The following is a 285936-nucleotide window of genomic DNA, read 5'->3' as shown; positions in this document are numbered from 1 at the left end:
GAATTGTTCTTAAATCTCAGTCTCTGCAAGGCTCGATTCCCAGAGAGCCCCTGGGTGCAGCTCCCACAGCAGGCTGGCTGAGCTTGGCTGTCTAGCAGTGCTTTCTGTGTTTTACCAGATCACCAGTTTCCTGTTACTCAAACTCAGAGAAAAATAAGATCTATCTACTAATACAATTCCTCTGTCAAAGTCTGCTAAATCCCCATCTGCCCTCCTCCATATCCCTCAACCTTATAGAAGACAAACTCTATTCAAGGAAAGTAACATAAGGAAAGCTCATTTCCTTTGAACTTATTTACAAGTTTTACCATTAAACTTGCCCACATTATGCAAGCAGCTTGCAATCTTCCCTAATTCTCTGACTTTAATTATATAATTGAACCACCCAAAAACTCATTTTTTCCAGGAAACATTAAACATTACCATCTTAATGAAATTCTTAATGAAATGGTCCTCTCTGCATGCAAATGACTGGCACTGGATTTGCTTATCACACTGATAGACAAAAGGACAAATGCCCTTCCTTTTGTCAATCATCGAGAGCGACAGTCCTTTCTAACAACACTTCTAGATAGATGGATAATGTGGGTAGAATCAGGCAGAAGGAAGACAACAGGGAAGGGCGATGAAGTGGCCAGGAAAGGTCAGTAATTGTGAATAAACTATAGTCAATGCAAATTTTTCCCTTAAGACCAGCTAAGTTCAGAGGGGTTCTGCTTCAGTTGAGGTTTAACACTGGGGAAGGGAAGAGTCATAGCTGGTGAAACAGCCGGTAGTCTCAGCAGGGGTCCTGTTTAAGCCACACACTCTGCTGCTGACCATAGTAAAGAAAAATTGTTGGGCATTCTACAAACACTCTAGAAACTTGTCTTAAGACACACGGCTCAGTCTCCCCCACTTCAAACACTCTCCTTGCAATGCCTTTTCTCCAGCATCCCCCGCTGCGGACACGCTACCGCTGCCAGCAAACAAGGAGCTGCGGCAGAGCCCATGCTGGAAGGAGCCCTGCTAGTGGCTACATCCCCAGCGACAGCCCCGTGCTGGGAACCCTTGCCGGGCTTCATACAGCAGAATATACACCCATCACATGTGGCAGCACTGAAGGATGCTGGCATAGCAAGCACTGGCACTGCAAAGACCCAAGAGGTACACAAGGCTAAAAACTCTGGGAAAAGCTGCGAAAGAGTAAGGGGAAGATAGAATCCAGTACTAAACTTCTCACATAACTCCCATCACCTCTCTTGCCTCACCCACCAACTCAGCAGCACTCTCTACCATACCTGCATGGGAAAGGAGCATGCATGCCCTATCAATGCTACGGGGGGTTCCACTCTGGTCCCATGTCCTCTTTTGGTGTCTTCCAGCAAGACATCTGCCGCTTTCCACAGCTGACCCCATCACTCCAAAAACAAGGTAAGATTTTATCTACAAGCTGCAGCACTGTTTTCCTAATACAACCCCATTCTGCTCCCTTGGAGCATTTTCTTGCAGGGTATGTGTACACAGCTGATTTGTTGTGCGGCACCAAGCTTTGCCCAGCTAAAGAAATTTTTGTCACGAATATTTTGGGTGCATTCATTCCTTCACTGTCACTTTGTGACCTCTAGTTCTTGTTTTTGATATGAGTTCAAAGGCACCAGGAACATCTTTCATTTCTATTCCCATCAAAAAAGCATGTAGTTCAAAGACATGACCTTGGTGTCTGTGCTTCTGCAAACAACACCGGCCTCAGCACTACACCAAAACCCATGTCACCAAATCAGCTTCCTTGAATCTCTTCTAAATCTAGTTCTTTCTAAATCTAATTCCCACAGAGGAAGAGCAAAATAGTTTTATTCAATAAGCATTAATTAGTTATTTTTCTCCACTCTCCGCTTCACTGCAACTTTTACTGTCCTACCCCTTTGGCCCACAGACACCTCTCACGGCATTTCAGCTTCCAGATTCTCCCAGTTATTTATTGATAATAAAACTCAAGCCCCAGGTGCCTTTCCCTGATTTATTCTCGAGTCTGCAATTATTTGGTACATGGTCACAATAAACTTTAAAATAAACAGACAGCTGGGGCTAGTAATTTAGAAGGAAAAAAGAATAACCCAAAGAGGCGTCAGTGTTCTGGCACTACCCGAACCAGAAAGTCTGGGGAAAAAAAACCCCAGTAAACTAACAGAGTTAAAAATCGAGCAGCACTTGAGATGAGGGTCTAAACGTGGCCCTTGTGCGGTCTCCATTAACAGCATTCTGCTGCCACAGATTCCAATTACTGCAGCTGAATTCCTGGCGTTTTTCAGGAGATGAGGGTAAAATGGTCTTTTCTGTTTCAAGGTTAAAAAACCTAAGTATTTTTGAGTCAGCTACAATCATTTGACAAGCTAATTGCTTGATCATTATCAGATGAAAGAATTAGGTATATGACTTAAGTAACAGAAATCTGGGCAAGCTTCTTATGCTGCTTTAAAGCAAAAAAGTTGGGGAGTGTTGCTTTGACAAGTCTCCCCTGCCAGTGTTGATTTCTCAGCTAAAAACAGCAGCTGAGTTTTCCACACATCTTCCAGTAGGTTCAATTTTCTCAGCTCTCCATCTTTCCTTAAAACCTTATTTCCCCAGCTACATCCCTACCCAGCATCACACCAGGATGTTATCTTTGTTGGCAACAGAATCATTTTTAAGTCTCTGGTAGGCAAAGAGGTTCTTGATCCCATGACAGTTTACAAACCTGAACAACAACAGAAATATCCTAACTCACAATTAATACAGTCTTAGCGCTCAAACAGTCCAACTGAAACAAAATGATATTTGCCCAGTAAGAAAACATCCACAAAGCACAAGAGACCAAAACATGGCCTGTGAGGCTCAAATCAACTCATTAAAAAAAATAAATGCTACCAATTCCATGGGCCTCAGTGGGAATTCAATCCAGCATACAGTTTATAAGCCACTTTCACCAAGTGCCTTTCATTCGAGGCACTCTGCAGGAGAGGTACATCATTATTCGCTGTAACCCCAGAACCTTCTCCTGTTCTGGTTTGTTTTTTACTGTATGATTCATTCCACTCTCTCTGCGTATTCCCTAGTTGTGCATTTTTGTCCTTGGCACTGTTTTCTGTCCTTTGCATCCCATGTGCTGTATTCCTCAGCAATTATTTATAGAAGGGACTCATCCATCCCCAGATCTGTGCCCCCAGCCACATGTCAGTACAGCTCCAGCTGTTTGTCTCCCAGGAATTCGATCACCTTTCCGCTCACAGGCTGAAGCTCAGCACTCACAACAGCTCGTCCTCTCTGCAGAAGCAGAACTCCATCCTCCCAGATATAAGATTTCAATTTATTCTTCACAACAGCCACTTCCATATGAAGGTATGAACTCTAAATGGGTAAAAGCAGGGTCTTCATAACCTGTTTTTTAAGGTATTAAACCTAGCACAACAATGAAATCCTGCCCTACTCTCATAAAATTTGGCTCTTTATCAATCCCAATGGAAAGTCTTATTATTTTTATTGCACTATCATTTGTGATGACAAAAAAGCAGCTCAAAGTCCTCCAAATCAGGCATGTCTGAGCACACCAACCTGAGCACAGGGACAGATTCAGTCCCACTTTGCTATGCATACTGTGGTTTGTCCTTCTGTCTCATTCAATTTTTCTCTATTACCTCTTTCCTTATCTCTCTATTCCTCTTTATAAATAAAGGAACAATTTTTTGCCTTCCCGGGTGGGGAGTCTGCAGTGACAGGGTGGGGAAGGGAACCCTTAAGTGATAGGAGGGGAGGACAGCCAAGTGCCTTGGAGATGCACCAGAAGTGCTGACTCTGCTCCTGAGAGCCAGGAACAGCCTCCCGGTCACGCTCCGTAGCTCTGACCCAGCCCTTTCTGAACAAAGCATATTGATGACAAGTGACCGTCCTATCACCACCCCGCTTGGCAAAAGGTCACTGCAAAACTTTCTCTCACTCTCATCCATCTTGTTGACTCTGTGGAGATTCTGCAGATTACAGCAGAGCAACTGTATTATTCCGGCTCATGAGAACATAATGTTTCATTGCCGACTTCCACAGTCTCTTAAATCTATCCATATCTAATTAATTTTGCAAAACAAAAACTGACTAGCCAAATAAACTCCACCACAGCTTGACAGCCAGTAAAATTATACAAGTTAATGTTTGCTCAGAAAACAGGCCAAGAAAGCACAAGGGGGAACAAAGAGGAAAGGATGAATAAACTACTCAAGACATAATTGACTTCTAAATCAGTGCAAAGGATGGGGAGGGCAGCCACAACCCACTTTGGCATTGCTTTTCAATTAAGAAGGACAGCTGCCTGCACAGGTTGAACCCAGGTTTAAGCACAAGCACCCAGCCCTTGACCAGCAGTGTTATGGGAAGGACTTAACCACAGCAGTGAGTTTCCTTCCTGCGGCAAACCAGCTGTGGAAGCAACACATCGAGCATAGCCGCTTGCACCTGCTGCTACCCACGTGTGAACACAGATAAACATTGCTAGAACAACATTTTCAGGAATTTACTTGCAAGGCCTTAAGCTGAAACAAAAAAGTAACAGGGCTAGCTACGTCTTGCTGTGGCCCTTCTATTTCCAAAGAAATATTTTATGTACCTCATCTGCACAAATGCCAGCAATTTGCTAGTCCTACATCTTCTTATGTAGTATGTCTGAGAGTAGACAGCAGTCAGAAAAGGGAATAGACTTCATTAAAGTGGCAATTAACAAAACTATTCCCCAAAACTTTGTCCTAGGCCTGGGATATGATAAGGCAGGTGATTGCACAGTTGTCTGTTTCACAAGGTATCACCACAGGCTTTCAGTAAGAAGCAAAAGGATAACAGGCTGGGTTCTCAACCCAGCAAGTCTTCCTCAGATAAAATGAGCTTTTGTCTTAGTGAGGAATGCAGGCTGATGTTGGAAAGGGGCAAAAACCCTACAGCTGATTCACGTCATCTCTGTAAAACAGTCACTCCTATCATCCTGCTGTTGAAAGGCACAGAGGATTACAAGTGGCAAAGTGAATAGAGCTGAGCTATGTGGACCTAAAAACCACGTACAGTTGGCCACTTCTGCTTAAAGAAATAAGTGGGGATTAAAATGAGGAGGCCTGAAATCCAACTGACTTGAAATTAAACTGGCAGGGAAAGCAAGTTGCCATGAGACAGTAATTTGCTCTGGAAAAAGATGCAAAGCTGCTGTGAGTTGGGGGGATTATATAGGGGGTGTAGCTGTTACACCCCGACAACCCCCTCACCAGCAAGGAGGTTTGCTCATTTCTGGGCTTGTTTGGGTTTTTTTAATAGAAAAAGGATTTCCCTCCCCATGAGAGGAGGAACTCAAGCATAACCTTAGCCACACAGGCAGATATTTCACTTATGCGGTGGGTAAATATTTTCACTTAAATAATCTAAACTGCCATGACAGTTGCTTCAAGTGTTTGCTGTCATCCTCTCCTCCTCATTCCACTTGCCACGCTTTTACTTGTTAGCCTAAATCTACAGCCATTCCTATTCTATCTCCTAACAAGTACATTTGCCCACAATTTCTCCAGAGAACGAGGAGCCAGCTCCTCAGCTGGTGCAGACTGGCAGAGATCTTTGACTCTAATCAGAGCAATACTCACTTATTCCAACTAAGGATCTGACCCCAGGACTTCCAGTACTTGAGCTGTAATAGAAGCAGAATCAGACCAGGTCATTACATTCTTGGGAGATGCCCAAGACACTTTTCAGGTGCTACAGAAACAACCAGCAATTTTGCAGTCCATAAGGTTTTTTGCCCCCTCTGAATCAAGTGGGGCGATCAGTACAATGGATGCAGTGCACAGGCATCTTATCCAGAAAGTTTACTCTCTTGATTAACGTACATGCCAGGATCTACCGTACATTTTAGTTGCAGGTTTAGGAGTCCAGGGACATCAGTCCATTTTACAAATCAAGTCTTGAATGACTCACGCTCAGTTTTTTGGTTTTCAGTCCGAAAAGCAAGAGAGACCCCATAAGCCAGATGGTCTGATGCGGTACTGCCACACAGGCTAAGACAATTAATATGTGTCACTTTTGGCAAAACGGAGCTATCTCTGGGTCTAAATTCAGGCAGTCAAGCTCAATTTGAAAGGAAGTTAAAACTACCAAAAAAATCCAGACAAAGCAAACCACTGAAACAAGAGAGGGCACACATCTCACACCCAAGCATCCAAAGAACGGTGAGGTTTTCATTCTCCCTTTCTTTCTTCAGAGCGCACAACTTTATCGTATTTTTTCCCCATTTCTGCGGGAAAGACTTCACAAGACACGATAAATAAAGGACACCGGCACTATCTGTGTACCTCAGACAACCAGATTCCAAATAAAAGCATGCAGGAACTACTTTCAAGACCCAGAGAGACTGCCTTCCTTGATGCACACGGTCAGTCCATAATAGGCTATTCTACAGTATCCTTGGGGTTTGCCCAGGATAGAATCTTTGGGGATTCCCAAACACTGGGAATCCCCAAACACTGCATATTCTGCCCAGCTTCATCTACACTGAAGTCAGTAAAAGCTCTATGAAATATTAAAACACTTAAAACTGCCACTCAACTCTACTTGGCTACTCTCACTGCAATAGGCCACTGCTATTTGCTTAACAAGGTGTTCCGCAAGACAAATGAAGAGCAGAACAGGATGACAGTAGCACAGAAACCAACCTCAAACCAGAGAGCTGTATCAATGTCACCACATACACACACCAGAAAAAGCCTGACCCTGCAGAAAATCGACAGCAATTTTTCTTTACAGAGGAGAATTCAGCCAAAATCTAACAAATATAATTAACAGGCCAGGGAAGACTTGTCCAAGAACAAAGCTATTTATTCGTATACTTATTTTTCCATTAAGATGACATTCTGACATAATTTGCCATACCTACCATTTCCACCCTTTAACACCTCTGGAAACCTCCCTGCTAAATGAGGAATACAAATATAGCTCTCTTTCAAAGCAATCTCATTTCTTTCTTAGTTACTAATGTCTCAGGTTAACTAATTGAATTCACATTGTTTAATTGAAACATGTTAAGTGCAGTTCCTGTTTCTAATGCAGCTGGAGGGTAGGGAGGACCCAAAACAATGAGACTCAGAGCTGTCTGAATTCATTGGCAGTATTTTTTTACCTTAATATAAAACAGGATATTCAGAACAGTATTATGGAAATATTTGACTTTCTACCTAAAATGAGAGAGGAGATATTCCTTTTGTACAACAACATTTCCGTAAATTTTGTTTAGCTGGCATGGGATACGCTTAATTACAGTAATTTATCAAACTGGCACAAGGTAGTATTCACACACAAAGTTTTCCTGCAGTCAGAATCCTTAGTTTTATATAAGACTGGTTTGCGCTAATTGAATTTTCACTTGGGTAGATAAAATCTTTAACAACTCTGAAATAACTAAGTGCTCTTTGTTCAATGATGTGGATCAGAATGATTTACAGCACCTTTCACATAATCATGCTAATTTTGCTTTCATATGATTAATTAAAACAATATGTTCTTTCTTCGTAAAATAGAATTAGTGCACCCAAGGAGACAGGTTTTATTGCAAACTTCTTTTTCTGGTAATAAAAGCAATTTTCACACACCATCTTCTTGGCAAAGCTAAGTAAACACACTTAAGCGGGCAAGAAAACTGCAGCTGGGGTCAGATCCCTTCGTGGTGTATCACTAACAGGTTTAGGGGATTGCAACAAAGAGGGTTTAGCCCCAGTGCTGTGAAGCAGAGCACAGCCAGCACGAAGCTGGCCTGGACATCCCAAAAGCTAAATTCCCTTCCCACTTCTGTAGATGCCTACAGACAGGCTCTCTCTCACAATATCTAGAGCCAAACTGAAAGGCATACCTGTAATAATATAGAAATTCAAATGCTAAATTGTATGATGTGTGTGGTCCAAGCTCCAGATCCAGCACAAACATGTAATCTTTAAGAACTATCCAAGCACGCCTAGACGGATCAGATGACTTTACTGTGGTGGTCATGCTGAATCTGACCAACAAGTAGAAACAGAAATAAGACTGACTTAAATGGCCTTGAGAAATCATCTGGCAAAGCAGAGCTTATGTGTCAGCTCCTCAGCTTACTGCTCAGCTGCAGGGATTCAAAACAGTGCTGAGATTTACAGATGGGTCCCTGGGTCACCTAATCTTCCTCACGCCAGGTGGCTTATGATGCAATACTGCTATTTCTCAGTGATGTCAACAAGCTCAGAACATCAAACATTGTTAGCAGCATTAAAGTGCCATACCTCATCATACTAGTTCTGGGAATCAGCAGAAGGGAAATACAACAGTAAAGAAAAACATGTGTGAAACCATGGAATATTTTTTCTATGATTCATCTCATCACAGCACCATGACTCCACTACTCCTTTGATCATAAGCTGTGTAGGCACCACTGTGTTAAAATCCACTAAAGAAGAACACAAGTGACTTTCAGGTCTGACCAGGAACGCAAGGAAGGAGGGAGAAATCATCTTCTGCCATCTATATTCAATTCAGCAACCTGCACAAGGCTTCCCACCCTTGGTTAAGTGGTTATCAAGAGCCACCAGTTAATCTTACATGGGTGCAATGAGTAATGTTATGAATGAATGATGAATTTTAACAGAGATACTTGGCAAAGACCTAACACCATCTAGCTGTAGATGATAAAGCTCAACACAGGTTAATTCACCCAGAAAAGAAACCACACTGAGCCAAAGTGTCAGGCAAGAGCAGTGCACCACTTTGCTTCCCTTAAAGGCTGTGAAATACAGTGGCTTCTGCCTAGCACTCTAACCTTACAGGTAGACACACTAGAAACTCCTTGCACTTTCCTAACATATATGAGAAACAGAACCCAAGTTGAGCTCTGCAGCAAGTTCTGTGGCATTTAAGTAGGAACTGAAATTTCAGCAAGAAATTAAAGCAAGAACAGGTACATAACTGTCTGTGTGCACTCTGCCATGGGTGATCCACAAACTCCCCAACTAATCTTTTCCCAAAGGCAAGGGGCCACTTTACAAGCAAAGCCACTGACTGCTACGAGAGTGAGAATTTTGGACAGTGCTGAAGATCACAGAATGTTTTAGGTTGGAAGGGACCTTGAAGATCATCTAATCCAACACCTTTCCTGGGGACAGGGACATCTTTCACTAGAGATGCCTCATGGCATCTCCTGCTATGCACAGATAAATTGATGGACACCACTCTTCACCTCAAATGCAGGGATTAACCCCCTGAGTGGGGAGCTTGGCACTCCTCAGCAATTCCTGCTGCTGAAGTGACCAAATTGTATACAGGTAACTAAATTGTCAGTAGAACCTGTTCCTGCAGATAGAAAAGTGGTCTCTTAGGGCCCATGCAGACATCCCAGAGTGTGAACTTGATGGGGCTTTTCTTTTGTGGATTTGGTACCAAAGAAGAAACTTTTATAGTTATTTTTTAACATCCCTTCCAGGTTTCAATATTCTGCCTTAGAAGGATTATTTAGATCTTCTCCTTGAGGTAAATATTGATGAAATATCCCAGATAATGAGACCTGCTACAAGAGAGTAGCAAAGTAGATCCCATGGGGGACTCTGGAGGAGAGGCAGGTGCTCTGGCTGATGGCAAAAAATCAAGAGAGGACCTCAAGAGATGCTCTAATAGCACCAAAGGGGTAATTGTGCAACCTGATGCATGAGGATGTAGATTCACAACCATCATTACCACTAATAGCAATCATGTGGATGGATAAACTCTCCACATAAAGCACTAATTATATACCTCCCAGGTCTCCCTCCTGTCTTACTTCTCTTCAAGCCTGGATCAAGTTGCTGGACAGGAAAGCCAAATCAGTGTTTCAAATGCACTAAGTTCATGTTATGACGTCTCTGACTACAGGATTGAATCTAAGACTTTCTCTAATGCATGAAACAGTGAAGGAAAGCCTATAAAGTTGGGGTTTTTCTATTTTAACCAATTAAAAATATTCAAAACGAGAAGTTTATTTTTGTCCACCACCCAAAGATCTTAGGTCAATTTGCCTGAAGTATCCATGTGTACCACAAAAAAATCTCAACTGTCAAATGTCAGGGAAAAAAGATTGAAGTGGCAGCACTTCTTAAAGAAAATATTTCTACCACAAAATAATCCTTCCCCGACAGAAAACCAGTGCAAAACCTAGAGTAACACAGCTACATCCAAGTTTGAGGACTCGCATGCTGCATAAGATTCCCTGCAATAAAAGAGAATTCCATCTGCTCATTAAATAATTCTCTCATAAATGTCACTTCATTGTGGAAAACCTCCCCTAATATTAATGTGAAGAGGTAGAGGGTTTCATGCTCAACCCAAAGCATACCCAAGCATTCAGATGTGAAGTACAGCGCAAGAGTGAATGGCCAGACAGTTTTTCTGCTTGGACCTATATTGTTCATGTGCACTGTCAGAGACTGAAGAAAGAAAGGGATCTCAGACAGGTGCAGCAGAATCTTACAGCAGTCCAAGAGATGCCTACAAATCCTAAAGATATTTAATGACATAGAGTTAATCTGCCAGCCCAGGAAAATATAGCAAGTCAGCTAGGGCTACACATACATATGTCTAATCCTTGGAGCCCAGATATCTAAGAAACACCATCAGAGCAGAAAGCACTTCAGTAACTCACCAACCACACCACACAAAGAAACCAGCATAAAGACATAAATATAAGAAGAGTGAAGGTCAGTTAAAGCAATCACTTGGAGGTAGGGGGAAAAGTAACACTGGACAGCTTGAAACAGAACAGAACTAGTACTTGAACCTAATATCAATGCTAAAATATAGCTGCAAGTGCTAAGGCAGAAAATAAAATTCATCTGGAAAGCAACTGTGAAAAATTTAGGCATCAAATAGAGACAGTCTATCAGCAGGTAAAGGAACTCCAGAAAAATCAATCAAGTTTAGGACAAGCTGAGTATAGATGAAACATGCACATCCACCAGCACAAAGAACCACAAGCACTCCAAAGGAGCCTAGAAAAGACATTCTCAGGAAGGCAGAGCAGTTGATATGGGTACTGAAAGGGAAATATTTAAACTCAGTTTCAATTCCTACAAAAGAGATGCAGAACAAGCAAAAAAAAAAAAGGAATAAGAAAACATTTGCGTACGCGTGTCCCTGTACCCATCAATAAATATCCATGGATGACTGCACAGGTTTTTTCTAACAAAATAAGCAGTGAACCCAGTGATACTTTAGCTGGAAGAGAACCTCTCAGCACTAGAGCAAGTTTGACAATTGCAGGGAGCATGGTTTCCCGTTATTCTAGTAATCCACGGGCTAAAATATTTATATCAATATTAAATAGAGAATGTCTTTTATCTATACTGGTAGTCTTCGCACCTGCCAGACTGTCGCTGTTTTACAGAAAGATAGATACCTCACTGGGGTTGATGAGGTATCTGTGTTTGTGTTTTAAAGTCATATTTGAGCTTTTGAGTGAACAATCTATTAAAAACAAACACACACACACCCCTCACACAGGTACGGCTTTTCCAGGAGTTCTGGCAAGCAAGCAGTTAAAGCCAAGGCATGTGCAAGCCCACAACATCTGTAACTACGTCAGCAGTCACATTGGTTTTGGTGGAACAGCCAACAAGCTTTATGGAACTTGCACATATTTTGTTGTTAGGCACAGAAGACAGTGTCCTCCCAGGAACCGGCCAGAGCCCACGAAATAAAACAACTTTTGTGTGATTAAAGGAACACTACTACACTCTCTGCTGCAACTGCCTCCACAGCTCAGCTTGCCTTCTCCAGCAGACAGAAGGGAGTATGGCTATTTAAAAAAAATCCTACCACTACAAATACCTCTTTGTGCACACAATTGTATCCAGGGCAGAGGATGGGCAAAACACCAAAGTGCATGTGACAGATCACTTAATGCATTTCATGGCAATCCTTAGGGTTGTAGTCAAACTGTCTGCTATCAGACTGTAATATAGGTGCCATAACTACTTCTCTTCAGAGGCTGATGAGCAAGTTGCTCTCTATGACCCCCAGCTAGTTCTTGGTCTTAAGCTTTCTGTGTCCTCTGGAGTTCATGCAGTATAGTAGCTATGACAGCCAAGAAAGTTGCCCTTCAATTATGCCTCTTTGGTGCTGTTGTGCTGAGGGCACAATAAAAATCCCATCTAGAAAAGCATGGAGAGAAGAGACTAATAGGTTTCTTCTAGCTTAGGGGTGTCTGGGCACTGCCAGTGGTCAGACAGCATGCTCAGTCCGTCTGTCCTCTCACTGGGGAGGACAGAGCAGGCTGCGTTACACACCACTGCCACCTCCCCCAGCGACTGGCATTTTCTGCTTCTGTAAAACTAATTTGATGACTGAATTAAACTAATAATTGCCTCATATCCAAATACGGTCTCTGGGTGCACTTGACTTAAAACGTGCTACTCTTGGGAAGTACCAGGGAGATCTAGTTGTATTACTTACGGAATCTGGGCTAATGTAATTAATTTTTGATGGAAAGCGCTCAGTTTTGCAGATGGTTGCTGTCTGTTGTTTTTTCTGCAGCCAGGGCCACACAGAGTTGCTGATATCTTTTCACTTTCCCTTGTGATGTAAGAGATGATAAAGGGGCCAATTAAAAGAGACACCTTGAAAGGGAGACCTTCTGTTAATGGCAGAACCAAAAGCAATTTACCATTTGGGAGAGTTCTTATTTCTATCCTATCAACCACTCGCCCACTCACAATATGCCTCTTGAAAACAACTGAAGGCTGAGGGAGTCCATATGTCCACACTTCCATAAAGTTTTTCGAAGCAAGGTAACCATGACAAGCATAATTACAAATGACAACCTGAAATTGTGCCGTTTTCCCCTTTCACTGAGCATTGCCTCCAGTTCCAGGTGCTCCCACAGGAGCTCACCAGCTCCTGACCACCAGCCTCACAAGCAGGAACAGGGCATTCGCATCCTGCATCAGAAGTCTGGGAACTTGAGTGCTGACAATGCAGAAGTAGTACTAGAGTAAATAATAATAACCATATTTTTTTTTCAAAGTAAGCCTGTGCTGTTCAGTTAACTGAACTCAATTTTCCATTCCCCTCTGCAGTCAAAGGAAGAGTCACATACCACCACCAGGAGCATTGTAGTTACTTCCTGCACTGCCACTAAGATTCAGAGCAGCCTCAAACACACTGCTAAGACTTCTAGCGAGCTCCTTAAGGACCTGCTCCTCTTCTCTCTGTGCCTTAAATTCCCTACAGAAAAGGGCACACGGTTTTCTATCTTGTCCTCTGTCTTGGCTACTCAGATCATGTTTTCCTGGAGGCTAAACCACTGCTTGCTGTAGTACATACATACAGAATCCAGTGCTGCAAAACAAACAGGGGCTTTGATTGCACATGAGATGAGACACCAAGGTGACAACTAAAATGAAACTCAGCCAGCCAGCATTTAATGATCAGTGCTTTCCAGCAGACTGAAGCAAGGTGGATAGTATCATTTCATCCTCACAGATCACAAGAAATCCCGATGAGCACTTCAGAACCTAGAGCGTAATACACAACAGTAAAGAAGCATTTCATAGCTTGGGATTCACTCGTCAGGGCAAAGTGAACTTCTGCTGAACCTTTCCTAGCTTGAAACAGCATGGAGAATAAGTAGAATCAGCTTGGCTGCTTTCTCCAGAAAAGATGCACTAGACCTAGGTCATCGTCTCACAGTGATGCAGAGGAAATCCACGCAGAGAAAACAAGCCAGAGGAGGAGGAATTTAGGAAGTGAATTTAAGTGAAGGAATTTAGGAAGGTGGAAGAGTTCTGCAAAAATAAAGAGGTAAGGAAGAGCTCTCCAGAGTTTTGACTTATACTAGAGTTGAATGAAACGGTGGATGCTGGTGCCACTGAGAGATACTGAGTGGCTTTAACCCCACTCCCAGATGTGGGTTATTTTCTATTAAAACTGATAAGACTATCATTCCCACTTAAATCTATTCCACAGGTATCACACCAAGATTTGTGAGGTTTTATCCCCTAAGCTCTCACAAAGCACTGAATGGAGTTTTAGATGCAAAAGGGAATGGCACACACAACACCACGCCCAAGTCTGGCCTTGGAAACTCAGGCGTCCTCTCCCAAGGCATGAGATGAAGTCTGCCAGAGACCATGTGCACACCAGCAGCGCAAGTTTAGGATATCTCCATCGGTTCTGGTGCTTTCACAGCAGAGTATCTCACCACAAAACTCCATCAGTAACAAATTATTTTTGCACACATTCATTACAGTCTTGAGATAAGAGTTCATTCTGGACACTCGTTTCCATTAATGAGGCTCAGGATGAGAAAATCCAAACCCAGAAGGATGAACGCACACACAGAGCAACATCCACACGTCGACAGCAGCCAGCTCGGTATCTCACGACTCCCCTTGGGGGACAGAGAAGGGCTCCAAAGGGAAAAGCTCAATTCAGCAGTGCTGACATTATAAGGCCTTCAGTGCAATATTAAATTAGAGGCTTGATACTCCCTCTAGGACCACATACTGTTATTTGTAATATAGTTGAGCTGCACTTAAAATAAGGACTTGTGAAAGGAATAGACTACCATAAAAAGAATTAATTTTCTGTACTCCAGATCAGAGCTGCAGCACTCAAGTGAGTTCTTTGGATACGAATAACCAAAAAGCAATAAACCTATTAGAAGAATAAACTTTTACAGCACTAAAAGGGTGAAAGAGTGACCTGTCACATGAATGGCTCAGTTAAATGAATATATTTTCTGTTTCACAAATCAAAGCACATTTCCTAGGGAAATGGATCTTTTTTTTTAACAAATGCTTCTTTTAGGATTAGGCATGTTGGAACTGTAGCTTGACTTTAAAACACGGCTGTGCGTTAAGCAGATTTTTACTGGAGCACAGAAGTTATGGATGTAGTTAGTCAGCAAAAAAATTAAAAGAGGATAATTGGAATACTTAGGCATTAAAGAGCAAGAGAGACTATTCTGCATGCAAACTGCAGGGTGCTGCAGCTTTCTAGTCCACAGCAGATCATGGCTGGTGCCCAGTGCTTGGGGTGGAGGCACAAACCCCTCTTAAAGGCAGGTGCCCCATTTCCTAGCAAGTTTGTTGCTCTCCTCTGCTCTTTACAAGCAACAGTGGTAGTGTTTGCACAGACAGTAGGTTGCAGCAAGGGCACGTCCTCTTTGTTTAAACGTCTGTCCTCCATTCTCCAGGTTTCACAGCAGTGACTGACCACTTTGATGTTTTGTGGTAGAGGCCTCCATCAAGTTACACAGATTCTGCATATCAGCTGTTCATCCATCCAGTGTTCATAGCTTTACTGTTCTAAAAGTCTGTGTACTTTGATAAAAGGCCAAAGGTTTGATGACAAAAAAAATGCCAGGATTTTCCCAGTCTGATGCAGACAAGTCAGATATTCATGATCTACCTGTGTAGATGAAGATAATGGGACTCATGCCTTTAAAAGAAACGAAATCAGACATTTCTAGGAGGTGCAGTCTTCTAGCAATGACTCAAAATTAAAATAGCAGAACCAGCAACAGTTACACGTACCCAAAACACCTCTGTGGTGGTGGAAGGGACACTTGTCTCACCCACAGCCCCCACAAAAATTCATTGAGTCCCTCTATGACACAGTTTTGTTTGCCTAAACAAGATGTACCCAGATTTTGATGAGCTTTTGCTGCTTTTTAATCTATCAGGGAGTTGTTCTTGCAGGGAATGCTTGACACTGAGTGAGAGACAGCACTGCCTGGTAAAACCCAAGTGGACTGTTCATATGGAGGCTGCGTTCACGCATCCATCAGGTGTGCTGCTCACACAGCTCAGCCAGACACAGCTCTCCGGCAACTTTGGCAGACATCACAGCACTGTTTCTCACTCAGAAAGACTTTCTTCCTTCCCTTGCTACCCAGATGAAGGAGAAATCCAAGGAGACAGTCATCATCCTTCCTCCTCACACTGCTTTTGCACTTCACAGTCGTGGCATTGCTGAGCTCTACATAGTCTCCATCTTTTTCTTGCTCTGAATGTGGTAAGGTACAATGATTTTATTCCACCTTTAATAACATGGAAACTGGCACTTAATTTCTAGTGTTGGATTAAAACCAGGAAGTTGCCAGGCTTTACACATCAGCAAAATCAATCTCCTTTTGGGTCATTTAGAGAGTTCAGGAGTCCAACATTACTGCCTGCAACTAATCCCTTCCTCCCCCTCTTCCCTCCTCTCTCCAACACCCTTTCAATTTTCCAAGACTAGAGGCAGGGGTAAGGTCAGACATCTGGCAGGGCTCCTTGGGTCCTGCAGGGGCCGTAAACCAACAGGAATTAAAGTTGGAGAGATATGCCAGGTTATCAAGCCCATTACCTGACCAGCAGAGTTTAGTGGCCCACAACGCATTCCCTTGTGTTTTATCTACAGTTGTCGAATAGAGCTTGCTACTATTCATTTCTGATCGCTAAGACTTTGCGGCTCTTAGGATGACCTGCAGGTGGGTTGGATGACCTGCAAAGACTGTCTTGTCCAAGGAAAAAGAAAAAGTCAGTGGATTGCGGGCATAAAGGTTCCAGTATTGCGTGTACGCTGAGCGTACACGCAATGCTGGAACCTTTATGTCCGCAGTGGATAAAGGAATAGTTAAGAACATATTCCTGAAGAGATAAGTCCCTGGTTTTAGGGTTTCATGCACTACCAGTAAGTTCATTGCACTTGTGAGATGTGTCCACACCATCAGTGTTTTAAAAGCTACATTAGAGAACAGACTACTTTTTCTTCTCTTTGGATTTTCTAAAGGGAAAGATCAAGAGGCTGGAAGAGAAGGGGGGAAGTCACAAATAGGACCGGTTCCAAGAATATCAGCTACTTGTCAGCTCTGCAAAATAGCTGTTAATTTATAGACTACAAGTGTGGAGGTTCTTTCAGAGCCATATGTCAAAGCTTTCTCACTATGATACTTGGCTTTATTTGGCCTTCATATTATGGACCAAATTGGATTTCTCCGGTTCTGGATAAAGTACACAAGGGTGATGTACACTGTGATTTATTGCTATAAGTGCTTAAAATGCCTCCCACTAAATTTGTTGTGACCTTATCACACTATTAAAACCTGAAGTAAATAAGTGCACTGAGTAAAGGTTAACAACACACCAAATAAAACAAACAGCAAACAGAGGGGATCAGACCTACTCGCTCATATCACTGGCACACGACATGGAATGAAATTGCTGCGTGGTCTGGCAGTACAAAGGAATAGCTCAGACGATACAGAGGGGTACAGAGATGGCAGAGGTAACAAATGGGGTTTAACTCCCCAGACCAGACCCCAACCCTGCAGCCCACTGAGTCCCACAGCTTTGCCCGTGCTTTGCAAGAACACTTTTTCACCTCCAGAGCCTCTGGATCAGGCCCCACACAGAACAGCATCCCTAGCCCCCCAGCCCAGGCTGGGTGAAGAGGACAACAACATTGAGCTTCACAGGGCTCCCTCGGCACACGGATCCTGGATGTAGAATCAAATAGCATCGAAACCACTGAAAAGGACCTTCTACAAAAGAATTAAGGATTACACATATTGCCAGGAGGAGACAACTTATCTGCTTGTATTAGCTGGATCCCTCCTCCTGGAGGGTGAGATGCTCCCCTTGGAGCCCACAATACTCCAAGCAACAAGCCCAGGCACGTTTGTAAAAACGCAGGTACCACAAAGATCTCTTCCCCTTCTTCTCAAACAAGATCCCTTGAGCTACAGATTCCCCATTTCCACTCCCTCCTCTAGGTCATTAGACACAAAGGGCTCAATAACTTACACCAGAGGGCAGAGCTGCCCATTCCTGGGGCAGGTTTAAACCATCACATAACAAATCAATAACAGATCAAAGTCATTGCTGTCTCCCTTCTCAGTGTGCCAGTTAGTGTCCCTCTCCAGACCAGTAACATCTTCAGCAATAACTCTGCAGCCACAAGGAAATCCTTTAGAGAAAGAAACTTCACACTGTGATCTGAAGACAGGTAATCAGCGACAAATCCAGCCCAGACTTTAAACAAGGACCAAGTTTTTTCACCATTATAATTGATTTGTTTTTCTAAGAGACCATGCCTAGGTCACGCCTTCTATTACATTTAACAGAGATTTACACATTACCAAACACCTCTGAATAAATTAGGAATAGTATTGGGAAGTGGAAAAGCCCTTGGAGAGACATGAACAACAAAAATGCAGACCACTGACAAGGAGAAAGAAATAGAATCATCGAAAACACTAATTCGAACAGATTTCTTGCTGTTTTGTAGAGGGAGAGATTCTCATCTCCAGGTGTTCATCATTACAGCCACAGATAATAATAAAACTTTGTGTGACTTAGGGCAACAGGACACACCTTCCCAAAGCCAGAGCTTGCTCAAATTAAAATCAAAATACAGGAGGGGGGGAAGCATTTTTATAAGGGATCCTCAAAAAAGTGTTTTAATTTCTCAAGACAAAAGAAAACAAACAGTTTCTGAATAAAAGTTGAAACAAGTTGTATTAGTTTGGCCTCTGCATTCAGCCTGATTAGAGAAGGGTTTTTTTGTTCCAAAGTAAATATTCATTTCATATTTCAGGTAAGAGTGAAGTTCTGGAAGTTTCTCCCCAAATATTAAACTGTTTGAATATAAAATTTAGTACTCCAAACCATGTTTTCTTCTGATATATCAGCAAAGGAGAGCCAGGTCATTAGAATCCCCTTCCTACTTATTCTAACAGAAGCTGTGATAATAAATTCATTATTTTCATAATTGCTCCATTATAGTTTAGTAATAGGTTTATATTAATTCCCAAAGTCTTACTATAAGGCATTATCCAAACAAAATAAGAAATAATTAAAATTGAATTAATCTAAAATCCAACTTCTGAGGCATTATCCAAACAACATAAGTAATACGTAGCATGAAATTTATCTAACATCCTATTAAAAATTATGACTTCAATGCCAAAAAAATATTTTACTTAAAAGCATACAAAATAATAGACATTTTTCTGATATAGTTTTGAAGCAGAGAGCCAGTCCCAGCACTAACGCAAACAAGGAGACCAGGGAAGCACAGAGGTTCCACGTGCTGTGGTTGGTCACAGAGCCCAGGAGATACCCACAGGAGCCCCCTGCTCCCACCCAGCCTCCCTCATCCTCCACAAACATTTTCCTCTGTGAATTACACAGGTATTACACCAGTCACTCACTTTTGCCAGAGCAGTCAGGACTCCTCAGGAAGCTTCTTTGCAGGTTCCTGCTGCCTTCAGGCCTCAGGGTTAAGAAATCCCTCTCGTCCAGCTGCTGGGATGCACCATGGCTTGTGCCTTCTCCTTGCCAGCCCCAGCAGGTAACCACAGCCTCACCCCAGCAGGCTCCCACCCCACAGGACCCATTAACTCCCTGCTGCAGGGCAGCTGTGGGGAAAAGCTCTCAGCCCCTAATCACTAAAACCTTTTCACCTGGTTCGACCTGGGTCCCACTTACTCAGAAGCAGAGTATTTCAAGGAGAAAAAGGCTCTTAAACAACATACGCTTTCCTTGCAGAAATCACAACAGATTGTTATTTGCCCTCTAAGGCTTCTGAGACCTTTGTGGCATCATCTACTATCTTGAATCATTATTGTTTGCTGCTTCAGGGAGCGTGTAGCCTGGTCCCACCTTGGCTGCTCTTTTGGATACCCCTTTGTTAGATTATATCCACTTTCAAATTAAAGCCCTCATATTTTTTTTGTTTTAAGCATGTGTTGGACTGGTTTTGTGGGAGAAATGTATTTTCTCTGCAGCAACGGAACTTGTATTAATGCAAAAGAGCCTTAAGTGTAACAAATACACAGTAACCCTAACACATTTCTATAGTGTGTCTCAGTAACTAATATTGTATGTTAAGAAAAACACTTCAGATTGGATTCCTATCTGCCATGACCCACAAGGGCAACTAACAGCATCATTTTCTATCAGTAACTTGATCTCAGTGTGCAGTTTTACATTTGAGAATATGTGTCCATGTTCAGAAACATATTAAAGCCAACACTTAACTCCTCCACTGTCAGTTATCTCCTGTCTCTGCCTCTCTGAAATGAGTCATTAACTGCATTTCAGTTGTTCAGTTCCAAAATCCTCAAATCCAGCTGCAAGAATGGAACCCTTTTGATCTTAGATTGCCGCTAATTCATAATTGATAAGCCAGCCTGGAAGGAAGGGAAAAGCTTCGTCCCTATTAGTCGCTCCACTTAATACATTCGGTGCTTCAATTATGCAAAACCCAACTCTCAGGATCTGACTGCCTTCCAAAATGGAGTCAATGGGGGAAAGAAAAACCCAGATTGAATTATTCCAGCTGTAAATCTTCCTAATAGCGTATATGTCATGAGAGTGATATCCAACACTGAACAATTCTGTTTGTTTTCTGAGCTGTTGCTTTGTAGAATTCCCAAGGCATCCATTAACAACTTCAGAGAGCTCAGCAGAGAAGGACTCATTCCTCCTCACTTACATTTTTTTGGTCAGGTCATTAGGCTGCTTGCTGTAATGACCCTTTTTGGCCCAAGGCATTAAAAGCCTTGGAGTAATATATGACCTAGTACGTGAGTAAGCATGAAGGAATAATTAACAAAAGTCATTTTGCTCTTTATTTTCTAGAAGAGAAACTGTCACTTCTTTCTGAAGATGTTTGAATTATAAATGTGAAGAATATGAGCACTGTGAAGAAAACAGTAACGTGCAGACATCAATGGGCCAAAGCATGTGTTTCTGCTGGCAGACTGACAGAAGCAGGACTACGCAGCAGGGAACTCAGCTAAAAAGGCTCATGCACCTACATCACCCCATACAAAAAAACAGCAATCAAAAATATGTATAAGACTGTACCTGCGTTCTGTTACCCAGCAGGTTGTTGGGCTTAAAGAAGAATCATTTGACTTACATTTCACTCAGACAAAATTGTACAACCACACAGCAAACTGCCAGGAGTCGGGGGGGAACTAAAGACAAGAATTCAAAAAAGAACTGACTCTAAGCACAGTACATCCTATTGGAATCAGGGGGGTCACCTGTTCAGGACATTTCAATTCCATAGTTGTCTAGAATTCACACACATTAAGCCAAAAAGAAAAAAATGTGGTTTAATTTTCTACTGGCTTCTGTCACGTGGTGGATGGACTTCATGCTCTAGGAAGTTATAAACTCCAGCTGAAAGTTTTCTAGGGCAGGACTAGGATAAGGTCTCTTTTCTGGAGATCATCACAGCTTTTCTTTTTCAAGTGCTTACAGGTTCTCTTCTCTACCTGACACTGATTTTCTATAAACTTCATTCTCTTCCCACACTTGTCCTCATCTGTCAGACTTGGTCAGCATGTCCTGATGCCACTGGGAAGTCTGGATGATACACAGAGTGTGATGGCATAAGCCTTCCCTTCTTTAGTAAACTACATTGGAGAAAAAAAGAAATGCTTTGCAACAGAAATGCACATCCTCTCTTTTCTTTTCTCTTATGTACAGTGAGTTTCCCGTAGTGACAGAGTAAAGTCAAAGGCTTAGAGCAAATGGAGGAAACATCTTCACATTGCATTTATTGCCAGAGTATGTCAAAGCCGTTACATAAACCTCCTTGCGTTTTCTATTATATTTTAAGGGCTAAGACATTAACCTCTTACAAGGCTAAACCTATTGAGTTCTCCAGGTTTCCCTTGCTCTATTCTTACTTCCCGGCTGAAACCCTTTCAGTAGTTGGAAATTGTAGGGTAGAACATGTCCTTTATAAACAGATAGATGCTACCTGTCCTCACAGACCATCACCGTTTCCCATTTTCCTCTTTGTCATGTGCTGCGACCCACCCACCATTACTTTTGCCCTCTTGGCATCCTCATTCCTCCAAAAATTCCCCCTTATTTCCCAAGAGAAATAATATGCCTCAGCCTGACACAAGTTGATGTGAGCAGTAAACAGTCAGCTTGCTTCCTCATGCAGTGGAGCCGCTTTCCCAGACCCAGGGTAGGGGCTGACCTGCACATCACAGGGATTCAGAGCTCTGGCTTTGCTGGCAGACTTTGGGAATCCTGCCTTGTGGCCAGCAGGTCTGGGACCATTGATCCAGGGCTAGTTCCTTCCTTATGTTCCTGCTTTGCTGCATGTTCTCCTGTTGTTTTTATTTTTCGCAGACACCTGGCAAAATAAAACCAACATGCACCTCACAGACATTTCAATAATTCATATTCAGCTTCATTTACTGCGAGTTTAATAAACAAGTATTTATTAGAATACAATCATTTCTTCTTAAAAGAACAGTTTTTAGGAATGAAATCACAGTAATTACCTCTAAGAATATGTATGAATAACAAACATTCAGTCCTCCTGGTTTTGTTTTTTTTGTTCATTTGCATGAGAGCCTTTGCCACAGTTCCCCTTGCCTCTGTTTTAGCAGAGGCTTAGCTTTTAATTGAACTGAATATTCAGCTGGGTTCAAACCCAAATTTGTATGCAAAAAAGCTATACAAAGCAACCACATCATCCTAGAATCCATTAAAAATAACAAGAGGGATTGAAATGAGATTATTTCAAGAGCTCTCTCGCATTCATAGGAAAATAGATTTATTGCACTTTCAGAAAAGCTTTCCCAGGTAAGAGAGTTGCATTGAGTCCTCCTGGTTCTTACTCTTGTCCACAAAGCAGAACCATGTGAATTTCCAAGCTAATTTCATACCTGAAAAGCAGCTTGCCATGCACGGATAGCCTGCTATCCACTTCTATGCTGAGATCAATTTTGCTTTGAGCATGATGACACACCAACACTGTCCATTTCCTCAGTCTCCTTCCTTCAGCCCTCCCTTGGGATGCTTTCCAGGCCCCCATAAAGTTCCGCTTAGTACTAAATGGAAGCAGTGGAGAATACAGTAGCCTGTATAAACCAGTGTTGTAGTGACAACTACAATAAACAAACCTGCAAGAGCAAGGAGAGCAGATTGAAAAGCTGACTTAAATCTCCAGAGGAGGTAAGTCCAGCAGCGTCTACATCATGTTGCAACAGGGTTGTTGACCACATCCCTAGCACCCACCCTAGCAGACACAGCCACCCTTTCAAGGGGCTCCAAAGAAACTTGGGCTCGCTGCATAAAAAGCAGCATATTGCCAGAAGGGCAGACCACAGTGCCAAACCGCAGCCTGCCACCTCAGCTGCCACCCCTCCGGAAAGACTCAAGCTGCATTTACATTCCAGGAGAGGTTTTTCTATTATTTCTGTCACTTAAAAAAACCCTATTTTCATAAAAAGCATCTTCCCTGCACTCACAGTCATGGCAAGAAAATGGAAAAGTGACCTGGAGACACTAGGTTTCTTCATTTAGCACTTGATGGGGGAAGATTCCCAATAAGAAAAGGAAACCTCGCCTTAATAACACATGAAATTGTTCTGGGTGACATGTGTTGTGGAACTATTTAATGGAAGAGAACATGGGAGGAGGACGATTTTTACTTTCTCAGCAGGGAAAAACTATACCTCTATAAGCCAGAGGCACAAAACCTGACGCTGTGGCTGAATTTTTGAAGGGCAAGTCCTCAACCAAGACTTACTTTGCTGGTTCCCCTGCAGTGACCTCATACAGCAGTCCCAGGAGAAGCCTTGAGGTCATCATCTCCAAAGGCACAGGCTCTGATTTGCCTCCTCTGAGTTCTGCCTGCCCAGGGAGGATGTTTGTTTAACTGCAGGGCTACAAACAGAGGCCAGTGTGAAGCAGCAGGATATTCTCCTGTTTCAGATAAAGTATGGCCTTCAAAACAGAGCATATTCCTTTGGACCACAGGAGCATACACAGCTCCAGCTTAGGTTACTAGTGAAAGGTCTGTGCTCAGAGGTCATGATTAGAGGCCAAAGGAAACAGGATAAATTTGCAGTTGTTTTGAAAGCACATTGTACTGAATGTCACACACCCTTAAGTGTTGAAAGTCACTGTTGATCCCAAAAGGTTCGGGCCACTAAACAGAAGTCACAGGAAGCAAGGGGGTTTTCTTTGAAATCTTACATGTAGTTGCTTACACTTTCCAGCCCTTTAACTAAATGAGCTGAAGCTTGGCTCTCTGTAGATAAAGATCTTACATTTGCACTATACCAAAAGAGCTCTTGGAGCTCAGAGTAATTACAGGAGTCTGCAGAGTGCAGAGGAAGAGTTAATCACTGTAAAGCACAGTGGGGTCTTTCAGCGAAAGGCACAAAAGAAGTCCCTTTTTTTTCTTACAGACTCCACCTTTCAAGGTGTGGGGTTTTTTGTCTAAGAGTGAACTGAAATGAACTGACCATTAGCGCAGCTCAGTTCTGTAATAGAACCTTACCTAAAATAAGTCAACACAGCTCTGACCCACTTTCCTAATTCACATCTTCTGGCCAAGCCAGAAACAAGATCTTTGGTGGTGAAAACCGACCCAGATGATTACAGTTGACTATACAAGCCTTGGCTTCAACAATGTTAAGGGATCATTAATTTGCTTTCATTTTGATAGTCCCTGTTACAAGTTTAGAAGAAGTACAAGGCTTTTATTTCAGTATCCTGGAGTTTGTCCACTCCCCACATGAGCTCAAAAGCATTTTATAAGAGCCTGAGACTTGTGTCTTCTGCCAACTCATTTTCCCTGCTGTATTGGCATAGAAGCATGCTGGGCAAATACACAAAAAAACTCAACAAAAAAATAATGACCATGTTTGGATCTAACCTAGTTTGGGAATCCCTGGGATGCAGGGGAATTTGAACTGGCTACCCAGTTCCGGCTGTGTAAAAAAGCCCTGGCTTCTTTTTAAGCTTATTTATGTACAGATCAAACAAACAGACTTCCAAGTGCTTTCATTTAACTTTGATGCCAAACTTTGATGTCTTCACCATTTACAGTAATCATTTTTATGTGCATTTAATATTATTTTTTCAGTCCAAAATGCTACACATAAAAAGACCAACTTCATTTGAAACATGCAGCATTTCCGCTATTTGAAAACTCTGCATTTTTAATTAGTTTCTTATCAGCTGAGTACTTCTGGGGCAAAGAGAATATCAAGTTTTCAATGCCTTTCAGTTGATTTAAATTAATATTTTATGTTTGTATTCAAAAGAGCTGGCTAATAGAAGGGCACTGACATTTTTTCACGCTCTTTCTCTGGCATGTGCTAAATGCCAAGTAATGGTTTTCTCAAATGTTTGGTGCTTTATTCCACGATGAGTACCCCAAAGACAATGTTCCCACACAGTTTAAACCACTTGGATCACTGGTTCAAAGCCCTGTGCCCAAGTTAGGGAGGAGAGGTACCCCAGCCTCTCAAGATTAAGATTTAGATGGTTTAGATGCAAAAGCCTAGTTTTGTGTTCTTGAAAGGCCTGTCCCCCCAAAACAGGGAAGGAGGGGAGCATTCCTCTCTAGTTCTGTATTTCTGCTGAGCTTTTTTGCAAGAAAGTAGAAAGCCAGAGATAAGAGGGAAGCTTTTAATGAAAGGGGGCCTGAACGACTTCTATTGCATTTAATAACCACTTCATCACTGTCACTAGATGAAAGTACTGTACTGAATTCCATAGCTGACAACAGTGGCGAGCAAACGATAGTCTTCAATTAGGAAGCCCTATCCCTCTCCTTTTAAAACTGATGAAGGAAGACAGTATCTGAAGTTACCTTTTCACTGCTGCATGCTCCAGCTAGCTTTAATCTAGATAGCTCAGGGGCTGGTAGCAACCTGGTACCAGCAGGATGGAGTTCAGTTCATATTTATCATTGTATTTATCAGAACTAAGGTCAGAGTGATTCCATGGTCACATTGCCCAGAAATCTTCCAAGATTATGTTAAGAAGACAGTACTAGATGACTCCTAAGGAATCTGGGACTCATTTCCAGTAGGTATCTGCTAACCAGAAACTGTCTGAGTTAACTCAGTACAACTTAAACACTCAGATTCAACCTACGGGATCCACTAAACACACAGATGAACCCTGGGCTTCCAAAACCAAAATAGCTATTTAAGTTGAGATTGTGGCCATGCCACTCCTGCTTAGATCACAACTAACCTTCAGCTCGCTGAATCAAGAACGTACCTTCAAGAAGAAAGAATTAGCACTCTGCTCTTGGCATAACCATATATTGTACCAAACATTTTCTTTCTCGGTGTTTGTGTATTTTCACTGCTATAGCCCTACACTTCCCCACAGGTGACTACCCTGAGATTTTAATGGGCACACAAACCGTTTTTTTCATGTTCCTCAGCTCAAATTACTGGAGTCAGCCTGGACCAGCTGTGCAAATGAGTCCGCGGAAGTTTGCCACCTGCTTACATGAAGTCCTCATTGAGACTATCATAAGGAGGAGAATTTTAGAAAAGCTCTGGAAGCATTAACTCTTTTATCACTTCGGTTAACAGGAAACAGTTGAACAGCTCAGAGGGGAGTCAGCAGAGACGCAAGCTCTCAGACTTTGCCTGCTACAGTCAGCACAGTCACAGGCAAGATCTACAGTAAAGTGAGGAGAAGGAGGGAGTTCAGAAGAAGAACATAATTACAGAGCTGAGACCCACACAGCACAGACTGCTGCAGTGTTAGCACTGCATTTTTACAGAAATAATCCATTTATGCCATTATCCAAGAGGACAGAGGAGAAAGTTTTCCTCTCTAGGGCAGATGAAGGAGGAGGAGAGCACTGAGAAGCAATCATTAGTAAAATAATTGGCTGCCTGCTTTGCACAGTTGCCACAAAATGTTTACGCTGTCAGTGCCATGAATGTGTTGGCTTGCCAAAGTCGCAGCTGTGCCAAGGAACTGCCTACTGCTGGGGTTGCTGTTGCATTTCACCTTGTAGGTATGACACCCCGCAGGGTCACTGCCCCTATTCCTCTGTGATCCCAGGCACCATATCAGGAAAATGTATTTTTGGCCCCACGATCGCTATAAGGAACAAATATAATACCTCAAACTTACTTTCAAGAAATGAAGATACTGCTGTCTGATAAAGGATCTGAATTAAGATTTTCTTTTTTCTGAAAAAAAAGGAGCAATAGGTTGGAAGCTTCTGTGTCAGAGAACAAGAAAAAGACCTGTTGGTTTTTTCTTGCTGTAGATAGAAAGAAATGCTAATGTCTTTACATTCAGTGACAATGACAGAGTTTATTGTACTGTGCTGGAGCGGGGTAGAAATGTCACTTCGTAGAAGTATTTTTACTTGCATTTTCCCCTCATTTTCCAACTAAGCACACCTTGAAGAAAGAAGGAAGAAAAGAACTCCCAAGAGACCCAAAAGGAGATAACTGAGCACAGGCAGTCATTGCAAAAATGTCATGAAGTCTCGCTTATCAGAGAGAAATCATATTGAAGAAGGATATGGTCTAAAAAAGAAAGACACGCACCACACAGTAACTTATTCATACACTTCAAGTGTAAAGAAAGCTTCTAAGAGCACAATCCTGAGAGATGCTGCAGGCTCAGTGCAAGTTACTGCTTCCCTTGGTTCCAGTCGTGTTGAGCATACTCAGCACACCGCAGTATTTACTTCTAATGGCTATCTGATCCACCAGCCAAAGTGCTAAATAAATAAATCCCTGCGTGCTAGACCAGGACACAAGAAGATGCCCTGTGTCACCAAGAGATTAAGATTATCAAGTGAATAAATCTAGCATGCAATAGATAAAACAAATATCCATTAAAAATACAAATCTCTCAACACCAGGAAGAGAAATGCATTCCCAGCACAGACTCTGAAAGCCTTCAAAAAGACAGGCGTATCCAGCATCAGAACAGATGGAGAAGAAGAATTGCTTTCCAAGCATCCATCCCCACAAGAGTAGTGAGCATAGGCCCCCAAAAGAGATAGATAATAAAAGTAAAATAAAAATTAAGAGTATGTTTGAAATGAGGACTGCCTTTCCCTGTGTATGCAGGTGAGTTCTTCTATAAGTGGTCCAACATTCAGACTCACTGAACTAGTGACGCCTTTCAGGCTTAAAAGAAACAGAAAAGGACTTAAGCCAGTGGAGAGAACCAGAACCATAAGGACTACCTGAAATATAAAGCCAACTAAGATATGATACAGCACATGGACAAACAGCATTTAGTTACTGAAAGGAGAACTACCACCAGGCAGATGTCCCACCTCCATTCTGCACTACAGTGGGGTTCAGCTACATCCCCTTTCCGTCTTCTCTGATTTGCAGCCCTTTCAAGAATTTTCAGTACACCTTGCTAACTTCAGAAGACAGAGGGTGGCAGGATGAAGCTCATTATTAATGATTTAAGCAGCCCTTTCTAGGGGTTTCTGGGTCTGTGCCAGCTCTATCTTCAGAGTTTTAGCACACACACTGTGTGAGGGGAAGTAGGACTTCTGCGCATTCTCTCAAGCTGTTCCATTACACTCGATTTATAGCATGACACTACTTGTTCTGGCCCATAACCTTGAGCATGTGAACTACACAGGGGGAAATTTACTGAGTTCATCTTAATGCACTATTGGGAATTTTAAGTGGAGAAAAAAAGAAGGCAAGGACTCAGGGGCATCTAGGAGAGCTGGTTTTGAACAGCAATCCTTCCATGGCCCAGTGTAGTGTACCTCACAGTCCACTCTATTTTCATTTAATTAAAGTTTTATTTTACATGGCCAGCACACAGTAAGGACCTGTTTGTCTTGCTTTGAAAGAGATAATCAACAGGAAAGACGCAGGCACATTTCACTGCTTATTACCTGCATACATTGATGGAGTTCGCCACAACAGCATGTACAAATGCCTTTACTCCACTCTTGGCTAGCCTAAGAGTTTGATTAACAACAAGCCAGAAAACTGGTTTGCAGCTTTTCTATTAGGAAAGAAAATTATCATCCACATAACAGGACAATTTCTTAGCGGTAAAGGAGTCCTCATTAGTGTATACAGAAAAGCAATGAGAGCTGAAACACAGGTCCCACAGGTACTTACTGCCATTCAGAGGAGAAACCTGAAAAGGACCTGGGAGTTCCACGAACATCAGGCTGAATGTGAGTCAACAACATGGTCTCCTCACAGTTACACCAAACTGCATACTTGGCTCCATTAAATGCACGGCCAGCGGACCAAGGGAAGTTAACTCCCTCTCAACAGTGCTGGGACCTGGAACATTTGAGTCTGGTTTTAGGTCCCCCACTGCAATAGAGATGAGGAAACAGAAGAGGATACAGCTCAAGGGCTAGAGAACTAGATTTAGGAGAGCCTGCAGCTGAACCTCCAAAAAGGTGTTAGCAGGGTGATCTGATAGCAAGTGGAGACTTAAGATGTGATCAAGTCAACCACCTCCCAGTAGCACCAGGCAATAGAACAAAGGACAAGAACACCACAGGACAGCTTGGGAGGCCCAGGATGGCCTTTGCCAGAAGCTTTCACAAGGAAGGCAGCATAGCATTAGCACAGATTACCAGAGAGGTGGCTGGTTTTACAATATTGTTAGAAAAAGACACAGATGACTTGATGCAGCAGACAATGGTCCCCATTCCTAGCTAATTTAAAAGATATCACATGAATACAAATATGGTTTAAGCCTTCATTTCATTCTTTTTGGAGGAAAGAAAAAGGGAAAGAAAAGTGCATCTAAGTTAATATATGACAAAATTCATTTTACCATGCAAAACTTGATGGTTGTACTACCGTGCAATGCAAAGAAGCAGCACCTGTAGACGCAATAGTTATTCAGATGTTCTTGCCCTGCATTTTGTCTTTAGTTTCAAGACTGCTTTGTTGTGTATTACATAGGCTTTCAGATTATTTTCCTCAGCTAATACTCTGAGGTGAATGCCTAATTTGTGCAATGTAAAGTTGCACTCTCCTTGGCTCGTTCTCTTCAATGGCAGCCTGCCCTCTGTATTAGAGTACAACCTCCTTGAAACAAGAATAGAGTGTTGATGTTTTAGAGCAAATACAAAATTAGCTCTGCATTTGCTGACTACTCCCCAAGAGATATCTTGTTCCTTACTTCAGTCTAAGTACTCAAAAGTCAGTTCCTGAAACTTTCCCCTCCTTTCAAGTTATTTTCCCTAGGTAAGGCTGCAGCAAACAGTGACTTGTGTGATTATTATTGCTACTACAGTTTCCTATTTTGTTTAATTACTAATTATTTCAAATTACATGGTTGAAGTGCAGCTGGAGAGATGACATTCATCAATAAGGGCTTGTTCTTTCAAATACTAGAAATAGGGGCATTTTCAGCAGGACTATAGCTCACACGGTGAAGAATGTCACCTTGGTTTCTATGGTTCATTGAGGATTTAGTTGTAACCTTATTTCTATTTAAAGGAGAATTCTACTTGTAAATGACTTTCCAGCAACCCAGAAGTGGATTTTCATAGAGAGAGGCAGAAAGCAGCGATTCCTGCTGTTCTTTCACTCCAGTGTGCAAACAGGGGTAATCAAAAGATTTATACTGCGTGACCATGGTGCAGTCAAGTTCATGCCAGGTACAGCAACACAGCTGAAGCACTGGACATAACACATCCATGCCCAGGAACCACCCAAGCCCTAACACAGTCCATCTCACAACGTAATTTCCTGTACAGATCCAACCAGAATCAGAGGTCCCTAATTATCCAGTCGTGGTGTATCACACTCATATTTACCTTAAAGAGGCCAATGATCACCTTATAACTATATTCATGCATCTTTCCTTACTCTACCTTTGACGAACTACCTCCTTAGTAAGTGCTCCAGAGTTTTAAAAAGGAAAAAACCAAACCACATCCAAAAAGACATCACGTAGTCTGACAAAAGTACTTCAGCTTTCTCACTGGATACTTTTAAATTATTATGAACAAGCCCAACAGCAGATTTTTAAGTTTACCTCAACTAAATCTCACATTGCTGAGCACAGCTCACAGTTCTGCTCTCTTCAGATTTCCCTGAAGCCTTACTACACCTTCACGCATACTTGCTCCTTTTCCAGTTTCTGTAACATCAGCACAAACACACGTAAGTAGCGAGTTTACAGTGCCCACAGACATTACCAATAAAATCAGCATCAAGTACAGGCCTAGGTGCCTCTCCCCCTCCCTTCTGGTGATGACTTCTTTAAGAATGTTCTTTTACTGGAGGTCACAGTAATAAAGATCATCTTTTGCTAAAGACTTGTTGAAGTTAGCAAGGAATTTTGTCTGAATCCATATCAAATATAACTAAAACGTAGGTTTACTAATTATCAAGAACACACAGTACAATCTGACCCCGCAGATTTTATTTATATATATAGAAATAGACAGTATAAAGTTTCATCATAGGATCTTACTGAATTTTTAAAGGGTTCAGGCAGGTTCCCATACCAGTGACAGGCAGGGATCAAACCAGTTCAAGGCCCTCTTCTCAGCCAATCTCCCATCATCGTACTGCTACAGACACAGCTGTGGAACTTTCTTAGCCACACCTATCTACTATGGATCTAGGATCTACTATAGGTAATGCATCTTCAAGAAGGCAGAAAAGGGTATTAAGGAATAAGAGGAATGCCGCAAAGCATGTCAAAAAAGAGTCTTCCCACTCATTGTTTTAAGAAAGTAAACAAGAATGAGAAGCAACAATCTTGCTTTTTGACTGAAAAATTTTAAAAGCCCAGGTTTATTTGTTTAAAGGAGCATCAGGGCCACCTGCTGCATCATAAAGAAGCAGAAAAAGACATCGGTCACATTCTCATTTCTCTTCCCATCTGTAGATTTGTAACTAGAGCAAATGATATCTATAAGGATTGAACATCGTCCAGAGGTCCAAGAGGGATCTGAAGGGAACTGTACAGCATGCTGGAGAAACCAGTACTGGAATAAAACATCTGGAAGACTAGTTTTACATGCTCAGATCGCCAGGTGCTTATTAAGCTTGGATTATTTTGTGATTCCTTAGACCTCTCCCAGATCACTGACCCTCAAAAAGATTAAGTCATTCAAGTCTGCTACAACTTGTAAGAGATTTCGGATGACAAAACAGTTTAACGGCAGCTGGCAGAGCAAAGCACGGCTGTTTATCATAGCATACCAGAAACAGTTCTTCAAACACACATCAGGGACTACAGAGATAGAGAGTTTTATCAGGAACATACTTTTCAGACACACATTACTAAATCATGGCTTTAAAGCAAGTAATGCATCTGTAAATGCACTGCAGAAAAACAGACTGCAAATAAGCCCCGATTAATGGTACTGAGCCATGCATGTACCACTTGTGTAACTTCACAATCCCCTAAAACTCTTGAAGACCGTGAGACACTTTCTTTGGTAGCCAAAAGAAACAGCTGTATGTTACCTGGATTAACAAAGATAATTTGTTTCTTTATAGGAACTGTCCCTTTGCCATCATTCAAGTACTGAACAAAGTAAAAACGTGTGAGAAAGTCTACAACTCCTTGGTGTGGCACAATAACTCAAATGAGGCAAGCAATCTGTCTCCCACTCTGATGTTTCCAGAATGGAAAAGAAAGGTCTAAATATCAGACATTTGCATAAACGAGCAACAACTCCTTCTTTTTAAGCTCATGATCTCTGGCCACCTGAGTTGAAAACTTGACTGGTCGAAATGAGACTCCTCCTATTGACCTCAGCCTTTTTCTCTTCAAAGTAACAATAAAAATGGGATTGTTTTCAGAGGACCAGAAGCCCAATTTGTTTATGCAACAGGCCATTCCACATTAAATCCATTGCACATTTTACTTGCCTCAACATTACAAAAGCAATTTGTTTCCAGACAGTGGAGAATTAGTTCACTCTTCACCAAGACAAGCTTTTCTCCATATTGTGCCTGTAACCCGTACTGAGTTTCACAGGAACAGCCTGAACTCCTTGCACATATCAGACTATTAATGTCATGGTCAGAATCAAGAATGGAGTTTCAACTCAGTTTAAGTTTTTTCCTATTACTTCCCCCTCTGACAAACTAAACATTGCCACCTACTGACTCTCTCAAAACCTGAACTCTAACTGATCTCTTTATTCTCCACTTGCAGACACAACGCCCAAGATCCGCAGTAGCGGCTGTGAGGAAAGAGCATTATGGCCCAGATAAACCATAAATTGATGTTTGACAATCTCAACTATTATTGTTGCTTGTTTTGTTCCACTATTGTAGCTACTTTAAGATGTCAAATTTTAGTCATTTTAGTCCAAGTCTTGATCTTGCCATGTATCTGTCAAGCATGTATTTTTACAATAACAGACCCAACCATACATAACAAAGAGGCAGCTGTGTGGATCTGAAGACAACAGTTCCTTACAAGCTATATAACAGCACCACATGTTCTAGATTTTATAGTATGGGGTAGAGCTTGAAGGCTGTGGTCCTAGTAGCTCAGAAAAAGCAACATCTGTTGCTGCTTTTCCAAGATTTTTCCACATCTATGGCTTGACAAATGAGAAAATCTTATAACCATTCTTGCATTATTTAGCTCCAACGGCACCAGGGGAATGAGTAAAACATGATTTTAATTATTCTTTTATATAATTACATTGTCAAACAAGAAATACCTATACAGTCACAAAACTTTGTCACAGTGTATTAACAAGGGTTCTACTTCGCAGCTGCTGCACATATTCTTTCGCTTGGTCAAAACCAGTCTTCGGGGGCTCTGGAGGAGGAGGAGGACCTTCCACCAACTTCACAAAGTAATGGCACCTGGAGATTTTCATGATTCCAAACATGCCTTTGCCATGGTAACGAATCCGCTTCACATAGCGGCCTCTGCCAGTAATTGACTCAGCTGAAGGAAAAAGGCAGGGAGAGAGAAGACTATTCAGTCAAGAATAAACTACCACATGCCTGCAAGTGAAACACTGTCTTGCTAGTATATTTTTCATGACTGCATATGAAAAGTTAATTCCATTCATGAGTCTCTCCGATTACAGCTGTAGAAGAACACGTGATTTGAATTAACACTCTGCAGGAGCACCTAGCAGGTGAATTTAGAAAGCATGCACGCAAAGATAAATATGGAGTAACGGACAAATCCACAAGAAGCTACACTGAGCCCTTACTAGATTATATAGCTCTTCTGAAGGCTGTATTAATTCCACTTTTCAGTACTTTGTCTCATGAATTCCTGTAGCAGTCTTACAGACTTCATCTTCCCTCCTCTCTCCCTTTATTGCATTCATCATAGGTATTTTCGTTATCCACACTATCCTGCAGTAACAGATAAACCCTCTTATGGCAGAGGCCTGGAAGGCTCCAAAGAATTCTCATCAGGTCTGCTCTACAATCCAGGTTACTTTAATGTTATGAGGTCAGCCTAGTAACATTTACACCAAATGCAGCAAAACAGGAACTCTTTTCTCTGGGCCTAAAGACACCTACAAGTAAACACTTCTCTAACATTCTTCTAGGCGAGAAAGCGCTGTCAATCTTACAAAGCTTATTTTGTAATCATCTATAACAGAGCCTTTTTATTAAAAAGTCTACTGGCAATAATCATTTTCTTTTATACTGTTTCTAATACATGTTTAGATTCCAATCCTGCAAAGCTAGCAGTAGTAGCCATAGACAAAGCTTCCGCCATCCATGTTCAATGGCAGCACTAAAAAGTAATAACAGTTCACTTCTTGTTGTCTAGTCTCTTATCACCAGGTAAAGCATCTTCCTCTTCAGAACTTTGTTTTCATATAGGGAGCAGAAATTCCAGTCTGGATGAATGCGTCTTAAAAACAGTGCATCCAGCAGATGCCAGAGAACACCAGTCAGCCCCCAACTATAACAAACTGGTGGCTGAAGGCTCAACAACCACACTAACTACAGTTGTGCTCCAAGTCAGAAGCATGTGCCTTTAAGTTTACTAGAAATTCTATTCTATTCTATTCATTCCTGCAGATTTGAAGCAACAAAATCTTATTAAGGATAAGACTTTTTCCATAGGGTAGGACAATGTTTTTCTGCAGTGAAATAAGAAAAAAATGTACCTATGTGTAAATTTGATTTGAATTCCACGTTGTGATTTCTTACTGCTATTTCCTGTGCTTCTAATAGAACCTGTAACAAAGGGAAAAGAAATGGAAATACTGAGTAGGAATTTAAGCAATGCTATTTCTTATCTCTAGATAACATGGAAGAAATTGCAAGTTAAGTCAGTTACAGAAAAAGTATTCTATAGAGATCAAAACTGTCAAAAGCATGTTCTTCGCATATAGTTTGGACAAGCTTCAGGAAAACTTTATTACATTTTGCGGGATGAAAGTTTGGGGAAAAGATGGTTCCCACCAGCATTTGTCAGCCTTCCATCCTTGGAGTGTTGTCTAATTAAATAGACTAGAAAGAAATTCCAAGGAGGGCAAAATGAACTTGGGCCATTCAATATTTTCATCTAACACAGGATACTTCCTTGTCATTATTATGCCAGAAATCAATGCTCTGGCCAAGAAAATGAGTAATTTGAGACTCGTAAAATTGACAGTGAATGAAAAGCCTTCATGCCTTTACAGAAGTCAGTCCTTTCCCTGATGACATCCTTCATCTCTTAAAATTTTAAGAACCAAAGCACATCGATACAGCAGCCATTAGTGACAAGAACTCTGCATTTTTTCCATGAACTTAACACCAAACACTGTTGAGAGAGGGTACCCAGATGTAATTTACTATCACTACAAAGTAAAAGAACCAGCATGAGTGACTTTGCGTATTCATAAGTCACAACTTTACATGACTGCTACAAAAATATGTTCAAATGTGCTCCCAATGTGCTTAATAGAAACAGAGAAAACCAAAGAAGTAGAAACATCTCCAAACATCTGGTGATAGGTATCGATTTTAAAGTTTTCTTAAAACCAGGAGTGTTAAGGAGTACTACTACATACCTCTCTGATCACCTTTGCTCCCTTTTTATCATTAAATTCCAGCTGAGCAAGAGCCTGATCAATGGACATTCCTTTTATCTGCAACCAAAGCATTGAAGTTAACTTCTGCAATTAAAATATTTCCCTTCCCTTATTCAGAAGGCTATTTTGCCATTATAAAGAGCAAATCAAAAGACTTTAGTTTCCTTAATTACCATTTCTTCAATTTAGTATCTTACATATAGAACTTCTGAGCTAAATATTGAATAAATCTTGATAAAACATTCAATTATGTTTCTTCAAATCAGGCCATTACTATTCTTCAAAGTTCCCCTCACCATCTACTACTAGACAAAAATCAACATGAAAATTCTTTCATAGTGCATAATCTGCATATGATCCTGAGTACACATTTGAGAGCGTGCTAGGATAAAGCAGCTAAACCAAACCACAAAAAAGTGTTTGCTTTCACAGATCCATGCGCTTCCCCACAACTCTACTACGAGGATGCTGATTAGGCTGTGATTGAACTAGCCTGTTACAGCAAATAGCGCAATTAAATTCTGCATTCCAACAAATACAGTACAAAATACCTTTTGCTTACCAGTTTTGCCAGATACCACATCTTATCTTTGCTGTATTTTATTTCCCTCCGACAGTGATATATCTCCTAGGTGCAAAAAAAAAGTTAGAGGACCAGTAATTTTGCTGTGAAAACAAGAATGGAGCATATCTGCCTACCCCACAGTCTATATCCTTACTAGGAATAAAATGACTGTCCCCACTATACCATGAACATACCAAATCAGACACACCTTTGACACTTGAAACTGAAAGCACTATAAAAAATGTAGCTAGCATATAAAAAATTTTAATACTAGCTTACAAACAGAAGTCTCTGAAAAGGATAAACAAAAGATAAAGAGAGAATGGCACTTTGGCAGTTTGCATCACGCATTAGGCAGGTGATAAGCTACAAGCAACTTGAAGCTCCAATACAATTTAGAAACAGGAAACATTCAAAGCAATGTTAATTTTTACAACATCAAGATGCCAAACTGACTAAAATCTTAAATAACAAATGACTAAACTATCAGGCAACTGTCCTGTGGAGTCACCTAGAGAGAGTGATAATCTGTTTGGAAATGGCAAAACGTAAATATGGAAATTCACAGGTGTATTCTTACAGCTGGTCTGCGAGGTTCTCCAGGAAGCTGTGGAGGGTAAACAATCCAGTTCTTTTTCTCCCATTTCCCAAATTTCTGCAGAGCTGCACTTGTGTGGATGCATGACAGAGGGAAAAGGCTACTGGACGCTAGCCACCTGCAAGACAGGACCACAGTCTTTGCTGCTGAACACAACAGTTCTTTGCTCCTGCCCAGTTCATCTGGAAAACCGTGAACTTACCTGTCTTGACAAAGAGAACTGACACACTTGACCGCTCACAATTGAGACTGTTCAAGTTCTCTATAGCTTATGTTGAAGCGGCTTTTTAATTCAATAAGAAGCCTCAGGTTTCCTAAAGCAAACCATGAACTAACTCACATTTGCATAGTGTGAGGTTCCACATTGTGTGACCGAACACATACAGTCCCAATTGCCTCTTTGTTCTTACATGGGGCTCATACTCACGAACAATTTACCTCTTTTCCAAGACTAGCCAATACTAACTTAACTCTTAACAACAAGATTTTTAGCCATTAAAGGTTCTAGGTTTTCAGGGATTGAGTACCAATAAAGTATTATAAGTTCACAAGCATTCACCCCTTCTGATATTTGAAAGGGAAAATATTCTAAATTCCTTTCAAAATGCAGTCAGGTCAATATAAGAGCGCTGACAGCAAACAACTCTAGTTTTCAGTCAGTTCACTCACCTCAGATTCAGAAAAACCAAGCTACATTTTGCCCCCTGCTGACTGATAGCCACAGAAACAGATAAGTTCAATACCAGATCTTATCAAAGCATGAACAGCTTCATGTGGGCAGCCAAACTGTGCAAAAAACAACTGGCAAACACAACACACCAATTGGTTTTAAGAGGGCATTGTACACCTTGAAGTTTTCACATCCTATCACATCCGAGGGCAGCATAATACACAAATTTAATTGTCGTTGATTTCTTTTCAGATATTTACCAAAACTGATTTACTTAATACTTACAAGATTCTACTCATCAAGGCAACAATTCATCATCACCAAACATATCATCAATTAATACAGGAAAATATTGGACAAGGAAGGTCAGAGAACATCAAGGAAGGTATAAAAGACAAGCCAATAGCACAAAGATTTTGGTAACAGAAATACCAGATATACTGTAACCTGCCAAAATGTTATATCTAATTGCAAATCTGTAAGTCACTTGGTTCCCAGCAAGTGAATGAAGCCACTTCAATGGAAGGGCACACAGTGTGATGAGCACCGACACCTGCCACGCACATGCGAACAGGCAGTGGGGTCTGGCAGCACCAGGCAGAATCAGAGACCAAGGGACCAGAGACTTTGGGAAAAACAGACCACCTTTCTCACATCACAATCTCCACGTACAAGAAAGATGGAGGCATGGAGCAACCCGTTCCACACAGCCACCCCCAGCAGGCTGGGCCTGCCCCAGTTCACACCAGTGCCACACTCACCTCTCAGGCCGTGCCCAGCCCAGGACACTGCGCACCCAGGCGCCACCTGCAAGAGGGGAGCACAGTGAGCATGGGAAAAGCAGGTGCAAACCCCAAAACTGATACCAGAAATGCTGGCAAATAAACTCTCTAAGACCTATTTTGGAGTTTTGCAAAGCAAGCACCCTTTATCCGGCCTGCACAACACAAGGGAGTGATCTCCATCAGTCATGTGCAGCAAGACAGGAACTGGGTACAGAATGTATTTCCCACTTACATGTATATGCATAAACTTTCCCAGAAATCTTATGCATGTTCTGTTACTTTCCAAGGACTAATCTTAATGTTATTATGAGCTTTGTAACAGTCAAACCTCTTGCTAATTTGGAGCTTTAGAGCCAGCTCTTCGTCTGAGCTTGCATTTGAGATAGACTGCAAACAGAAGTGATTGCAGAAGAAGCATCTGTTCAACACAGATCATAGAACCCTTTGATTGAGAAAGACCTTTGAGATCATCAAGCCCAACTGTACCTGTCCACTACTAAACCATATCCCTGAGCACCTCACCTACCCGTTTTTTAAATCCCTCAAGGTACAGTGGCTCAGCCACCTCCCTGGGCAGCTGTTGCAGTGCCAAATAACCCTTTCAGTGAAGGAATTTTTCCTAATGTCTAATTTGAACCTGCCCTGGTGCAACTTGAGGCCACTTGCTCTTGTTGAGGCTGAACTTCACAAGAGTGAAACCTCTGAATAAGCTGGAGCTTTGAAGCCAGCTCTCTGCCTGACTTTGCAATTGAGACAGGGAAAGGCTGCAAACAGAGATGGTTACAGGAGAAGAGACATCGGTTTAGCACAGGTTTAGCACAGATCATACTGTTCAGCCTGTAGAAGAGGCGGCTCTGAGAAGACTTTATAGCAACTTTTGAATACCTGAAGGGGGCTACAAGAAAGCTGGGGTATGTAGTATGTAGCGATAGCACTAGAGGGAATGGCTATAAATTGGTGAAGGGTAGTTTAGACTATATATAAGGAGGAATTTCTTCACTGCAGGGTTGGTGAGACACTAGAACATGTTGCCCAGGGAACCTGTGGCTGCCTCATCCCTGGAGGTGTTGAAGGCCAGGTTGGATGGGGCCAAGACCAGACAGCATGGTCTGGTGGGCTGTCCCTGCCCATCGCAGGGGGCTTGCATCTGGATGGGATTTAAATTCTCTTCCAACTCAAACCATTCAATGATTCTATGAACGCAAGACACTTTCACCTCCAAAGATTGAACAGTGTGGAAAAAACACTGCTTGAAAGAAAACGTGCTATCAGAGAGACGCTCTACTTTCCAGAAAAATATAGCTACTTAAACTAAACTGAACTCTGCTTTACCTTAAATTAAAAATTCCCCACTTTTTGTAACAGCAACGACTTCTTGCATCGCTCCCAACCCCCACCCCGTGACTCCGCGCTCTCAGAGAGACGTTCAAAAAACACCATTACCGCGATGCAGCTTAGCTCTAATTTAGCCTCAATCCTAAGCATCCCTCCTTCTGCCACAGTAACTGCTTCTCGCCCCGAAACCACCGGCCTTACCCGCGCCCAGCGCCCAGCGCGCCGCCATCTCCCCGCCTCGCTTTCCGGCAGCCGCTCGGGGTCGCTCTCAGTTCACGACGTTTCACGACGGCGCGCGCGGCGCTCGGCGGCGGCGCGGGAAGCGGGGGAGCGATGGCGGCGGCGCGGGCGCTGCCCGCCTCCCCCAACTGGTACAGCAGCCGCTGCAGCGACGCCAGCAGCGACGGCCGCTTCCTCGGCTTCGCCGCCAGGAGCCGCGTCTGCCTGCTGGACGTCAGCGCCGCCGCGCCCGCCTTCCACGGTACCGGCCGGGAGCCCTGCGGGAGAGCGGGGAGCACGAGGGGATGGGGGAGCGGGAGCCTGTGGGGAGGGAGGAGGCGGGAGCCCTGGGAAGGGAACGGAGCGGGGAGGTGGGGGGGACACCGAGGCTCGGGGGCTGCGGGGCACAGCGGGTTGTGGGGGAGGCAGAGGGCTGGGAGGCGGCGGGAGCCTCGGGAAGGGAGCGAGGCCGGGGGGAGGCGGGGGCCCTGGGAAGGGAACAGGGCTGGAGTCGGAGTGTGGGGGGGGGGGGGGGGGACGACACACTGGGGCTTGGAGGCTGCGAGGGGGACTTGGGGGTGGGGGGGAGGCAGAGGGCTAGGAGGCGGCGGGAGCCCTGGGAAGGGAACGGGGGACCCGGGGTTGGGGGGGCACTGGGGCTCGGAGGCGGCGGGTGCCTGGATGTGAGTGGGAGAGGCGCCAAGGGAATGAGGGGGGAGGGGGGGACCCGAGGAAGGGGATTGCAGGGATGGAACAGGAGGCAGCGGCAGCCCCTAGGGGAGGACCGGGAGCAAGAATTCCGGGAGGGGGGGACGCCTCGGAATAGGGGGAAGAGCGGAGGCCCGAGGAAGCAAGGGAGCGGCGGGAGCCCCGAGGGGGAGGCAGGGGAGAGCCTCAGAGCAAGGGGGGACAAGACAATGGTGGGAGTCACCGGGTAGGGACACTGGGAGGCAGCAGGAGAACCGAAGGCACGTGGAGCCCCAGAGGAAGGACCAGGAGATGGTGGAAACTTATAAGGGGAGGGGGAGGCTGGGAGGCAGGAGCAGTCCCAGGGGGGCGGGCATTGGGAGGCAGTGGGAGCACCGGGTGGGGAGAGGAGATGGGTGGCTCAGGGGAAGAGAGGAAGCGTGGGGCAGCAGGAGCCCACGGCAACGCGCACTCACCAAAGGTCCTACAGTCATCTCTTGCTGTTGGTGTAGGAGAGCTCATCGGGCACACGGAAAGGGTCTCCGGGTTCACGTTTTGCCACTGCCCCGGGCAAAGCAGCCTCTGCGCCAGCAGTGCTGATGATGGGAGCGTCAGGATCTGGGATGCAGAGGGGCTGGCGCCGGTGGCAGAGCACAGCCTGCACCAGGTAGGGCCCATCTGGGGAGGGTGCGGGGCAGGCTGGGGTTTGAAGGTCTTGCACACACAGTGGGGCTGTTAGGTTTTAGCAAAGGTGGATTTCAAACCTGATGGAGTTGAAACCAAACCGTTGAGTGCTTCTAGGTGGCTTTTTGCTCCGTCCCAGGTCTGCAGCACTGTCACATCACCCCAGTAAGCTGTGGGTTGCCATCAAAGCCTCGGTGAGCTAGTGTGCTCACAGCCCATATCATTGCCGCTTAACCCACCTCACTGAAAAGTTTTCCAGCAGGTTATTTTCCACAGGGGATGGGCCAAAGATAGACATCTGAACAGTTACTGCCGCTCGGGGCAGCCTGTCAGCAAATACATTGATCATACCAAAGCCCACAAGGGCTCAAACGGTTCAGAACTAATTCAGCTGATGCCAGGGAGTCGCAACAGATTTCTGCCTGATCTGTGTTAGACAGTGGCAAGACAGATTTAAATGTGTTCTCTTCTCTCTCTTCAGAACACAATCTCAGCATTGCACTGGTCACCGCTTGTGAAAGATCTGATTGTATCTGGTGATGAAAAAGGTGTCGTCGTTTGTTACTGGCACAACAGAAGTGACAGCCAGCAGTTCTTTCCAGAACCTCGGACAATTTTTTGTCTCACTTGTTCTCCTCATCATGAAAACCTGGTAGCAATTGGGTAAATAGTTATTTTTTTTTCCATTCTTCTCTTAGAAGCTTATCGTGAATTTCCGCTATGCAGTTGTAAGGTTAATTTTAAGAGGTTTTGGTGGCTGTGTTCTTCTCCTAGTATACAAGAAATTAGAAATAGCGTTTAGATTTCATAGACCTGCAAGACATAGAAACTCGTAACAGTCTAAGGGTCTGGGTTGGGTTTACATCTTTTAAGTTGCATAAAACTGTTAATTTTTAGCTTCTTGAAAAGGCAGGTGCAGGTACTCCAGTGCGATAGTGGAGCTCCCGCTGGCCATTAGTCTCCTTATCCCCTTGCTGCTTGTGATTTGGCTTCTCTGTCTGTAGTACAATGATAGCAATCCTGATAAAGGTCTCAGAAATTGACTCAGAAGTTATTCAGCAAGGATCCAAGAATCTCTTCATTAATTTGGATCTCTGTTTTTAGCTACAAGGATGGCATGGTGGTTATAATTGATATCAGCAGGAAAAGAGAAATAATTCATCGGCTAAGAGGACATGATGATGAAATACATTGTCTGGCCTGGTGCCCTGTGCCTGGAGAAGAAAGGTTACCTGCTTGGCAAGATGAGCTCCAGGGTATGTGGAAGTAATTAATAGTTTGTGAAGTAATTTTTAGTTCATGTAAATGTCCTTGAGAACCAAATTCCTCGTAGAAAGTCAGTAAGTAGCTAAGCAAAGGCAGCTAGTAATAAACTTACTGATACAAATCAGTATATTTTCAGTTATTTTTTTAAAAAGCTTCGATTTTATACATATAATAACATGACTTCAATGGTATTTGGTAGTTTCTTCAGAGGAAGGCAAAGTTCCAAATGGGGAGCTGACACAGGACACAGCCGCGAAGAAGGGTTGTTATCTGGCTTCAGGAAGCAAAGATCACACCATACGAATATGGAGCTGCACTAGAGGCAGAAGTAAGTAGGAATAATAATGTGGGATAAACAATAAGAATGTGGTGGAGGAGGAGTTTTCTAACTATGGCCTTCATTTGATGCTTGATGCTTTAAAGCCTGGGGAGCATATTTAAAGCTTCAGATTCACAGGATTTCTTTTCCTCTCAGAGAGTTTTGATGTACTAGGTCTAGATGATCCCTCTTGGTTCCATAGGTGTAATGACTTTGAAGCTGCCACCCACGAAGAGAAGAGGGGGAGCTGTTGATCCTGCTGTTAAAGAGCGCATTTGGTTGACTGTTCACTGGCCGCCTGGTCATTCCACAGAAATTGTATCCAGCTCTTTTGGGTAAGAAGGGCGCACAGCGGTGAAGGCACTGGGTGGGAAACTTTGACACACCTTCCTTCCCAGTATAACTGAAGAGCAGACAGGCCATGAATAAGTTAAAGTGGGAGTTCAGTCATGGAAAACTACTATTTATCCCAAATGAAATATCAACTGCTAGTTGTACTAATTGTAGGTTTACCCATCTAACGGGAGAAAATGAAGTGTCAGTTTTCACTGTGGTAAACCATGGAGATCATTTGCGGGATGGGGTTTGCATATGCGTATCTGGCACACGTAGTGGACATGTGCTTCACTATTACACTTGCATTTGCAGTATGAACCCATGTAACATTGTCTATATGAAGCCTATGTTATTCTTTTGAAGTGAACAATGAAGTGCATGCTTTAAATTTTGCAGAGGAGAACTGCTGCTCTGGGATTTGACCCAATCTGGGAAACGCAAGTGGACACTTCTAGGATCTTCGGAAGGACAAAATCACTCACGTATTGTGTTCAATCTGAGTTCTGTGACACGTCAAGACAAAGAGCTCCTTTTTTCAATTTCAATGGACAGAGATGTAAGAACCATTTACAAAATATACATTAAAATATCTGTACCTGTATAGTTCCACTGGGCATGACTACCCCCTTTAGGACCACAAATTTTCTCTTAAAGTGGGCTTATTGCAGCATTTTATAACGTTGCTTAAAATTTGTTTTGAGCACAGGTATATATAGTTTTGTTAGTTTATAAGCTCAAATTCTTACCATGATGGAGTGAATGGCTATGACATTCTGGGCTTGAATGGTAAGCATATAACGAAGGGAGATTATTGTCTTTTTCCTGTATGTTTCATTTTTAAAAGGCCTGCTTTTCCTTCCTAAAATCATTTACTTGTACAAACTAAAACATCTATTTTTTAATATTTTTTTTTTAACTTTTTGCCTTTTACGGGCAGCAGAGCACCTCCTATTTTGAGGTTAGAAGTGGACCACAGTGTTAAAATATAGCCATTTTGTCTATTCCATTATAGTCTTCCAACTACTGCAGCCCTTTCTGGGACATATAATCCTCTGGGTGCAGATCATGTACTATGTCCAGCTTTGAATTTGACCCTTTGATTCTTCATGTCACTCGTGCTTTGTTTCTCCTTGTCACACTAGTCACTCTACATTTAACTGTTCCTTGTTCCTTAAATATTTAGGTGAAGTGCTGGGACCTGTCAACTCTTGAGTGCAGCTGGACCATGCCTTCGCTTGGGGGATTTGTCTATAGCCTTGCCTTCTCCCCTGTGGACACAGGCTGTCTTGCTATAGGTGTTGGAGACAGCATGATCCGGGTGTGGAATACTTTGTCCATGAACAATATTTATGATGTTAAAACCTTCTGGCAAAGTATAAAGTCCAAGGTTACAGCAGTAAGTGTGCTTTTGATTCCCTTTTTCCCCTCTTTGTCTCTTCTCCTCACTCAACTCTTTTCTTTGAAAAAGAATATTTTTCTTTCACTCTGAAGAAGTTTTTTCCCAACTAAAACCGTATGAGGCCGAGTTGTTCCTTTTGTACTCAGTTCTTTTGGTATACAACAAATTTTACAATCTAGAATCCAGTTTTTAGAACTTTTTACGACCCTGGATGTTTGCAGTATGTCTAGTGAAAAACAGCTGAAGTCCAGCTTGCTGTTAAATTACTTTTGCACTTTTATCCTCCTTTGTGATCCTTCCTTGCTTCATTAATGGTTGCTCGTGCTCTTCTAGGAGGTCTGACACCCACAAAAACACAAAAAACTGCCTGGTAAAATTACTGGCAGCAGTGAAACATGGTAGTTATTCTTGTTCACACCAAAACTTTTCTTACCATCCTACTCTATTTTCCATTTCTGTTTAGTAATGTAGATGTCGAATCACATTTTAATGACTTTAGTCACGTTCATGTTATCCCACATGGATAAGGGGGCGGAGAGAGACTTTGATACTCATAGTGAAGTGATCAAATCAAGTGTTTGTAGTTGGAAGGGTGAGTGTAAGGAAAGGTGCTTGCTCATCAGTTTCAATATTTGCCTTTTGTTTATTATTTAGAAATAAAGTGGCTATAGCTTGTAACTTAGGGTCACTTTCTGTTTTGCTTGCAGTTGTCCTGGCATCCAGCCAAGGAAGGCTGCTTGGCTTTTGGAACAGATGATGGAAAAGTTGGTATATTTGACACCTTCTCCAGCAGGTAGGTAGCTTTCAAATTTATCAGGTCCTGCTGGTGTGTTACCAGGCATAGGTAGTGTGGTCTTTTGTGAGGGATAGCATTATTATTAGAGAAGAGTAAGGTTAAATTAAAACTAGTCAAACAGTTGGATTTTCAATGCATCTTTTCACCTCTCCATTACGTCTGATAGCTTCTAAGGTAATCTTTGCTTAAGGCAAATTGTAAAATTGCATGACCAGAGATCACGTTTGGGAGAACATCAGTCAAATAAAACTTTAGCCAGAAAGACATTTGCATAGAATGAAGAGCAACCTCCAGGTGAAGGTCATCAGGATGGCTTTGTTATGATTTTAGTAGTTTCCTACAGGAGAAGTCAAAGAAGGCTCAGTTGAGCCATGGCCTTAGTATGTTAAAGCACCTTGTGTCTGTTTTCACCACTGGAAATATGTTGCCTTCATTTTATTTTATTTATTTATTTTTGCCTTTGCTGAAATCTGACTGTCCCTGCTTCCTTATCTTCTTGCCCAGTGCTAAGAACAAGCCCCCTCAGATTTCCAGTACTTACCACAAGAAGACTGTATACACATTAGCCTGGGGGCCTCCAACTCCTCCTCTATGTTCTGGTGAGTATTCCAGCTCCTTGTGACAAAGTAGGTCATGCACGCAGAGCGCACAGATGCAGTGAAGTTGGCATGCCCTCCCTTCTTAGGAAAAGGAGTCCCACTTGCTTGGTAGCAGTCTTTTCTGGCAGCTAAGAATGCATGCTGCTTGAGGAATTGTTAACAGTTTTGTGAGGGGTCAAAACAATCTCTTCTAGTTTTTGAATTCTAGTAGCTTCAGGATATAGGTGGTGAAGAACATGGTATATTTAGCTTTTTTCCTTCATTGTATAGGAGAAGGTGAACAGCCCTCTGTAACTTTATATAGTTGTGCTGGAGAAGGTATTGTTTTTCAACACAACCCCTGGAAGCTCAACGGAGAGGCAAATGACATCAACAAAATCATCCGAGACACTAATTCAATCAAAGTGAGTATAATTTTGAGGGGGTTTTATGGATACGTGCTAACCATATCATAGTATCTATGGCCTTGTAGTTGTAGGTTTCTGATTTTGCCCTCATGTTGTATCTCTAACAAAAAATTTGAAACTCACGGTCTCCATAGAGGAACTTTAGAGATGCTTACAGACTCAAGCTATTGAAATAGTTTGTGTTTGCCCTGCAAAAGGGTCTTTTTTTTTTTCTTCCCTCCAGTGTCACTGTGGCACATCTGTTCTTGACATCAGTTATTTAATTTTCTTGTGTGTAATTTACTTAACCAGAAATGTGAAATTGAAGTACAGAGTCTTAGGAGCATAAGGACATTCATTTTATCCTAATTGCAGCTCTGTCCAGTTGCCAGTCTTGCTCTGTTGAATGTATGCAAGAGAAATTTAAGAGTTTTTGGCAATAGTTTTATCTCCTTTCTACAGCACAAACTGCCTGCACGTACAGAGATCAGCTGGAAACCAGACGGCAAACTCTTGGCTCTTGGCAATGAAGACGGGTATGTTTCACTTGTAGGTTAAGGTGTTGTATGTGCTGATCTTGACTAGGAACACTGTAGTAAAGCAAAAGTACTGCATTGCCCTGGTTTGTCTCTGTTTTTTCACTGCCGATGTATTTGAATTGTGATAATATAGCATACCTTTACTCATTTAGCTACCCTGTAATTCCGCTTATGCAAGATAAAAGATTTCCCGTTTTCACTGAATATTGGAATTCTTACACTGTTCTTGCATTTCAGCTCAATTGAAATATTTCAGGCGCCAAACTTGAAGTTGCTCTGCACTATCCAGCAGCATCATAAACTGATTAACGCTATTCGCTGGCATCACGAGCATGGAAGTCAGCCAGACCTGAGTTACTTGATAGCTTCAGGCTCAGTCAACGCCACTATTTACGTGCACAATCTCAAAAGCGTCGTAGGTAACAGTTTGCAGATTATATTCCAAGTTTTGGCACTTTGTTTTAGTTTACCCCCGTTTTTTGTTGCATACCATACTGGATCCTTTTCTGTTTTCTTTCAGAGACCGCTTCAGAAAGTCCTTTGACAATAACGGAGCCTTTTCGAACTCTGGCTGGGCACACGGCTAAGATCACAAGCCTTTCTTGGAGCCCTCACCACGAGGGAAGATTGGTATCTGCTTGCTATGATGGCACTGCCCAGGTATTGTTACACATCCACTAAGAAGTTTAGGGTTTTTTTTTTTAGTTTCAAATCATCCATTTACAGTGGTTTAGAACCAAGCTGACTAAAACAGCAAAGTTGCAGTACTGAAGTACTCCAAATTTATTCTTGGTAACCACCTCCTGGTTCTGGATACCTGCTATGCAAGCATATTTATGTTTTTGCAACTTGCAAATTGATTTATATGTCCAATCATTATTGTTTTCATATTAGCACTTTTTAATCCTTAAAAAAGAAAAATGTTATGCAAATGCATCAATGCAAAGAAAAGAAGCCTTGAATTTTCTCCGTTTGTATGTTGGTAATCAATTTGAAGTATGTGTGCAAACACCCTAAAAGAGAAGTTCGTGTAAGTGCATGGACTGAAGAGAAAATGCAGAGAATTATGGGAAGGTGAGACTTTCTGAGTAACTGGACTTTTTTTCTTGCTTATAAGGTATGGGACGTCATGAAGGAAGAGCCACTCTGCAACTACCGAGGGCACCAGGGCCGCCTACTGAGTGTCCAGTGGTCACCAGTGGATCCAGATGCTGTTTATACAGGAGCAGATGATTTTTCTGTTCACAAATGGCTTATCTCAAAGCAGGAGCATACACAACCACCTCAGGGTAAGTATATTCACACAGAAAATGCTTTCCTGAAGATGATGTTGGAACTGAGTAGAGGGTTATTGTGTTGAAATGGTATTAAAGTTCTTAAGCCAAATTCTAAATCTGCTTGCTACCTCTTAAAAAATAAACTGTGTCTAGGTTTAAATTGAGTTATATCTTTATTTGGAAACTGAACGTTGATCTTGAGAGACCAACAGATAATACACTGAAAATTTCTACAGATAATATCAGGATAACTTTTGCAACCTTTTACAGGCAAAAAAAGTATAGAATTAGAGAAAAAAAGAAGTATGCAACCAAAAGTCAAAGCCAAGAAGAAGAAAAAGCCTACAGGAAAGAGTCCAGCCAACCAGGATCCAAGTGATGCCATGAATGGAGATGAGACCATGAAGGAAATGTTGCTAGAGGAAAACGGAGTGTCGGACCATGAAAGAGAGAAAAAAGCTCAAGAGGCAGAGTTGCCTGATAAAGTCTCCATGACTGGTAGTAATCAAATCATCTTAGATCAGTGGTTCCCACACTGTTTAGGCCTCAGAGCATCACTAAGTTTAATATTTTCATGCAGATTTTCTCCTAATATGGTTTTATTAAAATAGTCTACTTTAAGAAAATACAGTTCCAGAATGCCTTTTGTAATTTTCTAAACTACTTTGGAACTAATTTTCTATGAATAAGAAGATTCTGGCCTAACAGACAAAGTTATTGTGTTTGGTTTGAAACAATGTTGTCTTTGATCAATGTTGCCTTCTGGTGACAAATCTTATAACACTGGTGGACCTTTGTTACTGTCTGCTGTCATTTAGTTTTTTGTAATGTTTTCTTAATATTTCCTTTTCCTAAAATACTCTTAAGTTCTATGGCAAAGTAAAGCTTGGTTTCTGTATATTTCAAAATTAATGTAATAGAATGTGGATACATCAAGTGTTCTGCTTTGGGCTTTTCTATGTATTGTTTTTGGGTTTTCTTTTAAATCACTTTTTTATCACTTAACTCCACAGTGTCCAAGGATGCATCTTCATCTGCAAATGATTATTCCTCATTCAGCTTGCCAAAGCCTTTTGTGACCCAGAAAGCCGCTCCTGTGAAAAAGGATCCACCTAAAGAGAAACCAAGTTAGTATGTTTCAGAGACTTTTAACTTCACTCTGTGTGAAGGCAGAGTTTCTCATTCTAGGCTTTTGTTTGTCTGCAGCTTCCTTTCCTAATGTGACACCAAATAAGTGCCAGTGAAAGAAGAGCATGCTTTTAAAATCTCTTAAATTTTTCAAGTTGTTCCTTCCTTTATTTGCCCTGATTGTTAGGTCAGTTGAGTAACATTTAATATGGGCTTAGATATTACCTTGCAGTGGATTGTTTCATTCCAGGCAAGGTGGGCAAAAAGGTATGCGAAGTGATCAGTGTTCAAAAGTCAGAGTTATCATAATAGAGATGCATGTGGCACTTGAGCATCTTTTTTTCGTTTTCCTGTTTGAGGAGGAGGAGCTTTTGGAATACATTGGAGAAATCTGCCATAGGAGACTCTTGTAACTGCACAGCAGCAACTAAGATGTGTCTGATTTTTCAGCTTCTGATACTTCTGTGAAGAAGAGAAAGCCTCGTTCTATTCTACCCGTTAGCACATTCATGGATCACAGATCTAAAGATGAATTGCATCAGGACTGCTTGACACTGGCTACATGTCTGAAAACCAAAGGTAACAGTCTAAAACTGAAATACTTGGAGGGTAGGTACTCTAAAGTATTCAGAAGCATGCATCCAAAGAATTTGACCACTAGGCATTGTTTTTTTTAAATGCTTACCTTTATCTTGATATGTGACTAGTTGTAGTCTCTTATCTAACTTCTCTTGCAGTGTTTCAGCACTCTGTAGCCACTCCAGACAGGTTTTTAGTAGAATCCTGTGTAGAGATAGGGTAGAATTGTCTGCATGTTTGCAAAGTGTTTTTCACCTTTAGAATTACAATATGGGCAGGAGAAAATAAGCCATGAGGTAAATGTTTGTATTCTCCCAGGACTGTTCTTTAGAGCATGTGAAGGAACATGCTGTATTTGATTTGGAATAAATGTTCTGCGTGAACGTGGTCCTCCTAATCAAACTTGGATGCAGGTTATAAGTGTTGATCTCGAAATTGTTAAATCTGCTCTACAGGAAAGAAAGTAGAAGACGCAAGTATTTGCCAGCAATCAAGTGTAATGGAGCAGAACAGTGACTTGACAGGTCCAGATGTTGTACCAAACCTTAAATATTTGTTCTTTTTTATTTGGTTTAGATAATAATGAAGATGTGTCCCCTGACCTCAAGGATTGCATCCACTTGGGGCTATTCACAGACAGGGCTTCTCTGCACAAGATGATTGATATGGAAGGTAAGTGGAATAATGAATCCACTTTGACGGTATGTTTGTTGTAACTGAGACACTGAAGGAGAAAACAAACTGGGAAAAATGCTTGAATTTCGTTTTTACTTTGTCAAATTATGCTATTGCACTCATGCTGATGCTAAGTGTGTTTGCTTCCAACAGGAAAATATCACTTGGAGAACGGGCATCCAGAGCTCTTTCAGCAGCTCATGTTGTGGAAGGGGGATATGAAGGGGGTCCTCCAGGCAGCTGCTGAGAGGGGAGAGCTAACAGACCAGCTGGTGGCAATCTCGCCCATGGGTATGTTTGTTCTTGTAACACATCAGTAGATTGAATTAGCTACCAAGGGTAGCCTCATTTGGATTGTTTTGAGTTGGAAACTCATGATTGTTCCAGACTGGAAGGAAGTTGCTTCTTTAACTACCTGATAACAAAAATCAAACGTAAAACTTAACTTATTTATGACAGGGACTTGGCTATTTCCGCAAGAACCCTCAGGTTGGGATAGTAGGAAACAGAGTAGTTTCCTTTGAGACTTCCTGAAGGAGCAGGCCCATTCTTCCAAGCACAAATGTGGTTCTTTGCAATACATAGCAGTCCTTCCAGCTTGCTTTTGGCTTAAATATGCGTTCAAGTTATTTTACTGGTAGTGAAGTCCTACAGTCATGTTCAAGCCCTAGCTTTGCCCTGTTTCATTACCTCATTGATTTGTATTAGAATGGTTAAGAAATAAGAAACTAATCTGGAGCAGAGGAGAGGTACATGTTGAAGAAACCAGTGATGATGTCATCCCACTGGAATTCTTCCAGTTTTCAAACCCTGCCTCCAGTTGTATTTCATTCTCTTTTTCAGTTGGATATCAGGCCTGGGTTTGGACAGTAGAAGCTTTTGTGAAGCAGCTGTGTTTTCAGGAGCAATATGTGAAGGCTGCCTCCCATCTTCTGTCCATCCATAAAGTGTATGAGGCTGTCGAGCTCCTGAAAGTGAACAATTTTTACAGGTTACTGTACTTTTATGTTTGTGATTTTATCTTGGTTTCTGGTGGGGTAGATTTGACAGTTTCTATGCAGTCAATTAACTTTTCTGTCTGGTTTCTCTTACTTGCATTAGGGAAGCAATTGTAATTGCTAAGGCCAGGTTGCGTCCAGAAGATCCAATTCTGAAGGATCTCTACACCAGCTGGGCAGCTTTGTTAGAGAAAGATGGTCATTATTCCATGGCTGCCAAATGGTGAGTGTTACTGGGAAGGCAACAAAATTGATTCCATGCCTGAAACAAAGAAGGTCCTTGGTTTTATAGCACCTGAAATCTGTTAACTGACCTGGTCATTATTTGTCTAAGGTACTTTCTGAGCCTGGTCTCACTAGAGACTCTGGTAGCTCCAGAGGGCAGTTCGAAGCAGAAGGTTTAAGTGCTGTACTACAGTAGAGCCATCTCTTTCCATAGACGTTACTAGAAGTCTTTGAAAACTATTCTAGCAATACCACGATTAGACATATACGAAGACTATGATGTTTCCAATGTCTGCACTGGAATTGTGCAGTGCAACAGTTATGAGGTTCTAGAGGCCTCAGTTAATATCCCAGTTGCTGGGTTCTCCTCCTCCAACTAGAGCATTTCAATTTTGTGACTACCAGAATTCTAATAATGCTTCTGATAACATATTTTGGCTGGAATGGTTTTCTTTGGTGCTGATTTCAGTTCTGGCATTTTTAGGGGTGTTCACACTTGTGAAAGGATTCAGATGAAATTCAGAGAAACACAGTCTCTTTGTGTCTTGAATCTATTTTTTTCTCATCCAAGCTGTGTGTGTTATGCGCACCATTGGAGGTTTCAGTCCAGGTTATTATGCTGTGTGACTTTCCTTTTGTAGCTTTGCATCAGATCGGGCACCATATGCCTGTATTAGTAAGACAAAGTGATGAGGGCTCTGAGAACCTGTGGAAAATGCAGGTTTATCTTCATTTGTGCTACTGTGCTGCAATACAACTTAAAATCAGTATTTTAGTATTAATAAAGTCTATTTGTTGTTATCTCTTTTCAGTTATTTGGGAGCTTCATCACCCTATGATGCGGTTAAGGTGTTGGCAAAAAAGGGAGATGTGACGTCCCTTAAAACTGCTGCTGAGCTGGCGCTGATATCTGGAGAGGAGGAGTTGTCAGCAACTTTGTCTTTCAGATGTGCCCAAGACCTGATGATATCCAGGAACTGGGTGGAAGCTCAGGGAGTCCTTCAGCAACACAAAACTCTATTTGTGAGTCTGGTCACTTCCTTTTCTGCTTTCTTCAGCGTTGTCTCTCTCCAGATTAACTTGGCACTACTCCCTATGTTAACATCCACGGGCATCCTTTGAGCTGGTTTTGCCTCAGAATGTTATTTTAGAGGTTTATTGCAATGATGCTGTGAAAAAGCATGTGCCTGTGCAGAGGTGAAGGGCCCGTGATGGGGGAGGCACATCTGCTCAAAGCTCGTTGGTTATGTGAGAAGTACTTGAGAAAAGTGGAGGTGGGTATTATGTGTATAATACTGATCACTCATAAGAAGAAAGGAGTGAAGGAAAGTTTTTGCTGTTTACATTAATGGAACAAATGACCTTAAGTCCATCTGCTGGAGGCAGTCCAGTGCAGACTGAGCTGCAGAAGGCTGGATTGGCTGTTTGTGACATTTTCTTCTGACCTGAGAATCTTGAGTCCGTCAGCATTGTTCTTTGGTAGCTACAGTTGTGAAACAGTCTATCGCCAAGAAACTGTTAGTGGCTATGTCTGCCTGCCATGGGCAGAAAGGGATTGTTTCTTTCTTAGCAGTAGTTCAGTGCTCTTCATCTTTTTTTCCTCCTTGTTAAAGGGACAAAGACTTGTTTTCTGCCTTAACGAACTGCTTTGCAAGTGCCTTAGTGAAAGAAATCCCTCTGACCGAAAGAGCCCTGTGCCTCCCTGTTATCACAGCTGGGCGCTGAACAGGGAGGCCTCCTTTTTTGACATGGTGATAGAAGTGTGGCAGAGTGTAATGGGAGTGGACACCACTGAACAAGCCACACGTGCACAGGAGCAGCTGCGAGTTATTGAGCATCCTCCTTCTACCAGCAACACTCACCTAAAGCAGGTAAATGGATTTTGATCTGCATACACACCAAGCATTACTGTTGTGTGCATAGTAGAGTGCAGCCGTATTGTTGTGCCAGCCATTCCCAGGGGCCTGGTATCTCCATCCTACTGCAGGACGGGGTTATAGTCTGGGACGGGTAGGTGATAGGCAGCTGGAATGGCTTGTGTAGCCGCCAGTTTGTTTCTGCATTTTTTTATTGCTCAGAGTAAGAACTGACACACTGTGTTGATGATGAACATTGAGATCACTGCGATGTTTTAGCTGGGAGCAATTGGCGTAGCTGAGTAGTCTCAGCAGTGATTCAGGGTGTTGTGTTGAAATGTTAGGAGAGGCGGGGCTGGTGGTTGTTAAAATATCCCAGAGTTCAGAGGGTCTGTTCATAGACTGGTGCTCCTGCAGCTCTCATGTCTGACTGCAGTCAGTCGCCGACCTCTGGTGTGCTACCACTTGTCATCTGTTTAGTAGGACAAACGCAAGCACAGCTGCTGACTTTTACAGTTATAAGTAATGGAAAAATGCTCTGTCTCTTGCACAAAGGAAGCTATGGAAATTGCAGTGTTATTAAAATTGCCTTTGGTTATGTGCTTATGGGCTCTCCCACAATGGTCATAAGCTGTGAGTAATTCATAGTACGCGCTAAAGCTATTAATCATGCTCCATGGTGTTTCCTGTAGGTGCTTTTCCATATCTCTCATGACCTGACCCTTGCAGCCCTGGGCTATCAGACGGCTACTTGGGATGAGGCAGTGAAAAGTATTCTTGGAGCTGTGACTCGCAGTTATGATGCTGGTAATTTCTTTCTGATGCAGGAGATTCGCAGCATCATCCTTCCTGAAGGTAAGTCTCTCCTTGCATATCTCTTGGCGCTGACAGGTAGGGGATCTTCCTTGTAAGCATAGCTGTGTGTCCATTAATATTACCAGGCATAATGATGTTTGGAAGGAGCCAGACGTACCCATATATATGGAGGCCTCTGGAATTTGGCTAGTGCAAAGGCCCCTCGGCAGTCAGAATTGCTGACTGTGGAAAGAAGCTCAGCAGTGTCTGCTGGTGTGGGTGTTGCAGGAAACTGAGCAAATTCTGATTTGTAACGGAGAAGGGGACAATAGAAAGCTATGTTCATCTAATAGGTACAGATCTCTCCAACCAGCCCTTCTCTTCATTCTCTCTAGAGTATGCAGTGCATTTATTTTGTGGCTTGTTTGTGTGATTATCTTGATGTGCAGCTTGTGACTAAGGAATTTTGCTGTGGATGATGAGAACAGAGTATTGTGTTTAAAAAAGGTGCCAAAGATGTCTCCATTTGCTTTTCTGCTTCCTGCACCACTCTGCCAGCATCCAAGTAGATCTGCTTTGGGTCTGCAGGATAGCCATCCACTTACCAGATCTGGTCTTTTTCTTTGGAAATCTCTATGAACTATTTATAATACTTTTTCATTTGTAGGCTGTGATAAGCTGAGACACAAACTGGACATCACAAATTCTCAGAGCATGGATGCTTGCAGAAGTCTAGAGGCCTTTGTGGCTTATGGGCTGCTGTATGACCTATGGTGGAACCTGCCCAAAGACTCCCTCGCCTTACAAAAGGCTGGTTTGGATCCTGTGCTGTGTCCCAGTGGACAGACAGCTCTTGAGAAGAGTGATATTTCAGGTCAGTCCTCCTCTGAAGAAACTACTGAACAAACTGCAGTTGAGATGGATGAAAACCTCTGCAGTACAACTGAAGATCCTAGGTGTGAGACAGAAAGTGACTCAAAAATTAGCTCAGTTGATTTGGCAGACAGACAGTCAAAACTGAATGGCTGCAAAGTGCTTCTTTCAGAAGAGATTGCTGCTTTACAGAACACACAGAGAGATATAGCTGATGTCCAGCAGATTTTAGCAGATATGATCCGCCAGCATCAGCAGCAGAGGAACCATCTTCAGGAAAACACAAATGGAAGCACCCAGGAAAGCAACCTGCAACAGAGCTCAGAAACTGAATCAGACAAACCATGCTCTGACAGCACCCAGATGAATTGGTAAGCTTCAGAACGTGAATGAATGGATTGAAAGCATTAGGGTTTGTGTATGTTTGTGCAACAAATTACTTGGTTAGCTCAAATCTGACTATTCTCAAGCTCGTCAGCCAGGGACACTTGAAAATACAGCTCAGGTCTTGCATTTCCCTGATACTGAACAAGCATTGCATGAATTTACTACAGCTGAATAACCTTCTGATACAGGGCGGGTGTTGGTACAGTAAACAAATAGAACAGCTTGAAAAGGGGAGGATAATGACAAGGACAGGCACATTCTAAGAGGTCTGTCTCTTTGTTGAACAATTATTTGGGACTTAGGCGAGAACGAGCTAGAGCCTCTAACAACATTGCCTAACTCTCTGCTGTGCTCCCTCCCTGCGCAGCGGGGAGGCTGTGTAGTCATTAAAGCAAAACTGTTACTCATGACACCTTCTCTTTTCTTGATAGTAAACATGAAGTAAAGGAACCAATTACACTCCCAGAGCTAACGCAGCAGCTTCTAAAAGCGAAGCAGAAACTAGCAGAATTTCCAGACAATTTAAAGGTAAGTTTTCAGAAGGGGTAGTATAGTTCTGAAAAAAAAGACAACCTTTTTGTAAAGGCAGCATCATAGAATCCCTTTCATACAGAAACTAAGGGACAGTGACTTTCTCGGGGATCCTGTGGCAATTTTTAGAGAGAACTGACACATGGCATCATGGTGATATTTTTGTTTCAAGCGTAACTTTCTCTGTGCAGTGTGAAAGTGCAGGCAAAGCATGGGAGAACTCAGTGGGATATTCTGTATGGATCTCTCCCATGCATTCTGAATGTAATCCCTTGCTGCTTGCAATTATGTATGCAAAAATGGGTTTGATAAAGAGTAGAATCAGGAATTTAAGGTATAAAATGCCCTTTATAGGTTAGGAGCTGTACAAACTACACATCAAGTGCTTGAAAACCATATTTCCTAGCCTGTGTTCTCTTGTCTGTGATACAAATAAAGGTACAGCTAATGGCGATTATGCAGGATGGGCAAAACATGAGCTAGTGCACTGGAAGAAGAGGAAAAAATTCATCTGACTCATGTTCCAAAAATATTGTAAAGCCAGATCTTTAGACCTGGCTGCCTGAATATGTTGTAGTTGAACAATTATAACTGAAAGTGTAGACATTGCCTAATGTTGTTTTATTTTTTTGCAGGTCTTCCCCTTCCCTGATGTGCTAGAGTGCTGCCTTGTACTCCTTCACATTGGATCCCAGTGCCCTCCTGAACTACACAAACAGGCATTGGATCTCCTTAGGAAGCATGGTAGCTCTAATATTTATGTAAAGGCTGGTAGGAGATTCTTGACATGATATTTTAGCTGTGTCCCAGCTACCTAACACCAAGGCTGTTCTTTCTTCAAGTGGAGGCTTCATTTGTTGGCCATGGTTACTGAAGGCCACTGTTCTGCATAAAACTACAAAAAATCAGGTTTATACACAACTCACTTCTGGGCATCAAGCACTGCTACTAAAGGAGACTGCATTCGAAGATTGAAAAGCAGGAGGTTGTGGCCTTGAACTGTATGCAGTACAGTTTGTATAGGTTTTTTTATTATTTGTTGGAAGTTACGCTGGTAGAAACTCTTCAAATTCTCATGTAAGAGAAGCTCTTGTGAGAGGCTGTATTTGTTTACCAGCAGAAGAGGAATAGTAGCTGCCCTTAGGAAAAACAATGGTTTCTGTAAGTAGACTGATCCTTAAGCCACTATTGTTCTTAAACTCACACTGCTTCTACCTTCCCTCCTTTAAATAAAGTCTTCTGCCACCTGGAATTGGCATTTAATTTCATGGATAGCAATCAGTGTCAATCAATGGTAAATAAGCCTATTTGGTTGGGTTTTGTTAAAGGTACTACCTCAATTAAACTTGGTAGATGAGACAAGCATGTGCTATCATTTAGCTTTGCACAGTGAAGCCACCAGTACATGAAAGGAAGGGCAAGAGCTTTTATATTCAATTTGCACAATTAGCAATTGTCAAGAAAAGTCAAGAAAAGTGACAGTCTCTGCTTTTGGCAAAATCCATGGCTGAACAATGATAGTAAATGTGAGGTACTATGACGTCCTCTAGAAAAGCTGCTCTTCTAAGACTGCCAAAACCAATCCTAGATTCCAGAGTCTTAAACATGAAACCTTTTGACCAGGTGTAGAGCTTACCTGAAAGCTTTCCCTGTCTTGGTAGAAACACTTATCTCTTCCTAAGAAAAGAATATGGCTGCAAAAGTCTTGGTGAATATCGCAGCTACCCTAGTAAATTCAAGTCTTTAAATGCTGCAGCAGAGATCATAGTGGGGGAAGGAGGCAATGAATTTAGAACACTAGTAAGTATAATATTGTTTAAGAATAAAGGAGGGATGGATTTTTTTTTTAGATCAAGAGCTGTCCCCGATTCTTCCAGCCAAAATGCAGATTTTATATTGATACATTCCGTGCTCCAAGGAGAGCAGAGCATCAGAACTACTTGAAGAGCAGCAGGTGAAAGCCAGGGGTTCTGGTAAACAAAGATCCTTCTGTAGATGTGTTAACCTGGTCAACTGTTGCCACTAACTTGAACGTGCTGAATTCTGTACAGAGAACTGGAAAACCAGGAGGGGGAGCCAGTCCTCCACCACACAGCCCTTCTGCCCTTAGATGAAAAAGGAAACCTCGCACAGGACAGATAAGCAAAACAGATTCATCGCTTTTAGTGCTTGATGAAAAATCCAAAACAAGGGCTGGTTTCAAAAAATTTATTTTATAAAAATTAGAAACAAGTAGTATTTACAATCATTTTAAATACCAGCTCTAAACCTCAACTGCTAATCATAGATTGTTTAAGTTTGCTTAAAATGCAAGACAAAGTCTTAAAATGCTAAGTTTGCCATGTCAAAAAGGGTTGTAGTTTAAATGTTTTTTAAGAAATGTCATTACTGAGCTGTTGAAAAAAAAAGCTACTATAGAATAGCTCATGTTTTAAAAAGTTAGAATCCCCACGTTGTTCTTCCATCCTCTTAACTACTTATCCTAAGTTTAAAATGAAGAGAAATAGAACTGTTTTGTCTGTGAACCATAAAATGTAAAATTAGGCTGGAAAAGTGTGTGGAGAAGAGGAAGAACAAACATTTACCATCTGCTGAACTACTTGTGTTGCAAAGCGAAGAATAAAATTTGTAGGTTAAGCTAAGCTGAAGAAGACTTTAGTCAGTATTGGTCCAATCCCGTGTGAGAAGGTCCTCAAGCAAAGGTGAACTTTTAGGCTTTCTTAATCTATTTCCAGAACAGTTTATTAATATCCGTAAGAATTAAGCTGAGGCTCAGTAGGGGTCAAACCTGTATCACAAACAGTTAGAAATTATGGAGAGCTATCAAATCAGCTCCAGTAATATCCATTCCCACTGTTGGTAAAGCAAATCTCTGAATAGTTTTAGCTGCAAGGATAATTTTTAATGATGTCATCCATTTCCAAACCTCTGCAGTGATCAAAGGGAACAATTTCCACAGACTACACAGATAAAAGAAGCAAAACATGAGGTGAAGCAGTCACCCTCACAACATGCAGAAGTTTTAAAATAAGCTTTATAAAGCACAATTCGCAAATTTGTGTGCGTGTCTGTGTCCGGTTTCACTGGATTTCCAGATCCTTAGCTCTACTGAATGTTCTACCATTAAGTCTTCCTTGCAGATTCTATACAGTATAAAGAGGAAAAAAAAGAGGTATATGCAGGAGGTTCTGTCTTTTGCCCTGGGTATTAAAAAGATGGCAAATCACAAATGCTGGCATTAGGAATTCAGTCAACTCTCTTCTTCTGGCTTTCAAATGAAGATGCAGTTTTTCAGCAAAACTGCAGGCCTCCTCCAAGTATACTGTAGATGCCTTTTGTTTGAGACACTATTAGGGAAAATGGTCGTGGATAGCAGCTGCCAATATGGTAACCGTGTTCTGCTGAGGGGTACCGCTTATCAAGGCTGCATGTTGTTGATAATCGCCAAAATACTCATTTTCTCTTGGGCTGAGTCCACATCTTCATTTTGTTTCTGAGCCACTCCTGTGCCAAGACCATACAGCCGCCCACAATACTTTGCGTCATCAATTGTATCCTCAAAGAACAACTGCAAATTAAAAAAAAAGGGAAGGAAGCAAGTATTATTTAATTGTGCCTCTCAATCAGAAAGCTGCTAATGTTAATTCATCCAGTCATAGAATGATTTAGGTTGGAGACCTTAAAGATCATCCAGTCCAGCTCCCCTGCAGAGAGCAGAGACACCTTCCACTGGATCAGATTGCTCAGCTCATTATTAAATTAAACAGCTTATTTGAAGTCAGCCACTTCTAAGATGCCACATGATATTTAAAATAAGCACATGAAAAAGGAGTAAACAGAAGTCTGTGCCAGTATCGCTAATTCCTCTTACAACAGTTTGAAGTATGATGGCCACATGGCTCAAGAAAACAAAACAAGAAACACGTTGTGCTTGTTGCTTATGGATAAGAACTGAAGAAAGAACCATAAAGAAAAATAGTGCACTACCTCTTTCATTCTGAAGAATGCCATGCCCGTGAGAAGAGAGTCAGATCCTGCCTGGTGTTGTCTTCCAATTCGCTGCAAATCCAGCTGATCTGCCACTTCTTGAAGGCCACCCTGCAATGGAGACCAAACAGATTTTACATTGGAAGATCCATCTCTTACCAAAATTGCCACACTTCTCCAAAACAGGAGGGCAAACACTGGCTACTTTCAACCCTCTGTCTACCAGTTAATCAAGTCATGTAGTAGTTCGTGTAAGAAGAAATACTGCACCTTACACAGACAAGATAAGCATGTTGAATTAAATTAGCCTCTGAAATTACTGACATACAAACTGTAAGGCTATGGGAATGTCGCCTATATAGTATGCATATCAATAAGTCTAAAGCTGAGGTGGCAGATTAGATTGGATACAAATTCAGTCACAGGTGTTTAAGTGAACCTACTAGCTTTTACACACATTCCAGTTTTAAGACTTAATAAATGCAGCAGCTGTGTCACTTGGCTTGCTGTAATTTACAGTATTGATGTCCATCCATCACTTGCCTCCTGGGGAGACACACACACCTTGAGGTTTTTGCAGCTCTTCATTAAGTACTTTACATCGTAGATAGATGGGAAGAAAAGGTTCAAGATGTGGAAGAATTCGTGTTCCTCTTCTGGTAACCTGGAATCTGTCAACAGCTTCACCATGTAACCAAAGTCATAACCACTGAAAACAAAAGCATACAGAAACTAGATAAGCAGATCCCTACTGTCAGTACCAATATCTCGTTTTTTCACGAGAGCTTTATATGCTGTAGCTTACAAACCTTAACACTTTCTGACATTTTTAGAACTCTTCTGAATCAGAGCCAGAATTCATCCTGATCACCCATGTCAGTGTAAGGCTTTTGAACGCTCCCTGGTTGCCTCCACAAACCTCATGCAGAACAGTAAGAGCTGCTAATTCTCATCTTTAAAATGTGTGAGTCTCCATGGACAAAAGCAGCAGTGTTTCAGTCAAAAAGGTTTCCAACTTGACGGCATCAGTGACCACCTCGGACCTACCTGTGGAAGGAGAGCCATTTCACACTGTCACTAAGGACGACCCCAGACGTCATAAGCAACTCGGCAAAGTGCAGGGCATCGATCCCTTCTTCTTCGTGCTTCTGGAACTGCAGCCCAGAGCTAGCAAGGAGGTCTATGGAATCCTGAGAGTACATGTCCTCCCTGAGGAAGAAAAGCGGCTTTGCACTCAAGGTACCAATAAGTAGGTTCACTTTAGAAAAATTCTCCACACGCTGGATTTAAAGAATTGAAGTGACCAGTAAGGCTCTCTCTGGGTTAAACATATGTCTCTGTAAAAAATTTAAATTGATCAGTTTTTATACCATTACTGCAGCCTCCTACATCCATAACAGACCGTTCTGTGATAGCAACTAGTTTTTTGCTAGCGCAAATTCCAAAGAATCCACTTCCACAGAACTGAATGACGTTTTGAAAAATGTTGCTTCTGCAAGGCAAACGGCAGCACCACTGATGAGAGCACTGAGAAAAGGGAGTTATCCTAAACTGGCAGACACACAACTCTAAAGCACTGAGCATCATTCCTGTCTATGTTTTTCTTTTATCAATTCACAGCACGTGCTACTGTATTACCACTTCCAAATTCATCTCTTGAAGTAACAAAATTGCATAATACTCAACTAAGGAAGGAGGACAGGGATAAGTGATGATATTCCTGGTGTAGAGCTGAGCAGAAACCTGACTCCTATAGTAGTTTCTTTTATTTGAGGGAAGAGGAAGGGAAAGACATGAATACACACAGAGCAAAATTCACACTAAATATAACAACTGAGTAAAATGAAGTGATCGCACCATGAAAACCACCCTGACTTCAATATTTTTAAGAGGCTCACAAAGTTACAGAAGTAAATATTGCAATTTCTGAGTTCAGGAATGTATGAACTGTATGTACCAGCTATGAATTATTGTGATGTTTTCCAATGACAGTTCACAGAATCACAGAATCACAGAATAACCAGGTTGGAAGAGACCCACCGGATCACCGAGTCCAACCGTTCCTACCAAACACTAAACCATATCCCTCAGCACCTCGTCCACCCGTGCCTTAAACACCTCCAGGGAAGGTGACTCAACCACCTCCCTGGGCAGCCTGTTCCAGTGCCCAATGACCCTTTCTGTAAAGAATTTTTTCCTAACGTCTAGCCTAAACCTCCCCTGGCGGAGCTTGAGGCCATTCCCTCTTGTCCTGTCCCCTGTCACTTGGGAGAAGAGGCCAGCACCCTTCTCTCTACAACCTCCTTTCAGGTAGTTGTAGAGAGCAATGAGGTCACCCCTCAGCCTCCTCTTCTCCAGGCTAAACACCCCCAGCTCTCTCAGCCGCTCCTCATAAGGCCTGTTCTCCAGCCCTTTCACCAGCTTTGTTGCTCTTCTCTGGACTCTCTCCAGAGCCTCAACATCCTTCTTGTGGTGAGGGGCCCAGAACTGAACACAGTATTCGAGGAGCGGTCTCACCAGTGCCGAGTACAGAGGGAGGATAACCTCCCTGGACCTGCTGGTCACGCCGTTTCAGTTCCACAGAAATACTGATTGATTTCCTATAAATTTGTGGGTGTGCCAGATAAACCCTCCCTCTGTTTCCAGGCAGCTCTAGTGGTAATTACTCAGGGTTTGTCTGTACAATTACAGGGAAGGGATAACGAAATTTGTTTCTACTGCAACCCTGGTCTTTGCAGTATGAAGAAGACAAGAACAACTGCCACACTCCGTTTAACAAGATTCATTCTCCTGAACATGTGTAACAGTGACAACATTTTTTTTTAGATTCCAGTTCATATTTTAGCATAGATCTGTAAAGAGGCAGAGAAGTGGTTTTTTATATATGTTTATATATAATGTATAAAGTTTAAGACTGTAAAAAAAAGTTTAAGGCACATGCAATTAGGCTGTTTATCCCAGAAAGGGCATCAAGGATACGATTTTAGTATGGGTTGACTGCCAGAAATATGACGAACTCCTGTCATGCCAAAATAGGTTCCCACATCACCTACGTTAGAATCTGAATTTTTATTGCTTAGAACCTGCATTTTTATTGCTCAGAACCTGCCACCAACAACGAACACACAGACACATGGCATTTGACAAAGGAAAGCACCACTTCAACAGAAGAGAGCAAGCAATTGTCTAGTCAAGAAACTCACGTAAGGTTGAATTTGAAGTTAAACTGCCACGTGTTGATGCCAGAAGGATATTCGCCTTTCTCATTTGTGAAAGTCAGACCCAGCTGGATAATTTTCAGAAGGTCAACATTACACCGTAGGAGCTGATACTGATAATCTATGGAACTGCGGAATTCACCAATTGGCCTTACAACAACTCCAGGAAACTCTGTGTCCTAGGAAAGAAGGGAACATCATATTTCACCAATTACTCTACTAGAAATCAATATTATTACTCAACTAGGAGTCTATTCAGTTCCACACTTGAAAGGTCTCAGCACTGCATTCTGTGAATTCTGTAAAAATCACTTATATTTTCTCCTTTTCCATAGTCACAGATTTATAAACTGCCTCAAGTCAGACATTAAAAAAGCCCCATACAATTTGTTAACTGTTGCATTGATTCATTTATTACAAGCACCTGTTCTTGTAGTGTTGTCTTATTCCAAACCAAAAATTTTATGAAGTCATCCAATACGTACTCTTGTACAACCCAAACATCTCTCTCTTGCGAAGGACTCTCATTTTCCCTAAATCTACTAAATGGACTTTTTTTTTAATTTATTCAGTGTTCTTTCATGGTCTAAATACAAGTAAAATTTAGCACTATGACCAACTTCACTTGATTGTCCAGACAGTGATAACCTTCACTGTTTTTGAGGAGCGGCCACTGCCTACATTAATGACAACTCCTGCCAATCAAAACAGACCTTAACAGACCTTATTCCCCTACCCAAAAATATCCCTTGACTTAGGCAATTAGGTCAAGAATAAAGTATTTACCATCGCAATGTAGCTATAACTCAGAACAATCTCCCGAATTTTCCTCATCTCTTCTTCCAGGTTGTTCGCCCATACTTCACAGATAACCTGGCTGTTCTCTGCAAGGGCTGCTGGCATCTTGCACAGACCAGAGTAAACACAGCTGATACTGAATTCAGATGACAGCGTAGAATTGCAAACTGTGTGATCTTATCAGTGTGCTGCATTAAACAGATAAATAAATTATGCTTTATATGAGGAAAGTTCTACGTAAAAGAATGAATGCTCTGGCACAGTCAGTCACACTTCCATATTCAGCTTCAAATGGCCCATTTAAAGCTTACATCAAGTTTTTTATTGCTTTTATGACTTACTGTAAACACCTAAACAAGAACAAAATCTAGAGCATCTGTTCAGGTTACAAGAGTGGATGCACAATTAACAGTCCAGTTATTTATCAAGAATCATCCTCCCTGTCTTTCTTCTCCTGGCATAAGCTCTGAAACTTTGGGCATGAGATACTCAAGCAAGGGATCCTCACATTCATAGTGTTCAGCTACTGCAATAGGTGTTAGGAACAGCAGCAGAAGGCTTTAGAGACTGCATTTATAGACATGAGCTCCTCTGACGTAACCGAGGAAACACTGAGGTAACGCGTCCCAACTTAAAGCTAACAGCAGCTCCAGCAGTGCTGCACCGAGGACAAAACAACTGCCTGTTTACCATTTCCTGCAATAACACGGGCAAAAACACGCCAGGTTTCTGCAAGTGGAGCTCAGGTGCTCCAGCCAGGGCTGGGACAGGGGCCCCGTTAGCGGGGCTACCCGTGGGCTCAGCCGAGTGTGGCAGCGTGAGGGACCCCTAACCCCTTACTCTGTCACCCCAAGGCCCCTGGGTGCCTCCCTTATTACTTTAAGGAGCCTGGGGCGATCCCCTTCACCTTACATATGTGGCCTCACACCCCCCCCACCCCCTTTACCTCACAGCCACTGGGGTCGCCCTCTAAACCTTACCTCACAATCCCCGGGGCCGCCCCCCTTCTCACTCCTCCTGCCCCCCATCACTTCACGTCCCCCCAAATTCCCTGTCCCCCCCTCACCTCATGCTCCCCTCACACTCCCCCCCTCACTCTCACGCTCCCCCTCCTATTCCCAGCCCCCAAATTCCCCCACATATTCCCAGTCCCTCCACTCCCCCTAATTCCCAGCACCCCCCTCACACTCCCCCCCTCACCTCACGATCCCCGCCCTCATTCCCAGCCCCCCCCACGCCCTCACCTCCCGGCCGGGGCCGCCCCTCCTGGCTCTCCACCCCTCACGTTCCCCATCGCCTTCCCCCCTTTCCCCTCCCCCCCCCCCCCCCCCCGGCCCGGTACCTGCCCGGAAGCCGCGGCCGGGCCGCTCGGCGCAGGCGCGATGCTGCTCCCCGGGGAGGGGTCGTGGCTTCCGGGTGGCCGCTCTCGCGAGACTGAGAGCGGGGGCCGCGCGAGCTCACGCCTCGTGACCGCTCGCTCCACCACTACCACCCCCGCCCGTGGGCTTTGGACTCGCCCGCCGCCTCCTTTGGAGGCGGCGGGCGAGTCCAAAGCCCGCGGGGGGGGGGGGGAGGGTGGTGAGGGAGCCGCGTGCTCTCCTCGCCCTAAGGGGACGCAGCCATGGGCGCGCAGGGAGGTGTTTTGCCAGCCTGCGAGGGCGAAGCCGCTGTCCTGACCCGTGTTGCTTGTCCCTGTTGGTGTGCAGCGAGCTCATGACTTGAGGAAGTTCTCCCTCTTCCTGCAAAAAGCTTCTAAGTCGTTGTTGAAGCACCTACTATGTGTGAGAGCTTCAAGGCTGGCTTCTCCAGCTCCAGGAGCGCCGTTTAGAATAGAATCGAATCTTCTAGAATAGAATCACTAGGTTGGAAAAGACCTCTTGGATCATCAACTCCAACCATTCCGATTTCAATGACATTAGCAACAGAAGTTTGTATCCAGGAAAGCAGCATGATGTAACTTCTTGAGTAACGCAGCCACCGACACTGGCCTTGCTGCCTGACGCTGACAGCAGATAAACGATTTATTTGGAAGCTTGTCTACTAATAATTAGGCTGAGGTAGCACTTCCTGTGTTTTAAACTGCCAGCCTTTCTACTAATAATTAAGCTTGGGTAGTATTTCCTGTCTTTTGAGACTCACAGTCTTCTGGACAGAGTTGAATCTCTTATAAAATGCTGCAGTCCTGGTAACTGCTGCGGAATTGTTACCTGCCCGCTATTCAGGAGCCTTTTCTCTTGCTGAATCTCCACTACTTGCCTATCATTTTGTTGGTACATCTGAAAAAAACAAATCTTGGTATCTTTCATGCTTTAGACAGAGTTCTGTGTCTCAGGTTTAATGTCCATAGCTCAGCAGAGGGGTAACTTCTAGAAAATGAGAGGTTTTCAGAGGTTTTCACTCTCTCAGGTGACATTGGTGCTGGAAGCATCTTGTGACATCCTATTATGGAACCATATTTTGATTCAAAGTTTATCTTCACAGATAGCCCCTCACCACAAGAAGGATGTTGAGGCTCTGCAGCGAGTCCAGAGAAGAGCAACAAGGCTGGTGAGGGGGCTGGAGAACAGGCCTTACGAGGAACGGCTGAGAGAGCTGGGGGTATTTAGCCCGGAGAAGAGGAGGCTGAGGGGAGACCTCATTGCTCTCTACAACTACCTGAAAGGAGGTTGTGGAGAGGAGGGAGCTGGGCTCTTCTCCCAAGTGACAGGGGACAGGACAAGAGGGAATGGCCTCAAGCTCCACCAGGGGAGGTTCAGACTGAACATCAGGCAAAAATTTTTCACAGAAAGGGTCATTGGACACTGGAACAGGCTTCTCAGGGAGGTTGTTGAGTCACCTTCCCTGGAGGTGTTTAAGGCACAGGTGGATGAGGTGCTGAGGGGCATGGTTTAGTGATTGATAGGAATGGTTGGACTCGATGATCCAGTGGGTCTCTTCCAACCTGATGATTCTGTGATTCTATGATAATAGGCAGTTACCATATTACCTTCTCAGCTCTGCAGTCTGTCGCATTACATACTTTATATATTATGCTAGATTGGCAGAAAGTAATCACCTTTCTTCCCATGGTCGCTTGAGTTTAGGATTTTGTGCAAAAAAACCCATAAACTGATAGATGGCAAGTACATCAGGTTGGATTACAGCACTCTGTAAATATAAAGTTAGAGTATTTTTTTCCTGAAGAGTTCAGAGTAAAATACATATATCAATTTTTTTTGCTCATAAACCCAGCACTTGAAGGTATGTTGAATCCCAGGGGAAAAGGGAGGGTGAATATTCTCAGGACACCAAAAATATGTGTGCATTGCAACTCTAATAATAAACCTATTCCAGGAAATACCTCTACTCCCTCTACTCCACTCTTGTGAGAACCCACCTGGAGTATTGTATTCCGTTCTGGAATCCCCAACATAAGAAAGACACAGAACTGTTGGAACAGGTCCAGAGAAGGCTACAAAGATGACCAGCGGACTGGAGCACTTCTGCTGTGAGGACAGGCTGAGAGAGTTGGGGTTACTCAGCCTGGAGAAGAGAAGGCTCAGGGAACACCTCATAGCAGCCTTTCAGTACTTAAAGGGGGCCTACAAGAAAGCTGGTGTGGGACATTTTTGTCATCGATAATAAAAAGAATATCTGGAAAAGGCACATTACTCTTCAAAAAAAAAATAGACCCATAGCTCTTGTATTTGAAAGTTACCAAACTTGCTTCCAGGTCCAGTGCTCCCAAGCAGGTTTTTGAAGAGTCCTCACCCCCTCTACCTGGCTCTGTTAAGACCACAGTAACAGAACAGTTTGTGTGCAGATCTACATCATATGCAGACCTTTACCTCAGCACTTAACATTAGCGACCTTGAGCTGCATGTCCTGGATCATGCCCTGTTGAAATGGTTGTGTGTTTCCTTTAGAGCTTAGCAGCAGCACCACAAATGGTAGGAAACTTACTTATGGAAAGCTTAAAATATGAATCAAGAGTTAAAAGGTGCTACTTCTGCCGAATGTGTTTGAACTGTAATGGCAATGCCATCATTTCTGTTTTCCTAACATCCACAGATGCTTCTGAAGCACACCATTGCAGGACTAGGGAGTGGCCCACATGTTCCCTGGCAGGCGGTTAGAATTACAGTTCAGAATGCAGGGAATTTATGTTAGGTGAGGCACACTGAGTTCAGGTTCCTCTTCGATGTCAGAGGAGCTGTCAGCATGGGCTTGTACAATGCTGGAAGATAATTCACAAGTTTTTCTAATGTGTTTTGGGGTTGGGTTTTTGTTTGGTTATTTTTTTTTTCTGAACAGCAAAGCAAACAGTTGCTAGTCCAAAAACTGTGGAGAGTAAACAAACAGAAGTTATGTTATGAAGTGTCTGAACCAAAACCCCTTTTGTTGAGAAGAGAAGCTTGCCTCAGCAAAGACTGCACTATAACCCATGTCAGAACTGAACAACAGTTAAAAAGAAACTCAGGTATGTGAGATACACTAGCTTATCACCTACTTTTGGCTATTACATGAACGGTCCTCCCAGTGCAAGCTCAAGCCCAAATATGGATTGGCTCAGGACAGCATTCACATGGCACTCCTCTCTTCAAATGCGGATTTCCAGTTCCTCCTCTGCATGTGTGTAAATAGTTTGAAGGCATCGCATTCACCCCTGTTGAGTCTGCTGTCTATGATAAATAACAATTAGTAGCAACAGCTAAGGATTACAAATTGTTTCCCCACTAGGGAATAGCTAGGATTAGTCAAAAGAAGGTGTCCATGAAAACAATAACACAGTCTTAAATCTGAAATGAAGCAACAACAAATGTTTTCTGCACTAAGAGAACAAACAGCATGAGGTTGGGAGGGGAGTTCTGGGAATACTGTCATTCCAGAAAAAAAGTTAATTGATAAAAATACAGGTGTAGTGGTAGGTACAAGAAACGAGGCACAGACAATGATGCTCCACCATTACCCATGCTTGACAACCTCTCAGCAGCTCTGACTGCTGCTAGCTTGAGGTCTTGCTTGCCGTAGCATGCGTTGCTTCAGCTATGTAGGCTAACTGTGAGGCAGAGATTATATTCTTTGGTTTTCTGTGTGGAAAAATGAATCTGAAAAGCTATGGTGAGTAACACCCTCAATTTTCAGAACTTAATTCATAATAGGGCGCTGTATGTTAGGCGAGTAACATAGATTGGGGCCACATTTGCATAATAAAGACTAATGCTACTGCAAATTATATCTTGCTTTCTGCAATACCATAATTGCAGGCTCTGTGATCTGTAAACATCATCATTTTTAAAGACAACTGAGCCCAAGCACATGCTAACATCTTTCCATCTTGTCCTTTCAGATGGAACCAATGTCTGTAACTGGTGGAGTACCTTATGTAGCAACAGCATTGGTGTAATTTATAGGTTCAGTGCAACACAATGAAAACTGGACCACAGATTTATTTGCCAAGTTCCACAGTAGCCCTTACTGCTTTTAACAAATGCACCTTTGACACATCTGGTTGCACTTACACTGGCTATTTTGTGCCCGAAACATGAGTTAATGCGTTATAAAAACTAGTTATCCTTAAGGTATGTGTGGCTTGTTAACTCTTGATGAAAATCTCTTACCTGCAGAGATGTATTTCAGATGCTTAACTGAGTGACAGCATGCTCATATGCCCAGGAAATACTGCCAGCACTAATAGTGCCACGGCACTGGCTTCACATGACTTATCTGGGAGGGGACAGCCAGCTCCTGCTTAGAAACACACCCCCATCGCCTTTGGCTAAATCCTCATACAGTTTCCACTGCAGTAGCAAAAGGTGAGGAGCTAAACTCTGGGCTCTGAATAGGGAAAAAGGACTTCTCCTAGGCTACCACCAGCAGGAGGTGAGCAAAGAGTGAGCAGCCAGAGTTCAGGGGTGCAATAGCTTGAAAAGATAGATAGCAAGTTTGTAAAAGGCAAGGTCAGGTGTCTGTTTAAGGTACGATTGCAGGCGTCTCTAGGAATTGCCATCAGATCTGTTCAGTGCTTGGCACAGCAGGATATCCTCCAAACACGACACCTAGTCCTGTGTCTGTCCATATAGCAGGGCTGATATGCAACTTTTTGGGTGACAGGTAAGTTGTCCTTACATTTTCCTTTCTATATGTTCTATACTTTCATGGATAGTCGTAGCCTTTTTCTCTCAGTCACTGTTGTTTTCCACTGTCTGTGTACTATAAAGGTTGATTCCAGTGAAGTAGGGTCTAGAACAGAAGACTGAAGCAGGAGGGAAAAGGAATACCAAGCAGCTGGGGCAGGCAGCCAGTGCTCAGCCGCACCTGCCAGCAGCAGGACTGTCTGGCCTGTGTCAGAGCGGGATACAGTGCAGAGAGAAGGGGGCACTTGCGCAGCCTCTGCTTGGGACAGAAATGTAAGGGGACGGCAGAGATAGGACGTAAATAATAATGTAAATGTTAAAACAAACATGGAAAATATGGCAGATCTTTCCATTTCAGATTATGTTGAGCACACACAGGCCAACTAGCCTTTTCTGATACCTGAAGTGGAAAATTCAATGAAAGCAGATCTTTGACTTAATAAGACCATGCTGAGCAAATGATGACACACATGAAAATAATTTTTAAAGGGCATTACAGTTCTTTATTGACTAGTGTATGTTTCCCCTTTAACATCAAGAGATTGGTTGGAAAAACAATTACTTTTACTTCAGGGTTGAGAATTTGGTTTGGATCAAATTTTGGAAAACTGATTTGAAATAACTGAAAAGGAACTATTTTTTTTTAAACAGCACCTGTTCTAGCTAATATTTGGAAATGGCTGCAGGCAGCTGCAAGCTTCAATGGTTGATCCAGGGCTGTATAATATGCCAACGTGAGATCAATGCCAAGCAGTTGAATGGCTTTTTTGTTGACCGAAAGAGCCATGGTTACGCTTTTTTAATGTATTTGGTGTATTCTGAATCAGAAGAGGCATTATCCAACAAAAAAAACCAGTAGGTTATGAGATGTTAGGGAAAACCTAATCCATCAAAATTTATCTTGTTTTAATGTAAAATGTCATCCTGTAAATGTAGTAAAGGTAGTGTACTGAGATTTTGGGGAGAGGAGGGTAAGCAAACACGGCAGTACTGCTTTGAACTGGAAGTCTTTGCCCATGCAAGACTTCTATTGTAGTTTGATTATTTTAAAAGTACTACTAGAAATGTAGTTATGATTTTGACTCCTTCCCAAACTCGTAGAATATGAGGCTCAAGCAAGCTCTTTATCCTCCTAAAAACTGAAAGCAGAGCCACACAATCTCCTCTGCACTGCTGTCTGGCTCTTCACATGCAAAGATTCAGCAGGGTTTGACTCAGTAGTGCTGTATGGAGGAATGGTGGTTGTAGAGAAGACAGGGAGGTACATAGCAGGAGAGCAGGGGATATGAGTTATAACAAGGGAAATTCCAATGAAATAGTAGGGGATGAGGTGTGAATTCACAGTGAAGACAGTCAAATATTTGAACAGATTTCCCAGAGAAGCTGAGGAATCTCCCTCCTTGCAAATACTAAAAACTCAACTTTTAACACTCCAAACAACCTGCTAAGGAAGCTGGAAAGGTGCAAAGCTTCAAAAAGGAATGGATTATTTAAGCTGTCATATTTCAGGCATTGGTGGTGTTTCCTTGGAGGCAGTGGGCACATCTGCACTGAGCAGACCTGTATGTGACAAGGTGGGCATATAGTGTGTGCTACCTAATATAAAATGCATCATTGTGATCAAAAGGTCTTTTGCAAATGAAGATAAGATCTGTTTGTCCCGTTGCAAGTTATTTCTGTTGTTCTATTTAGGCTAGCAGGTTATTTGTGACTGCTCTTACAGGTATTCTTCATCAGATATGATAGAGTCCAACTAAAGTTTTTTCAATAAGGTTGTAGTTGGCAAATGGTGTATCAGAGAAAAAAAACCCATACAGATCTCATAGACTGGCTCTAGTAGCTCACAAAGTCTGATAATGAGGAGCTCTAGATGGGAGGAAAGATAAGAAGTTGTAGGATACCATGACTCCCTTAACACGTTCTTATTTTAAGCAATAGCACCTTAGGGCACCTCTCAGACTACTTTTTTTGGCCAAGGGAGACAGAGTGAAGTTGCTTATTTTTTTTAAGGCTATTATTAAAAGTTAGCATTTCCAACAGGAGAGTACAACCCTGTGTCAAAATAGGGGGGTGGGAGTTTGGGTTCATGGTTTCAAATTTCAAATCACTTTTTGCCTGATTTTTTTTCTTCTCTGAAGTGTTTAACATCAGTTTCTTCCACACTGTGTGGTTTGGTGGACTGGCCTCGTTCTTTTCTGTGCATGAGTAAGCAGAAACCCAAGCAGGAAGAAGTTGTCCAGTTTTTCTGTCTCGTGCCCCTTGGCCTGCATACTAACATATAACGTAGGGAAACAGAGCTGGAAACAGCTGTAAATAAACAGAGATGTGTTTGTAAGAGTGCACCCAGAAAGCTGAAGGATAACCTCTTGGCTAATACGGGGACTTGTTTTTGGCAGTGTATTCCTCCTTTCTGAAACGCTGCAAGAGGAGTACTCCCAAGAGGCTTGATACCATTGTAAAGGTAACAGAATATCATCTTTCTAATGAATAATTTTCCAGCTGTTTTTCTTTGTACCTTTGACAGGTGCCTTTCTACCTTTTTTATGCCTTTCTTTGTTACCTTAGGTAACACAGTTTGCTTGTGCTTGAATATTCTCCCAAGTATGAGAAGCAAAATGGATTAAATCCTCAGTAATCTGGCCTTCATATTATTAGAATTCATGTGTTTGTTCTTAAAGACCGTGTGAAACCAAGAAAGCCTTAAGGAATGTTTTGTTAGCTTTTGCTAATTATGACCTATGGTAAGAGTGCAGCAATATAAAAACAGCCACACACTAATCCCTAGGATAGCCACAGCACGCCCTGAAACACGGAAAACTTTCCATGTCCATGGACAGCAGTGAAACTCCAGCACTTTCTTAAACCTTAGATTTGGTTTGCTTCTTTTATTCCCAAAACCAGCAACTTAAAGTAAAGCCAGAGCCAAATGCAGGGAGATTTATTACAGGGTGGGCAGCTGTTCATCTAGGACTTAAAACCTTCAAATTTACCTTAGCAGGACTTGAAGCAAAGATGATTTTCTCACTTACCATGTTCTTAAGCTGTAACTTACAGTTCCTCCACCACACGAGAGAACACTACGTGGGTCTCTACTGTGTTAAGTCTTCATGGCACAAATTCACAATGTCATAGTGAGATTTTTGTTTTCATTCTTCTTAGTTTAACAGCATGCTGCCATTATGGAAGGGCGCATGTCCCATATCATCACTTGCTTGCAGTCCATGAAGGGCCAGAGTTCCTGCTGAGTGCAATGTGTTCCTGGGCCAGATCAAGGGAGGCAGCTGTGCCACAACACAATCAAAAGTTGCCACCAGTGCCACAATCAAAAGCTTTGGTTTTGGCTGTTCTCCCATTTTTCTTTGTTACCCTCACATCCCTGTTAATCTTCTGAGACAATGCCAATGCCTTAGGAAATAAGGGGATTTTTCTTCTCAAGAGCTCAGCTTTGCTCCATGGCCAATGTGGAGGAGGGAACAGGACAGGACAAAGCACAGAGAGTAAATATTTTACAGTTCTGCAACTGCACTCGAAGTTGAGGGGATTTGCTCTTGTCAGCAGCCAGTTCTTTCACTCTCCATCTGCACAAGGTTCACTTACTTAGATCACCTTTTATTTCAGATGAAAAGAGACCCTGGATATTCCACCATGGCTGAGCAGCAGAAGCAGGTAAAAGCTCAAGGTTGTCTTTTAACAAAAGCATTATACAGGTGCTTTGGAAGGCTGGATGCGTTGAATCATCTTCCAAGGGAAGTGACAGACACATCTAGGCTCTGATCACTTTAGCACAACGAGGAGCTCAGCTCTTAACCACTACAGCAGCACTTTTTCCCTTCCAGTGGACTGCAGCTACAGCACCAGGGGGTGAAGGGACTGTTACATTTGCTTGCACGGCAAGGGACCGCAAGACTCAACTGTAGCCAGAAGCTGTGCCACCTAACTGGGCCCAGTTCTCACAGTGGTCCTGCTAAACAGTATGTTTTTCAGCTGATGTGCCTCAGTCTCTCTACCTTGCAGGCAGCAACCCTGTTCTGCATTTAAGGAATCTGCCAACTTGTACAAGCTCTTTAAGGGCAAGATCTCAAGCAATCCATGGAGTTTGGAAACTACTGTGCTAGATCTGTTAGCATGAAGAGAAACAGGGTGTTAACAATTAGACTTGATGAAAAAGATATTTAATACTGTGGAATTCATTCACAGAATCACAGCCTCCAAACAAGACAGTTTATAGCCAAAGGGCTTTTAAAGTAGCTTGAGTGCTGAGTTTTAGGAGGACATGCACAGTATCTGATGTGTATTAGGAGTTATTAGTTTTTGAAACTGTGAATTCTTCAGCCAAAAGATGCTAACAAATCTGAATGTCTAATTGGTCTAACTAAAAATTCTGACACTTGTAAAGCATTAGAGTTTTTCTTTGGCATGTTCACTCTTCGTCCCAGGAGAAACACAGTTTTGTAGGGTAAAATTCTGTTAAAAAGCTCTAAGCTTTTTATGGATTTTGTAGCCTTTTTTTTTCCTAAAGAATACATAGATAGTGTTCCAGGGTCTAAAGATTAAGAAAGTCTTATCTCATGTCAGTATATGTGAGGCATAACATGGTTGCAATTGGAAGAATGAAACTGCTAAGAGAGCAAATCTCCCACCCCGAATCCAGCACGCACTATCTGAAGCTGGAATAGACAGCTCTTGCCAGCCCTGCATTTGTCGTTCAGTACACCCAGTGATAATGCTGGCAACTGATTGCATTGCTATGTAAACCTACTAGGTTCACAAACATAAAGCTCTAGGGTGAGAGTCCTTTAAATTGCTTCCTCCCCAGTTACTATCTTGATTTGAAAAAAAGAGATTATAAAAGCATGTTTGTTTGTTTAAATGAAGAAAGTTTCAGTGCTAATGAACAAAGTTCTGTCCTGGAGTAGATAAATATTGCTGACAAGTTTAATGTTCTGTAGCTATAACAGAATCTCAAAGCAGCTTAGTACTGAAAGCCATGCAGAGAGGATTCCTCCACGTTGCATTACCCTCAGCGCACCTGTATTCAACATTTATTAGTGTGCTGTCTCTCATTTGTCCTCCCTGACAGGAGACAAGCAGGACAGCAGCTATGAATGACACTATTTTTAATTCAGGTTGTTTGCGCAGCACAACACCACAGTAAAAAAACAGGAAGAACAGAGCAATGAACAAGACCCTATCTGTACTACCTTATTTTAGAATTGCATTGATTTGTTTTGTTTAAACATTTATCCTGCAGATAAATATAATGCCTATTCACCCGAGAAAACCCAAAATAAGATTGCTGAACTTCAGGTTGCTCTAAAAGGCAGGTAGTTAATTATACATTTATTGTGTATTTGCTAAACAACTTGGTTTTGAATATTTAAATGTTCAGAAGTATTGAATGTTGTTTTTTGAAAATACTTATTCCTGGAATCAAAAGGTCTTACTGGTGATTTTCTGACTCTTTTGCAGTTGCTTTGCATAGTTAAAATCCTTACTGTGATAAGAGTTATGCTAACATTATAGCTGCCCTTATGCTGAACACAGGAATATTTCTCAAGTAGATAACACTTCTGTGACTGAGGGCAAAGAACTTTATACTGTTAAGAAACTGAGTATTTTATCTCCTTGTCAACGTGCAGTTGTTCTGTACAGATGGCTCAGTGCTAGAGCTGAGTTGTACCTGTGATGGCCCAAAGGCACAGCCAATTGCGTTATACACAGAAAGGTAATGTCCTGTATGAATCTCTGTTACACGTGGGGAAAAAAAGGCAAGCTTCTAGGCACATGAGCCCAACTTAAGAGTCGGTTTTCAAAGCAAAATGAAAGTTGAGAGGAGCGGGTTAACTGGAGCTATTAATCAGAGTACAACAGTTCTTGACTACTGTGGGGGAAAACATGCTGCTTACTGGGAGGGAGAAAGGTGTTGAAGTGCAGCACCATTCCCTAACCCCAAGTCTTCCTTTACTACTGCTCCAAGTTATCAATCATCCAGGTACCAAGAAGCAAGCCAAATAAAAACAAAGATGAAAAAAATCAGCAGTCTGTTCTGTCCCTTCGGATATTTCCAGCAAAATTCCATATCAGTGACACTTCAAGTCTCCATGAGCGCAGCAGGTGGATGTGTGTGTACTCCTCCCCTCAATTACGCACGATATCCCATAACAGCTTTGTTGGTATGACCTTTATAGAGTTTATGAAACAAATCATGCCGTCATAGGATGCCTTGACCTCCTGCATTTCAGTTACAAAAAATGCTGGTGTAGGACACAGCAGCACATGTTTACTCTCGTTGCTTGCTCACAGGAAGAGAAGTTCTGGGATGCCATGAAGATCACTGCTTGTGTCTTTGGTACAGGTCTGCTCGTATTCACTGCCTTAGTGAACTCTGTTTCTTGGTAAGATTGTTTGAACAAAGAGGATTGAAGATTAAAAATGGATGATGAAAAGATGGTCAACCAAGACCTTTGCTCCCACAGGTTTGTGCAGAATATCTGGGATGCTTCAGGCCGTTTCTGGCAATCAGTATGGCTAAAGTTCTACTACATGTGTGAGGGAGAAGAGTGGACAATCTTCTTCCTTGGTGAGTTACCCAGATTACCAACTCTGCTGTAGGAGGAATTATGCATATACTACACGTAGAAGGGGGACATGAACGTGCCTTCCCAAACTCACTAATCCTCCCATTGTAAAAGCACCTCTGGGCTTCTAAGCCGTCCTCCACTGATGTAATGCAACTGCGCTGCCTTTGGACTGACTCATCATTAGAACCACTGTACAGATTGAAAAGCCCCTTCTTAGCGGTAGTTGTGCTCTTTCAACCTATGTGACACTCGTCTACTCTAACCTCTTCCCCATTCCCTAGGTCTTACATGGGTGCCAGAACCTACCCATATTCCATTTTAAAGCCTCTCGGGGCAGGGGATACGCACCTGGCACATCTGGGCCCCAGCAAAGTCCTCTGGACACTACACCACTGTACTGTGTTTCTAATCTAGCTATAGCTCTCAGTTTATCCACACATCTCTACCCTCTCCTCATGCCACAGGGGCTGCGTTGGTTCCTGTGCTTGCTTTCTGGTGCTTCAATGGAATCCTTATGGTGGCTGATGTAACAGGAAAGCCAACTTTTATTACTCGCTATCGCATTCAGATGGGCAAGAATGATCCTGTAAGTATTTCTCCTTCTCTCTCTTCTGCTGGCTAAACGCTTCCTGCAGTGTCTTAGGCTAGGAGTGAGGAGAAGAACCTGTTATGCTTTCCTCTTGCAACCAGGTAGGATTCAAGGAGAATCAAGCCGAGTCTTGTATATCTACTGCGGAGAGGAAGGCAGTTTTTGTAATTAGGCTGCTGATCAGATCTGGGTTGACAGCTCATTAAAAAGTTGATTCCAAAACCAACACAGAAATAGCCTTCAAATCTTAAAGTTCTTTATCTCCCCAACTCAAGGCCACATTGCTTCTATTTAGTCTCAAGTCCTGACTTCTCTTTTGCAGGTGGACACAAAGAAATTGATCCAAGCCATCTACACAGCCCTGTGTAATCAGTTCTTTATCTCCTTGCCCATGCTCGTGCCCATGTTCTACATCATGAAGCGGCAGGGAAACACCTTCAGCAAGGAACTACCCACCTTCCAGTGGTTTCTTGTGGAGCTAAGCATCTTTACCTTACTAGAGGAGATTCTCTTTTATTATTCACACAGGTGAGCTGAGCACAGGAACAGGACTTTCTGCATTTCCCCCATGCCTTTAAGCTTATACCCACCTCCTGCAACAGCAAAGATCTTAGTCCCCCTCTTCCCTCAATCTTGTACTTACGTGGGAAGACTTACAGGTCACGGAATCCACCCTCACAACACGCAGCTTGGGTGCTGCAATGCTGCAATTAACTCTAGTAAGCAAAAATGGGTAAAATTACAAAGGTGGAGCAGCTTAGAAGCTAAAAAAAAAACAAACCAGCCTGTTTCACACCAAAGCTGTAACCCAATGTTCTTCAAAAAGAGAAGAGCAAGACTGACTATCCTGAAAGAAAAGAGTTCAAGACGTCAGCAATTGATCTCTCGTTCACTTGTACAGCACCTACAAAACAGGGCCTGGCTCCTGACACTGCGGGCTTTCTAAGCACTGACACCAGCATTAAAGGAAAAAACTTCAAGCAAAGAAGGAAAAAAAGCCTTCAAGGCTGAGCAGAAGCAAGTGCAGCATTCTTGGAACTATGTAGGTTTTCCTTTTGGACAAATGAACACAAAACCCACCCATAAAACCCAATTTCTTAAGGGCCCACAGAACCTAAAATTCTTTCGCTAATAGTTGCCAGTAGGTAAAGTGAAAACATGAAGTAGAGTCCTTCCTTCAAAAATACTCCCAAGTTTGAGCAAAGGAGTCATTCAAAGACTTTGATTTATGGGATCTACCTGGACTGAAGTTTAACATCAGCTAGCAGATGCATTCATTGAGTGATGCCTCAGTGCTAAAGAAAATAACAGAGAAAGAAGTCCTGCACCTTTATTCCCAGCTGCTCTAAATTCTTTGTTTTAAAGAAGGGGCATGAGCAAGTCCCCAGTAGAAATTCTGTACTAGTTTACATGCTCTTCTTACGGAGCTCAAACCCTGCCTTTCTCTGTTTTCTCTCTCCTTAGGCTTGTTCACCTCCCACTCCTGTATAAGCACATTCACAAGAAGCACCATGAATGGACAGCCCCCATTGGCGTGGTCTCCATTTATGCTCACCCAGTCGAACACATAGTAAGTGGATTCTTGCACAGTCACCCTCCAGGTCTTGCATGGAGTGTGATTTCTATGGGATGAGGGGAGTGATAAGAGAAGAGCTAATGTGCCCTTAGACTCTTCTTTCTCAAGAAGAGGAAGCCAAGCTGCTTTGCCAAGAAGACTAGTTGTAAAGGGCTGCAGTACTATGAGCACAGAGAGGGCCTCCATCAGATAAGGAAGTGAATGGTGCATCCTTGAGCACAGAGGAGACTTTCAGCACAAGATGTGACGCACACACAGTCCAGGTTACTGCCTGGAATCAGAATTCTGTCAAAGGTTGCATGGTGGTGGCTGGGATCAAAGTTTGCAGGAGTGTCTCCCAGTGCTGCTTCAGCTGAGGCTTCTCATGCAAACACATCCCACCTTCAGAAGATTCCATTTCTCACCACTTCCTGTTAACAATAGTCCTGGGCTGCAGCACCAGCTCTGTGTCTCCCTAACTGAGGGCCTTTGGCCAGCAGGATAACTTTTGATATTCCGGAGTCCAGCCGAACCCGGCTGGTGCGGTAAGCTCGGTCTGGGTAGCAACAGCCACTTATGCCACTGGTAGGACACAACAGCTGGGATCATCACATCACTGCCTTTGACTACACACATCCCCAGGCCAGTGCCCTTTGACACTCAGGTTTCCCAAGAGCAGCTTCATTCCAAGGTGAAGCTGAAATTCAGACCCCTGACTCCAGGGTGATTTACTGGAATCACGCTGCCCTCCCACCCCTGGTTTGATCTCACATCTAACTTGTTCTACAAGCTTGGGCTGTGACTGTTTTGCAGTGAGTAAAACTCAGAGTAAGTAATTTCTTTTATGATTATGTAATTTTAGTAAGGTGTTTGCACAAAACGAGTGTGATCTATCATCCAGGTGAAACAATTCAGCTCTAGAGAAGAGCCTGCTTATTGTGGACCCATTAATGAGATAAGAGTTTGCTTCTTATTTCTAGCTCTCCAACACGCTGCCTGTCATGACTGGCCCGATGATCATGGGGTCTCATATTGTTTCAATCACAGCGTGGTTCTCCCTTGCTCTTGTAACAACGAGCATTTCACACTGTGGCTACCACCTGCCCTTCCTACCATCGCCGGAGTTCCACGACTTCCACCACCTCAAGTAGGTTGGGGCACAGCTCAACTTGCCCCTCTGCTCCTGTGTGTGTCCTGGCACTGCTGACAGGCAAAGCTCCTTCCTGGGGGTCAAGTGGGTTTGCGTAACTCGGGTACAAGCACCAGAGCCCATCCAGTTCATCCTGTCACAGGCACTGTCAGTTCTTAAAGCAGTTAAACAGGGATTGGGATTTTGGAGACTGCAGCCCCCTGCCCACACAACTGCCAGCCCCTCACTGACATGTGCCCTCTCCATGAGCTGACTCGAGAGCTTCCCCCAAAGCACAAGCGCTGCAGCCGAGGTTGCGTTTTGAGCATCCTAAGATTACATGGAAAGAAAGCACAAGCAGGCATCAGCTCGTTCCCCAGCACAGGCGCAGGGACATCTCTGCAAGGCTCTTCCTACAAGTTCAGAAGTCACAGCATGAGATCTGGAATAAACACAGAGCAAGGGTAAAGTGCAGGGCTGAAATAAGCGTACAGGGAACCTCTGTCCCTCTCCCATACACTGGGATTAGTGCCACTGACCAGAGCACCTTGCCCAGGCAGCCACGGGTGACCCTTCCTGGCAGAGATTCCCAGCCTCCTTCAACACTGCAGAGAGCAGTTTCAGCAGGTTGTTCAGGAACGCGCCACCCTAGGAGTGGAAGAACTGTTCCCATCTCCCACATGCACACAAAATTCACAGATTCTCCCTCTCACACTTTGTCCCTCCTGCAGAAACAGCCAACGTGGCTGTTCCATCGCTAACCAAACCACAGTTCTCATTATCAGTCAGGGCTCTGGAAGGAGATGGGAAGGGGAAGGGCGAGGTAACCTCAGCAGCTTCTAGTGATGTTTACTCTCTGCTTGGTTCCCAGGTTCAACCAGTGCTATGGAGTCCTGGGAGTGCTGGATTACCTGCATGGAACAGATACAACATTCAGACAAACCAAAGCCTACCAGAGACACAAGGTCCTCCTCAGCCTCACGCCGCTCTCGGAAAGCATCCCTGAGGAACCAAGGAAGGCAGAGTGAACCCAGCAGCCTGTGGCTGTCGCAGAGCACAGCGATGAGCAGAGCAAAAGACAATGATATGCCAAATATTTTAATTGGGAAGCAAGTTATTGCTCCCACATAACAAAACTCGAAGCTGAACATGCTGCTTGAAATGACTGCAGTTTTGCTGCCTGTTATTTTCTACCCAAGGCATAAAAAAACGGCTCTAGAAAGCTATTTTAAAACAAGTTTAGAGACTCTTTTATTTTTTTTCCTTAATGCCTTACTTCCTTGGTTCAAGCTGCCCACACCTAAGCCAGATGTGTTCCAGCTCACAGGGCTTTAGGGAGTCCCTGGAAAGTTCTCACAATTAAGGTTTTAACACCTCGGCTTTCACAGGCCGTGCTCTGGCCTCTTCCTGCAGCATCGCATATAACCACCAGGCAGCTAGAAATACACGAGACAGGATTAAACCTACTGTTTTTCTGAGACTCAGAACAGCTGAGATGGGGGATGCAACCCTGCAGAGAAGTCAGCAGGGCCACAACTTCAGAACCATTCTGCCCTGCAACAGAAGCCTGACCGCCTCCCAGCAGCCTTTCCTCAAGCGAGGTCAGTACAGGTCTAGATTACAGGCTGTCCTGCCCTCATCCCTGCTCCACAAACTAAATTCTGCACGGGTAATTCCACCATGTGGAATAGGGAAGGAGAGATGGGGACCGATGACAGTAGCCCAGGTACATCACCTCCTCCTGCGAGCTCCCCACACCCCAAAAAGAGGAACAAACCAAAAAAGAGCAGCTCCATAGAATTATAAAATGTGGAAAGAGACTTTCCAAGGAAAGAGCCCCTGCTGTGCTGAGCTGCAAGATCAGCAAAGCCCTATGAGAAAGGATCTATCGAAAGCTCCCATACCTTTATGCATATCACCCACACAATCCATTTAGAGACGTGCTGCAAACTTCCTCCAGGATCTCCAAGCCTCAGTCCTGCCTGGGGCCCTGGAAAAATGAAGCCATCTCCTCTCAGCACACCTTTAGCAAGCCCTGAAAGGTGAGGGCACGAGCGCTGGATGCCAACCTCTCTTCCCCACCTACAACCATGCAGAGATAAACCCAGCCCATCCATCCAGCCCTGCCCCTGGGGAGGACGGGCCAGCAGAACAGAACACCCAGGCTACACTGCCTTTTGAAGTTTTTATTTTTATACATTTTTTTTGTATTAAAAAGGAAAAAGCATAATTACCACAAATTACAAAGGACTAAAGCATTACTAGAATAATGAATCACATCAGCCTAGAAAGCAGATACTCTGAATAATATTAATGTTATAATACAAGCTCTCATTCAAGTATTTTACATTTTTCTCTTTTCCTTTTATACGTGATGATGATCCTAGCACATGGGTCAAAGATTATGTACTATCGACAGAAGATGGATCATGTACAGCGGGCCATATTAACAAGATTCTCCTCCCAAGTGATACATGGTCTGTGATGAGTCATTTTAAGTGTCTCTACGATAAATGCAGCTGAAGAAGGTTGCACACACTTTCTAGTTTTGGGAAACAGAAGGCTGAGGTTGGGACACACAAGGTTTGAGAAGGGCCAGCACATCGAACCATCACCCTTTTTGCTCCAGGCGAGCGAGCAGAGGGCCAACCCTCGCCGGGGCACAGCTCAGCGGGTGTTTCTGAGCCACAGATCCAAAGGTTTCCAACTCCAGTGGGACCACAACGGGCTGGGATAGGAGAAGGGGGAGTGGGGCTGCCTGTGTTCGGGGCTGGCAGCTGAGAGCGAGTGGCTGGGCACAGCGTGGGGACGGCGGGGCTGACCCGAGCGCTGCCTCGCGTGCCACAGGGGGCTGGCTGAGCCCAGGGTGCTCCCCACTCCTCCGGAGTTTCCCACCAGCGGGGGGATGTGCTTGTCACAGATACATCGGTCCTATGTTCAAGTGTCTGCAGAAAGTGAAACTGTAAACTACTCATTGAAATGCTGCCCTCCGGCCGCCCGCTCCACGCCACCGAGATGAACATTTTGTAAAAACAAAACCAAAAAAAAAAAATGTTATTCATCTGGTACTGGTATTGGAAATGAAATAAAAACCGGAGTCAGTGAGGCATTTAACACCAAGTGTAGCAACCCTCTTTTAAAAAAGAGCCTAGCATCCATTTCAAAACACTGACAAAGTGACGTAACCAGTCTCGGAGGAGACAGGAGAAAACAAGCATTGCAAACACAGCTTGCTACATTTACAGGTTCCTTTTTTTTTTTCCTTTTCCTTTTAATAAAATAACTGGGAAGGCATTAGCAGCCCAAAGGCCCCCTCTGCACGGCCTTGCGGGACACGTACAGAGATCAGGATACTGAGGTTAACGCATCGTTTTGTTACAGTACAGTCAACCATCCCAAGCAAGACGAGTGGTTCTGAAACGCGAGGGACCCCAAGGGCTACACTGACAAGCCAGCATCAGGAGTACGAGGGAGAGCAGCAGGAAAATGGACAGGGACAGACTGGCAAACAGAGCAGCAGGGTAACTATTCCCCGCCTAAATGAGCACGGCAAAGCAAGAAAGCCTCCTCCGAAACACGCCTTCCACCTCCACTCCTGACACCATGCCAGAGCTCTGTACTCGCTGCAGCCACCTGCATCCCAAAGACCTTGGCAAGGAGCCGTGGCTGCAGCAGCCTGGGACCTTCCAAATAGAGGGGTGAGATGGAAAGCACTCCCCCTGCTCTGCCTACAGGCCTGATGGCCTCCCCCAGCCTTTGAAAAAGCAGCCGGAGCTCCCTCCAGCCGTGCTGGTGGCTAAGTGCCACTACGGCACAGGCCTTGCCTGCTGGAATCACGATGGATCGGCATTCACAGAAGTACACGTGCCTGATCACTCAGACCATTAAAACTAAAAGAACAAAACATGAATGTGTTGAAGCACCCAAGCTAATAGCAAGGCCAAGCTCCCTCTTCAGAAGGGAGGCAAGAGCTTCCTCAAAGCAAACCCCTCTCCAGACAGCTGTCGCTTTTACCAGTGGTGGAGTGAGCTGCACGCGATGCCTTCTACATGCAGCTATGCAGCAGGAGGGAAGGTGCCTCTGCAGACCTGTCCCCTGTGGAAGCCTGGGACAGGGGAAAGCCTCAGCATGGCCAGCCCCTCCTCAGCCTGGCACAGACCACGCGTCCCACAGTCCCAGCCTCGCTACAGCCACCACACAGCACAGGGCTGCAGGGTGCTGCCCCACAACCACAGCACTTTGACACAACCCCCACTGTGACTGGTGGCACAGAGCCCCGGCAGGGAGCAGGAATGAGTGGCCCCATGTTCCTTCAGTCCAGAGAAAGGCCGGTGGAAATAGGCAACAACTGCCTCAGGCTCTCATCTCTGCCTTTTCTTCACTCCCTGGCTACGCTGCTGCCTGACAGACAGTAAGACAAGGCACTCGGTCCATGGATCTGGAGGGGGGCGGGACAGCTGGGATCACTCTTCTGACCCATCTTCCCCTGGGAAGCAGGGGCATTACATCAGCCACACTGATGTGACAAACCACTGACTTGGAGAGGGGGTAAACTCTTCCATGCCAAGACTTCAGAGCCCTAGAAATTAAAAAATAATTTAGGATCAATTCAGAATTTGAGAAATTCCTTACCTCTATCTACTACCCAAGCAATTCCACAGTCTGCTCCACAAGCAACAACTCTGCAGCAGGAGATGCTCCACAGAGAAGCTCGTTCCTCATTTCCTAATTTGTTGCTAAAACAGACAGTTGGCTTCAGAAGAGAACATTCACTGGCCAGAGGAGCAGAGGGACATAGCAGCAAGGACCATCCGCAGCACGTCCAGACCCACTTCCACCTGCAAGCAGCCAGCAACGCACCTCCCGTGTCCTTGATCAGCCCCCATCTCCAGCCCCCCACGCCTCCTCCTTCCCAAATCAGGGGCAAATCCATAACCTCAGAGATCTGACTCCAGCTCACAAGAAAGGGGAAAATCCAGAGATAACAGTCACAGCCGCAGCACTGTACAAGTGTTACTCATCTGCCCTGCCCAGTTTCCACCCCGCAATCCAGGCCACTGCTGCTACAGGCCTACAAGCAGTTATCAGCCTGTGGGGTGATGACAGATCAGGGCAGGATCACACCACCAGGAAACAGCAAAGTAGCAGCTACCCAGCCTCCCTCAATGCCAGCTGTGCTTTCATTCTAGCAGCGGTTCATGAAGCTGCTCCCCATGGACCAGCCCAACCTCCTCCAGCAGCATCTTGGACACAGTGTGAGTTTGGGAAGGCGATAACTCCAGCCAGTGCCCCGTGAGCATCCACAGCCACTGCTGACTGACAACTTGCTCCCACTGCCCTCTTACCTCTACTCTCAGCTCCTGGCTGCTCTCATCCACCAGCCCCAAAGCTGTACAGGGACAGCCCAAGAGACAACAACTGCTCCCAACTATGAGATGCAGCTCTGGATCAATTGGATATGTTAGGAGAACACTACTTGTTACCAGCTTGTGATTTTGCAGAGAGGATAATGCAATCAACTGCAAGTTTCAGTAGTCCATTGCAATGCTTGCTCCATACCACACACAGGAGCTCTGCAGCTCATGAGGACAGTGCCAGAGCCACAACCACACCAGCTGCAAAAACATATCCCAACCCAGGAGACTGAGCACAGCAGCAGCTCAGGCTAAGAAGCTTTTCTAGATTTATGGCAGAAGCACAACTTTCTGGAGTCAATTCTACGTCCTCAGAGCAGATCTCATCACTCTGACACAGGCTCCCCGTGAGGGAAAGCAGTTCACAAGCCTGGGGAGGGTTTGCAGGCTGAAGCCCACCCAGCGCTGGGTAGAGGAACCAAGTAAATGCCACAGCAGCTCTGCAGCCATCCCCTTGCCTCAGCCGAGGAAGGAGCAGCGTGGTGTTATCGCAGCCCTCAGAGATGCACAGGGACATTGCACTGAGCAGGAGACTCTACACAACCACCTGCCAAGACACGACACACAATAAAACCCAGGTGAGAGTCTCCCTTTGCCAGGCAGGGCTCCTGCTCGTGCCCAGCACAAGTCCCACCAGCAGCCCCAGGCCAGTGATGGCTGCGAGACACGTTCCTCAGAGCTGCATCACACTCTCCTCGGGCTACAGCATTAAGCGGCACCAGGGAGACGCTAGCCCTCCCACTCACTCACAGCAACGATGGTCCCTCCAGCTGCTGTGAGGGATCTCCCCCCTCATGCCAGAAGTGCAGACCAATCTCCCCCAGCAGTGTCCCTGGAGAGGGCGTGGGGGATTCGAGCGAGGCCATAAGCAGGTACAGTCACTGTCACAGGGAGGATGCTACAACGGTATATACACAACATAGCGGCTTCAACTACTTTGTGAGCACAAGTCTTTGATTTGACTGCCCTCAGCACCTTCCCCCACGAGAATCCAGACTGACCGGGGTTCTCCACAACAGGGGTGAGGCATCCGAGCCAGCTGCGGGGTCAGAGGAAAGGCCGCGGGGAAGATCAGCTCGGCAGCAATGCCGTACGGAGTCTCTGGGCCAGGGGGACCGAGAGCCCAGCGTGCCCCAGGGTGCGGGAAGCCAGCAAGCACGCCTCCCCCGTCCAGCTCCACCATAAGGCAACTTTTTTTGTTGTTTTTGTTCTTTTTGTTTGTGTTTTTTTTTTTTTCTTCAATAATATTTCCAAGGAAGAAAGCAAAGGGAGGTGTGTCTTTAAAGGGTTTTTTTTGTTGTTGTTTTAGAGGGGTTTGTGGGTTTTTTTGTCGTTGTTTCATTATTTCCAAGGGAAAAGGAAGAGAAAACCACCTTCAGCAAAGTCCTGTCTTTGCATGTGATGGGAGTTCCTGGGGCAGCGGGTGCACCGTCCGCACAGGCTCGAATCCAGGTGCCTGCCGACCTCCCACCAGCCGTCCTTGTGGGAGGGAGTCAGAACAAGCCTATCCTTGGCAAAGGTCCTTTGGTTGACTTCCTAATTGTCCGTGATTGAAGGGAAAGGCAGGTGGAGGGAGAGCCAGACCCTCAGGAAGGTTGGACGTGAAGACGCTGGGAAGGAGGAACTGGGAGGACGAACAGGGTGATGCTCCCTGCCACAGCGGTGTGTGTCAGAGTCGCCATCGTATACGGAATGGGAGAAGTCAGCCAGGTCGTGGAGATCAGAGGCTCCGCAGCATCGCAACGCGCTGCGGCTTCAGTCCCCCACTGGGGAACCTCGCTCCTCCGAGCTTCCTGAGCAGGCTGCCTTGCAATCCGAAGGGGAACACAGAAGGGAGTCGTTGGGGCTGCACAGAGCAGACTTGTTTTGGTAAATCCAGACAAACTTCTAGCAATAATTTAAAACTTGATATATATATATAATAATAAAAAAATCTCCCCTTTCCAACCCAGCCAGAACATTTTTTGTTGAAGAGACACTAAGACATGAGTGTGTGCACAGGAGGGGAGGGAAGGGAAAGCAAAGGCTGAGCCTGCAGGGAGCAGGTCTGGCTCTGGTTAGGGTTGTAATAGCAAAACGGTGTTTTAGATGCAGATCATCTTTGCTTTCCAGCCACAAGAGAAAAAAAATCGTGTGCGTTGAAGTTTCTCCCAAGCAGCCTATTCCTGGGCACCCACCTTCCAGCTCCCTTCCTGTCCCACCCCCTCACGTCTCCCCTTCTCCGAGTCAGTTCCCCACCAACCCACCCCATCCCCCAGGAAGAAGCAGACGCTGCAGCCTCTCTACTTCCCCACTGTCTGCGACTCTGCAGCCGATGGGGCAGGAGAGTGGTGGCTCAGGTTTTTGGCATCCTCTGGTGCAGGCTGGCTGGGTGAGGCGTGGGCTTGGCTGGCTGGGCACTGGCTGACCGTTTTGCTGGAAGACTGGGATGGGTAACGCTTCCTGCCATCTCCCCCTGACGTCGTAGGGTATCTCTTGTGTCCACCTTCCTCCCCCATGGGTGGCTGGAAGAGAAGCACCCCAGTATCAGCACAGCATCCTCCAAATGCAGATGCCCTCCCTCTGGATCAGGGAACAACCAACCTGCAAACCTCTAGCTGCAACCTCTCCCCCTGACCCACCAGGAATACGCCTACCTGTCCCAGGCACACAGCTGCCCTCCCCTCCAGATCTACAGCCAGATCTCCTGACAGACTGACTTCCAGTCAAACACAAAGGTGACAATTTCCTCTTAGGCACCTCTTTCCCACACAGGGGCAAGTCCAGAAGCCGAAGCTCCACACTATACTGGCTTCACTCAGTGCATCAAGGCTCACTTTCCTCCTCCCTCCTCAGGGAAAATGGGCTCATCCTATTCCCCAGAGAGCTGCTCTGAAGTGGATTTGCAATAATCAACCCCACAGCTTGTTCCTGACCCAGCTGCAATGACAGGACATGACACTAGGTGTCACTGAATTCCCTTGCCTGGCACCTCGTGGACCGGCCCCCAAACCCTCCTTGGAGGAGGCTCAGGGGTGTTTGCAGGGGCCATCACCGTGGTGCAAGCATCGTGTCTACTCACATCCACTCGGAAGTCCTCGAGGCGCTTGAACTTGCTGAGGTATTCTTGCAGTTTGCTGTTAATGTCCAGATTTTTGGCTTTGGAATATTTTAAGAAGGCCCAGAACTTTTCCAGCCCATAGAGCTGTCCTGGAAGGAGAGAAAACCAAACCAGATGTCAGCAGGAGGAAAAGCAAACCAGACATCAGAACCCTTTCCTTCAAGCTTCCCCACCACTCAGCCCTACTGGACCTTTCTGTCCCACTGGTGGACACAACAAAGGCAAGATCATCATCCAGACAAGAGTGACGAAGCTGGTGATGGGACTGGAGAACAAGCCTTACAAGGAGCAGCTGAGAGAGCTGTGTTTGTTTAGCCTTGAGGAGGCTGAGGGGTGACCTTACTGCTCTCTACAACTACCTGAGAGGATGTAGAGAGGAGGGAGCTGGCCTCTTCTCTCAAGTGACAGGGAACAGGACAAGAGGGAATGGCCTCAAGCTCTGCCAGGGGAGGTTCAGGCTTGACATCAGGAAAAAATTTTCATGGAAAGGGTCACTGGGCACTGGAACAGGCTGCCCAGGGAGGTGGTTGAGTCACCTTCCCTGGAGGTGTTTAGAAGATGGTTGCATGAGATGCTGAGGGGCATGGTTTAGTGATGGATAGGAATGGTTGGACTCGATGATCCTGTGGGCCTTTTCCAACATAGTGATTCTGTGAAGATGGATAACCTGTAGGGAAGCAACCTGCATCAGTACTGGGCAGCCCTCTTGACAGGGGATGATGTCCCCAAGCTCTGTGCTGACCCAATGTGTGACAAGGCTCAGCCACCACAGGGTCTTGAGAAATCCTAAAGGAACCAGTGTCTCAGCAGTCTTCAGGCTGGTGAGCCTGCAGTCCCACCCACTCCCATGAAGCAAGCAACAGGATGCCCAGCCAGTCCCCATCGCACGTGTTACTGTACAATGTCACATGGCTTCCCCAAAGTCATAAGAAGAGGCCTGGGGCAGTCATGCAGTCAAGCTACATCACTGTAAACCCCAAGGGGGCCAAAGGAGGCACCTACCAGCTTCATAATCCTTGATGGTCTCTTCTTGAAAGTCCTTAAATATGTCTGGCCGGAATTTCTTCTCCAGCCCGTAGCTGTAGTATCTGAAAAGGCACTCCAGACCATACCTGGGAACAGAGCAGCACGTGGTGCTCAGACACTGATGCACACAACTCTCGGGCAGAGAGACTCTTGAGGTAAGAGCCCTGCTATGTACCAGCAGGAGAGGACTTGGGCCACCCTCACCTTTGAGCAAAGCAGAGATGCTGCCTTTGTTTTGCCATGAACCCTGCAAAAGGCTGAACCCACCCTTCTTCCCTCCTAGGAAATACCACTCTGACCCTCCTCTCCTACCTGTATCCTTCCTTCCCATCCTCCACAGCCAGTTGCTTGAACTCCTCATACATTTTCTTGTTGAAGTGATCTCGCAGGAAGAAGGACCAGAATCGGAAGAGCGTGTTCATCTCCTGGGACTGACCAATGCCCAGTCTTTTCCGCTCTGTTTTGGGAAGAGGGAATGATTACAAGGCAGACCCTCTCCCAGGGAGCCAGCTCTGCACAGAGGCTCATGTACATGCCCTGTGGCACCATGACTACAACCAGTCCCAGTGCCAGACACCGCAAACAGCAGCTTGTGCTTGTCACAAACTGTAGGGAAATATCACCTACCAGCAAGGTTGTCCTGTAGGACCCTGCTAATTTCCTTGCTTATCTCCATGGCCATACCCTGCCCCCCAGCGCAGACATCCTGCCCCACACCCTGAGGTGCAGGCAACCCTACCGTTAAGGCAGCGCCGACGGTACTTGTGGTAGACATGTTGCGTGAAGCCGTTCTCCTTGAGCAGCTCGTGCGAAGGATGCTGAAACTTGGGCAGGGACTGTGGGGTGCAGCCATAGCTTCCAACGGCCGGGGTCCCTTCCGACGGGCTGGAGCTGAGCATGAGAAACTCCCGTCAACACCCCTCCTGATCTATCTCCTGAACTATCACCCAGCTGATAGTTATATGGGGTCACGCTCCACCCCATGCCACTTGTCTGTTTGCCCCACCAACTTCCTGTAATTGCCTACTGCAGGTTTGGGACTTGAGCTATGGGGTATCCTACTGGAAGGGAACCAATGTTTCCAACAGTTTCATCTCACTACTCCAAGGCTTCAGACTTTCCTCAGCTCCTTCAAGAAGGGAGAAGTTTGGTCTCAGTACATTCTGCAGCCACCTAGCAGGAGAGCCTTCCTGCAAGACCAGATGCTGCCTTTCCCCATCCTTCCTACATTCACTCCCTTTCCCATTTCTGGCTCCTCCGTAACCCTGCACACTCATCTCCAGTACCTGATGGAGGCAGTTCGAGGCCTGTGTTCCCGCGAGTCCATCACCCAGCCCACATGGCATTCCATCGGAGGGTTTGAACTGTGCCTTGTCTTCCTCTTCCGTGGAGTCTGCAAGACATGGTGCATCAGGGATTTGTACCCTCCCTCCCCAGGCTCCTCTGGAAAACCCCAGCTCCCATCCCACACTCCAGCCCTGGTCCTACCTTAGAATCTATCGTCCTGCCCTCTTTCACCACTGGGTAGAACCGGGGTGTCTGCATTGGGTCCTTCAGCTGAGGTGTGCGAGGGGTCCGGGGGGTCCTGGCGTTGCGGTAGTTGGGTGACTCTGGTACAGTTGTAGGCAAAGACCGGGCAATGGTCGAAGGCTCAGGAACTCCAAACAACTTGTTAGCCAAAGCGTCAGTAGGTACTGCAGACAGAAATCCCCCACCCTGGGTCAAGCTGAGCTCTGAGCACAAGAGCATCGCTACAGCCAAGAACACCCATCTAGCACATGGAAAGTAGCAGTGACAGGAAGGCTGAAACACATCAAGCCCTCTGGGACAAGCAGCTTCAAATCCAGCCTGGCCAGACAGCCCAAAGCCTAGCAGCAGATCCAAGCTTCTAGGAATTCCACAAGGTATCTGCTTCGTAGCGGTAACGTGACAAACCTCCCATCCCCAGGAGAAGGACAGGGCACCAGGCCCCACGAGGCTCAGTGGGCAGCTGCCTTCCAGGTACTCTGAGACGGTCCAACAGAAAAGTCACATCCAGGGAGCTACCAAGTCTGAAAAAGTTTCCTCCCTCTACTGGGACACCTCTACATTTGGGTCTTCTCTTCTGGAGCCCAAAACTGCTCAACTGGGAGAAAAGTACCACTCTGGGCAAGACAATCTGACACACTAGCAGCCCCAGCTCCTTCTCCCAAGCTGCCACACAGCCTGTGAGGGCTGCTTATTAGGAGAAAGAGGGACAAATCCATTTCCACCCATTTACCCTATTTCTTACCTTGCTGGAACCTGGGGGGACCAGGAGGGACTTCCTGGTTTGGATCCACAGGGGGCTCTGGGGTCAGGGTGTCGAACTGCTCCCTGCTGATCATATTCACCTTCTTGAAGTTCTCCACTTCTTGCTGCGTTGGAAAAGAATAACAATGAAGCAATAATTGCCCTCATCCCATCAACTTGTGACTACCTCTCTGCTTGTGCAACAGCTACAATGCTGGGCACCAAGTGCACCAACTTGGTGCCCGGAAGGGCAACATGCTACATGGAGGTAGGAAGGGGAGATGCAGCAGACAAAATAGGGCCCTGCATGAGCCAGATCTGAGCCACTTGCTGCTCCCAAGCTTTCAGGGATCTTACAAGGAAGTTCCTTTCTTGCTGCTTGCACACTTTTACCCGCCTGTGTCAGCATCAGTGCAGCAAGGTTCAAGGCAAGCTTGGCCAGGACAACATTTGCCTACCACCCCCACCTTCTTGTGTCCTACAGCCTCCTCCCTGTACTCCCCCACCAACTAGCAGCAGGGCACAACACTCCCACGTACACAAAGGACCCACACCCCCAGCACATACTGCCCCGCTGCCACCCGCTCTCCCCACACCCTCGAAGAGCAGCACTGCTTCAGCAACGAGTCAGGTACCAGACGTGGGAACAGAGCCCAGCTGGGAGCTCCTATGGGCCATCCCACTCTTGAAGCCAAAATAACTTTAGTTGCTGAACGAGGCTAGGCAAGTCCTTGATCGTGAGAGTCACCAAGCTGGGACCCAAATGTTTCAAAACAGCAGATAAGTTTTCTATAAAAAGCCCAAGTCCATGCAAGCTGGCAGCAAAGCAGAGAAGAGCACAGGCCAAGTGCAGCTCAGCCATCAATGAAACCATCTCCAGGAAGTGTGGTCTCCAAGGGAACGTGCCACAGAGCGCTGGGCACTACGGACAGTGCAGACACCCGTTCCCTCCATAGACCTGGCACTGTCTGCCAAGACCCTGGCAGAGAGTGGAGCAATGGACCTTATGTTCCCAGTCACTTCATTACCAGCACTTTGTTTACCTGCCTGCAGTCTTACACCACATTAGAGCTGTGTTTATCCCTGAAACAACAGAGTATGACGCTGGGAGCCAGGAATCCCGAGCTCTACAAGAGGACTAATCCCAGCTTGGCTCTATCCCATGAATGGGCTGTAACCCGCTGTACCGCCCTTTCCACCCTACAGCATCAAGGTGGCAAGGCTGCTGCACACAACAAAGCTCCCCACGAGGAGCCCCACACCCACATCACTCCCTTTCTTTGGATCAGCTGCTCTCACCTTGATCTGCGAATACTCTGGCTCAAACTGCTCTGTCCACAGGTCCTGCTCGTAGTAGTACAGCCCATCATTGATCACCTTGGCCAGCTCTGAGCTCATTTTAGCCCTGGATGTATGGTTGCCAGTCCGGTCCCCGCCAGGATGCCGGCGCAGGTAAGGAGGTGTCTGCGTCACGATGAGGATCTTATTTACATCCCGATCATCAATCTCATAATCTGAATCTTCGTCAGACCAGTCAGTGAAGGTGTTCTTACGGCCATCCATCTGCTCCATCTCCTCATCAAACAGGAAGTCTAGTTCCTCAGGTTCATCTTGGTCCTTTTGCTTCTGCTGCTGTGGTGTCTTTGACTCCTCTGGTTTCTACAGGTGGATGGCAAGGGTGACACGGGTAAAAACTGCATAGTGGCACAAGCTTACTGCTTGGAGACCCCACTACTGCCCCACGTTTTCTTATCACAAGCAGAAGTTGCCCATTTGGGGAGAACACCTTATTTACACCACCAAAGAGCAGCTCCGAAGGGGGTCAGATGGGGCCAGGACATCAGTCCTGTGACTAACAGACCCTATTTGATTTCAAACCTGCCTACTTATGATTCAAGTGAACCAGTCAATTGGGAGACCTCCACCACAACAGCTCATGCATCACCACCTACCTTGGGCCTGGCTGGGGAGGGCCGAGGCCTCTTCTTCACTTCAATCCATGTCTCTGAATCCAGGTCTGGCAGACTCGCGGACAGGCCCTTGGGCATAGTCTTCAGGTTACTGACCTCCTCTGTTTTGGTGGGGACTGGGCTCGCGGGACGTGGGGAACCAGGAGCAGATTCTAGAGCCAACAAAAGCCACAAGGTGCTTTAGTAGAAGGGAGGAAGCCTGGAGGGTTGTGGTATTTTGGCCGTGTGACACAGCTTGAGGGATTAACTAGCACCCAATGGCCAAGGCTGACCAGCACACTGCCCACAAGTGCTTGAGGCAAAAATCCCATCATCTCCTGTTAAGGCTGTGATGCTAGTGGTGGCCAGAGCATTGCAGGTGACAGTTTCCCAGACCCATGGAGCCTTAAAGTAGGTGGTGACACTGTTGTTGTCTGAGAAAACTTCCCAAGATACGCTGGGGACAGTAGGAACAGATCTTCTCCAGCTAAGCCAACTCTTAACAGCAGCATCAAGAAGATCCTCCATTTGGCCTCTGCTCCTGCTAGCCCCTATTGCCTGGGGTGACAACAGCATAGGGAAGCCCATGAAGGACAACGGACCCTATCCCAGCACTTAGCTGACAGCTCCATACCTGCTGCCCCATTTGTATCCAGCATCTCCTCACCCATTAGGGAAAGAAAGGTTGGTTTTGGGAGCATCCTCTGCTCTGCCCAGCAGTGGCAGAGTATTTCCAGGCACAGCCAATAGACTTCCAGCAGCACTGACTCCCCAGAGGACAGGCCACAGACTAAGTCTCTTTTGTACCTCCTCATGTACAGAAGCAGCAGCACTCTGGGGTCTGAGGACAAATCCCATGCTAGCTCCCACCACCAAGCAGAAAGCAAATACTAGAGCCCTCCCCTGAGGAAAACTCCTGACTCTCAGTCCTGCTGCAGTACCAATACTGCATCCCATACCTCGCCTCACCTTCCCCCAGCGCTCACCTGTCTCTTTCTGGAAACTCTGCCGGGGCACAAACTCAGGGCAGTTGATGAACTGTGAGAAGTCTGTTTGTGTGTAGTCTGCCATAGGAGGGCCAGGCAGAGCCCATTTTTCTGGCTGCTCTTTCCTCCTTATCTTCTCATCCACAATTTCCACCACCTTGCTATCCTTCAGAGCCTGGAACAAAGCGATATCCAGTTAACTTGGGGGGGTTTTCGTGGCATGTTGAGTGCCTCACACCCAGCCCTTCCACTCTAAGAGGACCGAGAGATGGACAGAGCAACTCAAGGACAAGAGAAAACTCCACCTGCATCTCACCCTCAGCCCATCTAGAAAACAGATCTCAGACAGAGGTGGTGAGAAACAGAACAAAAAGAAAAGTTCATCATTCCTTGTCCTCACCTTGATGATGAGGCTGATGTCAGTGGTCAGTGCCTGAACCCGGTGGAAGCTGGCAATCAGGGTGATGGGAAGGAAGCCATCTGAGTCCATCTTGCGTCGCAGGAAGAAGTCTCGCTCCAGGTTGTCCACGCTGAAGTAATATTCTCTGCATGGACAACACGTCAGATGCAGCTCCAAGCCATCTTCCTCTGGGCACCCCCAAATAATCCCCCTGTTTCTGCTACTGAGAGGCTGAAGACTGACAGCCTAGGGAGCCTAGACTTGGGGCAAGCCAGTGCTCTAAGCTGCACGGCACAGAGTCAACAAACCTCTGCCCTAATCCTACCCCAGGGATTAGCTACGCAGTCTCCAAGGAGAGCACCTGTCAACATTCCACCAACAACCAACACCTGAACAAGGAGAAGAGGTGGTGCTTACATCTGCCTCTTGATGTAGTCCTTGAGCAGTTCCTGGTCCACGCTGTAGAGCTCGGCACTACTGATGTTGTCAAAGTAGTAAGTGATGTTGCTAGCGTACTTCTGTGTGCGAGAGCCATCCGAGCCATCGAATTTCCGGTACCCGTACTGGTAGTCAAAGTGCCCTGTGGGACACGAGGTGAGGGTCAGAACAGAGCGCCAGGGGTCTGCTAGACAGGGCTGGACTTCAGCACTAACAGATCTCCTTGCACTGCTCCTGGTACCCCCACTGCAGCCCACAATGGGGCATAACTGACCTACATCCCTCATCCTCCTGCTCTCATCCAACACCACAGAAGGGATCCCAGTGAAGTCTCAACGCACCAAGCCAAAGAGGCCAGGAGACCTCTTATCCAGGAGCAACGGGACAGACTGTGACACACAGACCATACACTGAAGCCGTGTCAGGGTTAGCACAGGCACTGCCCTGCCAAATGCCAGTGTACATGCCACCATGCAGGTCAAGACTCCTGCTTGGCTGTCAACATGACAAAACCCACACAAACTATCAGTATGCTTCAACTCCTGCTCGTAGGGGTACCACAAGGACCAGAAAACAGGTGGAAGAGCTTGGCCTGGCCTGGATAGCAGAAAAACATTATTTCCCTGTATCTCTGCAGTGCTCTTCCCTCTTCAGTCCATTTTGGAGCCCTGCACACTTCAGCACATGCCCTGTTCTCTCCCTACTGTTACAAGAAGACTCATACAGTCATCACCTCCTCTGCCGCGGCCCCGGCCCCTGCCGCGGCCTCTGCCTCGACCCCGGAAGGCCCCTCGCACGGCTCCTCCCTCGCTCTTCACGCTGGATGTTTCATCATGGTCCTGCCAGCTGCGCTCGTGCTTGTTGTCTGGGTGCCAGCCTGCAGCAGATGGGGAAAGGGAGGCAGGAGTGTTACAGGATAAATGCTCCTCCCTGAGCAAGCCCGCTGCATCTGGAGTCCTTTGAACGCAGGAAGCATGCCTGCTGCCCATGCCGTGCCTGGGCACCAGGGTTTGCTCTGCCCCTCGCACAGGGCAGAGAGAGCAGGTCCCCAGCCCGAGCCCCCACCTTTCAGCTCGCTGCGGTTGTTGGAGGGGTGCCTGTGCTGCTCATTTTGCCGGTTGTTCCGAGAGGCCGTTTTGTCCCTAGGCACCTCTGACTTCATGTCTATCTGCAAAGGGACCCACTTGTGTTTGTTGCCTGCAAAAGGACAGGGTTTGGGTGTGACACAGGTTCAGAGAGCATCTGCTTCCTCCCCCACAGCCCCTTCTTGCAACACAGCCCCCACACATGGAGGAGAGAAAGCAGGGGGGATTCCAGACTGAGCCTGACCCCAAACATCCCTCCCGGCCTCACTGAACACAGAAGGGCTCTGATCAGGACTCTCTGGCATGGAGGGACATGGCACAAAACTCCCCTTTCGCTTCATGGCACTTGTCCTTCCTCTGCCCATTTCTGCCTGCCGAGGGCTCAGGGCAGATCAAGTCCACATGTCAACCACGGCTGATGCAACCCAAAGTCAGGGGCATTTTTGTGCCACCACGGAGCACACGTGAGACGGCAGACTACTGCCACACTCCCAAGACAGACATACAGACACCCCTACTCGTGTCCTGCTCCCACCAAAATGACACTTTGTGCCTTTTCACCACAGCTGTCCCTGTGTTGGGACCACGTCCTGCAGCAAGGTCCCTAGGGAAGGAGGTGGGTGCTTCCACCTGGCTGTGGGTTGTAGAGGGGGAGACATGCTGAGCTTGGGGTACTGTCCCTGCCAGGTCCTGCCTTACCTTTCTTCTTCTGGGCTGACTTTTGGTTGTCATCATCACCGTTTTTCTCCTCCCCAGACTCATCGGATTTGGTCTTCAGACTCTCTTTGCCATCACTCCCATCTCCCTTCTCCTGCTCTTTCATGTCTTTCTTGACAGGCAGTTTCCGGAGAGACGGTGCTTTGTGTGGCTGCTGGAGACACCAGTGCAGGAAAGATGTCAGAGGTGGGAGAAATGAAGAGGTGGAGACAGACCCCAGCTGTCCCAGCAGGAGCAGGAACAGGAAGACCTTGCCCTAGGATGAGCAAATCCCTGCTCTGTACCTCCCAGAGCTGTGCTGTTCCTGGGAAAGGACTTACGTCTGAGCAGGGCAAAGGCCTCTACAAATGCTGGGAAGAACTTGCAGTGAGACACAAGCCCCAGGCACAGACGTTACTGAGATGGGCTGCCCGGGATAAGGGTGTTCTACAGGGGACCTGACTGCCCCAATGGCAAAACGGTGAGTGACCCTCATGCCCTGACAGCCAGCCAGGAGCTGGCAAAGCAGCATCCAAAAATAGAAAGGTTTCAACAACACCCATGTCCACAACAGGACAGGAAAGCCATGCCCCTTGGGCACATCACACCTTCCATCACATGCATTTTCAGTTTCTCCCATGAAAGTCTTGACTTCTGCCCAGGCCCCTTCTTGCGCTAAGCAGCCCTATGGGGAGCAGGTCTGGGAGCTGCCCTACCTGCTTCCCTCAACCCAGGGGTTTAGACCAGGCTTCAGGCTCCCAGAATAGCACCAAGGAAAGGATCTCGACACACAGGGCAGCCCTAAAAGGAAATCGCCTGCATGCTATTCCTGGCTGTCTCCACAATGACGCTTAGCACCCCAAATGACCTGGCTCAGCTGGTGCTTCCAGAGGCACAGGGAGGTCTGCAAGTGCCTTATCCTGCTCTCTGCTTCATTTTTGTGTTCTCACCTGGACACTCTTGTGGGCTATTTCTCCAGGCGTTGGCCAATTTGTGGCATCACCGAAGTCACCAACCTCGTATCCAAAGAGAAAGACCTCATTAGTGCACAGGCTGTGGATGCTGTTCCCTGCAGCAGCAGCCAGAAGCCCTGCCAGCCACCACCCGCCAAGCATCCTGCAGACAGCTGTCCCCAGGAGGTTTGGGGGTGACACCCAAACTGCATACACACAATCCCTCTTCTGACACAAGCAGGGCCTCCAAATTAATCCCCAAAAAACTGCAGACAAGTTTATGGCTATCAGGGATTGTAAAGCAGATGCCACCAGTCCTGTAAGCTACCAGCCTCCCAGCTCCCATCAAATGTTTTGCCTTAGCGGCAGCATTTGGCATCAAGCTGCCCAGGGTAACTCATTCATCACAGTTACCATCTCTGGGATGGAAAAAGCAACAGCTTTCCTCATTCTAAATCCACCTGAACCAGCAACATCCCATTAAAAAGCTGCCTCCACCTAGTGGCAGATCATAGCCAGGCACAGCCTTACTTCAGTGCCCAACTGCAAGCAAGTGCTTACAACAAAGCAAAGGGATCATTGCAGTAATGCTGGTGGGAAAATTCCAGCAGGTACCTGATGGTGATGGGAGCTCCCTGGTTCCAGACACCCCATAACCACAGGGGACACTACCAGCTACTTCTCAGCTAAGTGACCTGGCCGCTACCATCATTTCTACCTCTTCCAGGTTTCAGAGAGGAATGGCAGGACAGAGAGGAAAGGACCCAAAGAGCTGCCCAGGCACATGATGAATCATAGATGGGCACGGAAACACCTCATTGCCCTTGTGAGGTTATTATTTCTAAATTAATTAGAAGTCACCAAGTCCTTCAGGAGATCACATCTCTACATTCATGTGCCATGCTCCTCTCCCCAGGAGGCAGGTTTCCTGGGAAAACCATTTCCAGTGCAGGGCCATGCCCGTTTCAGAGACCGAGGCACTTTCCACTCCCAGAGCCCTCCCCTCCCCAAAATGGAACAGATAAGGGAAGTGGTACTGAGTTTCAGATGCATCTTGACTAGCTGATGGGACTGAACAACAACAGCTCCTGTCTCCACCTGCGTCCCAGCTGCATGCAACATCGTCAGAAGCAACTATCCCTCCAACACTTTCATCCCCTAAACAGATTGCCCTGGCTTCTCCAAATGAGTGACTTCGAAATCAACTACCCTGGCTCTCGTGTGCCAGTAAAGAACAGATCGTATGGGAATAAAAGGACTTGTAGACACACTGCTCTGTCACACCACTGCTCTGCCTGCACTGCAAAGCAGGGAACTGGCTAAGCCCACAAGGGAACTGGGGTATCCTTGGGATGGGGGAAGCGGGTTTCTACATCCAGGACCACGCTCCGAGTGCCTCCCTGCGAGGGGGGAGGCAAGAAGGTCTCCCCTGGCTTAGCTGGGCAGAAAAAGAGGAAAGGCTGCATGCAAGACCACTAAAACACTTAACAGGAGATGCAGAATCACGAAGTCCTCCTCCACATTCTTGCAAGCGGCCAGGCCAATACGTCAACCCCTCCACAACTAGACTTGCAAATGAAGTGGGGTCTGTTCACCAGACCCTCAAGCTGTTCATACAGCACTGACAACTGCACCAGGAGCTGGAGGCCAGTCAGCAGGACAGCAAGCACAGCCTTACCTTGCTTCCTTTCCGCTGTCTTGGGTTGGCAGCCCTCACCACTTTTGCAGGAGTTGTAAGTTCTGCAAGAGGAGAAGAACAAAACTTAAAACACAGCTGACTGTTGTGGAAGTGTTAGCTCTGGAGGGAAGCAAGCCAGCTCCCCCTTCAGTAAAGGAGAGCCAAGAGGTAAAGATGAACAGAAAACAGAGCCAGCTTCTGAGCAGAGTCTCAGGAAGGGCCCCAGCAACATTAGAAAACTCATCAATCCAGGTGGGCAGGAAATGGACCTTTAACCCCATCCTGCTACAGGAAGGCACTCCCTGACTTAGCTCAGCCCTCCCTACTTGGCCTTGCCAGCCAGGAAGGAGGGGTGGCAAGGAGTTCAGCTAGCTCTGCAAAGCGCCACGCAAAACTTGATCTGCTGTTATACACACCAAGACATGCCCTTGAACCAGCAAGGCCTGTCACTGCGCCAGCGTGGCTGGCCCTCCCCAGGAGGCAGAGGAAGGCTGTGACAGAGGGACACACAAATCTGCAGCACATGGGCACTGCTGGTCTCATGCTTTGATCTCCAGTGTGTCCCAGCACAGGGCAGCAAGTTCACAAGAGAGAACATACAGAGAGAAGGAGCCGGATCTCAGAAGTGCCTAAAATCTTTCTATAGCTGTGGTGTTGTATGGTATCACAGTGCAACTGCTGGAGTTCAAACCACCATAGACCTCATGCAGAACCTGCAGCAAGTCAGCCCCACCATGACCCATCTTGTATTCAAGCTCACACACCGCTTCCTCACAAAAAGAAATTCTACTTGTTTTCTCCCTCCTAGGTCTATTGGCAAAGTCTCCAGATCATGAGCAGGCCCATGCAGGGCATGCACAGAGTCCAACAGAGCAGCGTGCCGCTGCCTAACACAAACCAGCCTTGTGAGGACCATGTGCAAGGGTCTCTCTCTGCAGAGAATCGCTGCTGTGGAGGAGGAGAGGCTGCCAGCACCTGCCTCCAGGGGCAGGAGTGAGAATTTCTGCTGACTCTTATGGCTCTATTTAAAAAGAAAGCACACCAGGCTGGGGTGAGGGGGGGGAGCAAGGTGAAGAGAAAAGCCCTAAGGAATCTAGAGCCAATCTAGGGATGCCCCGGGAAACACCCTGAATAGCCTACCCAGCTTCACTCAAAACTGGCTTTGATCTCCTGCATAAGGCAGGACAACCTTGCTTAGATGATCAAAACCGGTCCCCTTTCTAGCCTTGAAACCTGTGATTCATCCTGCCAGCCCAGCCCTGCTCAGAGCTGGAGGCTTTGAAGTGTCAATAAGGCAGAGTCAGACATAGCAGGACACAGCCACGTGCATTACCCTTCCCCAGTTTCCTTCCCTAAGGCTCTGGAGTGGGGATTTCACCCACAGGAGAACCCAGGCTCTCAGCGAGGTCCCCCGATCCTCCTCTTTCTCCCCCAGCCCACCTGCACTGCCCCCACCACGAGCAGCAGCAGTCCGTGTTCCTCATTCATTCCATGTGCACCTCATTGAGAATCCCAGTTGCACGGCACAAAGCTTGCCACAAGGCTTTTGAATTTTTCCTGCTGGCGTAGGAAGAGCAAGCGCTTTCAGAACAGCCCCCAAAATTCTCAATGCTAACAGAAGCCACCAACTAAATATAGCTTCAAAAGGCATCAAGTGCTACAGCACAAACCCACAGCCAGCAGAGTTTTCCACAGGTACAGAGCACCCCTGCCTGCTCCAACAGCACTGACATGCCTGGCACCATGGAAAACAATAAATAAACTCGCTCAGCAGCCTGATTAGGCACCAATCTGTCTGTCTAGGGGAGAACAAGGCTCCTCCTCACTCCTCACTGTGAGCATCCCACCAGAGCACCTACTCCCACACACTGCAGCCCCAGGATTCATGGCAATGGCATCCAGCCCTTTTCTGCAGCTGCTTCAGCTCAGGAGCCTCACAGCCATAGATGTTCTTGTGCTTTTCTGGGACTCAAAGAGAGCCCCTCTCACAACCTCTGGTGAATGGACACCAGCAGAGGCTGCAGGGGTGGGTGTCACAGACTCCATTATCTTTACAGGCAAGGGAGGAGATTGTTTGAAACAAGTTCTGCTGGTTTCCTTATCTGCAAGATAGGAATAGGCATCCCTTATCTAGCTGAGGTGCTGAGAAGACTAATTAGCATTTGCAGAGCGCAGCGGAAGACAAAACACAAAGACAAGCCGCTGCAGCCTGGCAAGGAGGCTGCTCCAGGGAGCGCGGCCAGGCCAGTGCCCGCAGGGCCTGCAGGCAGCTCTCACTAGCACGAATGGAGTTCAGATCTGCAAGTCACAGTAGAGACTGCTCAGACCACGGCAGCAGACCGAGGGGGTGAGACCATGCTAGCAGACAGACAGACACACCACCTGCAGAGCCAAAAGCTAAGGCGAGCAGAAGCTGTGCATGACCAGCACCCTCCAGGGCACACCAGCCCAACAACCAAGCTCATTGACATCAAACCCAGAGCTGCTCACATTCCCTTGCAGACACTCTGGCAAACTCTGCATCTCCCACTCTGCATCGATGTGGGAAATGGGGAGCAAGTGCATGCTGCTCACCCCCACGCAGGACAAGCAGGAGATACTACACAGTACCCTGGTTGATAGCTGGGCCCTTAAAAGCTGCTGACAGACCTCCGGCATTTTACAAACTTCCTTTTGTACTTATTTGGTGGCAGTAATCTTCAGTTGCACTTGAACCATTTTACTGCCCCCTCAAAAATCCAGGGCTCCTCTGTGTAAGGGGATAGAGAAAGCAGTGGCCGAAGGAACTGGGGCTTTAGCAGTGTGAGGCTGGCAAGGGCACAACAAAGGAAGGAGCGGTGTTGCCTGTGGCCACAGAGCAGATGCTGGCACAGCCAGGAACAGAAAAGTAGGTCTTGAATTTTGATCTGCCACCCGCAGCCAGAACCAGATCACTTGCCTGTGGGGCTGCCCAGCCAAGACGAGGTTTTCTTAACAAGTGAGAGGACGAGGCACAGGTGGGAACACCATGGTCCCAGTGCCAGGGCTGCAAACCCCTTCTCATGGCCAAGGCACAGCCAAAGCACTCCCTGGTTTTTGCCACTTGCTGCCTGACACATCTGGCGAGCACCAAAACTGTGCAGACACCTTGGGCTTTCCTTCCAGCCTGCGGCTGGCAGCAGCACAGCAGCCCTTGAGGTAGAAGCTCACAGAGGCATCGAGGTGAGCAAATGGCTTGTACCTGGAAGGAGAAGAGCCATTGCACAAGGACCAGACAGTCAGGGTGACAGCAACTCCACAGCTAAACGTGCCTGCCCTGAAAGGGACACATGCCTGTGTTCAGCTGTGCTCAGCTTAGGAGACATTTACTACCTTACCTGGGAAGTCAAACCCAACACCCATCAACCTGGTTCCCTGCCTTTTCTTACATCCAATGCAGTTTGTAATGGATTTTTAGAGAAGCGGATGAAGAGCTGGAATATATCTGCAGGGCTGGGAAGAGATCTGGCATTATACTGCAAAAAAAAATACCTGCACCTCTATCAAGAAAGCTGTAATGCCTGCTCCTGCTGCACCACCCATGCAGTGTAGACAAGGGCTCAGAGCACCCCAGCTCCAGCATATACTCCATCCCTGATACAGCATACCCCTCCTTCCCCAGCAGCCAACTCATCAGAAAGGAGCCAGCCTGCCTCCAAGTTGCTCCAGCCCGCAGCCTGGCACCTAGGAGAAACTGCTGATGAAGGTGGTTTAGAAGTCATGGGCCTGGACTTTGTGTTGGAGAGGCTGAGGCAGAGGGGCATGTTCTATATCACAGGCCCTGCTTGGGCTAGAAGAGCAAACTGGTATCCCCAGCTTCCCTGGAGGAGCCTGAGAACACCATGCAGCACAGCCAGCCAGAAGTCAAATGGGATCCACTTCACCACTTGACAGCCTCGAAACAATCCTCCCTCCTCCTTGGACTCAGGGGATGGTCCTGGTGCACCTGAGGACTGCAGCCCACACCGGGTGCTTGGGAACAGCCACACCAGCGATGCTTGTCTCCAGGTGAGGATAAGGAAGGGCAGGTCAGTCAAGGTGAGTTGAGCCCTAAGCAGGCTGGGGGTCTGGGCAGCTTGCAAGTGAGAGGGGGATCACATCCCAGCAAAAACGATGCAGCATGAAACCGTTGCATTAACCTCCTGAGAAACCAATGCCCACCTCCTGTGGCTGCTGCACTCATTTCTTCATCAGCAAGATGGAAGCAGCGGGCAACACACCCTTACAGGAAAGGGGCTGGGAACATGGCCAGACAGAAGAAGACCTCCGTCTCCCCAGGAAGCACGATTTGGTAGCACCACTGTGTGCAGATACCCCCAGAGACCAAGCAGCAGCTTCCACCTCTGTCTGCCTCCCAAGGAGCTGCTCCCAGCACCAGCCTCAGCCATGTGTCAGGGCTAATGCCAGACTAAGACGAGAAACGCTTGTCTCTGCAGTTCCATGCACAAGCAGAAAAGTCCAGGATTTACACAGCAATGACTGCTTGGCATGCTCACATTTTGCTGAAGAAATAAGGTACGCAAACCAGCAAGGTTCAGGTCAAACTGAGCATGCAGACTGCATCTCCTCCAGGTTTGCAACATTTAACGGTGTGCTACCTCCCGACAAATCACAGTTGCAGCTGGAGGTGCATGCATGGAGGGAGAAATCAAGAGAACACTGGATGGAGTTCTCCAACAGCTTTAAATGAAGTGCTATCACAAGGTCATCTTCCAGCATAACGGACTTACTAACTCTACCACAGGGGCTCCCACCCGCTTTGGGGGACTGTGGAGAACCAAAGCTGGCCCCACCACTTGCAGCATGTGGTTTTGCAGCTCCCAGCTGGCAGCACAGCATCTGGCCTTGTTTACAAGGTTAAGAGAGACAATTGCGATGCCTCGGCAATATCAGAAGTTTCCTGTACGTGGAAGAAAAACTACAGTAGAAGAGGCAAGGTCAGGACCAAGCAGAAGATCCTTAAGCTGCATGGCTGAGCGGGATTCAGGCTTGTAAAGCACGTGGGAAGCCTGTTCAGCAAGAGCGAGAGACAAGCTGCAGGCACCATGGCTCAAAGCCTCCCAAGCAATTTTCCGCAGCTCCTCAGCAGACAGCTCCACCTTACAAGCCCTACTGTAACAGCAAAGGAAGCATGGAGCTGCCCACACTCCTCTGCAATGTAAGCTCTGTAACTGCTGCAAAGATCACTTGCTAAAAATAACTTCAAAAAGGGCATCTGACAGCTCCGCAGAGAGCATGAGAACACTCCCACCTGGGTGTACTAGGCAGGCTCGGAGAGCTTGGGAGTTTGTCCTGGAAAAATGCAGGGAGAGAGGCCAGGGGTACAGGCAGGCTCAACAGACTGTGCCGGGACAGCACTGTCACAGGCTGGGAGTACAGGCACTTAAGTTATATTCCCAGCTCCTCCGGCCCTCACATCCCTCAGCTCATACTCCTAAGCCAGCCCTAGAGCAAGAGGAGGTAAAGCAGCTCAATATGCTTGCAGAGCTCACCTCTCTGCCGACAGCGGACCTGCACAGACCTCTTCAAAGCACGCAGGGTGCCAGATGAGTGCAGTCCTGAAAACAGGGAGCTGAGGAACAGGACTGCTTTTTAAATGCATGTAACTGTTACAAGCTCTACACACATGTAATCTGCAGGGCTTGAGTCAAGATGGTTTTCAGGGTGGCTGAGGGACAGGAAGGGTCTGGACTTACCTAGGATATATAACCACCCTCCCAGTCCAAGAGAAATACCCTCCAAACTGTGGCCAAGCTGCATTCTGAAAGGTGCAGGTTAAGAAATGCTGATGGGCATTTCTAGCATTAACAGCAACAGCGAGAGCACCACAGATTCTTCTTGGCACAGACAGCTACTATTAAAGGTAGCAAACAAGCTGTCTCAAGGGTGAGTGACATCTTTCCACTCCCTTTTCAAGCTATGCTCTTCCCTGAAGAGGATTTCTAGGAAACTTTTGACACACGATCCATGCTCACACACCACTCTGATACCGTCCCCAAAACATCAAGCTCAAGCAGAACAAGGCAGCACAGAAAATTCTCCAGTGTTCTACAGAAAACCAAGACCTAAAATAAAGAGTCTCTACTGGGAAAACTGGTGGCTCCCAGACCCCAGGAAGCATCGCACTGGGGATGCAGCCAAGCTCACATGGCTGACCAGACTCCAGAAACAGTCAGAACCCCACAGCTGCTGAGCCACCCTGCTCCCCAGGCAGGGAGAAAGGCACCATCAACCCTGCAGGAGAGGCTCCTCTGGCAGCACTGTTCCAGCTTGTCTGGTGCGGAGAAGTCTTCAGATAGCAAAGCATTTAACCAGCAATTCCTCTGCCAGCACAGAAAAGAGAAAAGCCTCTAAGGACACCTGCAAATACTCTCCATTGGGTTAAATGTTTCAGGGAGCAGAGCTGAAAAAGCTGGCAGTGCTCCCGGGTAAACGCCACATCAGTTCATCAGAGGCAAGCTGGGGCCCCTGAGAAAAGGCGCGCGTTGATCCAGCTGCTGCTCAAGGCAGCGAGGCACAGCAAGGACATCTCAGAACTGGGAGAGGAGGGTTCCTGAGGCAAGGCTGCAGGGGCTCGGAGAATGCAGGTGGGCGAAATCATGGGAGGAGACAGAGGGTCAGCCAGCTTGGAGGTCAGCTGATAGTTCAAGGCATAAAAAAGTCAGTGGTGGGACAGAGGGATGACATGAGCAGGAACTACAAGAGGGCAAGGACAGACACACAAGGCACGACAGGACTCAACTCCTTACAAAACACAGCAAAACAAACCCCAACCCACTCACCTTTGGGGGCAACTGATTTGCAAATTAAAGGGGGGTGTCCATACTCCAGCATGGACTGGGAGCAGTTTCCTTTGCTCCTGCTTACCTCTGCTGCACGTGCTGCCTGTTCTGCCAGGCTCTAATGAAAAGCTAGTTAACAGTTAATTATTACCCATTCAGACACAGGAGATCCGACCGATCCCCTACTCTGACTGATTGCCGGCTGGGAGGGATAAGACAGTCACATGATGCAAAAATCCCATCCTTATGAAAGCACAGACAACTATATTTAGTTGGAAAAACGATGACCTAGTGAGCCCGCCCCTCCCTGGCCCCTTCCTTGGAGGAGTGGACTTGCCACCTCCAGAGATTCTACCTCCATGGTACCCAAGAAGTCCCTCATCCAGCCAAGACTGGGACACCTGCCATGGGAGTGAGCCTGGTGTGCATGCACTGCATGGGCTGCGCAGAGGAGCCCTGTCCAGTGCGCAGCTCGAGCCAGGGAGGACCTTCCCTCCCCATCCTCAGCGCTGCACAGCAGGTCACCTTGTCAGCAGCCAAAGCTGATAAGCACCAAGAGCAACAAACAGGGCCCAGCCCAAGGTCCTGGACCTTATCTTGAAAACAGGAGGCACACTGGGAACCTGACTAGTGTGACCTGTGCAGGGGCAGCATCCAGCAGCAACACTCTGGTCACTGACCTCTGCAAGAACTGGCAAGATGCAGGGTTGGTGACAGGAGTTGGCCTCACCTGGATCAGCCCACTCCAGTCTGCAGGGTGGCTGGATGAACAAGACAGCATGGCTGTGCTGAGAACGGAAAGGGAGCAACGGCAGCCATACAGCAGCCACATACACACGCCACTTCTGCAGAAGAAGGGCAGAAGAAAAGCATGTGGCAACACAACCCAAGAGCATCACCCATGCCCCCTGCTTTCAACACAGTGGAAGAGCTTCAAAGGAAAGAAAAAGCCTGACGACCAGACATTATTAATCTCTTCATTAGCAGAGGGGTGCTCTCTGCCTGTATCCTGCTGCAGCTGATGAGACAGCACAATCAGCAGTGCCTGTAGCATGAGCAAGAATAGGTCACCATGCTGCTGCCATACCCCAGGCATCACACTGATGCGATCCCTTTAACGGCTGTCAGCCTCTTCTACAGCTGCATCTGGGGACTTGGAAGCTGACAAAACCCTCCCTGGGAAGCATCTGGTACGTCTCACTGTAAATACTTAACAACGAAGGGATGGGAGTCGAGAGCCAAGTGCCTGCTGCGAGACCTCCAGCTCCACACACTCGCACTGTCTAGGAGGGGCCTGCACAGCTCCCGTTGCCCATGCCAGCCGAGGCCCATGCAGGGTCATGCAAGGCAAAGGCAAAAACTCCGCACAAAATATGCTTCTGAAAAAACTGCCACCTCAAAGAAGAGAGACAGAGACTGGGTTTCTAGAAAGGAGATCATAAGGTAATTTAAATTACCATCATTCTTAGTCCCTCCCTGCTGTGATCCCTGTACCCAGCTTTGGCTGAGGGATTTCCCCAGGACCAGCTTGTCCCCTGTGTAGCAGCCACTTGCAAAGCAACCACTAGACTGTTTGCTTGAAGCTTGCACAGGGTCAGCTGCACGCCTGCCTCCCCAGCGGCGTGTAACAAAAGGAGACCGAGCAGCAGCTCGGCTTGTGAGGCCAAGGAAGACAAAGCCACCACTAGCCAGATATCCAGCCTCATCTCTTGGACAGGGGAAAGCAATAGTGATTTGGCAATAGGCCAGACCCAGGTCAACCACGAAGCAGGGTGCCTCTAGAAATGAGCTAAAGAAATCTTACAGTCCCATTACCACCTGGATTAAACCAAGCACAGGTATGGGGGCTTCCTCCTGTTGGCAAATCCAGATCATTAAAGCTGTGACAACAAGGCAGCCAAATATCCTTGCAATATCTGACAGCAGGCAGAAAGGCTCCCTTCTTTTGCTACTTAAGAATTACTGTACCTAAGCCACGCTGATTTCAGGACACGCTCTCCAAGTACAAGACAGAGCGAGTATCCTCACTTATGCCCACCACTTTAAGGCAGAGGCACTGAAATTCAAGATTTTTCTAAATAACTTTGATAAAACAAGTACTGCCAACTTCCATCCTGGGTGCAAAATTGCATGGATCCTCCTGCATAAACCACTCTCTACAATCCAGGAAATTCCAGTGCCACAGGTGGCTGCCTGCCCTGTCTCAATACAAAATCACAGAATCACAGAATAACCAGGTTGGAAGAGACCCACCGGATCACCGAGTCCAACCGTTCCTACCAAACACTAAACCATATCCCTCAGCACCTCGTCCACCCGTGCCTTAAACACCTCCAGGGAAGGTGACTCAACCACCTCCCTGGGCAGCCTGTTCCAGTGCCCAATGACCCTTTCTGTAAAGAATTTTTTCCTAATGTCTAGCCTAAACCTTCCCTGGCGGAGCTTGAGGCCATTCCCTCTTGTCCTGTCCCCTGTCACTTGGGAGAAGAGGCCAGCACCCTCCACACAAAAGAGCAAAAAAACCCTAGGGTCAGAGCAAGCCTTCCCAAAAGAGTCGAGAATACCCAGATACGAAAGTCAAGCACAGCACTTCCTCTCCTAATTTAAAAGTCCACCTTCCCTCCACTTCTTTATAAAGGATTAAAATCCACTTCCTTGCAGCGGGAGCATCGCTCATCTTGTTATGGAAAACTTCATTGCGTTTAATTCAAACCGGCATTTGTAACTCAAGAAAGATCTCTCAGCTGCTACTGAGAATTCACCAAAATGATTAGCTTAGGGTGCAGCAGAAGATTATAAAATCAGGAGAAGTGAGACCAAGACAGAGCATCACTCACTGCTGTGCTGAACACCAGCACATCTATAACCACACCCTGCAGTCAGCTCTGGTCTCTGCATTTCAGCAAGGGCACAGCAGTATCACAGATGCACAGAGGAAAGCGATTAAATTGCCCAAAGGCAGCCTCCTAAGAGGTGAGGCTAAAAAGGCTGGGATCTTCCACCACTTATGAGAGCTGGCTGTGGGGTACCATGCCAGGAGGACATCTTCCATTCACCTGGAACCAGGAACAGCAGGCGAAGCTAGCACGAGATCCACTTAAAGCAAGCAGAAGCGTTTCTTTAAACAGCATGCAGCAAGCTTCACCACTCCATGGGGCAACAAGTCCTGGGAGGGGAGAGGGCACAGGCAGCCCAGCGGAGGGGTGAGGCAGCACATGCACAGAGGTCCAGGTGGAGATGTGTCCTCACAGCCCTTCTCTAACCAGCCAAGGTGGAGAGTACAAGAGCTTGTCCCTCTGCTCTGCTGACACACCGCATCTTGTCTGGGGCACCGAAATCTCTCCACTTTCCAACCAAACTCCACGTCACAAAATTTACAGTTGCTTCTTCTGAAAAGCACCCTAACGGGTGCCAAATTCTAGCTGCTGGAGGTGGGAGAGGTGAGCAATGAGGAACTGCTGTGCAAAAGAGAAGGAAAGTCAGTCGCCTCTCTTTGGGAACAGCTTTATTTCCAAGTGCTGTTAGGTAACCAGGACACAAACACTGCTGCCCTTCCACCTCCATAGCGCTTGCACATGACACCAGGCTGAGGGCAGAACACCTCCAGCATCCATACACTAACAAGCAGGAACACGTTTTGGGGCACGCTACAGCTGCTGTGCCTACAAAATGGCTGATGTTTGTCTCAGGCTCCCCACCCATGCAAGTTCCAACTCTTACCACAGCTCAGCATCTTCTGTCACTAGGCTCACTGCTTCCTTGGGTAGAAGAACAATGGACTTCTCAGCAAGAAGTCAGACTCACCTGACCTTACAAGATTAACCTTAAAAATCAGGCACTGGCATAGCTATGGGAGTGTCCTGGTGATCTGCAGTAACAGACTGAGCAATTTAACTCGCTAAACAACCTCTGCAATTAAAGTGAGGAGAGGGAGTCAAACCCTACAGCCTTGGGAGCACACAACTCTGATGCTAGGAGCTGGTATGCTCCAGGGAAGCCTAATGCCCCTGACCAGTGATGCCACCCTGCCCTCACCTGCTGCACTCACACTTCACCATTTCAAGACATCAGGGCTTCAGATAAGGTTAGTGCATGGGAAGGAAAAGCACATCACCAACTTTAAGGCTTTTCTACAGAAGACACAAGAAAGGGCTGTGCAACAGCCTTTGCAGCTGCCACGAAGCAGAATGCTGTTTAAGCTTTCACTTATCTCCTTAAAAATACAAAATTGTAAAAAAAAAAAACAACCCAAAACCAAACAACCCAACCCCCAACTCTAGGTATTGTTTTCTGCAACACTAGCATGTAACAGCACTTACTGAAACACTATCTGCTGTGGACACACACTCATGCCCCACCCTGGAGGCAGCTGTGAAGGAACCCCACCAGCTGGAGAGCAAAAGATGGAGTTGTGCCAACAAAGGACATCTCAGAGCCTGCAGCACAAGCAGCCAAAACCCAGCACCCACAGAAAGCAGATCTTCAGCAGGGTGGAGAAAGGACTCTTTATGAACTCAACACATGGGAATATACCTTTGCTTCCTCAAAACCAGTCTTAATATTTCACTCTCACGTGTGTTCTGGTAGCAAGAAAATTATGAGACACTTGCAAACAGGTTGTGTTACTACTTGGGTTTCTTCTTCAACGCTCCAGTGGATCTTGTTATATTTCACAGCCTTGTTAGCTGGCTAGAGCTATGGAAGTGCATACACACGATTTCCAGCTGCCTGTTCAGTTCATGAAGTCAAATCACACTGCCTCCAAACCAGCAAGTAGCTTTTTCCTGAAATCAGCTTTAAGACAATGAAACTTATTTCCATACTTCCAAACCCCAAACACATAATGCCTCTGCAATCAGCACTAGTTTATCCTCATGCTACCACATGAACTGGGGAAATGTGATCCCATGCAAAGCCAAAGATGTTGGAAACAGGTGGACATGGTGACATGTCTGAGGTCACACAAGGCCAAGCCTAGCACTGACCCCTGTTCCCAGGGCCTTTGCTACAGGACATCTTCACAAGGTACTACAGCTCCGCGACAACAGGATCTTACTGACCTGTCTTGGTATCACTGGGTAAACTATAAACCTTTCCTTCAGTCTTTGCACCCAGATGAAGAGCTCCCGACAGTTTGGGAAAGGCATAAACTGAAATTACAACCCCTTCCTGACTTGGGACCTATGTCCAGAGTAGCCTTCCCTCGGTCCCTAAAATGCCAATTCATTTCTCTAGGGTTGCTTCTTGCAAGGCTGCCCGTGTTAGCAGGGCCAGGAAGTTTTTATTGCACCAATGGCAACACAGCACGTTTATCAGTTGTCACTAACAGCAATGCTCAGCAACAACACACATGAAACAAGCCAAGGAAGTCTGCATATTTTCAAAGTATTGCAAATTCAAAGATACATCTTCAGGGCCATGGACACATCAAGCTGTATACAACTACCATGCAGGCAAATAGCAGCAATTCTGAGTTACATTTGCATCTGGACACATCAGTGTTTTCAGTTGTGTGCTGACTTGGTCCTCCATGTTCACAAACTCCTTCACCCTGGACACTAAAATTTACCATGCTACAACGTATGGGAGGAAAGTAACCTTCCAGTAGTTGTAGTTACTACCTGAAAGCACAAAATAGAACACTGCCACACAGGAAGGGCCAAATATTGAAGGGGTGTTGTTTTTTGAGTTTTTTTGGTTGGGGTTTTTAGGTATTTTGGAGTTTTGTTTGTTTTAAATTAATGCCTACTGCATATTCCTGTACCAGTCTTCTAAGTCTGGTTAGAGCTCACTCTGCAGAAAGAGAGGTGCAGGAAAGGCACAGGAAAGGGAGGCATAAAGAACTTAATTTTTCATTAATACATACCAGACTGGCCATCAGTTGGAAATATATCTGTAAAAGACAAAAGAAGAAAAAAATATATCAGTACTGGTGCAGTTGGAGAGCGAATCATATTTAAAAGGTCCCTCCTCTCTTGATTTGTTTGCTTTAGGCTAAACAGAGGAAGTGTTTTCTTAGTATCCCAAGTTAAACATCAACCCAGTGAGGAACCCACCTCAATTCAACCACTTATTGCAAAAAAGATTTTGAAGGAGTCTGTGTTTACCCGAATGTATTGCTTTCACAAATAACCTTCAATATTGGCTTCTAACACAGTGGTGAGGAATAAAAAACTCCACGGGATGAGCTGGTTGATGGCATCCCCATGCACGCCCCCTGGCCAGCATTATCAAACAGGAACCCGCACAGAGAATGTCTTAATACGGTGACCAGCTGGGGAGCGCAGGCAGCAGCCAAAGCAAAAGGAAAATGAGCATTTTCCTGATGGTTCTTGTTTTTTACAGCCACAAGGAACAGCAGCCACCATGCCTGCCTCCAACACAGCATCTATTCCCGCTAACAGGCAGCCCGAAGCACGCACCCATCACCTGCACAGGCGCCCAGGGCCTTGGCACATCATGTTACCCCAGGGGACACCTTTGCTTTTCCCTTCCCATATCAGCTGGCTCTGCCAGCTCCACTGCACAGAGCTGCTGGCATCCAGACTGCTTCAGATACCAAAACAGACTACTTAACCTTACTACCCTCAAGCTCTTTCCAGTTAGACCTACAGGTCCTTCTCCTGATGGACCCTGTTTATTGCTGGGAGGAAGACATTCACTGAAGCATCTGGGAAGGATCAGATGAAAAATTTCGTTTGAGGAGCACACAGGACAGCACATGTGGAGAAACCCTGTTGAAAAAGGCTGCTCAAGAAGCTATGAAAACAGCATTTTTAAGAGGGCAAAACACTAAGTTTTATTCAAATGACTTAGAAGAGGGGGAAGGGAAGCTAAGCTGCTCGCAAGCCAAGGTCCTACTAGGACAGGGGCAGTCCCCTGGCTCCTGCTTATCAGCTACCCAAAACACACATTCAGATGAAAAGTCACAAGAATTGCTGCAAGGACTACCCCTTGGACAGGGCAATGCTCTCCAGCTTGGGCTCAGCCAATACACAAACAGCAAAAACACACCTCCACTGAAGAAATCATCTACCTCTACCTTTGACAGTGCACTGTGCTCCAGACATCCTCAGGCAGGGATGCATTCATCCCACGCATGAGCAGCAGAAGCAAGTAGGGAAAAAACCAAAAAAAACAACAAAACCAAAATCCCTGCTGACATTATGTACAGTTATGGTCTGTGGCTACACTGAAGGTAGGATCTCAGGGAAAACCCAACATATCAAAAAAAAAATAAAATTCCAAGGACCACTCTGGATCCTTTGCAGACAGCATGTTCTACTGCTGCCTTCCACCAGCACATCATCGCCCAGGCGCATCCAAACATCTTGTATTTCTGTGACTGCTGGTGTGGTTAGGCTCTACAACACTGAACAGAAACACTCTGTACTTGTTCTAACAGGTCTCAAACAAGAGACAATTGCTGCCACTTCCAGATAGCTTTCTCAAAGACAAACAAGGTAGAAGCACCAGTTAATAAGTATCCCAGCTTTTTGGATCAGATAGCTGTAATGGCTATTACCAAAAAAACCCAAAGTTCAATAAATAAATAATAATAGTGGCTGAGAAAAGGAACTCCTTTGCGCAAACCAAGAACTACGCGTCTTGACAACCATGCCCTTTGCTCTACCCCTGCCAGGTGCAGTTCTCCAGTTTGTGTTCCTGCTAGGCTGTTTAGCCAACTCTTTGTCAAATGCACGCTGCAGCCTGCACAACCAGCCATCTGCAAGGGGTCCAGACTACCCCTTTCTAAAAACCACAACTCAACAGCTGACTTGTCATCATATTTGCTAGGAAAGCAGTGGAAACTCCTCAGTGGCTTGGATCAATAGAAAGCACAGACCACGCATGATGGTCAGGGGCAGATAGTGCTCACAATCACCTAGAGACGTTTGCCAGTGCAACTCCTGTTGAGGAAGGACCCCTGCCTCCAACCCTCAGTCCTTCTGTCTGGGAAAGACTGAGACTGTCCAACTCATCACGCCTACAATTAATGCAGATTTGACTCCAAATTCTCAAGAACAGCAAATCAGGGTGCTGGGCGTGCAGGCAGCTTTCCCTGCTGCAGAGAACAAGCACAGAGCAATCAGACTGCAGGACTTGCTCTTCTCACAAATAGAGTTGCTGAGAAGATATAGAAGAGGTGGGGCTGGCCAGGGACCGCCAGGCACAACTATCCTTTGGGACACCTTCTTCCCTTGCAAGCGCAAGTGACTAGGTCAGAAATTAGCCTGCCAATTAAGGGCAGTACCTAAGGTGCCCAAGAGAAGTCTAAATCAGGCAGCACTTTCTTTTCCCAAGAAAGCCATGGTCGGGAAGGAGGCAGAAATGCACGTAGCTGGCAGGACAAAGATAAACCCCTAGGGCTGTTCCCTAACTAGTCTAGTGCACTGCAGGGCTGAGGCTGGGCTGAGGCTGCCTGTCCAGGTCAGCTCCCTCCTCAGCACTCCCAAGGTTAAAATCAAATGTGAAGGACCCAGGCACAACAGATTATACCGCAATTTTAAAGCCCAAGCAAAGTCCCAACACAAAAAAGCTGAAGCCGCACCAACTCCTGCCACAATACACTGCTCTCCTGCCAAAGCACCTTGATGCTGGGTAACCTGACACAGGCCAGATGCTTTGAAGAACGATGCTCTCCACCATCCAACCAGCCATCTGCTCAGCAGCAGGTACTCCAACATAGGAGTAGGGCAGCTCTGCCTGTGCCTGCACACACCTCCCAGCCAAATCCAGCCACCCAGCTGAGCCCATACTAAATAGCCCCAAGGCAGCCAAATGGGAAGGCGCAAAAAGTAACAATATCAAGATGCAAGTATGAAAAACCCATGAAATTTTGCTCCTGTGGTCTCACATTTCCTTCCCCTTCTTGCATACTGACATTTGTTTTTTCAGCATGAGCCTCAAAGCAGAAAGACTTGGTGTCTAAACAGAGGGGGTTACAATCAGCACAGGCAGTGGTGAGCTCTTCCTTGTAGTCCAGACTCTGGTGAGCCAGGTATTTCCCCAAGCACTTTACCATTTTCATTTGCTCTGTACGTTATCCATAGCCTACAACATCTCAGGGGAAAACATGTTTTACAAATCTCCCCATTATCAGCGAAGCACGGCAGAGGAAGGAGCAAGTAGGAGGAGGTCAAGGCTGCGAGCTGCAGCCGGCAGGATGTCAAGGAGGAGCACGGAGCACCCCTCTGAGGACTGTCATGTAAGGCTGCAGACACAGTACAGAAGTGCTTGCTCTGAACACCAACACCTAGAGCTGCTGCACAAAAAGCCCAGGAGACATAATCAAATTAAGGGCAGTTGTCCTTATTTTAGGTGGTGCTGGGGGGTGGATACAGAATCCCATTTATTTTCCTGATGGTATTTTTAAATCCCGGAGACCATATGCTAAAATGGAGCATATGAAGAGAAAAGCCAATGCATCCACACACACTCCTTCACCCCCCCTTAGGGGCTACCTGGCCACTGCTGCTATTCAGGTATCTGGGATAGGTCCAGAAAGGCTACCCCATTTATAAGCCCTCATCTCTGCTTACAGCAGAGCCACACTGCCGACCAGGTCCTCCACCAGCCACGCTTCAGCGATGAATCCAAATACCCTCACAGGAAGCCTACCTTCTCCCTGCTCAGAAGCTACAGCGGGGAAGGGATCTCCATCACTCACTACTTGTACCCAGTCCCCTGCCACCAGCACCCTCCTTCCACCACGGATGCAGGGCCCAGGAGGCAGCATCTGGAGAGCAGCTCATTAGCCCTGGCGCAAGAGAAACGCTGACTTGTTATTACAGCAACCCACAATCCTAACTGCCGAGAGGGGCAGCATGGCCACAGGCAGTGTGCCAGTGAGATCAGTTCCCTGCACCCCGCTGCCCCACAATTACCCCTCTGCTCTCCAAACTGGGGAGAAACAACCTGGGTGCACTTTATGCCACTTGCTGGTCACTGAAGCACGCATGATAGCACACTCCTTGGCTGCTCCCTGTGGGACACGGGGCTCATCCACACTGTCACAGCTACAGGAAGACACCACCTGATTTGTTCTGGCTTTCGACCCATGAAGTTGTAACTAAATCATCCTCCACGTTTTGCAGACAGAAGATTCCGATCTCAGCAAAAAAATGACCCCTCCAAGGTCACATGGGGACTCGGCAGCAGAGACATGACCAGAACTTGGCCGCAATGGCTCTGGCTGCCCAGGAGAGAGATGGGAAGGGAAATGCTGGAGGACAGCAGGATCACTATGGATCTCTCCTCTTAACCTGACCTGCTGCCTAGCAGGGACAATTCAGCTCTGCTCCTCCGTCTGCGACAGCAATGCTCCCAGTGCAAACAGCACAGGCAGGGAAAAGGTCCAAATTACATAGTCCAGCATCTGCTGCAAAGCGACCAGCGCTGCTGGAATATCTTCTCTGTCCCCAGGCAACTTTTCAGCTCAAATCTCTGTCACCTGGCTCCCACCCCGCTTCCCCCTCCAGAGACCAAGTCACTGCCTGCATAGGTTCCTGGACAGTTAAAGGCCTCTTCAAAACAATGCTCAGTGGAGAAAGGGGTGAGGTCTGCTACGAAAAAGCAGCAAAGCAAGAAACCTCAAACCCAAAGATTAGCATGGCCAATTATATCCCTCCCAAAATCCTGCTTGCTTCCTGCTCCCCTCCTTTGTTACCTGCCAAGCAGGCTCAGGGAGGGTTCTGCTCTCGACCACCCAGATCTTCCCAACCCTTCCCAGCTGCCAGATCCAGACAAATACTTCAGATGCCTCTTAACAACACTCAGCTACTGTAATAAGTATCTTAACACCCTCAAAGAGAAGCTGAAGCTTCCAAGCCAGATGGATGAACCCTAACCTGATGTTGGTGAGGTCCGAAGACACTAACAATGTCTGTATAAGAAAAAGACAAAAAGCTGCAGAAGCATTTATCAGTTCTCAAACCCACTTTTCTGCAGGGAATCCAAACCACTGGACCCCAGTGAGTGGTTTTCTGCTCTCCATCTACAGGAAAATTTTGGTTCCTTCTCAGACACCCCCATCCCCTATGCTGGCTGAAAAGCTGCAGCCAACATGAGCTCCAACATCCATTTCCCACAAACCACATGAAAACAAATGCCTGAAATAAAGTTTTCAGTGTATAAACGAGTGTGGTTTTGGTGAAGCTCAGCTATGGTGTCCCTGCTAACTTCACATACTTGAAAAGCATCACTGAGCTGCAAGAGGAACACCCCTGGAAAAATATCACCTACTCCAAAACCAGAACATTATCTATCTAAGATAGCTCCCTAGATTTAACTTCACACCACAAACTGAACCAAATTAGTACCTTAAAGCTGGTGTTCAGTCTCTTGTGGATGGAAGGGGAGCAAGAGCTGACCATGCAGAGTTGCGACTCCAGATGAACACAGGGTGACCACTGGGACTGGCACTGTGCCTGCCCAGCAAAAGCACCAGTCAGAAATCTGCTTGCAAGAGGGTCCAGGTCTATTCTCAGAGCACCAGAGATGCCAGCAGTGTTCTGGGGAATGCATCTGGTCAACCTGACCAGAAAAAATGAGAGCTCTCCAAACAGACAGTCCCGTGAATCCAACGCTCACATATGCACAGGCACACAAGAAGTAACTGTAAGGTCATGGCTGTTTTTTTTCTCTTCCATCCACTTATCAGTACTTGCACTGAAGAGAACAAACAGTGGGTGTTCTCTCCCATTAACCCCTTCTCCCCTCACCTCGAAAACAGAGAAGTAGCAAAGCTGCTATTCACACACCTGAAGAGAAGATGCAGAGAAAGTACAAGGCACCTTAAAGGTGCCTGATGACTGCTCCCGTGAAGCAGCTGGTGACCTAGCTCCCTGCCTCACATCCCTTAATCGCCAGTAAGCCTGAAATGACACCACTGAAAGACTCCAACCTTCCAGAAGACTGACCCTACACAAGTCTGGGCCCAATGACTTGTCACCTTACCCAAATTGTGCCTTAAGCTATTGGAGGTAGCAAGATTCCAGTCATTATCAAGAAAAACAAACTTGTCTCAGAGTCTGGTTGAAATGCACAAACAATTTTGCTGCTGCCCAGCACCCAACTGGATCCCAGGCCATGGAAACCAATACAGGAGGGGGCTTCTGTCTAATGGGGCTATTGCACACTGCTCTGCAATGTGCTTTTCTGCACATACATCAAGGGCAGGCAGTCTCAGACACCACAGCAAAACTTTGTGCAGGGAGAGTTCAACAAACAGTGCGCAAGACAGATCCTTCTCCCTACAGAGGGGGATCCATTACTGTAGCCAGAAATCCAGCCTCTCCATGGAAGGGGATCCCCCAAGTTATCCAAAAGCACAAGAATCGTGGGTATGCCCCATAACATCAGGCAGCGATACAATAAATTCCAATGAAAACCCCAGAAACTGGAAACTGCAAGGTGCTTTCCAACTAAGGACTGCGGACAGTGGGCCAAGGAGAGGGTCTATGGGATACACAAGGCAGCACAGCAAAAACACCGTAATTAGATCTCTTAACTGAGTTAGAAATCATCAGATCCACAGTCTGAGATGTCCCCCGCCTCCAGTTCAGGCTATTTGGTTGGTTTTAACCAAATGCACAGTTTTTCTAATCACCCTCCAAACTCCATCCTTGCTCGCTCACTCCCACTTCTCTGCTGTTAATTAGACCGACTCATATTTCAGCTCCAACAGAAGTTAAGAGGGCTGTCTGCCTATAATCTGCCATGTCTCTTCCAAATCATCTTCACATTTGTACTTACGGGTTTAAATTTACATTTTAAAAATATGGGTCACTCACAGAAAATTCTTCCCTGTACAGCATGCAAATGTCACATCTGTCATTCCCTGATTAAAAAAGGAGAGCTAGAAGAGTCCACCTGAGATGGGGGATTGGTATCTTTCGGTTTGCCATTTTGCTCAGCTCAGTGCAAGACCTTTTGCAGGGGCAAAGAACTTCCAAGCACTCAGATGTGTTAGAACGTATTAGGTATTCCCCTGAGCTCTCACAGTTTAGCTGGGAGTTGGGAGGTGAAATTTAATATGACTAGAGCCAGAGAAGTCTCACACTTTGTCATCTAAGCACATGGTACAGACACCTCTGTGATTTGCTTTTTTGTCTTGTTGGGTGGGACCTCATGCACAAATACGCTATCACTTCTGTTTTAGCCAGAGTAAAAACCTCCCAACAAAATTTTTAGGGTGCACTTCTCCACATTTCAGTATCTACTGCTCCAGTCACAACTTCTCAGGAACATGCATGCTGGTGTCACTCTTTAAACTTAATCCTCCATTCTGTTTTTCCCTTTACTTGCCCCCTTGCACAGCCTTGTAGCCGATTTCCCAACATGAGCCCATCTGGAGGTACATAGGTAGGGCAAGATGCTTCAGTCACTCCTTTCAACATCCCTTCTTGTGCTGGACAAGGCCAAGAGAGCCGATATACACAGACATTGCTCTTGAGCTGTCTAGGAGAGCTCTGTGACTGTTTGGAAGGGCTACAGTAAAGGTATAAAACTACCGTAGTGAGCATCCTAAACGTCTTGCGGGAATTGTAAGATCTGACCTCGGAAAACCTGAAGACCTGAATTTCCTGTAGTTTGAAATGAAGGGAATGTTGACTTATCAAACATTTGAGTGCTGCTAATTACTGTAAGTTCCTGCTATTTCACTCTATCACTAGCTTCATCATCTCTGGTAACTAACATTTCGTAAATAAGCAATCACTCATTTGCACCATTGACCAGAAGCTTTCAAAAGCACAGTTATAAAGAAAATAAATATAAGCAGAGTGATTTAGCGTGAAGGCTGAATATACATTACAAATAAGCTGCTTGGAGACAGTGGTAAGTACTTAGCCATGTACCCGCCTTCTGGCAGGACCTTCAAGTTATCTGGCAGGTAAGACACCAATCTCCCCACAAACCTTTTCATTTACTTCCCATGAACAAAACTCTGCCCTTTACTCATTTTTGTGGCTTTTCCAATTCCATAGTTGTTTCCCCAGATATTTATTCAGGAAAAACTCACCTCTTCTCACATTATTCCAGACTTCTTAAAACCTAACTTACCCAGCCCTGAAAACCCTCTGTTCTCTCCACATGCACATCCAACAGATGATTCAAAAAAGTCAAATGACTACCAGGAACAGAGAAGAGATAAGCAGCCCCCCTGCGTCCTCCCTCTTGCCGGCAGATCCCTTCCAGCACGCAGCCATGCCCTGCAGACTGCAGAGTCACTCTGCAGGAGTGCAGCACATGCTGCCGCTCAGCTGGAAAAACGTGCTCAGCAGCGCGCTCGGGACAGACTCTGCTTCCTCCCACCACCCCACCAGCCTGTGGGGCTGCACCCCCATACCTGGACAGGGAAAAGTGGAGCAGCACCGCGCTCCCACATGTGTGCTGGCCTCCCAGGCTGACACAGGCCCTGTGGCTGTACTGGCAGGAAGGACATCCAGCACATTTCCTCCCCCCTGACCCAGCTTCCCAATCACGGTTTAACTCTGGCTCGTGTGTCAAAGACACGTGAGGTTCACAAGCCCCATCCCAGCCCCTGTTTCTTCCCACTGCCGCCCTGGCTATCGCTCTCTCCATTACCAAGGCATCTCTGCTGAACATGCCAGCAACCAAACAAGTAACACTGCAGAGCACCAGAGGCGCTTCTCCTCCATCACCCTCCTCGTGGGGCAGGGATGTCCTCTCCTGGACCCCATGAGTCCAGGGTCATTGTGGGCAGCAGGTCAGGAGTGCAGAGAAGCACTTGTGGGCAGGCAGCCAGGTCACGGGCCAGCTCTGCTGGCTAAAGCAGGAGGCTGCAGACCCGTTTCAAGGGGTGCCTGGGAGGAAGTGAATGTGCTTCTCTAGAAGAGCAGGCTGGGGCAAGCTGCACCAGCCAGCACCTTGTGCGTGTCATGCATGCTCCAAAGGGAACTCAAGCACTGTTTTCTAGATCAAGTGAACAAAGGGTGCCAACAAAACCAGATAGAGTGGCACTGTCAGACCTCACCAACAGACACCTCTGCTGGCCACTACTAAAGCAAACGGAGGCTTCCACCAGACCTGCTGTGCCAGAGCATCAAATCCAACCAGGGCCACCATGGCCATCTCCCACACAATGTCAGCCCCAAGCTATCTGCAACAGAAATCTCCACCAATCCTTCTGACTTGTGACCATGTATAGGAACAGAATGATTCAAAACAAACAAAACAAACAAACAAAAAAAAAACAAACAAAAAAACCAAAACAAAACCAAAATCACAACCACCACAGAGCACCGAAGCCTGCTGCGTGCTCCTGTACAGTGCTGCAACACATGGAAGTACTGAGGCAAGCTGCTGCTCCTAAGTCAGCTTTGCTCCAGAAGGACATTGAAGGTAAACCACTGATAACGCAGGTATTAAATCAGCCAGTTGACAGCCCTTCCTCCCTCTCTCCTTGCATGTCACTGCAGAGTATCACCCCACAAATGTAGCTTTAGTGCTGTGGGAAGACCCCTCGGTCCTGGCAAAACCCATTCTGAGCGCTACACCAAAGTTTAGCCAGATCACTTGCAAAGAAGGATGGCTCTGGAAGCAGGGTGCTATACTGAAACCAGCAGAGCTACAGCACACCACGTGCCAATTTGTTCAGAAAAGGCAACCCAACCCACCTAGGCCTTCCCACAGGAGGAGTCCCCCAAACTGCAACACAAGCACATGCCCCGACAGAGGGAAGTTCAGCTAGGAGGATCTTCTGGGAACCTGCAATTACAGGATGAGCCTCTCTTTAGAAACATGTTGACACCTGACCATCATTTCCACAATCCTTCCATAAAAAAAACCAACTCCATGTATCTTGTGCAGTATTAGAATTGCCAACAGCAAACCTATTTTCACCAAACACCTCATGTCAGTTCATACACTATGCCCGCAAAAACTTCATGTATGCACCCACTTCTTTCAGCCAAGCAATCCAGATCGACCCTGACTCGATACTCCCTGCACAAAGAAGTCTGGTTGTTGATTTATTAAAGGCCAAATCCAGTTCCCATTTGTTCTAGTCACCAATAACTGTTGCCTAAATACACAAATAGCCACTTTAAGTTCTCACAGCACTGCATTAACTTCTTCAAAGCCTTTCTCTTAGCTCTCTTCTGACCTGCTCACACAGCTGTATCATTTGCTACTAGATGTTCAGGTTATCCAGTTATTTCAATGCAAGAAGAGCCTCTCAACTCCATTCAGAGAATGGCTGGACTCGATGATCCGGTCTCTTCCAACCTGGTTATTCTATGATTCTATGACCTGGACGTGTAGAATGAGTTTGGAATTGAAGTCTGGTCTCAAGTGAATAAAGGGACAAATGCAGAGCTGGTCACACAGAGAGCACACATCCAGAGCTTCACCCAACCCACCAGACAACTTCTTGCCCACGCAAAGCTCCACCTAGACAGCATTGCCAAGAGAGAGCCCAGCAGCTATCACCAAGGTTTCACCATCTCTTTCCCTGAGCTCCCTGTGTGCACGGCAAGCCAGGGATTTGACAAAGCCAGCAGCCTTAGCAGGAAGTCAGCAAAGGTTCCAATGCCAAAATGACCAGAGGATAAATAACATTTTAAAGACCATAGCGTAAATGCGCATCGTGGTTGGGAATGAACAAAGCTCACCACTCCCAACTGGAATTAGGGTAAGAGCAGAGCAAAAAGCCTTCCCAGCTCTCCTATTCGTTATCTGCCAGATCTACAGCAAGGCCACTCTACCTCTGTTAACCTGGTTACTGAGACAGGAGCAGAGCTCCTCTGAGAGGTGCACCACCATGAGGACACAATCCTCTGGCAGCACTCAAGTGTATTGCCATTTTCATTGAGATGATTTTTTTTTTTAAAAGCCCTTGCTGTTTGGAGCCGTAGGATTAAAACATCCAACCTGACCTAGACAGCACAGCTTTCTGCTAAAATGTGCGCTCCTTATTTAGCCAAACAAGCACTACCACTGAGGTGGTGTCAGAGATTCATTACAAAGTAGTTTCAAGTATGCAAAGAGCAACCTAACTCTATCCAAGCTGGCATTTGGCATTCCCCTGAGGATAATATCGTGCTATTCGAGCACAGCAAAAGGATCAGGTGTCATAATTTGGAAGGGAGAGCAGAGCATTGCAGTCCCAGTGCCCCCATTCCCAGCCCTGCTTTTTGCATTTGATTTGTCCTGCTGCTGCCCAATCCAGTGATCCCACAAGCAATCTCAGTTGAAAACCCCATGGCACCACAGGCAATAAACTGCTTAAAAGGAGAGTTGTGAGAGTAAGAAGGTGGTTGGTGAGAATCCTCCAGCGATGCCTCAGACCCGGCAATCTGGAACCAGAGGTCACAGCATAAGCAAGCACTGAAGCCCAGCAACCAAGGCCTGTGAGTCAGCTCCCAGGAGCTGCGTTGCATTCCCCAGCCTTCCTGAAACAAACAGTGCAGAACAGGGCAAAGGTCCAGCACAAAGCTGAAGGGCAAAGGTACAGGGGTAGGGAAAACACTAAGCTGCAGATTTTTGGAGCAATGAGTTCCAGTTACCCTCATCCTCCCCAACAAGACGGGAAGAGTTACTCAAATGTGAGCTGTGGGATCGGAACAAAACAGTATTTCAGAGAGGAAACGAGCAGAGGGAAGACTCCTGCTGCGATATGATCCCTGTTGCAACAAACAGCCAGAAGAGCTCTACAATTACATGCCACGACAGGGAGAATTGCTCAACACTTTGGAAATAGGTGTGTGCAGCACTATCGAGTTGGATATCCAAGAAGGTAGATACAAGCGTTTGCTCTAAACGCAAAGAAATGCCAAAGGTAAAATAAGCTTCCCATGCACCTTATCTCCTGTACTGGAGGCTGGTTTCAAGGAAAGCCCTATGGGGAGTTAGTCAGCAAGGGGTGAGAAGCTCATAAATGTTCCCCTGTCTTCTCCTCAGTGCCAGTAGCCAGCCCAGCCTCCGCTCTGGCATAAGCAACACAAGCTCCCTCTGAACAATAGGCAGCTAACCTCCTGTGCTTGCTGCGAGCAACTAAGGTGTGCCTTCTGGAAAGTACTGCTTACCCGCCCAGCACGCTTGCCAAATGGCAACCGAGAAACTCTACCGAAGAAATTAAAACACCTCCTGCATCTCCACTAGGAAACACGCCGCTTTCTCCTGTCTGAGCATTTGCAATCAGAGCAAAAACCAGCGTAAAAGTTACAGACAAAGCTCGACAATTGCAATGCAGTCATTAGAATGTCTGTGTTCTTACTTCCAAAATGTAAATGGCTTTAAAAATTAAGAAGTACCAAGTGCCTTGATGCAACATTTCTTGAACTGAATCCAGCAGGTTTTCAAAACGGGGTGCTGTTAACACCTGTCTGCACCAATGCTTGCATGAGCACCAGCCCTGGTGCAGGGCACAGCGGAGGAGTACAACATGTTCCAGAAGGTTGAGCTGCCTTAACTGCAAGCCACACTCCTCTACAGAAGAATTTCAGAAAATACTCCGAAATTGGTTTATAGCCAAAAGTGCAAAGCTTGTTTTGCCAGAAAATGTTTTCTTTGCTACTGCAGACACACACTACCACCATGCCTTTGCCAGTCAGGCTGCTGGTCACATTTATTTAAATGATAAGAAGAGAACATGCAGTAAGGAGGGGATAGTGACACAGACCTCGTTACTAGATCAGCAGAGAGTAAAAAATGAGGCATCATTACCAGCTCTGCCAGTGTCCCTCACAAGCAGTAAGCAGCGTCAATACAAGCCTGGCCACACTGGACAAGACCCATGTGTTACCTCAAGACCAAAGGATCCGCTTTGCTCTCTTGTACCCTGACCCTGAAATGTACACAAATAGAAACATAACACACATCTTGCCAAGACACCAGGAAAATTTTCTGGTGTGCCATTCCAGCCTCAGCCACTGCTTACAGCATCAGCAGTATCACTGTTGTCTAAAACTTGATCGCACGGTTGCCCCACTTACTGCCGCAACACTGTGCTTTTGGGAGGAGGGGTTAAGCAGCAAGTAAAGGGTTTGCCTCAATATACCTCCTTCCTGAAAAAGCAGGAACATTTCCTCAAACACCCTGCTACAGGCCTGACTGCCAAACTTAAGTGTAAAAATACTGCAGCAGGGAGGCAAGGCACCAACTTCTGAAGATAAATCCTAATGCATCAAAAATGCCACTGTCTTCAGTCCCTACATCAGTTCCCCAATGTGTTCAACTCTCCCACCTGCAGCGAGTCAAAGAGTTCAAAACAACCAGAGATGGATTTGCATTAAGCTCTTCCCTATCCATATTCAACCAGAAACTGCAGAAACTTACAAAGATCGTGAAGGTGCCTCTGTTTTCTCCAGGACAGAGCTCAACACCTTTTATAAGCGCCAGTTCCAACACACAGCCCATCACAGAACAGATGAGCACCTAAGGAGTAGGTCTTGTCCATTAAATCTGCTTTGCGGGTCTATAATTAATATAATCATTCTAAAAAAGAATCAGGGCTTTCAAAGCCTGTAAAACAAGTCATGGAAGGATCTCTTTATCTTTACAAAGCTGTCCTTGCTAGGCTACTACTAGGCTACTAGTCTCCTCACTGCCTCTGGCAGGATCAGCGCTGGAAACATTTCCTATCTCCAGAACACAAGCACTGCTCTGGGAACACTGCTGCATCACAAGCCACAGTTTTCTAAGCTCTGCTGAAAACCCAAAAGGATCCAATAGTGTCTTTCCAGAGTTTAAAAGCTCTTGATCTGCTTCAACAGTACAAAGGAGTCCTCTTCCCTAGCTGATCCTCCTGGAGGTCACTGACAACTAGTCTCACCTGCACTATCTTTCACACGATCTCAGGCTTCAGACCTGCTTTGTAGCACCTGCCAAAAGAACTGTCCACCCAAAGCAGCAAAGACATGACAGAAGCCTGCAAACTCTACATGAAGGCATTTGGGCAAAGGGCTGCCAGGCAAGGTCAGCTGCGAGCCCGCCTCTCTTGTGGGAGTTCACCAGCCATGTTTATTTTACACGTTTTCTCTTCTGCTAACGAGCTGGCAGCAAAAGAAACAGTGCCCCAAGAGAGGAGAGCCAAGCAGGAGCGTCTGGGGCACTGCAGGAACCAGTTGCAGCTGCCAAGCATCCCAAAACACACCACTAAACAATTCTATTATTTAAATACTTTTGGGAACACCAAGACAATCGTGTTGGGCCTAAGAAAATTCTGAGTGTTGCAGCATCACTCCCTAACCCCACCATAGGGTGGACATGCTACTGATGCACCCTCTCCTCCAAAAATCTCATCTCAGGAGTCACAAAAGCCTCCCTCTTGTATTGGGCACATTGCCCCGTGTCTGCCAACTCTGACGAGCCACCCACCTTTCTCACAGGCCTGGTAATGAAACTGGACAAGTCTTAGATGGGTGCCTCACACAGGACCATGTGACCTTACAGTTTTGCATCTTTTGATGTATTTTTAAGAACTGCTACCCAAGAAAGCAGAGCAATGGAGCGCAGCTTTCACACAAGGGAGCCATATGCCCATCTCCATGTCATACCGCAAGAGGCAAACCCGGACAGCAACGCTGTCCTGGATTTTGTTACGCTCATGTCACCGTGTACAATGAGAAATCACCGAACACCCTGAACACGGACTTTTAACTGGCACTATGAGCTTCTCCTCTATACTTCCCATTAAGACGACAACTTTCCACGTGGAAACTGCAGAGCCGTCCACGTTGTAAAGATCAATACCTCTGGTGAATCACCACGCTAAGCAGTAACAGTTCTTGCAAAATGCTAGCACATACAGTAACTGGAAATCTGATGTCATATCTGGCACTGCGATTCCCGAGCTAACCGAAAAATTAGGAGTCTTTCCCAAACAAGACGCCGAATGAAAACTTCCATGCTTTCCTCTCGGTAGGGATCCGCTCCAGGCAGGTGCGAGCAGCACCTACCCCACCCTCGAGGAAAGCGTGTTCTGCAAAGACGGCCTGTGCCGGTGACCACAACGGGCTGCGGAGGTGGTGTGGACAGCCTCCCCCCGGTTCCCCTCTCCCACTCCGTTTTAGGACTCTCCCCCTTCAATTCCCGGGCCGGAGCCGCCATGAGTCGGCAGAGAAAGGCGGCGCGGCCTTACTCCGGGGGAGCCGCCGCCGCACACGTGGGCAGCGCCAGGCCGCGAGAGGGGCCTTCTTCCCTCCTCCTCGTCGTCCTCCTCCCCTCCCGGGGGGCCGGCGCCGGGGAGCGGCCGCGCTTTCCCGGGGGGGAAGCGACCACGTTGCCTGCGCCGCGGCGGAATGCTGGGAACGGGGCGGGGGGGGGGGGGGCCGCGTGCCCAGCGACAGGGCCCGAGCGCCCCCCCCCAACCCCAGCCCCGCCGCCTCATGGCCGCTGCCCGCGCTCCCCTCCCCCGCACACGCGCCGCTCGCCTCATGGCCGGGGACGGCGGCGGCGCCGCCGCTTCCCCCCCCCCACCCCTCACAACGACCTCTCCGAGCCCCTCCCCGCAGGCCGCGGTCCCCACGCTGTTGCCGCATGGCGCGGCCGCCGGGGTGCGGTCGGCGGCCAACACCCCCCCCCCCCCCCCCACCACACACACACACCCTTCACCGCCCCCCGAGCTCCCACCTGGCGGCGACTGCCCGTTGACGGCCGCGTTCTTCGTCCAGGGGTTCACCTTGGGCGGCGGGGCCTCGATGAACTCGCGCCGCCCCGCGCCGCCCGCCTCGCCGCCGCCGTCGTCCCCCTCACCGCCCGCCCGCAGCAGGCTCTCCTTCTCCTGGTTGTTGCTCTCCTCTTTCTGCTGCTTGGCGCTGGGCGGCCGCGGCGCGGCGGGGCCGCCGTCGGGCCCCATGGGCGGCTCGCCCTTCTCCCGGCCGCCGTCCTGCGGCGGCTTCAGCACCAGGGCGCGCTCCTCGCCGGGCAGCAGCGGCGCGCCGGGCAGCAGCGCCTCCACCTGCGTCGCCATCCGCGCGCGCGCGCCGCCCCGGCTACGCGGAGGAAACTCCCGTTACCGCCGCCGCGCGCGCGTGCCCCCCCCACCCCCCCCGGCTCCGGCCGCCGCCGCCGCCGCCGCAATATGGAGCCGCGCGGGGACCACGCGACTGCCGCGGGGGCGCGCGCCGCGCCGGCCAGGGGAGGGGCGGGGCCGGGGCGGCGCGCGCCCCCGCGGGGCGGCCGGCGGCGCGCACGTGCCTGATGCAACGCGCGGGGCGGGGCAAGAGCGTCAACTGAAGGGGGCGGGGCCTAAAGGGAGGGGGCGGGGCTTAAAGGGGGCGGGTCGCTTAAAGGGGCCGCGCGGCGTGGGGGTTGGTGCTTTAATCGTAGAATCGTGGAATCGGTAGGTTGGGAAAGGCGTCTTAGATCATCCAACCGTTCCTGTGCCCCATCCCTGGAGGTGTCCAAGGCCAGGTTGGATGGGGCCTTGGGCAGCCTGATCCAATGGGAGGTGTCCCTGCCCATGGCAGGGGGGTTGGGACTGAGTGATCTTTAAGTTCCTTTCCAACCCAAACTATTCTATGGTTCTATAATTCTGTGATTCTATCTGCCATTAAACCATGTCCTTGAGTACCTCGTCTACTTGTCTTTTAAACACCTCCAGGGATGGTGACTTCACCACCTCCCTGGGCAGCCTGTTCCGGTGCCCGATGACCCTTTCTGTGAAATTTTTTTCCCGTTATCCAGCCTGAACCTCCCCTGGCAGAGCTTGAGGCCATTCCCTCTTGTCCTGTCACTTGCGAGAAGAGGCCAGCACCCTCCTCTCTACAACCTCCTTTCAGGTAGTTGTAGAGAGCAGGAAGGTCTCCTCAGCCTCCTCTTCTCAAGGCTAAATCAACCCCAGTTCCCTCAGCTACTTGTGCTCATAAGACTTGTTCTCCATCCCCTTCACCAGCTTAAGGGGAGAACGGGGCTGCTGGTTTGGGGGGTCCGGGCCTCCCCACTCCCCTAGAGCCCCTGAACCCCGGGAGTCGTTCATGAGAACCAGGGAGCAGTGGCTGCAGTGGTGGGTGTTGCTACACGCATCAACCTAGAGCCCAGAGAAGGGGATGCTCCCGGGTACCCATGCCTTGGGATAACGGATGTGTTGTGGTGGGTGTCCTAGGGAAACCATCCTTCCCTGGGAAAACCTCTTCCTGTGTCCTGAGCCCAGCAAGACCCAGCTGAGGAGGTTAAAATATTGGCTTGGTCTCCAGCTGGTGGATTCTAACTCATTCATCCACTATCATCCTCAGAATTTGTCCCCTAATTCTTACGACCAGCAAGACAGAGTCCAAACCCTGTGTGTCAGGGCACACGAATCGCACACAGTGGAAAGGCACCTTGTACTGCCAATATCATTCAGCACAACCTGTGTAATTCACAGCAGCCCTCAGTCAGGGCCTTTTTTGTTCATAACAAGCCTTTCCTGGCTTTTTCTGTAGGAGTGAGCATGCTGCCTCACTTCTTCCCAGAAAGGTTCATCTGGAAGCCTGAAGTGTCCTGCAGTCCCAGCGAGCCATCTGTGCACACCCAGCAGGAGACCCACTGGCCTGATGAGGCACTGAAGACGTAGATCCCACATGATGGTGCGTGGAGAAGCATGAAAAGCTGATTTCACAGCAAAGCTGTTAGGAGGAAAGAAGAGGGTGAGAGGCAAACGTGACCTTGGTACTCCATTCAGAAGGGTAACAGCATCAGGGGTCTGGAGGATTCACAGAGGGAGTCTCAGGCTGTCGGCGATGCTTTACTGAGACCACCTCAGCTCCCTGCCTCCCTCGGTACCCAGCCTCTTAACTCAGAGAGCACCCATCTGTGCTGCAGCCTAAGGGACCACCAGCATGTGCCACAAGCCACATACATTTCAGAATTTGGACAGTAAAATGCCAAAAGGAAGTTTATATATAACTCCAAAAGAGCCGGCTGCTGACCTGGCTGAATTCCCAGAGGGGCTGCTCTGATACCTGAGTTGTATTAACACAAGCCATGTCCTGTACTCCGTACAGCCCAGTCCCATATTTGCTAGGGGGTCATTGTGCGCCTTGCAAGCACAGCTCAGGGGCTCCACAACTCGTGTTGGTTTGGGCTGCCTTCCCTGCCAGCCAGGTTCGCACCTTTACCCTCTCTAGTAGAAGGTCCTTGGATGGGGAACACAGCCCATTGCTGGTCGAGGAAGGTGGCTGCAGCCAGGGCATGTGCAGCCCAGTGGGGTTACTGTTCCATTCCCCAGATTCCCCAGCGTTCCTGCGCAGCGTTCCTTCAGGACACTGCTCTGCCTACCGCGTGAGTGGGAAGGAGCCCACAGTGGCCGAGAGCCAAACTGGCTCCAGAGCTGCCAGGCAGGAGAGAGCTGGGTGACTCTCAGCATCCATGCTCGCTTAGTGGCCAGCCAGGCCAAATGTCAGCAGAGTTTTAAATGTTAGAAAATAAACGCATGGGTGAGGGAGGAGAAAGGGAAGTGTTCATGCAACCTTTCTCCATCACTCACAGGGCAAATAGCCTTGGCAGGTCTCACACACCCATCCTTCAAGTGAAGGAAAGCTGAGACCACACCAGCTCCAGCTAGTGTGAAAACGCTGGTCACTTCTAGCACGCTCTACACAGCCCACTCTTTCTTTGGTGTCCACACCTCTGCCGGACCCATCTTTCCCTCCTCTGCTCAGCACATACGGCACTGGGATATTCTGCTCTTCAGCTCCAGGGACTTGCTGAGAAGCAGCCAAGAAGTAACGACATTTCTGCAGCGCAGTTTACCAGTAGCAAACTCAGTTCTGTTTCTCCAAATTCAATAAAAAACCCTACCAATCATCCCCAAGCTGTTTCTCTGCCTCTTCCTTCACCCTGGCTCTGTCCTGGTGCCTGCCTGGGCCATGCCAAGTGGCTCCATGTGCTGCTGCCCTTCCCTGTGCCAGCCCTGGGCAGGCTGGAGGAAGCAGTCTCCGGGGAAACCCCTCCGCTGAGCAGTGATTTGGGCAGGAGCTCCTCACCTCCTTTGCTCCGTGTACAATAACTTACTTATTTCTCCCTGGCTGATGCATGGCTTGCATATTTATCACAAGTGCCTGGCTGTTTTAAAGCTAGCCTGGAGGTTTAAGGATGTTTGGATGGGGCCATTGACCTCACCTGGGGTCCCGACTCTCCTTCTGGGAACAGCTTCAATTCAGTGGTCTGGAGCAAGGGATGGCAGTAGAGGAGAAGCACAGCACAGCCAAGGTGGCCAATATACCCCTTACCTCCACCATCCTGTTTGGGGGGTAGCTCAGCCCCTTTCCCAGGTTCCACTCGCCTAATTTTGTCTGTATTCGCACAAGCTCCATGTTGTGACCCAAGGGAAAAGGCTGAGCTGTAGAACCAGGAGAAAGCACTCATTCCTGCAGGTTTCTGCTGGAGATACCTCCTCCAACCCTTTAACTTCCAACCTTCTTTAACCCAGCTTTTAACCTCTCCTTGCTCAGGGTTTTTAACGCCAGAGCTCATGCCCCTGCTCTGGGAAGAGGAGCTGTGCACAAAAGCATGACATGCAGCCAGAGCAGCAAACCTTTTGCTTCTCCTGCTGGTGTAAGAGGATAAGGATACACCAAGTGCTCATGGATAGTCCCATAGGCTTTTTCTGTCTGCAGCCATGTGATCTGGAAAAATGGAAAATACTCACTGTCTCCAAGATAAATGCGCTTGGACCATGCCAGCAAAGCATATGAGTGATCAGCATGAAGAGGGAATGCCTTCGTGCTAGTAAGTAATTTTCAACCTACGTAATAAAACAGCAGACACTAATGAGTTCCATTACATCCCCATTAAAAAGTGCTTTCACTTAGCAGGACTCCACAGCCCAGGGTCTTGGGCTCGGCAGTTTGATGTTGCAGCCCAGCTGTAGGCACCGTGCTGCCACTCACGCCAAGCATGGGGTCGACACCAGCTCCCATCAGCTCCGCAGGTCCTCTGGCCCCTCGCTGCTTCCACCCATTAGGAAGTGGTGCTGCATGGATATTCCTATTGAAAATTTCAATTTAAATGAGAGTAAATATCCTGTAATTAAAAGTCTTAAGTTTGATGTGCAGTTTTTGCAAATTTTTAATAAATAGATTGGAAGGGGGAATATCTAATGATACACAACTACTTTTATCATCACAAGTTTTTCCTCCAAAAGCCACTTTTCATGTAGGACTCTGCCAAAGCTAGTAACTGACCTTATCTGCTCAAGAAAAATTCTGACTCCCACCATTTCTTAGTTATTGATGACATTGGCTGTAGAAAGCAATACCTCCTCTCGACCAGAATTTCCCACCTTGCATATTTCACTGTAGATATACCAGTCCAAGGTCACTTAACGTGTCCCCTAGATCATTTCAGTTTCCAGGTGCTCATGAAAACACAGCATAAATTGACCACTGAAGCTGATATTTTCTTTGATGAATATTTACCATTCATGCCACACCTCTGCCATCAGAAATTTCAGAAAAAACATTTCAGACACTTTTACAAAGAGATCTAAATGCTGTAGCATCCTTCTTCAAAATGCCTTAAGCTCTTTATGCTTTAGATGAGACACCCTTCATCCCTCCCAGATCCCAACTGCCCACTGCAGCCCTGGAGGCCTGTGGCTCAGCCCAACCAGGGATGTGCCATTCCCACAAAGAAACGAAGCACGCTGGCAGTGTGCTGGGAGTCCCAGGAGTCCGTGTTTCTCTGCCATCAGCACCTTGTGCCAGAGCTGACTGACATCTTTCTGCCTCGTGCCTAATGTGCAGGGAGGCACCAGCCAGCAGCTGCTCTACACAGCTCTATTAATTCAAGTGATGGCAGCTTATGCAGGTGCCCTAAAAGCTCCCGGAGCCTCCAGGTGAGAATCAGTAAGATTTACAGGTGGAATTGCTAGGATATTTTCCTCTAAGCACCTAAGGATAATTAACAGCCAAAAGGCTTGGAGTCAGCCACCAAAGTTATGAAATACTAAATCAGAGGCAGCTCCCAGCAGCTTCGTTCACTCCCTTTGCAGGTTGTACGTTCATGATAAAACCATCAGCCACGCATGGCCGCAAATTCTCTCTTTTCCCATGGGACTCCTGCTCCTTTCAGTGGCTGGCAGTTATTTAAATATTGTTTTACCCCTCTGCAGTCAAAGCAAAGCCCTGGGCTTTGCCATTCAAATCTTACCCTGAGCCACAGCACAATTGCATCCTAAAATGAGTGTCTCTCTGGCAGACAGCATGCTAGGATACATGCACTGCACCGGTGTGTGTGGATCCGATGGGTGCTGATCTCCTCCTTGACTTTTGAGGGCACGGGGCATCCTACCATGATGCTTTTCTTCTCACTTTTGCAGCCACATTGACTCTGGCGTCAGGCACAAGCATCCAGCAGTCCAGGCTCCAATGGGCATCACAGGGCTACCAGGGGAGGAGGAACCAGGCAGGAAACCCCTTCAGGAGCCAATCCTGAATGGTAGGGACGAACCGCCTGGGCATTTAGGTCTCCTCCTGACACCCACAGCGGAGGGGCTGCACACACACAGTCCCTCCCCAGCCCAGCCTGGCTGCCTGCTCTGAGCATCAGCCATCACCCCACCTGTGACAAAGAACCCTGGGAGTGGACAACATGTTTGTGACAAAGAGCTGCTTCGTGCTTGTGAACAAAGGGGTCAGAAGGGGGGCAGCCCCTGGCTCTGCCTGATCCCTGGGTACGACTAAATGACCTCTCCTTAACTGTGGGCATGTGTTACACCGGGATGTGCTCCCAGTGAGGATGAGGATCTCCCACTACCAGCTTTTCTGTTCCTGTCCCTGCTCCTTTTGCAGGAAGGTTTCTGCGCCGAGCTGGTTTTTGTGGCTTTCCTGCCCACACTGTCTCCATCCTTCACAAATAGTCCCCCAGCAGCCAGCACGGCTCTCCCACTGCACCCAGCGCCTAAGGTGCAGGAAGGGGACCTGCTTTGAGCATCCCCTCCTCTTCGCTTGCGCCCTGCAGTGAGCCAGCTCTCTGGCTGTAACTCCCACCCAGCCTCGCCAGCTTTGTGTTTGCTTTCCCAAATATTTTGCTAGTGCAAAGGAAACATCAGCGTGCTGAATCAGGAGCTGAGCCACCTCCACCTCTGAGCTGATGGCCTATGAAGTGGGAGAGCTGATAAACTGGAAGCAAAGCAATGTCAAAGCGTAGAGCAGCACACACTATTCTACCCCCTGCCAGCCTGTCTTGATGCCACCAAATCAAGCTGGGGACAGTCCCCTTAGCCAGAACACTGGCACTGCCACTGAGCCTGCTGCAGCCTCTCAATAACACCCAGTCAGCAGCTGATCAGTGAGTCGGAGGTAAAAAGGGCTTCACTAAAGTGCAGTGCCAGCACCCAGCCATGGCCACCATTGTACAAGCACGGTCTGTGGGACACAGGCAGGGGGATTAAGAGATCTGTGTCAGCAACAGACCTGTGTATACAAACATGGCAGCTAAAAGGGCTCATGTTTGAGCTTTGTCCACAGGGAGGTCGCTGGGGATGGGAATGGGTTGTGGAGGGCTGGATGTGCAGCGTCTGTGACAGCTGAGCAGCCAGAGGAGTGATGGGGATTGGGACTGCAGAATGGCAAGTGGAACATCCCCAATCCCCTGGCTCCTCTCCCTGCAGTGACCTGGACTGGGGATGTCAGATAATGCTGTAGTGTCTGGAAGGTTGTAGGGAGCTCCCTGGCTCTGTAATGTCCCTCGGGAGGGCTGGAGAACCTCATCTTATTCTGGAGATGGGAGAAATAGAAAGGAATCGCTCCATTGGTGGTTTAAAAGAGTCATCCAAAGCCCTTGCTGTAGGAAAGGCTCATCAAGATCAGTAGCTGCAAAGGCATCGGTCAGAGTATCTCTAATTAACCCCAGAATATAGCATGTCTGCTTTGCCAGCCCCAGGGGGCAAGCAAGACTATCGAAGGCTCATGGATACACTCCTGTAAAGCATCCAGGAGGATCCCAAAACCACTGCCCATGGAGAGCCACTGGCACAAGAATCCAAGCTGCAAGAGGCCCTGTTTTATGACTCTATTCTTGCCCTTGCCTCTTCTGCCCCTGTGCTTCCCAGCTAGCTCTGAGGTTCTTGACAGCCAAGCAAGCAACGAGGGAAAGACAGACCCACCTCAGGGAAATGACAAATTTTCTGCCTCTGATGCTGTCAGTTGAAATTAATGCGAGATGGGAAGTTTAATTGCAAAGCTGGGAATGGAGTGGTTGTGTTCTGCACTGATGGATTCATTTTTACAATTATATCAAGCAATATCAATTATATTAACCAAATGAAGTAGTCCTGATGATGCTAGTTTATGGAGTTTTTTCCAGTAGTGACAGCTACTGACCAGCTCCAGCCCCACTGGGTGAACGGAACCTCAGTCCAGAAAGGCAGAATTTGCAGGTGGGTTTTAGTATATTTTGGCTGCCCGTTTTCACAATGATACAAGAGCTTTCGCTCATCTGGTGAAACGGACACTGCTGACCTGTAAGGGAGTCTGACCGCATGCCAGGTTGGTTGTTAGACTTTGAAGTTAAATCATGAGCAAAATGAATGCAACATGAAGCTGTATACAGCCAGAGCCAGGATTTCTCACCTGTGTTTCAGTCCATCTGATTTTCCTGCTTCTTAGCTAACCTGTTTGCTCCTAGACACATTTTCATCAGACAGAAAGCACGGCCAGGACTTCAGAGATGAAACAGCAGAAGCCAGACAGGAGCTCATCCTCTTCAGAAAGAGACACTTTTCAGGTCTTCTCTATCCTCAGAAAATTAAAAGCGTAAGGAAAAACACATATTGCCCCTTTCCACCCCTGCAAGTTGCTGCTAAGCTCCTGCTCCCACAGCAAAATCTTCTCTCTGTTTCAGTAGAAACAGCACAAGGTCAGCACAGGACCACCTCAAGGCATCACCGAGGGCTTTCCAGCTCTCCAGAAACCCTTGACAGCGATTTATGTCCTAAATCAACATCACCCCACGAGTCTGCCAGGCAAGAGAGACCTTTTTACATTTGAAACAGGTTTTTCTGAGGTTACTTCCAGTCTACAGCCTTATCTTATTATTTTGTAATTCCTCTCCTAAAGAGGCAAAACCAAAGCTTGTGCCAAACCAAAACATCCCTGCAGTTTATCTGAGTTGGGAGGAGCACATGATGGTGGCTCAGAGCCTGGAGTGAGATGACAGCTGGAGCCCATAGAGCAGCTGGGCATGGTTAACGCTGGTGGGGCATGAAACCTCCTCAGTACAACATGAGAGAAGGACAAAAGCCACATTAGAGGCTGTTTTGACTTTCACTCCTGCCTGCTGGGACAGGGCCATTATAGAGGAAAACCCAGGGCAGCATCAGTCCTTCTGCATACATCCATCCCCTCTTGTACTTGCCAGATCACCAGCTCCCCAATTCCTCTTCCCAGCAGCTCCCAAGGCAGTTTTTCCTGGCACGCTCCCTCTGGCAGGCACAAACCCTCCTGCTCACGTGGCACTGCAATTCTTGCGCCAGCACTGGTTGTTTCTGAAGCTGTACTGCCTTAGTTGTTAATTTAATAATTTACTTTAGTGAGCTTCATTAAGGCACCTCCTGCCTTTCTGCACGTGGTGAGAGCACGTTAGGATTGCTGATAGTATTGGCGGAGGCTGGAGCGTTGAGCTGCTAGTTGTCACTATAACTGCAGGGCACCTGGGTACATCATCCGCTTCATCTTCAAATGCAGATACCTCCTTCCAGGGCTTTTCAGACGGTCTTCCCGTCTCCAATGCTCTCTGAGGGACAAAACAGTTCCATGTTGTCTGCTTTCCAAGCAGGGGATGGGGAGACGGATGCAGGGACCCCATCAACTCTTTGGGAACTATTTGGGATAGCACTGTCCTTTCACAGAGCAGTGGAAGATGCTCCCGTGGAGCTTCCCCAAGTGCTGCTGTTTTGGATGCTTTGACCAGTGAAGCTGTTCTCTTTACAACTCCACTAGTGACGTATTTGGTTGTGTGATAGCCCAAACACCAGGAAACCCCCTAGGGGAATTGCAGTAAGGTTGAATGCTCACATTCAAAGGTTTCCTAAAACACTGCATAATCTTTTTCAGCCCGTTTTGAAGGTCTGCTGGCTGCTGGAGAGCAACCTTGCCCCTTCATCCCACTCCCAGAGACAGGACAGGGCTTGGAACCAGCTCCTGAGCTGGACATGGCCAAGGAGCAGCTGCTGGTGGTTAGGAGGTCATAACACCAGCACAAGAGCAATCAGGATCCATCCTTTCCTGGAAGAACTAGATCCTCGGGCAGTGGCAAATGGCGTTTTCCCTTCAGCAGAGGCCAGGGACCCTGTCCTGCTTGGTGTTGCTTTTCAGAGAGGCGAGTTGTGTGGTTCATGTGAAGAGGGGAGATAGCACACCTGGGCCTCAAGCACAGGGCTCTTGGGAGTGGCCAAAGGGACCGAATGAGCCAGCAGGGCTTTGCCCATGATAAAAGCTCCAGCATCCACGTCTGTAATCAGGAGACAACAGCTCCGGCTCTTAACTGCATCTCTGGCAAGCCAGGCTGGGTGGGGTGACACAGGCACCCAGGACACCAGCACTGGAGATAATGCAGCACCCAGGAGGCAGGGCTGGCAAAGGAAAGAGGGGGCTGCCTCTGACAGGGAGAATTTCCCAGCACAGTTGGTGCTGGTGCAGTCCAAGTCGGTGCAGCTGTGCTGTGCTTCCCTGCACAGCTGGTCCTCCAGAAGCTGGTGTTGGTGCCCCCTTCCTTGCCCTCAGACCCCATAGGACAAATCTCTTCATCCCTGCTTCCAGGGAGAAGAGACTCCAGGGAGTAGAGGAGAGAAATCTGGGGGCAGCTCAGCACCAGGAGCTGCAGATGCTGTACCACCACCATCCCTGGCTGCTTGCAACCACCTCCCCTCTTGCTCAGACGCACTTGAAGACTTGAAGACTTGTTGCTTGCTTGCAGCAGTGCCCCAGTGACCAGGCTTGCTTCCTATAATCATAGACCATCGAAGCAGAGCCTCACCTCAGCTTTGCAGCCCCCACTACACATCCAGGGACAGCTTGACCCCATCCCCATTCCCACCCTCCTCACAGGAGCTGTTCCACAGCAAGGGCTCTGAGATCACAAAGCAGATATTGCTCTCTTCCTATTTTTCAGTTTGTTTTTTTTTTTTTTAACCAAGCAGGGTGCTAGAGGAGCCCAGTGTACTGTAGAAAATGCTCTCAACTCCCCGCCAGAGGCTACAGGCTTTTCCCCCCACTGTTTTGTTCAAGGTGGCACAGCCTCAAGCCTCCATCTGGCTGGCGGTGCAGCACTGGATAATCGCCAAGCCCCAACTTGTGACTCAACAAAATCACTCGCCTCTGTGAACAGACTCCTCCAAGCACCCTGAAGAGGGGGTGTCCTCGGTCCCCTCCCAGCACTACCCTGGCACTGGGTGCTGAGGCAGAGCTCTGGCTACCTTGACCAGCCATGCATCCCAGTGGGGTCTGGCTGTGCTCCCAGTCATCAGGGCAGGTACCATGCAAAACCCTCCAGAAACCTGTTCACAGCTCTCACAGCCTTGTGCTTTGTTTGGTTTGTTTTTTTTTTTAATTTTCCTAGTGTGTTATTTTTTAAGCAGGCTTTTCCCCTTCTCTTCCACCCCCAAGGCTCTCTCTTGTGGGCCCAAAAGCTACTGGTTGATGCAGTGGGAACTGCTTATCTTTCCTGGGAAAGATGAAACCCCAGGATGGGGCAGGGAGATGTTTGGACTGTCAATGTGCCCTGCAAAGCTCATGGTGGTGGCTTTGGGATGGCTGGGGACAGGGAGCAATCCAGAGCTGGCATGAATGTACCCATGTGCTGCCCCTTTCCTGCTGAGAAATGAGCCAGGGCACAGCAGAGCAAGGAAAAAACCTTGCCACATGAGGAAAATCACTTTGGATGGAAATCCTACTGCTGGTATCTTCCAGGACAGGCATGGAAGTAGGAGAGCACATGGAGCAGGAGAGTGCAGGGAGCAGAGGTGCAGCCTGAGCCCAGGTTTGCTTCCATCCACTGCCTGGCCAGCTGGGACTGAGCACGTCCAACACAGCTGGAAGTCCAGAACACTGACTTTCTCGGCTAGGGGAATCTCTCTTTAACCTAAAAGCTTTAAAACAAGGCCTTTTGCTCTTTAGAAAGGGAGGAGTTTGACCTGTGGGGGCATAGGGTTTATCTGAAAAACTGCCATCCCGGGGCAGGGGGAAAGATTGGCTGGCAAGCAGCTGCCTGCAGGAAGCCTCCTCCTGCCTGGCTTCAGCCCAGAAATCAATCTCAGGAACACATCGGGACATCTGCAAGGTGTCCTCAGCACAGTACAGGTTGATACGCCCTGGCTCTGGCTGGGACTGCCAGCTAATCCCTGAGATAGTATCTCAGCTCCCAGAGTCAGCATCCTACAGCGACGGTGCCAGGTAAAACAGCAGCGTTTCTGCAAGAGGAGTAGTCTTTATGTACATATAGACACAAATCTCTATATGTGCCACAAATTTATATAAAACCCCATTTTCAATGAATTCCTCCTACAAAAGGCAATTTTTTGTTTCTATGCCCTCTGCTCTTGGGGCAGGTAAGGTCCAATTTCTTCCTACTGTTTCTTAAGTCTCAGCTCTACAGACACCTCAGCTGCCACCAATCCAAGCTACCCTAGGCGAGTGGGATGGCAGAAATGTGACAGTAAAAAAGATCAGAAGTTTGAGGGTGCTTTTTTGCAAATTCAGAAAGAAATTACTGGAATAGTTTCTAAAACCTACTGCTCCCTGTGGTGCCCTGGATTCCTCAAGGACAGGAGAGCTGAACCTCCTCCAAAGCACTGAGAGCCCACTTGGGAGGGTGTGCAGAGGCTGGTGGGGGCGAAGTGGTTAAATCCCCCCACAGCTCCCTTTGTCCAGGGGTCTGTCTCCAAGCCCCGGTGATGCTTCGGGTCCTACCATGCTGGGAAATGCATCCCAGCGGTGCTGAACACCTGGAAAACTCCAAAGGCAGCCAGGCCTGAAAGTTTCTGCCGCAGCATCTGGTGGCTTCCAGTCGTTTACGCTGAGTGTCCAGGGGGTGGCACATGTGGACTGTGGCTAGGTGGTTTTGCTCAGAGCTTGGCTGGCTCCATCCCTCCTGGATGGACTGTACAGAGCATCTTGGGTCACCCCAGGGATGCTGCTGCCCAAAGTGCCGGTTGGTGATGGTTACCCATAGCCAGGAGGCTCCTACAGCACAGGCAACAAGTGCATCCTGCATCGCGTTTTCATAGTATCACAGAATGGTTTGAGTTGGAAGGGACCTGGAAGAACATCTATTTCCAACCCCGCTGCCATGGGCAGGGGCACCTTACGGTGCAGCATCCCAGCGCTGCCCTGTCCTGATGTGCATTGCCCTGGTGTGCATTTTGCTGCCACGGGGTCCCTCGCTACAAGAAGGATGTTGAGGCTCTGGAGTGTGTCCAGAGAAGAGCAACGAAGCTGGGGAAGGGGCTGGAGAACAAGTCTTAAGAGGAGCGGCTGAGAGAGTTGGTGTTGTTTAGCCTGGAGAGGAGGAGGCTGACGGGGGGAACTTATTGCTCTCTACAACTGTCTGAAAGGAAGTAGAGAGGAGGGTTCTGGCCTCTTCTCCCAAGTGACAAGGGACAGGACAAGGTGCAATGGCTTCAAGCTGCACCAGGGGAGGTTCAGACTGGATATCAGGAAAAAAAATCACAGAAAGTTCATCGGGTGCTGGAACAGGCAGCCCAGGGAGGTGGTGGGGTACCTGGAGGTATTTAAAAGACAGGTTGACGAGGTGCTCAGGGACACGGTTTAGTGACAGATGGAATGGTTGGAGTCGATGACCCAAGAGGTCTTTTCCAACCTAGGGATTCTATGATTCTGTGATTCCTTCCATCCATCGCCCTGCCCTCAGCTCTCACACCCCTTGCCGGGCGCTGCCGTGCGTTTCACCGCCGACAGGGGGCGCCGCCGCCCCGCCCGCTGCCCGCGCCGCGCGGCTGAGCGGGGGCTCCGGGGTATCAATGGGCTTCGAGGGTGTATGGGGGGGGGGTATCAATGGGCACTGGGGGCTGGAGGGGTGTATGGGGGGGTATCAATGGGCATCGGGGGTGTATGGGGGGGTATCAATGGGCACTGGGGGCTGGAGGGGTGTATGGGGGGTATCAATGGGCATCGGGGGTGTGTAGGGGGGTATCAGTGGGCATCGGGGGCATATGGGGAGGTATCAATGGGTGTTGGGAGCTGGAGGGGTGTATGGAGGGGTATCAATGGGTGTCGGGGGATGGAGGGGTGCATGGAAGGTACCTGGCCTGTTGGTGGAGGAACCAGATCTCAGTTCTCCTCAGTCTCAAAGGGTCAGGCTCCTCTGTGATGAACTGCTGGGCCACACAGCAGATTAGCCACTGGACCTCTGCGTTTGATGTACAGGGCAGGACACCGGTGAGGGATTTTCCTCCCCTTCTGGGGTTAATCCTACCCTGCCTATCGCAGCCCTTTGATTGTGAAGCCCTGCAGATAAACTGCCTTAGTCTCCTGCGGACAGTAGGCACCAACCCAAAGGATGTGAGCAGGAGCATCATCTTGGGGAGATACAGGACTGGGGAGTTTTCCTGCAGCAGCTGGTGGCCACGGAGGGTGCTCCTTGCAGCCTTGGAGTCACCATCCAAAATGGGAGGAAAGTGTTTTTCTTTTTACTAATCTTGATTAATTCTGTTTGTTTAACCTGAGACCCAACTTTACATGAAAAGAGCCATCAAAACCCCAAATGAGCTCTGCTCCCCACCCTCTTCGTTTGAATGAAACTTTTCCAAAGCTGGAGCGCTTCAGCAAATCTCTAACACATCCGTGAACATGCGGTTTGGGATATGGCAATAGCCACACCACTCTGCCGCTAGCCCCAGCCAGTTTTTATCACACACACATAACAGCCATAAAAGCCAGCCTGGAACAAGCAGGGTTGTTTTTGCAGGAGTGGTCGAGTTTCAGATTTTAATAAGCCTCATGCCCCTCATAATTTTTCTCTTTAAAATGCCAAAAGGCACGAGCCCAAAACAAGGCTTAAGAAATTCCTGTAAAATACCTTGTAAGTGTCTGAAAGCCTCTGAGCTTTCCTCTCTTAGTGTCAGAGATGCCACCTCCAGAGCAGTGCCACAGGGTGACCTAGGGCTTGAGGATGGGGGGTGTCACCGGTCCCCATCCCACTACAGAGCAGGAGTTGCTGAGGGGACAATGAATGATCCAGGCTGTGGTGGAGTGACACGTGGTTTAGATCAAGCCTATCCAGCCAATTCGGAGACAAACAGAGCTGCTGGGAGGGAGATGGCTGGGGATGCAGGACAATGATGTCCTCTGCGTATGGCACCACTGCCTGTCCCCTGCCTGGCACATGAGCTCAGGGGATTAAAGTCCTTCCAAGCCCCATGGCTGCACCTGACTGTTTCACACACAACCTCAGCCAGCTCAGTTTTAAAACACCCTTTATGTAACCTGGTCCAGGCTTGACTGTCCTCCTAGGGTGCCTGAATCGTTTGTCTTAATATCTAACCTTTGAGCTTTCTCATTGCAAATTAAGCTGATTACATCTTGGCCCAGCTCCAGCAGACCCTGAGACCAATTGATCACTGTTGTCTCCGAGGTCTTGGGAGACTCTTATCATGTCCCTCCGAGTCTTCGGCTTTCTAGAGAAAACAAACCCCATCCCTTTGGCCAAGTCAGACCATCCACTTCATCATCCCTGCTGCTGCCCTGGATCCTCTGACTGCCTGCATCCCACCCCAAGCCAGCAGCCCCAAGCCCCACAGGGCTCGCTTTGACCGATGTTCGAAGGAGGTAAAGGAAGAACCCCAGTGTCCTGAAGACCATCCTAGGTTGCTTGCTTTGCCTGTTCACTGGAGTGCACTCAAATCAAAGCTAGGCAGGGAACTCATAGGCTTCGAGTGAGGTTTGGCTGTCTGGGCTCCCCCTTTGGCACATGCTGGCTCTCAGCAATGCCACATGCAGCAAAGCACTCTGCCATCTGTTTTGCTCAGAAACGTGGCTGTGGTTTCCAGGAAATAAGGTTCATCCATTGCTGGACATGAGGCATGGGACATTCAACCCTGCATGCCTTGAAATCAAGGCAGGACATTATTCTGCACTGTGGCTAGGAGGACCTAATTGTCCATGCATTCCAGGCTGGGGGTCCTTGGACCCTCATACTCCTGGTGAGGGGCCACCAAAATGCACACGTACATCTGCAGGCATATCCACACGCCCAGAGCTCTGGGCTTTCTGTCCAGCTTTTCAGCTAGGGATGCTCCTACCTGAAGCTGCAATGAGCCAACCTGGTCTGGCTGTAGAATGCTGTGCTTTGTCCACCTGCCTCTTGATTTTGCTTTTCCCAGTGACTGTCACCCCAAATCTCTCTGCGTTGAGGTCGGCAGAGAGCCCTCTCCTTCAACACCTGGGTTATAACATCCTTGCCAATCATCCTCCCCTTCCCCCTGCTCTAGGATTAAAAGAAAGATCCACCAGGCAAACAGCTCGAAGCCAACATCCAAGCAATTAGAGAAGTGCTTTCTGCCAGCAGCTAGACTCCTCGTCACCAATCTGATCGGTAGACTAAACAGCGAGGACCCGGGCTGATCCTTCCCTGTGCTGCTCTGGCCTGGAAACGGCGGGGGCTCGAGGGAGTGCAATGGTTAGCATCAAACCTGGCAGCGATGTCCTAGCGGAGAAGGCCAAGGGGATCCTACAGTTGCTTAATGGAAGCGGGCGGGAGGAGGTGGAGAAAGGGCTGAAGGGACCCTGGAGGACAGAGCTTAGGCTGTGGGAAGTGGGGACTTCCCCTCCAGACTGGGGGCTCACTCCCCCCAGGGTGAGCTGGCTCTCCATCAGCCATTCCTCAGGTTTGCATCATCCCTCCTCCATCGCCAAACCTGTGCTTCCAAGCCTGGTGTGCCAAGGCTGGAGTTTCAAAGGTACTTTTTCCCCCCTTTGGTTGCCTGAACCCTCCTCTTCCTCTTGCTACCTGTGCTCTGCCGACAGATAACGCAGACGGTTTTCCCTGGGGAGCTCGTATGGAGCCGCTGGCGCCGTTATCTGGGAGTCTCTCCCTTATCTGGCTGCCGACGTTGGCTCCAGCGAGTCAGCACCTCTCAGGTGAGGAAGGCTGGGTTACCAGCTGCCTGTGTCCGGCACCCATGGGCGGGTTATCGGCCTGGCCACCTCTTCGTCTGGCCAAGAAGCATCAGACAGCAACACTCGGACATCCCCAGGGGCGACAGGGTGGAAATGGGACATTGCAGCCAAGGATCGCTGGGAAATGCCTTCTGATTCCTAAAAATAAGGAAAAGGGGAAAAAAAAAAAAGTCATTTGGGCTCGGATTCCTCTTCCCATCTGTTAGCAGCAATGCGTGATGGTGCCAGAAAAAAATGAAGCAGTAGTGGTGCTGGAGAAACCGCTGCAGCTTTTATTGCTCTTATCTCCTGGCTTCTGGAGGAGCACGCTGCCTGCGTGGGGGTCGGGGCAGGGACACAGTGCACACGCCACAGGGAGACCAGCTCCTCTCTAAATCACGGCTTGCCATGATTTACACAGAGGCTCACAGGTTAGGTAACTGCAGTAAACAGAATAAACAGACCTCCCTCTGGATTTATGGACCGTCAAAAGGACCCTTAACCACAAAAGAAATGTGCTTTCCAGCTCTCTTCTATCACCAGATCCCAACCAAAGGCTTAAATGCTTAAGTCAAACCCACAGAGCTTAGGATTTGGGCTGGATTCAAACTACTCCTCCACCCTCCCTGCTGCTGGAGAAAGTCATCTCACAGTTGATCTCCCATTCCCCTCTCAGCTGCCCACTGACATGCACACACATGCGATGCCAGAGGAGGCAGAGGACTTCTCTGTTACTGAGACTTAAAATAAGTGACTAGTAAATAACCAAGCAGGAAAAGTCATGCAAGTGCTCTGCAAGGAGCTTTCTCTCTCCTGGAGCTACCTATAAGAAGGAACATCTTTTGGGGGTATTGCTGGACCCTTTCTCTCCAGCTGTTACCCATGGTCAAGTGAGAAGCTTTGAGTGCTGTCACTGAGATAAACCTTCTCAGCCTGATAACTGCTGTCTAAAGACCAATTAAGGGTTTAATTTTCTTTTCTTGGAGTAAAAGAGGCGTTAGATTTTCATGTGATTCTCAAATACATGATGCATTTCTCCCCATAGGAATGGAAACTTGTTTAACGATGATATAACCAATGTTTCAAGCTAAATCAAAGAGGTCATGTAAAGGAATGGTGCCCGAGGAGTCCTTTGTTATCAACCTTCAGACTACTATTTTTAATGTGGCATCCCTCCAGAAAAGGCAGCTGAAGACAAGGAACCTGTCTATCCCCAGAGAATCATGGCTTATGCTCAGAGAGCAGGTCCCACCTTGGTAGGAATATGGTAGGGGACACAGGAGAGGAAGCAGAATCTAGGCTGGAAAACTTAGGAAATCTGGCATTAACAGGACTCCTTGCTTCCCTGTACTTATCATCTGGGCCAGCCACAGCGTTAGAGGCACAGAGCAGCCCAGAAAACACACTGCTAGCAAAGAAGTTCTCGGAACCCAGGGTTACCCCTTCCCCTAAGAGGGGAGGGAAAAGTGTCACCTCCCCTCCACCTTGCACATCTTTAATTCCATCGGAAGCAAACATCCATATTTGAAAAGGATCAATTTAAATCCATGAATTGTTCTAAATCCAGGAGAATTGCCAACCCCCCTGTTTAAATACAGTTTCAAATAGCCTTTTCCTCCTGTCTTTGGGAGCCAAGATATGGCTACTTAATTACAAGCGCAGCTACCATTTAAGAAACTTCATAATGAGGCTGGCCTGGAAGGTTATCCAATTTTCCCCATTGTCTGACCCATGCACTGCAATTAGTGTGTTTTATCCCAGGTTTGTGTTTGGCACAGCTCGGTGAGTGATGCTTTGGGGATATAGGTTAGTGGTAACCTCCGTGCTCTGCGCTCTTCATTATCCTGCCTGTTAGAGGGGACCAAATCCAGACTCCTGCCAGGGGAAGGACATTTGGGCTGACTGCTTTCTGCAGCTCAAAGCAGGTTGGGGGAAATGGAATGGGAAAGAAATATAAAAAATAGGGAGGTTAGGATCAAATGGAAGCAAAGAAATGTAATGGAAAGAAAGAGAAGCAAGAAAGGCATTGCAAAAAACTGTGGTGTGGTCCTTGCAGCAGCTGCACAAAAATGTTTCCCTTGGCTTTCTGAGTCAGGAATGAGAGCTGGCCTGTAATGGAAGTCGCTCCAAGTGTATTAGCAGTGGCTCAGGCCTGAAAATCACTGCAAAGGTCTTCCCTGGATGCCAGGAAACCCCAGATATGAGGGGAAGTGATGTACAGAAGGAACCCTGGCTGAGGTAGGGGTACCCATGTGTGGTATCAACATCCCAAGCAGGGAGCCGCTCGCATCCTGTGCTGGCTCTCCATCCCTCGAACACGCATTCCACCAGGCTCAGGGAGTGCTGGGATCACTCCGGCTCCCAGGAAGCAGCCGGGCCATAGTGGAGCCAGCCTCCTCCCCATCCATCATCCTTATCAGGCGGTGCTGGCAGCCCGGCGGTCCTTGGCAGCAGGGCTGCACGGACAGCGAGCCGTGGCCATGCGGCAAGAGACAGGCAGGAGGCATCACGGTGATAAGCCATGTTGCAAACAAAAACAACAGCTTTCCTTCTTGGAAACTTCAAAGCACCAAGCTGAGACGTATGTGGCCGCAGAGCCCCTGTGGGTGCTGGGACATGGGTGGGAAGCGGTGCCAGGGCCACAGCTTGCCCATATGGCTCTGAAAGTCTCCTGTGGGATGTAAGTATGATGCAAGCAAGAAGCTGAGCAGGCTGAACTGTGATGGACACGATACGATAAAAGCAGCAGGTCAGCCCTGGCTGGGGTTCTGCTCCATGGCCATGAGCTCTCTGCATCCATGGGCTCCCAAAGCATCCCATAACAACATATTCTGAGAGGTTTGCTTTTCACATACAACTGTCTCACCAGGCATAAAGTAGCTTTAGAGATCAGCTCATAGGCTGTCAGGCAGAAGATTTAGGGCTGTTCCCGAGGAAAGTAAGAGCCCATACGCAACCATGCTCCACTTGCCCTGGAGAAGTCCCACAGGTGTTACCTGTGCTCGTATTAATTGGGATATTCTTCCTCTGATGGTCCCAATGAAATCCAAGAGACCTCTTGCGGCACAAGCTGAAACTCCACATGCATCCATCAGCCGTCACATCACAGCTTTAGGGTTGTTGCCACTCCACCCGCACTGCTACCGCACCATCGGGGCCAGCACCTGGGAAACAGCAGGGGAAAAGACATTTCAGAGCTAACTGGAAAATGATTGTGTTACCGTTAACACAGGTGAGATGATATTTGGATGATCTGCTGCTGAAAGCTGCAGGAAGGAGACCCAGAGGCAAGATCTGAGGTTAAAGCCAAACTGTGGCACAGCAGTGGCCTTGGGGAAGAACAGGAGTGCGGTGTGGAGGATGATGAATAGCAACAGATATGCACTCAAACATGTACATGTATGTTTATACACATATTAACTTCCAGCTGTACATACACATATCTTAATTTTCAAGTGTAATAGCGCTATTGAAACAAAATGATTTACAATTTTGCTGGTAAATGCCTTTTTTCTCTTTATAGGATTCAATGTCTTTGCACTTTGTCTGTATGCCAGGTCATGTTGGAAAATGAACAATCATTAGCTTTTTAAGAAGACTCTTAAATTTATATAAGCATTATTCATCAAGTGCTCTTGCATTTATTTGGCAACAAAATGACTCAAAATTAGAATTGTTATTGTAATTTGATTTAATCTCCTTTCCCCAAAATTTAAGAGGCTGTTCTTTCCGTTTCCTTTCTCTTCTCCCTTCCCATTTTCAATAAATGAGAGGAGACTTAAGGTGTAAGGGGGAACTCCATCCATTTCACCTGAGCTGCATTTATTTGAATTAAAAGCAGGATTACTTACTTACTTTTTACCTAGTTCATTACAAACCAGACCCATTCCAGGCAAAGAAAGAAGTGTTGATTTCACCCTGTAGCTTTTGTGGAGAAAAAGCCCTTTTCCTCAACTACCCCCACAGGAGGTGTGGAAGAAAGTTCCCATCAGGTGCATCCTGATGTTGGAAGGCTCACATTCCCTACTTCACCTCTTGCATTGGGGCAGCCTTTCTCCTCCTACCATGACTCTAACCTGGACCTCCCGTAGTGCGCTGCTGCCCTTCTGGAGTCCTCTCCTTTGCTTCCAGCAATGACACTGCAAACCAGCCCCATACATGGGCATCATACACCAAGGTCAAGGGCAGAAGCCCCCACCACCCGCATGCAGCAGAGCTCACCCCCTTCACCTTTTATCCCAGAGGTGGTGATCCCAAAGCCTCCTGCCACAGCCTGATTGGCTGGTAGGAACTGGGGGAGTGGTTTCCCTGCTCAAACTCTCTTTAAAGGGGGCAGAAGCCCCCACCCCAGTGGAGTTGGTTGAGTTTTTGCTGGGAGCAGCCTGGCAGCATCACACTCCTTCCCTGCCAGGAGAGAGTGTGCCTGCACATATACATACTTACATACATTATGATATCTTGTTTTAATTACATTAGAGCAAATGACTCCTTCCCCTACGGTTTATATCAGCGCTTTGGGTTTGTAATTTATCTTGGCACAGTCTAGACTGGAGCCACTTTGAAGCTGTTTCAAACAGGATGAGAACAAACAATTTTTCCAAAGTGGCTGGATTAAGAAAACTGGCAGCCATTCATCTTTGGAGGAAGACTTGTGGCAATGCCGTGTCCCCACTGGAGCCCGTCCAACCTCCTGCTCCCTACCCTGATGTGACAGAGAGGTCCTAACCCTGCGGAGGGTGGGAATCGTGCCACTAGCTACTGTGCACGGTGGCTGGTAAGGGGCGCTGGGCTGGACTGGGGGGATGAGGGCTGCACGAGGAAGACCTGATTTATTGCTAACTATTTGCACTTGGATATCCCCAAGTGCTAGAGATGAACTGGTTCTGCTGAGCAGACAGCACTGCTGCAAAAGATGCGGCATCCAGCATCAAGAAGCATCAGCCACGGCTGGTCCTGCTGCTCCTCCAGCCCAAGGGGCCAGGGACACCCCATCCCACACCCAGAGTGCGGCTCCTTCACCCATTCACCAGCCCATCCGCAGCACTTTCCCAGTAAACCTTATTGACATCTTTAATGCAGGAAATCTCTCCTTATTTTCTTCAGATAAAAGTAATCCCCAAAACATCTTTACTAACTTCATTAGTTTCCCAAAGATACTTCTTCCCTTAAAAAAACCCCAAAGCAATACCAAACTCTTAGAGTGACTGGGAAAGGTGGTTGTTTTGGACTCATTTCAAGAGAAGTGCAGTGTAGGGAATATGCTTCCTTGAGCCTTGCACTGAGTTCATATGGATCCCCCACTGTGGGCAGGGTGGGGGCCTCAGGAGGTCCTCAGGGCCACTCAGACCTACTGGTGCCCTTGGGCCAGGGTCCCCAGCCCTCCCAGCGATGGCTCTTCATCACCTGGCAGGTCTAGGTCTTGAGCTCCCCGGCTGCCCTGAGCCCATCCACTCTGCCACCCCCCATTGCCACAAATCCAGCTCTGAGCGGCAGCAGAGATCGCATGGAAACACATGTGTTTTCTATATTTTTCCACCCAAACGCTGGGTTTTAAAATATTCTAGCAGCACCATGTGCTCAGTGAAAGCTGGCAGGGTTTATGACAGATCCCTCCTCCTTAAGGCTTTGAAATAAGGCTGTAAACATGCTCACCAGGCTAAAGTGTTGCCTATAAAGGGGGTTGTTCCCCTCATGATGTGCCTATTGGCTCCAATTAGCACTGGCAGGAGTCAACCGCAAAGAGAAGGCAGAGCTTATCCCTGGGAGTGAATTGATTTATTTACAGCGTTTTCAAAGCAAGATGACTAAGGCCTTTTTATTTTTTTTCCTTTATGAAGCTACCCATTTGCAGCAGGAAAAAAAGCCCAACCATCCCTAACTAGCTGGAAGCAGGAGGATGCTGTCTACTTTCCTTGAGATGGAAATTCAGCTTTATTTAATAAGAGTGAGCCAAGATCACTTGGCATTTACAGAAGCCTTGCCCTGGCTATCCCTGAAGTAGAGGACAGGGAACCCTGCTCAGCCACATCTGGAGCAGGAGACCAGCACCGCAGGGTCAGGAGCCAAGGGCTGGGTTTATCTTGGTTTGGGTGCCTCAGTGCGAGGGTTCAGGTTTTCTCAGGGTGCTGCCTGGCTACCACTGAAGTTCATTTGGACGGGACCTGGAGGAGCTCACCCTAGCTGGATTTCAGCTCCACCTCACCCAATCATCCCATTACAGATGTAGGTTCCTTGTCACCTTTATTAGACATTAGTAGCCAGTGGTGCTGCTTTCCACTTCGGGGCTGGCTGGAGGCAACACGCTATCTGTGGGGCTGGTTTCAGCCACCAGGCCTGAGGAATGATCCTTTCTCTGGGAAAACCTGCGGTGACCCCATGGGGAGACAAAGCTCCTTGTGTGGGAGAGCCAGGGAGCTGGTCAGACAAAACCTCCCTGCGGGGCTTTCTATTCCCATCCTTGGAAGGCAGCAATGGGAGGGAAAAGCTGTGCGCCCCATGAATTCAGTCATCTTCCCACCACACAGCACCACATCCAACTATTGCTTCACATTACCTTGGGTTCATCACCCCATTAGCACATCCAGGCACCTCCACCAGCCGCAGCCCAAAGGTCCCTTCTCTGGCAAAGCAGCTGCTTTCCATCACAGCACCACTGGGAAGGGGCTGGGGTGCTGGGGTGTTTGCGCAGGCAGGAGTTATGGCCATCACCTGCTACTGACACGCTCTGCTTGGCCAACGAGGGGTGACCCAGCCATAACTCAATGCTGAAGCTGCTCAGGTAAGGTGGTGCCAGCAGCAGGGGGTTTGTGGACTTCAGAGGGGGTTTGCTAGTGTTAACCTCAGGAAACCTGGCTGATGTAGAACGCTGGAATCCCGTACTCATCAAAGGAGGAGAGGCAATGCAGTCAGCTGCAGCGCATCCCTGCAGGTCCCTGTGACATCGCGGTGTGTGGCATCTCTGGTTTCAGCTGGGGCTCAGGGTCTTCCAAAGGGACCAAGCCCCCAGAGTGCCTTGATCCCTTTTCTGATGCTCAATGGTGAAGGGAAGGGGTGAAGCTCTGCAGGAAGATGGGAGAGGTTAAAATGACAGCTCCTACAGGTTTGCCCAGGGATAACCCATGCCTCAGTTTCCCTGCCAAACCTGCCTGCAGCCAGGGCTCCAACACCACGCTCAGCTCTGACTCTTGAGAGAAAACAGGCGGTGCTGAGCCCCGAGCATCCCAAGGCCCCGCTTTGGGGCTGGGCTCAGCTCAGCAGCTGAATCAGCAAATAATTAGCAGCGGCCAGAGCAGGGGGGATTAGCATCCCTCTCCTCTTCAGTCCAGCCTGGCTTAACCCTTTCATCCATGTGTCTCCAAAGCCCCGAAGCCTTGGGGTCTCCCAGGGGGAAGACTGCAGCTGTTGCTGGGGGATGTCCAGGGTGTCACAACTAGCGTCCCCTCACTGGAGCAGCGTCCTCGCCACGGTAGCAGCCAGGGATCTGGCGTATGGCTCAGGGCGAGCCGTCAGTCCCGTGCCTGGCAGCTCGTTTGTTCACCTCTGGGCAGCCCGATGACAGCGCTTCCCTTTACTACCAGCTGCAAAAACCTGGCAGCTGATTTAGGAGAGCTCCCGGGGCCCAAAATGTAAACCGTTTTTCACCAGGAATGTATAAGCAAGCCATAAAATAAGGGATTTGAGTTTGGTCACATGGGACAGGCCTCCCATAAAATTGAAGCATTGATCTGTATTTTAGTGAGCAGTTTTGAAGCTGCCCGGGTGATTGAAGACCTGAGCTTTAACAAACTCTGTAATCTCCCACCATACATCTGAAGTGGCATGTTTGAAGTCTGAGGACGAGTTATTTATATTATTTGTATAATACACGGTGAAAGGACATTAGCCAAAGCACCGAGCACCAGTGGCAGGTATTGCTGGTGGGTATTGCTCCATGCTGGGGCTGCCCCACGTGCAGGCACACGTGTGGTGGCCAAGGTGGCCTGAAAGCACAGAATCCAGCCATGCTACTGCACACCAGCACTGTCCTGGCTGTGCCATCCCATCTGCAGCTGCCGAGCTGGGACATGTGGTCCTGCTTTGCTCTCCCAGTGGGGGTCACCCCTTCCTGGCAGGCATCACTCCTTCTCTGTGTCTGCCAAACTCTTCCCAGCAAGTGTCACCTGTTCCTAGTGTTTGTCACCCTCTTCCCAGCGTGTGCGCTACCACTACCCTGCTGTGTGCCTCCTCCTCCCCAGCATACGTTCCCCCCCCCCATCCTGGTGTGTGTCACCCCATTCCCAGTGTATCACCCCTGCCTGGCACGCACCACATGCATTTCACAGCATGTTACCCCATTCTCAGCATGAATCACCCTATTTCTGAGCTGTATCACCCTACTGCCTGCATATGTCCCTACTATAGTTGCCAACCAGACTGCACTGGGACACGCTGCTGCTCCTGGAGTCCCCTCTCCTTGGCAAAGCCACACAGGGAAAATCCCATCTCTCATCCTGCCAGGCAGCAGCGCTGGCTGCAGGTCACACTGATCAGCTACAACAATAAAATGTAGAAATCCATATGCACCAAAAAAAGTGTAAATTCGGGGGTAAACAAAACTATTTAAAAATTCCAATCAAACTCTAAACAACTCCAGCAAGGTTGGAGGGTTGCCTGGGGTACGGGCTGAGGAAGGCTACATGCCATTTAAACACACAGCTTGGTTTTCCATGTCCAGGAGATGTTTCATCTCCACCTTGTGTTCACTTTCCAGGATTTGAAGGGGTTAAACAAAAAATTGTTAAAAGCGGGAAGGCATCTACTCCGAGATAGGACTATTGGGGTCATGTAAAGACCATTGCAACCTATAAGTGAAGCTTCTTGGTAGTTTTCCTTCACCAAAATCTCCACAGCTCCTCATTATGTATTTTTGGGGACAACTGTGAAACCCAAATCATTCTGAAGGCATGTGGGGAAGGGGAGCTCTGGTGGCAGCTCCCAAAACTTGAGGCTCAGTGAGACTCTGGCTGTTCCCCTGCCGTGCTGGAACACCCCCAGGGGGCTGTGACAATACCCAGCACGCACCACCACACCGTGCCAGCTTCCCAAAATCTAGTTTTTCTATATCTTGCTTGGCTCTCTTGGAGTGTCGCTGATCACAATAGTTTGTGCCAGGACATTATTATCCAAATAACTCATGGCAAACACCACAGCATGTGAGCCAGGGCAGGTGTAGCAGCTCGGGCTCAGCCACTGCAGCCTTCAGGGCTAGGTGGAAAATTGTGCAATATTTAGCCTCCAGCAAGTGTTCTGCAGCGGTTGGAGCTGGGCTCCTGTGCCCTTGACGGGACGATGGGAAGCTGAGATTACTAAATCCCTTGCCCACTTAAGGCAGGCTCAGCGCTGCAGCCCACGGCGAGGCATATTTGAAATGCTTCAAGCCAGCTTCGGACTCCTGTGCCATTTGAGCTTTCCAACAGCGGACCAGAAAAAAAAACCCTCCCCAAAATAGCTCCCAGCCATGCCACCGGCCCCATGCCACTGGGGGGTCCTTGGGGTGGGTGCAGCTACACCCACAGAAGCCCTGGGATAAGGAAGACGGTGGGAACAGGACAGGATCTTCTTCGTCTCATGGAGGCAGCCCCAAGGAGAAGAGCCAGAGGAGGGGTCTGGGGGTTCTCCACAACCTTCGTGGGGTTCATTGCACCTACTCAAGCAATGACCCTAGAAAGGGAGCCAGTTAACTCGGTGCTGCTTAAAAGAGGGATTAAGAGTACATGCCTGATAAGGAGTTAGGAGGGTTATTTCTCCACTCCCTTCAGTTGCCAGAGAGGGCAGGGGCTGGGGCTGCTGGTGGAGTGGGCAGGATACGCAGCCCCCTGCGCTTTCTTTAGGGGGAATAAAGGTGTTGGAATAAAGCTGTAATGAGTGCCCAGCATTTCACTACATGGGGAAATTATTAGGAGAAATTTTTGACAGGGATCAGAACATCAATTTAACAGTGTTGGCTTTAACAAGAGTGTGTGTGTGTGTTTGCAAGATGCTTATGATATTCCCTTATCCCAGGGAAATTATTCCAGTTGCCTGGCTGGCTTTCCTGGAATGTGAGCATTGGGGTCTGAAAAGCACCAAACCCATCACTTTGCCCATCCTGATGACTAAAACAACTCACAGTCACTTGCTGCTTGACTGGAGTAAAGTCTCAAACTACATATTGCAGGGAAATAAGACAAATCAGCCCCTGCTTTGAGGACTCAGCTGGCGCATCCTGCCCTCCTCACAGCCGGTGGTGGGGCAGGTTTTACACTAAAACTGCCACAGTCCTGTGACTGTGTGAAAAATCAGCTTGTGCTAAGAAAAAAAAATACATTTTTGAAAAGTTTTAAATGTGATCACTTAAAAAAAGGGTGTGTGTGCGTGTAAATAATTTTAAGTTGGTCTCAGGAGCTTTGCTTGCCTGACTCACAATTAGGGGTATTTTTATGTATCACATCAGAAAATACTGTAAAACATACTTTCAAAGCCTCAGAGGACCTTGGCCTCCTCGGAGTATTCAAAAGCATCAATTACATGAGCATTACGGGCAGGATAGTTTGTACGAACCCTGTTAAAAAGTCAACCTGAGACTTGTGCGTCTAAATCCCCTCACTGCCCTCAGGGCTGGAACTGATTTCTGCCTGGGCTTCGGCACTAGGAAATGTTTCAGTTTAAAAAACCTTGAAAAACATTAAAACCAGGCCGTATGCACTTATTATTGAGAAAATCCCACACAGATGGACTGCATTGAAACGTGAGCAATTATTTTCTGCCATTCTCGTGAGTTAATGAGATGATCAGAAGTCCCTGGCAGCCTTCCTTTGCCTGCAGACCTGTGCATCAACCTCCTCTTCTGCAGCCTGAAGCTGCACAGCGCTGGCATGAGCCCCTTTGCCAGCCCCGGGGCTCCTTGCCAGGGGAATAAGAAAGCGGCGAAGACAGACCCTTGATTTTTACAGGACTGGCAGCTGTAAAGACTGGGACCCAGCATTTTTTGGTCCTGAACGTGTTTGGGTGCGCCTGCACATCAGGGACACACACGCTGGCAGGAGACACACACGCTGGTTGGACTTGATGATCTGGTGGGTCTCTTCCAAGCTGGTTATTCTATGATTCTATGAGATGGTATCCTACGGCAAAGCCACGGCTGAGGGGGGGCTGCCGGGGTTTGGACTGACACAAGTGGCCAAGATGAGAAAAAAAATGTTTTTTCCCTCCATACTAAGTCAGGTTTGATGTTACCCTGCCAGCAGGGACCTGCTTACCGTGGCAAGCTCAGCGCATCTCCCTTTTGCTGGGCATAAGGTGCTGGTGCCGAGGTGGCCTCTGGGCACAGCGAGTGTCCCCATCACTTCTCCTGGCAGCACAAGGGTGATGGAGAGCCCTGGCCAGGCCAGAGACCGTGGTGTTTACATCCCCCGGTGCCTCTGCGCCGCCAGGAGCCCTGCAAGCAGCCAGGCGGGGTGCACACTCACTCCTCTGGCATGAGCAGAGCAGAAGGTGGCTGAGGTCTGCACCCTTATCAGCACCAGAGCCCTAATTACTGTCCTAACGTCTAATACTCCAGGCTTGGCTGGTACCTTACGGATCTGATTCCCTTAGACAGAAGCTGTTATTGTCCAGATGAGGGGTTTGAAGTCTTGCAAACACAAACCTATCCTCAAAGGCAGTTTCTTTTGCTGACACTTCCCAAGACAAAGAAACATTTCTGTTTGTGTTTTTGCAGATGGATCTGGCTTTTTTTTTTTTTTTTTTCCCCCCTCTGGATATTTCATGGCTGCTTGTCCCTGGTGCTCCTGCTTTCAGTAAGTGCAGGATACAGGCAGGGGTTGGGATAACCACCTCCTCGGTGTGAGGTGGCAAGGCAGCCCCTGCTACCGACAGGGCTGCAGCTCGTCTTCCTGGGGTGCAGGGTGCCTTTTTCCCAGGGTGTTGCGATGTGCTTCATCCCACCATTCTGGATTCCATCCCACCACTCTGGAGCTACAAGCCTTGCTGCTACAGGGAGGGCTTGATGCCACAGTGGTGGCTGTGGGCTCATCAGGTTGGCGAGGATGGGATGGGGCAGGCTGGGGCCAGGCAGCTGCTGGGAAGGGCAGCAGGGAGCCACTACAGGCTGCTCTCTGCACGGTGTAAAGAATCATAGAATCATAGAATAACCAGGTTGGAAGAGACCCACCGGATCATCGAGTCCAACCATTCCTATCCATCTCTAACACATGTCCCTCAGCACCTCTTCCACCCGTGCCTTAAACACCTCCAGGGAAGGTGACTCAACCCCCTCCCTGGGCAGCCTGTGCCAGTGCCCAGTGACCCTTTCTGTAAAGAATTTTTTCCTAATGTCCAGCCTAAACCTCCCCTGGTGGAGCTTGAGGCCATTCTCTCTTGTCCTGTCCCCTGTCACTTGGGAGAAGAGGCCAGCACCCTCCTCTCTACAACCTCCTTTCAGGTAGTTGTAGAGAGCAATGAGATCTCCCCTCAGCCTCCTCTTCTCCAGGCTAAACACCCCCAGCTCTCTCAGCCGTTCCTCATAAGGCCTGTTCTCCAGTCCCCTCACCAGCTTTGTTGCTCTTCTCTGGACTCTCTCCAGAGCCTCAACATCCTTCTTGTGGTGAGGGGCCCAGAACTGAACACAGGATTCGAGGAGCGGTCTCACCAGTGCCGAGTACAGAGGGAGGATAACCTCCCTGGACCTGCTGGTCACGCCGTTTCTGATACAAGCCAAGATGCCATTGGCCTTCTTGGCCACCTGGGCCCCTGCTGGCTCATGTTCAGTCGCTGTCAACCAACACCCCCAGGTCCCTCTCCTCCAGGCAGCTTTCTAGACAGACTTCTCCTAGTCTGTAGCACTGCATAGGGTTGTTGTGCCCCAAGTGCAGGACCCGGCACTTGGCCTTGTTAAACCTCATCCCATTGGACTCAGCCCAATGGCTGGAAAAAAGCTGGAAGCCCTGGTGCTATTCACATGGACCTGGGCTGGATGTGGCCCTGGGCAGCAGCCCTCTCCCAAAATTCATAAAAGGGAAATGGTTGGATCATTTCTGTGCACCAGCCACACACCCCTGTGCCTCCAGTGGGAAGCGCGGCTGCCTGCTCCGGCTGGGGTTGGCCAACTCAAGCAGCAAAGGGAAATCCCGTGGCCTTTCTGCAGTGTGAGTTAATCAAATTGTAATCAAATTGTGCCTCATTAGCAGCACATGAGGTGAGAGCCCGACACTCATGGAGCCCAGAGGAAAACTCTCGCTGCCAGCGCTGGGACAAGAGCAGGTTCTCATATGCCAGCGGAATCAGCGATTTAAAGAAGTAATCTGATCAGATGTAGCTAGTTATTATAATATAACGGACTTGGCAACTTAACGAGCTCCTGCACAGACTGGATTACTGTGGTCACTCATCCATAGTTCATTAGAACTTCAGGAAGGGGATCCACAAGAAGTCGTGAAATACAATCTCCTAATCTCGCCTAAGCAGGAGAAGCCCAGCTATAAAGAAAATACCTTTTAAAAAAAGCCACAGAGTGAATAAATCTCCCTTGTGCTAAAAGGCAACAAAAAGTGGGCCCATGAGAGAGGGGGATCTGCTCATGGGATGTATTTTCCGTGTGCATGGTTAAGGAGGCTTTGCACAGGGTCGGTGTTCCTAGGTGGAGGAATAGATGTCCTGGTTTTCAGTGATTGAAAATATATTTCTAATGGTTTTCCTGGGGTACCTGGAGGCGGGGAATAAATAAATAATGGCTGGGTAGAGGGATGGCATGGGCAGGCCTGCTGTCCCCATAGACAGCAGCAGGCAGAGAGCCCGAAGGAAGAAGGTCTGCTCATCCTGGAAGTACGCCCAGTTTCTGGTGTCCCTCTCAATCCCAAAGGTCCTCACCAAATCTGGGGCTGGAAGTATCATTTACGGCCAGTAAATGGTGGCCAGGTGGCACCCATGCCCCTGAAGCTGTCTCCCCCCAAACCCTTTCCCAGGAAGGGCAAATTTGGCACCACTTTAGGTACCTGCTTGCCAGAACAGCTTGCTGGGACAAGGATGTTACTCTTGGAGGGTAGAACGTCGCCTAGCGCCATCAGGTCACATGTGCAGGTCCCTGAGGCTGAGGGCATTGCCCCTCTCACCTGGTGGGGATGGATACTCTCTGCTGGGATGAGGTGGTGGCCTGGGGCCGCTCAGGGCCAGGAGGACAAGGTGTCTCCTGGCACCTGGAGAAAGTGGAATGGGGCAGTGAACTCAACAGCTGGTTCTGCTGAGATGAGCCACATCCAGCCCCAGCCCATGGGCAATGGGAAGCAATATCATCCCTATGAGTGGAGGAGAAAGCAGAGGTCCAGAAAAGGCAGGTCCAGATCCACAACCCCTGCATGATCTTAACTGGGAAACCCACACCACTTCATGGGCAAAGAACATGTTATGGCAGCAGTGATGCCAGCATGAAGAGGTGTCTATGCAGGACTTCCGAAGCAGATCTTGCAAAGAGAAGATTCCCTGTCCCCTAGAAACCACTCCAGCCCTTATCAGGAAGACTATTCAGCAAGCGATTAAATGAAGACTTCATTAATACTACTGCAGCTGGGACTGCTCAGGGGCTTAACCTGAAGCATGTGCTCCTCTGGCTGAGGGTCTTAATGCACTTTGTGAACATCTGGACATGGCCCGCCCCTTTCAAACCTTTCTTCTCTCCACAGGCAATCAGGTTATCTGGAAGGGAAGGAAGCCTGAAAGCTGACTCTGTCCTCCAGGGCCACTCTCATTCCTTAGCAACCCCGGGGGATGATTTGGCAGTAAGGAGCGTCGCAAAAAGGAATGTCCCATGATGGACGGGGCTTAATGGGACACCTCTGCACGCACCCCTCTGCAGAACAGCTGAGGGAGCAAAACCCTGACCCATCCCAGCAGCCTCTTGGTGGGGAGAGGAGAAGCTGAGGCTGAAGGATGCCCGCATTCACCCTCACAGTGGGGCGGATGCTTTCCCTCCAGACACCTCCGTACAGGCACTGGTACCTCTGGACGCGCAAGCTCTGCAGACTCCAAACGCCAAGAAATGTTTGACAGAGCAGCGTACGTATTCCAAACATTGTTTGATTCATGTTTTAAAGTTTCACTTGCAAGCATACTTCCCCAGCTCAGACATCAATCACTGCAAATATGTTCTTATAAACAAAGCAATACAGACCGACTGTCTCTTCCACCCCTACCATACGCAGGTCACCGGGCAGCACCCCGAGGAGAGGCACTTCCCAGCACATCTGAGCCCCCCTGGAGGACACCACCACAGGTAGCTGGGAAAATGCAGTGGAAACCTGTTTACCAGTGGCACAGTACCACACAGTGGCACGGATCCCAAAGAAAGGCACCCGAGTTCTTCATCGCTGGCCCAGAGATGACTTGCTTCTCCTGCAAAGCCAGTGCAGAAGGGGGTCTGTCCTCACTGCGACCAGCCATCCCTTTGGTTCCTCATCTCCATCACTTCATCCCCTCTAAACACACGTGGGGATGAGCTCTTGCCAGGCAAGGACAGGGGATGCCATGGTCAAGGCAGAGTATTTCCCAGCACCCAGGGCTCCTGCATTACATGGGTAATGAAACCAGACATCTGATTTCTTTTTATGTTTTAACCCTGACGGCCTGATTATCACATCTAATACCTACAAGAAAGGCCCCCTCCCTGTGACCCGCTGTGCATAGTATGGGCAAAGGCACATCACAGCTGATTACTCCCCATTGTCACCACACTGTCACCACCAGTGCTCTCCTGCCTGCAGAAATGCAGAGCCACGCTGGGACACAGTCATTTGTGCTTCCTCCAGTTCCATGAAAGTCCAAGACCCTACAAGCCCCTGCCCTTGCCACCGCACAGTAGGGTCCCTGAAGCACACCCAGCTACGGGACCACCACTGCCACCAGCCAGGCACCCTGACAGTCCTTTCCTTACAGAAACAGTGAGACAGGACAGGGAGAGTGGTAAGGGATGTCTCGTCCAGACTCACAGGATTTGGGGAATTATTAAAACAAACCTCCTTTCCTTGGGATGCTCCAGCAACGTGCAGGATCCTGCTGGTAGGCAACTCTCCCACTCCTCAGCTCTCTGTTTAGGAAAAATAAATAGGAAAGAATCCAGCAGCGGCACTTTCTTCCCACTGTGCGAGATGGATCAACGCTTGCCACCACAGGAAAACTGTCCCACCGTGATCTAACCCAGCACTTTGTCCTGAAATGCTCTGCTACAGCTAAATAAATGACTCCTCTGGAGTAGGGTGACACATTCCAGCCCCAGACAGTGACACTGACAGATGCAATCAGCCTGCAAGCTTTAATGGGAACATGGTGCTGGCAGAGCTGGAAACGGGAAATTTATGAAGGATTTGGTAGAGCACAAGGGAAACCAACAGCAGTTGCTGGTGCAGGAGGGAGGAAGGTCCCAATGGGGCAGCAGCCTAGCCATGGCACAGTAGTATTTATTGTGGGTGACCTGGTGGAAGGGACCCAGCTGCCGGGAGGGGACACTAGCGTGGTGGGACAAACAAGGGGTCCTGGCTCTTTGGTACCCATGAAAGAGAAATTGGGAGGCAGCATTGTGACCATCTCTGGCTTGGAAAATGATTATCCCTGTGCTCCCATCATGACTCCCAAATCAAGAAGGCCCCATCCTTCCTCTGAGCACGTGCAGAGCTACTTTTTCAGAGCAGGAACTTTGCATCCCGCTTGGGCTTGAGCAGGCTCAAGCTCTCCCAGGCCAGGGCAGTGCACCCAGCTGAGCAGCGATCCACACATATAAAGCTGTTTGCTGCCCGATCTCCCCAGTTCAGCCAAAGCACTAAGGCAAAGGAGGCTTTGGACACGTATACTCCAGGTTTTCCTGCCCCGCTCTTGCCCTGTATCCCTGTTGGTGCGAGGCTGAGGGGCCGTATCAGTCTGAATCTCGCATGAGTCAGCCTGGAACCAGCCACAATGGTCTGAGATATCAGCAAGTGGGCTCCAGGGGGTACAATTAGAGAGGAGACAGATCCTGCTGCACCTGAATGTCTTCCCGTGCTGCAGGGCAGAGTTCCAGGGCCTTCGGAACCTGCCAGGATGCTCAAGGGGCTGCACTGCTTTGGGGTATTTCCCCACAGAGGGGTGAGGAGGGCAGCCCCGCTGCGGCTTCAGCAGTCAGTCCCCTGCACTGAGGCACTGCAGAGGAGGCAGAGGAGGAGAGGGGAAAAAGTCTTACACTGTAGGGAGATTTACTGAGCTCGTTATCAGCACAGGAAGAGCTGGAGCTCAGGGGCAAATGGGAGATGCTTTGCTTATTGCGGTATTTTTTCCTACCGTGCTCTGACCCTGCTGGCTTGTGTGGTGCAGGCAGGCGGCACACTCAGCTCCACCACTGGCTTGCCAGCAAGCTTCACGTGAGTTCCTTCACCTCCATCTCTCCACTTGCCAAGGCAGGGGCTGCTCAAAGCCCAGAGCAACTGCGTTCATGAAAAGAAGCAGTTTGCATTTAAGTGCTGGTGTCCATAATCCCAGTGTAGTCAGCGGTGTGAGGCTGCTCTCCACGTCCAGCATGTTTGGGTCTCAGCAGCTGCTTTTATGTGGAGATGTGTTTTGTAATGGCTGTTGGGAGCAAGAGACAGGTAGTGATAGGGCTTTTGTGGGTCCTCCCCACCCTGCTGCACACCTGTAGCTCATACCTACCTCAATGCACTACCCCTGGGTTGGATCCTGAGGCTTATGTCTACGAGATCTCGAGGCTGTGGCAAGCTCAGAAATGATTTTTTTCTCCTGGTGAGTAGGGATGTTTGCCAGCGGTCATGCTTTGTACTTATTTGAACTCACCAAAAACACAAGGGAGGGCACAAACATGCTTGGGAACTGTATGTTACAGGGGTTGCATTCACCCACTATGGATGCGTGTGGGAGAGAGGGGGAGAAGCTACTTCCCTGTCCCGCATACTAAATAATGACATCCATGTGGAGAAAAACAAGGTCAGAGTGAGGGAAATGCACCCGCAAAGGTCTTTATCTGGCAGAATCAGAGAAAGATCAGCTGCAGCACGGGGAGCAAGCGCTCAGCACACAGGAGACCCAGCCCATCTAGAGTTTCGGCTCTGGTTAATGACACTGCAAATTAAGCCTGTCATCTTCAGACATGTTTCTTGCCATTTTGTCTCCAGGAAACAACGGCCACCTTCTAAAACTGCAGTTTCACAGCAGTGTGCCCTCCTCCCCATCCTATCCCAAAGAAAGTGGGGTGCAACAGCCCTTGGGGTGGTGAGGACGTGGCAGTGGGTGTTCGCTGCTGTCCGGCTGCAGAAACCCTGTGCCTTGGGATTTCAGCATCACACGAAGCAGATGAGGCTGAGACAGCTCCTTCCTGGAGAGCCACAGCAAGGAGGAGGGCTCATCCAGAAGGATCCCAGCTCCCCTTATAAACCGTCACGTTTGCACAAATCCATGAGTAACAATCTTTGCCTAATTGCACAGGTATCAGGCTGAGTGCCTGGGCAGGGGCTCGCTGGGCTGGGCTTTCTGCATAAGGAGGGCAGCTGCATGTCAAAAACTCGTTGTCAAAGGCCCCGGGATAGAAATATTTGTGCCTGAATCAGTCTGGTGCTACTAACAGAAAAAGCAGCATCATATATGTGCACACACCATATTTTATTTATTTATCCATATATATATATTTCTATATCTAAGTATCATATCAGGGTTGCCGGTGTGCACATTGCTGGCTTAAGGATTTACTAGGAGGTTTTTTTTCTGTGCTTAAGCTGCAAGGTGGATTCAGTGAAAAGAAAGGACTTTATGAAGGGCCTTGACAACTTGTTGAGGAAGGGCTTTTGTGAGTCCTGGGGTGACTTTCCTTGGGCTGGGCCCTTGGGAGAGGCCATGGGAGCGCTGGGGCAAGCTCAAAGCGGGGCTGAACATCGGTCCAAAACCTTTCCCTGTCAAAACTTGCCCCCTGCAAGCCTTCATCCTGGTGGAAAATACACTGTGCTGAAGACAGAGATACTCTGTCAGCTGGGACAACTGGCAGTGAAACATGGGTGGTGGCCCTTGCCTTGCCAGAGCCTGCAGGCTTCGGCTGTGTCCTACATAACATCCTGGAGCTGCTCTGCCACTGGTGCTGGTGGGTAGGTTTCAACACGCTTCCCTGGGGACTTTGGGATTTGTGGGGTAAAATAAACCTCTTTCTTCTGTCCAAATAAGATCCTTCCTGCAGAAATGGCTATTTTGGGTTGATTTTGGTGGGTTTTTTTTAAAGGCTTCTGAAAGGGCAGAACTGGTTTGCACGAAGCTGCTCCAAATGTTTCCAAGCAAAGTTTAAGAGAAAACTGGAGTTTCGCTTAAATGCGTTTTAATAGGGAAGGCTTGTTTCTCCTTCATGTTCACTGCTCTTCTCGGGAAACAAGGAGCCAAGAGAAGAACTGTCTTCAGCTACAAGCAAACTATTTTGTTTCACTTTTGAGAACTGGGAGGGATTAGCAGTTTTATGGAAGATCTTTTTTTTCCTTCCAATAAGCTCTATTTCAAACATTTTTTTTTTTTTTCCTCCAGAGCATGTTAGAAGGAGTCACATATTGATATACAATAAATAAAGTCATTATTCTCTGTGGGTCTGGATTCATTTTTCTCAGCACGTCTCCATCTCAAAATTCCGTGGAAGCAAAGCAGGGTGATGTCTATGGCAGCACCACAGACCACACTGACAGTGAGATACCCAGTGTCTCTGGCCCTTTTTTCTCAGAAAACATCCCCATCACCCCTCTACACCTATGAAGGCACCGGCACAGTGGTGGGTCCCACCTTGGGTTGAGGGATAATGAGCCCTGGGGAGGCAAAGTGCCACCCTAAACTCAAAACCTAGAGGCTGTCTGGATGATGGGGAGTGAAACCAGGGTAGCTTTCATTAAAAAAAAAAAAAATTCATTAAAAAGATATTTTCTCACCTAAACCACCCAAACTCAACAGTGCTTCTTGCATGGGCTTTGCTTATAAAAACTAGCATGGTGAGGTGGAGGGCTGGATAGAGCCTGTGGGCCACAGCGACTTTGCATACAAAAATGTTGGTTTAGCTAAAGAAGCAGCTGCCTTGTGGATCTCCATTTTTCTCTTTCTTCTCTCTGCCTTTTCTTTATAAAGCAAAACCCAGGGAATCAATACAAATAACTGACCCCTAGCTCCCCACTGTCTTCTCCCCTCAAAACTTGCATCCTAAAAAGGAAAATATTTGCAGCCCTGGTCTGATGCCGGCTGCACTCCTGCTTTTGCCACCTCCCATTTATAAAACAGAGGGAAAAAAGGGATGGAAAAAAGCACTAAAATGATTTAAAGCCCCCAACCCCCAAATAATTTTCAGTTGCAAAAAAAGTCTTAACAGACGCTTGTTAATTTTTAAAACCATCTCAATCTGCTGGAAAGGAACTCAACCCGGAGAAAACTGTCTTGTAACTCTTGTCGTAACCTGAAGGCTGGCCCAGTGGCTGCAGGGACCTCTCGGGATGTAGCAGGGAGAACCAAGGGAAAGCCAGCCCTCTGCTCCCCTGGGAGTGGAGCATTAATTCCTGCATCCAGGGAGAGAGAAGCCCTGGGATTCTGGGGAAAGCTGAGGATAACCAGGGTTATAAGGCACCAAGAATTGTCCCTATCCTCCTACCCTGGTAGTGTTGGGCAGGTAAGGCCAGACCTGACACAAGGCACGGTGCAATGAGAATTGGAATTGCCCCCAAAAACTTATAGAATTAAATTTCCAGTTGGATTGGCACAGAGAGAAGAGTGGGAGACATGGATACTGGGAAAAGGTCTTATCACAGGGAAATGTGGGCAGGATACCATTCCCCAACTCTATCTGCTCCCCAGGGCCGGCACATCACACTGAGCCTGTGGCACAGCAGCAGACCCTTGTTAGAGCTTCCCACCCTAATTTGGTGGCCTGCACTGCTGTCATCAACCTTCTCCCATCACAAAGTCAAGCACAGAAGCCCCTTTTACCTGCAATGTCACACAAACGCAGTACAATGCCCAATCAAAGAGCTGTGTCAGCCCCTGCACAAAGCACAGTGCTGATGGGACAGGAGGGAAGCCCCTCCTTCAAGAAAGATGGGATGGTGGCATGACTAGGGACTGGGGAAACCCCTTGGGCATGTGGAGCATCCAGGTGGGAAGGGCCCCAAGCTCAAACTGTGCCTCCTCCTGCCAAGCCTTGTAAAGCAAGAGCCAATGGAGCAAAAGGTGCGAAGGTGCATCCCCACAGTGGCACCACCAGGGTCAGATGGAGAGCAGAGGGAGCAGGAGAGAGACACATCTCACATCAAGACACACCTCCTTTTTCCCCACTGGTGCATACAAGCCAACTCGAACCCACACCCATGTCTGGATGCAGGGAAAGTTGGCAGCCAGGAGCCCAACTCTACCCCATCCAGATCCAGTAGTTTGTCTCCAGCCATGCCCCAAACCAGATGGCTTAGACGAAGACGCCAGGAGCTGCCTTAACAAGCACTTATGCAATCCTTCTCACACGGAGGAAATGTCTTTCCCAATCCCCAGCCATTAGCAGTTGGCTGATACCCTGGAGCAGGACATTTTAGAGCCCTTGTAAATTTGCTTCAGGAGTGGAAAGTGGACGGAGGAGGGGAAGGCACTGGTTTTCGTCAGGGACCTGAATCAGCCAGGAGCTCTTCTCCAGTTCTCCTCATGAGCGGAGAGGAGCCACCGTGGGTCAATATCCAAACCCTGCTCCAAGCAATGGGATCAGGGGCAAGGAGATGATGGTGGCATATCCTGCGCTGGGGTCAGCACGCGCCCTTGGGACTTTGGGGTCAGTGCTCATCTCAGTAGGGATTTTAAGTTGGGAAAGAAGAGGATTTAGGGCTAAAATATAGTTCCTACTTGCCTGCAAAAGTTTCTTCTGGATTAAGAGAAGTCAAATGGGGAGTAAGCAGACCAGCTCTCTATGCATGTGAGTCACCTCAGCTGCCAGTCAGAGCTGATGGACTCATTCCTTCCATAATCTCTGACTGCATGTCCATGACGGGTAATGTAATGTAGACAGAAAATTCCTTTTATGGCGGGCAGAGCCTCTTTCCACTGATTTCCAGGGCAATCAGCTGGGGCAACAGTGCTGTTTTAAGTAAGACTGGGGGTACCAACTTACACCAGCTTCGAGGCTGGTTCCAGTGGCGAGCCGCGAGGTCGCCGTTACCTTCCCTTTGCCTATTGTTTGCATCCAAACCTAATTGCAAATTGACATGAGCCGTCTTTGGGGAGCAACAGCTCTGCTCTGCTCCGTCAGCACAATGAGCCGTTGTTGATACGGGCCGCAGCAATTTTCCAGGTTAATTTATGGCCGCCACACCCCATTAGAGGCAATAAATGTGGAGCCCGGTTTTGCCGAAATTGTGAGTTACGGTTTTTCAAATAAATACATTTTCCTATAAACCAGTGCTCTGTTTAGCTTGAATGTTCCTCGTAGACACATCCATCTACATAAAATACACAGGAGAGGAAGCTGAGCTGTGACTTCGCTCTGATGACATAAAAACTTTTGTAAACACAATGTCATTTACAGTACGAGCAAGAAGAGAGGAAAAAAATAAACAGCGAGTGCCTGGCGCATCCCTTCAGGAGCACATGGAAAATTTAATAATCTTTTTTCCATAAAGCTTTGTTTTCCTTTTGATTTATCCAGACAGGGCAGTGGCTGCTTGGCCATAAATAGATTGTATTTCTTGAGAGGCAATGGTTGCAGTCATCCTTTATGTCGCCAGAGGGACGGCACGGGAGGTGTGTGTATAGAGAAGATGCCATGAATTGCTGCGGAGAACAGGAGAATTCGGATCCAGTACAGCCCAGCCACAGTCACGGTGGGTGCCTGGCTCATCTCCAGTTCCTCCTGATCCTTTGATGGGGCTTCAACAGCCCGAACCCCACTCAGGGTTGTGTGTGTGATGTTGTTGTAGGACCAAGCAGGCCAGTGACGTAGTTTGGGGGATGCGGGCAACGTGTAAGCTCAGGAACGTGCCAGTGCCCATGTATGCGAGCTCCCTTGTGTCCCAGCACTCTCCCAGCCCCTACAAGACCTGTGTTGGTGGAGCAAGTTGCATGGCAAACCCTCATGGGGAGGCTTTTGAGTGGCTTTTGCAGCTTTGGCTGTGACCTTGGAGCTGGGTTCATTGCTGACCAAACTGACCTGGTTGCATTCGCTTCTGCAGGTTCTCTCCCTCCTCACAACATCAGGAGGAAAAGAATCCCCCAGAGCAGCAACACGCATGCAGCCAGCTCCTCGAAGCAAGTTCTGCTTGTGCCTCAGTTTCCCAAGGCTTTTTACAACTGTTCCCCCAAGGCCCCCAGAAGCAGAACTGTTAGGAAGGTGCTGAGTGATTATTATTGCATTATTTTGGGCGAGTGCTATAAATACCCAGGGGCACCTTTAGACACAACCCAGCTGCCCAGGGGAGCTGGCTCAGCTGTGGTGACTGTCGGAGGCAGGAATCAGAGGCAGCAGTTGGGTGTGGAGGTACTTTGGGGCATAACCTGATGGGGATCATGGTGGGGGGCTGCAGGATGCTGGGGCTGGGACCTTCCCAGCTGCATCCCAGGGCTGCAGCAGAGCCTGGGGCGAGGGGGATGCGGGAGCAGGAGGGTGTCGGGATGCTGCAGGAAGATGCTAGCAGGGAAGACAAGGGGAATATTTTACGGGGCTGCAATGTAAACAGAGCTGGAGCAGAGCCCCTTTTTATGGAGTCCCTGTCCTGCCAGGGCATCTGCCAAGGCCCTGATTTACGCTCCTATTTAGATAAGGGAGCCAGAGGGGGGGAGCAGAGCTGGCGTCAAAGTCACAGGACACCCCAGGCTGCTGCTTGCTGGGCTCTGATAAGGAGGTGGCTGAGGGGTTGGGGCCAAAACCGCAGCCCCCATCCCAGGGCAGAGGATGGGTGCGGAGCTGGGTGGCTCCTGCTGGGTTAGGGGTGCTGGGGGCTGCCGAGATCAAGGATAACCTCACCCCTCAACCCCAACAAGCAGCACCGGGCCTCCCTCACCATCGTTCGGCCATGAGGGCAGGAAATTTTTCTCTGGGAAGGATTTGAAGGAAAACAGGTGGAGAGAAACATGGTTCCTCCTACCATGCCAGCCATAAATCGCCTAATCCGAACTGCTTGGCTTTTCCCCCTGCACGAGTGCAGAGACGTGAAATTAAAGAAACTCACCAAAACTTTGAGAAGTGCTAAATTTGGACGCCATGACAAAGGCAGTCTGGTTTGATTTAGAAGGTGTCGGCATGAAAAGGGCTCCAGTTTTATTATTTTATTAAAGCACGAAAGATTAGAATGATTTTCCGAAGGAAAATCAACTCGTCGGTCCCACTATTTGCTCAGCTGAGCATTTCTAAACTGCGCGGGGTCCAAAGGATGTCTGGTTGGGGGGCATAAAGCAAGATAATGCCCGGGTTTGGGCTGGTCTTACCTGGCTGAGCGGCTGGAGGTGGCTCTGGTGCATGGCTCGAGGCAACGGCTCCAAGCTGGATGTGGCTGTGAGTGCCCTGTGCAATGTAGGGCTGTGGGGATGGAAGGGGCTTTTTTTGAGGGGAATGTTTTCCAGGGATGGAGTTGGGTGGCACAGACCCCCTAGCCTGGTGGTTTGCTGGGTCAGGGCTTTTACAGAGCTTGGAAGAAGCTCAATGAAGAGCGTGGCTGGTTTGTAAGAGGGAGCAAGGCACTGCAGGTGATGCTGTGATGGCACGAAGGGGATGTGAAGTGTAAAGTTGGACTCCAGAACCTCTTCCATGAAGGCACTGGTCTGTGCTGGCTCCAAGCCGGGCTCAGGGATCCCACCCAGCCATGGGTGTTTAGGATGAAATCGGGGACACGACACCCTACCCAAGGCCTGACTCTAACCGGAGAGTAATCACTAGCAAATGTTTGCAGGGCGCTTGTTCAAAGGGGGTGGGGAAGGGGGGGCTTTGCAGCAGCTAAGAACAAAGCAGGGGGAGCAAAGCTGAGTAGATCTGGTACGGCCAACCCCCCAAACCCTCCACCCCTGGGCTGCCGGGGACCAGCAGAACCAGAGACCCGCTTGCACCCTGCCCCAGCCCCCCCCGGCCTCCTGCCTTTGGAACTCGCCTTGTAACAACTAACGATGGAAAATCCGAGGCATTTAAGTGGCTCCCGAATCCGCCCGGGAACTGTGATTGAGAGAAGTCAAATAAAATTTGTCATCTTTAAAATGCAGGAGGACGTTAATGGTGTGTTAGCCCGGATGATTAATACAAGCGCCTGCAAACAACCCTCCAACGTTTCCACCCTCTGCTGCAAGATGAATCGCTGGAAAGCGCCGTTAATCGCTAACATACCTTGGGCCCAAAGCCCCTTCCTGCCCCGCAATGCTGTGATCGCTGCCGCCATGCCCAGTCTCTCCTTACTGGGAGTAACTGGAGGAAGAGCAGGGCTTGGCCCCAGTGTCACCCAGACAGGCTGCGGGTAAAGGGTGGGGTCGGGGAGCTGTCACCCTGTGGATCTGTCTCCCATGGGTGCACAGGCAAGCGGGACACGCTGTCCCCTGCGGGGCCTCACGCTGGGCTTGGGTTTGGGGGCTGCGGCGAAGTACAAGAGCCCAGCCCAGTGGGACCCTCAAGCTCTTTTGTGGCCAGGCTTGGGCAGGGAAACACCGGGAGAGTCCCCACTGCCCTGTCGTGAATAGGTTTGTGTGTGTGGCTGGTATAATTATTATGCGTGTGTAGTGTTTGTGCACGGGTGTGCAGCATACACGTGTAGCATGCACTGTGTATGTCTGTATAGGCAGTATGTGTGTGCAACATGTATTCATGCAATACATATGTGGTAGCAGAGTGTGCGTAGCATACATGTGCTGCTGGTGTGTGCATGTAACGTTTGGGTGCAGCTAAGTGCACGTGTGCAACCCGTTCGTGGTGTGTGTGCAGTGTATGCAGCATCTCAGCGTTTGTGGTACGTGTAGGCAACTTGTCCAGCATGTCTGTGCGAGCAGCATGCGTGCGGTTCAACCGCATGCGTGTGCAACCACATGTGTGTGCAACATTCGTGCGTGTGTAAGGTTTATCTGTGCAATACGGGCATGTGCTGCGTGTTTGAGCATTGCACATTCGTGTGCAGCACGTGTTTGTGCAACACACGTGTGCACAGAGCATGTGTGAGCAACGCATCCTGTGTGCAGGGAGCCCCCATGCCGTCACCATCACCCCCAGGAGGACTCAGCCTGGCTCCCCCAGTGCCCTCGCCTCCTCCTGTCCCCCAGACCACTCGGTGGAGGCACCCGGTGCTGTCCACCCGTCCTGGGAGCAGGGATGGGAGATGGGAGGGGATGGGAGAACGGAGGGGATGGGAGAACGATGGGGCTGGTGGGGGGGTGTCTCCCCTCGGGTCATTCCTCACTCCCTTCTCCCCGCAAGCCCAGAGCAAGGGGGAGGCGAGAGCAAAGAGCGGAGGTGTGAGCCCAAATAAACGGAGCGCACAGCACGCCCCTTCTGCCGCCCCGCTCCCCCCGGGGCCCCCGAGCATCCTCCCCTGCCCATTGGCTCCGCGGAGGGGGGGCCCGGCCCTATATAAAGGCAGGGTTGGGAGGCTCCAGAAGGGGTTAAAAATAATAATAATTAAAAAAAAAAAAACAACCAAAAAAAAAACAACCAACCCAGCCGCACAACAAAACCTCCAAACCAAGAGCCCCCGCCCGGCCATGGAGCGGTGCTGAGCGCGGCCCCCGGGGCCAGCGGGGCGGACCATGAACCTGGTCGGGGGCTACCAGCACCACCACCACCACCACCATCACCACCACATGCTGCACGACCCTTTCCTCCTGGGGCCGGCGGCGCGGTGCCACCCGGAGCGCTCCTACTTCCCCGGCTGGGTGCTCAACCCCGCCGAGGTGCCCCCCGAGATCCCCGGGCAGAGCCCCAGCTACGGCCCCGGCGAGTACAGCCCGGCTGGCCAGGGGCGACTGGAGGCCCTGGGCAACCGCCTGGGTCGTCGGAAAGGGGTCGGGGGTCCTAAGAAAGAGCGACGGAGGACGGAGAGCATCAACAGCGCCTTCGCCGAGCTCCGCGAGTGCATCCCCAACGTGCCCGCGGACACCAAGCTCTCCAAGATCAAGACCCTGCGCTTGGCCACCAGCTACATCGCCTACCTGATGGAGGTGCTGGCCAAGGACAGCCAGCCCGGGGACACCGAGGGCTTCAAAGCCGAGCTGAAGAAGACCGACAGTAGGGAGAACAAGAGGAAAAGGGAGACGGTAAGAAGCGAGCCGGGACCCTGGGACTGGGGGGATAAAACCCTTCCAAGCCCTGATGGAGCCTTTCTTCCCCCCAGCTTAAAACACCCCGCTGGAGCTTTTTTCCTTTCCCAGCTTACAAATGCCCCGCTGGAGCCTTTCGCCCCTCTCCCAGCTCTAAAATGCCCCGCTGGAGCCTTCTTTTTTCCAGCTTAACAATAAGAAAAAGCATCCTTGGGGGGAACCTGGACGGGTAAAACGCCCTCCCCGGCTCGCCCCGAGGGCTCCCGGCGGCCCGAGGGATGGAGCCCCGGGACGGCTGCGGCGGAGCCTCCGGCTCGTTCGTCCTTCCCCTCTCCCGGTCGCTTTCCCGGGTTTGTTTCGGAGCAAGAGCGGCTGCAGCGGGCGAAGGAGAGGGGGGACGACACCCCAAACCCCCCTCTTTCCCCTCGGGCTGACAAAAGCCGCTCAGAGCCCCTGCCGGGCCCCCAGTTCCCTCCTGACCGCTCCTTCCATCTCGTCTCCCGCAGCAGCCCGAGGTCTACTCGCAGCCTTTGGGCCACGGCGAGAAGAAGCTGAAGGGCCGGACGGGTTGGCCCCAGCAGGTCTGGGCTCTGGAACTGAACCCCTGAGCTGCTGCCCCGGACGGCGCTCCCCGCTCTATGTGCAATGTCGGAGAGAGCCCGGGCCGGTTCCCGAAGCCCGTCGAGGCGCAGGATGCGGGTTCCCAGCTCGGCTCCCCCTCGCCCAGACGGATGCTCCGCGGGAGACGAGCGAAGGGAGCCTCGCGGGGCCGGATCCTGCCGTTTCCCCCCTCGCCCCTTCCCCCGTTTGCAGTAATCGTTGCTCCTTCCCGTTGTCTGCGGCGATCGGTGCCTTTTGCCCCCCCCGGGCCGGGCTAAAACGGTTTGATTCGTTTGCTGTTGTAAATACGAGTTTCCCCTTCTGTCCCCGTCCCCCGTCCGCTGCCCGACCGACGTGTGGCCGCGGTGAAACTACCTAGAGGTGCATCTGGGAACGCTCCTGTGCTGGGTTTTCTACCTCAGATCTGTATGACCACTTCCCGAGGGACCGGGCGCGCCACACCACGTATTTAAAACAGAATAATTAAAAAAAAAAATTAAATAAAATAAAGTTTAAACTTTACGCAAACAGCCTTGGGTCCGACTCCGCTGCCTTGTCCTGCTCCTGCCATCCCCGGGCTCCCTGCCCGCAGGAGTGAGGGATGCTGAGGATTAAGGACTCCCCTTAAATCAGTGTCATGCTGTGGGGCTGATCTATGTAAGCGAATTTAGTGAATTTTCACCCTTGGAGCTCCAGCATCTCCATGGGATCCTTCGGGACTTCCAGCTGTCAACTCACCCCAGGAGCAGTGGGGATGCATCCCCTCTATTTGTCCCAGGGCACCAACTCTGCCCCTGCACTGCAACCCCTTCCCTCTTCACCCAGGAGAACTGGTGGAGAGACCAGACATGGATTCTGCTTGGGGAAGGACGGCAGGATCAGGCCTTTAGGCAGCTGGATGGCACGAGCGCCACGGAGCTGTGCAGCCCGTTTCACGGCTGCCGTGCACAGAGCCAGGGGTCAGCTCCCTCTCCCTGCCCAGGCAGCTCCCCTGCAGAGCTCTGGCTCATGCAGAGGGATCTCTTCCCAGATGCTCTCAGCCATATTTTGGAAGGAGAAATATCCCCTCCTCACCATCCGAACACAATGGATGCCACCAGCCTCAGGCGCACGAAAGCTCACAAAACGCAAATTTCGCTCAGTCACCTCTCAAGCACAAATGATTAATAATTCTTAATAATTAAAGTCCAATCCTCGTTCTTTTATTCTGTGCTCACACGGCTCTCTTACTGAAGGGTAGCTTCCAAGTTGTGTGTGCACGGGCTCAGGGCCTGATCCAGCCTTCCCAACCTGGCCACGCTGCCTTTCCCAGAGACACCAGGATAACCTCTACTCCTCAGCCAGTGGATTGGGCAAAGAAAACTGAGGTGGGGAAGAGTCATACCCTATTGTAGGGTTAATCTGAGCGCTCAGCTGGGAGCATTGTATTTTCTACTTTAAACCAAGCTTTTGCTTGCAAGTAGAAGTGTAGAAATAATGACGCAGCGTCTGTAAATTGCTGTCATGTCAATCAATCTGTGCATATTGTGCAGCCACACACACCAAAACCACATCAGCTCACCTGAGGGGAAGCAGCTTGCGTTTTACAATCGCTTTGTCCATGTGTACAAGTACAGACAGATGGACAAAAAAACACGGAGGGTATAATAATCTTGTGTAATTAAAGCTCACAGAATGATCAGGCTATGGGAATCGGCTTTCCCTCACTTCAGAGCTGCTGCATGGGGCTGCTTTACTAGCCCCAAATCTGTTTTCCGATCTCTTTGAACGAGGTGGAGATGAAAATTGACTGCATGAGTGGAGCAACGCCCACAGTGGTATTGTTTTGTTCAGGCTATAAAAAGTTTAGCACGGCACTGAGTTCAGAAGTGAAGCTAGAATAGGGCTTCATTCCCAACCCAAACACATTCAAGAACAAAAGAAAAGGGGAAAAAAAAGGGAGTTAAGAAAAAAAGAAAATTTACAGAAAACCAGCCCCAAATATCCTGTTAAATGGCAACACAATCCCTTAAAAGCATGGGTTTTTACAGAAAAGCTCCCAAGCTGTCACTAAAGCTGTAACCCAGTGCCCCATAAATGCATCCAGCCCCAGTTCTGTTCACATGAACCAGCCGATATCCCTGTATCCACACGGCACCAGCTGGGGCTGCCCCTCGGCATTTGATGAGAGAAAGGGTTAAGCGGGGATCTAGGACTTGCTCTGCTGCCTGGCAGGGTGTACTAGATGCAGGAATCAGTGTCTTGGATCCCAGGACATCAGGCTCTACCTGAGGCATCATCTGCAGCCTGGGGATCCTCCCCTGCCCACCAAAACCCTCTGGTGTTTGTTTTCTTATGGGTTTCCAGCTTTGCCTCTGGGAAGGGGTCACCCAGCCCAGTTGGGGATTCACCCACAGGACAGTCGCTTTTCTTGCTGCCAGTTTCTGGTCGTGGTAGCTGATGGCTGCAAATTTCTGGGAATGGTCTCTCCTGTGCCCTTGCTCCTTCATGATTTTGCAAGTGAAAATACTCTCCGTTTCCACGCCTGCGGAAGGTTTCCCTGTCGGCGAGAGGATTTTCCTGTGAGATTGACTCAACATTTTGGGGAAGGGTGGATGAAAAAAATATTTCTTGTACTCCCAGGGCTTCATCGTTCCCAAACCCCACACTTTTTGTTTGCAAACAGTGAGCTCCATCCCCACGACGGCACCGCACAGGCAGCTCTCTTGCTCCTGTGATGGGAAAGGGTGTCGATACTGAGCTCAGCACTGGTCCCAGCCTGGGTTTGGGATCACCCCCTTCACCCTCAAAGAGAGGAGCTGCAGAGGAGTGGAAATCCTGAGCAGGGGCAGCCTCCCTTCCTCAGGCTGCAAACCTGAGTCGCATGAAGGCATCCCAACAGCCACAAGCAGGCAGCGACAGGGCTTTTCAGTGACAGCTGCACCAACCCTGGGCAGAGGAAGAACGGTTTGGCCACCAACTTTGAATTTTTGGCCATCTAAGAGCACAGCTCACTGCCCAGGGGAGATGGTCCTGCACACACCTACAGCTCGACCCTGCCGTGAACTTGATGCCGTTGGGAAGCAGCAGGCTCCCAGCATGCAAGCTGGAGTTTGCAGTTGCCTGGACAGAAGCACACGCGTGCAGGGATCGCTGGGCCCCAGGGCAACATCATACGTGCCGTGTCCCCTGCAATCCAGCCAGGAGAGATGATGGACAGGACCTTCCCACCCTGCTGCCTGCCCTGCTCGGCCACGGGGCAAGAACTGGGGCAGAGGAGCTGTGGGGAACATCCCACCCCATGCTCCGCACCCATGGAGTTCAGCATGGAAAGAAATGGCTCCTTTTTTTGCCTTTTTTTTTTTTTTTTCCCCTTCCTCCCAAGCCCAGACCCTGGTTGTTGTTGTTGTAGGTATTTATGGGCCTGTTTATCTGATCTCGGGGGAGCCTATTCTTATCTCAGGAGCAGCAAGGGAAGGGTTACACTGGACAGCTCGGTAGACAGTATGGAGCCAAATAAAATACCAATCTGACAAAAGAAAAAAAAAAGGAGAAAAAAAAAGATAAAAAAGGGAAAGAAACACCCAGTCCCAGCCACCCACTCACCCAGGAGTGCGAAGGTACCTGGAGCAAAACTGCAAGGCTAGGGGAGCATCTGATATTTCTGCACGTCTCTTCTTCGCTGCTCCCTGGGCTGGATCCTGGAAGGTGTCCATGCTCTGCTCACATCGGACACCACATTCCTAGGGAAGCAGCCCCGGGACGAGCATGGTCCAGGCTGCGGGCTGGGACCCAGCTCGGCATCTGTCAACCCCCCAACCAGCTGCTGGTTTCAGGCTGGCAGCACAACCCTGGACAAGAAATGCCCAGGCTCACAGTGGAGGAGAGCGCATTTTAATGTCACTGAAATAAAGAAAAAAAAAAGAATTTTTTAAAGTTTCGAGTCACTTTCTACATCGATTTGACCATACTGCTGCCGTTTTTCTGTGGTTCCTTGCAGGGAGCGTGGAAATGCTCAGGATGAGAGGCACAGCCGGTCCTCAGTGCCAGCAGGGACACACTCAAGGTCACCCCGAAGGTCACGGCCAGGGCCAGAGTGGCTTTGTCCCATCACGGGGCCTCTCTGGCCCGGCCCCAGCTGGTGACACAGCGCTGGGGGAGGCATGGGGCAGGTGGGACCCACCGACACCACACTTGCAGGGCGCAGCGTGGAACCCCAGCTCTTCTCTGGCCTCCCCAGAGCCCCAAGGGTGCAGCCAGAGTGAGTAGAACAGGACGGGATGGGGCTGGATGGGATGTGCCCTCCTGTCCTGCCAATGCCAGGGGTCCCCCCAGCCCTCACCCCTCTCCCCACTCAGCACCCCACTCTAATTACCCACTTTTAACGTGGTGCCTGATAGTTCTGGCCATTTAAGGTAGCCCCAGCCCCTCACAGTAAGGGTAATTGGGCCATAATTTGTTTTCGGTGTCAAGATGGCGTCAAAGATAAGACAAAAATCTCCAGGTTTGGGGGCTAAAGAGACAGGAGAAATCCTGACCCAGGGCCGACCTCGGAGGAATGGCCACAAGCCCCAGTGAGTAACATGGCAGGTGAAAGATTTACTGCCAGGGGAGTTTTTGATCCTCTCCCAGCACTCGGAGCCTCTCAGCCCAGTTGCTGGCTCCCAAGTCAGACTGTCTCCTGGACGTACCGCTCAGGTGGGAAGGTTTTCTGTCCAACAGAGGCCCCTCTCAGCTGCACAGTTCATGACATGCAATAGTTCGTCCTAACATCCCCATCCATGCTTCTGGAGTCGCGCGGTTCTGGATCCACCTAAAAATGAAAATACATTTTCAATCCATATCGGTAGAAATTATATCCAAGCACAGGAAGACAGTGGAGCTCCGAGGCAGATGAAGGCCTATTTTATTTCCTTCTTTTTATATATTATATATATATATAATAATTTTCTTCTTTTTTAAAAAAACAGATCCAAACTGAGTTTTTACCCTATGGCTGCTCCTGCTTGGATCTGCGGGTCTGTTTCTCCGTGCAGCTGCCTGTCTTGGGAGAAGACCAAGAGCACCCTGGGTCAACCTTCCCAAGATCATACTTTGAAAAATGGACAAACTCACCATTCAGCTCATGCCCCTACTTCTCTAGACACAACCTTTGTTGCTGCCCTCCATGAAGGCCCCTTCCCACGGGGAAGTAAGAATTTATTCCTCTCATGAGACTAATGTGTTTCGTGTGGAGGTAGCAAAGGTGCTCACCACCTGCAGAATGACCCATCCTTGTCCTTGCTCCCATGAGCAAGCACCTTCTCCTGCAGCAATAATCTTTTGCTGCCAACTTCCCAGTGATCTTCTCCCATGACATCTCAGTCTAGTCCTCCGGTGAAGCTGGGTGGTATGGGGTGGCACAGCAGCTGGATTTAAGGTCTAGGATAGAAGCTGGCTGGGAGCTGGGGCTATCTGGTGAAGGATGGGTGCTATACAGCTTGGGGCAGGGGATAAAACCAACCGAGCACTCTGCTCAGCAGGACTCTGTGCCACCTCCACAGCCGCGTGATGCTGGACAAACTCTGTCTCCCCTAGTTACTCCGAAGCTGAAGTGCAATGGAAAACTTGGAGCTGCCATTGCTCCGAGAGCCTGCAGATCAGAGGGGCCAAGGAGCCAGATGGACCTGTGGGAGCACAAGCTGGAAGCGCAGGCTGCAGGGAAGTTATTTACTGGTGAGAGGAGAGCAAGATGGACAGCTGCCTAAGAGGCTTGAGCCAAGGGGCTGCAAGACAAGAGCACATGCTTGGAGCCTTGCTGACTCCTTGCGATGGGTCCTCAAGGCAGGGGAGGTCCTTGTTTGCAGAGTTTCCTTTTCCCCGGCTTGTTCTTCCGTGTGCGGAATTCAAGTCCTGACCACCCTGAAAGACTTCACAGTAACCAGAGAAGTAAGGGAATTTGTGGCGTCACTAGCGACTGAAAGCTGAAGAATTGAGAGGAAAAGGGTTTTTTTTTTCCTTAGACTGCAGCTACCTTGACAAAATTCTCATGGCCTGTAACTGACCCTCAGGAACAGCCGGGGGGGACGTGGGGGCCAGAGGAGGCTGGTTTAATTGCCTCAGCCAGGAACTCCTTCCCAAACTGAGGAGCTGGCAGGACTCACAAGTCTGAGCTAGCGCACAAAGTTTGAGTCAACTCTGAAACTCCTTCCTCTGCTCACCTTCAGTGTTCAGCTTCCACTACCATGGTCCTGCAGCTGATGGAGAGTAGAAGGGCCAGCTTGGCATGGAAGCTCATCAGCTTGACTCAAACTCCAGCCTGGGCTGCTGCGTTCAACAATTCTCTCTGCAAAACGACCAGGAACCAAGCCAGCTGCTTAGGACTAAACCCACGCAATTCCACACCCAGTTCCCTTTTCAGCTACCATTTCTAGGAATGTGGCATAAAGAGGTAGGAAGGTCCTTGTGGAGATATCTTTGCTTTCAGGAGTGCATGAAGGACTCGGAGGACAGGAGCAGCAGGGAGGAGTGGGGAAAATAAGATTAGGAAAAGGAGAGAAGGGAGGAGCCCTGCCTGTACCCAGTGCTATCACTGTGCCAATGAAGAACTTTCAGCTTGCTTTTTAGCCTGAGGAAAATGGAGACTCAGAGGGGTGAAGTGAGTTGGGAGTAGCAGTGATGCACTGAGAGCTCCTGGATCCCCACCCCAGTTTTTGTAGGAGGACCTGGGGTTACGACCAGTAAGCCACTGGGAATTCCAGGAACAAATTAAACGAAGTGGTTCTGTTGGGAAATTGGGTGTGGAACAACAAGGATGAGAACCTGCAGAGTACAGGGATCTTTCCAGGGCAAATTGGACTGGGAAAAGCTTAACCGTCCTGTTCTGGGACACGTACAGGGACCTTGGTTGCCCTCTGTGGCCAGGCAGAGCTAGGAAGGTGCCGGACTATTTCATCCACATCTCAGTGCAGAGGGGCTGGATGTGGCGCCTGCCTTTCCCACCCCAGCCCAAGGAAGGGCCTGCAATTTGGACAGCAAGCCACCAAACAGGAGATCAAATTGCTCAGGGCTGCCTGCCAGGCCACGGCTGCTGGCCTGCCGTCTGCTCAACAGGCGCGGGAGCTGGCGAAAACCCAGACTGAGCTACGAATGAGTTTATTCCGAGACCACTGGATAAAAGCCACCACCTTCCTTTTTCTAAAGATCATAGAATCACCAGGTTGGAAAAGACCTCTTGGATCATTGAGTCCAACCATGCCTATCTGCCACTACACCATATCCCTGAGCACCTCATCTACCTGTCTTCTAAACACCTCCAGGGATGGGGACCCCACCACCTCCCTGGGCAGCCTCTACCAGTGCCTGATGACCCTTTATGTGAAATTTTTTTCCTGATATCCAGTCTGAACCTCCTTGTCCTGTCCCCTGTCACCTGGGAGGAGAGGCCAGCACCCTCCTCTCTACAACCTCCTTTCAGGTAGTTGTAGAGAGCAATGAGGACTTGTCCACACAGGCATCAAGACCAGGAAGAGGCACAGGCAATGTTCACACCCCTCTTGGACTCACAGCCTCTTCTCTGCTTTATGACCAACCTGGGTTAGCGAGCGTGTTAATACAGTGCTCTCTGGTCCATGCCAGTCCATACACATGTCAGGAGAAGCAGTAGAGTCACCTCATCTACCTGAGATTCCCTCTCCCCGTTTTGGAGTCTCTGCTCTTCCCCACGTGCACCACGGTCCTCCCTGCTGAGGATGCTGCAGTGATCACGGAGCTCTTGCTGCAACACCTGAAGTGAGCAGATCTTGGAGAAAGTTCCAAAATCAATTAAATAAAAGCACATTAGGGGGGCTTTGAGGTACTTAGGGAAGAAGGCAAAACTGCTTGTAAGGATAAGAGATATGAAATGGGCTCCAGCTCCTGGCAAAGTAAGACAGAGTGCTGGCAGAGCCGTGCAGTCATCCCTGATTGGATACAAGAGAAAGAAGGGGGAAAAAAAAAAAAGAAAAAAAAGAAAGGCAAGCTCTAAGGCTCATCTCTAAAGCATAAAACCATTAAATCCACATTCACATTTTTCCCCAGTCCTCTGTGCTGCCCTTTCTGCTGGGGAGCGGAGAACCGAAGCCTGTTTTCCATCAATGTTGTGAGGAGGCCCTCGGACGGCTCACGCAGAGAATCGGACGTGTTCAATTTCAATGTCCAACCAGGAAAAATCCCCAGCAACCCAAACAAACCATTTTTATGGTTTCTACATCCCACTACAGCGTAATCCCGCTTCCGCTATCTGACAAGCACAGCCAGCTCCTACCGAGCAGGCATCTTCGGGATGGGACAAGGGCTCTGGTCCCCAGGCAGCCCTGGGCTCGGAGCTTCCCGAGCTAACAGTGCCCTCGCCCGGCAGCACAGAGAGGGACAGGCAGCTTCAGCCCCATCAGATCAGTCTGCTGGGGGTTTAGTTTTTCAGCGTGAACTAAAAAGACTGAGCAGAAATCTGTGGTGGGCTTTCTGGGCAGGGAGGAAACGTGAGATGCAGCAGCGTTCTTTATTAGCCCGTTCAAATAACAGATTAACTGGCAGAGTTTATCTGTATCGCTGGAGTTACTGTTACACCCTCTCATGCACAACAGGTTGCTGCTTCACTGTGCTGGTAGAAAAGCCCACACTCACCAGTTTGGGAACGCAAATGATGCTGCTTTTCCCCTCCCGCTGGAGATACTGCCCTTGTCCTCACCTGAAAATTTTTCCCTGTGACCTCCTAAAGATGCCTGACAACGCAAATGTGATGCCCTGTGAAGGGATCCAGCCTTACTTCTTGTTTTGTGGTGCCCACCTGCGTCACCTCTGGTCTTGCCTCGCTCCCCGAGGCAGGGACAACACCTGTAAAATGGCAGCATCTTACCTTGCACCAAAAGATCCTGGTTTATTGCAAAGGCCTCCAGACAGAGCCCACAAATTCAGGCACTGACAGTGCGATCCGTTTCTGATGCACCAGTTCAGTCTCTTCCAGCTTTCCAATACATCAAAGTCAATGTTTAGCTAAGAGAATATTAGACTCAACATAACTACTCCTCACTGATTGTTTTTCACAATGCAGTAAAGCACCAATACAGTTTGATTCAGTTCTCAGTGGTCTCCTCCTTTACCACTGAAAGCTAATACCACGGGATGTAGAAGAGGGGGGACCAAGTGCCTCCTGCATGCATCACTGGCAGTACAAACAGCCACGTTCTGCATGGCTGAAGTCACCATACAGCAGAACACAAGTTGCCACCCTCCTCCCAGAGGGCATTTTATCCCTTGCCATGAATTGAACAGTGAGGAGGAGACAGGTCAGTTGTCAGTAGGACAGCACCAGAGAATACAGCAGATAATGTGGGATTGTTTCAGGGGAAGTTATCTGTGCAAACCTTCACTGCACGTCAACAGTGTAATTTAATTTGACAGCGATAAATTCAGGTCATGTATTTTGAGTGTAAAGCTCTCAACATCCTATCCTTCTCCTCTGTTATAGCCCAAGTGTCTGAAAAGCTATACCACAGCCCCTGTCCTGGCTAAAAATCCAGGCTTCCTCAGTCCGTGCCAGTAGAGCCTTAGGAAATGCCATGACAAGGTTCAGGAGAACAATTATTCAAGTCCGAGATTCTAGCACCTCTCACTCCCTCCCTGCAGAAAGAAAACCTGAGGCCTCCACCTATAAGGTAGACAATCAGGAGGAAGAGCAATATGGGAAGAAGGAATGAAACAAAACAGTACCTGAGAAAGGATCTTGCAGTTTAATGGATTGAACATTGGGATGCTCCATGTCAGCGCCGCTCTGGAGTAGCACCCACCTTGTCAGCCAGGCACGCAGCTTTGCTTCTGGACAGCAGGAGCTAGAAGTCACGCGTGAAATGTAGGCTTACTTGGGAAAGGAACAGCAACACAGGCTTCAATTACACACAACAAAGATTCATTAGGAAATCCAGTGAGATGCTGCACTTGATGGATTGTTCTTTAGAAATGGGGGAAAAAGATCCCCATCATAGAAAAGCCCAACACTCTCCAAAATGGAAGATCACGTGGCCCTGCAACAATCTCAGTTTTTCTTGTGAGTTGCCTTTTTAATGCATTCAAAAGACTGTGATTTGCATCCATGCAACTCATGCAGGTTTGTCACAAGATGTCCCATCACCTGAGGTTTCTAAGTCAGGCTCAACACACCCTTGTCGGCAGTGCCATTCAGACCCCGGGGAGGTGGGTGGGAACCGACTGTGAATCAGAGAAGCCTGGCACAAAACATCCATGCAAAGCAAAACTCCATGGGCTCTGGAAGTGCCAGAAAGGGAAACAGAAGGGAATGTAGGCCTTTTTGCTAGATAGATCATTTATTAAAGTGAAATTCGGCATTTTATCTTTGTCAGATAGTACAGAGTTAAAGTCTCATACACAGTGGAAGCAGGACATTTCCTACACCTCAGAGAAATGAGTTCTACAGTTTTTGCTATAAGTTACTAAGTTGCTTTAACAATACACAGCTATATTACACAGTTAAAAATACAAGGTGTCCAAAACATTTGGCATAAGATCAGCACAACACATGGAGGCCAGAAACAGAAGAGGAAACACAGTTTTTCTCTCCCAGTAAGCCTGCTAAAAGACTCCAAGCCATTCTGCAAGCTCCTTGCTCTTTGCCTCCTCTGCACTCTGGCTGCAGAAGGAAGGGCTGCAGCAAGGACAGGAGCGAGCACAGCCCTCTTAGGGCACAGCTAGGCAAGGCTCCTGGAACTTGCTTATGGAACCTGCTTGCAAGGGAAGTTCACGCTTAAGGCAGGAGGCCTCCCCTCTCCCCACGCTTTCTTTGACCATTTAATTCACTCCAAACAGATGTGGTCACAGGCAAGTCAAAAATGTGAGACCAGGGATAGCTGTGAAAAAGTGCAAAGAGTATCTTACATCATAACAGTTCATTTGCACTCGGCAAGTGGAAAACTCCCTAACTCGACAAAATAGTGATGGCTAAAGGGCATCAGTAACAAGAGGAGTGAGGCATCAATAACATTCGTTCACCTTTGGGACTCTTCAGTCAATACTCTGGGCAGTACAAAGACTCCTTTTTATGCATAAGGCTACCTTGTAGTACCCACTTTTTTTTAAACTGTAGAGGCAAAGTGACTCTAGTGCTCTCGGGAAGTGTAACGATCTGCAAATTTAAATAAACAGTCCCACAGCAGACCGTTTCTCTCCCCTCCAACTGCAGTTACTGCTGAAGATCTCCCATTGGTATTTACATTTGGCTCAACCAAAAGACGTAAAGTGCACAGCTCCCCCCTCCTTCTCCTCTCATAAAACATCCATTACAAGAGCTAACACAGAACAAATCTTCCTCCGGGTTGCTAACTGTGGAAGTGTTTTGTTCAGTCTCTCTGTGGGCCATGTCCTGTTTCATCTTCTCTGTGTCATTATGACCCGCTTGAAAACTTGCACTTACTGTGGATTATTTTTGCTCTTGATTTCAAAGCCTCTCTGAAGCCAGCTTGCACTTAAGACTAACTTTAAATGCCAGACTTGATATGTTTCAGTCAAGTCTTGCACACCAGTGTATCTAGTGGTTTACAGCCATATTTCTAAGGAGAACTGGGACACCAGAATACTGGGATAAGTGGTACAAACCTGCCTGCTCTGCTTTTCTCAGGCTGAGCATCTAAAGTGCCTGGCAAAAGAAACATTAACTTTTAATACAATTGTTCACTTCAGGTTGATATACAATATTCTTTGAGATGCAAAAATACAAACCGCCTGCATTCTAACACGGCCTCCCTGGATATATTGGCACTTTTCAGCCATCAGATTGCCACCGACTCAAATCTTTGCATGCTTCCAACTCCCTTTAGTTGAGCTCAAGCCAATAACTAGCAGCAATTTCTTCTTCCCTTAAAGCGAGAAGAGGGTGAGCATACAGGATGAAATTAACCCCAGAAGAGATGATTCTGCTTTATTTGGATTTCATACTAATGGCTTTGGATCTGTTCAGAAGTCTAATGAAGGTAATGCAACTCTTCAATGAGAATTGAATTAGGCTATGTAATTGGATGAGGCTATATAGCGGCTTGAGGGCTTCAAAGACGATTCCTCTGCCCCAGGGTGAATGTCACCTATGCAGGCTTGTAAGAAACAAACTTCCACTATTATAAATGGAAGGATGACATCCGGTCACCCCCCGTGCCCCCAAGGCTTGTGCTCCATGGTTCAAAGCTAGACAGAATTTAAGGCCCATCTGTGAAAAGCAAAATGTTAAAGGAAAAAGAAAATAATCTCATCATACCAGCTAAAGTGGTTTGGGTCTTCCACCTTTCCAACAAGTCCCATCTAAAAGTGCTGAGAAAATGTCCCACCTCATGGCTTCACAAGTGTGAGGTTCAAACACATTTACTTTGAAGTTTAAAACAAAAAGTTGGAAAGTCTCTTTTAATTGGCATGCAGCATAAGGAATCAAATACACAGAATGTTACTATACAGAATGACAATTGCATTGTTGCGTTTTCTGGTTATTAGACACTAAATGCTTTTCAAGAATCACAGGCACCCTGAACATGGATATTGCTACTGAATTGACGTGTGATTTCAGTTTATAGCATGGAAGCCATTAAGCGGCTTACCCTTCCAACAAGTCACCGGCTTTCTTTTGCTCAAGGCGTTTTGCTCTAGCTAAGTTGAGAACAAGGTAATAAGGCATTTGCAAGGGTTTATAAGGCCATGGGGTCCGACAGCCAAAGATACTTCTGCTTCTTTGGTGTCTTGCCTCCAAGCTTTCCACCTTATAAACAGCTGCTAATGGCTGGTAAACATCTCTTCGTCATCACACTTCACCAAGAATTTTTTCAAAAAAGTAGAATTTTTTTAAGACCGAAACCAACAAGGATCACATTCACATCCACTGACTATTTTCAGAAGGAAAAATAAGTTTCCTGGATACCACCTCTGCATAAAAGCACTGCAGTGAATACACCTGAACAGATGGAACCTGCCACCTTATTTCCTTGAAAAGAATAATTTTGCTGCTGGCTGCTAAAACACCCCAACAGATTTAATAAAACAAAATACAACAATGAAAAAAGTAACCCCAAACAAACTATATTTTTACAGTTTTGGTCTAGAAGGTACAATGAGGCATAACACTCTCAACCCAGAAACTCATCTTCTCTTGGTAATGTCCTCTGATTACATGGACACTTTGAAGATTAACATATGGTCAGAGAACACACCCTTTCAGCTGTCTGTCCTGAATGAGAGAAGCCAGATCACGTTGACTGATGTGGGAATTATTCCACCCTTTCAATAATGAAAGGACCAGAGCAATTAGGAAATTTTTTAACATTCATGAAATACCAACGCAAGACATTCTCTCCTCATTCCTTGAGCCTCTCACTTATCTGATGGTCTCAAAATCAATACTGAACCAAACGAGGAAATGCTGAAACAATCACACTCACCAAAGTTTCAGAAACGGGACAGGTACCATAACAGTGTACTTCTGCCTACAACACAGGAGACATATTGAAGTTTGCTGAATGTGTTTTTGGAGTATTAGCAAACGCTTCAGAGCTGATGTGAACAGCTTACATTAAATTGCGGCTTGATTTTTAAAGAGACCCTGGGAGAGCTTCACTACCTGAACCCCCTTACGCCTTATGGAACACGATGTAGTACTAAGCTGGGATTGTGTTTTGTGTGTTTAGCTCTTACAACAAAGCTTCATCCAGTTTTGGAATATTAAAACCTGCCATTAACAAAACAGTAGCCAAAGTTTTTTTACTATTGAGTTTGTTGCTTAAGGCTTGTTGAGAATACACTCTTTATGTGGAGTCTTGGCATCTTGTAACAGAATGGAGACATCGGTTAGGACAGCAAAGAAACAGAGCGGTGCTTTAATCACGAGATCTCCTTGAACAGAATCTGAGGTCACTGGAGAACAGTCAGTCACAACCAACACTTATAAGCTCCTTCTGCCAAAACAACAACCAAGTTACTTGTAAGGACACCTTGGCGTTAAATAACAAACTCAGAGCGATCTCTTCCTACAGCACCCAGTTAAGGAGCACCAGCACGCCATCCTCTGCTCACACAGCTCTTGTAAAAGCACACGCAATGCTCACAAAAGGCAAGTGCTTAGATACGTTTTGCCTGTTGCAAAGACAGATGAAATGCATCATGCTCCAGTCAGTTCACTACCCCAGTTATGGTGCTACCCTCATCAGTCTAAGTCTGCTTTATACTAAACAGTCTGCTGAACCCACTAATCCACACAGCAGTTTTTTGACACCTGCTAAAGACTAGCTTCTGAATTAAGTTCACATTACTTGTGATTGATACCTGATCTGACACAGAGATCGAGAGACAGATGTCTTAAACCATTGCTTCACCCACCACCATTGAGCCTTGAATGAGGGAAATATGTGTAAGTGAATTAAATGAGCATTTCTAGCAACATGATGAAACCCAGCAAATAAGCTGTATTTGCCTTAATATCACATTCTGAGGAAACGCATTAGTTTTTAAATGCTTACAGACAATCAATTAGGGAATTCTTAAATAAAAGAAATTAGAAGAAGAGATTGAAGAGAGTTGTTTAGCATCCGTGTTGGAAGGGGGTGGGAGGAAAGATGGTTTACAAAAAAAATCAATTTCAGTCTAGTCAAGTAGTGTTCACTGGGGTAGATTTTGTGAGCTGGAGAAGTTTTGGCACTTGAAGCACTGACTCAAGGCAAGACAGAGCATGTGTAGGAGGGGAGCAAGCTTCAGACAAACTTCTGGCCCATGCACCTTGATAATGAATTTTACCTCTGCTGCTATTCCAGTCCTGTGCCAAGACAAACTGCATGGTGGTTTGTGATGCAGTCTGAATTCAGCGAAAAAAATTCCATCTGTCATCCGAATTGCACTGAGATGCAGATTTCCAGAAACGGTTTAAAACGCTGAGTTGACAACTCCACAGTCCTACAGGTTTGCTCGGTTTCCTCATTATCCTCATTTCTTTATTCCAATGTGACTTTGAAATGAGGGGAAGCAGTCTTCAGAAACACGCTGGGCACATGTTTTCAAATACTCCTGATAAGAAAGTCTATATTTTTTTTTCTGTCATCCAGACTTACTGCATTAAAAAAAAAATTTACAATATATTTCAACAGTCTTTATATACCTAAAATGCACAATACCATCTGTTCCTTCAAGGTCATTCTTATTCCAAGTCTTGTTGCTTTTCATTCTAGTTGCTTGCTACCTTCTGATTTCTGGTCCAGCCTGCTCTTGTTGTTCTTCACCATGTAGATGAAATATGCAAGAGTCTCCTTCTCATTCACAGGAATATTCCTGAAGTGACGACTGACAGTCTAGAAGGACAACATGTAAAGAGACAGAAATTCTGAAATTAAAAAATAATCAGAACAGGGTTTTTCTCTTCACCTTCCAGAAATGATTTTCTGGCCACCTAAGCATAATACACTTCTAGCCAAACATGCACCATTTAAACTGTCAGTCCTCATTTACCTTTCTCTCTTTACAGCTGGAATGTGCTTATGAACATAGCACAGTCTTGCTATGTCAGCAGTTTGCAGCCAACCTACAAGCGGAATTTGGAAGCCAGAATGTCCTCCTGCCAAAGCAGCACGGCCTCTCCTAAGTGGCATTTCATGCCGAGATTATTTGGAGAGCAAGCTCTCCTTGCACCTCAGTATTTTAAAGGAGAGCATCACAAATATTAAAACACTTTGCTGTGTGGACCAGATGTAGCAAAGTTTTAGCATCCAAAGGAAAACACACTGGGTAAGTTTTCACTGAAAGGAACACGAGGGGATTTGCAATGGGAGGGTTAGGATTTGGTTAGGGCTTCCTCCTCTCTGACAGTAACATAAGTCCTGAATGCCTAGCTGCTTTTTCCTCAGAAAATGAATGCAGAAAATGTGCTGGAGCTGGATGAGATCCGCTTCTCATACAGAAGAAACTCTTTTTTTGGACCCAACACAACTATCCATCAAACTGGATTTTGATGCAGGCTGAGCAATAAGTCACTGCAAGAAGATTTATGGAAGTTTGAGTTTTCCTTACGGTGGGGTAGCAGCAGGAGTCTAAGAGCCTCAGGCAGCAGTGATTCAAGCATGGGTGCTGGACGAGGATCCAGCGTAGGGTCAAAACTGCTCAGACTTCACAGGAAATCTGGGAAGTGTGTGACAACTTTAAGTTAGGCTCCCTTTATTTTCCGCTTACATAGTAGTTTCACTTTTTTTTTTTCTCCTGGGCACATTCATGGTAAATTGCCTAAGTAAGTAGTCCTTCATGGCAGGAGGTAGCTGAGAGACTATGAACTGGTTAGTTAGAACATGACAAATCTGAACAACTAATGAGGACATACACCCACCCTGCTTCATTCATCCTACTCCTACATGCACTACAATACAAGTTCTCTCTATGCTGTATATGCATTTCCTAGCTGACTTTGAAAGGCAGTTTGCTGTCTTTTTCGGTCTGTCTGTTGTTCTTTAAAGCAAAAGAGTGGTTGGAAAAGCCTCAGCTTACAAAAACAACCTTGCTACCATTCAGTAACTGCTACAGGCTTTTTCCAAGTTTAGAGAAGACTTCTCCCGCAGAATGAATTCAGATCAAGTTACAAAAGGGAGCCAAGCAGATGTGCACCAAACACAACTAGACCAAATAATAACAGCGCATTCTAAAGAGTTCTTTCTTAAAAAGTACTCCAGAGAGAGTAGCAGTAGAGGCCCTTAAGGAAAGGGCCTTTTATTGACTTAATACAGAATTATAAGACATCAGGACAAGGGAAGGAAAAAAGGAAACTGAGTCATGGTCAGTGATTTTGCCTTTAAGAATAAGCAATTCCAATCAGTTCAAGTGCCTGTGAGGAAAGAACTAACAGAGGCACTTCAGGTGATTAATAGTGTGTAAGTCTGAGTTTCAGTGCAAGAGCCATCTTCAGCCAACACCCAGGCCACTGGAAAGGAGGGTGTTTCCTAAAGGTAACAGATTGTGACTATGAATAAGGAGGAGAAGGAATCAGAGAAAAGGAAGTTACTCAAACATGCTCTCAAAAGCAAGCTTCTATGCATTCCATGATTGTCTCAGCTGAGAGAAAAATCACAGCTTTCTGTTGGTGTCATTGCCTCTGCAGAGCACACGGTACATTCTACTGAGAGAGTCACCACAGGTATTAGCGTCCAAGAAACGTGCACGTCATCAGAGGAGATAAAAAGTTTTTAATAACAGAGAGGATGCTTCCTCTGTCAGCACTTACTTCTGCTAGCTGAGCCTTGTTGAGTCCAGGCCTTGTCTGCAACTTATAATGTCTCTTGTAACGTCGCAGAGTGTTCACTTGGAGCTGGAACAAGTCAACCTGGAAGTGATACAGAGAAGTGGAGATGAGCACTACCTTTAGCTTCTATTAGGCAGAAACGTAGAATTATCTAAAAATAAATACATCTGTCTCAACAGGACTGCTCTTTCCCTACATTCAGAACCACACTGACTTGCCTTACTAGCAATCTAAGTATATTTTGAACTTCTTAATGCCAAAGGACCAAAAATAGCCCCAGGGAAATACAAAATTTTATTATTGTTCGCATGCTGTCAACAGAATTGCTGGTCCATTTCTGCTCCCAATTACACCTCTGCAACCTCCAAGCAAAGGGGAACCTTTTGTTCCCACAAGGTTTATAAAGCTTACGCATTAACTATCAATTTAGCAGGCACAGAACAAATGGCTTGTGACATAAACCAGAGACAGAGTAGAAGTGAAATTCAAATACTTCACTGGGAAGTGCACGGTTTAAAAGCAAGGGCTGTGGTGGGGGAGGTTGCAGGAAGGAAGATGAGGATCATGAGGAAAATGCCATGTTTCAAAGACAAAAAGAATCTCTGCTGAAAACCAAGAAGAAAATTACATTAAAACCAACACACTGCAGAGCTCCCTATTCAGTTAGATGATGTGCATCCCTGAGTTTTTAACCACCAAACACCCCAAATGCTCTACAGCATCAGCATTGTTAGATGCCAGCTGGGTCTTTGGCAACTGACATAAAGCCTGTATGTGAAGGTTTTGACAGAGAACCTTGTAGAACAGAAACAATAAAAGGTCAGGTACCCTTAGAAAAAAAACAATCCAAACACCTGCTGCTCTTTCAACACCTCCACGGAGGAGGCTGGCAAAACAATTACTTGGTGGTTTGTTTTTTTTTCAGAAATAAAACACTTTTGGCCAGTACAGGTGGCGTTTCCAGCAGAGGGCTCTGCTGATGCAGCCAGAGCTCAACTCTGCCACTAACATCACCTCTGCACAAATTCTGCAATGTCAACAGTACCAGAAACATCACCAAAGCAAATACAGAACACAAGGACACAAAGATTATTCTAGAGTTCTGTAACACAGAAAAAACAAATCTGCAAGCAAAAGAGGCCTATTTCCTGAAAATAAAAAGACGTTACAAATTATTTGAAGGTGATGAAAATACCACACCTGCAGAAGTCTGGAGAAGCTTAATATCCCTGGATATCATAGACCCGAACACAGAGAGACCGACCTATCAGATTCTCTAGTGTATTTGCAACATGATGCATGCTAAATTACAAAGAACAATATCAGGGCACCACTGAAGATAACTTACTTTTACCTTTAAAAAAGAATTAGTATCAAATGCCATTTTAACACTTCACTGATTGGAAGCAGTACATACACGAAGCTGTGCATCATACCTCTTTTTACAGAAAACTTTGCATGGGCAAAGAACTCATACAAGGATGAGGAAGAAAATTAGGATGTGACACATCAGAAAAAAAGTCTTCCTGAAAAACAAGAGTAACTCCATAGCAGTTTCAGTGGAGCTGCAATTTAAAATTTAATTATTTCCCTACTGGAAAACACTGCAGTCAAAATTCAATATGCTCAAAACTGGTAAAGCATCCTACGCTCACTTTGTACCTACTAACCTCTGGGACATCTGTTTCATGCTCAGGAGAGTCACCTCCGTCATCACTTGTCTTCCTCTTTCTCTTGTTTCGGACACTTTGAATGAAGTTCTTGTGAAAATCACAAATATAGAGATGTCTCACCTAGGAACCAGAAGTGGTGAAAAAACAATCAGAACAGGTACTATAGAAACAGCATCCCAGAGCAGCCCCTTAGAAACTGGTGTTAGAGAGCGTATCCCTCAGGACTGGCGTGACCGACTCCCTCATGACGTTAAGGAATTTCTAATCTTAAACCCCAGGCCTAATATCATACTCTTGAGTGAGAGATAATTTACATTACAAAGACTAAAGACAAGGAAAATGAAAGACTCGAGTTCCAGCTGAACCTGAACTGCTGCAGATAACGTATTTCTCTTTCATGGTTGCAATCGTATGTCAGAAAAAAACAGACAGTTGTCTGGAGGAGGTGCGGTTGCTTCAGAAGTTAGAGCAAGAAAAGCTTTTATTCTGCTCCACTCTTGTAAACTTCCCAGTTTAAATAGTACAAGAGACTATGAATGCAAGTGTTTCAAAATCTAAATAAAAAATAAAAGTTGGCCAATTACCTCAGTTACAACAAGCAAACCAAAAGCAAAAATCTCTTTCTCATAGCTTACCCTGCCACTAGAGTCAGCACATATAAAAAAGGATCCCAAATGAAAAGGACTATTTAGTACTTCTAAGGCAAAAATGTCTCCAGACAACACAGACACCCAACATTTGAACTGACTTCTTGCAGCCAACTTCATATTTTCCCTTCATTTTAAGTTCATTGGTCTGATTTCCTCTTCTTATTTGTAAAGCCTTCCACCTGGCAACACGGAATTACTTCTAAAGCGAAAGAAATTACTGTACTGCTAGAGAGATCTTCTGAGGACTACAACCAGGAAGAATACTCTGTTTTTTACGAATAAGATTATATTCCAAATTGAGTCACTCTCTTCCTGTGACACGATATATTTCAGCTGTGCAAAAGGCATCTAACCAACTGGGGAAGCTTCCAAGCAGCCTTAAGCAAACTTCACCTCTCTTTTTTCCTGTTTAATGCTTTTAATCTTTAAGATCAGGTAAGGAAAGCATGCAGAGCAGACTTCTGCTAATCGAGTTACTTCTGAGAAATTCCTGCTTGTAACCATGCCGGGCTGCTGCGCTGCCTTCGTTTCTCTCCTTGGCAAATTTTCTCTCCTCGGCAAACGTCCCGTTTCTATCTTGAGCTGACAGCTGTCACTTAATGTCACTAAACAGCAGCAAACCAGGCTGCTCAGTGCCAACCAGCGAACACGCACACAAGGGCTGCTGGAAAGGCTGCACCCCTCGTGCTTCGAGTTACATGCAAGAGCTCATCTTTAAGAAATCTGCTTCACTAGCGTACGAATCCTTACTAATTAAAAGAGCAACACCACTGACGCCCGAGTGAAATAGCAACTCATATCGCTGATTTCGCTAGGTAGCAGCAGCAGTTTTCAATATGAAACTGAAATTAAAACAGCACTATCGCCTGCAAAGCAAAACAAAGCAAAGTAAAGTAAAGCAAAGCGAAGCAAGCTCGCTCCTTTGCTCCCCTAGAACACCACCACGCATCAGAGCTTTCCTCCCAAACACGGTTTTGGTGCTGCTGCGCAGTCCCGTGAGATAACCAGTGACTCTGCCCAGCCTGACTCTTTTCCTACCCCAGTGCAGCGACACGGAGGGTGGGAAAGCTCAGCGCGGAGGCACCGAGCTCGCACCGCGCTGCCCTCCGACGGCGGGCGGGGGCTTCAGCGAACCACCCCAACCAGGAAAACTCGCCTTGCCGGGCACAGCAGCAGCTCCCCATCCCGGCAAGCTCGGTTCGGGGGATGCAGGAGCAACCCCTCAGCCCGGTTCCCTGGGCGTACAGCAGCCTTATCCCGGGAAGCTGGGTTCAGGGGGTGCAGGAGCAGCCTTATTCAGGGAAGCTGGGTTCGGGGGGATGCAGGAGCAGTCCCTCAGCCCGGGAAGCCCGGTTCCCCGGGCGTAGAGCAGCCTTATCCCGGGAAGCTCCCCCATCCCGGGAAATACGGCTCGCTGGGCACAGGAGCAGCCCCCCATCCCGGGAAGCTGAGGTCGGGGGGTGCAAGAGCCGCCTCTCATCCCGGGAAGCCCGGTTTCCCGGGTGTAGAGCAACCTTATCCAGGGAAGCTGGGTTCAGGGGGTGCAGGAGCAGCCTTATCCAGGGAAGCTGGGTTCGGCGGGATGCAGGAGCAGTCCCTCAGCCCGGGAAGCCCGGTTCCCCGGGCACAGAGCAGCCTTATCCAGGGAAGCTGAGTTCGGGGGGTGCAGGAGCAGTCCCTCAGCCCGGGAAGCCCGGTTCCCCGGGCATAGAGCAGCCTCATCCCGTGAAATACGGCTCGCTGGGCACAGGAGCCGCCCCCCATCCCGGGAAGCTGGATTCAGGGGGTGCAGGAGCCGCCCCCCATCCCGGGAAGCCCGGTTCCCCGGCGGGCCCGGGGCTCTCCCCGCAGTGCGGCGGAGCCGTAGCGGACAGGGCGCCGGCGGCCGGTGCCCCGGGGCGTCGTCTCCGGCGTTTGAAGGCGCCGCCACCACTCACGCTTTTATCGATGTCGAGCTTGAGCTTCTTCTGCGAGATGCTCTTCTGGATGCGCTTGCTGAAGGACGCGTTGCCGGCGGGGCGCACGCAGCGGTCGCCGTCGTCGATGAGGCAGCAGCTCTGCCCGTAGAAGGGGGCTGCGGGCGGCCCGTCCCGGCTGTCCTCCTCCGTGCTGAAGCCATTCATCGCCCACCCGCCCCGAGGCGCCCTCGGAGTGGGGGGGGGGGGCCGCCCGCCCCGCGGGATCCCCCTGCAGCCGCCGCCGCCCCGCGGGACCCGCCGCCCGCGCCCGCACAAAACCGCCTCCCCGGCGGCGGAAGTCCCGCCCCCGAGGCCCCCAGGCGGGGCGCCCATTGGCCCGCGCGGCCCCGGGGGGCGGGGCTCGCGCCCATTGGCGGAAGGAGCCGCCTGTCTGCCCGGAAGGGCGCGAGGGGAAGCGGCCGGAGCGCGGGGAAGGGGGCGCGCTGCCTCCCTCCCTCTCATCCTTCCCTCCCTCCCTTACTACTTCCCTCCCTCTTTCCCTCCTTTCTTCTCATCCCTCCTTCCCTCTCATCCCTCCCTCTTATTCTTCCTTCCCTTCCCCTCTTACTACTTCCCTCCCATCCTTCCTACTTCCCTCCCTCTTTCCCTCCTTTCCTTCCTCCCTCTCATCCTTCTCTCCCTCCCTCTCATTACTCTCATCCTTCCTTCCCTCCCTCTCATCCTTCTTTCTTCCTTCCCTCCTTCCCTCCCTCTTTCCCTCCTTTCTTCTCATCCCTCCGTCTTATTCTTCCTTCCCTTCCCCCTTACTACTACTTCCCTCCCTCTTTCCCTCCTTCCCTCCCTCCCTCTCATCCTTCTTTCTTCCTTCCCTCCTTCCCTTCCTTCTTCCCTCCCTCTTTCCCTCCTTTCTTCTCATCCCTCCTTCCCTCTCATCCCTCCCTCTTATTCTTCCTTCCCCCCTTACTACTTCCCTCCCTCTTTCCCTCCTTTCCTTCCTCCCTCCCTCTCATTACTCTCATCCTTCCTTCCTTCCCTCCCTCCTTCTCATTACTCTCATCCTTCCTTCCCTCCCTCCCTCTCATCCTTCTTTCTTCCTTCCCTTCTTCCCTCCCCTCCCTCCATCCCTCCTCGAGGGACCGAGCAGACCAGGCCCCGAGCAGGGAGTGACCCCGGCCCCTCCCGCCGCCTCCCGCCAGGGTTCCGGGCGGTGTCGCTCCTGCCACAGCGCCGAGGGGAGAACCGGCCCCGATGCCGCCGGCCCAAACCCGTGCGGGCACCTCCAGCAGCACCCGGGTCCTGTCCTGGCAGGAGGAATCCCTAATTACCAAATAAGATGGATTTGATGCTCATTATCCCTGCCTTGTAATGAAAAGATTGGACCAGGGAAAGCTTTTCCCCAAGGAATCTGCTAAGAAGGTTTGGATTTTTTTTCATCTTCAGGGAAAAAAAAAAAAGGGAGGGGAGTGTAAAATAAAGGGGGAGAACGAAATTCCTACTGTTCTGTAGAGAAAAAAAATGTTGCTTCTGGAAGCACTGTCACCTCTAATGCAAGTCAGCACATGCTGTTGTTGAAGGTGCGCAGGCAGTTTTAAATGGAAAAGGATTAAATCTTCCCGGAGAAAAGATTTTTTTGCACAAACAAGGAAGATTCTATAGACTAAAATGACTTCAAAGCATGAAATCCGGCACTTAGCGCAGGATGAGCTGTGCTGAATCACACCCACAAAATACCTTTGCAAAAGGCTCCTCACGGCCGTGGCTGTCACGCAGCCTGCTCCGCAGTCACACCAACATAGGCGTCCTGCAGTCTGCTCCTCCTGCTTCCCCAAGAAAACCGAGAAGCGCTAAAATATGCATTTTCCAGGCATTCCTTGCAATATCAATCGTGTCTCAATAAATCTGGAGGGCAGTGACTTAATGCTTTTCCTCAACAGTTCTGCCTTTTAGTTTTTATTGCTGGTGCACTCAGGCAATTACTGCTTTCTGCTTGTCCGGAGGACTGCAGTGCACTCTGCTGGGGACACAGCTCCCCAGAGCCAGCCGGTGCAGTGGGAAGGTGAGAGAAATGAATGGCTTTACCCGCAGGCCAACAAGCAGAGGTTATAAAAGCAAGATGCTGCCGCTTTTAAAAGCCCCTGGCCAAATTGCCTGGGGGGATCCGCCTGCACGAAGTAACACCCACCTGGTAAAGCCCACACGGATAGTCCCTTGTGTTTGGGAAAGGGAAAACACCCAAAGGCTGACGGTGATCTCTGAGCTCCCAATAGTGAACTTTTTAGGTTTGGGTTCACCTTTCTAGGCTAATATTACAAATAAAATCAAATGACAGGCTGAGGGAATCTTGCAGAAGGACATTCAGGAAGCTGAAAACACAGATTGTAGGGACAGATGATAATAGCAGCAAATAAGCAGATAATAAAGGAACATGGTTATAACAGGTAGGACTTCCTCCTGTCACTGTGAGGAGGAGATTCTGCAGGTGCTCCCTGGACTATTCCATGGGAAGCTGGAAGCAGCTGGAAAAACAGGCACAGTCAGTGCCAGAGCAGGTTGGTACTGACCGTCAGATTGTATTTCATCTGTGGCTGCAAATGAAAACATTTTAAGTTGTTTTGCAATGCCTACTGAAAGGAAAAATCCCAGCTTTTGTCACTGTTTGCCAATTCCATGCTAAGTATCTCCAGCTCAGGCTAACACAGCAACGCTTTTTTTTCTAGACTTTTGTAGAAAAGCACATGAAGGTGTTCGTATAATTGCAGTTTATTTCAGCATATTTATCCTCATGGGAACCTCAAAATTTCACAGTCTGCTAGTCCGGAACTAGCTTGCTGTGAAATAAAGTGCTTCATAGAGACATTCTTTATTAGCTATCTATCACTAACCTGATCTTATAATTCTTGGTGGGAGCTGCAGTGAAGTGAGAAACAATGTTTCATAAACCCATCAGCACCCAGGCAGCTTTAGTGCCTCTGCAGCTGTAATAGCCTGCCCCTCCGAGTCAGCCCTCTAATCAAATTAGGGGAACCTGCACCGGCCTTTAAATCTTAGCAGGAGCAGCACTACTTTCTAAAGATAGGACTGCAATGTGGCTGTCACTCAGAACTTACTGTTTCAATGGAGCCATTCAGGGTTCTTGGGATGGAGATGCTGCTCTCCAAAACATCTGTGCTGCCCAAGCTGTGCTGGGGGGGAAGACACCCCCACCACTTTTATTATTTTAATCAGAAATCAGACTATGTCCATTTTCTTTACCTTGGGACCAATGAAGGCTCTGCCCTAGCGCCTTCTGCCACACTCCCAATCTCCTCAGCATTTTCTAGGGTGGCACAAACCGAACCTGCTAAAATGCTTGAACTGTCCCAGCTTTCGGCACATCCTCCCCCCCGGGAAACGTTTCTGTGGCTAAGAATCACGGCAGTCTCCCCTTAGGAGCATGCCTTGCGGCTGCCTGCTGGTCCCCCAAGAAAGAGCCTTTCCATTCCTCCACACATGCAATTTTCACACATGCTATTGTTTATCTCCCCTCTGTTTATTTCACTGTTTTTCACCCCATGGAGTTAAAAGGAGTGTTGAGAAGGCCACAAAATAAGTGCAGTGGTGACAGTGCTGAGGGCTCTAAATGACAACAAGAAGCAGAGCAATGAGTAATGCCTATAAACTTACCTTGTCTTGGGCTGAAAGACTGTTGTCCACGCACAAAGAACATAGAAAGGGCATCGAGCTGTTCAAAACTTCCCCTGAAGACCAAAGCATAGAATGGATCTACCAGTGGTTGATGTCAAGGCAGATATGCAGAGAAAGTAGAGTGACAGCTTTATCCTACCCTAAGCTGGACAACAGTTGTGTGATACCGAGCTCCCTCAAAGCGCAGGAAAAGGCAGCTCCGTATAGGTTTGGCTGGTTCTAACATTTTATTCTCAAGGCCATCTCCACTGCTCCAAGCTGCCGGAACCTACCACAGCGCTCAGGTGTGAGCTTGCTGGTTGCTCATGCACAAACACAGTAAATCCAGGGGTTTATACCTTTTAAGGGCAGCTGAGAATGATGGAGAACAGCGTGTGACATGGCAGGAAGCCTGCGCTGGGGAAACACCATCCCAGGGTAACTAAGCTCACTCTCATAAGAGACAGAGAAAAGGGAAATCAATCACTGGAGCAAAACAGGCAGGGACAGTCATTTCTGCATAGACCGTTTCAGAAAACACATTAAAAATTTATTTTAAATATATTATAAAAGGAAGTCCATTCAACTTTAAAAACACTAGGCATTCTATCAATGATTCCCAGTTTATGAAAGCTACTACATTAAAGTGCTACAAGTCCTTTACCACCCCCGGATATTAGGCTGTTGGTCCTAATATGCACAGAAATAAATATACACTGATTCAAGAGGCACCATCCAGTTTTACAGATAAAATGCATGCAGTACAAGGAATAAACAAACTTAGACCTTATCACCGAGATCCTGGAGAATGCATTTTGCAACCAATCCTCTTCTCCACCCTAGAGGCTAAAGCTATTTGTTATTGTTATCATAAGGGCTAACATTTCAGTCTATTAATTTGATCAGGTTTTATCTTGTTTTATGACAGAAGTTCACATATGCTTGCTTACTAATTGGGATCAGGACTTCTTACCTGGAGTTGAACTAGTAGATTTAAGACTACATAGATCCAGTGGCTTTATATATAACTCCCAAAAGCCTCACATCTGCTGGAATCACTGAAGCCTTTTGGATCATACAGAAGCATCAAGAAAACTCAAATGCAGTTGAACAAAAAGCATACTCAGCTAGCAGAGTCAGAGTCAAAAAACAGACATAGGATTTTTACTAGGATTCCCACAATCTGTCATTGCCTCATTTCATACACAGATCTCCAAGTTGAAGTGTGACACTACCACAGAGCAATTGGAGCAGGAAGCGATTTACACTTTAAATTTATAATGTAAATAAATCACTCTGGTTAACGAGTAATATGAAATGAAGTGACAACTCTGTGTTGAATGCTGATGGAAATTCCAGATCTTGGCTTTCCCATCCTCCACCCACTGCATCCCCCCCAACACTCGAACCAGGTGAGGACTTGCAGCTTGTTATAAAATACAGACTCAACACTCCTCAGGTCAGTAAATAAAACATTTAAAGCCAAATCTTACATGGGTTGGGAAATAGCAGGACACAGACTTTCCCTGCTTAAAATCAAGTAGACTGGGAGGCACGACCCAGTGCTCCTGACACCCAGGCCAGCTCCCCTTCTGCTACGTATCCTGTGAAAGACCTTTTTAATCCTACCCCTACAGACTCTGATGTTTACCTAAAGCTACTCAGCCATTTGGCAACAGTTTGGTAAATTTTTAAGAAGTTTTTCATGCCAAACGATTGTTAAAATGGAAAGCTAGATTGCTGCTTGTTAGACAGGCACCACTGGACTCCTTTGTTACAAGCGGTTAGAAATACAGCAGGTGAGCAAGAACATGAACCACAGTAGCTGGATGTGGGATGCAAGGTACACCTGAATCCCTTGTGCTAGCAGAGCCAGGCTGTTTCACACAATTTTACCAGGGCTCTTTTAAGTGAAAGCATGACAGGCTGACTGCTAGAGGCTGTGTGTTCTCTCCAGTCAAAACCATTCAAGTGTCTGTCCCTATCTTGAAAGACAATTTAAAATAAAAGCTTCTCCCTTTTTACCCAGCAGTTGTGCTATTGCCCAGTATGACTACTAGGAGATGTCTCTGCTCTCCCCATGATGATGTGAGCCAGCACAGCTACTCTAATGATCCTATGGTAGCTAAGAGAGCACAGTGTTCTTGCAGTGCTGGCTGATGGTGGTGCCCGTTTGGTTTTTGGTACATTAATGTCTCAGTGCAGCAGGCAAGAAGCAAGTTTGCTGACTGGAACTCCCCAGTAAAGGAAAGCAAAGCTCTCTGCATGGACTATTGCAAAACAATCCAGGAAGGAAGTTAAGCTGAGAAATCGCTTTCTTGCTGCTTCTGTATTAGAGATTTGAATACACATTTAAGAGTTTCCCAGTGATGGAAGGCATTGACTCCCCAAAAGACACTTCCGCTACAGATTTTCCATGCCTTTGGGACTATTTGTGAGTTCTGATTAGGATACCTAGAAAATAAAATGCAGGATTTTGAAATGCGGGAGCCTTCACCATGAGGTGAACATTCAAAAGCTAAACAAGACATCCTCTGGTCTAAGCTTTAGTTAGCATACCAAGAGGAAGCTGCCATCCTTTCAAGTCTTCCTATCAGGAGTGACACCCTCTCTCCTGCCCACGAGTCATTAATGGTATTGATTTAACAGAGGAAACCCACGAACTTCTGAATTACTATCCTTCACACAAATTTTGCATTTAAAGTTAGACACTTAAAAAAACACACACAAACACAAACACTGCACAAGTCAAGCTTTCTCTTACAACCTCACCTCCCAACCTCTTCCCCTCTTGTCCAGCAAGGCACTAAGAAATGGTTCAAGTTTAAGCATTTGCTGTACATTTACATTTTAAAAGGCACATCTTTATTTTAATGATGCTGTATTCCTCTTTCACCGAGGCTCACACACTTCTATTATAGTGTGGAAAAGAAAGTTAATTTCTCAGGCATGAAAAACACACCTTGCACACATAAGAGCCCCAAACCTATTACTCTGTTCATAGGTGTTTAAGATTAGCACCAGTATAAATCAACAACAGCTTCAAGAACAAATCAAAATTGTATTATTAGACATAACATACATCCAGGGGTCCCCCTGTTGTCTGGGATTCTGATTCTTAAAAAGCAGCAGAATTTATGCAGCCACCAAGAGAGGGGCGTTTGAATACTTTTGGGGAAAAAATATGAAAATATTTATTTTGCATTAGATAATCACTGGTATTTAATCTCCAGTCTTGACTCACATGCAGATGTGAAGATTTGCTTATGTATTCAGGCTTCAGCAATTTTACTTACAAATAACCAAGAGTAATTGGAATAATTAACCAGATTGCCCAGCAAAGGCTCAATTAGAGTTGTAGATGATGAAATACAGCTCCTATTTCTCAATCCGTGAATGGTTGGCTATATTAAGTCTTCTCATTAGTCAGCACAGCCTCTAGGGTATTGAAAAGTATAATTGATGTAAATAAATTAATAGCTCAAAGACCAGCGAGCTAGTCAGAAGAGTACAGGATTTGTGGGGCACTTATCACATTCGGATTCCACATCTTCAGAAAACAGATCAGATCAACCATGCAGAGAAGGACCCAGCAGGACCACTCACACGGAAGCTCCAGTTTCCATGTACTGGTGAGTGGTTTTGAAAAGGAAACTGCCTGAACAACGATCTCATCTTTTGGTGCAGACTCCTAAGAGCTGTCTTTTCTCTCCAAATTAAGATCACTAAGTGGTAAAAGACCTGTTCCTTACTGCAGTTCTTTCTGAAGCAAGCGCCCAGCAAGCTAAGCAGCTAGGACTCTCTTCACAAGGTGAGCCCAAGTACAAAGCAAGCCATGCATTTTCGAAGCAGAAGCTAATCCTCCCATGAGAAAATAAAGACACACAAAGCTGCAAGCAGAATGACCTACAGTCCTTTTACATAATTTGCTGATTGTTTCTCAATTATAAAAAAAAAAAAAAAAGCACTGTTCATAGACAAACAGTTTCTTGTTCCACAAGTATTAAAACATTCATAAAGATAGCCAGTCAGGCCCCTTAGTGATCCACAGACAGCACTACTAGACTGCTGAGAGCATTAATAACTTAAGCAAAGCAACAGGTAGACACAAAGCACTTTGTCTCCCCTAGAAATTAAAAGGGATCCTAATGACAGACATATTGTAGTTACCGAGAACATAAGATGTCAACTCTGTTGATGCTGGTCTTGCTTCCATAGCGATACTGCTGCAAAACTGTCACAAGGAAAGCCTAGAGCTTGCTTGCTTTCTTCACTCCCAAACACTAGACACCAACACATCTGGCAAGCCCGGTCCTAGAGGTCAGGCATGGCCTCAGCTGTCAGGATGAGAGAGGTGGAAATGGTTTTGAGCCTCACAGTCAATACATCAGGCTTGAGAGGCAGATAGTTGTGTCCTAGTTTGTTCCCGGTTGATAGACACAGTACAATATGGCCTCAAAGACACCTGAAACACAGGCAATGATCCTATGACCGGCAATATTAGAAAGGGCTTCTTACTTCTGGAGCTCTGCAGATGGAACCAGCCTGCTTGTTGTCTCCTTGTCTTCACAGGAGCGAAACACACCTTGGAGTAGAGTTTTCTTGCCCCTCCAAGGAAGGAAAGCACATTAACCGAGCTCATCAAGAGTCCCAGAGGGGTGCCCTGCTCCAACCCCGAGTGTTTCAGCCTTTCACTCCCAGAGCTGGCTGCACGCTGCCTACTCTTGCAACATTCCTGCACGGGCAGTTGGACAAACTGTGGAGCTGGACAGTTACAGGAAAAGGGCTAGTTTGATTGATTCACACCTTTGCGAAGGCTAACTGCACACCATTCACAGCTTGTACTATAAGATGCCACTGCTGCTTTCAGTATAAGACTAAGTCAGCTGAACCAGTAAATCTGTTTTCCCAACAACTTCATTTTAAACAGGTGTGGGTTTTTAGATGCTTACTTCACACAGACCTGAAACCCATGGGTCTCCATCCATCCTTTAGTGCTGGTACTTTCTTTCCAGCTCCTGGGATGAGACAATTCTGGTTCGGTGTCTGGCAGATCCTGCAGCCAAACCAGAAGGGTAATACCTTGCACTGCTGACAGACTACAAAAGGGTTAGGGTACCTGTGAAACGGGCTCATCTATTCCACATCTTTGCTTAAGCAAACAGGTTTCCAGCCACAGTAAACCACAGTGCAGTGCTGCGGATGTTGGGAAAAGAGGAGAAATTAATAGCACATTCCCACAAGCTTAGAACACTACTGACCACAGAACTCAGGACTGCGACAGACTGAAGAACAAATGGACAAAGACTAATGGCTAACCTCAGCCCTGACTTAATTATCCTGAATTAACCTGCTCACACCAAATGTGAATTAAGTTGACTTCAAACCTCTAAAGGAAAAATGGAAGTTGCCTTCATGAAGTAGATTTAACTCTGAGAAACCTACGATCCAAAGGCTCTTAGCAAAAATCTTCACCTGTAAGAACCGTGCTTACTTAAAACCCCCCTGCTAATCTTTCACCTTGAAGATTCAACAGCGAGTGACAAACTGACTGCAAAGTGAATGGACCGGAAACCAAGACTCTTCATCACTAATAACTACAGTGATATTCCCAACACTTGGCTGCACTTCCACTAGAGCTCATTCCTTTATCAGGTCTATGATTTGGAAAGTAATAATACTCAACCTGTTTGAAATATATTTTGGTTTAGGGCAAAAGAAAAAAATAGATTAAATTTTATATTTTCCTGGCTTTTTTTTTTTTATGTCTATGACATCGAAAGATTAAATTTCGTGTTCCAATATTTTACTTAGATGGACTTTTGAAGATAAAGCACCTATGTGGGAACGCTTCAGCAGGTGGTATAGCAGCTACAGAAATTCCTGGAAGGTCCTGGATAACAAAATGATTTAACACCAGACCCAGGTGGGAAATAAAATAAAATCTAAACAAAAAGGCAAAAAAAAAAAAAAAGCAGTTTGAATCACATTCAGACTCCTCTGAAAACAGAGTTTCTGTTCCAGTCTCAGCACAGAAGTGGCTCTGGCAAAGCCTTTAAAATTCCACCATCCCCAGAAGAGAAGGATGCAGCATCTTCACAATAAAGACTGGCCTGCTAGTTAACCTTCTCCTGAGAGTCTCCCTTTTACCTTCATTAACTGTTTAAAAAAAAGTATCCTTAAAAAAATTTTTTGTAACCCTCCCCGGTAAAAACTATAATTGTAAAATATATATATATATATTCTCTCAGTCTTTTAAAGATCAAGATTTTTGTTAAATTTTTCCAAGACGGTTGAGTTTGTATGTTCAAATATCCACTGCTGCGTTGGAGATGAAGGATTACAGCTATTCATAAAGATCTTTCGGTCACTCTCACTGCAGTCCATACAGCTGCTGCTTACTGGATGGTAGAGGGTCTTGTCCTGGATAAGAGAAATTTGACATGAGGTTGCTAAGCAGAGAAACAAAGCTGTTTGGAGACCAACAGAAAGAAGTCTTACAAAACAAAGCAAATTGTTTCATCACTCAGATGTATCTGAAGAAGTTGTTCACACTTCCCAGTCCTACAACTGCACTGGGAAGCTCAAAAGCGATGTCTGAAGCCAAGTTCTCCAGCCTACAGGCTCACATCCTGATGCAGTCGCTCCACAGCATGGTGCGTGCAGACTACAAGGACTAGGACAGGACAGGAAGAATTCACTTACCTGTTGCCCACAAAAGCATTGCTTAAGATGAGAATGAATAAATCCTTATCTACTTTTAGCCTATCCTTATCTACTTTTAGCCTATCTTCTAGTACCCAGCAAAACAATAAACAGCACACCTCTGTGCAAACAGGTTTTGCAAGGGTGTTGCATATCCTCAATGCCAGCTGTGGACAGGACTGCAAGGGGAGTGTCTTTCTGCTTAGCCCAGGTGAAGCATTCGTCACCATTTCTAACCACTGAAAGAGCGGAGTCACCTCTTTCTAATCAGGAGTAATTAATGACACAATGTCAACAGATTGCCCACAGATTCTCTTATCACAGCTAAGTGAACAGAGGAATAAAATATGAATGGTGACATTTTAAGGAAACTTAAGTGCCTACAGGCAATTTGACACCTTAAATGAGAACATGAGTAAGCCCGGTACACGCATACGTGCACACACATACACACACAGAGACTCACTTTTCGGTATCTCCAGAGCTGATTCCCCTTCATTCCATGACAGTCATAGAGGGTCACAGGGCTGCTGTGGGAAATGGCATCAAAACAAAACTTCTTGGTATGCTGGGGATCCCCGGGACGGATGTCTTCTCTCCAGCTGAATGTGAATACCTGCCAGGACAAACAGGAGCCTCAGGATGGCTGGTACCCAGCACAGGGTTTTGACCAGCAGAACAACCTGCCCACAGGGTGGGGATGGTCTCAAGGAAAGGATGATGTCTTCTAGAGAAAAACTACTTCCACCTCTGGGGTCAGGGACTGCTGATCCAGGGAGTCTATAACAGCCACCCCGCGGACTGCCACACAGCATGCTAAATGAGCCTGTGCTGCTGCAAACAGCCATGCTAGTTAGCCTGGGTACTAATAGCAGCCTTGAATGTGTCTGCAATGCAGACATACATCATGGATTAAGTGAGCAGCTGACCAATTACAGCACTTCACAGCTAGCAGAACATGCAGAGAGCTACAGGAGTTCTGAGTTAATGCTGGCAGTGAACAGCCAAGCCTACACAGGCAGCCTGCAATTACCTTGTAAGGGGTTTGTCCCGCGCATTTTGGGACAAGAGCCCAGCAGCCCACAGCTCCCCAGCAGAGCTGGAAGGGCAAACACCAGAGCTTCCTGATGCTCTCTTCGACTGACCCTGTAATGATCTCTCAACACTTTGGGGTGAAATGAAAAAATGGATACCACAGAAAAAAGGATTTAGGCTCTCATAACCAGGCACAACCTATGCCTGGCAATGCTGTGGCCCTGAAGAAATTGTGGAAGTATCACCACATGTATCTCTGCTCTTTCATGGGACCCCAGGCATTTGCTTTTGGCCATGGCTTGAGGCAGAGTGGTCTAGCTGCATCTTCAGGCTGATGATCACGGCTTAGCTTATGACATGTTTTATGCACCGTAGGACTAAATCCTACAAAACATTGTTGTTTAAAGGCAGGCACTGGTGTCAAGCTTTTGCTTTCTGCATTGACAAGAACAGCATCTCTGGCAAGGATGCAAGTGTCCTTTGTGATCAGGACTAGAAAATGTTGTTCTGCAGGACTACCAGCCAGCACACCACCCTCTCAATCCTTAAGGGCAAAGGCTGTTCTGTGGGCTCCTATGGGAGCCAGGTGGAAGAATGGTCCTCTCTTCAGAGCTATCTCACGGGGCAGTAACGAGCAGGGTGCTTCTACTCAAAGCAGTGTACCAAAAAATTTTGCACAAAGAAGCTACTTTGTTCCTGTTTCTATTTTAAACCCCTCTCATGAGAGAAATTATCACAATTAATTTGGCTTAACACTACAGAGAAGTTCAAAACACGTTGTTCTCCAAAATTTAAGTCAACACTAATTGTTCAAGATCCTCCTGGCACAACAGAGGCTAAGTTTAGGACAGTGCCCAAGTAAATTGGTTTTGTTTCTAGTTTTCATGCATCAAAACTGATATGCAATAACCCTCTGTCTCCTACTATTGAAGCCATTCCCTCGAGGAGTTATGCATAGCTCTATAATAGAGGCATTGTTTTCTTGATCTTTTCTCAGTTCAGCTGCTACAGTTTAGACAAACTAATATTTTACTCCCTTCTGTTACAATAAAGCTGTCCTTTCTGACACCTTGTACGTTGAGAGGGTGAATCTATAGCCTACCAGTTTCATATCTCTCCAGCAATGGTTGAGTGTTTATAATGTATTTGCCTCTGTCAGAAGGATGATAGTAAGCGCTTATCGAATGCTCCTGCAGGTTCATTAATATGCATGATGCTCCTCTATCACTTATTTCAACACAACCTTTGAAGTTAATATTCACTTTGTTACATATTATAGCTGCCTTGTTACTGGCTTATTATTTTGGCATATTGTTTTCTTATGCTTTCTTCTGTTTGCTCCAAGAACTTCAAAGTGAAGTAAAAGCTCTGCACAAAGTCTGCCAGGCTCCAGACCCTGCTAAAAGCCCATCAAGTGTAATTAGCACACGAGCCTTTGGGTGCACAGCACCCTTTGTTTACCTGACACAGTTCTGCATTGGTCTTCCTTCTCAAGCGTTTGTTCTTGTAACTTCTCCCTCCCCAAGTTTACGCAGGGGCCGATAATTCATCACAGGGATTGTTACCTGCACGTTGTTCCATGCTGCCTCTCCTCTGTCCTTCACACAGTTTTCCAGCCTCAGTGGGGATCCCAGGGCTCCATGCTTAGTATCCACACACAGTCCTGTTCCTACATTGCGTATCTGAAAGAGCAAATTAGTCACTGAATCTCCTATGCTTACCAAATGACAGAAAAGAAATCTTAAACTGCCTAAAATAGTGCCCGCATTTGTATGAAGACAATTTTAAGATACCTCACTTAGCTGTGTATCTGAGCTGGTAGATAACAGCTAGGAGAATGCACAGGAACTCAAAATGGGACCCACTGCCAGCTGTACAACAACCTCCAGGATACAGCAAAACCAATTAGCCATAGGACTGCAGAGCCTACGATCTTCTTGTGTGTAACGACACACAACTTCATTCCTGAGGTGATTCTTCTCCCAGAACACAACTGACTCACAAAAACAGGTATGGTTTTCCTGGCTTTCAGATGGGAAAGCTAAGGAGCAAAGCAGCTCAACTGTTGCGTAGCCCTTTGGAAATACAACATTCCAACTACTGCTCAGCTGCCACCTTTCCCTAGTTGTGCCTGTTGGCATGTTCTGCCTTCTACTAAATACACAACATGTAGAACAAGCCAAATCTCTACTGTTTTTGTGGCTGTGCACTAACAGAAATGTCTGCCTGCTTTGGTCAGGCCAATATAATGGTAGAGAAGTTCTGGCCATATCGAGCAGAATCTCTAAATGCTCACTTACCACCTTACTTACAGCAAACTGGTACTGGAGCACAGGGATAAGACAACTTTAATAAACCAAGCTGCAGCCTGTTTGCCCACTGCAGATTTCAGAGCAAAACTTGCCTCTCCCCAAGCAGCTGCTGGTGGCTCCACTGGTGGGTAAAACTTCGGCAAGTCCCACGCGACCTCATTCATGAACCACTTGAAGCTCTTGCAGTTGAGGTTGTTGCGAAGTTCCTTCTGAGCTGCAACGTCCCCTGCAGAAAGATGCCGGTACTCTGGTCTGCGCTGGTATATGTACTCTGCATATTCATCCATCCACACCTCTGCCACCCGCTTCAAGTTCTGTGTGGGTAACAGCCACGTGTGAAAATGAGGCAGAAAACCACCCAAGAACACTCTGCACAAACTACCAACATTAGCATTCGGAATAGCTCTCATGGTTTTGCTCAGAAAGGATTTTCATTCACATCCACGCTTTCTCTCCAGCTTTACGCCAAAGATTATTTTTATTATTGTCTAGTTCCAAGGGGCTTTTAGAAAGCTATTTTCAGCTGAGGTCAAAACAAAATCCTGGCACTTGGCCATTTTATCTAGCTCCTTGTGCCTAAGAAAAATAACTTTAATCAAAAGTTGTTTTTTCTCCTTTTTTTTCCGGAAATAAGCTAGTCAGAAAATGATGCTGGTAAACACCACTGGACATTCAAAGGTCCCTGACAAAAAGCTGCTTTCTTAAATCCTTCCTATGGCACCTTTTATATCCATCTTGGAATGGGATTTGGGACTTCTGGAAAACCCCAGTTCATGAAATTTCTCTTACCACTATTTTTCTGTTTTCTTGGGTAAAAAACTGTTTGATAGAAATTCTGAGGTACAGGAAAAATACAGAACTTTCAGGTGATGACTCTTCAGAATAGAAGCAAAGGGTTTACTTTGCAGCAGCAAATTTCAGCAGCATTTCATGCACGATTGCAAAGCTTAATCCACTGTGCAGTTCCAAGGCAGCAACGAATACCATCCTCTCAAGACACCCATCCCACTGCTTGTCACAACACACTCAAGACACTGTTGGACCTTGGACTGTTCTCTGGTAATGACAGTCGCATTCTTGGTGCCACACAGCAACGTGCCACATGCAGCCATCACTTCAGAGACCCAGCAGCCCTGCCTACCTTGCATGAAGGCGAGTCAGTTGGGCAGTGGGCATTTCCTACCAAAAACTGTAGTATATTAAGGATGAGCCGCGTGCTGACCCTGCCCCAAATGCAGTCTACACACAACAAGAGCAGTTGTACATCTCAAGGTGACGGTAAAATCATAGATGCCAAGACACAGCCTACCCTACACCTGTCTACCATCTCCTTCCAGCACTGTGGGAGTATGCAAGAGCTAAACATTGAATCAAATGAAATATAGTTCCTTCCTGAAGAGGTGGCACAGACAGGAGAGCACTCTATCGCTCTGACAGGTCATTGCCGGGCTGAGTAATATATCTAAATCTATAACTAGTGCGATGCTATTAAACTGGGAAATATTTTAACACCATGCAAGCCATAAGACTGCAGAACAGCAGAGTATCTTTTTGTGTTTTGTAGCCTTCCTGCTCCTATGACTTTTTTCTCCCACCAGAGGGCAATACAATCCCTTCTCAATTTGGAAATTAAACTGGAGAAAGCTCTGGTACAATAGGCAACAGCTCTTTCCTCTTTGGGCTACACTAGATTAAGAAATAAGATCACAAAGAACGTTCCATAGTGGAAAATTACAGCTTGCCCATTCAGTGATCTGTAATGCTTGAAGCTGAGAGGTCTTTCAATCACCAAAACATAATCACCACGTCGAAGCCTGCTGGTCTCGGAGAGCACAGCTATAAAATGACTGAAGTATTATACAAATAAAGCCATATCTCGTTTTTATTGGCAATTCCATAGCCAGTGCCTGATCACAAAGTCCCTTCCCAACACCTCGCAGTGGCTGGTGTCTGGAGCACGGCAGCTGTTTGTGCACAAGTCAGCAGCTCCCCATTGTGCTACCCATCCACCACTGCAAAACTGCTCAATTTGACTACCACACAGGTACAATTTATGTACTACAAAGCCTGTACCTGCCTCCCACTGTGGGGCAAGAGGAGACAACAGCACGGCCATTGCAGTCAGACTTCTGTGATGGCTTAAGAGACGGAAAAGACAGAAGAGCTTTGCTTTGCAAAGACTGGCTTCTGACCATGTACAAGATTCAGAGGAATGCCGTTGCCACTTACTCTTGCCAGGCTGACTCCTGTTGGAACCTTGTACGGAACATATTTTCTGTAGATGTGACCAACTCTAGAGCAAGGGATGTCCTCCATGCGACCTCCACACATCCATACCTGTGGAACAGCGGAGATACAGATTCACTCTTGGTTATATAGAGAAAACCGAAGAAGAAAACAAAGACAGACTGTCCAGTACTGTAAAACATTAACCCAAATTTTTTACTTTAAAGTACACTTTCTCCCAAATACCCTCCCCTCCCTGCTGAAGTCTCAAATCCTGTAACTACGCGCTTAGAGCCATGCAGCAAGCCTTGATTTAGCACAATGGCTAAACAGTTCAATTTTGCATCCTTTAGAGAAAAGAACAGAAATAAAAAAACCCAAGTACCCAGAGAACAGCACACAACACATTTTAAATCGATGTCTGTTATTACAGCAATAGTAACCACCAGTTAAACTGGACTGCTATGTAAGACCTGGGTATAGGTTGTGTAACACAGCTATAAAAGGGAGGACATCTCTATAGTACTGGCTATGTGTAATGCAAAACACTCCAGGGAATTCATGAGCGTGTTCAAGTGCCAGAAACCAAAAGAAACTGCTACTTTTTCCTGTGGTCATTACTGCTCTCCTATGCTTTCACTGTCGACATCCACTCCTTGCTTTTGCAGCCTTAAAATTAAGTAGAAATCCCAGCCTGTTGAAAATATGATTAGCTTAGAAAGAGCCCTCAAAGTCACTGGAACACACTGCTAGTTGAAGAAGAGTACCCTGATGCTTCGTTAATATCTAGATTAGGCCCAGAAGTTGCTTTCCTCATCTGGGAAGATTTCACTATGTGCCAACACTCTACAACAACATTTTTTTTTAATCCTTATTTTTAGCATGGATGTAATAACCTTCTCCAAGTGAAACCAAAGGAGATTTTTTCTGAACCAGCCAAGCTGCTTCATTAAGTTTAAGAAATATATTCACATGGGCTTCCCAGAGATATCTAATCAATACTTAAAGAAAAAGTATCCTCCAGTATGCAAAACAACCGGCTTTCTGAATTCCTTAAGCTCAACACTGTCTTGCCCTTCACTTTGTCCCCAGATCTTATGTTAAATACTGCTGCCTTCGGGGCATTAAGAAGGCTCCTGGTGCTGCAGGCTGATGCAGCGTTCCTGATCTCTCCATTCACTGGGGCTAATTTGAGCTACCACAGTTCACTGTACAATGAGCTTAGTCAACAGCTTCACACATAGCAGGCAATTCCATTAATATTCTTCAGTGACAATATTAAATACTTAGCTCGGCAGAGAAGTATTTGGCCAAGGCTGCTGCATAATTATTAGCTCTGACACTAAAGTCCTCTGGAGTTTCAGCTCTGTCTACTGGCCCTAATAATTACAGTCATTTGCTGACTGCGTATAACTTAATGGAGGCTGGTTGCTCTCAGTTAGAGGAATATTTTTCATAGGCAACTTCTGAAGTTCAAGGTACTTCATTACATGTTGTTATGGTGAGAGGGACAAGAAGGAAGTTGACAAACATCCCTTCTACAGAATTTTCTTCCTTTTGTCCCTGCTGTGTCTCAAGAGGCTGGTACAGAAGAGATGAAGATGAAAAAAGAAACCAGCACTCAGCTTCTGTGAAGTTTCTAGTGGAATTAGAAATGCTTCTTATTCTGCAGGTGCCGTAATTTTTGCTGCAGAGGGCCATAGTGTGATTTCTCTGCTAGGATATTAACAGGTAGACTGAGAAAACAAGAACTGGGGGATTTTTTATGTTTCTAGGACAGAAGTGGCTTGTACAAGGCTGTGAGAATTGCAATAGATGTAAGAACTACAAAAAAATTGCAGGAACAGCCAAAGAAGCCTAAAGCTCCATTGCATAGGCACACACTCTCAACAACCTATATTTTTACCCTGTGCACTGCACCCTGCATCATGAAAGCCCTACTGGTTCACCAGCAGCAGCCACACAAGCCTGAAGGAAACATCAGTTTGCCACCCTTGCTGCCTGCCCCTAGGATGCCTCACCTGCCCCTGATCTCTAAGGAAAGGCCACCATGAATATACATGTCTGAAAACACGACTAACATGAGAAACAGGACCCTACAGTCGAAGTGCAGCTAGAGAGGAGAGCGCTGTCCTTGCACGGGAGATCTGGTGAAGCAACCATACAGACTGCACTTATCTACTCAGTGGTACATTGGAGAGGCAGCGGGTATTGGAAGCCAGACAGAACTGATGATACATTGGGCCAAGAGCTCCAAGCTGGTACGAGACTCCAGGCACAGAAGAACACATGTAATGATATCTAAGAAAAGCGACTTAACTGAGTTACTGAACAAGTAAAATCCAAGATCAGTTTTATGCCCTCTTTTCCTAATCATGCTTTAAAATATTTACTCCCAAATGATGCTGCAATTACCACCGCCATGTCGAGGCAATGGAAAGCTTCCTAATTCCTGCTAGCAAAGCTCGCTGACCCTTTCAAGGTACTTTGCCAACTCAGTGCCTTTTTAATATTGTCTCATGCTGCAAGTGACAGTGTGGCACTTGCAGTACAAATCTAATTTTAAAAGCATGCTTTCCATTCATTCATTGCTGCTTTGATTTATTTTATTAGTGAGCTTCTTTGTGTGGTGACAGAACTCATTACAACCTCCATAAAGACAATTACCAGTCCTTATCTATAAAACTGTAAGAAGGGGGAGAGCGAAAGAGCGTGACATGCATTGGTAAAACACAGCTCACAAAAGCATTAGAAAGTTAGAGTTAAAGGTCAGGGGAATTGCATCCAAGGGTCTGTCAAGGAATAATGGTAAGTGAAGCAAACCCCAAATAGCTGCATGCTAACTGAAAGAATGCTTCCACTCAGTGATATTTGGCTGTTTTTAAACAAGGGTACAGTTCACAGGCACGACACGCCAGAACTTACACAGATAGAATAAAAACAAAGCGCTTTCAAACAGCTGAAACAGAGCTGTTCTGTGGGGCAGCACCTTGTGCCTTCATGGTGACACCAACTGTCGCTTACTATATTCTCCTTGGGCCAGGGGAGACAGTTTCTTCTTGCCATTGTTGTTTTATAGAAGGGCGAGATGGTACCTCATCTCCCTGGCTGACAAGGCAGTAAACATCAGAGCCTGAACTTGACGCACTTAATTTCAGTCAGCCTTTCTTTTTTTTTTTTTTTACTAGAATGCCTTAAGAACAAGAATTAAAGCTGGCCAGGCAGGCAGTGCTTTATACAATGATCTAATCAGATCTCATTAGACGAGAACAGGAAATTTCTCTTCCTTAGGCAGAATTTTACCAATCTACATTCTGAGCTACGACTCCAGCAGCTGACAGCGCTGCTGGAATTAAGAAAAAACCTGACTACACCGTGGTCAATGCACATACCGCAACAGATTTTTCTAAGGCTACAGTCTCACCCTAATAATAAAGCCATATAAAAGAGAAGTAAAATACCACCACTGGTGATACGACTTATCTTCTCAGTGGCAAGGAGACCTGTAACTCCATATTCATAAAGCAACTCAAGGGCCTTTGACTCAGCCAGCGTGCTATAAAAAAACCAAGATAATATGCCACCTATTCTGTACATAAGGATGTTGCGCTGACCCAGTTCCCCTACTACTATTTCAGAAAACAATGTCATGTAAGACAGCACCTCTCCTCTCAAACACACACTACTGTATTGGTGTGCAAACACAAATTATCTGGATATACAAGGTTTATTGCTTCCAAAGACTGCACCATGATGAGCCAAGGCTTTCCAAGGGAAGAAAAAAAAAACCACAACAGAAATAAAGACTGTGGGGTGGACCAAGTTAGAGAAGCTGGCTGGTTGTCAGAGCACACACTGAAAGGTGGGAAGGACACAGCAAATAAGTCAAGAAGGATCTCTGCGTAAGAAGGTAGGTGAAAGAATGAAAGCAAGGGCAACCAATAATTCAGGAAAATCACAATCCTCTGTATTGTAAGCATCAGCTGCTGTTGCAGCGGGACTTACTGCTCTATAAAAAGTTAAGGTAGCTCAAAAGGCACTGGAATCTGCGTGCTTGCACAACATCTTCTCTCACACAACATACAGTAGTGTGGCCCCTTCCTTACCATCTGGAGTATTTTAGAGTAATGATAGCACTTTCCAGTAATCATATTTCAGAGAGCAGAGGGGTCCACTTCCCTGCTGCAGGGTGAACAGGGGCCAAAAACTCAAGTCAGTTGTCTGAAGCTGATCTCTGCATCACCAGACAAAGAAGGAAGAAAGAAGCCACCCTGTACTGCAGCTGAGAGCCTTAAAATTAAGCAGCATGTGCTGGCTTAAAAAAAAAAAAAATAAAAAAATCAACCCACAAAAAGAGCCGCAGAATGCCTGGCCTGTTTCAGTGTGGGTAAACGTGAGCTGCTGGAAAGTGGTGCGAATATGTGACTGGAATGAGCAGTGGAGGTTCACAATCACCACTAACTTCAGCGACAAAACTAGAAATGCTGTCATAAGCAATCCCTTGGCAGCTGCACCCTAACTACGCACCTGCCAGGAGGCCAGCGGCAAAATGTGGATCAGAAATGTGCTGCTGACATGGGGCAAAGGAGATGCACGCATTAGATATGTGAACAGAAGCTACAGAGGACACAGATATGTTGAAAAACATGCAACATGTTTTATACTATGCAAATCAGGAGAAGTAATCCCTGACGTTTTGGGAAAAAGATCTGGAAAAATGCAGTGATCTGTGATGAACAGAATAAGTTCAGCAGATGTTACCTATTGCTGAAACAAGGAGAGAAGATCATGCGTACTGCCCATTTCTTTTGCCTCCCCCATAATTGTTCTTTGCAGGGCAACTGCCAATATCGTTTGTTTGCACCAGCCCTTTGAATTTTTTGAAGGATTTCCAATCTTTAAATTACAAGACAAACACTTCTAAAACTGGCAAGATCTATCACATAGTGAAGGACATTCCAGATTCTCATTCTTTCCTCTTGAAGTACAATGTACAACTAAAGGATTGAGAACCACACCACTCAAGTGTCAAGGTACATCTATATTTATACCTATACAAGACAGACATCACTTTTTCCTCTTCTGTTTTCCCATATCCCAAAAATGAGAGACTATGTATTTATGAGAGAGAGCTGTAAGCAGTTTAGTGAGGATTACATAAACCAAATGGAATAGAAACCACAAAAATACTGGAAAAGAGGCAACATGATCACAAATAAAACTAAGTGTAGATAAGTACTGTACAAAGTAGCATTTGCAGAAAGGAACAGTTCTGAAGAACAGCTTCATATATACTGCTCTGAATTAAATACACTAATCTCACAGAAAATGAAGTGGTTATGTAGGTATTTGTTGAGTATGTAGGAGCACTCATAAAGTCAGAGCTATAAATTTGTGTTTAGAAGAGGAAAGACACGTTGTCACTTTGGGTTAAGTGTTCAATTTTGAATACATGCACTTTCAAGCACTGCAGAAAAATACAAAAGACGAGGAAGAAATTATAACGGAGAGTGGGGTGTGGAAGCGGCTCCCAAAAAGCAAAAAAAGAGTCCTCAAAGAACCCCACAGAACAGAGAAACTTGGGCTGTAGAGTTAGGGGCAGCAGGAGGGAAAGGTAACAAGTGTTGCACAGAAACAGCTGAACATGCTTGTTTTACTTTCTCCACAGGACAAGAATGTACTCAAAAGTCAGCATCTGGTGATCCAATGAGCTGGAGGAGAATGGTTCTTGTATCACGCAGATCTGCAGAGTGGTTTGCCTGGAGCGTCCTACAAACAGTGTTCACAGGAACATAAAGCTCATCTGAACAGGTGCAACACCTGCAACTGCATTTCAGGACTGCAATCTTCCTGTTGCACCTGATGAATAGGAAAATCCCTGACCTGAAGAAGCACTGCATTACAGGCACTGAACTATTCTGGATACACACAGGTCAAGAGAAGGAAAAAGCACACTTCGCCTCTTGAATATGGAATGGATACATGAGACCACTTCCAATCCAGTAATTTCTATTTTAAGGGATTGAGAAGACCTAGAAAACTAGAACCTGCACAGGGTTAGAAAGTTTATTTCTAATTTAAAGTCCCACAGTGCGCTGTGTTTTCTAGTGATGTTTGGAGTACTCATTTCATCCTCGAAGCAAGGCTTCTATTAACAGAGTTTGATCTATCTTCCATCTAACTGTTTTCTGAGTTGTTAAACTCTGAGGGTTCCTCTGTTGGCTTCAGCCTGAAAGTTTCTTCTCAGAAGGAAGCAGAACCAGCTGATGACAGAAATACATATAAATCTCACAACAGAAAGGCAACAGGCTCCTAAATAAACTTGTTTATTCCCAGTCTCTCAGAAACAGAGCCCTGGATTTTAAAATAAAGTCAAGAAACTGTAAAGCATAGTCCATACGTGGCCAAAAAAGAATATGCTTAAGGAAATAAAATAAATCTACTCCTGGTAAGGCTTGAGAGGGCCAGTTCTGATGCAATGGATCAAAGACCAGCAGTACAAAAAAAGTACCTGCAGCCACAACTCCCAGGCACAGGAATGGATTCTTTGTTAAAGTTGGGCTGTAAATTTGTCATACTTAGAATCTGGATTCCCATTAGACAATAAATAATGCGAAGGCAGGTACCCCATGTCTAAACTCAGAGCTTTATATTATTTAACAGTGCCCCTTTAACTACAAAATCTCAGTCTGCCTCTAAAGGTAAAAACATAGCTTTAAGCTCGCCAGGAAATGTCATAGCTTCATAAATACTACGAACAGACCTCCTATTCTTGCAATTCCAGCAGAATTATTAAATCTATCAGCCACAGATGAATGTATCAATTTATCTTAATTTCTGAAAATACACTGAGCTCTTTCAGTTTAAACTTCATTTTTCTGTTGCACAGTAAAAGAAAAAAGGGGGTCTTTGCAGAGATAAATTAAAGCAAATTTATCCTTCCATAAATTACCATCTCTGGACTGAAATAAAGCACAGCGTGTTTCAGAGAGGATAAGCAAACAGATGAATGAAGTAGTCTTATTTCCTGCAGATCAAGCAGCGTGACTGTCTGCTGTGGCACTGGAGACAAAGGGCTTGCCTAGCCACTGTCATCACTCTTGGAAACCAACATTTCCAAAAAGTACCCAGGAAAAGAGGCTGAATACAGCCACTGCCTCTCCTGCAGATAATGACATTGTTATACCATTTCATTACATGCAACACAAAGAATAAATGGCTCTAACTATAATGACATCTCCAAGGAAGGAGGTGTCCCCCCCCCAGTTCCTTCCTTCTACTGTTACGGAGGCCAAGGGACCTCCAGTGTGACTTTATTACTTAGCTGGTTATATAAAGCAAACAACGGAAGAAAAGACTTTGTCTTGAAAACAATAAGACAATTATTACAATAAAACAATAATTATCTTGCATTGTTTGCTGTGCAGTAGTACACGGTATGTATGTATGGAAACGCGGCTTGCTGAATATAGTTTGTGTTCTTGAAATGCATAGCGGCATCAACAATGAGGAGTCTGTTTTGTGAGAGATCAGCCATGACTTGTTTGTTGGGGAGACCAATGAGGAATTTTAGTCGTCAAAGCTAAATTGTGCGTTACGTTAGCATCACTACCATCTTCTAGCCTCATGCTGAGGCCAAGAGCTTAGTTCAGTGGCATCCAGACAGCTGTAATATTATATATTCAATCTCTGACAGAGAAACCACGCAGTGCCCCAAACCACGTAAAGATTTCAGTGTTAAACTCTATTTGCTGCAGGCTATGAAAAAGATTCCCACCATCGAAAAGCAGACCAGTCACCTGACTTCAGTGGTCTGGGACACTGCAGTGGGTTTCCTGGAATGGGTTTCAGAGTGCCGTATTCCAAGATAACACAAGTACCAGTGGTTTTCGTGGGTCACAGTTCCTCGTTACTATGCATTTTTGGTCAGCTAGCTAACACTTATTTTAAAGCCCTCAGCTGAATGGCTCGGCCAATCTGTAACAGAACTGTCCTCAAGCCAGGCAGATAATGATCTGAAGTCACTGCTAGCGACAGCATTATTATCCCAGTTGCTGAGGATTTCTTACAGGGTAATTAATAGCCTCACTTCCTTGCAGCCAGGCATCAGATGGATTGACTGTAGACAGTAAGTTATTCTCATCTCTGGGAACTCAAGCTGAGGACTGAGGTACTTAGCTGGGCAAACCCTGAGATGCCTGAATCCTCCTTCCTCCAAGAGGGAGAGTAATTAACCTCCTTGCCACAGTGAGTACCAACAACTGTAACAGTCAGAGAAAGCTCCACAGAAGCCAACTTACCCTTGCTGGGAGGAGCACGTGCACCTGAAGCTGTGACCACAGAATGGGGGACACCTCAGCTAATCACGCTTCAAAACTGACCCTCACAAATGACAGGTCACATTATCACTGTTTCTTCTTTGTACTATCTTACTACTCCCAGCTCTTTCACCTTTAGTCACATGCAAAAGCAAGGGCAAGATAGATCATTCACATTCTGCCTCTTAGAACATTTCTTTTCAAAACAAAAGTAATTTCCAGAGAACATAGCTCACCTTAAAGGATATTTCATACTGCTCTCCTCCCCATATCTCCAGACCTGCATCATACCCTCCCAGCTCCCAGAACCACTTTCTATCGACTGCAAACAGTCCTCCAGCCATTACAGGAGACCTTAAGGAAAAACCAGACTCCATATTACAAACACATTCAAAGATACAGATCTCTAGCTAAACATTTAAAAAAAAAGCAAAGCAAGAGTTGACAAATATTCTTTTCACCACCCAGTGTTCCCAGTGCCTTTAAAGCCCTGTCAAAGCACCAAAAAGTTGGTTTTGCATTATTTATCAGTTTCCCACTTCCAAATGAGGAGGACCAGACTAGGCTCCCTTCAGAACCAGTCAATGCTCCTCCTACAAACAGGCAAAAGAGTTCACCATTAAGTGACGGGGCACTATCACTCCCAGAGGGACCCACATGCTGCGCGTGGGTGCTCTGAGAAGCACAATCAAGTCATTGAGCATGACCCCAAAAGGTGTTTTGTTGGGCTTTTTGGAACACTGCAGAAGTACAAAGGACAGCAAAACTGTCTCAGTGTTGGCAAGCGCAGCAACAGCAGAACATAACTTGATCACAGATTTACTTTTGCAATGTATTGCAATCATCAAAATTGCTGTAATTATTCTGCTAGGTTTTCTTTCCCCCACCTGGGAATGACATATAAGCTGCCATTGGTTTGTTGTTTTTGGCAGAACATTAGGGATACTAAGTCATGTTTGAAAGACCTCAGTAATAAATGACCACATTAAATGTTACACATTACAGTTTTAAATGAAATGTTAACTTCTGTGGTAATTAAAGTGGCAAAAATAGCAATGAAAAGGAAAGTATTCACAGCTACTACACAATGCATTTCTTTTAAACCAACAAAGCAAACAGCTGCCAAAAAGCAAGTAGCTTAAAACCAGCTTCTGACTTCCACTACAGTGAGGTGTAAACCAACCCTGTAATTCAGTGTTGTTTTGTTAACCAGCTCTTAGCACACTGCATTTCAGTAACTTACTCAAAAGGATCACTGGGATCAAGTTTCTGTAACTCAGGAGGAATAGGGATCCTCTTATAATACATCTCCCAGTCAAATGCACCTCGCATTGCGTCTCCAGCCTGAGTCTCATATCCAAAGTGGTCATGGTCAATAACATCAATCATAGGGCACACGATAGTCTTGCGGTTTCGGGCAATGCGATCTGAAGATTGGAGACACATGTTAGAAAACCTGCACCATTTTGTTCCTTTGACTGTGAAATTACAGAAAAGAAGATCAAAATATCAAGTTGTTCAAGAATGACATAACTTTCTTCCTTTTGTTCTTTTTTTAGGCAGAGACTCCATTTTATATAAATTTATCTGCTATTTCTGCAATAATTGAGATACTCAAGCTAGATTAAGAAAAAACATGAGGCACTTGTGCTACAGCGACCCTCACCCAGAAACAGAAAAGAAAGACACAGCCCCTGCACCACAGATACCCAAACCACAAGGCTAAATCCAGACAATCTTATACTCAGTGAACAGTCCTCACTTTAATGAGCGACCGGGATGTGAACCCTTTCTGTGTGGATTCAAAGCCAGAGCAATAACCCATCGCACCACCTAGCTTTCCTTGCTATGCCAGAATCTGGCAGGAAGCAATTCAGACTAATGGCATAACTGCTCTCCGCAGGCTCAAGAAATGCAAGTGTACCTCCTCCCCTCAACCTTTTCTTCCAACCAAATAATACAAGACAGGATTAATTCCTGTATAAACATCTGGAACTTCTTAAATACTTTATTACTGGGATGGTCTCTAGTTGGAAGTTAACTTTCTGAGCAGAAGTGACAAATGATGCTTCAGCTTCCAACACACGTCTAACAGAAATCCTTCCTGTGCTTTAAAATTAAAGCATACTATTCGTGTTCTCATTAAAATGGCATTTGAGCTAATTCCATCCTCCCTCCCTGGGGCTCAGGAAGCTGCAAATGTTTTACACTGTTACCAGATACAAACTCTAGTGAAAGCAACACTATTGCCATTCAACACCCCTGTGACAAATCCGACTAGTTTTTCTTAAATTTACATTTGACTATCGTTGCCACAATTTATTCAACAGTAGCCTCAGAGAGAGCTTTGCAGGTCACTTGCAATGGGGTTGTAAAGGAGTTTGGTACTGGCCAGAGGTGCACAGGTACCAGAAACAGAAGGCACTGTCCTTTCAATTACTCATCTTCGAAAAGAACTGACATCGTAAAACTGATGCCTCCTTAAAGATGAAGCACTGCCTTGGAAAGGACTGCACGTGTTCTACAAATACATACTAGCAGCTGTCATTCACAAGAAGTATATTCTGCAGGCTTGCAGAATATGAATTTAAATATAGTTATATAGGAGAAAAAAAAACAACTAAAGGATACTTAACTGTATATAAAGATGCTTTTTGTACCATAAAGCATTTTTCTCTGCAAGCTACTGAGTGACCATGCGATAGCTTACTCGTCTAGCAAGCTGTAAATTATTTAAGATTTCATTTAGTGAGGAAACAGAATAATATGATCTCTGTTCTTTAAGTAAGAAAAACACATGACTGGGTTATTGTAAAGTGCAGGACTCTAGAACAGAAAAAAAAAATCTTGTATTAAAGGCTACAAATTGCCAACAATTCACCCGAATCTTGTGGTTGATTGTTTTTGTTTGTTTTCCCTTTTAAGACATTTCATCTTCCTTTTGTTAAATTATGGCATGAGGGGAAAGGAGCAGGTGGAAATAAAACAAATGCAACACCAACAGCTGCTGCCAGCTCTTCAGCAGTCCAGTCTTCAGCCACAAAGAGAACCACGTGCTTACCTAACAGAGGTGGCAGCCAGTTCACATTGGCCTCACAATGGGAATCCAAGAAGGTGATGACATCCCCTATTGCCACAGAGGCCCCCAGCATTCGAGTCCTTATCAGCCCTTCTCTCTTTTTGGTTCGGAGGATTCTTACATTTGGGAACTGGGCCATATAATCTTCCAGGCGTTTCTTCAGGTGCTCTGTATGAAAACAAGAAATTTAAATACTGCAACAACTAATTTCTTGAAAACGTGGTTCCTTCTTTACCAGAAGATGATGTCTTTGGAAATAGGTCCTGAACAGTCAACAAATGCAATAAACACAAAGAGGGAAATAAGAATAATTTTGTTTAAACCCAATGTTTAAATTTAACTTCTTAATCAAGTGTTCTGAAGATGTTGCAAAAGCTTGTGAGCAATCAAAAAAAAGCAACCAAAAAACAAAACAGCAGAGGAAGTTGAAAAGGAATAAAACCCCAGCTGGTGGGAGAACTTTGTTAGAGCAGACTGCAGGGATTCTTAGGCACTTCTGCAGAAAATCAGTGCAGCTTAGAAGAGAAGCAGGACAATTCACTCTCAGAATAAAACTGCACCCTGTGCATTTAAGTCATGTTCGGTTTCTACAAAACACAAAACATGACCAACCACTCGCGCATAAATAAAAAACAGCAAAAAGCCTAGTCAGGCATCCTTCAAGCCAGCAAGGCAGGCATAGCCACTGTTATCTATTTGGATGGCTACATAAAATGCTTATCTGAGGAGATATTTGCATATAAATATGCAAATATTTACACTACCAAATATGGTCTGGAGCCACATCTGAATCAGCACAGACACTTGTCACTACGATGAACAAGAATTCAAACAGGAAAGCTGCAGAAAAAGATTACTGAGTGATCAAAACAATGAATAGTTTGTTTAGATGTGGAAATAAAAAGCTTGGTCTATATAAAGAGTGAGGGCCACACAGCTGTCTTTACATCAAAGAGTGAAGCACCAAAGAAAACCTAAAAACAGGCTAAGAGCTGATGCTGGCCTGATCAGCTAGGTCAGTCTTCAGGCACCTGAAGTTCTGACTTACTTGACAGCCATTCCCATTCACAGTATGCCAGACTCTTCATTAATAAACCAATACTATCTGCTGCCATTAGCAACCGATCAAGGAAAAAAGCCTCGCTAGGCAAGAGCTAGTTTGTCAAATCTAAGCACTTAAATAAGTTTAGCGTCTCACACACAAAACCTGAATGAAGGCAATCGCTCAAATATAAATAGCCTCACAGGTTTGTTTGCCTTGACTACAGGGAACAAAGCAGGAGCTTTGCCCAGATGCAATGAGGTGTCCTATGAAACCTACTGCTCCTCCACCAACAGATGATAGCAGAGCTTCCTTAGCTTCCAAAGCAGGCATGAAAGGACAGAACTGAAAAGGCAGACAGTATGAAAGTCCTCCCAAAACAGGACACCAGGAGAGCTGGGTATTGGAACAGCTCTTTTTAAAGAGCAAAAGGACAAATAAACTTAATGAAGTTAAAAGCTCTCCCACATTGTGCTGACCCAGCAATTGTGCTTTAGAGTTTTAGCTACCGGAGAGTAAAAAAACGGGCAAAATCATGATGACTAACACACGTTCTGCACCTTCTCTTTGAACCAGCCACCTCCTGCCTTCCTTCAAAGATCACCCAAATCAACAACTTGGCTTTTGAGGTATTCCTAGCAAGCTCTTTGCCCTTTTCAAAGCTTTATTTAACATTCCCCAGGATTTTTTGCTCACAAATGCACTTCAGTGTTTTGCCTGACAAGTCTAATTGTCTCACAGTATCTACATAGGTTTCCCTGCTCAATAGAGCCTTTAGTAGTTCTTGCTGTCTAGCACGCTTTTCCCTCATTCTTTTCAAGTCCCTTCTGAATAGATCCTCTCAAGCAACCAGAAATTTTGTTCACTCAATTAGAGATTTTTTCAAATAAGGGCCTTCCAGAGACTGGATACATTATTAGCGCAGCTGCCTTCCTCCTGAGGCACTGGGTAGACTTAAGCCAAAAAAAAGAGAAAAAAAGAAAAAGAACAAGAAAAGGAACCAGCACTGCTCTTTAACATCAAAGCTCATCCCCTGCCATTGTCAGCTGATCAGAAAAGATCATTTCGCTAGAAAAAAAGAAAAAATAATCATCGTTTCAAGCATAAATCAGTCAAGCTCAAGCCAAGAGGTACACCTTAGTTAATCTACCCAAGATGAGATAAACCTAAGAGTGCTGGCTGGTGTTTATTATAATAAAGGAGGTGAACATCACAGAGAAGCTCTGGGTCCAATTCCCCTAACAGCAGTCACATTAGACCCAATGACATTTACATTATATTAGACCTACACAGCATTGTAAAGTCTTAAAAAAAATATAGAAACATTTAAGTTGGAAAAGACCTTTAAGAATGTTGAGTCCAACCCTTATCCCAGCACTACCAAGCCACAACTAACCCATGTCCCTAAGCACCACATCTACACATCTAAATACCTTCAGGGCTCCAAAACAATGGAAAATAGATAGAGATTTCCTGCAACTCTTTATTTGGATAGAAGTGAGAAAATAAGAACAAAAATTCCCCTAGGAGCTGGCCATAGCTGTAGTGACGATGATGATGATTGCTACAGACTACCTCCAGACAAATTGATTTACAGCTATTAATGAACAAGCAGCTAAAAACAGAGATTTTCCCAATTTTATAGTGTAACAGGAGAGGAAAAAAAAAAAAAAGGCTGACATTAGGAGTCTTCTTACATCTCTGATGGTTGGAAGAAGCAAGGAAAAGCATCAGCACCCTCACTGATTCTCACATCATTCTCACTGATGCAGGACACACATGTACCAAGTGCTGTCCTTGTAGCCAGGAGGGATTATGCTCAGTTAAGCCATTCCCAATTGCTGCAGAAAAATCCATGTTTGATCATTGCATTTTATAGGGTTAAGACTTGTGTATCATGAACTGCAAGTGAGCAGACTTTATTGTGCCTACTAAAGAGTCACAGACTTCCAAGTAGTCTCTCAACAACGTACATGATGAAATGCATTTCTCAAAGAGAAGTTTTTCTTATTCTTGTGCTATTCCTGCCCCAAAGCCTGGCCTCCATAAGCCTAGATGGAAAAAGAGTTATTCTGGTCTATTACAAATATTGTCACAATTAAGTCAATTCTTGCTTTTAAGAGAAAATCCCAAAAAAACAAACAAGTGGCATTAACAGCTACAAAATTTTATGAGGCTTTAAAAAATATATTATGGAATCTTGTCACATTGAGTAATTTTTATTACAAGGGCAATTTTCTTTAATGAAAGTTGTTAGGTGAACTGGATGGATTCCAATGGCTGCGCCTACGCTGGGCAAAGTAATACAGCCCAAACATATACATGAGAGTAAGATTATCTGCAGATTAAAAACTGGGCTGGTAGCTTGCTAACAGACTTTGCAATAAACTTGATATACAGTGTATACATTAACAGTAGCAGTCAAGAACTACTGCTTTCTTCATTTTGAGCTGTAAATAAAACCGTGTGACTACAGTGGAGAAGCTTCAACAGCAGGCGTGCTTAACATAAGCAGTCCCCAAACTTCTCAAATTAAGACTTTTTCTTCCCTGGCCTCACCATTCAAGCAGAGCTGCCCTCTGATGCCATTAGTCTGGTGAAGACTTGTACCATGGCAAGGATTTTCCAAGACAGGAATTTCTTATGTCCAGTTGAGTTTTCATTCTAGCCACTGCATGCCTGCCAATTCAAAAGGCACCTAAGAAATGTTACCACTTCATAAACAAACATATGCAGAAGCTGGAGGAAGACAGAGGAGCCCAAGGATTTTTGGTTTTCAGTTTAAAGAAGCAAACATATGAGAAATAAGACAACTTTGACATGGATCTACAGGACTGGAACAGCTTAAATAGCATTGCAGGGTTCACAGGACTCAACTGTTCAATTCAAAGCAGAAGTTAACTCAACACAGCCTGTCTCCGTTCAGGAGTATCTGGATCCTCATCTTTCTCATTGGCTTGGCCACATTTTCAGAGAAGCTCGTGCAGAAAAGCTTGTAGGTTTGTAGCCTGTTGTGAACTGATTTGGCTTCAACTAAAGTAATTTTCCTACAAAACAGTCAGTGGAAGAGATCCAGCAATTCTCAAGTTTCTAACAACTTGCCTGCATGCATTAAGTTCAACAGATATTCGCCTCAAAAGCTGTTCTGCAGTACAAAGGAATCTCAATCCCTTGAGCTCACGCAGCACCAGGCCACTGCAGTCACAGCTCACAGACAAAGCCTGGCCTGCTTTGTGCAGTTTTCTTTCCCCTAAATCACACACATAACATCTTTTTATATATGTCCCTATAACATCTCTGCAGTATTTGGCAGGGAAAGGAGGACCAACATTGGTCACAGAAAATTAACTCACTTTAAGTGCCAGTCAGGACTTGAAACTATGACACAGATTTATATGAGGAGAAAGAATTATGAGGGAAACATTACTACTGTCCTGCTAGTACAATGCTTCATGGTTCATATGTTACCTTAGACCCTACCAGCTGTGGTTTCTGAATCTCACACTGTACAGCACACCTGCCCACGAGTACCACCAACCCAACCCAGAATGAGCAGCACTGCAGGAATCAAACATTCCCAGACACTTTCTCATATTACTCAGATCACATCAGTGAAACCAAACTTCCCTCTGCCCTACAGTGTCCTGTCTCCCACTGAAGCACTTTGCTTCCATTTACACACAGAAGGCTGAAGATGATACGAAGATGGGAGAGTGACTATATTCTGGAAATTCAGGGATCCTTTTCCCTCCGGCTGAAGGGGACACAGGAGCAGAGGACTGGAGAATCTGAAGAATTCCCTTTTTAACAGATGGGACTGGTTTCCCTTCTCTGTAGGTCATTTTGCCTGCTTTCTAACCACCAAAACTTGAAATGCAACTGCTCATCTGGCTTTTGTTTGCAGGTTATTCCAGCCTCCCATCCCTACCCTCCCACATGCAGACACGCTCGTTTAAGATTACAAATGAATCCATTCATCTTTACTTAGATACTTGGCCCTAACACGCAGTTTAAGAGTTTAAGAATAGATTATACTTCTTCCTGAGTCTATCACAATGTGCAAGCCAGGCCTCCCTGAAATAGAAAGCTCTACATCATTGAAATTAACTTCTTCCCCTGTTTTGGTGCAGATGAGTAATCATTTTAAATAACAAAATATGCTGTTATGCAAACAGGCAGCACTTACACACATTTTAATTTTCTTTCAATGTTTTCACCCTCTGAAGTTGGTTGGGAGAATAATAAACTGATTTAATAAATTGTACTACGAACACCAGTCCCAATAATAGCCAACTGATTAAGCTGATCACAGCTTTCCAAGCTGAATCTTCTTACCAACAAAGAAGAAAAGGCCTGGGAGGTGAGAAAATTAATATCTATTGCTCGACTGATTACAGTTCTGTGTCAGACTCTTAAAGGGGAGGGGTCCCCATTTCCACTGCCTATTGTGCATCAGTGCTGGCTCTCAGAAATCTTTACAAATGAAAACTCGTAGGGGAAAAAAGGGTTTCTATGTATGGAACAGTAGCTGAAAGTGTACCACCTCACTTGCTAATATAGCAGTCATCACTCCTCAGCTTGTAACAAAGATCAAAAGAACTAGGTTTCTGGAAATCTTACTGACGCAGCTCTCAAAGTATTTTATAACTAATCTTCCATTTAAGGTACAATAAAATGAACAAAAATGGAAGTGTGGGAACTAAGAAATAAGTCAGACTGCCAGTTGCTGGGGCAAAGACCACTTGTGTGAGCATGAGCTGTGCACTTTGATAAACTCAAGTGCATAAATATCTGCTGTCTTTCCTGTAATATCAATTTCTTCCTGAATTTGCAAAGGTACCAGCTCATACCTTACTCCAACCCTACAGCAGACCTCCAAATCCAGCTCAGTAATGGCTTCAAGAGATACTAGTACTGAACACAGAGACAAAGGCGTCATCTTAAAATGAGAAAATTCACATTTACTGGCATTAGCATATAAATACACCCAGACCCTAGGGAAAGTATAGTTAGCTGCATTTCCAAACAGGGAAATACACACAGAATAATCATCTTAGCTACAGTATAACCTCTTAATCTCTGAGGAAAGTTTCATTTGTAAAGGAAGTCTGTTCCAACTGTTTCTTCCTGAGGGAATCCAGAAAAATCCATTTATTTATCCATCCTTCATGCTGTAAGGTTTAAGCACCTTTTGTTTGTTAGAAGCAGTGAAAACAACCTGTTGTGTATGCATTGGTTCTTAAGTCCCATGTACTGACTCCCTGGTCAATCCACAACATCAACATTTCCTCCAATGCCATAACCCCTCTTTCCCAGGAGGAACAGTCATTCTCATTAGCTTACTCTTCTCCCTTCCCAATTAATTAAATATGTATCAAGATTAAAGCACCCAGTTAGGTTTTTTTCTCTTCCGTTGACTACATCAGATCTAAAGACATAATTCTGTGACTCTCCGTCATGTCCTTGTTGATTGCTTTTAACATCAGAGAGAACATTTTGCTGACATATGAACTAGATACCTGCAGGTTTTGGCCTATGCAGTCTTTGTAGCAGCTGAAACAGAAGTGAACTTCTTGCAGCACACTTAATATTCAGCTCAAGTTTGATGTAGCCATAGTGACTAGCAGGAAGGGTATTACTGTCCCAAATAGTGCTTCAAACCAGGGAATCTGTGCCCTCATCTTAAGGCCAAATAGGAGTCTTTGGTTATCCAGTTGTTTCACCAAGGGAACGCCCACACTCCTGTTCAATGCAGATGGACTTCTACTAAAGTGATAAACACTGTATGGGCAGGTGAAAACAGTGAAAAACACTAAGACTGTACCAATGGCATCGCCTCTCCCAGCAGCCAGAAGTCAATACACCACCCCCTACACTGCTTATCAGGATCTTGTGAGTTTGTACTCTGCTTTTTGTACTAGGGTTAAAAATCATGAGATTAGTCCCTAATTGCCTTTAATCTACATCATCAACTGCTTTCTCAGCACTGGAGAGACAAGCAAGGGTGCAAAAGCGTTTCAGAATTTTGCTCGCAGGACAAAACAAACCCAAGTGGAACACGACTCCTCTGCAACCTGCAGGGTTCAGAACACTGTGGGTGCACAGGGACTGAGTCAGAACAACATGCTGTGCTAGAGGGATTTGCTGTGTCTGCTTCTGGTGAACACATCTGAATATATTCGCTGTTGCCAGTGATGTCCTGGGTAGGATATCATGACATGAACCTAAAGCACACAACCAACAGCAAGAAAAAATACTTGCTATCAGTTGGAGAGATGCAGGCAGATGAAGCTTTAAGATATTTCACACTGAAACATTTTGGAACATATCAAAGCTGCAAGATTAAAGCCTTGGAAGTCACTGAGTTTTTCTGGGGAAAAAAAAAGGCAAAAAATCACCAACCCAAAACAAAACTGTCTTCAGAGATTCAGCTTTGCCTTTATCAACAGTATTCGTGAACAAAGAACTTCTTGGCCTCAAAGTATTTGCTCTGTGGAAAACAACAAAAAAGGAAAGGTTCCAGAAACAGCACAAGAATTAACAGAAAATTCTACTCTGGACTTCTGTCTTGTTAGAGAACATACCATTAGGTCCAAGATATAACCCACTAGAAAGCTGCTTTGATTTGGTAGGTGTGTATCCCTTTGGAGTCCAAGGGCTTTGATCTCAAGTGAGGAAGAGCAACTATGAAGCCTACAATTAATAGCACAGACCTACAAAACCTTTGCTTTGGGGTTGCAGCCAAATGGAATACTGAAAAACTGATAATCCTTCATTCCTACAATAGTGCCCATACATTAATAACCATGAAAGCCAAAGCAAAAACATGTTTATCTTTCAGTCTTTATGTCAGAGAACAGAAAACGAAGTATTTGGCCAACAGAAAAATTACCAATACAGCTGCAGGAAAAATGCAAATACATTTGACTTTTAGTAGCAAACTCTGGCATGTCAAAAGGGTATTTTACAAAATCGCATTTCACTCTTTTCTTCTGGACCTCTTCATCATGCTAAGGGGCATGGTTTAGTATGCTAAGGGACATGGTTTAGTGCTTGATAGGAACGGTTGGACTCGATGATCCGGTGGGTCTCTTCCAACCTGGTTATTCTATGATTCTATGATCATCATTTCCCAATGCTTTTATTTACTTTATTGTCAAGAAATGCAACTATTACAGTGAATTACTGACATATGCCAGAAACGTCAATAAATGTATTGCATCCTGAAGCACAAATCTTGGACTGCTCACAGCTGTGTTGATACCAAAACTAAAACATCTGATGGACAATATTGTCCTCACCCGACTCATTCATTTTAGCTGGATGACAGAGGGGAGATGGCAGTATCAATAGCTGAAGGTCCTCTGCTTTTAAATCTTGAGCCTTGACTTCCACCGTTCAGCATGGTTAACTGCTGTGCTCCAATAGAGACATCCCGGCATGCTTCGCTTATGGTTAACAGGCAACAGTGGTGCTCATGACATTTATGAATGTTATATAGAGAGAATGAGTGAAGCATTTCTTTACTAAGAAAATATCACTGCGATTAAAACTATATAGAAAAGGAATGTGCTTTGGATTATCCACTTTTATTTTCAAATGGCAGCAGCATTATCTTCCAATTTTCTCAAAGTGAAGAAGTTTCCACCTTTATCAAAGTCCCTATAGGAACAGCTGCTTTGTCAGTACCACCCAAAATGTATTCTTAAATAGCAGAAACTATGATTACCAATAATAGACAACGCATATGAGTACTGGCAGAGGGTGTTTGAATCACATTTCTAATTAACTTCTATAAAGAAGCAGCTGTAAAGCATTAAAACGCTGATTTGCACTGCAGCTGACAGATATTTAGATTTTTGACTCCTAGTAGATGAGGACATGTACTTCAAGGTGAGGAGAATAAAATCAAAGCTGTTTTCCTGCAGACTTCCAGTAACAGAAGCTACATGCAAGGTTTCTTGGTAGCAAGCAATGCAGTTAGATTTATTTAATGAGCTGTAATGGAAACTCTGCTCCTCAATTATTTATTGTTTTTAAACTTTAGTTTGCCAGACATCCTTCACTACACAATAATTAGCTTAGAAAGAGGTCATAGTAAACTGGACCTTTTTAATCTACCTCTTCTCCTTTCTAGAAGAATCCTTCAGCTGTAGCAAGTCATGTTAAAGTAATAAATAGAAGATGATGAAAAGTAAACTGGTTAGTTAATTTAGGCTGTCATAAAAAAGCTGAAGTAAACAACTATAGCGGGCTCTCAGGTCCCTTAAACGCTAGGGAATATATTTTTAACACTCTCCAGCCATTGCCTAATGAATGATGCAAGTTTTACATATCCCTTTATGAAGGGTATACACAGAAACTGTGTTTAAAGATACATTAAAAATGAACATTCAAAAAAGGGAAACATAAAAATCAAATCCCATGCACATTTCACTAGGGATCCAAAGCAAGCTCTGTCAGTAACAGTTGTCTAAAGTACCCCATGCCTACAAGACACTGCCAGAAATGGAGAATAACAAATTAATCTCTTTTCATTAACCGAAATCTGACATCTGCCTCAGGATTTATTTTATTCCAGTCCATTTGGTGTTCACTACCAAACAGAGCACTGCTAAGTTCACAAATTCACTCCCACACCAGTACAAATGCTCTGCTGCCTGTATGTCACACTGGAGTTTGGGTATCAAACATCACAACTAGACTGTGGGTCGCAACCACTTAAATGACTTCAAAGCTAATTTCGCTTTGCAATATTTGTGCCACGTCCAGAATCAACGATATTCACTGAAGCCAAGTCACTTTCTACACTGAAAAATTACATCAGTGTTGCCTTCCCTCAGCAGCATTTTAACAGTGAAACTCTTAGAGCTTGACTGTACCCTGAGAACTGCTCACTGTGACTTCACACACTTGATAGTGTTAAACAAGACAAACGACCAGACCAACAAACTAAGCATCAAGAGACTCAGATTGAGTGATACACAAACACCAAAATGAGCATGTTTCATGACAGACAATTTTGTTTGAATGAAAGCAAAAAGTACCTTTGTTTTATGACTTGCAAGTCTCTCCACCCAGAACCACCAGCCTCCTCCCAAGGGGAGATCTCACTGACAGTTATTTCAAAGCCATTATTTATGAGTGTGTGAACAGACCTGAAATGATCTGCAATGAATTCTAACAGCAAGGAAAAAAATCTCCCTCTTTTGCAACTTAATTTACAAAAATAATCCATTTATCTGGTTGTTTGAGACAATAGTTACCACAACTTCTATAAGAGACCTTGAAAGCAACATTTAAGAAAAGGTTGTGGAAGAGCATAGTTGCCTAAGAAAACCTTAGCTTTTGCTTTTTTGAAAATATGTTAAGGTAAAAAGCTTTAAAAGAATCGTATTTAAAATTCAGTAAGGAAGACTGTCACCACTTTGTCCTAAGCACAGTCACTCCATATTCAGAGATGTACCAACCAGATGCACTTTAGCACATTTAAGAGAAAAAAAAATTACTTTTACACTGCATGTGCCTGAAGATGAAAAGATAATCTCTTTAGCTGCATAAATCCTTCACTGTTCCATTTAAAGATCAAAAAGAATTCAAGTATTAAATCCTTTTCTATTTCAGATACTAAGAACATGATGTCTTTCTATTAAGGCCTGGCAGAGGTGGTTAATGGAACAGGGTTGTATTTGCCACATACCTGACGCTGCACCAAATGACACATTCATCACCCCTTGCCTTCTCCCTTCACACACTATTTAGTGACTTCTGCCCTTCAGACCAAATTGTGCTGCACGTGGTTCTGCCAAGTAGCCTTACCCACATCTGTTTTTCCATTCAGATTTTCCCATATGGCTACCTCCAGAATTATGCGTACTGCAACACAAAGAGAGATTTAAAAAGTCACAGGGATTTTAAAGGGGGGGGAAAAAGGAGGATTTGGCTGTTGTTCCTTCTGACACTCAGTGGACAGATGAGCTCTGACACGCTACTCCTCTGCTAATAAACATTCAAGGATGGTGTGGAGACAGTGCATTAGTGCAAAGTAAAGTGACTGGCCCTCCATGAGGGGAGAGGGTAAACTGAGAAAAAAGTTGGTCAAACCAAGGGCTGAGATGACACTGCTTGGGGAAAACACTCCTTAGACTCCTTTATTAAAAGGCTTAAAAGCCTCTTACTGCCTTTCAGAGATGAGCAGTGGCCACATGCCAGAGTCTGGGCTCACAATGCTTCGCTGTCTCAAATGTTAAAAAGCAGCTCAAATTCCTGCTGCACAAAGCTCTGCTGAAAAAAAAATTACACCTAAAGAAAAATAATATTACACCTAAAGAAAGAGTAAAAGTGGGAAAGAATAAGAAAAATAAAAAAAAGGCTGCACAAATAAATATTTTCAGGGCTCCTAACAGAGATCATTTTCACTAATTAAAGCAAGGCTCAAGGAGATAGGGTAGTCTTGGAAGAAAGACAAAGCTGAAATCTGGTACCTCCCTAATAACTCTCTCAAGGGACGACAAGATCCCATACACACTTAAAACAAAATTTTCTCCTCAAAATCAATTATAGCCAAGCATGCGAGCCTCCTCGACAACCACATATCAAAATACACTGTGTTTAATCTAAAAGCCAGGAAGTTGACTTTACAAATGTCACTGTCATATAGGGTTAAGAGTACTCAAGCACTTCAGCTGAAACTGTTACTGCCTCACAGTGGTGGGTGCAGATTTTAACTGGTTACCTGAAGAAGGGTGTGAACTCTTCACGTATTGCCACCACACAGATATACAGTGCGGTGAGGCTCACCAGCCCCGCTGGGTTAACACTTCCAGAACAATCCTGATGTTTGGAGACTGCAGTATTTTCAGTGCTGCCACAGTCAACTTTATTACTGTGGCAACATAGAGCCTTGCATGTAATGCTCGCTTTAGAGATGACTGACGCTGCGGTTCACAGTCTTCAACAGGGGACAACGCTTGTTCTAAAACACTGTCATTTATACAAAAGTAGTTGTAAAAATGAGTAAGAACAGGTTGTCAATCAATATGCAAATAACTGAATGCTGAAACGTGACATTTATGTGAAATTTAAGCACTTCGCTGCTGTCAGGGATTTCTGTCAAGCTAAACCATAAAACCAGACTTACCCAAAGTACTTCTGAACCACCTTTGTGGCATCTACATTTTCCTCTCAGCACAGAGCTAGTCCCAAGTACACAGCAAGATATTTCTTTTGAATCACATTCAGCAATTAAGTCATAGCTTTTTAGCACACAGTACGTTTACAATGGCTTGAATAATTTAAAAGTTTTGATTGCTGCAAAGGGTGAAAAGGTAAAATCCCTACCCTGTTTTACATAAAAGAAAGGGCTGAAAAACACATGATGTTGGTTTGATCCAGATAAACACACAAACGCAAACAAGTAGTTTAAGTTTTAGAGGTATTGATATTCCCTGGATAGTTATTTCTTTTGGTGACTTCACAAGGGAACCAGTGATTTGGACATGAAGGATGCTTGTGTAGCCCATCTTTAGGTCTAACTCTTCCAATATGTTTGGATTCTCTCATTCTGAAGCTTTTCTTACCTATAAAAGGCATCCCTCTCATAACATCCTCATGGACAAGTTGATGAAATCTAGGCTAGATAAGCAGACAGTGACGTGGACAGAAAACTAGCTGAGCACTAAGGGTTGTGATCAGCAGCATAAAACTGAGATGGAGGTCTGGACTCTCACTCACTGTGCATCCAAGGGTCTGATATCGAGGCTAATACCATTGCACATCTTCATTCAAGACTTGGATGACAGACTGAGCATACCCTCAGAAGGTTTGAAGAGGATACAAGCCCGGGAGGCATGGCTGATATGCCACTCAGAGGGCCTTTAAAATGTGAGAAAAACAGACCAACAGGAATCGCATGAAGTTCAACAAAGGGAAATGCAAATTCCTGCACCCAGGAAGGAGCAACCCTATGCACCTGTATGGAGTGGGGACCCAGCAGCTATAAAGAGACATTTAGACAGGAATCCTGCAAAGAGAAAATGTGTCATCCTCTGCCCTCTTTTCCTTCGGCATAAGACTGTTCATTTATCTAGCAAGAAACAGAAGACAGCTTTACAATTGTTCATGCAAACACAGAGACAGCTGATACAGCAGAGATGTCCACAACCTACAAGAATTAGATGGAAACCAACAATCCATTTAGTACAAGGCAGACACTAGAGATGAACAGCTTGATTTCTTACAACCACAGCCAGATTCAGATTGTAGGTCTATGGACTGAAGCAGATCCTGAAGAATCATGAACTGTCTGTCTGTTATTCCTCGCCTGCTTTGCCTGCTATCAATAATATAACAGCATAAGGGCTGATACAAAAATCTGCAGTGGTTACAAACTAACCTTCATTTCAACTTCTCCTCCCCACCTTCCATTTCTATGATATAATAGAACCCACTTATCACTCAGCAGCATTGTAATCAAACAATCAAAAAGCAAACAAATTTCACATCTGACAGTCCCCAGGAGAAAACTGATATACATGAAAAAAGCATTTTAGTTTACTTAGGGCTATTCTGGTAACAACACGCTCGGAGGGATACAATTAGTACCCTGCAAGCCAGCATATGAAAAGGCTTAATTTAACTGAGATCAGAACTAAAGAATAGCGACGGAAATTAAAAGTGAAGCCAGAAATCCACACAGGGCTGCCACAACTAAGTGGTTTTATGATCAGGAATTCTAAAGTTGTAATTCATTTGTATTGCATTTTGATTTCCGCTTATCCAGAAGGGTAGGTGTTATTTTAGACCACCCTGAAATAGCTGAGGTTAATTTGGGGAGGCCAGTCTGTGGGTCTTGAGCGCTTCTCAGCAGCATAAAGGAAGAAGCAGACAACACCAGGCAGGTTAATTCATATTCTCCAAGTCTGCTGAATGGGTGCCTCCCTCTTCCATATAACCTAATCCCTACAATTGTTTTGAAATACTAATGGTCAGGAGGAGAAAGTCTTTATATCACAGGTTTCTCAACCAAGTTTGTGGGGAATAAAGCATAAGCTATCAGTTTTACTAGGAATGCTAAGATGATACTAGAGAAAGTAAAAAATAGCCCCACGATACTTACTGTGTTATGGCCAACAGCACACGCTGGGAAGCAGCTTGTTTTAAGGTAACTCAATCTAACAAGGGAATCCCCACTGAGAAAGATTCAAGTGTCAGCAAAGTTAGCTGCTGGCAGTGACAATGTGGACCTCATGGCAAACTGGATGCTACGACTGTACCGCATGAGTCTACTGACAGGCAGCCTTTCCCAGAGCACTGTGGAATCCACCACTAAATTTGTATTATACTACAGGCATGCAACAGAATTTCAGACAGTGAGTTGTTCCAGCAAATTTTGGTTTTTCAAATACAGAGCATAGGAAACTCTTCAAAAACACGACTTGTAAAGCTTTTTGCTGCTCTCTGTTAAGATTTACTGTCATCAGGACAGCCTTTTTCAGTTGAAAAATGTTTATTGCTAAAGGTCACAGAATTGTCTGTCTCAAATAAAGAAATAAATGGCTGTTGACACTTCCAGATGATGATTCATCTGTGCAAGAGCTCCAATAAGGCAATGAAAGACAGCTGCCTCAGGTATGCTGCACACCACAGCAGCTACCAACCAACCCAGAAATCTGTCTTCACTCTCCCATCACTTTGTTAGCCAACTTCTCACCCCTCTTTGTAGTCACAGCAAAATTTCCTTGCTCCCAAGTTTACAAACAGATGAAAAAACTATGAATGTAATATCTGCCAGAAAAAAACACTGATGTGTGCAGCAGCCAGGTTTCCACACTTACTATCTTTACTATTTTTACTATTAGCAAAGTCCTCTTTACTTTATGTGAAGCGAAAATTCTCTGTGTATGAGACACATGGATGAAAGAAGCTGATGGATGGGCACTAACACACCACCTACAGAAACCAGTGCAATAGTAGAAGACATTAATGCTAACAGAACCACAAGGGCAGCTCAGCAAAGCCCAGTGTGTTTAACCCCAACGCAGGTCAGTACACAAGAAATGGTAGCAAGAAGATTAAGTCAGGTTTTTGAAGCCTAGTCTTTTTAAAGGGTTAAAGTGCTAGAGGTCTGTTTAGAAAACCCTTCAGTGAAAGGCCATCATGAGGCACAGAGTATTTCTGATATTTTATCCTGTCAGGGTAACTTCTCAATAAAAAAATTAATAATGGATTTTATTGAGTGATTTTCTTTTTCACCTTTCGCTTTTCACTGGAGTTTATGATGACTACTTACTGATCTCTTTGGGGAAGAAGCTGACATTTACGGTTCATACTATGCCTCTCAAATGCAGCCTCTACTATCACTACGTCATTCTATAATTCAAAAAGAAAGATGCTGTTTACAATTTTGTGGGACTAGCATTTGAAACAGAAGCACAGCATCCCATCTTGCAGAGGACTAATAATTTTTAAATTTCAAAGAAAATCAAGAAATCGCTCCTCACTGTTTTTACTGCTCACCCGTTCTGTGGCCCAGCACTGATGATCACCAGCTCAGATATAGGATTTTTATCACCTACCCAACTGATTCATGAGCAACATAAACAGAGCAGTGGCCTAACAGTGCAAAGCCAAGAACGTGCCCTTTTCAAACACGTAATATATACAGTGAAAGTTTTCCTGGAACCTCTGCCACTTCCTGTAGATCAGTTTGAGGCAATAAATTATCAATTCTCAGGTATTGTCTTGAAGCATGGTGTGGTTTTGCTTGTTTGGTTTGTTTTTTAAAACACGTACAATGGGTAAATTCAAACCAGAAATCTATAACCAGCAGCCTTGAAGTCAAGATCGTGGGTTTAGGACTTAACAGCCTCCTCAAGACTATTTAAACCCAGGGAGGGATGTGGAAGCCAACCCCAGTGTGGTTAAGGAATAATGCTGACTGCTGGAAAAGGAGCAGGAGTCAGCAGGAAATGCTGCAGTTTCTGATACAGATATTTCATCCTAACCAGTAATTGTCCCAACATGCATAGATCAACTGAAAAAAAAAGGCTTTTATTAGCACTCTTTTTGCCTGTGTCATTCTCTTCCCTCCACAATTCAGCTCACTTTCCAACACCACTAGTCTTTCAATATCCATCTATAAATAGATGCTGCACACAAATTAATCTCCGTTACTTCTTGCAACCTCTGTATGAAAGAAGGATGACCGATGGAGAAGAGTTTGCATCTTATCAGAGGTTGATGGAACAGAGCAGGAGTGAAACTGGACAAACAGCAAGCGCACAGACTGGCTAGGAGCACAGGTGGCAAAGCCAGGAGTGGTCTCTTTCACCTGGTTGGAAGAGCACATCTAGAGAACAAAGAAAATGGATCCACAGGAAACCAGATTTCATTACTTTCACTTCTCTAAAAAGAAACTTGTTTGTACAATTCAGTTGTGGTTACAGCATGAGCTTGTCTAATTTGCTTCTACATTGAGAAGGAATAAAGAGACCTTGTGGGAGGGTGTTTATTTTTCTCCTCAGCCTAGTCTGAAAATCCTCTAAAGAAGTATCTGTTTTACATAGCATTGATTTGTTCAAACCTGCATGCCTTGCTTGCAAACTACAGACGTACTGTAGAACAAATACTACAGCTGTTGGGTTTTGCTTATTTGAAAGTCAGTATAGGTCATAACACTAAATGCTCACGAGCTTGTTTCCAAACTCATCTGAGGAGCTCCATGTGCGTCAGATTTTTGGAGGTGTATCCTGTAGTATCTGTGAAGAGAGCTCTTTTCTCTTTTCCTCCAGTTGAGCAATTTCAGTGTCAGAACCTTTGAACTCTGCAGTTCATAAAGCTAAATAGTCTTAGTAATTTTAAAGGAGGAAACAGAGTTCTTAGATTTGATCATAACCCCTTAAAATCACTGCACCCTCTTCAACACAGGACAGCACCAGCTACTTCAAAGGATTTTCCAGGTAATATTTCTAGCTATGCAGTGTCTACATGATAGAGGCATTCATTCCTCATTCCACTTGATTGCCCTTTCCACCATAGCAAGGGTGCAAACTACAAGACATGGATTTGATGGCTTCTCATGTACTGGAGCACGGTCCACCTGAGCTCTGCTGCTGGCAAGTAAAAAAAAAACAACAAGTCATACACACATTTTCAAGTTCCTTGATCCCTCAGGTAGGTAAACACAGGTAGGTAAACATAGGTGGAGATTTGCATGCAAATTATCATACCTCTGTCGCTGAAGTCATCCACCAGCACTATCTCTGCTATCAGCTCAGGAGGGGAGCGATTTAGGACACTGTGCACCGTTCGGAGGAGAGAGGACCATCCTTCATTGTGGAACGGTATTATCACGCTAGTGTTCGGAAGCTTCTCCAGGTACAGCTTATTCTTGCAGCTGGACACAGGTAGAGTAAGGTTAAAAGGTGGTGCCGAAAAACATCAGCACTTCCATGTTAATTACCGTCAAGTAAGTTAGTTCATCCTTTACTTCTCAAATTGACGCAAAGTGCCTGGAAAAAAAACCAACCCAACTTTCAGGCCAGTATTGACCTGATCTAGTCTACCTGGCCAAAAAAAAAGAAATTCCATATGAAGTGAGGATAGTTAATAGCCAGCGAGGCTTAGTGACACAAAGTCGGAAGGATCTATAAGCTGCTGATATAAAGGAAATTCCAGTTAGAGCTTGAGATACACAAATACTCGTTTTTCCTGTTCTTATACCTCAAAGATCACCAGGAAGAAAAACTTCTACAAAGTTGTTTCAGATGTTGAATGTATCTCTTTAGACACTATCAGGAGAGAAGCAAATCACTCTACTCACATGTATAACTGTCAGTAAATTTTCTTAAGCCAAATTTGCAGGAAGTAAGAATTTTGTGTGACTGCATTTCCCAAGAGTCCCAGAAGTTGAAGACATTATGAACAATAGGCAGTAAAGATAATTGCACGGTAAGAACTACTCAATAAACACACCTCTCTTAGTAACAGATCTAACCTCTACCAAAGACTTCCTTTGTCATGTTGGACAAATTATTATAAATCCTACTTTTCCTAATCAATCAGTTTGTGTTCCCCATTTTTCAGCAGGTCTAGTTTGACAGCTGGGATCAGTTCAGTGCACAGAAGTGAAGGAATCTGGGCTTTGAACACAAAGCACTGCAGAACATAAGTAAGACTGGAGAGTTGGCTCTGCACAGTCCCTGCATGCACCTCTTGAATTTGTGGGTGTTTTCCCACAGTGTTGGAGGAAATAGGGTAACACTCTCTTGCCTTGTGGGAGTCTTTTCAAGGTAGCTTCATGCTGGAAATTCAAACTGCAGTAATAAACACAGTGTTTATTTCCCTGCAGGTGTGGCCCTAATAGTGGAGTTTGGACATTGTTAAACAGGTAAGATTTAGAGCCAAACAATGAACAATTGTAGTTAAAAAATACCCCGCAGCTGCTTATGAGAGGACAAAAATCTACTACATTCTCAGAACCCCACACGTCCAATGCAAAACAGAGGTGGCTACATGAATAGAGATTTTTAGAATATATTAACAATGTTGACAGCACGTCAGGCTGCCCTCTTTCCACAAACAGGGGAGGGAGGCTGTGCTCCATACTCCACTCCCTGCCCTGTTACAGTACCAGGTCTCTCACACAGCTCACAACAGAGCTGATTTGCAGACTCCTTCTTGCCAGGCACTTGCACAGGCTTCCACTATGGGCACAATGCAGTGTATGCACGTGGGCAATTCCCTCCCTGTTCCCCAGAAGGGCAGATGGGAACAAAGGCAGCTCTGGTAGTTGCAGCTTTTTCCTGGTGCCTTTCTCGGGGAATGGAGAAGGATGCACCTATGTTATACAAGCTCAATAAATCTGTGAAGGAAGTGATCTGTGGTGCCTGCGTGAAAGGACAGCAACTTATTCGGGGTCTAATGAATTGTCTTGGGGTGCTGCCAAGAACTTGCAGGCTATGGCTGCAACGCACAGATGCATGATGCAAAATAAAGCTGCATTGACTGCTTTCATCCAGAGCTTGGCATTGCAATCTTAGCCTTCTTCTGAGAGAGCTACTAGCAACAGCTCTGTTCCATTAAGAAACAAGAGTCCCCAAATCTCTTCTGAATTTTTTTAAATGGGAATTCTCATTTTCTGACTAACTTTAACAAGTGGAAAACTTTAGCTGTTGAGTTTAAGCAGTAAGCATGGAGAGAAATTGTTTCTCTCCAGCTACTGCATCTATAATTGCTTTACAAGACCTGCAAAATTAGTATTCGATATTAAAAAACCCAGAAGCACTTAAAGGAAATGTTAACAGAGGAAGACACAATTTTTAAAACAAACAGCTGTATATGTGCAGCAGACAGGCAAACTCTCCTAGCCCCTTGATTCCCACAATCAACAGAAAGCAGAGATGACATTATTTGGTATATAAAGTTCCACACAAACCATCTCAGAGGTGAGCAAGCACATTGGTTGCTTGTCCTTCCCCACCCAGGCCAGCTCTTGGGGAGAATCCCAACTGTGGCTCCAAAGCTTAGATAAAGAACAGGACAGATGCTGCATTTTCTCCAGTTCACCTTCTCTCCTTATACTAACAGCTGTCTGCAGGCACATCTCCACTGAGAGTCTCTATTATTTCTTACTCTATGTAGAAGGTCAGGCAAAGCGAGCACTCCAAAGCTCAGCTTTCTCCATTCTAGAATGTTCTTTATGGACTTGGTCTCAGCTGAAATTTGTTATGAATTTCCCTCATCAAGCTCCCAAATAACACAAACCATACTAATTCAAGTATATCTTTTTTAATGACACACAGAATTCATAAGAGACCTTTTTAGTGAATTAATTTACTGCAAATCTCCATTATACGTAACCCCACTCGCTGCTGCTGCCCAGCCAGTTGTAGTATCCATTATATACATGCTGTTTATCCTTTCCCTGAGACATCCACAGTTATAACTCACTACACTGGAGGAAAGGATATGTCAAGCAAAAGCAAACCAGCTGCAGCAGCATCATTAATCACAGCTTAAGTTGTTGGTGACCCAGATGCTATACTTACTAATTTTAACCAGGGACTAGAGTTAGAATTTTCGTGTTTTAGAAAAGTTTAAATATAAAACTTAGAAATGAAGAGTCAGCAACCTTTGGAAACAACAGGCAATGTCAGGTAATGCATTAGAACCTCAGATGAGGGAACACTGGCATTATCTGATGTTTAAATTCTCAGAGGCCATGGCAGCCCCTGTAAATGGAGGCCAGGTATAATTTAGGTTAGCAAACTCAAATTGTATTTCCTAGAACCCATGTATGGGCTGACCAACAAGCCTCTTCAGTTCCTTGATTTATCTTTATGTTTGAACATTTCAGCTGCACGCCTAAAATATTTATGGAGCTATACTCACTACTCTGGTTTATGAGTTGATTGAGAAGGAGTGTTATGCCAGTGTATTTGATTAGTTTGCTGTGACAGCTGAAGAGGTAATCTCTCAAATGTGCAGCTAACAAATTATAAAACCTGACTTCTGGAAATTACATCTTGTGAATAAAGTAGATGTTGAATTCAGATTCACTAAACTGTGATAAAAACAGCTTTACACAAAACAACCTTTCATTCAAATGTCTAACAATGTTTTCGATTAAGAACTGCTCAAACAGTATTTAAAAATCTCTCAGCTTTGTATAAACAAGGGTTAAGTCCTAACTGAAGTGCTTTTGCTAATGAAAAAACTCCTGGCTTGCACAACATCCAGTTTGACACCATCCTAAAGGTTCATGTCCAAAACCAGATGAACTCAAAAAGCCACCATTCAATTGGAACTCGTTTCTACTTGTATATCGTGATGAGGTTTTTATGAGGAAGATGTTGATTTATGATAAAACTCTTCATACATAATTGAGTAGAGCTACTCAAATCTTGTTCTTCTCCCAAGCCCTTCATGGCCACTTCCAGCTGGTGGCCAACATAAGAACCAGGAAAAGCATTTAGTGACTACGTCATCACCTGACTACACTAAGGGCATTTGTCAACTGAGTTATCAGTCACATCTCTTTCCACTACAGAAAGCAATAGCTCCACCTTATTAGTTGCTAAAAGCTACTGGCTGAGTCAGTAGGCTCAGGAACTGAATGGTCACATTGCAAGAAGCGAGGAAGTCATCTCTGGATGCAAGATCTCTTCTGTGCAGGGTTGCACATTTTTGTTAATTTTAAGTAATTTGGAATAAAAGGGGGATTTCTGACTATATTTGGTTTCCTCTATTTCCCATTGCAATTACTATACATTGTCATTTATTAAGGAGACAGCAAGACTGTGCTGTGAAAGGACTGTATTTGATGAACAAAGGTACAAAACCCACCACCAATAATAATAGCACACTCCTGAAGATGTGGTAATTTAGGGCTTGTAAATCTTCCCTCACAAAAACGCAAACTATATACTCACTTTGGATGTCTGATGTCTGGAAGGGAACGATTCAGAGAAATTTTATCACTCACAAAGATATTAAAGCCATTTTCCCTGTATGCCTGGTCCACTCGTTCTGCATCAGTCATTGGGTAAGGTTTTCCCTGTTCTCCATTTCCTACAGAGAGAAAGTAAACATGCATCATTATTACTAATTGGTGCTTAACTGGTCAGAAACTAACCCATATATCAAAAGGAGAGCAGTCATCTTATAACCCTTTGAAAATTCCTTCATTAGTTTTGTGCTTTTTGTCATACCTAGCACTGGGTTAACCACATCAACCTAACAATTTTATTTAATAAGCAGTTTTGCTACAAACCATTCAGCTGTGCAAATTGTAGAAGTTAAAAGTCCTCTTTCCAACATCAGAAACAGATGAAGGGGCTACGGCAATGCTGTGGAGGATCTATAGAACATTTTTTGTTTCGCTGCAGGAAGAATCCATATGGTTTGGACACCTTGTCACTGTTGCTTTTTACAGCACAGATGGATATGTATATTTAACAACCTGAGCTCTTACACAGAGCAGGTAGAGCTCTTGCAGACACACCAGAGTAAAGCTATGACATTCAAAATGGGCCCTTTTATGTGATGCGAGACAAAACCAAGAACCATGGAATAAAGATTGCATGAATGTTATAATCTAGAATATTTTTCTTCTCCCTCTTCTTCCTTTCTTTATCTCCCATTTTTTGGAGAGGTACAGGCACACATTTTTAAGTAATCTTTTTAAAAAAATATTAATACTGCACATATACTAAAAATACCAAGATGTTACCAACATTCACCTCAAAATGGTTATTGTGGAGTTGGAGGGGATTAATACACAATAACTGCTGCATCATGCCAAGAATGTCATCTTGACCTTGAAGCCAAACATGCCGTTCCACTCTCCTACTACAAAATATAACCAAACGAAATTACAATGTGTATTAAAACATTCTTACAGTAATCTTACATACCTACACGCTCAGAGTCCCTCCTTATAGCTTCTTTGTTATGCCAGTCCTTTTTCCTCGGGCCATCACCAAAGTAACGGTCTTTCTTTTGCCTCATGTATGATGCCTTTTAAACAAAAGATTGGATATATTAAATACAGAGCATATGAAACCTTTCCTTAATACTCTCTCTCTGCTGTACGAGAGATGAAACATCTTTCTAAAGAAAAGACCATGACAAGCAAGTAGTTTTTACCCTGAAAGCGGTGAGGAAGGAAGGAAGTTTTGCTTGCTTTAGAACAGTACCTTATCTACAGCTGTTAAAGTGATACTTTTTCCAGGGCACCATCATGTATGCAGACCAGTATTCTTAATCAGGGAATCTATCAAAACCTCCCATTTTAATTTTGAAAACATCCAATACATCTTACATCCTACCTAATTAACAATAAAGCTGTAATGGGAGACCTATTGCAGGATCATTATTAATGAGCATACTACTACACCTGAATAAAAATCAAAATAAGATTTAAAAGGTCATTTATTAAGACTCTTGCTGATCAACTTAAAATCAAATTTTACACAAGGCATGAGCCTGCACTGAACCCAATTAGAGCTCCTCTTTTCATGATGTCGTTCCTGAAACTCAAAAGCAATGGGTGCTTTGGGAACATGTTAGTAAATGAAAGATGGGGTGAATTCAGGATCAAAGAGACTATGGTGCGTGGAAAGAAAACCATGATACGCTTCAAATACTGACATCCCCATATTCAAGGGAACTACATACATATATCTATATATATATATACACACACTTTTAAGGAGGTTTTGAGGTCAAGAAAGGAACACACCTTCTTTGAGAATGAGTTTTCAATTATCTTGTAATATGCTGGGAAAGTATATAAGCAAGTCATTTGTAGCATCATTACTGACCAAGTAGTGCAGGGAGAACTCCACAGGCTAGAACTTCCTAGAAAGATAAAAGCAACTTCCCTCCTTGAAGGACATGAGGTTTAAAGTATCACTAATGGGTCAGTCAATGCAAACAACCACCAAAAAGTAATGGTTGGCATAGTAACCTTGCAGGGTTAGCAGGTACCTTTGGCATCTGGGACACAGACATCATTTACCTGACTAGCCAAATTACAAACTCTTCATTTTTATACCTAGATTTGTCTTGGGAAAATGGGACGTTTGGACATTTTATTTGTTATTCCAAGGCACTCCAACCTGACGCAGTTCACCTCACTGCAGCCTGACAGATGAGCTCTGGTGAACTTGGCTGCCAAGGGTTAGCAGATTATTCCCATTACATCTCCCCTCTTCTGCAACAGTTGGCAGGAAGGGAGACCCCTGTATTAGCTCACAAAACCATCAATTTCAGCTAATATGTCTAAGTGAACTGAGTGGCTGAAGGCAGGTACACGCTTTGCTCTACCTGCTCTGTTACAGGTGGTAAAGCTTAGCAAAGGAGCTGGGTGAAAACCTTCAGTTGTGCTGGTTGTATTACCATACCAAAGGGTAATAAACCACTGGTCTAAAAAGTAATAGACCTCAACCTGATTAAAAGCTGGCCTGGGAACTATTAGAACTTATTTCTTTTTTTTTTCCCCCCGTACATAAAAGATTTTTAAAACCAATCTAGATCCTTTCAATCATGGATCATAAAATGATTTACACTCAGCTTCTTGACATTTTGCAGATGGTAACACACCTGGAAGAAGTCAAGTTTCATCCATGAAACCAGACACTTGGTTATACATTTCAATTAACTAACAGCATTACTCAGAGCATTCCCTTTTGTGCTCCCTTCAATTTAATTTTATTTTCACTGAAAGAGAGCTGATGGGCACTCAAGGTAGACAAGAAGTCAGTCAGTCAGCTAGTTCATGATCTGAACAAGTAATAAGGAACTTCCACTTGTGCCACCCGGTTAACAAGGATATTCTCTGAAAAATACTTACGATGCAGGAAGATGGAGGGAAAAGAACTCTCAGGGTGGCACTGGAATAGCAGGACCACACGATGGGACACAAATAATACTGGTAAAAAACAGACACCTGCCAGAAAAGGCTGGCTAGCAGGGAAGTTGTTAATCACTGTCCCCTCAGCACATGAACTCTACTCTTCTAAATTGTTATTTCTGTTTAAATACAGAAACCAGTAGTGTACCTTCCTGAATTTCACTCTGCACCTGTTAGGGCATAAAATGAAGATCACTGCCAGCAATCAAATGTCTTCAGTTCACCTCTGACTGCACATTAAAGACTTGCATTTGCCGAGGGAGAGATGTTTCATGAGAAGCACTGCAAAAGCCTCATTGATTCCCATCATGCAGGAGAAGGTAAGTGTGGCTCCTGAGCAGCAGAGCAGTGGTAAAGAATGACACTCTCCCCTTCTGTAAGGGCTCACCTGAACTCAGATATGAATATCAGGCTAAATTGTTTAACCTGCCTTGTGGTTTTCCAGCCATCCCATTAAACACCACTGTTCTTATGTGAATTTCTACCTGGTGATACTGAAAAAGTACTTTTAAGTGTCAAGATGAATGTGTGAGCCAGGAATCAAACGTAAGAAAGCACTAGGAGGGCAAAGTGAACACAATAGACAACAGCGCTTCTGGGGTGACATTGAGCATGTGTCTAGTCCTTGGGTCAATCTGAGTGGTATCAGCAACACTGTCACAGAGCACCTTGAAAACTATACAGTGTGTATGCCAACATCAGCCAGAAACTTCACGTTTATTCTGCTGCAGGAAGCAGCTGCTGCTCTTGCACAGTAGGCGTGAGCAGGGGTGGTTTGAGATGCTTCCTCACGGTGCAGAGCCAGGGCACAGCGTGGATGAGGGGCAGGCAAACCAAACTCCAGCATCTACCACGGCTCTGTCCAATTGAATGCTCACACAAATAATTCATGTAAACTTTGCCTGACTTTCACTACCTCCAGGATACTTCCCTGCCAGGAAAAGTCCTGGAAAGCTCTTGCAGATCAGAGCACCCCCTTGCCAGGAGAGTTTTGCCAACTTTCTGAGAGCTAGGCTTGCATGCAAGTGTCACACTGGGCACAGGAACAACTGGCAAGTCTGAAACATCAATATTTTAAATCCCTTTTGTCTTGTTTATAGCACTCCGGGCTGGAGAAGCACACCAGGAGAATCGTTTACACCACCACTACTCCTTCTGCCATCTGCTGTGATAGAACACGTGTAAACCCCTTACTAGCAGTTACTCTAGAAAACCCACTCACCACTGAAGGACTTTAAGAGTGTCCAGGGACTAGATCAAAAAGGAGATGCCCAGTGTGACTCTGAGCCTCACGACACCCCTTCTGCACACAGCACCACAGTATCCTACATCAAGTCCCTGTGAAGTGACCAGGGGAAGTCAATGCAGAAAGAGAGGAATAAAGAGACCCACCAGCAAAAAGACATCCAGGCTGCCTAACAGGGCACTGGTAAGAGTGTTTTAAATCACATGAGTCCCTGGGGCTTAAGGCAGTTTAAACCAAAATTGCAGAGACACCTCCCTTCCCTCTCAGCTCTAGTCTGAAACTGTCCCTTAGAAGATCTCTGTTCACCGTTGCAGGTACCTGCGTGGATTGCTCTCCTTTTGAAATATGCTGAAGGGATGGATCTTGAGCTGCACTCCACAACAGCTCTAAGGAGACAGGAGACAAGTTCAAGACATATCACAAAGGATTCACGTCAACATCTCCAGCATCCTCTGGAGGGAAGCCAGGCAACTAGGCTATTGGCTGTTTCAGGAGAAGAATGTCATGCCATTACAGAGCTGTACCATCAAAGTAGCCACAAAAAAGCAGTTCCAGCCATCCTGGCTCAGGGTGAGCACACTCACGCTATGGGCTTGAGTTACCCTTGTGTTTGTGCACTGGAATAATGTGAACAGGGAAGTAAGTTTTCTGCACAGCTTCAAGCCATTCTTCAGAGAGGTCAACAACATGCATTTAAATACCCTCAGAGCAAACAACAACCCAATGCAAGCAATTTAATCATTATAATACTGAGGAAAAGTAGGCAGTAGCACCCCATCCTTCAGGGCTGTTAAACAAAAGGAAAAAAAAGAAGTCACAAAGATTGTCATGGTATAACATACAGAGCCCAAATCAGCCAGGTGGACAGTAGAAAGTCTGGCAGATGCATGTAATCCCTCCTCAGTTCCAAATAAATTTACGTAGGAAAATGCCTTTGATCTGGTCTAAGCTAAGCCCTATTAAGACCACATATGTCAAGAGAAAGACTTAAGTAATTTGTAAACTTTAAATTAAGGAAGAGGAAGCTATGGGATACATGCATCAGTTATTCAGACCTTTCCAAACTGTAGCGTTGGACTTTGGAGGCACACAAAATAGAAGTTACAGATCCTTAAGTCCTGTACAGAGCCGTTCCTCAGCTCCCAGTCTTGGTGACTTATAAGGATGGGCAAAGTAAAATGAAGACTGCGTAGGGTGGCTTATCTGTGCCTCTGCCTGCAGTTGTCACGACTTTACTGCCTTCTACAGCTAGAGCCAAACATGATTCACACAAGATAAACACAACATTAAACTCTGGTGGATTGACATACCCCTCTAAGTAGATTTTAAAATCTCAAAGGCAAGGCGTAACTGCAGATGGTCATGACAGATATGCTACATTCTGAAGCTTTTGGGTCTTGGGCAGAGAACATACATTAGTCAATCCAATTCAGAAATGCTCCGTTAAATTTAATTCACCTTGGGTAAATGTTAAGGGGTTAGAATATTTCTAACTGCATTTCTTTCAAGCAAATATGTAACACTTACATTGGTTTTGCTGGCCGCTGTTAAAACACTGTATCTGAAAAGTCTGCCATGAGTCACTGACAAGTTCTGTCAACAATGTCTGAACATTAATTTTGAAGTGACTTTGAGAGCTAGAAAATAAATACCAGTGTCTTTGCTTCAGAGACCTTGCCAGCACCCACGATCCGTGTAGCCCGGAAGGGAAGGTGGAGATGGAGCAGGCTGATTAGCATCGCACTCCTCGCTAAGAATCCCACTTTCAAGACCAACTTAATTTCAGCACACTACCAAAAAAAGTCAGTGCAAATGATAAAACAATGACTCCTCAACCACCTGATTGCAATTTTTATGCTCATGTCATTGCTATTAGCAGAGACAGGTGTAAAGCTGTGGGCAGTCTGACATCATGGGCAGAGGGAAGAGACGCATTTATGCACCAAAAGTCTCTCTCATTATGAAAATGAGCAGGTTCCTGACATTGGTATTATTTTGGAGGCTCTTTTTTTTTTTTTTTTTGTCTTTCTCATTTTTTCCTCTTCGTAAAAGCTGTCTGAGGTCTAGAAATTCAGACAGCACACAAGGACCAGAATGTTACTTTTTTTAGTGGTTTCCTTCAGGGATTCTGCATGGGATTTGACTCAATTATGCAAATTCCATAACTTGATGATATCTCTTCAACAGACGCTCTAGACTGTGATATCTAAGCAATCTGCACAACACAGCAAGTTTCCAAGGACTGACTGACTGTTAAGCAAGCATCTAATTTGTGGGGAACTGTCTTACCTGTAATGCTGTACTTCAGCTTTCACTTTTATGCTAATTTCTCAGCAATTCTAATTGCATAGCAGGAGGCATAACATTTTTGTCCAAATCTCACCAGCATTCCCCCCCTTATCTGCATTTTAACTGTGGGATGCAGTGATCATTGCCTGAACACTGCTGTTACGGATGCTGTCTGGGTAGGGTAAAAAAGCATTACAGCTCTGAACTTCTGTCCCTATAACACAGGTCAGCAAGGCTACAAACTTGGCAGCTTTCCACTTTGCTCTACTTTAGCTTCTCATTTTGCAAAAAAAAAAATCTCTTCATTTTTGAAATGGTCAGTTATAAGCAGGAATGCAACAAGGAGTTTTCAAAGTATGAAGGGTTCGTTATGATCATCTAGTCAAGCTATGTAAGTGCACAAGCCACTGAATTTTATCCATTAACTCCTACAGCAAGCCCATAAGTTCTACTTCAGCTCAAGCACATTTGCTTTTCCTTAAGAACTGAAAGTTGTTTACCACTAAGGAGCCATTACTTCCCCAGCAATATCTTAGACTAAACTCCTGCTCATTTCCATCCTTCATTTTTTTTAAAAACTGAAAATGAATTAAAGTAGAAAGGCATATTAAGCAATACATTGAAAATGGATTTAGACAGATTGCTGTAAATAAGTCCCTTCTGTTGTCTACCATGCTGTTAGCTAACATGCCACCAAAGCAATTGATCAGCGTTCAAACGCCAAATGCACAAAAATGGAATTTTAATCTTTTGTTTAATCACTATTTAGTGTGCCTGGCTCCAGGCAGAATAAAAGAAGGGTGGATGGAGATGTAAGCCAAGAGTTTTCTATACACAAGGAAAAAGGACACTTGCTGAAGCTCACACTCTAATCATAATGCTGTACAGATTTTGAACTATGTTCAAACATTAGTTTTGTTGATTTATTAGTTTTTTTAAAACCAAGAAGCTATGATCTTTGGAGGTACTGTTAAAAGGGGGAACCTGTTCCATCCCAGGTCTCTTCATTTATCTCAGACCTCAGTAAGTATATTTTGCATATGCGCCCTACAATAAGATGCTGAAGACAACGAAACGATCCAGAAAAATATGAAAAGACAAAGCAAAGAGAAACCATTCCTCTATTTATTAAAGGAACTTGCAAAGTGAGGTAGATACCATGGAAGACTCTTTGGTTACAACCTAGTTGTCATGATCCATGTGCGCCACGGCAAAGCAGAAACATCTATTGGTAACCTCTCTCCAGCCTGCTAAAACCTAAGGTATATCAGGGGCCTTGAAAGGCAGGAAACATGGGAGAAGCCAAATTTGGCAAAGAACAGTAGGAATCCTCCCTCTCACTGAAGCAGGAAGCCCAGGTTTTAATGATACGCTAAATGTAGGTAGCCCTTTCGTAAATTAATAAAGCCTTATTGCACCACAAAGAAATAAAAATATTTTTTTGTTTGTCAGAGATCTATTAGCATGTGTTGAACAACAAATTGGTGCAACACGCATGCAGCACAGACAGCATCCATCCTTCACTGTGCTATGAAAACATATGAGCATTTCAGATAATCTAATTAAGAATAAAAATATCTCCAACATCAGCTGGAGGCACTTAGTAGGTCAGGAAGCTGAGCATAACCTTGGGTCAGTCCAAACTCTTCACTTACTGGAACAGAAGAGAACATGCTGCTAGATAAAGGAAGCTGAAAAAACCCTGTGATCTACCCAAGTGTTTTCAAAAGGTTAATTTTTGAAGCTATTTTAGTCCATCAAAAATTTAAAAGCTACATTAACATAATCCATACCTTCAGAATTTCAGGAACTATTAAAAGGCAATGCAGGACTAAATGGCAGCACATCACATGGAATGATTAAGTAATTCTGAAGACGAAAAAAAGCAAAGCGTGTCTTCCCAGTCCTGTTGTGACTCAGATCCAAGCAACAGGTTCAAATCAGACCCAAAAGTTTCCTGGACAATGCTACCATTTGACCATCATACTCTCCCACCAGAAAAACCAGAAACACTGAAATCCACACGTTGAGATTTGTGCTTTGTTTTGAGAGAGCCACGCTTCGGGGTATGGAAATAACCTGCCTGCTTCCTTCACAAAGCAGAGCCACAAATGCTGTGGGCACTCCTGGATCAGACCTGACCACGTGTCAGATAGTTCAGCCACAGCTGGACCAGAATCAGCTCAACGGATCAGTGCATACAGATCAGACCCGAGCCTTTTCTGCAGAACACCCAGGGACAGTTGGTAGCTGACTGTAGAGCTATTAAAGAAATATGTTCCTTGCAGAACGCAAGGCATGTAGCTCCTAGGTGGGCAGGACAGCCTGCTGCTTAAGCATTACCCAATTTTAGCTGACTATACTTTTTAATGCAGAACATTTTTTACATCAAGCACTAGAACAGTACCTGCTTGAATTGATTCCCCCCCTCCCTTTTAAATTCTTTCAGTTAAGTTTTATTCAATTGCAGTTGCTGAAAATCCCTTAGCACAAACAAAATTTTATCTAGCAAAAAGTCCAGGTTCATGAGGTAATGAAAGTCTAAAGACATCAGCTGAGAACTGCGATATGACATCCAGCTTAGTCATCTATCTCTACCAAACACCTTACACTTTGCTCTTCGCTTACCTCTAGAAACAATATTACAGTCTTGCAGTGCTTGCTGTTCTAAACTTATTATTTGGCTAATTCAATCCAAGCCTCCAAATGCACAGTGCCTTTCCAAAGTCAGTGCAGGGCACTAAGCAGCAAGATCTTCCCCAGGTTTTAGCACACCTTGTGATAGCACAGCAGTTTCAGTCTCAGACTTTGCTTTCAGCTGCCAAACTGCCAGCTGGCCTACTTTTAGACTTCAGAACATAACATAATTTTCCCACAACAGCTTTCTCATCTTTACTGTTCACTACAATGCTCACAGCCCTTCCCATCTGCAGGAAGGCTCAATTTCCCACACAGTATCATGTCTCGGGGATCTTACAACTGTGGAATAAGCTCCTGTAGGCATTTAGTTGCATGGGAAACCTTATTTCCCCCCTCAAGCAATAGTCACATTTCTTTGACCTTGCTTTAACATACAGCAATACATTATAAAATTCCCAAACAAGACATCCTTCCCTGTGTTACCCTCTGGCTGAGATGGGAGGCACAACCTGTTTCTCACCTTACCCAAGGTACGCCAGCCATGAGGGGCTTTGACAGCAAATATATGAGGAACGAAGATGTAGGTGAAAGTCATCTCTGAACCGTCACTCCAAATGACACTAAAGTCTTCCCACCTCTTCCATGCTCCCTTTCTGCTTTACGTGCTGTCTGGAAACGCTGTTGGGTGAGCCATCCCAAGGAACCAAAATAAATGTAGTATTTTATCGTGTGTTCAAGACCTGGTTTAGACTGCAACTCCTAGCTGAAGCTATGAAGGTGAAATCCAGAGATGTACACTGTTTTCCACAGCATTCAGTACTATCTAAAGCTGTTTTAAATACAGCAACCTGTACATTCACAGAAAGATGAGTGAACAATTATTTGAATCACAAAAGAACAATGAGAGATTGCAAGCTTCATGAAACGGAATCTACCTGGAGAGGCACCAGGTCCTTGGGAAACCCAGACAGAACTCCTGGTATAATTGGTATAAAAAAAGGAGATGGCTACTCATTCTCAAACAATCTTTGAAGTGAGGGCAGGACAAAACCGAGCTGCAAGACACCCAAGGGAAGGAGCCTAACTATTTTCCACAGAGACAAACAAATAAAGAGAAAACCAGTCAGTTTTGGGACTTCTCAATGTGCAAACTGTAGCACCAAGGTGCCTTGCACTTTGTGATAGAGAAAGGCACAGTTAGGATAAGAGACTGCATTACAGCACATTTCCTGAGGTAGGATGAGCAAGGCAGTTTGAAAGCTTGCCAACAGTGATAGTTCACAACAGTAAACAGAAGTGATCTGGACTTTGCCTGGAAAGGCAGAGCACCCTGAGGTATCCATAAGCCTCACAGAGCTGCAGCAGCCTTTGCAACAGCTGACAGCGCAGATCAGATATTTACCTTTCTTCGTGGAAACGGGGCCAGTGCCAGACTTATTCAAGCAAAATTCAAGGGCACATTACACAAGTTTGATGCTCTGTTGAGGGGAAAAATTTCATCAGCATGTGGAGCACACTGGTTTCAGAAAGGTTAATTACACTATTCTGAAATGCTCCAAAAAGGTAAAAATGCACCAAACACTTACTGCTACTTAAAGCTATATACAATCCATATAAAATGTACATGACATATGACTCAAAAAGTGGAATAAAAACCATAATTCCCATTCAGTTGTGTATTAGGTACTGAGATTCGGTGTTTTATGTCAGCAGACGGTGTTTCCCATAGCAAGCTGCATATTAGAAGTTGCTTTTGCCCTAATCAATTTTGAAAGATACAGGGGAAAAGTCTTTATTTTTGCCCCCTGTTTTTTTTTTTTTGGAGCCCTTATTAACCATTAGGAGCTACACATAAAAATACAGATATATCTCCCATCAGAAATTCAGAGAAGCACAATCTGACCGAGAACTACGTCATCTGACGCAAAGTGAGACCCAAACCCAGAGGATGTCAAATTATCTACCAGTGGCATTTACCTGCTAGTACTGGAATTGATCCACAGATGTACTGCACCAGCTCGTCCGGCTCACGGATCACAGTTGTAGTTTAACAATAAACTGTCTCTGGAGATGCAGCTGAGTCACAAAGGACTCTCCTGCTGAATAAAGACCCAGGCCAAAATGATCTTAGGAAGAACTTAAAACATCAAGAGGCTTACAGGTATTTTCAGAGAATATTTTTCACCCAGTTACCTCCTGCTACCAGAAGCAATATCACACTCATGTAATATCTAAACATCACTGAACATAGTTCCCACTAACTCAAATAAAGCAAAGAATTACATGCACCTTTCTCTTATTTTCCACACTCTTCATTCTGTACCCTCAGTGCTGACACTGCTTGCTTGCCTTCCAGTCACTGGGCAACCAACAGAGCCCTAATAATCACTGTGACAGCTCTGGTTTAGAAAAAAACCCAAAAACGTTTCCAATTGAACATTTACTATCACCTCAAGTGGTGTTTTGAAGGAGTTTACCTTTTGCTTTGCTTCTTGATTCACATGGTTAGCATCAAACTCAGCACAGCTTTTTGTTAGCAGCAATACAGCAAAACTGCATTTTTCTGGTTTTCAGCAACAGAATACCATTATTTTCCTTTTAGCCATTCTGAAGATTTTAAAGTAAATACTCTACCAACTTCTAAGCAGACTTGATGCTTCTTGACAGCATTAAGCTAAACTGAAAACATCAGCACTAAAAAGCAACGTTTAAGATGCCTCTTCTTTCCAAGAAGTTATTTAACTGCTGCTCAGACAACTAGTACATTGCACCCAGCGAAAGCAAGTGCACACATCCATGTCAGGATTGATGACACTCCTCTCAGAATCAGACTTACTGCTTTTACCCCAGTTACTCATAAAATCAGAGCCATGCTCCCATCCATTTCCCTCTGTTTATGCTATCAGTTCATTTGAGGCACTTGTGCTTTGTTGTATCTCCAGATTATCCTCGTACAGAAGGCGGCAACACACAATTACTGCCCTGGATGGTTAGGAGGAATCCTGCTGCACACTGCAGTGCAGAGCAGCTGAGCAATAGCTGTAGCAGACTCTTGTACTGTTACGGTGTTCCCACAAGCAGTTCTTCTCTGCAGGAAGCACAAGCTGCTCCTTCAGACCAGGCACAATCTGCAAAATTCCCCTGGGAACAAAAAGCTGAGCACAAAAATCCCAACTTCAGGCTTCATCCTCCTCTAGGAAACAAAGCCACCACTGATGAGTTGCAAAGATGACTTGCAGAACATGCACATTGTATTTAAGGACTAAAGTGTTAAGGGATTAAGGACTAAAACCCTACAATGAACCATATGGGAAAGATCATCCCATGGAAAGTTCTGGGCACCTTAAAAATAAGTTACATTTACAATAACGGACACGGGCTTATCATTAAAATCCAAAGTGCCAAGTACACATACTCAGCAAGACAGCATCTACCAGCCTTTCACCACTCCTCCCTCCACAAGGAAAACATTGGCAGAACTCCCAGTAGTACCTGCGTGTGCCATTTGATCGCACTTCTCAGGTTTAATACTCCTCTCCAAGCAAGCTGAGGAGGTCTGCCTTACTCCCTTTCAATTACAGCATGAAATTATGAACATCACGCATACTGATGCCATCCCAGTGCTTTGAATTGTCCACGACTCCATGCTGGGCTGAGATGAGGCAAACCCAAGGCCTGGGAAGGATCAAAGTGATCAACACTGAAATGCTGAATCTAGAGACTAGATCCTGCATAGGTACATTGGTCCCTCCTAGAGATGCCTTCTAATAGTGATCCCCACTTGATACAGGCAGCTGCAAGTTGTAATATGGCAAGAAACTACCTGATTGCTCATAGTGGCAGTGAGGTAAGAGGGCACAATGAGCCTCGTTAGGGTACAACAGGAAGAAAGAAAAGTAGAAACTGGTACAATAAATTGACTAGGGCAGGAAAGAAGCTGGCTGACGGTCTCAGGGCCATTATCTCCGAGTGTCTGTGGAAGATGGATGAGATTTCCAATAACCGAAAGGTGACAAACACTTCTCAGGAATTGAGGAAAAGCAGGGCTGGGGATGCAGATATCAAGACATGCTGAAAGGTGACAAATAACTTCTAGGTGTCACCTTAAGAGTGACAAACTACTACTAACAACAGTAGTGTCAGGATTCAAAACAAAAAAACAAGCAGCTGCTTTCCGGGACAGGTAACAACTGGGCAGACAGAAGAAATGCATCACTCCGCTCAACAACGCAAACCCGAGTGTACCGAGCCTCGCTACAGTTAATATGTGAATTGGAATTCACTCAAATCAAATCAAAACTTACACATTGCGAGGCAAACATTCAGGTCATCTGTCAAAACAATCTTCATCACAATCTTTCTAGACCCTGTAAAATTATCTATTGATTTCAATACCGGATGAAAAGTGCGCTTGTTAAAACTGCTGATGTTGTCAGCTAAGTGGAGAACAGGATTAAAATTCTAATGTGGTCCTGACAACATTACAATGCATCAAAAAATCTGGGATGCAACTCAAAGGGTGAGTAAAGGCAGCACTAACTGTACAGACACAAGACTTAAGTGACGACTTCTGCAGCTGTTCAGCAGCTGTTTCATCAGCATTTCTGGGTGATGACAGACCACAGACTGTATGAATCAAAGTGTCCTACTGTTTGAAAAAAAGCACGTTTCATCCGGAGATATTTACAGAAACATCATACACAGAAAAATGCAAAATAATGGGAACTGACTAGGGTAGAGATGACTGGGCAGAAAGGAAGGGGAATTATTATAAATAGTCTTCACACTTTTCCACACAGTTGCTAAGAAGAAGTCAGAAAGACATGAAATTAAAAGTACAACACATGAAATTATAGAAGAGGCTTTTCAACTACATGAGAAAGTAATGTTCCATCTTGGGCCGAGAGGCAATTAGTCTCTGAGGAGTCTCATTTTACGACAAGGGTCTTGAGGGAGTTCTCTCCCTTGAGAGTATACTAAAAACACTGAATTCCAGAAATCTTCACTGTCTGCTTTCTGGAAGTTTAAAATAAATGAAGGCTAAGGCAGCTGAATGGTTTCACAAGCATCCAGTAGAAATCACATTAAAATACACCACAATATCTTCTATTTTCCTAGATCTACTCTAGCTCCTGTAGTACAGCAGAACTACATTCCAAATAAATTATTTGGAGAACTTAATGTCCTTCAGGGTGGTTACAAAAGCATAGCAGTTAGCCCTAAGATAAAATAGAAATTCTCTTCTCTATGGTGCACAGACTGACCTTGCTATAATGAACCTCCATGTGACCGAGAAAAATTGCTGTCTAGTAGGACATTCTCTGAAATGGATATTTTGAAGCTTGTTGTACCAGAATCAAGTACCCAATTTGACTCAAACAGGTTATATCTAGTACTTTTGAGTCTCACTTAACACTGAAAGAATGCTGTTTAAGCATCAACAAAAAAGAAAAATCTATAAAGAAACAAAATGCATGGTTGTACATAAGATACAGCAGAGAATGACCAGTACAAACTCCTCACATTTCGCTGGGTGTTTGTTCTACCAAGTCTTACTAAACAGCAAAAAAGTACTATGTTCACACTGCTAGGACTATTTCAAAGAGAGTAAGTTATTAGCAGGTCTTGTTACAGAGCAACTGACTAATTAATTGAATGCATGATCCCTCTCAAGTCCTCTGAAAAATCTGTGGTGTAACACCTCATGGCAAGAACAGGGCTGGCAAAGCAGTGCTATCTATGCACAAAGGGCACAGAAACCCTGAGCCCCATTTCACCTGTTTAGAGAAATTACAGCACAACACAAACAAAGCAAGAAGTGTCACTGCCTCTGACAAATGCTGTCCTACAGAAAAGTAATGGGAAGAATGGGCCCCTCACCACAAGAAGGATGTTGAGGCTCTGGAGTGAGTCCAAAGAAGAGCAACGTGGCTGGTGAAGGGGCTGGAGAACAGGCCTTATGAGGAACGGCTGAGAGAGCTGGGGGGGTTTAGCCTGGAGAAGAGGAGGCTGAGGGGAGACCTCATTGCTCTCTACAACTACCTGAAAGGAGGTTGTGGAGAGGAGGGAGCTGGGCTCTTCTCCCAAGAAACAGGGGACAGGACAAGAGGCAATGGCCTCAAGCTCCGCCAGGGGAGGTTTAGGCTGGACATTAGGAAAAAATTCTTCACAGAAAGGGTCATTGGGCACTGGCAGAGGCTGCCCAGGGAGGTGGTTGCGTCACCTTCCCTGGAGGTGTTTAAGGCACGGGTGGACGAGGTGCTGAGAGACATGGTTTGGTGTTTGATAGGAACGGTTGGACTCGATGATCCGGTGGGTCTCTTCCAACCTGGTGATTCTATGATCATAGATGTAATGGAATTTTTTAAAAGGTTTTCAGAACAGCCTTCGTGATGTTGCTTACTTATTTTGTTATGAAAATGGAGCATTCAAGTTTTAAGCACCAATTACAAAGGTGGCGTGCAGAGATGAAATGGTATTTCCACTTTGAAGTTTGACTGGATACTTATATTTAACATCAGACTTACTAAATACTACCATGTGGTTAATTGCAACAGAATTTCTTTTACAAAAAAAGTTCATCTACTTCAAGCTCAGTGGTTTTTAAATGTCCTGTCAGACACGCACATCTGTTGAGTGGGGAAGTCACCTTGAGGGAGTAAGCAGGCTGAGGAAACTGGTAATGAAGAGATGCAATTAATGATGATGAACTGGTCTTAGTACCATAGAAGAGAGAAGTTCACAATTTGATTTGTGTCATAAGTGAAGAATCAATGTGATTAATTTTGCCGATATCCGTTCTTCAGAAACAGTTTTTCATCACTGCACAAGAAAAAGTCCTGACCTGGTTAGTGAGAGCATTAACCACAGCAGCTTAGGACAGCCAACTCCATCCAAGACCCATTGTCCCCTCAGACCCCTATCATGACCGCAGAAAGCTTTCAGAGATCCCTTTTGATTGTGACAAACGTCTGTTTTACAGACACTTCCTGCAGAGTCCCTTAAAAATCCTTGCTATTGCTAGAGTACTACTAGATAATAACTCAAGACTAAGGTAATGGCAAACCAGCTTCCTCCTCTTTTCTGCAAGTCAAAAATAGTTTTTCATTCAAGAATGATTTTGAAGGAACCGTTCCATATATACAGATACAGCAACCCAGCCTATTACAAATTTTTATCAAAAGTGACAAGCTCAAGGTGTGAATATTACAATATTTAAAAACTTCCAGCATATGAACAGCTAAAAAGTTCTGAACGACTTTGCTCAGGAGGTGGACATCACTATGTGCTCCATCTGACCTTACTAATAACCATTGAAGCTTCAAATCTGCTACTAAAGTCTCTGTTGTAAGCAATTATTTGCCTCTGTGCAAAAATGTTAATTTCATGCTCTGTAAACACATCTCCTTGTGAAAGACCAGCCTGCCCATAAAGATTGTTTTTGACAGTCCGGTCACCATCTCCTGCAGCAAGTGCCCAAAGCATCTTTTGTTAGGAAGGTAGCAACATCTGTTCTCCCTGCCATAAAGGAGAGGACGTACAGAGATGACATATGTACAGGTGAGCCACATAGAATGACATTTATAGAAGGGAGATGTAAAGTTTTGGCACTTAAAACAGAGTAACTTGACATTGTAAAATGAAAGATAACAGCAACGGCTTTCAAGTAGCTGTAGATTGTAAATTGTCATAACATTTAATCAACTAACCTGTTGTGGGAAACAACAGTGCTCTGCAGTGATATTCTTAGGGAAAAGATGCATGGAAGAGAAAGGCTGGGGTAAGAAAAATGACTTTTTTAGTAAAAGTGGAACTACAAGAGGAGGGCTGGTTGTCACATTTCAAGAAAAAAAACCTCACTATGCTGTTTACCAAAACTAGCAGTAAAAAGTAGGCAGATTACTTAGCACAAACCGAAGTCAGACACACCTAAACTTGTCAGCAATCTCTCCGCATAAGATCATGGAACATGATGCTACTTGGCAAGCCTTTTTTGCCCAAGAACATTAGCCTGAATGCCAAACTAAATGCCTTAAACACCATTCTACTTTTGGATGTCAGCACATGCAAGACCACTGGGAGACAATCTACGTATTTTAAGACAATATAAACTACAAGTAAAATGCTACACGTGAAAAGTTATCACCTTTGCTAGAAAGGTAAGAGAATCATAAATACGCCAGGCATTTAATGCTAGGAAACAGCTTTGAATAATTTTATGCTATTAAGAGATGTACACTGAATATGAACTCAGATCACTTCATAATTCACATCTTACACATACTAAAACCCAGCCTTGGTATTGCATAGCAGATGCAACTGAATTCCCTTCAACATGCAGAAAGGGCAATGAAATACTTTCACCCCTCCTCAAGCTTTTACTCCTCTCTCAGTATTGCTTCACAGATGCCTTCAGCTAGACCTATTTTCCCATGCCTCATGTTATAAAATACTCTAGGGACCACACGTTAAGTGAACTTTTTATTTCTAAGTAAAGTCCTTTCTACTTCTAAGAACATCTCTTGAAACTTGGAGTAACAAGCAAAGATATTTCAGGATTTAAATGTCCATATGATGCTCCCAGATTAGGAAATATTTATGCATTTCCATAAATTTACCAGTGTGCAAAGAGGCAAGACAAGTTCTTCATCCCAAAAAGCATAAGCCAGAGCAGTTGGCTATTATGAATTATACAACTGAAAACTCAGATAAATGTCAATGTTTCAGTAATCCCATTTAGGATAGCTGCTCAGAAGCAGCCTACATAGGACTGGCTTGTCACAAACTACATTAGAAGGAAGGACCATAACACTTACTGTAACGATGAGCTGTCAATCTTGCCAAAAGCAAAAAATAAGATTCTTAATACATGCAATTTAATGGAACTACTTTTCAATTTGCATAACAAAACAAACAAAATCAAGGCTGCTGTTTACTTTGAAGTAAAACTAATCTTAGACTGATAGATCCTGACACTTTTGCACACGGTCTGAAGGAAATCCTTGCAAATTCTTTGAACAGGTGAGTTCAACAGCCTCTTTCCTCTATACAGCTCAGCTAAAACTTTGCTGAATTACACTGCTATTTTTATACTCATCATCTTTGGGAACAAAGCCCTGTAAAAAGGCTTGTTTCTTGCTTCAAATCCAGCTCCTCTCATCAATCTAGTTTACAGTGTTCTCCCATCCAGAGCCGCACTAGCACTAAAGAGGGGGAAGTAAGCTGCAAAATCAGGACAAGATCATCAAATCACTTCTATTACTGAGACAGCTTGGCTCAAAGCCCTTTGTAACACCCACTGTTTGGCTACTGGATTGTATTTTGCTGGGCAGGAGAGCATATTCAGGCAATTCATTTACTATTCTTGCTATCTCTACCACTTGCAAACTCAAATTCACACTTTTATACTCCTTCATACAAAACCACATCTCCACCTCCACTTTTCCCCAACTTTCAGGTTTCTTGAACCAAAGAGGTTAAAACCCTCTCAAAGTAGAAGGCTGCTTATGTAAAAAAAGAAGGGAAACCTCAGAGCCAGCCTTAAAGGAATCAATAAATGCTCATTAGTAGGTGAGAAATTCGACACATTCTTGGCTGCTTAGTACACCTAGCTTTAACATCTCCAGACAGACAAATATACTTGGTTAATGAAATTTAAACCACCTTCCCTATGCAAAATTTTAACCAGGCACTTGCTTTAGTTTTCAGAACTGCATCAAGTCCACACTAACATTTTAATCTCAATGACATCCAAAGAAGGTTCTGATTAAACAACAATGACTCTACAGCAGCACTGGTCTATTTAAGTAATCTTCTTTGCAAGTTTCAGAAAGATCACCGCATGCAAAAAACTCCAATACTCATGTAGTTAAAAAGCTTTCATCATTTAATCCTCCACCCTCGGCAAGAACTAGTCTGACTGTGCAACAATTATCATAGCAGCTCTCACTACAGTAAGCTAAACATTTCATCCAATATGGTAAAGTACAAAGAAACTATAGCACATGGTAGTGATAAGGGAAATTCAAATACTTTAACCACCACAATTCTTCTAAATGCATTTTCAAAAAGCAGCAGTTGTTTCAGACAAGTCAGGATATTTCCCTTGGACCACACATAGGAGAAACCACCCCAAATTCCTTAAATAGAAGCCAACTTTCTGCTAGTTTCCATTAAAGGTAGGATCATTTTCTTTTCCTTACAAGATGCGAGCCAAAGTTCACAGCTACCACAGATCTCAAAGGTTATTCAGACCAATCTTTCTAGTGCTGCATAACAATGCCACGTGCTTTTGACTGATTTTTCAGAAAATGAACTGTGGCTTATCTTTTAATCAGAAATGCAAGGATTTGGGGCTCCATACACAGTACAGAAGGGATCTCTGAGCATAAACATGTTGAGACGACTGCACATACTATCTTTGAGACTTTTCAGATGAAGTCACAGCAAGAAAACCGAGCAAGCTCTAAAGGTAGTGGAAGAACCCTGAGAGACTAGGCAAAAAAAACTTTTGTGGCTCAGGTGAGCAACCACTGAGAAAAGATTCCTATTATGAACAGCATCCTTCAATGTGAACTTTCTTAATAATATGTAGGACAAGAAAATCTGTCCAACTAAACACACACAACTAGTAGTTTTACAGCAGCTTAGTAGAATTCTCCCCTCCAAATATTTGATATAGACATTTTCCAGAGTCACTACACAACTGGGAAGTATCAAACCCCAAACATCTGGCTTAATCTTTCATTCGTTATAGCCCATCGATACAAAGAACCATTTTATGCTCCTGTATAAACAGAATCAAACATGAAAACTTCTCCTCTTTGCCAAGCATCAGTGAAAGCCTTTGTTCAGTCGCACAAGAATTCAGTATAACCAGTTCATACTTAAAAACCAGTCTGCAGTAGTGAATGTTCGCCATCTCAAAGCATGGAGAGATTTGCTAGGAGGATTATATCTAAGCAGTTTTAAACACTAATGTGAAATAGCAAAATCCAAATCATTAGACTTGCATTTGCTTGATTCAGCTCCCTGCTGCAGGGCAGTGTGCCATGTCCCTTGGAGCAAAGCATGCAGGTCCCTGCTCAAGTAGTTACCCATTGATGCTTGCCACCTCTAATATTCTCTTGGAATTGCTCCCCAGTGCCAGGCAGACTCTAGGGATTTCAATGAGCACAAGCTGGCTTATATTTAAACTGGTCTAAAGCTGGAAAAAGTCTCTTCAGGGGTAACACAGATGGGCAAGGAGATTCCCTTTGGTTACCCTGTGTGGTACAAATCGGATGCACTGTTAACTTTTATATATAAAGGTACATACCTTGTTCTGAAATACCTTTTTATCAAAAAGGTTCTTGCACGAAAAGTTACTGATGGCACTTAAGCAATCCCCAATTCCCTTTAAAACTCTCTATACAGATTTGCGCCCCCCTTCCCCCAGCAATTTTGCACAATTAGGATAAACGTTACTTGACAGACTGCTAACATATGAACAATCTTTCTCAGATGTATTGACTGTTTGGCACATCTCTGCCTAAAGGTCTATTTCTCCTAGATAGTTTTGAGCATTCAGCTCATCCTCTAAGGATGCCTCCTTTCTCTCCTCCAGAGTTGCCCAGACTGAGAACTCAGGGTGCTGCATACTGAGTTGCATTTCAATGAAGTGTCTACAGCAAAGCACAGATATTTTCCCAACCTCTCTCAAGGTATGGAAAAATGAGTGAATGGAAATTACGGACACCTGATGCAATTCCAATGTCAGTAATCATATAGTCCCTCTCCACCCCAAAGCCATACATTCAAATATACAAGCAACATTTTGTAATACACCTACACATACACACACACATATATATGAAGATGCCCTTCTGGGCAAGTGTTCAACTCAATGACAAAAAGATCTTAAAATTAAGTTCCTTAATCCTAACCAGAGTAATTGAAATACCACAAAAGTTTCTGTCGTCGAGGGCCACGCTGTGGTCACTGATGCACAAAATGCAATGTTAACATATGTTCAAACACGCAGTTCAATTTTTTTGCTGTAATACTGAAAAGCTGCATATCTGTTATAAATTTTAGTTTAGCATTTAGATAAGTACCTTTCCAAGAAAGTGTCCTCTTTCCAGTATATAACTTACCATGCAAGACCATCCATGGCAATATTTGTTCCAGACTCTCCATGTGCCCTAACTAACATCTGCGTATGTCTCACAGAAAGAATGTTCTCAGCTAGAAAATCCCCCGACAAGGGCAGAAAGTAAATTTTCTTGATTCAGATACTGAACGTTTAATTCCTAACATTTTATTTCCAACATTTTCTCAGAATACATTGCATGTAATATTTAGAGCTGCTGGCTTCCAGGATGCATTTGTTAAAGCCCATTTAGATGCGATAATGTCTAAAACATCTGCAGCTGGTTATAATGCATCAGGAAAATAAAGTTGTCTGGACTTCGTACCACGCCAGTGTTTGACGGAAAAAAAAAATCAAAACCATATGCCTGCTCTTAGTTTAGTCTCAAGTGATCTATATTTTATAAGGTAACTTACCATTAATTTTTAAACTCCAATTAATTGAATTCTACTAATTGGACTTCTTGAGCTTTTTTTTTTTTTAAAAAACCCCCTTTGAATTCCCATAATCCAGGTGGTTTTGATTATACCAGTCAAACATCCAAAATCTTTCTAGTAAGGGGTGTAAGCTCCAGCAGTTATCATAAATGTACCATGCTCAGAATACTTTCCCCTCCACTTTTCCCCCAGAAATAATTTTCCTACTATTGCTTTATCCAGGTTATCACTGCTACAGGCACACAAAGTGACAACTCTGAGAAATTTACATTGTGTCTCTAATATTTTAACTCCATCTCAAATAACTAGTGGCTTACTGCTTCACATGAAGGGAATGAGAGCAGGGATTTTTAATCCAGTCAGAAACTCAATTCTGACCAGGTTTTCCATTCCCTCTGAATGAAAGTCATTCAAAGAAGGTGATACTGTTTTCCTGCTCCAAAGGTTCTTGAGCTATATAAAACAGCACAGATACAAGGTACACAAACACTGAAGCTGGAAAAGCTTAGCAGTTTGAATCGCAGCTACAGCTGAGACTTACAGGGCTGTGGGGTCATTTTCAGCAATACAACAGGGGCAAAGCTTCACTGCTGTGCATGCCATCAGCTGCTGATAGAGCATTCTGTAAAGTGGTTTATTGAGTGCTCCTATACAAGCCTTCAGCTGCCACCCACAGAACAACATGCTTTGCCTAACTTTGCATCTGCTCATGCCAAATTACTGCATTAAAAAGCCTTCCATGGCTTTGGGTTTAGAGAGGACTCAAGCAAAACATTCTGGAAAACCAGCTATTTCAGCTGTTCCTATGGCCAAACATGCGTTCCTGTACGGAAAGGTTGATGCCAGCTGAAACAACTCACCCAACAGGCAGGCAAGCGTGTCCAACTCAAAACAAATAGCAAATGCTCAGCACAGCCTTATGGTCTGCGAGCAAAGATGCCCACACCCCAGAGGCCAGAGCCAGAGTGAAAGAACTGGGAGAATGCTATCCTGCAGGTGGGAATACCCACAATAAACACAGAAGCAACCCTAAGTTATTACCCTTGTCGTTTTGATGCAAACAAGTGAATGCTCTGAACGTTTTACCCATGCTGCTCTGGAGGAAGCGCTTCTGACAAGCAAGGCAGATCTGCAAAATTCTTTCAAGCCAGAGCAGGAAGAGAGGACCAAAGCTTGTTTTAGAAAACTGACCTCTCTGGGTTAGATGTTTGACAAAAAAATTATCTAGTGCAGTGATAGAAGAGACAGAGTGCAACATTTTGGGTTCACATCTCCTGGGAAACTTAAGGGAGATAAATAGCCCTGTCATACTTTGTTCTCTTAGGAAAAATTGGGGTTTTTTTCAGCCCCATAGATTAATGCACTCACTTATTGCATTCACTGCTTACTCTCTGATCTCACTGCAAAGTTTTTTAAAACTGTCTCTCATCCTTCTTTCAGAACACAAAAGACACTTGAAAATTGGTCTTCAGCTTGTAAGTGCTTAATAGCCCCGTAGTTTCCCAGTAATGCTTTTGCTGACTGACCACTCAGCAGGCTTTTCTGTTGCTTAACAGTAATCGCACAGCATATATGGAGACAGTCATCCATTCCAACTGCTGAACCTTTAACAAGGATAGGTAATTAAACGGCTTTTGATACATCAGAAGCTTGCAAAGCAAACAGAAAAGAATTAACATTTCATTTATTGTAACCAATTCTGGGATGATGTACATGACAGTAGTACACTCTATAACCACTCATTCGTTTTCTAGCTCAGTTCTAGCCTGACATGCTCTTGCAATTTCCAGTCAGAATCTGAGCATCAACTTGATAAGCAGTTTCACAGCTGCTTGCGAGTCCCAGTAGAAGCAACATAAAATTGGAACCTTGTCAGTTTATTTTTTTAAACTTTTTGCAGCTTTATAGAACTCGGTAGTAAAACATCAAAGGTCAACTGCAAGCTCAGAAATACATCTCTGCACTGGCTCCATCTTCGAACCAGCAGCCAAGTTTTCCCAATGCTAGGCGAGTAAGCGGAGACGGAATATGATCTCCTGAAAAGTTAACTGCACTCACCAGGAAAAGGTGACAACTCTACTGAAGTCACTAGTTTCTCCAAACTACTTATAAAATACAAGGAAGAACCTAATATATGCATAACATGGATTTGGAAAGAGAGCAGACCCAGAGCTCTCTTACAAACATCTTTTGAGCTTAGAATTCTGCTTTACCAAAATTCATTTCCCTTAATCTGTAGATACACAGAATACAGCTATTTGGAGTGTGCCTTTAAAATCCTAAACACCTAATTTTAAACTCCAAACAGCAGCACAGTCCCACAGAAGCATCTAATCCGTGCTGGTACGCATATCTATAAAAGTCACAACATCTTTTAGGTTTGAGGCACTGATCACAATTTTAATGGCAGAGAACCACCTCTTCTCACAGATCTCAGTAGGGACAGACCCTAGACAGTGCAACTTGTCTTTAAGACACATCTCTTCCGCGCTTATCTTAAAGTCACCTAACCAGCTTATGAAATATTTGCAGCACTACAGCTGTGTGAGCTGGCAACTACTCCACACAATGCAGTTGTTCTATAAAGTACAAAATCTATTGTGTGATTACACAATAAATTAGAGGCAGCCACAGGTTGGGCAAAACAAAGCGAAAGCATTATAGACGGCTGCGAGTCTGCTGTCTTATGCAGCACTACCAAGTCACACATATCCAAGGATTTTGAAAAATCCCTCCCAGGAATACTAGACATTTTTTTCTATTACTGCTGAAGAACCACAACTATGCAATTGCAGAATCCTAAAGAGTGACTCAATGGCAGCATCAGTTCACAAAAAGGCAAACTGCTGCAAGAAAAAATAAATCATAATGCTTCCTTGAATTTATCTGTAACCCACAAGCAGCACAATATTACTTTGTAACCCATAACAGGCAGGAGATCAACTTTGAAAGGAATGTACAGTCAGTTTTCAAAGACTTCTAGAAAATGCCTGGAACATTTTAATAACTTAATTCTGACTTAAGAAATCTTTAATTAAGACAGCATTTAGAAAGTATTTTCAGAATAATCTGGAATCCTGTGGAATGTGTTAAGGCCTCCAAGGAAGCTTGCTCTGGCTAAGAGCTGAGGTCGGTCATGACTTAGAGAGGAAAAGCAGCAGTCAGAAGTAGCCAGCACTGTTCAAGTCTTAACATGTAACTTGCCTGTCATGTCAGCATTTGGCACCAGCACCACCCCTGCCTATCCTTTATGACGTTATTTTGAGGAGTTTGCGCTGTTTTTTCCAAAAACATGGCATTACCCCAATCACAGTCACAGAGTTGACTTACAAGAATTAACTGCTGCTTACTTTTACACTAGCAAGCCACTGCTAATCCGTGCTCCAGTAAAAAAGCAAATGAATTAGGTCAAGGCAGCTTAAGTGCTACAAAACCATGTTGCATAGCACCTTATATCCACAGCTCAGACAGTACTTCCTCTCTTACAAGCAAGGAGCAGACAACATCAAAGTCAAGCTCAGATGGCCAAAAGGTCTTTGTCTGGATACCAATGAACTTTCCTTTCCTCTTTAGAGAAGACTTATGCCTTGAAATGACAATCAAGTATATGCAGTGCCCAAGAGATTACTTTGAGGAGATTACAACCTGCTGGGTTGCTGTTTTGAAACTTCTTTCAGCTACAATCTTTCTGAAGTACAGCAGCTCTCCTTCTAGCGATGGAAACTCAGAGATGGAGCAGCAAAAGCTACAGCAGGGACACCTTTCACACTTTCTGAAGCTGCCCATCCAGCAGATGCCACTTCTTTCTAGATGATACATTACACTGAAAGATACCAAAATACCTTAGCATCTACAGTTTGTTTTACATATATATATAAAAGTGTTTACATGACACACACTTTCTTTCAATCTCAAGCAGCAGACCACTAGAGAAACCAGAGAAATTGACACATGAAAGCAAGAAATGACATATAATCCATCACCTCCAGGACTGCTGCTTTAGTGCCAACACTTCCTGTGCCAATTGCACATTAACCTGCTGTGCCAGAACGTGGTTCCCACCTTTGAGCTGGCGGGGTGCCTTGGCAGTGCATATTCAGTCCCACAGACTTGAAGCATCCACCCTGTCGACTCCACAATGAAAAATTCAGGCCACTCAAGCAATCCCATTAACATAGATTAATAGTTATGTCAAGCACTGTGTCAGATTCATGGGATGCCAGCTGTCTAGTACTACAAAATCGCCAGCCTTGCTAGAGTTAGTGCCAAGTGTTTTGCCCAATGAAGTCCATTCGGCCAGCTGGGTTTGGGATAGGATGTCATCTGAGGAAAAGATGAAGAAATGACAAGCTAAGAAAGGAGAAACCTGGATCAAGAAACCTCATGCCTCAGCCAGCAGATCCAAGGATGAAGCAAGTCCAAAACCTAGAGTCACCACACACCAGAAGACTGAAAATTCCTAATTCAGTCACCTGTGAAAATCCAGGTGTCCCTTTCAGAAAGCTGTGCAGTACTTGAGACACAGTATAAAAGCAATTTATTGCACTGGTGAGAAGCTGCTTTTTTTTTTTAAGGTACAAGTACCAGCAAAGAATCTAATTTTTAAGGCATTTTCTATAGAGCAACTTTAGGGAAGGAAAACAAACACACTATCAGTTATGTTACTTTATGAGAAGCAGTCTTCCTTTGGGTACTTTACTTTCTCCTTACAGATTTCTTACTGGGTCTCCTGCATGCTATAGGTACACAAATTAAACCTCATGAAGCCATAATTTTTCCATAAGGGGCCCTAAGAATTTGATTCTGCTTCTCTAATTATCTCAAGAGTTACTCAAAAGCAAGAACCTTACAGGCTAGTAAAAAAACCCAGACCTTAAAATAGCTTTAAAAACTCATAAATGTAAGGAAAAATTCTACACAAAAAAAGTGTTGAGAGGTAAGTCTCAGTTGTTGTGAGCTCAAGAAAATGATTTAATAATTTGTATTTAATTGGAAATAACTTGGCTTCTTGCATTATTTCTTTAAATATTAATAGCCAAATTTCTACTTTACAAAAAGTAGCAGTCTAATTTTGATACTAGCAAGGTAATGCCATGCAGCAGTCTAATACATTCTTTTTTTCCTAGTTTTCAGGCATTATTTAACCTCCTGTGACTTCCCTTAATTCAAGTTGTATTGAGCTGTTCTGACAAAAAGATTTCAGAGGGTAAAACAAGCAGTTTTCATAAACAAATACTGGCAAGTTCAAATACAGATATCAATTGTCATAAAGGGAAAAGGGCATTTTCATTTTGCTCCCATTCATACTGAATTGAAAAACTTGGTGTACTCCAACACAACTGACAAGATATGAAGAATATGGCAAGGCAGGAGAATGTGTTTTACAGCACTTGAGTGATGACTACATCTATGATGTCAAGGGATAAACCCACAAGAAACTTTCTTACTGCAATGCTGTGTATCCTGCTACTCTGCTTCCAGCTTTGTGATTCCCACAGTAGGGTGCTGTCCTTGAGTAAGGTCTGTGGACACCTTTCCTGAGCTGTGCCTTTCAGAGAACAGATGTTTTGCATGGTCAAGGCAGGGAGGCAAAGTCAATTGAGCGCTACATTGCAACTCCTGAGAAAAAGCCATCAACAACCCTTGTGGAAGGGTAGCAGGGCACTGTCCTCCTCTCCCCTCTACCTCAGGGCTTCAAATAGAACTACCTGGAGTCCCACACAACCCGTGCAGGAATTGGAACAGAGAGCTATGCTCTGAACTCAGCGTCCCTGACAAGAGGTGGCCAATGCTAAGGATGCCTGCTGGGCTTCAGGGAGGAGGAGGCAGCAGCAAGAGCTATTCAGAACCAGAACGTGAGCGTGCACCCACGTGCTTGTCTCACAAGAGCTCTGGACCCAGGATGCCAGGTCTGGAGAGGCGCGGTTGGTTTCTGAGGATTGCTCTCTGCCTGAGCCCTTAAATTCACTTGGACCTACATCCACAAAAAGAGCTGGGTACCAAAGTCACTTCCTAGGGCCTTCAGCTCCCTCTGGCACAAACAAAACCTGCAAATACCTGCATTATATAAACAGTGAGAGATACAAAGGGCAGTTTCCTAAATAAGAAAGAAATGAAGGGAAACATACAAAGAAAGCACCAGTTGTCCTCCCAGTTAAACCTCAACTGATTTGGAAAATGGCATGTCAGTTACATACAGATAAGCCTAAAAACATCTATTACACATTCCTACTGTAAAACGAATCCATAAACCACTACACTTCCCATGTTCTGTCCATTCAGCTTTTTCTACACAGAGCCGTATTTTTCCCACTTCATCCTGCAGCACTGGTCCCACTAATCACTGACATATGCTCCACCATAGAGCATTTCCTCTGGCATGCTTTAAAAAGAAGCACTGTCACCAGAGCAATATAAGTGCTGGCAAATATGGTCTGTCAGATTTTGTTTTCAAGGACTATAAAAATAGACTTCACTGCATTAGGCTTGAAAACTCATACCCTCTAGAAATAATTTAAGAAGAAACAAGTTTTCAGATGACTTGTTATTGTTTTCAAATATCCAGAGAGAAAAATCTGTAGTTTTATATTTCATTTAACATTTTCAGGTTAAGCCAATATTTGAGTTTTTACATGACTGACAATTCCCAGCTAATTTATCAACAATGCCAGTGGTCTCTGTTCATGTGCATCAATTCACAGCTTCACAGCTCATTTCTACTACAAGCAGCCTCTTATTGTAAAAATATCAGCACTTGGAAAGTCACAAGACATCACTTGTTTCCAGAGCTTAAGCCTTTCACCAATGGCAATCATTATTATTTTAGGCTGATAGCAGCCTTGGCCAAAATGCATGGAAAAGGGTCTTGGCGCAGATTGCAGTTCAAAACACTTGCCTGTGAGTTTGTAATTGCTTTGCCAAGTACTCTTTCTCTGTAATCACCTGGCCCAAGTTCCTATTTGCAGAAAATATGCAACTACGGTGAAGGAAAACCTATTACCTTTCATACACAGATACTCTGCAGCAATCAAGAATCAAAGACAACAGAAGCAGGACCTTCACAGGTTGCAGATAACACTTCCACATCCTCTTTCACAGAGCACACAACATGCATCTGAAGATCAGAAACAATTTGGGGCAGAATGGAGGAAGATCCACATCTCCAAAGAATCAGCAGCAATAGCAAGAAATGGGCAACAATGATAAATTAGTTAGCCCTCTGGTCTCCGTATGTACATCCAAATACACTTCTGCCAGTTTCTATATCAAAATCCCAGGTCTTCTGATACTTTGCAGATGTTTTTGCAGCTTACCTTCCATGCCCTCAGAACCAAGCAAGCAAAATAATTTTGAGAAGCCTCACTCCAAACACTTTAATTGTACCAATATAACTTCTTTACTGCTGTGAACAAGACCAGGGAACAGATGCTGGTTTTCTTAGAAGAATTTTTTTTTCCCAGGCTAAATTAGTATCTTGAATCAGATTCCAAAACAACCACCAAGAAAAAATTAGGCAGCATGCAACAGTAGAACATCAATAGGAGTTTTAGATAGTCACAACACAGTAAGCTGCAGCCTGAGAATCAAAGAGAAGTCATAGTCCAGAGTGTATTTGGTGGATCAGCAAAACTAACATATGCAGGAACGGAAAAAATGGTTATTCCTTTTTTACTTGGCTGTCATACACCAAACTGTGGCAACAGGCCACTTGGGAAATAAATGAGAAGACAGAAGATAATCACAGGGTCCACTTCTTTTTGAGATCCAGAATAATCCTGTTATGTAGTGGCTAACATGAACTGACAGTGAGGCTAAATTTAAGTGACCTTCTCTAATATTACAGAAAATAACTTACTTGGCTAACTGATGCCCTTTACAACATAGTTATGTCTGTATTTATCTAGCTTTTGGGGTTCTATTTTCTTTAGTGAGGGAATATACTTTGCTTTTACTCATCCGAGCTGAAAGCATAGTCTCTAAAGAGAGACACTTTCAAGGAAGCAGAGTTAAGATTAAAGTCAGTCTGACCAGAAACGAAGGAGTTGCTCACTCTTTCAGAAGTAATAATACAAAAAAGAAAAACCCCCAAAAATCTTATGGGATGCCAGACCTGGTTATGTGGTTATTTTTGTATCATATCAAAGTCACTAAGAGCCCTATTTTTCAAAGGAACATCACACTCTAAGACAGCTTTGAAAACTTCGGTCTAAACATTAAGAACATTCAAACTCCATTTCACCCATTTTATTTATTAAGCAACAGCTCATGCTTACTAGTTCTCGTGAATGTTTCTTCTTTGGACTTCACGTGAAGGCTGAGGAATGTTAGATAAGCTCAAGAATCCAAAACTACTTCTTTTCCATCATGGAGAAAATTTGGTTTGCTGCAAGTGTCACGAACTAGATAAAAGTAGCTTTCCACATGAATTTGAACACAAGTAAAGGTAATTTATACAAATGGAAGCTACACTATCTTCTACCAAGTAAAAACTAGACTGCTTGCTACAGGTTTTAAATGCTAGATCTTCCAAATCATCATAAGCAAAGATGGAGAAGAGGATGACTTGCCTTTGAAGTCACCTTAGCTTGCACACATAACTGCAAGCAAAAGATTTCAGGCTTTAGAGATCAAGCAGAGCAGAACTTTTCATAACAATTTAATCTTGTAACAACAGTTGTTCAAGAGGGCAGAAGCAAAGCAGCTCTGCGTGTAAGAGGCACAGCTGACAGTGTTTCCAGATAAGATTTGATAAAGCCCTAAAACATCACAAGGCTTTGACTAACAATGACAAAATGTCATTCTAATCAGATTTTTGGAAAGGGAGAGCAGTCAAACAAGGAGGAAGACTTCATGCATCGAGAAAGTTCTTGCAGGAGACAGACTGATTTACTGTTGTTCTGCAAATCCTTTCTTTTCATTACAAAATTTTTTTATTATTTGGACACTTGACTTCAGCAGTCACCTTGTGAACTACAACCACACAGAATGGGCCAAAAGCTACATCAGCTACACGTGACATACATGCAAGAAATTAATATAAGTGTTAGGGGGAGACATGTTTAACAGAAATTAGTTACCTCACTACAGAGGCAATGCTCAGCTTAACAGGGAAGGATGCCAGCATTTAGTGTCTTAAAAGACATTTTTTAGAAGTTGCTTCCTGCTACTTGTGCTAATTGGGAAGAAAAAAAGTATTACAGCTGTAATATTAATAAGGATTTAAGATAGGAAGACACAGTCACCAAATAAACATTAAGAATAAACTTCAGCAGGCTAGGTGGTACTATGCCCACAAGCCTTCACTGACTCCAGCCTCTTCCCCTTCCTTTGCCCTCTATTGCTGGCCAAGGAAAGAACCATAATACCCACAAGAGTTACACCAACTTGCTTACAATAGGTTTTCCATTTAAAACCCTTAATATGTTTAAACTGCTTATCATTACAGTTTGACTCAATAATACAGAAAAGCAAAGGATATAGTAATATAAGCCAAGTTCTGTAGAGGGCAAATTTTAAGCCACCAGCTACTGTTCAGTAATTGCCTCTAAGAGTGCTCTTGCCCACTGTAGCTGTAAGACCTCTGAGAGCACCCAGACTAAGCGGGTGATTTCATCCCTGACTCACACTGGTTGGTAACACATTCATGTGTTTATACTGTGACCTTCAAAAGAGGAAGGTCTACTGAGCACCACCAACCATCAGAACCATTAATGACAGCTGTGTTTTATTCCAGATTCCTGGACAGAGTTGCAGTAAAGCCCATAGAAGTCAGACCTTAGAAACGAGCTGTCTGACATTTCCTCGAGCTCTCTGAATATACTCTTGAGGGATACTACTCACAATAGCTGGCAGCCTGTGTTTTCCTGATATTGACAGGCAGAATAAATATTTTTATTCTTGCGGGCTACAGAAGATAGGCCATTAATGGTCATCAACCTTAGAAATTCAACTTAGGATAGTGGGAATGCATGAAGCAGTACCATAGAAAACCTCATGACGGGGATAGCAGAGTGCAGTTATAACTACATCAACAGCTCTTCTACGGAAGCAAGTTTCTTCCCTGGGGACTGGCAACACTGGAACGCCGCTCGTACTCCACTGTAACTGTGGTTAAAAAGCCTTAATTATAGATATATGCTCTAGAGAGCTCTCATTTAACCCTGGAGCTAAGATTAGAGAAAATGGAGAAACTGCAAAAGGGCAGAGAATAGAGCTAATTATTCAGAAAGAAAAGCAAACTTAAGGACTAGAAATGGTAGACCTCCCTTCTTTGAAGCTGCCATTTAAAGCTTTATCAAGTTTAATGAACAATAAGGAGACATGTCAAGTGACATTTTTCTTCTTTTTCAGGGGGTGCATGGGACTTGGGATCTGCCAGAAGATCCCAGACACAGCAGAAGTTACTCTTCTACCCAGGCATTTGAAAAGGAAGGGCTGCCTGGCAACTTATTGTGCTACATATTGATTTACTTATCTGTCGTTTTCTCCAATCGTTTGCCAGAGCCTTTAAATCTAACAAAAGAGGCACAGTCTGACAAGTCAGCCATAATTTGATATCCACTGCTACTTATATTCTTAACAAAGCTGTGTAGATAAACACTTCCATCTTTGTTACCTATCTATCATCTAACAAGGGTAACAGAAAATGCAGAAAATATCACCACAAGTGTCAGTTACAGTGATAGGAAAGATACCATTACCACTGAGAGGTTCTGCTTCATGCTGAATAAAGCAGGGCCAGTCACACTTCCCAGCTCCCTGGCCTGTAAGAATTCATGAGCAGGAAGCCAAAGCTGAAGGTAAAACCACAAGTAGACTCTTAAAGAGAAAATGGAGAATTTGAAAGTTTTTTCATCACAAACAAGACGAAAGGATATCCAAAAGTAGAACATAAAAATAGAAAGGAGGGGGGCTATTATCCCTGGGTTTGGAAATAAAGCATCACGCTGTTATACTGAAAGTGACTCAAGCACCAGGATTTATTCAGGAGTCTGAAATCTCATGAACAGATTCACACTTTCTGTTAACTGCTAAAATATCCCCACCAACAGCTATTGGTTTTTGCAAACAATCTGGGACCTGAAGTCAATCAGTGTCTTCTCTCTGGAAGCAGAGGAATCCCAGGCCAAGCTGTATCTGGAAGGAATAAATGGGTGGCCAAGCTGCTTTAGGACTGACCAAAATTGTTCGGTCCAGGGGCACTAGCTCAGGGTAAGACAAAGTGCAAATGTTGGGGCAGAAAGGCTATTCCCCATTTGATTCCAGAATAAGAACAGGTAGATACAAGGCTAACAAAAAGTAACTATTGAGCTTTAATCCAATCTACCTCAGTCTGATTTAAGTAACATTTAAACACTATTTAAATGAATGATTATGGCAATAATCATCAATGTCTGCTTGCCTTCACAGTATACCGGTCAGAATAGCCAGTTACTTAATCCATTCAGCTATGGAAAATTTCCTTTCTAGTTTCCTAGTAAAGGTGACCCAGAACAAACTCTAAACATACACTCAGGTCGCTTAACCTGAGAGTACCTATTACTATGAAAAGATTTCACACACACAAAGTCACTGAATCCCCTCTTCCTGTGTCTACATGACACCATGTGTTATTCATGGCACTATCAATTTAAAGGGGTGTAACTTAGAGGTTACTCTTCAGAGTTAACAGAATGAGACAGAGTCCTCTGATGGTAAATATCACAGCATCTTTGTTTACATGAAGTGTTTACACCATCCTGAAAGTACCACAAAACTCAGCACCGTGCACTCCAGTTAAGGCATGCTCCATAAAAGCCTACAGCTCTGCTAAAGTCAACATGACATCAAGCCAGCAGCTTGAAACGTCTGCTTTCACAGCAGATCAAAACAAATTTCTGCAGCACAATCTTTTTTTCTAGAGATATTTCAAGCACACAGTGGAATACCTCCTACAAACTCCTAATGTACCCTACTAGCTCTTTACTTTCCAAAAGGAAGCTGAAGGCTGCCTGTCTGTGTTGGCTGGTAAAGGAAGAGGTTGCAAAGAAACAGGAGCAGCATGCAGATCGCTTTCACACCTGGACAACAATTTCCTCAAAGTTTAAGTTAGACAGGAGCTTTTCTTACCCCGTGTAAACACGGTTACAGTTGGCTCCACAAGGAAGCAAAAACAAGAGGGACAGGAAAGTTAACTTTAGTTCTTTGCCTTTTTATAGCATGCCTGTAGCTGTATTTAAACAGGAAGTGGAAGGTGATACAATGCAACTGAAAGTCTGGTAGATATCATTGTTCTGCCCAATTTCACCAGCACTGCTCACTGGTGCCAATTAACTTTCCATCCTTTTATCAGTCTACTTTGTTAAATGCATGGCAATTATTTCCCAGGAAATTTGTAACCCTCTTAAACCTTGCTGCCTTCCATGATTTGATCCATATACATACAAGAAAAACACTCTAGAGATCACTGTTGATCAAAAAAGCAGTTCAGAGTCAAAAAGCTTTCCAGCTGAAAACTTCTTTTCATGAAGAAAGGTAACCATTGCAGGACTGCATACAGCACACATTAGAATGGTGAAACACACACCACTTGTCCAACAACAGGGGCACCTGCTCCATGATAACCTTCCCTAAGGAACAGCAAGTATAATAAATCTTTTATTTTCACACGGCATAGGAGTCCTAGAATATGGGCCACTTGTTTTTTTGGTTCTTTATTGCTGTTACAGTGAAGATCACCAGAAGGAATAATGGAACCCCAAGTGAAGACCACTGAATGCTCAAGTTTCTTAAGAAAGATATTTTCCAAATTTTTCTTTGCATTTCACAGCTGTGAGATGGTTTAGCCACTTCACGTTCAATTCAGCCCACTTCACTAATCAGAAGTATGGTCCACACTCCTTTAGCCCAGGAGAACCTGCTTGTTTCACAGACACACTGATGTGATCAACTTTAGAGTAGCCCATACTGGCAATCAGTCACTCTTAATTTACAACGGGCCTGTTCAGTTCTCACACTTGCATTTCAGTCCTTGAAGGCCAATTGTTTTACATTATGCTTACCAAACTAAGTTTTTCAAAGTTTGCTTTTATATCAACTAATGAGTTATGAGCCAATACAACTGCCAACGTGGCAGTCTCCAACAGGTCTGTGAGGAGCCAAGCCCCGGAGTTCAACGGCAGTAGCAAGGTCTAGGGCACGATCAGTGTAACTGCCAAAAAAAAATCTGCCTAGGAAGTAAGATAAGTATGTTTTCCTATTTACCTCTGGCTGGCTGAAAGCAGAAAGGTTTTCCTCTCATTTTTCCCAAGCCCTTCTCCCACCTCAGCCTTGGCAGCACAGAGTCTGCTAAGCCATCCTCTTCCTTATTAACTTTCGGCAGCTACAACGCGAAGCTGACAATCCTTGACAGCTTCATAGCTGGCTCCAGGTCAGAATGGCAAAGCCGATCATCTTCCTCGGCTGAGGAGGACGCGAGCAGCACAGCATCACTCCCCACTCAGCTTATCATCAGGGCTACATTTTCAGCAATACTGCCTGGAAACTTTAAGTGTAATTGCTCTAAAGGCAAAGTTTACAACCCCAAACTTCACAAGAGGAGCATTCTTCCAAACCAGTTTTTCCAATCACAAGTTTGCAGTTGGTTTCTCATTCACAGCCTATCAGCAGGCAGGTACCTCCCCTTCACTCCAGCCGGCTGGCAGCAGAGGGCACCACACAATCACCCATGTGATTTATGTACTTCCATCATGTTCAGGAGTGAATTTATAGAGCACAAATTACTACTACAACAAGCTACAGGGCGACTCCATAAAGCATGCATCATATCAGATAAAAATGCATGCAATGAAAGGCAGCTAATTTGCCACAATGCTTTTAGCCAGCAATTTAAAGAAAGACATGTTCAAGAGTGATATCTCTCCGAGTTCAAATGACACATACACATAACAGCTGGTATCAGGCAGAGTGTAGGTCTCCAGCCTGACCAGACGGGTAGAGAGTAGTATCTCTGCAGAGCATTAGAAGTTAGTAAATGCTTGTGTTAATCCAAACATAAACCAGTAGCCCACAAACTCATCTGTGTTTTACATACTGCAGGACTACACATCAATTAAACATTTAGGCTGAGGATGCTCAGCTGCCACTGACACAGACAGCAGAGATTCTGGAGACAAAAGGAAAAGCTGCACTTCTCTTGCTTTTTCCTACCCCTACACCTACAGATGCTGTGTTTTTACCTACTGAATACTTGTTAAGAAAAAAGAAAAAATACCTAAAAGATACAAAAGTCCATCTGCATCACACGAGCACAGCAACATACACAGTGGCAAGCAGAAAATGTACATTGGTGAAGAAGCTACTAAGCTGACAGTTTTGCTGTTAGTAGAAACACTTCAGTACCTCAAATAGCATCATCCCCATTTAAAGCCATGACACTAGCCAAACCTGTTACGCGCACCATAAAAAAAGGACTTTCTAGCTTCTATCATCTACTCAGTGACTGTACATACACACTGATAAAGGACACTTCTGAGCATGCAGCTGTAGTGAAGAGTAACTCAATGCATCAGCTTTTCTAAAGATATCTGCAGCATGACCTTGAGGCCAAGACCTTGATGACTTCAGGCCATCCCTCCTCTGTGGAGCAAGAAGTGCCCAACGGAGTGGCGCAAGAACAAACATAAAGGTAGAAGCAAAGAACACGGATCTAATCCACCTTATTAAAGCAATACATTAGTTTCAGCCACCGCAATGTTTCCTCTGAACATGTAAATAAAGAAGCAATTAGCTGGCTAGGCACTTCTGCAGAAACCATTTAGCATAATCTTTCCTAGAATATATTTACATGGCTTCTGATTGCTTAATTTTCTGACACGTTTGTTTCAGGCACTAGAATGATTAAATAAGGCAAAATCACCTAGACTGATATATCCATTTTGAAGGTAGCATGCAACATGAGAGAGACAAGACTAACTCCTAGCAGGTATCAAACTTCAAAGTTTTAGTATCACAACCCTATGTTCTAGGCAATGTTTTAATAGCTTTAATTCAGCTATTTCTTAAATTCCCTCCCCCTCCCCTTTTGCAGTTACTCTGAAAGACAGAATTACTGTGTGAAAAAGCAGACACTATTTAAAGACTAAAGAATAAGCCTGGACAGAGATTTCATTGAAAAGCTCAGTTCTGTAGCACTTCTGAAATGTCCTCAATTCACAGATTACACTGCACAAAAAGACAAATTAAAGCCAAAAGCTGAAGAAAATCTTCTCTGTCTGCAATAGATATTATTTTTTGATAACACCAAAATTGTAGATGATGGGAAGCTGTAAGGAGTCAGCTCTTCCAAATGGCTTCATGAATAAACAGATAAACAGCACATTCGTTTACAAACTGGAAATTGATTAGTAAGTACAAACACCGGGAGTGCTCCTCAGGACCAAGGAAAAGAGGCTGGAACCACTGAATCTGAGGATGCCCAAAAAACTGTCTGCAGTCAGCTGGCAGATAACTCTATGACAACAATTAAAAAAAAAAAAAAACCCAACTAACATTTGGTTTGTCTTCATTCTGCTTCATCTGAAATTATTTTTACCAAGACAGTCTGTTGTCCTTTAGGGCATGTTTTTCCTTTGCTCAGTGTAACAGAAGATATCATTTCAGGGCCCAATCCTTCAAAAAAAATGGGCATATGATACAAGGATATCTTCACTCACAGACCCACTGCAGACCATAACTCCATGTTAATTAGACTGGAAGATGAAGCCTTCAGCCTAAAACCCAGTAACTCTGATTTACACAAGTGCAGGGAGGTTTTACTGCAAATTCTCCTGCAAGCAGCACAGACATTTCCTGCCCAGCTCAACGCACCATCAAAACGAAAGCAGATCTCAAGTTAGCGACAGCTGCCATACATTAAACAGACATAAAGAAAAATGGAGTCAACGTTGCACACATCATGGGCAATATGGGATATCTACATACCGAGCACACTGAAGACACACAGAAATAAGCAGTGATGTACAGCACCATAGGAACTGCTTGCCTTATAGCTACCCAAAGCCCTCAGTACAGAGGCAATTTTGGAAGACTGAAAATGAGAAGTCAGCTTGTCACTGTTTTTTCATCCCTTACAGATTTAACCAGAATTAACTGCAACCTCCAACAAGAAGCTTCGAAGCCTCCCAAGAAATTACCAACTTTCTCTTTATAATCTCTGGAAGACACATGATTTTACAGTAGTCTTCATTTTGCCATAACACCATACCGGGTGAAGCTGTGGTGCAGCAGACTACACAGCTTGATTTTTATCGGTCATGCAAAACAGATTCCCTGCATAAGGCAGTAGCATCAGGAACTCTAGGCACATAATGATCACTGTGCATATTAAAGGGATTTCTGTGCAGGTTGGAGGATCTGCTACAAATTTATGTGTTATGGCAGGGAACAGCTGACCCCCTTTCCCTACCAGCATGGGGCATACAAGGATATGATCACAGTTATAGCCAGACTCGCAGTAAATGCTTGAATTCAAACAATAAAACCACAATCCATGTCTTGTGGGAAGGGAGAGCTCAGTCTCAGTTTTACTACACCTCTTTTTGAGAGCCTTCACTCCCCTCAGAGCAGAAATTGCCACAGTAGGTTTTTCCACCTTTACAGTGCAGTCATAGCCGCAAGTCTCCAAGGAGGGAAAGATGTAGAAAACTGAGAGTTTTAAGTGGTTTTGAACAAGCAGAGCCTTGTGGAGTGGCAGCCAAACTGATAGCTACACAGTGACATTTCCAGCTTTCAAGTCCCAATCGTTCTTAATGGTACAGAGCCAAACCCAGAAGGGGATAAAGCAATTACCCAGCCAAAAGTAAATGCAGCTAAACTGAGCTTCCAAACGCCTAATTTGGGTGATCCAGCCTTCCCGTCTCATGCTCTACGCAGAGGGTTTGACTGTTAAATCTACTACTACACCAGTGGGACAAGAAAGGAACGCAATCATGTGCTGCAATATTGTCAGGCCACGTATCCAGCAGGCACCACCGCCTCTCTTCGGAAGAGTTCTCCTCTCTTCTTCTCCCAAAGGAGGATGAGTACACAGACAAAATCATCGAGCTCCATCTGGTTCTTCCTGCCAGCCCTTGCTAAGCTCCGACAGGACCCAGAGGTACCGGGCGCTCCCCGCATCCTTCTTTCCAAGGCAGGTAAAGGGGAGGCACGCCCCGGGGAGCCAGAATTACCGTCCGCAAGGACGGGACAAGCTCCCTTTCCCCACTCTTTGGAGCAAAGCCCTCGTTTTATTCCCTTACCAAGCTCAGCCCTAACAGGCAGGCAGCCCCTGCGCTCCCCACACCCGTGAACTGCCGAGAAAGTGCTGCCGTTCCCCTCGCCGCCCGGGGAGACGCCAGAACGGAGGGGCCCCTTCCCCTCCCCGACACGGAGCGGCTGCCGCCCCTCGCCGAGCGACGAGGGCGCCCCCGCCGCCTCCCCGCTCCGCCACTCACCGGCGCCTCCCCGGCCGCTGCCCCCGCGGCGGCGGCGCCCTCCCCGCCGGCCGCCTCGCCGCCCTCCGGCTGCCGCTCGCGGTACAGGGACCACAGCCCCACGTTGGGCAAGAAGACGAGGGCGGCCAGCGCCAGCCCCACCGCCTGCAGCAGCCGCTTCTGCTTCCGCCGCATCGAGGAGGAGGAGGAGGAGGAGGAAGACAGAGAGGGAAGGAGGGAGGGAGGCAGCGCGCCCCGGTCCCGCCGCCGCCCTGCGGGAGCGCAACTTTCCCCGCGCGCGGCGGCAGCGCCGGGCGGCAACTCCAGCACTTCCGCTCCGCGCGAGGGAGGGGGCGTGGCTAGAGAGACCCCGCCCACCGCCGCGGGTGGCCACGCCCCCTCCCTCCGCCCCTCGGCCCCCGCCCCCCCCCCCCCCCGAAACCCCTTCGGACCCCGCTGGCGGCGCCCCCGGGATGAGTCTCTAATAGCTGCTGTTCAAAGGATGCCGTGTGCTCCGAAGCAGCCGGGGAGGGGGCGTGGGGGGTGGGAAAAACAGAGGTGGCTCGTTGCTCCGGAGAGGCGCGGCGATTAGCAGCCCAGCGGAATTAACCGCGCCCGTCGTGGGGTGACCCCCGGGGCCGCAGGGGCTCCCCGAAGGCTGCAGGGGCTCCCGAAGTGGTGCAGGCGCTCCCCAAGGGGCTGCAAGGGCTCCCGAAGTGGTGTAGGGGCTCCCCAAGGGGCCGCAGGGGCTCCCCGAAGGCTGCAGGGGCTCCCGAAGTGGTGTAGGGGCTCCCCAAGGGGCCGCAGGGGCTCCCCGAAGGCTGCAGGGGCTCCCGAAGTGGTGTAGGGGCTCCCCAAGGGGCTGCAGGGGCTCTCGAAGTGGTGCAGGTGCTCCCTCAGGGGTTGCAGGGGGTTCCCAAAGGCTGTAGGGGCTACCCGAAGTGGTGTGGGTGCTCTCCAAGGGGCTGCAAGGCCTCCCCAAGGTCTGCAGGCTCTCCCCAAAGTGCAGCGCAGGCTCTCCTCGAAGTGCAGCACCGGCTCCCCAAGGGGCTTCAGAGGCTCCCCAAGGAACTGCAGGGGCTCCCCAAAGGCTGTAGGGCCTCTCCAAAGACTGTAGGGGCTCCCCAAGGGGCTGCAAGGTCTCCCAAAATAGTGCAGAGTCTCCCCAAAGTAGTGCAGGGTCTCGCCAAAGTGGTGCACAGGCTCCCCAAGGGCTACAGGATCTTCCAAGTGTTTCAGGGTCACCCCAAGGGGTTGTGAGGGCTCCCCAAAGGGCTGCAGCAACCGCTGGACAAGGCTGCTACCCACAGCGCTCCGTGGGTGCAGGTGCCGTTGGTCTCCTGCTCTGGCCTCAGAGCAGGCTCTCATTGATGGCTCTCATTAAAAAGCAATGCTGTTTATTCAGGTACCAATTAGGCGGCTTCTGTTGTACTATAAACTAGATAATTTATAGGCAAGGGATGGTGGAGTTTGTTAAGAAAACAGCGGCGGTACAGCATTTCCAGAAATAAGGAGTAGGTTCTTTTCTTAAAGGAAGAGCAAACAGCCCTCGAGATGAGGAAGGTGCCAGAGGAACAGCCTTGCAGCTTGGCTAATGTCAACAGCAAAGCTGTGACAACCCAGTGCCCTGCTGGGAGGACTGTTGAAATAGATACAAGGTCTCTTCCATTGTAAACCCCTGCAGGGAAGTTTTTATTTCCTAGAATAACGACCACAGAAAGTCTATGACAACCATTGTACACCCCAGCATTTGCAGTTCTTGCCACCCTCACCTCATACCAGTTTATTTAAACTTAAATAAACTTCCATAACCCACTAGATGGCATCTTCCAGCAGATTTCCGTGCCTGCTGTGAGCCAAATTATCAAGGAAAGTGTTTAATTTGGAGAGCAGGTTACTGTTCCTAAGTCTAACTATGTGCAAAGGCAGCTTGTACTTTCATTTTAATTATCAATGAAAATTTGTTGCCAGCTGATTCCTTTACTAGAAATGTTAATGCTTCCATTGTTCCTCTGGGAGTGGAGAAGATACCAACCCCTGAAATCTCTTTTCTCCTGCTTTTAGAGCAAAACATATTCCCTTTATCATCACTGAATCACCTCCGGCAGCACAGAGACTTTGGCCGCTGTTGAATAATGCATAGCCACTAAAATTGTACAACAATAAAGCTACGTATATGTTACCTGGTACTGTGAGAATCTAGGCTGGAAAGCTACAATATCTCTGATTTAATACTGCAGTGCCAGTGTACTGCCATATGGACCCTTATAATAACATCTACATCCCCTTGCCTCTGCAAGAGCTCTTTGAAAAGTGGTTGTGAAATAGCAGGCGGTTTCACGGGGATGCACATAGGATTACAGTCTGCCCTTGGCAGAACATCCGTGTTTATGTAAAGAAATGACAGCCACAAAGTTTGAGAGTTAATTAAAACAAAGCTACTAGCTGTCTTGACATATGTTTAAATTTAGGATTGTGAGTCTGCTTGCTAAATTAAATGTTTGCCTCGTAAATTGACTTCAGCAGAGTTGCACAAGTTTTAACAGGGAACAGAATATGGCTGGTGCTGCAGGTAGATGAGTATTTTGTATTTGAGAGCATCCTGAATGATAAAAACCTCTGAAGAGCTTCAGAGGAATTGAAATCTGGCTGCTCTTCAATAGTTGTACTGGAAATGGATGCTCCAGGTCTTTCCTTTCCTCCTTAAGACAGGGTGAATCCCTTTGGAGTTACAAAGTAAAATCACTTATACCTTACGAGCTGCCTTGGTCTGAAATGAAGAGATGTGTTTCTTCTATTAAAGGTCCAGCATTTCTTGATCTCCTCTTTCTCCTGAAGTGTTTTGGTAGAGACAGAGCTCTGATTTTGGCCTGTTGGATGCAGTGCCTCAGGATTAGTTTGGTACATGCAAAATTAACATGGATTTTTGTTTCTGAGAACAAAGAAAGCCTGTGGCTGTTAAACCTCTAACTGGTAAGGGAAATGGTGTACCTTCCCAAGGCTTCTTTTCAAAACAAATATAGGATAAATTAATAGCAGCTTAACCCCCGTTTGGAAGCTCTCTTTGCTGGTGGGCTGTGTTACCCAGCTTGCAGCTCATGCGTGGAGATGCTGCAGGGCAGAGTGCAGCAAAAGTGGGTACTGGTGTGATGCAGCCTTGGATGAAGGTTGAGGAGCACAGGTGACCAGAGGGACTTGGTCAGCAGATGCTGGGAGAGGGTAAGGCAGTATTGCAAAATGCTAATGGGAATTGCTGTAGTAACAGGCATTCCCATGATAAAGCCCACAGATGGCATGACAGCATGGAAATGAGATGGCAAAGACATAGGGAAACAGTGCTCTCCTGCCTTCTGGTGTCCTCTGGCTGCAGTTCTTCAAGGCAAGGACTGACTCATGAGAAGGGCTGGATTCTGACCTTGGGACTCCTGCAGGGGTGGGTAATGGAAAGCAGGG

At 45.8% G+C, this 285936-nt stretch overlaps 8 protein-coding genes and 1 long non-coding RNA gene across 14 annotated transcripts; 3 read left to right on the top strand and 6 right to left on the bottom strand.

The window, feature by feature from the left end:
- Window positions 1-33416: 33416 nt before the first annotated feature.
- On the bottom strand, window positions 33417-40047 carry MRPL22 (mitochondrial ribosomal protein L22). Its single transcript, XM_069869444.1, has 7 exons — window positions 39969-40047; window positions 38409-38454; window positions 36960-37095; window positions 36377-36442; window positions 35794-35871; window positions 34903-34972; window positions 33417-33710 (listed from the first exon to the last, which is right to left on the bottom strand). The coding sequence occupies exons 1-7, from the start codon at window positions 39994-39996 to the stop codon at window positions 33499-33501; spliced, it is 636 nt and encodes a 211-aa protein (XP_069725545.1). The 5' UTR covers window positions 39997-40047; the 3' UTR covers window positions 33417-33498.
- A 17-nt stretch (window positions 40048-40064) lies between these two features.
- On the top strand, window positions 40065-57589 carry GEMIN5 (gem nuclear organelle associated protein 5). Its single transcript, XM_069869443.1, has 28 exons — window positions 40065-40248; window positions 41186-41340; window positions 41839-42020; window positions 42462-42613; window positions 42823-42951; window positions 43145-43277; window positions 43675-43834; window positions 44462-44674; window positions 45385-45470; window positions 45978-46072; window positions 46343-46476; window positions 46921-46994; window positions 47235-47416; window positions 47518-47657; window positions 48115-48286; window positions 48545-48772; window positions 49288-49401; window positions 49853-49981; window positions 50558-50653; window positions 50810-50947; window positions 51500-51647; window positions 51758-51877; window positions 52692-52902; window positions 53493-53750; window positions 54428-54590; window positions 55198-55774; window positions 56222-56318; window positions 56957-57589. The coding sequence occupies exons 1-28, from the start codon at window positions 40101-40103 to the stop codon at window positions 57110-57112; spliced, it is 4590 nt and encodes a 1529-aa protein (XP_069725544.1). The 5' UTR covers window positions 40065-40100; the 3' UTR covers window positions 57113-57589.
- Window positions 57590-58515: 926 nt separating this feature from the next.
- Window positions 58516-65750, bottom strand: CNOT8 (CCR4-NOT transcription complex subunit 8). Its single transcript, XM_069869197.1, has 7 exons — window positions 65667-65750; window positions 64313-64512; window positions 63512-63705; window positions 61356-61517; window positions 60873-61017; window positions 60309-60419; window positions 58516-59889 (listed from the first exon to the last, which is right to left on the bottom strand). Exons 2-7 carry the CDS (start codon window positions 64427-64429, stop codon window positions 59740-59742), a joined length of 879 nt encoding a protein of 292 aa, XP_069725298.1. The 5' UTR covers window positions 64430-64512; window positions 65667-65750; the 3' UTR covers window positions 58516-59739.
- A 4159-nt stretch (window positions 65751-69909) lies between these two features.
- FAXDC2 (fatty acid hydroxylase domain containing 2) lies at window positions 69910-81575 on the top strand. Of its 3 annotated transcripts, none has more exons than XM_069869193.1 (10): window positions 69910-70417; window positions 72837-72901; window positions 74059-74106; window positions 76744-76835; window positions 76917-77020; window positions 77486-77607; window positions 77933-78138; window positions 79075-79180; window positions 80146-80312; window positions 81166-81575. In XM_069869193.1, the coding sequence occupies exons 3-10, from the start codon at window positions 74059-74061 to the stop codon at window positions 81320-81322; spliced, it is 1002 nt and encodes a 333-aa protein (XP_069725294.1). In that variant the 5' UTR covers window positions 69910-70417; window positions 72837-72901; the 3' UTR covers window positions 81323-81575. The 3 variants fall into 3 exon arrangements, with proteins under 3 accessions (XP_069725294.1, XP_069725296.1, XP_069725295.1); XM_069869195.1 differs by having other exon boundaries at window positions 70098-70186; XM_069869194.1 differs by lacking the exon at window positions 69910-70417 and having other exon boundaries at window positions 72588-72901.
- Window positions 81576-82465: 890 nt separating this feature from the next.
- On the bottom strand, window positions 82466-129072 carry LARP1 (La ribonucleoprotein 1, translational regulator). 2 transcript variants are annotated; one of them, XM_069869191.1, is made up of 20 exons: window positions 128688-129072; window positions 112957-112983; window positions 100291-100352; window positions 98610-98675; window positions 97663-97834; window positions 96944-97075; window positions 96612-96755; window positions 95858-96020; window positions 95441-95585; window positions 95041-95215; window positions 94058-94227; window positions 93405-93764; window positions 92107-92230; window positions 91323-91528; window positions 91121-91227; window positions 90574-90725; window positions 90147-90291; window positions 89811-89920; window positions 88770-88897; window positions 82466-88212 (listed from the first exon to the last, which is right to left on the bottom strand). In XM_069869191.1, the coding sequence occupies exons 1-20, from the start codon at window positions 129025-129027 to the stop codon at window positions 87991-87993; spliced, it is 3150 nt and encodes a 1049-aa protein (XP_069725292.1). In that variant the 5' UTR covers window positions 129028-129072; the 3' UTR covers window positions 82466-87990. The 2 variants fall into 2 exon arrangements, with proteins under 2 accessions (XP_069725292.1, XP_069725293.1); XM_069869192.1 differs by having other exon boundaries at window positions 97663-97831.
- A 3650-nt stretch (window positions 129073-132722) lies between these two features.
- On the bottom strand, window positions 132723-136816 carry LOC138726946 (uncharacterized). Its single transcript, XR_011338501.1, has 3 exons — window positions 136613-136816; window positions 132929-133025; window positions 132723-132783 (listed from the first exon to the last, which is right to left on the bottom strand). It is a non-coding gene; the product is annotated as an uncharacterized lncRNA (long non-coding RNA).
- Window positions 136817-171840: 35024 nt separating this feature from the next.
- Window positions 171841-173164, top strand: HAND1 (heart and neural crest derivatives expressed 1). Of its 2 annotated transcripts, none has more exons than XM_069869173.1 (2): window positions 171841-172399; window positions 172912-173164. In XM_069869173.1, the coding sequence occupies exons 1-2, from the start codon at window positions 171893-171895 to the stop codon at window positions 173008-173010; spliced, it is 606 nt and encodes a 201-aa protein (XP_069725274.1). In that variant the 5' UTR covers window positions 171841-171892; the 3' UTR covers window positions 173011-173164. The 2 variants fall into 2 exon arrangements, with proteins under 2 accessions (XP_069725274.1, XP_069725273.1); XM_069869172.1 differs by having other exon boundaries at window positions 172909-173164.
- Window positions 173165-184094: 10930 nt separating this feature from the next.
- Window positions 184095-194728, bottom strand: SAP30L (SAP30 like). 2 transcript variants are annotated; one of them, XR_011338544.1, is made up of 5 exons: window positions 194514-194728; window positions 191924-192046; window positions 190236-190334; window positions 187757-188322; window positions 184095-185097 (listed from the first exon to the last, which is right to left on the bottom strand). XR_011338544.1 is itself a non-coding variant. In XM_069869725.1 (4 exons), exons 1-4 carry the CDS (start codon window positions 194697-194699, stop codon window positions 188194-188196), a joined length of 537 nt encoding a protein of 178 aa, XP_069725826.1. In that variant the 5' UTR covers window positions 194700-194728; the 3' UTR covers window positions 184095-188193. The 2 variants fall into 2 exon arrangements, 1 of the variants encoding a protein (XP_069725826.1); XM_069869725.1 differs by having other exon boundaries at window positions 184095-188322.
- Window positions 194729-203962: 9234 nt separating this feature from the next.
- Window positions 203963-282809, bottom strand: GALNT10 (polypeptide N-acetylgalactosaminyltransferase 10). The gene is made up of 12 exons (XM_069869717.1): window positions 282505-282809; window positions 244292-244394; window positions 243308-243446; window positions 239105-239271; window positions 221816-222001; window positions 219998-220181; window positions 218991-219108; window positions 210440-210547; window positions 208303-208524; window positions 207464-207580; window positions 205330-205479; window positions 203963-204581 (listed from the first exon to the last, which is right to left on the bottom strand). Exons 1-12 carry the CDS (start codon window positions 282676-282678, stop codon window positions 204414-204416), a joined length of 1836 nt encoding a protein of 611 aa, XP_069725818.1. The 5' UTR covers window positions 282679-282809; the 3' UTR covers window positions 203963-204413.
- Between the last annotated feature and the right edge of the window lie 3127 nt (window positions 282810-285936).

The sequence above is a fragment of the Phaenicophaeus curvirostris genome, chromosome 15 (assembly GCF_032191515.1).
Source record: "Phaenicophaeus curvirostris isolate KB17595 chromosome 15, BPBGC_Pcur_1.0, whole genome shotgun sequence".
Taxonomy (NCBI): domain Eukaryota; kingdom Metazoa; phylum Chordata; class Aves; order Cuculiformes; family Cuculidae; genus Phaenicophaeus; species Phaenicophaeus curvirostris.
The sequence above is the reverse complement of the archived record's forward strand: the minus strand, read 5'-3'. Positions and strand labels throughout refer to the sequence as shown.

Bases quoted from the DNA above. Each gene is read 5' to 3' on its own strand.
- MRPL22 (XM_069869444.1), bottom strand. From the start codon at position 39,996: ATGGCGGCGCGCTGGGCGCTGGGCGCGG. The intron at 36,443-36,959 runs GTAAGAATACAC...TTTTGCACCTAG, and splicing joins GAGAACCTCGCAGACCAGCT to GAGATATATCACTGTCGGAG. The intron at 35,872-36,376 runs GTAAGCAAAAGG...CTTTGGTTGCAG, and splicing joins TGTGGTATCTGGCAAAACTG to ATAAAAGGAATGTCCATTGA.
- GEMIN5 (XM_069869443.1), top strand. From the start codon at position 40,101: ATGGCGGCGGCGCGGGCGCTGCCCGCCTCCCCCAACTGGTACAGCAGC. The intron at 48,773-49,287 runs GTAGTAATCAAA...TTAACTCCACAG, and splicing joins TGATAAAGTCTCCATGACTG to TGTCCAAGGATGCATCTTCA. The intron at 52,903-53,492 runs GTGAGTCTGGTC...TCCTTGTTAAAG, and splicing joins AGCAACACAAAACTCTATTT to GGACAAAGACTTGTTTTCTG.
- CNOT8 (XM_069869197.1), bottom strand. From the start codon at position 64,429: ATGCCAGCAGCCCTTGCAGAGAACAGCCAGGTTATCTGTGAAGTATGG. The intron at 61,018-61,355 runs GTAGGTCCGAGG...TTTTGTTTTCAG, and splicing joins AAATGGCTCTCCTTCCACAG to TGGTTATGACTTTGGTTACA. The intron at 59,890-60,308 runs GTAGTGCACTAT...TTTAATTTGCAG, and splicing joins CATTCTTCAGAATGAAAGAG to TTGTTCTTTGAGGATACAAT.
- FAXDC2 (XM_069869193.1), top strand. From the start codon at position 74,059: ATGAAAAGAGACCCTGGATATTCCACCATGGCTGAGCAGCAGAAGCAG. The intron at 76,836-76,916 runs GTAAGATTGTTT...TTGCTCCCACAG, and splicing joins TTAGTGAACTCTGTTTCTTG to GTTTGTGCAGAATATCTGGG. The intron at 77,021-77,485 runs GTGAGTTACCCA...CTCATGCCACAG, and splicing joins GTGGACAATCTTCTTCCTTG to GGGCTGCGTTGGTTCCTGTG.
- LARP1 (XM_069869191.1), bottom strand. From the start codon at position 129,027: ATGGCGACGCAGGTGGAGGCGCTGCTGCCCGGCGCGCCGCTGCTGCCC. The intron at 92,231-93,404 runs GTGAGAGCAGCT...TTTCCAACGCAG, and splicing joins CAGAGTATTCGCAGATCAAG to CAAGAAGTGGAGAACTTCAA. The intron at 88,898-89,810 runs GTAGGTGCCTCC...CTCTCCTTCCAG, and splicing joins CATCAAGGATTATGAAGCTG to GACAGCTCTATGGGCTGGAA.
- HAND1 (XM_069869172.1), top strand. From the start codon at position 171,893: ATGAACCTGGTCGGGGGCTACCAGCACCACCACCACCACCACCATCAC. The intron at 172,400-172,908 runs GTAAGAAGCGAG...CGTCTCCCGCAG, and splicing joins ACAAGAGGAAAAGGGAGACG to CAGCCCGAGGTCTACTCGCA.
- SAP30L (XM_069869725.1), bottom strand. From the start codon at position 194,699: ATGAATGGCTTCAGCACGGAGGAGGACAGCCGGGACGGGCCGCCCGCA. The intron at 190,335-191,923 runs GTTAGTAGGTAC...TATCACTTCCAG, and splicing joins ATGAAACAGATGTCCCAGAG to GTTGACTTGTTCCAGCTCCA. The intron at 188,323-190,235 runs GTAAGTGCTGAC...TTGTCCTTCTAG, and splicing joins ACAAGGCTCAGCTAGCAGAA to ACTGTCAGTCGTCACTTCAG.
- GALNT10 (XM_069869717.1), bottom strand. From the start codon at position 282,678: ATGCGGCGGAAGCAGAAGCGGCTGCTGCAGGCGGTGGGGCTGGCGCTG. The intron at 222,002-239,104 runs GTATGATAATTT...GTTTTCATACAG, and splicing joins GGATGACTTCAGCGACAGAG to AGCACCTGAAGAAACGCCTG. The intron at 220,182-221,815 runs GTAAGCACGTGG...TCCAATCTTCAG, and splicing joins CTGGCTGCCACCTCTGTTAG to ATCGCATTGCCCGAAACCGC.